A 265,086-nucleotide genomic window follows, 5' to 3' on the forward strand; every position below is an offset into this window, starting at 1 on the left:
GGAAATAATAGCAAACAGTCCTATAATGAAGAGTTTATTCAACTTTTGCTGTTCAAGTTTCGCAGCTGTTACCTAGGAAACATATGTGTCTGCACCCTCAGTGAGAGCAGTCGGGGGCTTGCTAGGGTGTAAGTTGGAAAATACCTTTTTTGTATGTTGGGTGAACTGATCCTTTAATGTTTTAACTGTAACCATGGTAAGCCTCTCTTTTCTATGCCACTCTGTGATTCTAGGAAACTTGTTGTACAATTCTGGATGAAACAGACCAGTGAGAGGAGACAAAAGGTAAAGTCTGTCCTAAGGCAAGAGTGTCTTAAGGAGTTAGAGTCAAATCTCTGCAGAGTTTGAACTTTGTTCCTTATCAAAGGTCCCCCCGTCCTTGAAAATACACTGTTCAAAAAATACTTTGCCTTTATGGCCACTAGGAAGAGCCATTTACTAATGGAGAGAGGAAATCTCTCTCTCTCACTCTCACAGTCACTCAACAATACAGCCGTTGGGACAGAGGGGGAAAAAGCCAAATAAGGACATCCACAGGACACAAACAGGAAGAGCCTGTTCATTTGAGTTAACAGTTCTTGTGAGAGCTATAAAAAAAAAAAAAAAAAAAAAAAGACACACACAAAAACACACACACACATCCCTGAGATATTATCTCTGACTCCTGTGTCCTCAATTTTTATCTTCCTGAACAAGAATGGTTTTCCCAAAAATGTTTGTATCAAATCACCTGATCGTCACTGATCCTTACAATAGAGATGTAACAAAATCTGCAAAAAGAGAGACTGCGCTGGTATTTAGTGACGCAACAGAAAAACGCACTACAAAACTGTGTGTGTCAGAATTTGCTCTGTTTATGTTACTCAGTTACCCCCTCTAAGTGTGAAGAGAGGGATGATAAAGGGATATATTTAGGATGGAGGCAGTGACAGGGAAGTGAGGAGGGATGTTCCTAAACTCACCATGTTGTTGTGAGGGGGGTCGTCTCTATTAGGCCCCCCACACACGCACACACACACACACATGCAAGCAAGTTTCAGGGTATCTTTATACGAGGTAGGAATGAAACGAGGATGCATATTGTAATAGAAGCCTATAATTATGGGTTTGAGATGAATAAGATATTCATTGTGTGGTTTGTGGGAGATTTCTGGCAGACTTGCTGTGTTTGTGTGGCCTCAGTAGCTATGGAGACGAAAGGAGATGAGTATGGATGGGAGAGGGAGGCCAAGAGAAAGAGCTCTCTTTCTCTCTCTCTCTCTCTCACACACACACACACACACACACACTCATACTTTGTGAAAATGGGAGGGTCCATGCCCTTTGACGTTACTGAAAAGGAATCCCCTTCCCTGGCGGTATAAACTGCTTGCACACATAAAAGCGGTTCCTTCAGCCACGCATACAGAAAGGCGCCCAGAGGAAACATGATGAGATCCCAAAGCTACTGTGGAGCAGAGGAGTCGTGTGAGTATGCAAAACCATGAAATAACAGTTTTTGGTTTCATTTGTACGTCCCTAAACATTCAGAGCTTGACTGGTGACTTCACATAGCCTACTTATGTGAGGTAAGTCGACGAGCCTGCACACACACGCACAAAAAAAAAAGATGAGCGTTGGTTCACATAATTAACTCAAGCACCATCAGAGGCACAGAGTACGTAACAATCACTCTAATTACATTACTAGATACTTTTCTGGGTGTTTTCAAACTTCTGCTTGACTTATGTAGTAGCCTGTTTATTCCTGTATTAACTTGAGTACATTTTAGACACAAAATAGAGAATGTAGATGAAATCTGGCTTTTACAGTAAACCTGTGATCATGAACTTTCACTTGCATAATTGAAACTGTTGAGCTTTCTTGGTCTTAAACATCAAAACACTTGCAAGGAGTGTTCTCAGAATTCGTGCAATGATTTTCCACTGAAAGTAGCTTAGTGCTTCACATCTCTATCACTTTTACTTGTGATTTTAACTGAATCAGGTTAAAATGAAGTAGCAGCAACAACATATCAGCACTCAGTGCGGATGTAGACATCTTGAAATGGAAAACTACTCCAGAGAAAGTGGCTCTGAAGTAGACTTTTTTTCACAGCAATCTATTTGACTTAAAATACGAGGGTAAACACAGGTCTTCCTAATGAAATTAATTAAGATTTCATTCCATTTAAATGCACCAGAGGAACAGACCCTTAATTATGATATCATTAGTTACACTTGTGTTCACCCTGCTGTGCAAAAGCTCTATTACTATGAATGAGTGTCAGTCCATTCTGCCACTGTGGACACTATACAGAGACTGAAGGACAGGAAAAGAACAGCTCGGTGTGATCGGGCCTGCTCTTCCAGTCAGTCACAACCTCACATTATCTACTGTCACGCACTTGATATAAGCCTCTCACCCTCCTCACACAGACACACACACACACACACACACACTTTGACTGGTTTGTCTGTCCGTGGGGATTCCTGGTAAAGTGATTTTGGAAGATTTTGGGCTCAATCACATTGCCAGGGATTTCCCATGGCTGGAAGAGAGAGAGAGCAACCTGCAGACACTAGAGGCTCAGCTTTGAGAGCGGGACATGCGAGGACTCATATTACAGCTCATCTGAATGCACCGAGGTGGTGCATCAGACACTGCTGAGGATATATGGAACCGTACAGTGTTAGTTAATGTTAATCATACCACCTGATACGCTGCATATGGTTGTGGATGTTGTCCATAATTTGTGATTTGCTTTAAAAATGTCACTCCAACAGGAAATCCACCAAATCAAAGAAGTAAGAGTCTATTTCATGGGTTCTTTAACCGCTGTGCTGGAGATCAGAGAGAACCTACATCCCTAAAATCTCTACTTACTTCAGTTTTGGGTTAAGGGAGGATTTCTCACTCCTATAGTGATGGGACTTAGCCCACATGTGAGCAGTGTGTATGTCTCTCTCATGTTCACAGTGGTTAAGTTTCATTGCCTGAGGAGATGTCACTGCAGGAGTACATGCATGCGCACACACCTTGTCATTCACATGAGGATATACAGTATAGAGGGAAAGGGAAGGAAAGGCCTGTCACTTTGTGCTCAGAGATGAGGGACAATTATTAGCTTTGGCCATGAGAACTGAGTCTTTTTTTTTTTCAAATGGTTTTCTTTCCTTTACCTCCTCTCACAAAACACATCAGACTGGCAGCTCTACCACTCAGTTGCTATGGAAAACCTTCAGCATGAATGACACCGTTTATTTCAAGAATCCACAGACCAGCTGGATTATCAAAGACATTTTACACTCACACTCGAAAATAAATAAATAAATAAATCATATAATAGACTCAAAGCATTTTTATTTCCATTCCCACTTTGGAAAAAGGAGAATTTGATTGGTGAGAGTAATCCACAAAAAAAGGGAGGAAAAAAAAAACGTACAAAAGTCATTCTGCCCAAATGCAACAAGATCATGCTCTTTATTATATAAACATAATTTAGAAAAAAATCACTCCTTTACCATCTCCTTTTTCCATTCATCCCTTTTTCTCTTTTGTTCCCTACATATCTCATTCATGGTACTGTCACACCATTCCTTCCTTTAATTAACTTCATCGCATTAACCAATCGTAACAGCAGGCTGTACTACAGTATCACCCAAAGAAACATACACTGATCCTGCAGATACAAAAAAACTAATTAACAGCTTTTTATGTGAAACTCAAACATCAGTTACACAAGTTAAAAACACCGAAATTAACAAGCAACCGAGAACATTTTCTCCCACAGAGGTGTTGTAATAAACTGTGGAAACAGACTAGATCGGGGTGGCAGATTGTCTTATATTTGATTTGTATTAACGTTGATTATCAGCTCACTTTTCACAGTCGAGGTCAAATCAATTGTCGACATTTGTTAGTCCCTTGATGTCTACAGGCTGTGATGAACTGGCAGAGTATCAGTGAAAAAATATAGATCCCTGTATGCAATTTTGCTAGCAAAGTCATACTTCATTGTATGATGGCTGAAAAACAGCCGATGCCTCGAGGCTGCCTGAATTTTCATGTCATGATGTACTTAGGAAATAACAAAATAGCAGCTATTTGTATTTATTGAAGGTCTGTTTTTTTGTTTTTGTTTTTTTGTTTTTTTTTTATTCCAGTTGCTATTACTCTTTGGCAGTGTCCTAGCTCTTCTATTTTAAGGATATTGTGCTCTATTTCCTCATGTTGTGAATTGAGGTGGTGTGTTGGTGTGTAAAGGGCAATCATATTACTCTGAAATATACATCAAACATACACCGCTGCACGCCCACACGCACACGCACACATACACACACAGTGGAAACACAGACACAGAGCATGCACACAAAGTAGGCTAGGGCAAGCTACAAGCCCTTCTGAACCAAAAAAAAAAAAAAAAAAGTTATTTGCACCCCTACTGTGCACACATTATATAAACACCATCTAACTACCCAAAACATGCTCATAGGCAAAAAGTACTCATGCACGCCTACTCACAGGCAAATTCTCTCACGGGCATACACAGACAAACACACACACATACGCACGCACACAAACAAACACACACACACACTTCTGCAATATGGCAAGGTTAGTCATTGTAAAAGTGCGGATTAGTCGCAGTTTCACAAAGTTGTTTTTATTTGCCATTTAGTATTGGGATATTTTTGCCAGTCAAAGACACTTAATTTCACAGTGCAACACAGTATGACAAACACTGACATTAGGGTCAAGACATTATACGGGTGAGGTTAAAAAAAAAGTCCATACAAAACCAAAAAAATAAAATAAAATAAAAAAATAAAATGAAATAAAAAAAGTGCAAAAACAACTTAACAGTCACTGAAAATAGCAATCAATTCAAATATTTTTTTGCGTTAATTGTGCGAATTTAAGTTCACTATGGAAACAAAAATCATCAGTAGCAGCAAAGAAAAAAAAACTGATGGACCATTTTTTTAAACATTATAAAGATAACAATGAAAACTGCCAATCACTGTTCACTTAAGATATCAATATGGCATCAAATGAATATCAGTACGAATGTTGACGTAGACACATACACACTCACGCGCGCGCACACACGCACACACACGCTTGGTCACAGTTAACAGGTGCAAAAAAGGACATTGCCGTGGGAGTCAAGTTTTAGCTCTGTACCATATCAAAACAATACATAGTTCACACACTGTTAACACATAATGCCAAAGTAAGGATATACAAACGACTGCACATGCACGCGCACACACACATATACACACACAAAACCTCAAGGAGACAACTAAGGATGTGATTTTTTTTTTCACTTTTGTAGATTCCTCCCCTCTGGTGAGAAAACAAAATGATTTAGCCCTAATCCTCCCTTCCTAGAGGAATGGTTTCTGTGAAGCCAAGAGGAAAGACACTTGCTCATTTTTTTTTTTTTTTTGTTTTTTTTTTTGTTTTTTTTCTGATCACGTAGAAAATGTGTCAGGAATAATGTCTGATAGATGGACAGCTCTGTGAAGCAGCACTCTGGTCAAAAATGAAGGTAGGAAACGTAGATACGGAGAAGCGAGATTATCTTACAGTTAACTAGAATTCAGTGACTATGGATGAAGTAATTTATATTGATCCTATTCCCCGGAAAAAAGAAAGATATATCACCCAGAAATTAACAGTTTAGACACCTGTCTGTCTGTCTGTCCCTAACTACGTAGAATAGGTCTTGATAGTCTAAATAACAGTGCCACCCGCAGTCAGTTCCATGTACTGCATGTACAGCATGTGCAAGTGTTATGTGTGTCTGTCTGTGTACGTTTGTCTGTCTGTGTCAGTCAAGCTAACAGTTAACTCTTTAGTTTTTGTAATCCCATTAAAACCTTAACAGTCCCTGTCCTCCCAGCCAAGAAGCCGACCTTTCTAAATCCGTCGTGTTTCCCTGCCTTGTTATTCATTTCCCTCCCTGTCTTTCCCTGGATCTCTCTATGCTGCTCTCTTTCCCTGTCTCTCTTCTATCCCAGCCTGTCTATCCCTCCACCTCGCATCTAGGTCTGTCGCTCTGTCCCTCTTGCTATCTGTCCCTACCAGTTAGTTTTTCTGTGTCGGGTCCCTGCCTAGTTAATCTAGAGGTGTCCCCCTGTCCCTCCCTCCCACCCGCCCACCCTCCCTCTATGGACAAACACATAGGGCGTGGGGGCCGTCCGTCAGGGGGAGCGGCCAATAGCGTCCCTCTCCCCCCCCAGATCAGGGCAGTGCAATACACAGATGGATGAGTTTCCCATTCACCCTCCTCCTGCTGGCTCACCTGGTGGGGGAGGGACAGACGGAAAAGAAGTTAACATCAAAATACTGTGAAATGTTATCTTTTTTTTTATTTTTTAGCAAGAGTGTGTGTGTGTGTGGGGGGCTGCATCTGTGTGAGATTACCTCTGGGGTGGGTGTAGAGGCTCTAAACGCCGTAGCAGGCTGCCAGTCTTTCCTTTAGCAGTGGTGGGAACTGCTCTGAGAACTGCTGCCAGTTCTCCTCGCCGACCTGCTCCTTGAAGCCGTGCAGGATCTGTGGAGAGGAGTGGGGGCACAAGGGGTACCTCATCATTTTACTGCCAACAAGTTGGGCCTCAAACAACACACACACACACACTGCTATGGTTAGGAACTGATGAATTTTTAATCAATTCTTAACCCCATTTCTTATAAATTCCCCTACAGGCTCTTTTTATTGAAATGATACTTACAGCCTTTTGAAAACGACGTGTTTTTAGTATCTATAGTGCTGACGCAAGCCCCACTCTGTTATTCTAGTGAAGCCTCGAGCCCTTATGATTAAAAACTAAATCACTGAAAGTGTCAGTCATGCTCACAGGACTGTAAATCAGAATGGGAGCACAGAATCACACCACTGTATTTGCTGTCACAGCGGGACGTTTCATACACTTCCTCCCATTTGAAATTAGTATTCTGTTGGGCTGTTTTGTTTCTTACTTGAAAGCGACAGGCCAGGGTTGCACTTGTAACCCAGTTATTACAATGCTATGTTTAAATACCTGGAACACAAAGTTTCTATTGAATTTTCATGTTTGTTAAAAAAAAAAAAAAAAAAAAATTAAATAATTAAAAAGTGTGTGCTGAGTCGTATTTCTGATTTCTGCTGTGGTATGAGTTCAGACATTGAGACTCACTGAATTTCATAGTTATTGATATCAACAACCAAAATGCTATTATCGTGGCATGCCTAGTCTCAAATATTCACTGACATCTCTAGCAAAACTCTGTTTAAGTGCAAAGGTCAGTTAAAGAAGTACCTACTATTTACATTATTATTACACACTCAGAGTCCTGGAAATACACAACTGAATTTCTATTTGATTGTGAGCACTCAGCAATAAATGCGTGTCCCCAAGTTGCATAAAGTTTACAAATTTAGCAATACAGTGACAATTCAGTCAATTCCTTAGTGCACAAATTTCAGATAGACGACTTGTTGACACTGACGCTCAGAGTCAGACTCTTCCATGAAGCCCCCAGCCTATACAGGCAAACATTTTGGTCTAAAAATACACACATAGCGGTATGATTCATTATACCAGTAAATTCTGGGTTCTACAGACCGACAAAAGGAAACAACGCCCTGTCTGTACAAAGGGCCTGGCACTCTCTTTTGTCAAGATAAAATAAAGTCCTGATCATTACTGGATTATTATTGCATGGTTTATAACCTTAAAAATCCTTCATAGCACCAAAACATACTGAGTCTCCAACTGATTGTATAGAAATTCTGAAATCAACCTCAAGTTAGAAAAATATATATATATATCACTGTCATGAAATGTATGGCTCCGTTAATCTATTCTATTCTATTCATTCATTTATTATCTATTACTCACAATACACTCATTATTTTTTCTTCTTCTTTTCCCCCATATTGTTCATGCATTTCTTTGCTTTTTATTAATGGATTGGTGTCTACCAGTTATTTAGGTTTTCTGCTCATTTTGTGTATTTTTTTTGTTGCCATGTATTTTTTGTTTGTATTGTCCAAGGTCTTTTGTATACGTCTTTGGCTTCTTGGCCTCTCCTGACACAGCTTTTACTTATTTATTTTTATTATTATCATCAGGATTTTATGCAGTCTTATGTATGTGTACCTAGATAAAACGAACTGAATACACATCACACCATCACAAACCGTGTGAGAGTGACAGTGAGGTGTGTGATGCGGCTTGCTGATCATGCGGGGGAGTGTATTCACTTCTATTAGGAAGAGCTGTTACCTTGTAGCTGAAGCTCACAGCAGCAAAGCAACAAAGAGACTAGATCTAGACTCAAGGTGGCTGGTCTCTGCCTTGTTTGCGATGCTGCTGCAAACTTCATCGACAAGAAAATGACTCCTGTGCTACGGAGAACTGAAGCCACTCTGCTCCGCCTGAGGAGATTACACCTCGCAGTGACTCACACAGCAGAGGAGAGAGGCACGGAGTGTGAGACAATCCCATAGTGAGTTAAAAATTGCAAATTTTGGTCTATTTTCTAAAAAAGCAAACAAAAACTGGGGCCAGATAAAGCACACTTGTTTCCACACAAAAGCAGCTCCTCAGTGGACGTGGTTTCCAGCCCTGCTCATCACCCACTCACCTTGTAGAACATGTCTCTCAGGTCGTCTTTAGGATTCACCCAGGAGGCCACCGCATCGCAGAAGAAGATGAAGTCCTGAACAAACGGAGAGGGAGAAGGTTACATTCCAAATCCTTTTACATTTCCAAAAGCTACTTCTAAGTGCCTAAAATGTAGAAATGTGAATGTAAACTGTGTCCCCCACCTGCACCACGCCGCCCGGGTTCACACCAATCATCATGCAAATCCCGCGGAAGGCCGAGTCTTTCTCCTCGTTGTCTCTGATGTTCCGCAGAGACGTACACCTGTCGTGCACGGAGACAAAGCAACCAGTAGCTGTTAGAGATGTTCGTTTCTCCACTGGGATTTTATCTGTCCCGTGTTGTTTGCACGAGGACAGGTGGAATGTCAAAAGTGAAAACTCGGGTAAATCTCAAAAGTGACAAGCAGGGATTGACAGCAATGCTCCTGTAATACCTTGGGGAAAAACAGAGCCATCCAAAATGTCACTGTTTTAATAATTGAAAAAGTTGTCATTTTTCCCCATTGGATTTCCCTTCCACGACTGCTGTCTTCACATATTATTTCTGAGCCTGACGGAGCTGACTGCAAGACGTGTTTCATTCTCACTATTCACTGACTGCAACATTTCAGGGAATTTGTTAAGCAATGCCAATATTGTAGCCCTTCTGATGAAGTGATTAGTCAGCAGTGCAGCAAAGTCATTGCACAATGAAGCGTGGTACAAGGAAATGTGGTAAGTCCAGATGTAGCCAATTAAATTCCAACACAGCCATTTCCCATTAGGGAGAGAGACTGAAAGAACTGAAGAGAGAGAAAGAGAATAAACGCAGACTCACCAAGGTCTGATGAACTGCGGCAGCATGGGAGCGACTTCCTGCGGACACACGTATCCCAGCCGACCAATGGTGATTGCTGCGGGAAAACAGAGAGGAGGGGTCAGGGCTGCTGTCACAAGAAGGGCGTTGGCAGTGGGAGAGTCCTTCAAATTTTCCTGGATGACTAAGATCTGAAAACCCTACAATGGATTTTTTTTTTTTGTACTTTTGCAGCTGCCTCGATGCAGACTTCTTGAGAGTTAGCCCACCGCCTGAGAAAACTGACTTCAAATGGTGCTTCTTAAGTACCAGATTGAATTACTCATATTAAATTACGCCGCTTCTGTCGGCCCTCCAAACACTTGCATCTCAGACAGCGCAATCAGATGTTCGACTGCTTTTCGCTCCCCGGTTTAAAGTGACTCCCGACTGTGCAGACCTGCTGTGACACAGCTGCTTTTCATCAGTTTGCATAAATGGGAAGGAAGGAATGAGGCCTTGTACTCCAGTGATTTGACTATGATGAGTGCAGTGGATATGGATTCTTTCAATCAGTGCATCAAATTGGTTTGATTTTTTTTTTTGGGAACAGGCCAAGTGGGCGGTATCATGTGACACACTGCCTGGGGCGGCTGGTGCTCAAAAAGATGGTGGATAAGAGCAAAGACTGTGGACTTATTTGTGAACGTGGCAACATCTATCTAAACCGCCTCTTGTTGTTTTCCATGTTATTGCTTGTTAGATTTACAGAAAAGCTTCGGCTATGAACACATATTTGATTGTAAGAGTTATTTTCAAACATATATAGTCGGAATTTACACAATGCAAAATTATTCATGATCATTAATCATCACCATAATTTCCTGTTTATTTTTCAGCTTTTGGTGAGAATTGAAAGCACATGTTGGAAAAGGTCGAAAATCAGTTATAGTAGGGGTTTGCGATACTGACAAAAAATTATATCTCAAAATTTGGGGGGATTTTGCCAATAACAATAATTGACGATACTCTGCATCCCTCAAAAATGTGTCAAAAAAAAAACAACACTCAAATGTGTGAAAGTATTGTATTGTACTGGCTCGCTGTTGTTAATAGCATATTAAATGGCTGTTAATGATATCAAATCTGTTGTTGTGGCAAAATATGAAACCCTCTGCAGTTTACCGACATGAATCATGCAGCTTAAGCAGAGCTGTGCGACTGAAATATTTCCGGCTAGGCAGGCTGTCCAAAGTTGTCAAACACAAAAGCAGGATTTTTACTAAAGCAGGCTTTAGGGACACTTTCAGCTCTTGGAAAAATCGACTTTGTATTGTGCTTAGATGTTGCAAACTGCTAATAAAACAAATTTCTCACATTGTCCCACTGATGCCATTTGTCTGCTCTGTGAGAGGATACATTTGGTTTCCACTCTGAACGACATAATCGTGTCAGGAAAAAGGCACAGAGTGCACTATCTTTGTTTTCCTCAACCATCTTTGACTCATGTGAGGTGACCCTCTTTGATTTTAACCTGCTCTGACTTTTTCATTGTCTGTATCAACTGGAAACAAAAAAACAAGGCAGAACAACAACAAAACATCTGCCCCTCCTTAAAGAGTGTGTGTGTGTGTGTGTGTGTGTGTGTGTGTGTGTGTGTGTGTGTATTATACCAGTGTTCTCCAGCAGGGTTTTGGGGGTGTTGGGTCGATTGATAATCTCAACCAGCTGATTGAGAACCATCGCTACGTACGGCTGCATCTCCACTCCTGAGAGAGAAGGACATTGAAGGGCGACGTTTACGTTATATCATAGTGATATACAGAAGTAGAATATTACAGTGAAGAGTCAGAGAGCACCATCTCTGAACGCTTGCTGCAACTCACCCATCTGCATACAGATTTCTCCTATGGCCCAGGTGGCGTTGTTGCACACAGAGATGAACTCTGGGTTCAGGTTTGTGCCCAGGATCGGCATGAACTCAGCTGGAACACACACATGCACACATGAAATGGGTCAGACATATACAGAAATAGAAAACAGAAGGATGACAGTGTAACTGTGTGTGTGTATGTGTGTGTGTACATGAGATAGTTACCAATGCAGGGTTTGACGTGAGGGAAACAGGCTTTTGTCAGGTCACCCAGTAGAGCAAAAGAGCTCTGTCGTACTTCAGGCATCGTATCCTGGGATGAGAGAGACAGACACAGACAGAGAGAGAGAGAGAGAGAGAGAGAGAGAGAGAGAGAGAGAGAGAGAGAGATGAGCCTATTAATATTTTTCTGACTAATCAGATTAAAAAAAACACACACACATTAGAGTTAGACATGGTGACAGACACTCTGCCATACAAAGCCAAACAGAAAAGACTGTAAATTAGATATGAATGATGACACCGTCCCTGCAGCATTTTGTAGTTTTGCTTATTCTTAAAACAGCAGAACAAATCGGTACCAGTAATAACCTCAATCTCCCAGTCACCGCCCACAGCAAGAGACGACAGCATCAGGCCGGGATGTTGGCAAAGCAACTGGACCGGAAAACCCTTCATCAAGTTATCAGATTCCATTAACGTAGGGCAGGAGGAAGGAATGGAAAGATTTACCAGCCCTCTCAACTGTCTGTGTGACTTTGGTTGGGGTTTTTCCATGCTACTGCTGGTTATATTCACAGAGCGGCTTACACTTACACGTGAATAATGTAAGAGCAACGAGAATCATTTAATAATTTGGAATTTTATGGAGGTGTTAAAATTGATGCATTTTAAAGTTACTCAGAAAGATGTGGTGGGCCAATCGGGTTGATATTCAAAATATTGGGCCCCAGTGTCAAAATCCACTTTAATTTCAGGAAAGTATGTGGACATATCCTGCCAGTTTTGTGGCAAAAGGACAAAGAGTTTCTGAATTATAGTCCAATTTGTATGATGCTACACCTTTTTTTTTATAGTGACCCCCCTAGTGATCAATTTGAATGAAACTGTATTTCAATGAAAAATGTATGTTTCAGGTACCTATGTGGACATATCCTGCAGGTTTCATGATGACTGGCCTAACGGTGTCCATTTGTGTGCTAAGCCATGCCCTTTTGAAGTTCACTGGTCAATATTATGAAAACTAAATAAGATATCAACAAGCCTTATGCAAGTTTTGATCGGCTTGGTCCAGTGATGATCCACAGTGAGTATCAAAGGAATCAGACCTACGGTTGAGGAGGAGATGTCAAAATGATGTCATCGCTACGGGCTTGAACCCCCAAATAAAAAAGCATTTCTGTTCACCTGCATGCACTGGAAAAGCAGCGTCATGATGTTACTGCGAGCCACCAGCGTGTCCACATGGCCGCCCAGTCCCTCCGCCAGGCCACTCAGAAGATCCAGAGCCACGATCATGAAGTCCTTGTCCGGTGCCTCGTACTGGTCTGGCTGCTGACTGTACATCTGAGACGGAGCAAGGATGGAGTGTCAAAGTCTCTCACAGCACAGATCCAAACAGTACGTGAGTGTGTGTGTGTGTGTGTGTGTGTGTGGGTGAAGCGTGCAGGGCTCACCATGGCCTGAGCCAGTGTCTTCTGGACCAGGGTGACGCAGCGCTGGTAGACGGGCTCGCAGTAGGGCAGGAAGCCGCTCTGCAGCGCCGTGGCCACAGAGGACAGACACTCGAGCAGGGGGAACAGGTCCTTGTCCTCATCCTTCAGCTCATTCCACTTGGCTATGAGGGGAGGCATCAGCTTCTGGATGTACTCCTGAAAACACAAACACGCACACACATACATAAACAGTGAGCATACAGTAAACTCAGAGATATTAAAAAAAAAAATCTTCTGATTACAAAATACCCAGTGTGATGGCTTGCCTCTTATTTGAAGAATGTTTTTTGTTTGGTTTGGTTTTTTATTACTGGAACCTAAGATACTACCACGATACTACTGTATCTTAGATAAGATACTACTGTGTCTACACTGTATGTGTAGATAAGATTGAACTTTAATTTATCATTACCTATTTTATGACTATTAATAACTGAATGGCCATATCTTATTGCTGAGCCCTCATTTATATGTTGATTTTAAGCTTAATGTTTTACCATGTTATCCTTATATTCCTTATTACTGACCTCAAGTATGGACGCTTTCCTTTTATTTATAGTCGGTGCTTCAGATTTCAACCACATTTTTGTTTATCCATGTTAATGCAGCTACTCTCATTCTATTAAAACTATGCAGGATTTTTTTATGTAAGTCAATAAAATGTGCATAAACAGTACATGAAGCAGCAGGGTTGATTAGGTGTGTGTGTGTGTGTGTGTGTGTGTGAGATGGGCTCACCGGCTGGTTGAGATGGTGTCCCACAGAGTCAGCCAGTGTTCCTATGGCATCATAGAGGATGAGCAGGTTCTTGTGCTGGTACTTTCCAAAGGCGAAAACGAGCGTGTCCAGGATGAAGCTCAGGTAAGGCACCAGCTCTGTGCACGCCTCCTCCTCCAGGGTGGCAAAAGCACTGAGGAACACAAAGAGGGGACGGGTGAGCGGGGTGGACGAGGGGAAAGAGGACGCGGAGGAAATGCAGAAAATCAAAGGGCGTCACCTGCAGGCTGCCTCCTGTACCCTCTTGTTGCCGTCCAGGATGCGTTTCAGCAGCTCTGTCATGAGGGGTTTCAGGTGGGCGTCAGGGGGCTGGCTGACCACCCAGTGGGCGTAGCGGCTCAGAGTCCAGCAGGCGATGGAGCGGACCAGAGCCTTCTTGTCGCACAAACACTGGATGAGGTGGGGGATGAGCTCAGGCAGGTAAGGTACCATGCCCTGCATACAACCTGGATGGAGGAAAGGGAAAGTTCTTATACACACTAAACCATAATCATTCACCCCTTTTACACCAAGCAAGCTTGTTTTCCACAGTTTTTCCACCTGAGACTACCCACTAAAAAAAAGTGAAATCGTTTAGCAGAAGCCCCGGACCGCATACTTAACCTCCAGGTTAACCGCTGTTACAATCATCCAACCAAACTGAAACGCAGCGATTTCTCCATCGGTCTGTCCCAGTTGTCTCTTATTACAATGACACCACCATCATAAGTCAGGGACCATCCCAAATGATGGTTTAAATTTATATGTACTTCATGAGATTACATAGATTAAAAGGTCCACAGGGGTTAGATTGCTTAACTAAAATGTAGAGCATGTCCTGTGTCATCATGTCTACATGAAACGCAAATCAGCGGGCGACCTGTTTACTCCTCAGCTGATCACAGCCAAAACCAGTAAGTAGCCGGGACCGTGGCAGGGCTCTGAACACGGTGCTGACCCGTTTACACTGAGTCCTGGATGAAAGCAATAATGCTTGTGAAATCCAGATCAAACTTATGCTGTTCATCCCAACAACATACAAGTTTCTCAGAACTTTAAGATTTCTCCTCACCTCACCTCTTGCACCTCCTCTTAAAAAAAAAAAAAAAAAAGTTCCTCAGAATTGCCCTCTTAAGTGTTGTGAACATTTCGGTTTTTCTTTTGGCTGATGGAGAAAATGAATGGGATGTTCAGGTCCTGTTTGCCAATTGTTCTGATCTTACAATGGGTGAAGTACTGTCAGTACAGATGACATGATGAAGATATCACATGTTGCAACAGTTTTCTGAATCCTTGTGTCACAGAGCCACAAAATGCTGGAATGCTACTCTAAGCATGGCTAACATTTCATATCACTGCAGCTGAAAAAAAAAGAAGCAAAAAATGGACAATATTAACATCGAATATTGTATAAACTAATCATTTTACAGCTGTATTCAATCTTGTTCATTAGACTGAAGAGGTGGGATCCGGAATTGATCATTTGGGCTGAAAAAATAAACTAGGCCACACTTGAGGATAATACTGTGGAAGCTGGCATGTCTAAATGTATGTTTGCATGGCCAGTTGGTCAGAGCCGGATCTCACCCTCAGCGATAGCCCCGAGCACCAGGATCCCAGACTCCTTGATGACCCAGTCAGGGTGGAAGAGCAGGCCTTTGAGCAGGGGCAGGAGATGGGGGAGCAACTCGTCACGAAACACGTTGGCGAGCACATCCAGCGCTGCGGCCGAACACTTCCCTGGAGGGGGTGGGGGCAAAACCACTGAGCATCACATGTCTGAACAAATATGTTATTCAGCTTCAGATGAGATCCAACTTTAATCATCTCTGGAGGGAGAAACCAGGTCTTCACGCCACGGCAAATGAGAATAAAGCACAGGTAAGAATAAGATAAATAGAGCGCACCAAAGATACTACAACAAATAACATGCCATAATTACAACCAAAAGTAGTGGAAATAATCCAGAAAATATGAGATAAAGACAAATGTGAATCTTATACAACATCATTATCAGATTTATAGATGGAGATGGCATGTGCTTTTATGTTGTAATATCCCAAAAGCTTTACTGAACATTAAATTTCAAAGAGCTCCAAGTGCTTCCGACGTGTAGGCTATATTTAGGTTATATTTAGAGTATATTTCAACCTGTTCCGCTTCACTACAAATTTCCAGCAAAAAATAAATTAAAGTAAGCAGTTCTTCGCCTGAACGCTTTGTTTATCCATTGCAGAGCTACTCCCTTGTATAACCACGGCACACAGGCTGCACTTGCCGATACAGTTCTACAATAGATCTTTGTAAGTGCAATTTGACTCATTGTTGAGCTCTTTGTTCTTTGAGATGCTTAACAAAATCTTAGGGACTATATTTGCTCAAAATTCCACTTTGTACACAAGGAAATGGTAATACATTACAAAGAGTCCCCAGCCCCCAATCCACAACTTACGTAAGTTCCAGTCAGACAGCGTGTCATCGTCGTCGTCCTCATCTTCGTCGATGTCCTCCCCCTCCTCGCCCTCCCCTCCCTCGTGCTGCAGGGTGACGGTGCGGGACTTGTGGAAGCGTGGCTTGATGTCCTGCTCGCTGTCTGGGACCGTCTCGTCCTCCTCCACGTCACCCTGGGGAGACGACAGACAAAGAGAGTGAGCGTCCTGTGGGTAGACTGATACGGGGCAGGATAATCACAGACGACAAGGGTGACCCGATAGTCGACCACTCCAGGGTGCTGAATGGGAGGACTCACCTTCAGAAGGATTATGTCAATCTCAGAGTACTTCATCCCATTCACCAAGATCGGGATCAGTCTGGGAAAAGAGAGAAATAACCGCATTACTACCGGGGTGAAATTCATGCAACATCTGACTTCATCATGTCTGCCTGAAGCCAGTCCAACAGGCCTGTCCTGTAGCAAGGCTGCCAAAAAAATACTCAAAGTCTGAATGACTTTTTTCCATCCCAACATTCAAATAGAAACTTGAGAAATCAGATATGTTTACTTCAGCTATGCTTTATCCTGCTTCTGTGTGCTTCTTTTATCTCAAGGTGGCACTGAGCGGCTGTGTGATGCGTTGTGATGATGACCCCAATAGGATGAACTCTGAGTCAGCAGTTTTTTCAGGGTTTTCGAGGCTAGTAATCACATAACAAAAAAACGCACCTAGCCAGGGGATTATCTAAAGTAAATCTATTTTAAACAGCAATAAAAATGATGTGCTGGGTTAAATTATTCTATGCTACTTTCACGGCAATGATGGAAGTTATGGCAACTGACGAATGCAGAGCTCCACTGCGCTAACGGTGCATACAAACAGAAAAATGGTTGGTTAGTTACCGTTTATTACCACCGCTGCAAGAGAAAGTGTAAAACTAAAATACATATTATAAGTTCCCTTTATGTAAAATTATGTGTGCACGAAAAAGGTTTGACAAGCAATGATCATGTTATGCTTAAAAACATTTTCAGCACTTGAATTTCAAGTTGAAACATAACTATGACCCAAACAGAGACAGATACGGGACAAAAATACAATTATCACCCAAAACACTACAGCTATGTAGCATTACAGAGGAAACACTGGACTCTATTGGTTTTCAAATGAACAGTTACTGTTTATCCTGACTGAGGGTAAAGGTTAAGGTTAGAGAAATAACTTGGTCATCGTAACATTTAAAACATCTATCACTTCCATAGAGGTGTGCTCTGGTACCAGCAGTGACGGGCAGCGTCACCGGGAGCTTTACTCATATGTTTATTCATTCAAAGGGTCACACAGTCTATTGGGTGATAATGCTCCTGACAAAATGCAAATGATATTCAAATATATTCCAATACACAGCAATCGTAGAGGATAGTATTTAAATTCTATTCCACGCCATTGCTGACAGCCCCGTCCTGCAGCACGTAGTTATGTGAGCACTTACTGAACCAAGTGGCCGGACAGGGCCTCTTTACAGATGGGCTGCTCGGCCAGGGTGAGCCAGAACTCACAAGCCTCCAGGGCCACGTTCTCATCGGGGTCCTGGGTCCGCTGCAGCATATACTGGTGCAAGACAGAGGAACAGTTGCAATAAGAAGGAGTAAGGGAACGACAAGGGTCGAGTTGTGTACGGCTGTTTGAGTTGATAATGTGGTAAAATAATCGCATCCACACCTGGATAATGCTGTGCATGTGGGGGATGAGGCGGTCGATGCGGACTTCCAGCAACATGACCAGAGCCCTGCAAACGTTCTTCCGCACTTCGCTGTCCTCATCGCCGGCCAGTGCAAACAGACTCTGGACGGGAGAGAGACGAAAAGGAGAGGTAAAGGGGGATGGATGGCAGAGGGAAAAGATGGAGATTAAAGAAAGGAAAGGCAAAGGAAGGGGGAGACAAAAAAATGGGAGGGAGAGAAAGGTAAAGAAAATCACAATTTATACAGACGTGACACCTGACTGAGCACACAGAAACCAGCTGAACTTGGAGAATAATGGAAACAAGACAAAAAGCAGTAAACAGGCAGTGGCAGGAGGTCTCTCACCTCAATGAAGGTGTCAATGTTATCCATCAGAGCCTGAGCTCGACCAATGATAAACTGGTTCACACACGCTATAGCATGAGACCTGAGAGAAAGACAAAGAGATGGGATCTAAAAAAAATGGTTTTGACTGGGGGTAGAGAGGGGTGAAGGTTGAGGAGGACACACAAATCGTCAATCGAGAGAGAGAGGAGAGAGAGAGGAGAGGGCACGAGACAGGGAGTTCACTGACCTGATCTTGGGGCTGCAGTGCTTGAAGAACTGGAGGAACTTGGGGATCATGATGTTGAGAGGTCTGTTCAGAGCATCGCTATCCAGCAGCTCTGATGAATCCTCGCAGATTTTCTGCAGTGCTCCAAAAGAGCCCTAGAGGACAAACACACACACACACACACACATTCAAACAGAGAGGGATGAATGTAAAAAATATACAGAAAAGCCAGACATAAACATGTAATACAATACAGAGGAGAACACTGAAATTCACATAAGCATTTCAACAGCCCTGCATGTGTGTGTGTGTGTGTGTGTGTGTGTGTGTGTGTGTGTGTGTGTGTGTGTATTACAGTGTGAAAGAGAAGGTGCTTTTTGTACCTCAAGGTGAACTAACCCTTAAACCTTGATTATAACTGAGTACTTTGCATTGATAATGTGATTTGCAGACCCAAATAAAGCATTCAAGCATTTGTGTGTGTGTGTAGGTGTGTGTGTGTGTGTGTCTCACCTCGCAGGTGTTATAGTCTTCTGAGTTGAGCAGGTTACAGAGCTGAGGTAACAGTTCAGGCCAGGTCTGCAGCTCGCCTTTGGAAGCGATAGTCGTGATCAGGATACCTTGACAAGTGAGAAGGAACAAAACAGTAAATACAATATACTCAGGCTGTAAAACTTAAGAGCAACTCGCAGCTCAACTCACAATCCATCACATTCAATAAAGTTTAAAGTTTCTTGAAAAATACAGCCCTTGCTCCCACACACCCCATTACCTGCAAAAACTCAAACCACCTACGTATCATGACTCACAGCAGCTGAAAAACACAGTTAGCTCAAACTCTGCCTTTCTCCCTCTCTCTCTCTCTCTCCAACACCCACCGATTGTCGCTCTGATAAGCGGTGAAGGGTCTCCGATGTTGTTGAGGCATTCTCGTTTGATGAAGTCAGCCACGTTGGGGGGGAAATTCTGGTAGTGAGCCTTCACGTTATTCTTCAGTATGAGACCGCTGAGAGAGCGAGTGGGCTCATCTGGAGGAGGGAAGGCAGCACAAACAGATGAAGGAGGAGTTAGGATAACAGAGTGGGAACCAGGAGCAGATGGAAACAAAAATTTGTGTATGGCACTCGAGTCAGAATGAGTGGCGATTCAGCTCTAATGTTTGCACCCTTACTTTGTGTGACATGCACATACGCACCCTCAGATTTGAGGCTCGTGAGGACAAAGATGAGATAGTTGTTGAAGTCTGGAAACTGGTTCAGTTGCTCCAGTTTCTGCAGCCTCTGTTAAGGAATTCAAGCAACCATATGCACTCGCAAAGGCACACACACCCACACTCATGGAGAGCTCATGATCCTGCGTGACATACAAGCTTTCGCTCACATTCACCAACAAACACACCAGCTCATCTAGAACATGATTCTACTTGTGGCAAAACTCCCGGGCAGTTTGCATTGTCTAACGCTTTGACACACAAGCATCCACACACACTTCACACTCCTGCTGGGTAGATGAGGACTCTGAGCAAAAACTTCACACTTCTCTCTTTTTGCACTCAGGACACACACACACACACACACACACACACACACACACACACACACACACATACACTCAAAGCTTTAGGATACTTCCTGCACAGCCCTCTGTGTTGCAGTGTCTGGAGACTGGGAGTCCTTGAGTAGCTGAAGCACTTGCTGCAGACCCTGCTCATCAGGTTGCCACTCCATCGTCTAGAACGCGCGAGCGAACACACACACACACACACACACACACACACACACACACACACACACACACACACACACACACACACACACTTAGCTGGTTTGAAAGCACATCAACACTAGCGAAGCTGACAACCAGCTGGAAATAGCTCCGAGTGTCAATAACCCCTCACTGTTTGTAGCTTAATGCCAACGTTGTCAACTTCATGTTATTGTTTAGCAGTCTGCTTCGGTTATTGTGATGTTTACCTGCTATGTTCCAAACCAGTGCAGTAAAAGCATTCGGAAACGTTTGTCAACAATGCCCTGGGTCTATGTCGGAAGATATTGATTTCGGCTCTTTACCTTTCCCGTTTCCGCCTAAGTTACATGAAAGCTGGCAGCATCTCTATGTAATCACCACTGGCTCTAATAGCAGCGTGGACAAGTTAGCCACACCACCTAGCAAACGCGACACGATCAGCCTCCTGGACATGAGGCCCAGACGGCCTCTCAACACAAGCGCAAATGTCTGGCACAGTCAGCTAGCAGGCTAGCGTCGCTAGGCTAGTCACGGGGATCAGCTCGTCATAACTCACACAGAAACGACACGGCAAATCGCCATCTCACGGTAAACTGTGTGCACTCTGCGTTACAATGCCAAACTGTGCTGGGAAGCGAAACAAAAGACAGAAATCACAGGCACCGCATTAATATTCATATCACACCAGTCGCACATCATCCCCCGGTAGATATCATTAACGTTAGCTTGGCTAGCTAGCTTCATGTTGAAAGTACCGCCAAAGGTTTTACCTGGTCACACCGATTCGTCAGATCTATAGTCCTATAGATTGCACTGCAGTTCCGCTGTATCGACGAACATTCACTGGAATATAGTTGCAATCTCAATACAAACTTCTGATCATATGAGATCAATGTAGCTGGCTATCGTTACAACAATTAACAAGCTATGCTAGCTGGTATGTGACAGAGATTGCATGCATTGCATTCAAGCCGGGTGAGCGGTATGATCACAATCGGCTTCCGTACCGGCGACGCGACGCGACCAACAAAAATATTGCACTTTCAGGTTTCTGTTACCCGAGGTGTAACTGTATCGACGTTGCACTTTTAATTTGGATCTACATTAAAACCAACAAACCAACGAATGTATCACATACTCATAGTTTTATCAGCAGACGTCAAAATACGACTCGGTGTAATGTGTTGGGGGTCATAAATGGCCACCAGATGGCGTTAGCTCCCAGTGTTTGTGGCATCCACTTGGCACCTAACTGTAGGGTCACGGCTATCTGTGGCCCTTGCATGCGTAGCCTACTTCTTCACTATTGCTTGGATTAGACGTGCACACTTATTTAGTCAATAACTGGTATATGCCTTAAAGCACCATTTTACTTTGATGTGACCATGTGTATTTTAAGCGCAGATAGGGAGGAACAATTAAACACCACTGCTGACCACTTTGGGTATCCATTCTCCACTACCTTGTCATCCTTGTCAAAACTGCAGTTGTATACAGTGCTTGAAGTGGGAACATTAAGTGCAGGTATTCCCCTTATTCAGGTGTAAGCAAGTGGTCACACACTTAAGCTTAAACTAACCCTGACATGCAACAAAGGTCCCCTGCTGGATTCAAACTGCACTGATTGTGGTTATGTGGCATGCATCTTCATCAGTACACTGCCAGAGCACACCATATGTTTGATTTAATATTATAACATTTATGCCACTTAACTTTGTCGGTCTCGGTTGTCACTCTGCTGCTGCTTAGATGTCATGAAAAAGTGAAAAACAGATGAAAAAGTGCAAAATGAGAAACTGTCACAATGCCACTTGCTGCCACTGCGGTGCTACTGGCTCCCTGCTGGCTCGGCATAATACTGAATAATGTGAACTTACTCAACAATAGCTACAAAAATCAAGGAAACACTCAAAAAAGCATATACTGCAGTTGACAAAAGTCTTTTACCTCTACCCTGTTCTAACTCCTCTCATTTCTTCTTTTTCTTTTGTCATTATCTGCACCATATAGGTACATCTAGACAATTACAATTGGCCAGTTGAAATTATGTTTGACAGACAGGTGATATGAACACTGACATTTTGAGGAAACCCCCTACTTGACTGGCTGACTGCTGTTTGACCAAATTATTAAAGAAGAAGCGTGCGCTCAGTAGAGTGCAGATCTCCACCAGGCGTATCTCCCCTTCTCCAGAATAAAGGCTATGTGCTGAGCAAAATCTGGGAGAGACTCAGCAGCCAAATGTACTGAAAATGCTTTTCAAATTACAAAATAAATTGATGCATGATTCAAATATAATACACTGTACAGCCTCTCAAGTTTCTCACTAGCCTTTTCTTGTTCTTTCTGCATGTATTTCACTTTATTACACATTCTACCTAAGTCATATGGCTTTCAACAGAAACCGTGTTTCAAAAAGAGCATGAATTAAAATAACAAAATTCATTACTGCTAAAGGTCTCTCTTGCTCTCTCTCTTTCTCTCTCTCTCTCGCTCTCTCTCTCTCACACACACACACACACACCTGCAAAGATTAGACAAATAGTACACTGACATATGAAACAGTGACAGCTGTTTTATACATGTCTTACAGTTGTGAATCATCAGATATGTAGCCCACTTTTACTCCATTCTGACACTTTTTACAAATTTGTTTTCCCATATCTGTTCTGTATTCTGTTGACTTTCTTGTTAGCAGTCTGTAAACTCACCAAAAAATGCAATGCACGTTGTGGGCTTTTTCACCCGCAATCAGAGTGAAAACAGCCACAACAGGATAAAAAAAAGTGGAAGCTAGACAGTGAACACTGTGAGAGAGCAGAAGTAGACACCCAGGAGTATGGGAGGAGAGAGAGAGGGGAGCAGCTGTGGTTGAGAGAGCTCGGCAGTAAATGAAGACAGAGAGCAGAAGTAGCAAAAACAAGCGTTTTGCAAAGATTTTGAATCACTGCAACCACGAGAGGTTCTTCATCACAAAAAATACTAGACTGATAGCCCCAGTGGTTTGTGAAATAAGCCATGGACAGACACACACACATACAGGACCAAACACATGATCCCCTCCAGGAGATAATTAGTAGGGCAGATTTTTTCTAAATAATTCCACTGGTGATTGAGCAGCCATTTTGAGCTTTTTTTTTTTTTTTTTTTTTTTTTTTTTAAATTGTGCCTTAAATAAAGAATTTTATTGGTTGCTGTGCCTGATCTGCTTAGTGGCATAAAGAATACAAGACACATCTGAGGAGTGCCAGTACTCCAGACAAAACTTGTGGTACTCCACATAGTAAAATGTAGTAGTGCTGGTACTGCATACCAGTCCACTTCAGACACTGGTTCAATTACAAGGTCAATGTTCTTCCAGCATGAAATATTACAGTCCTTTAAGAAACAGACACAGAGAGAACACAGGCCTCCAAACCAACTCCACATAGCTTTATTAACTGTCATATATCAGCTCTTGACAAGCACATTAAACAAATGTTTTTGAGCACATACTAGAACATTCTTACATGAAAGTCAACACATGGATGAATTGGAAGCCATTTGGAGAAGAAGAGAGATGAGAAATTGGAGGGATCATGGAGGAAAACAACAGAGCTCTGCACGAGGAAGAAGGAAAGAAGATATATTGTCAAGAGGTAGTTTGGTTCAACAGAGGGAGCTGATTTCACTCTTACTGCAGCCCCACTTGCAACAGGCATTAGACAACCCCACAACGACATCCCGCCCTTTCCTGTCCGCACTCCTTAGAGCCTCCAGCACCTCATCTGAGATGGGTGAGCGAGCTAAGCGGCTGAATCCATCAGCAGTAGATGCCACGTTCATCACCTCATCCTTCCAGACTTGGGACTCCGACGGTTGCTGCTCACTCGCAAGTTGAAGGATGGAGTTTGTTTTCCATGGGTCAAAAGCCTCATCCCCGAGGACACCTGGTTAATGAGAAGGGGGCATATATAACAAGAAGGTTAGTAAGTTGCACTCATTTGGCCCAACAAATAGGCAGCTTAAATTGTGAACACACACACACACACACACACACACACATGCAGCCTCACCTGAGTCTCCTACACTTCTCCTCCAGCGAGAGCCTCCACAGGTAAAGATTACAGCTCGTATGAATTCTCTACCACACAGCTTCACCCCGTAAAAGGAGGGGTGGCCCTCATTGGACCGCACCCTGCCTATTAGTGCAACCAACAGGATGAAAGTCAACAGCGCTGTCTTCCACATGGTGAGAATGATAAAGGTGAAGGATGAGAAAGAGCTCTGAGTAGTAAACCTATCTCGGTGTTGTCACTTCCAGTATGTGGTGTGTGTTTGTGTTTCTGGACTCTTCCCCCATTATATATAGTCTCAGCATCCCAGAGAGGGACCCCAGCTCACCTCCAGTCCTCCTCAGTGGACAGAGATAAGACAGGAGACCTTTTGCAGCAACAATGACCACAAAAAAGAGGAAAGTTGTGATTAAGTGTGTAAATGAGGCTGGACGTGATGTCAACAGAGCTCTTCGCTATCTAATCACCCATGACCTTTCCTTGGCCTTTCTGTCCTCACCTCAGTTGGGTTGCACTTTGTGTCACCAATACATTCTCCATCTTGCTATCTGCCAGGCATGGTGCTGGATGGAGATCACTATCACTTCTGATGAACTAGGATGATACACACAGACACTCGCTCCCAGTATCTCTCTCTCCACACACACACACACACACACACACACACACACACACACACACACACACACACACACACACACACACACGCACACTCTCTCTCTCTCACATACACACACACACACACACACACACACACACACGCCATATGCACAGACTACACGCAGACCTTTTGATTTCAGAGGCCAACTATTAAAATGGGGCCACTGCAGTGACACAGATGGGTTGTGAACTTTTCCATATTGTACAGTAAACGCTCCAGATAAGCACTGACATTAAGCCTTCAGGGCCCGACAGCGATGGGCAATGAATAATTTGACATTCAACATTGTTTATCCATTTGCCTGATAACCTGATCTAAGTTACATTAGTAAGAGGTGGTAATTTGACGTTGGGGCGGGGGGTTGGAGGTGACGGACAGACACTCATGACCAATCAGTGGTCGATTATTTTAGTGACACAGCGACCACCTCCCGAGTCATCCAATCAAAATTAGGAGAAGGGCGGGGCGATGACGAGAGGGTAGCAACAGTTGCCCCGGTGAAGACAAGGCGCCATAGTCACGGTAGTCCTGGCGACAAGAACCAAGCAACGAGAATCAACAACAACAACCCTAAATCGCCAAGGAAAAACTTTAACGACCAAACAAAGGACATTGCTGGGGTAAATTAGAGATGTTAAAGTAAACTGCCTCAAATTTATCATTTAGTATTTGTCAAATTGAATTGGTGTGTTTTTTGTACAACCGTCAACGTTAACGTGAAATTGGCCGAGCGTGGCGGTGATGAAAGTGGTTGCTAGCTGGTTTCCAAACGCAAGCGGTTGTTATGGCGATGTCAAATCTTTGATAAGAGCACAAAATGGCGGTTGTGTTGTAGTGCGATTCGTGTACTTTTTCAGCTTTGGTTTTTAGGATGTTCACACTGTTTCCCGTTGGTTTTGATAAGCCAAAAATCATTACGAGACGTGTTTGGTGGAGTGCTCACACATTCATTGATAATTACGGTCAATAGCAAGCCAGCTAGCTCGCTTTATAACTTAGCCGCTAGCAGAGGAAGCTATCACTCTCGATTTCTCAACTCACTCTCTCGCTAGCCAGCAAGGTTAGTTACAGGCGTGAGAAATAACATGTAAGTGCTCACGCCACGACCGCATTTATGTGCTCTAACCATGGACATTTAAGTCTAGTATGTCTTGTAGTGTTTATGCGACTTCGACAAAAGTTTTCGGGCTACCACTGAATGTGTCAGTCCCGTGAACGCAGTGTGTCGGTCCATCATCTGATTGTCTTGCTCGGGGTGTTAGCTTACGCAGGAGTGGCTTATCTTCTTGGGGGATGGCCTCAAGTACTGATTGACAATTTGAACCATTAATTTTTAGATACACATATATAGCCCTACAACTGTTCATGGAATCAGTGTCGTAGAATTGCTAATTTGTGATTAATCACTTGGTAGTTTTATTTCACCTGACGTGGTAAATGGGCTTAATCGGCTCTTTTAAGTAGTTTAATTCATGCTTTATTTACTCTTTACACTTGCAGCATTTGTTTCAGAATGGACACAAATAGGAGAGGACAGAACAGTCAAAATACACACTTCCCCCTCTTGATTATTATGTCCCCGAAGCATGCGTGTACACACACACACACACACACACACAGAGAGAAATCATCTGTGCGGCTTTTGATAAAAGGTGACCTGTATAACATGGAAAAGTGAAATAATACTTGTGTGTGTGTGTGTGTGTGTGTGTGTGTTTGCTGCATTTTCACTGTTCAGTTCCATCTCTTTTCTATCCACAGGAATAGTGTCTCAAAGCGTTAGTTGCCATGGCAACTTCTGGATACTCAGAGGACCTTCACCCTCAGCAGGCCAACACAGTAACCATAGCAACACCTGCTGCCACCACACCCTCATCCTCTAAGCCTGCACACTTCCTGCCTGAGATCCCACCAACCTCTGGAACCATTGCCTCAGCCAACCAATCAGCCACTGCCTCAAAAACAGGACAGGATGCACTTCGCCCCCAAGCCCCACCTACTCAGGCCCAGAGCCAGAAAGCGGTGGTTCTGACCACTCCTGCTCAGTATGTAACCACTGAAATTCAGCACTCTGCAATCCAGAAGAGTAATGGCCAAAGCAGTTCACCTCAATACATCATAGTAACTGTTACAGGTGAGAAACTTAGGAATAATAGGCATCGACACACATACCACATACTCTGAGCAGCAGGAGGTCATGTTAAGGCATGCAGCCTGAAAAAGCTGCAGCTCTTATGTCAAGTCTGTCTAGAGAAAAAACAACACGCTGGATCCTGATTTGAGACTGGAGGTGTCCTCTACAGTGCTGGATTTTAGTTCCTAGCAATTCAGATGGCAGTTGTGTCTCTGTAGTGAGTGATAATTTATCCATTGGCAAATCCTCACTTCATCCGGGGAAACTGGGTGTCACAGTAGGTGTGCTGTTGTAACCGCAGGACCTCCATGAATGTCATAGACATTGACAGGGTGACTAGTAGCATCAAGCTGTTTTGTGAAATTTGGGGGTGGTCATCAACAACTACATCCTCACTTGACCCCCTCCCCCCGGATCATATTTTTACACAAGCCCTTTAAGCTTTCATTTCAGAGGAATAATTTTGACTACATTTATTTCAGCAAGCATTGAAGCTGAATAATGACTGATGAAAATCAATGTGTTTTTTTGATCTTAAGTGGTTTTTAATCCTGGTCCTCAGTACCAAGAGTTGGTTTTCTTTGCTGCCAACTATTCCCCTTGCATCCTAGGGGGAAAATCTTTCCTTGGTGATGGCTGTATTAAAAACCAACAGGGCTTTGGGTCCTGAGGACCAGATTCAATACCATTGAGTTGGTTTGCTTCTCTGGTGGGGCGGTGTGTACATTTTGAGGGCAAAATAAGACAACGGTCTTGGTTGCTAGGCTGCAGTGTCTCAAACGTGGGAGCGTGAATCATTTGTCCTCTGCATTAATGGGAACCAGACTTCCATTCTGCCATGCTCCTGATATTGCCAGTCAGAAGTTTGTGGTTTAATGATGTTTGTTTATTGTAGCACAGGAACATGCCCATAAGTTAGCAACTACTGCAGTGATACAGTACTCTGGTGGTATTGTAGGTTGGCCAATAATTATTCACCAAAGTATAGTGTACCTGTCAGGCTTTGGACCAGTTCCAACCATCAATTCAGTTCATTTCAGTTCTTATATGAAATTTATCTCAAGTTAATTAGGATTTAGTACACAATCATAAGAGAGTTTTTTGCCATTTTGAATTATGTTATTAAATGGAAATGGAAATGAATTGACCCCAACTCGGTATGTTTATTTTAGGGCTGTCTATTAGTAGATCATGTTGCCTGCTGGTATCAAGTAACACTTGTGCACTCTCACCCAGAGAGAGAGACTCACAGGCCTGGTTTACAAGTTAAGACAGTTGTGCTGTTAAGGTCTGCATACCCATCTGTATGACCATAGGCTGACATGACTTGCTCTAAAATCTCCAGTAAATGCAGTAAATAACATTAAACAGACTTAAATAATTGCCTTCTTCTGCTGAACACTAGGGTGAATACCAGGAATTAAATGTTTATTTGCTCATGTTAGATTTTGCAGCCCAGTAATTATGAACGATAAATGCATTTTGTAACAGGGATTTAGTTTGGCTGATTTTAATAGCTAAAATTATTATAAAAGAAAGGGCACCACACTGTTTCATGTCTCTTACAGATAAGCTGACAGGGAAACAGAAAACCTATAATTTAAATGTATGTAAATGATCAAATTCAGAGCATTAGCCATTTTTGGCACATTTCCAAGTCAGTCTGAGCCAGATAAGTATTTAAAAACCTTTGCCTCAAATAATAACGGGTTTAATGCTGGTTTTGCTCAATTGTTTAAACAACAGAATCCGTCTGTCAGTGTAAGGATTATGGTAACAATTTTAAAGCTCTGCGAACATGGAGCTGTTTGCTGCTGAACTGAACAGCCACACACAAAATTTGCCAGCATTTGAGTAGTAGCATGTGTTAATTTCATGTCAATTTTGACAAAGCAATAGTAAATTAAGCTGTAAAGGTGGGAGCTAGAGAGGGAAATTATCAAAGAGGAATGAAGTGAATTTCACCCTCTCCCCGCCTCCACCCATCCTCCATCCTCTCATTAGTCTGTGTTGTCTCCCTTTCTCCATCATCCCCTATCTCTCTGTTTCCTCTCTCATCCGATCTGCATGTTTACATGATGGAGGGATTTCTACCTCCATCTGGGGAGATTAGCTGTCCAAGGCCTCCCCCTGTGTGCAAGATATAAGGACGGAGGGAGAGTTAGAGAGACACAGTTCTAGCATGTTCTACAGTGGCTGCTATTACAGTTTGGAAGCAGTATGTCGTGAGTACTAAGAATTTGTGGTAACGGGCGGCTTTTTCTGTTTTGATGTTTTGATGAATCTTGTCTTTCTCTCTCTCTCTCCATCTCTCCCTGTCATCCCCAGAGGGTTCAGTCCACTCCAATGACAGTCTGTCAGACTCCAGCCCTCCTGCCCCTGGAGTTCCTACTCAGGTGGTCCAACCGGTGCAGACCACTCCACAGGTAAGACACACACACCGTGAGTTGGCCATTTACAGGACATTCGATGGTTAAATGGTTGATAAAGAAGTGTACTTGAGTCGTCTGACCCTGTGGTATCATGACTTCATTCACCAGCAGAGGACAGTATTGCAGGCAGTGTCACAGGCAGCCAAGCGGATTCAGACAGCTCACATCAACAACCTACAGCCTGTACACATTGCCCAGGAGGTGAAGCACATACATACACACACACACACACACACACACACACATGTACATGTCAGGGAATACACTTGAAATAAAAATCATTTGTGTAGTGCAGTGACATTGTTAGGCCTGGGCATATTTTAATGCCAGCCCTGAATGTTTCTTTTATTTGGAAAAAGTTACACCAATTGAGAAGAAAATTACATAAATACATTTTTTCTTAATGGATGTATGTTATCTTCATATTTATAAAAGTGATAGCCCCCCATTTATTATGAAAATGTGTTGCATCCAGATCCAGATCAGGGATGTTGGTACATGTGTGCCTTTTAGCAAGCCTTTTAGCAAACAGTGGGCTAAATATTCTGCCTCTGACTGAGCCATATGCCTCATTTCCAGTGTTTCTATTTTTTGTGATATACTTGGCATAGCAGAACATTCAAGAAACAGCTGGAGACAAATGCCTCTCTATTACAGATACAGAAATTTGCCAGTAACTCGCTTGATCTCTTGCCAGTTTTCACACATCTTGTGTAATTATCAAATTTGAAATTTCTGCTTGAGACAGAATATTGTGACAAAAATAGAAATCCATATATAGGTCTTGTAGTTGTTTTTATTAGAATGAAAAAATACATAGGCCCCAATTCATATACATTAGGCAATGTCTGGTAGACTATATTTGACCAGGTCGGTCAAAAGTCTTGATACAATTTTTTTAGCCCAGTCCATCTCTTAATGAATTAAGTGTTGAAATTTTCTGCAATGCAGAAATCAAGGCAATAAGTACTGAAATGATTGCACTGGATTGGAAAACAGTAAAATACACTCTGTTCCATAGAAGCAATCTTATTTAAAAGTCATCAGAGCATTAAAGAGAAGCATAAACTTTATTCTTGGCTGAAGAGACTGACGTTTCAGCACATAGTGTGTCTTTCCCCCAGAGCACTGAGCTGTGTCTCTCTTTGTTGCATGCTGTTATACATATTGCATCACAAGGCTGTTGGCAATACCCAGTGATTCAGTGAGCTAAGCCCCTGATGTCTTCAGAGCCTAGCAACGGCCCTGGTTTATTGTTTCATGCTAATGGCTCTACAGGGTTTCCTCTAGGATTTTTTGAAACTGTGGGGGAGGGCTTCAGCGTCATTGAACCCCCCCCCCCCCCCCCCATTTAAAAATATATTAAATTATTATTATTATTATTATTTTTTTAATGTAAATTACTTATCAAACAGACCTAACAATTCAGCTACCAATGAATGAGCAGTAGTATGCCTGTTATAATAAAGATTGAAAAAAAAGCCAAAGTGATACCTCTTCTCTGAATAGACAAGCTAAGCCAGTGTGCTGCTGTTAGCCAGTGAGTGGCGAGCCGAGTGGCACCTCTTCGCTTTGTTACACAATCTATGTCAGTGCGCAGCTGTAGCCTGGAAAGTTTCTCTGCTTTTTGGACTTATACGGTGCCGGTGAAGTTGTTGTAATGTTTTTTCGTGATCGCCAGAGGCGGTCCTGGCTAGTTTTGCGCCCTGGGCGAACCGTCCCCCACCCCCACCACATCAGGCCTATCATTTTTTAACATCCTATTAACTAAGAATAACACACTAGAAATTACTCATAAAGCTATATCACATATAGCTTACAAAATGTCATATCAGTGTATAGGAAGTTATTTAGGTTACCATAGACCCACGTATAGCAAAAAAAATTAAAAATTCCACAGTCTGGACGTATTGTTTACCAAATCCACAGACTAACAGGCCAATGTGAACTTGCACTTGTTGTGTTGCAAACACAAACTAGCCTATGGGTGAAATTAATTCCATGACATGATGCCTAAAATTCTAATAGTTGCTAGTTCAGCAAAACTAAAAAACAAAAAAACAAAAAAAAAAACAAAAAACAAAAAACTTCTGTGGCTAAGTGGCAACATATTAGCAAGAGGCTAATAAATAGGGTATAGGCTACTGTTTCATTACATGCACAATTAACGTCATGCATAGAGACTTGCATACCTTTATCTTTTGAACGTTTCTCCTCTTCTTCTCTCCTCTTTCTGAACTGGGCACCTGATGTTTTTTTTGGCCTTTTGTCCATGATACTCCATTGACTTTTTGTTGTTGTTGTTGTTGTTTGGCATTTTCACATAACCCAATAAATTACATGTAGCTATAAGGGGTCTATATTAATTTTATGAATGAAATACAATTTATTTGGAAGCAGCAGTTTGTGTTGTTTGGCCTGGGATCTTTCATATCAGAGGTTAGTCTATCCCCCGCCCCCCTCCCCTTTGCTTTTCCTGAGACTCAGAACCTGCGCACAGCCTCTGCAGTCGCAAGTTGATCCCCCGCGCCCCCCTCCCCCTTGCCTTTTCTTCTGACACACACGACCTGTATACATGACTCTCAGCAGCAAGTTGACGTGATAGTAGGGGCGCCTTAGCGCCCACTGCACCAACTTGACATGGAAATGAGCGATATTAGTCTAGAAACGATTTTTTTTTTTTTTTGCGGGCGCACCTTTTTGTTTTTGGACGGCGCTTGTGCGCCCCCAAGTAGATTGCGCCCTGGGCGGTTGCCCACATTGCCCATAGCAAAAACCGTCCCTGCTGATCGCGGACATTATAGTCCCTACAGTGTTAACATTAACGATAACATTAGGGTCGTTTTCACAGGCTTGAACAAAAAACTGTATTAAATTTAATCTTGCCTAGGTACCTTTCTCTTGGCCTTTTCTCTCCCTCTGCGAGCGCGCTGCAGACAGTAATCAAACAGGCGGGTAATGACTCCGGTGTTCATTTTTCAAAATAAAGTTAATTGCAGTGTTATGTACCATTTCATGATATTTAAATTATCATTTCAAACTGATTATAATAAATATATTTGCGCAAAAAAGGCTAGATAGCATATATATATGTATATATATCCTTTTAAAATTGTTTTAACACCTGGAAGAAAAAAAAATCATTCCGAAGGTGTGGCGGCTTTTATTTTGCCGTGGCGGTGCGCCACGATGAATTACATGTAGCGGAAACCCTGGGCTCTAGCAGTGTAGGGCAGGGTGATGGTAGTGGGGTGTCTTATGATGATTGAAAGGGCCCACAACTGATAGGGGCCCTCAAACAACATAAGGTTAATACCTTTTTATTTCTTTAGCCATTGATGACCACAATGACCAATTGGTGTTAATGGGGTATTGTACTTACAGTATAGTAATAAAACAAACAAAAAAAACCCTAAAAATTACTGAGAAGCCACCTGCCACTGAAGTTACTTTGATGTGATCATAAATAGTGTCACAAAGGATATTATTTAGTCTGTGCCTTTTGTACGCTATAGAGTCAGGGCGCTCATATGTGAATACTGATAAATAGATCAAAAGTTGTGAGATTTAAACTTTGGGTTAAAATAATCACTCATATTTTTTTAGTTAATTGAATTCTAGTGGAACTGAAGTATTCCTCATTTTACGGAGGTCCACGTGTGAGCCCTTCAAGGAAGCCTTGGAGGTCCCTGGACATTAAAACCACAGGGTTGAAATGGTCAAAATGCAAAACTGTGGTTGACAGAATTTGGAGGCTGCCACAACGTTTGCACTATTATGTAGCCTATACTTTGTGTATACTTGTGTAGGGATACAAAAACGTACCCAGACATAATATGAGGAGCAGCTGTGTGAGTGAAGGAGCTCTTGGCTTGCTCATGAAAAATCTTGGACAGCTGTTTCTTTTTTCTTCCAAGATTGTTTTATTTGATCTTTTTTTTTAAACATGCCACTCACATTCATATCTGATGTGTTACTCTTTTTATGCGCTACTTTTTGTATTCCTAGAAACATTTCTGAATAAACATACAACATAGAACAAACAAGGCTTAAGTTTCCTCTCTGTGTTTTTGTGTCCAGGTGGAGCATGTGGAGCATGTGTACTCTGGCCAGGTGCAGTATGTGGATGGAACAGGAGACTCCACCTTCACTACGTCCACCATGTGAGTAGAGCGTTACTTGCTCTGTTTATCTGGGAATTGCACATAACCTCATTTTACTGGTAACACAACTGAACACGCTGCATTTACATGTTTCTATGTATTTCTGCCCAAATGTCGATCTCCATCCAGCCGATCAAGCAGTTACCCTTACTCTGACTCACCGCTCTACTCCCAGACCCCACCCACTTCTTCCTCCACCTACTATGAAGCCACGTCCACTTCTGAGTCAGAGATCACTGGCTCTGTGACCTCGCAGCCTGTCTCTGTATCCGTGGCAACAGCAGGAGCCAATAGTGGGGGAGCCGGAGGCGGTGGGGGCTATGTCATTCAGGGAGGTTATGTGCTGGGGGGAGGGGGCGGTGGAGGAGGAGGAGGCGGAGGAGGGGGAGGACAGAGTTACTCCAGCCCAAACTCTCGTGCACCACCTGCTACGGTGAGTACTCCAGAGTTAAAAGTGAGTGAAGTTTGATCAGTTGTGAGGCGGCTGTTTACAATTAAATCTTTCAACTACCTGCCTCTCTCAGGTGCAGTGGTTGTGTGAGAACTACGAGGGAGCGGAGGGGGTGAGTTTACCTCGCTGCACTCTCTACTGCCACTACCTGCTGCACTGCCAGGAGCACAAACTAGAACCTGTCAATGCTGCCTCCTTCGGCAAGCTCATCAGGTCTGTCTTCATGGGGCTGCGTACGCGGAGACTGGGGACAAGGTACACACACAGACACACACACGCAGAGAAGATGTGTCAAACCGGTGCCGCAGTGCAGTATCATAAATACATGTGTGTGTGTGTGAATATGTGTTCCAGAGGGAATTCGAAATACCACTACTATGGTCTGAGGATCAAATCCGGTTCCCCTCTGCTAAGACTGATGGATGAGCAGCAGCACCTGGCGATGAGGCAGCAGCCTTTCTCACAGAAACACAGGTAGCTGCATGTGGTTGTGCAATTATTTTACCAATTCAGGGATATTACAGAAGAGGGTAAGGGTTAGCAAAACACTCAATTCAGTATTGAGCTTTGGCTAGCGATGACGTCAGTTGAGGGCTTTGCCACATCAGCTCTACAGCTACAAGTCTCCAAAATAAAAGTTTTGAGCAGGGGGGCTTTACAGCAGCAGTGTTACCTGTGAGTACATTTGCCAACATATTGTTGCCATTGTAGTAAGACCGGTACCTATTTCAACCTCCAAAAAGCAGGATTTTTGCATTTTGCTGGTGTGACAGAGTATGCTCCATATGGATGTGCCAGTGTGTTGCTTATGATGTGGCAGCAAGGGTGGATAAAACTGCTCACATGGAGTGTAGGCGGCATCTACACATACGCAGCCATCATTTATGCCAAACATCAAAAACCATTTTGCAAGCATCGATGAGGATGAATGACCTTCACAACGTTTTTCACTACCATTCACTTGTTGAGTCATCATTCTTTGTCATGCCACACATGGTATTTGTATCTTTCACTGTTGCATCAAGTTGGCACAAATGGCATGTCCTAGAATATAATACAGTGGAAACCACACCCATACAGCACATACCAGCGCCATGCTGGTGGGGATTTGGAGCGCACCCAAGACACCTGCAAGGGGAATGCTTATCTAGCCCTGTTGGAATATATCGCTGTGGAAAATGTAGCCCCAAGCTGTAGTCCATGGAATTTTACGAATTCTCAAATCTTAGTGGATGATGAAGATAGTACTCAAGAATAATACAAAATAAGAAAATCTCAAAATCTCACTTTTGAAGTGGGTTTATCACTCCTCTAATGCATTTTTTATGTGACTGAATGGTACAATGTGTGGTCAAAGAGCAAGATGTAGCCAATTTCATGCTCTTTCTCTGTGTGTGTGCGCGTCTCTTTCTGTCTCCCTGAATGATGGCTACACTGACAGGATAAAGCCAGTGCACAAGGCAGAGGGGATCATCAATGGGACCTCAGGAGGGTCGAGTCAGCAGCAGGCAGCGGCACTCTGTGACATCTCAGCCCAGGTGCAACAGTATCAGCAGTTCCTGGGTGAGGAACACCAAGGCCATGTTCAGAATGGGATAGGACTTGGGCTGCTCCAAATGCCATTTTATGGACTTACTACCATACTAGACATAATACATGTGCCATAGAGTAACATGTAAAGCTGGACACTGTTTCCCCCAGGTTTCTAGCACCTCCAAGAAATATGATTGTACACAGCACACTACAACATTTTCTTTGAATTACAACAAACAGCTTTGACAGTCAAAACTTTGAAGGTCTTACTTTTCCACTTCCATGATTGCTGTCTTTCTGTGTACCTCTGCTGTATGGTACAGAGGCATCAAGGCCTCTGCCGGATTTCCAGGAAGTGGACCTGCAGGATCGAACCCTGCCTGAGGGGATACTCCTAGAACACCTCAAGGCCTTCCAGACTCTGTACAGAGAACACTGTGAGGTAGGCAGCCACAGATTTAAAAAAACTGACGCTTTCACGCTCAAAGTTGTAGTTTACTGAAATAGCCTAGGCCATCCTTATTTCCATTGCATTCTCCTTTAAAATTTGAGGAATCGGTGTCACGGGGTAAGTTAGATTCTATGTCCATCATTATTTCTTCTTGTGAGGTTACAGTGACAAACAGATGCTTGGGGAAGCTCTCCTCACAGTTGTTGTTGTTTCAAATCCACTGTTGAAATCTAATTTCAATAAAACCAGAACTGCTGTGTTGAAAGTTGTTATTTTTATCATCTAGTGCTCATGCTTCCTGTTCTGATAAAACGTGCAGCAGCAGCACATCCTTGTCAGTGAACACAATGAGGAACAAGAAGCCAGAGAAGTGAAGAGAAGGTCCCAGTGGACACATAACTTTGTTTGTTCTGTGATGCGGGATGCCTGATCTAATCTGTGTCATGTGTGATCCTCACAGGCCATTCTGGATGTGATGGTCAACCTGCAGTTCACTCTTGTGGAGACACTGTGGAAATCCTTCTGGAGGTTCAGCCAGGGCACTGATACTGAATCACTCAACCTGTGAGTATCACAGACACACACACACACACACTCACAAAAGATGCATTAGCATGTTTGTGCATTCTCTGCTTTAACCTTGAAATGCTCTCTGGCATGCTGTAACACACAAATCATCTCTTTCTGCACATCCCATATTCATTGCTGTGTGTGTGCGCTTTTCCAGGCACAACGAATCAGAAAAGCGCCTGCCAAAGTCATGCCTGGTGATGTTGTGTAAGTTTGAGCCGGTGCTGCGCTGGACCAGAGAATGTGACAACGTCCTCTACCAGACTCTAGTGGAGATGCTCATCCCTGATGTACTGAGACCCATCCCTAGTAAGTTGTTAACCACACTTTAAGAGTGTGTAGTGTAGGAATGACTTTTTATGATTTTGTTGTTTGCTAATGTAATAGAGATTATGATGAGAATAATATTCTTCATGATATTTTGCAAGTAAATGTAAAAGGGTATTTACTTAATTAATCTGTGGAGTTGTCACAGAACAGTCATAATACTGGAACCTGATTGGCCAACAGCATCAACTCTTCTGATTTAATTGAGGTCAACCAGTAGAATGAAGACTTGCGTAAGGGATTGTCATTTCAAATGCCACATACTACTGATGTGTGGATATCAATAGAGAAAATAGCTAATTATATACATTTGGTCTCCTTTTAATGAAGGGATAGACATTTATATCAGCCTACAAATCTGAGTGAAAACTGTAAATGAACAGAGTTTAGGTGGGTTTACCCTCCATTATTACACAGCCGCATATGTCAACATTGTCCTACTGTCTCTGCTTTACTTCACCTCTCCTTTTTCAGGTGCCTTAACTCAGGCCATCCGTAACTTTGCCAAGAGTTTGGAGACTTGGTTGACCGGTGCCATGATGAACATCCCAGAGGAGATGGTCCGCATAAAGGTGTGTGTGTGTGTGTGTGTGTGTGTGTGTGTGTGTGTGCACGTTAGGGTTAATCTTTGTGGTGATGACATTTTCCCTTTTCTGCCTTTATGTGGACAAATGTATCATGCAGATCTTATAGTCATTTCTCCGTGTCACTCCTGTCTTACTGTCCTTCCTTTCTGACTGCTGCTGTCTCATTCTGACTTCATCCCTCTGCCCTCTTTCTCACACCCCTCTGTTGTAGGTGGTGTGTGTGTGTTCCTTCTCCCAGACACTGCGCCGCTACACCAGCCTGAACCACCTGGCCCAGGCAGCCCGCGCCGTTCTGCAGAACTCAGCCCAGATCAACCAAATGCTCTCTGACCTCAACCGGGTTGACTTCACCAATGTTCAGGTCTGTCAGAATACTAATGTGTCCTTCATATCCCCGCCACCACCTTTTTCTGACCTTCCGATGTAGATGAGCACTGACACTCTGCCTCTCCTTCAGGAACAGGCGTCCTGGGTGTGTCGCTGTGAGGACCGTGTGGTCCAGCGGCTGGAACAGGACTTCAAGCTGACCCTGCAGCAGCAGAACTCCCTGGAGCAGTGGGCTGCCTGGCTGGACGGAGTTGTCTCCCAGGTCTTAAAGCCCTATGAGCAGAACCCCGCTGCTCTTCCCAAGGCTGCCAAGCTCTTCCTGCTCAACTGGTCCTTCTACAGGTGAGAGAAATGGGAAGGAAAGGGAGAAAGTGATGGACAAAAACGAATACGAATTGTCCTAATGGAAAGGATAGCGACGTGCCACCAGCAACATCAAAAAAATAAACAAACAACAGAACACTCCCATTCAAATCAATGAGGTTGTGTACATAGACTGTAAACATTGTGAGTGGCCTGTTTCACCTTCCTTCCCCAAAGTGTCAACAAATACCCTTTCTCTGTTTTGATGGACACGTCAGCATGTTCGTTTTGCCACTGCTAAAATCACGTAAATCAGACTTGGAAAATTACAAATTATTGGTGTTTGTTTTATTCACATTTATGACCTGATGCCCGGTTTGCAGGGTAGTCAGCATCAAAGCATCTCAACACACTGCTCAAACGCACGGATGCTGTTAGGACAAAGTGTAAACATTTTTGGGATATCAAGTTGAAAGATTTGCATATTGAAGATAAATTTCCAACATCTGCCTCCCTGTGTCTGCAGCTCGATGGTAATCAGGGACCTGACTCTGCGCAGCGCTGCTAGCTTTGGCTCCTTCCACTTGATCCGCCTGCTGTATGACGAGTATATGTACTACCTAATAGAACACAGGGTGGCCCAGGCTAAAGGAGAGACACCCATTGCTGTCATGGGAGAGGTATGTGTGAACACACACTAATTTAGTGTGGTCTGCATGAAATTATAATGCTTAAGTATGTCCCAATATTGCTATTTTTTTTTTTTTTTTTTTAGTTTGCCAGCACTGTCAAGAACCGAAGCACTCTGGATCTGGAGAAAGGTAACCGCAGCTTTGTCCCCTCCAGCAGCCTTTTCTTAACACGATACTCGTTCATGCAGTCATCATGGCCTCATAACTTAATTGAACTGCCTTTGTCTGCCAGATGAGGAAGAGGAGGAGGAGGAAGAGGAGAGTGAGGAGGAGAGTGGAGAGCTTGTGCTGCAGTCAAGCTCTCTGACCGTTGCCGAGGACGACGACGAACTGACGGAACCTCCCAGCAAGCAGCCCAGGCCAAGCTTAAACCTGCACACTTTGACCGAGACACACAGCACACCACCTTAGAGACACATGCATATCGTACTGGCCAACACTCCCAATATTCCCAGGAGACTCCCGATTTTCATGCCCCTCTCCTGGTGTTCTACTGGGGTCTCATTTCTCCCTGTTTTCTCCCAAATTTTAATCAGTTTTCAAGATCTACCCATTCACTATATTTGTTAGAAATAGTTACAAAACAAGTCTCAGCCCTATACTATATTGGTGTTTTTTTTAATATCGTATACATTTTGTTTCTTGCAGTGGCATATTTGATTTGGGCAAAACAGCGTCATGTTTAAGATCTTGTCAAGCTCGAGATAGCAATGTGAGATCCAGACCGCTTTGTACGTGAGTGGAAAAAAAAAACAAAAAATCTTTGTATAGCAGCCGCTCCTGCACGTGTAGTGTGGTAATATCGTGTTTTCAATCAGTTTTTGACTTGTGTGAGATAAATTCCTCCTTTCCTCATTATTCTATAATGTAGGGCCTAAATTGTGAAATGATATGTAATTATCTGATCATGTATTTCCCAAATACAAAAACTTGCCTCAAGAAAGTTCAAATTAAGGTGCAAATGCAGTTTTCGTACTGTATGTCTTATATTGATACAAAATCAACACGATTTCAAGAGATTGCTGAATTTTAAACTGACTTTTTTTTTCTTTTTAAATCTCCTTGTCTGCTGGACTCTAATGGTTGGCAAGTATGATACGTATTGACCTACATACACACACACACACACACACACACGCACACACACATTGCTTTTGCATTGATAAGTTCAACATTGTGTCACCCGATTTTCAGCCCACTCTGTCACTCTGTATGCTTGTACCAGATGTTTTGATTTGTGTATGTTTGTGTTTGTGTTTGACGTTTGGGTGTGCATGTTCAAGCATGTGAGAGAGACAGAGGGGAAATGGGCAAAATCATACAGCATATCATGTATTACCTTAATTTTTGTGATGCCATTTTTTTCCCTCTACGCCTTCATCCAGCACCTGGTCCTTTACAAATGTTTCCTGTGCCTTCCCTGTCTGTTCAGTGGTTGGATGTCAGTAGTCATTCCTTCTTTATAAACCCAGTGAAGAGGAAGAGAGGGAATCACGAGAGCCAACCTATAAATATACTCTGACCTGGCCTACGTCTTAACCACTGACCTGAGACTCCTATATACTCTGAACTCTGAAAAATACTATGCAGGTGAACTGGACTTTTTATGAAATGGCACCGCCTGATATATAGCTAATTTTTATCTCCGAGCAGTATCTGCAGCGATACTGCACCATGGCTTGTGTTTCCATGTGGATTTTGATCGACACAGGTATCTGATGCCATACTTTTGTAATGTCAGTTCTTTTTAATTTGGCCAACTAACGTATATAACCTGTGCCTTCAATGAGAGATTTCTAGCCTGAAAAACTTGTATTCTAAGCTGTATCGGTGAATGAATAAATCAAAGTCCTGACAAGTAGTCTTTGGTGGTGTTATGGAATTTACTAGCCATAGTCAAATTTTAGGTGGTGACAGTCCAGCGTTGTCATGACGAGTCCACCCTGTTTGCCATCGCTCATCCATCCATCGTCCATCCACTCACTCCTTCACATTCACTCACACAAACGGAGACAGGAGACACACTGGACAGACAGAACACTTAAAAAGGATTGTTGAAGTGACACCCCGCCACCACACAGACCTTCACAGATACAGTGCTACTCAATGATTGGGCCACAGCACAAGGCCACAGCCTATCCCAGCCAATCAGCAGCACCTACAACACTGTATCCATGGCAACCTTAGTACCAGCCAGATGTACCAGCTAAAGTGCTGTCATATCTTGATGTTTTTGTAGTGTAAAAGTAGTAGATGTTTATTTTCTGGGTATCTAAATAATAGCAACTATATGTTGAACATATTGTAGATACATATATTATGTACCTTTTGTGAACATTGTCTATTACATCCAAACTATTTGTATGTTGTTTAACCATTATTGCCTTAAGAAGTGACATACTGTATGTTGTGGTAAAGCCACTATTCAGTGAAAGTATGGAGCTATATTTTTATTTTACAATGGACCAAGCATGTGAAAATACTGATTTTGAAGATGGACGTTCATACGGGCCTCAAACTCTCCCCAAAGACCAACACTTAACCAACATTTTCTTCTCAGTTAGTAAGAGCAGATGATGTTAAGATGCCTTGGACTTTGGGGCAGATATGGAAAAAAAAGTGATATAAAAATGGAAGGCCATTGTGTGCTGCCTTTAGTCTGCTGGCAACATTGGTGGGTTCCTCAGGAGTATAATCTGACCACCTCAGACGCCACCAAATCATACTCTCAAATAACATTAAGAATGAAATTGTTAGATTTGCACCCATGTTTGGCGAGAGCAGAGGTCTGTCTGGCAAAATTATTGAAAAACAATTGATTACTCATTTCAAAATCAGTGTGAAGGTTTTGATTTTTTTGTTTCTTTAATCTGTGCTGCTGAACCTTTTATAAATGAGGTCTCCTTGATGTTGTTTTTCAAGATCTTTGTACTTTGAAATCTTTGTGACCTAAGTTTGTAGCTTTATTCTGACCATTGACTAAAAACAGTGTGATTGCTCTCTAAACTCTTGTCTTCATGAGACCAGTGCCATTGGTCTTTGGGCCTCCATATCTTCTATATGTCATGGATCTTTTGCCTAATGATGTAACCCCCTCCCAAAAAATACAACACACTACAACTACTACAGCAAAAACCACTAACAAATCCCAACACACATTTTTGAAGTTTATTTTGACAAAAATATCACAATAGAACATAGTCTCACTTCTGTCCCTGTAGCCATACGGCATGTTGTCAACTTGCTGAGCAGGAGACTTCAAGAACCACTGCTCTCCTGATATAAAAAGACCAAAAAAAAAAAAAAAATGTTGAGACAAGTGATACAGTACTGGATTCATTTTGATAAATATCATTGAGATATTAATTGCCAATACTGAACTGAACTGGTCCAGGCCAGACGGGAAAACAACTTGGCCAGAAGCAGCAGAAAACTGAACTTGTCCATACATATTAAACACACACAACACAGCCACACGTCTGTACACACACACATTCTATGGATGAAATCACCTTGTGAACACACAGGTGCAGATTACTGCACACCATCAGTTACACAAAAAGACGTTCACACTAGAATAACAGTTCACCTTTAGGTATAAAAACAAAAACTAAATTCTACATCTGTTCAGTTCAGCTCTTGGTTGATGGTTGCAATACTATAATACAGTACACAATTTAAAAAAAAAAAAGATTAAACCTAAAAAATTAAAACGCACATCACTTAAAAATTCATTTGACGTTTTTATAATATTCCACCTAAAGCACTGTTTGTTCAGTTGAACAGATCTGACATGACAGGTGTAATAACTACGTTACCAAAGTGAAATAGTTGAACGACACTTTCAGTTTTGCGCAAATTAAGGTCATGCTCTGCACTAAAAACGAGGCAGTGTTGACGTGTCTGTGTGTGCTTCTGTTTCTGCTTGACACTTGTGGCCCGCTGTCATCAGCAAGCATCTCGCTCTCCTTCATAATACAATCCAGGTGCATCGGTCGCCATCTGCTAGCACTTGCAGAGAGGAGCCTGCAGATGAGAAAGAGAGGGGTGAGACTGAAATCAGATTTCCCTCAGATCTACACACGCCCACACACATCACAAATACATTTGCAAGCACCAAAAAAATTTCAATTATGGCCAGAGCCTTGATTTGTGCCAACAAGAGAGTACAAGGCTCTATAGAACCAGGCCTATTACTAATTTGGCTGATCCACAGTACCTGGTACACCTGTAAGTGACAGAGTTTACTTGCATTTGTTATCACCTTTTGGGCCTGTGAACTTAAAAAGACTGATATGTGCACCAACGCTGCTAGTCCTATTACTACTACTAGTAATAGGCTATATGGCTGAAATGTGTACAATGAGTCACAGATGAAGAAAAGGAAAATGCGCCTTGTAATGCCAGTCTGTGTTTTAGTATGTAGATGTGTTGGCTCCAAGCGGCAAATTACAGGACAAAAAGTTAAAATCTGTTGGCAAAATAGTCTATGGGATCAAAATCCCCAAAATGCATTCTGTCACTTTTGGGCACTATGCACTGCTTTGTTTTCCTTAATTCATGTTTTGGCCAATAAATATATTTTTGCTGATGGACTTAATGTTGTGGTAGTGTGCAGGCTCTCCCTTGTTTTACCTGAATCAGTCACATTAAATAACAAGAAGGCCCTCAGCAGAGCGCAGGTCTTTGCCAAGGTGACTTTGAGGTTACAGCCCTGCTTGTGCTAAACCACGCCTCTTTTTGGCAATGCTGCTGCCACAGGACACGCCCCTTTCAGTCAGTCAACATGGAGGGACAGTCAGTTCTGCTGTGGTCTGTGATATTATTTTGACGCTTTTGGAAACTATAGGCCTGTATGTGCTATGTCCCACCCACTGCCACACTCCTTGATTGGCTTGAAAAGTGATTCACTTCTTTCTGGCCTGTGACCAAGCCTCCCACTAAGTTTCATGCAAATCTGTCCTGTACTTTTTGAGTTATCCAGCTGATGGACGGACAGACAAAGTGGGGCCATCACATGACTCTATGTCAGAGGTTTCACCTCCTTTGTAGGGGTTAAAATAACTGAAGTGATTTGTTATTGGTAACATATCGGTAGAGTACCTGACTGCACTTGTTTTATCAACAAAACACTGATGCATCAAGACAGAGAGAGACAAAAAATGTGACTCAAATCATGTTTTGACTAGGGGTAAGAATCACTGGCAAATTGGTGATACCACCATAATATTTTACCCACAATAACTTGTATCACAATGCAGGTGATTCTGCGATGTGTCATGTATTGCTGGATAATCAGCTATAAAACATCACAATATCTGTAAATGTAGAAGAAAAAAAACACCCCGCTACATGATCTCACAGTTCCAGTTAAATAACCAAAGGCAGGAAACAAATACACCTCATAATAACTCTAATGCTCTATCTGTGCAAATTAAATTAAAAACTCTAATAGTGACACTTATTTGAGCATTTCAAACAAATAAATGTGACACTCCAAGTGTCCCATGACTAAAATGTTTAATTTCCATGACCTGAATGCAGGAGGGCATTTTTTTTCTTGATCAAAATGTTAAACAGATTCAGAGGTGAGGGAAGCAAAGATAACATGAACATAATGGAAAATAAATGCTATGATTGGTGAATGACTAGTTTTTATAATCATTTTTTAAGTGTGGCTTACAGAATTCCATGATAGTCCATGAATTATCAGTTATGTTTGCATCCATATTTCGTGATATTTTAATGCTTTGGCATAAATATCGCATACAGTAAGTTCCCCTGACAAGTCTATTATGTATTCATTAGACTGCTTTTATGTGGGACCGATCTTTATTTAAACAAACAGCACTGCCCAGCTATTGTTAGCGACCTGGATCATATTTGAGACCCATTTTCTAGTGGGAGCTTTGTGGTAGATGTGTGTTAGTCACCCTCACCTTTGTGTAGAGCTTCATTGGTCATGCGATTGATGTATCGGGAGCTGCTCTCGGGAACCAGCCACCTCATCACCGTATTCACACAAGACTTCCTATACGAGCTCCACACGCTCCCACTGACAGAGACAGAGAGCATGGCTTTCAACACAGAACAACTAAACACAGAGCGTAACAGAGCTACAGAGAGAAAATGAGGATGGGGGTGTCAGGATGCCAGAGGTTCCTCACCTCGTCTGACCCTTGACCTCTGTGAGGTCACCAACACCAACGGTGCAACACACTCCTGTGTTGAGGTCCCAGCTGACCTGCAGGTTGGAATGGTAGGTGTTTGGCCTGGGAACAAAAAAACGACAGTCTCATGTGAGGCTGGTGAGGCAGAAGATGAAATGCTGAAAGGCGTCAACAGCTTCTGAGAGACAAAAAGCAAACATGGCTGACGGAGTGAGCAGTAGTGTGAAGGAGGGGTACCTGCAGTGCTCCTCGTCCGAGTTGGAGAAGGCCAGTAACAGCAGCCCAATGTTGATCATCACCGTGTTGGTATCGGGACACACCTGACACACGTCAAGCACACATATCAATTAATGACGTAAAAATATTCTTCCCTCCTGGTTTGTTAATGTTTCTCAGCTCAAAATAAAGTGCTGGAGAACCACTCTGGTTTCCACTCCCCCCAAAAGTGACAGTAAAATCTAAAAAAAAAAAAAAAAAAAGAAGAAGAAGCATCTGACATCCATTATTGTAATGATGAACTGTGTGAAGTTCACAATATATTCTAGTATGTTCCTGTGAAATGGCTTACATGTAACATATTCCCTGACTTCCTTTGAGAATTTATAGGATTACCTGACTTTTCCTGCACACCTATCAAAACTCCATGATATTCCATGCATTCCATGGATGTTAATAATGGACAAATAATTACTGCTATATTAACAGAAGCAATAATCTGATATATTTGAATCAATCTGGTTTTTATAACATTTATATTACATACAGTTACCGGATATGGAAACACACCATGAAGCAATATGAAAGCAAAATAAAAGATAACATACTATAATTGCCCAACTGATGTATTTCTGAAATGAGCATTAATGCTTATTTAAATAGCTTAGCACCAATCTCTGAAGCTGTGAAACACAAATGTAAATGTCTCAGTTCCACATTTTTATGAGATCAATAAGCTCTGCATCAAATCAGAGATGGGTGTGAGGTGTGAGTAATTATTATAGACAAATAAACAGGAGGTGAGTGCACTGCTCGGTGTGTGTGTGTGTGTGTCCAGGCCCTGATGAAGCCTGAACCTGTCAGCATGTGTTAGCTACCACAATCTTTAAAATTGATTAAATAAAGACCTGTAGTTCATTTTATGGAGTGCCGGACAAATCTGAATGAGTAAATAATACAAAAGATTATTACACAATGACAGAGAAAGCAAGAGAGTGTGTGTCAGTGCATCTGTGTGTGTTCACCTCCAATATGACGACATCATAGTCACTAAAGGAGCAGAACTGAGGGGCCCAAGCAGCATCACTCCTGATCACCTCATTGATGAGATACTCAAAGTCCAGTGTCAGCTGCTCCACACACACACTCTGAAAGAGAGAAATCACATCTGACTGACACCAGGTCTACAACTCCACCAAGAGAGCCACAGTTACACTGGCACACACACACCAACCTGCCCGTTGTGCGGCCCGGTGACCAGCTGCAGGTTCCGTCCCTTGAGATCAGTGACCGTGAAGGGCAGCTGCACCTTATCGTCTTCATAACCTACAGAGAAAGAGAGAGGACAGAGAAAAGCAGCTTCAGACGGAGCCTGACACCAGTTTAAGAAATGATTCCCTCATTCTCAGCCTCTGCCTCTCTCTCACCTCCTGCATTCTGCTCTGTTGCCCCCAGCTGCTGGAGGCGGTAGTGCAGCCGTGTGTAGTTGACGTATCCGGGCTCGCAGGGCCCCGCCTCCTGAGATGAGGATGCGGGTGGGGTCGGAGGAGACGAAGGTGCAGAGGAGGAGGCAGGAGACATCACCTGTTCTGGGCACTGGTTCCCATCTGACATCGAGGGTCGTGCTAAACTAGTCCGTCTGTCCTCCTCCCTCCTTTCTCTGCGATCCTCCTCCTCTCTCTGAGTCTCTACGCTTGTCCTTTTGTCCCCTGGAATGTGTGCTGCCTCTCTCTCCCCGCCATCTGCTCTTCGCCTCTCTCCATCTCCCTCGTTTTCTCTTCCTCCTCCTCCTCCTCCTCCTCCTGCCTGGGCGCGCCTGAAGAGGTCAGCGGCAAACTCCCGGGCACGCACAGCGGCCTGCGACTGGCTAGGAGACAAGGGGAAAGGGCTGGGCCTGCTGCTGCTGGACGGCGCTCTGCTTTCGGAGGATCCCTGAGGTAGTGTGGAGGAAGAGGATGAGGAAGTGGAGGCGAGAGACGGAGAGGCTTGGCCAGATGGAGGAGCTGCTCTCTTTGTGTAGAGGATCTGAGACGACTGACCCTGCTCTCCTGCGTAAGAGAGAAGGTTGCACTTTAAAGCTAACTACAAAGAGAAAAATACAGAAATGATCTGATAATACTATCTGTGTGTGCATCTGTGTGTTACCTGAGCAGAGGGAGATGCCACAGGCCACCAGAGAGTAGCTGGTATTTAACAGGATGACCTGGTCCTTCTTAAGCTGGAATGCTGGCTGAAAGGTGGGGAAGGGATAGACCACCTGGTATCTGCTGTTGAGCACATAGCCGTGCTCCAGACACTCTCCACTTCCTACAGGGAGCGCAGAGGAAGAGATGGGAGACTAAGACTATGTTCAGACAGTCAGTACAAAGAGGTCTAGATCTGATTTTGTTCCTCAAAGTTTGAACAGCAAAAAACTCTCTGAATCTGACTTTTTCCATTCTGATTTGGGCAGCTTTCATATGTCGTACTAAATCAGATAGAAATCTGATTCCTGCTGATGTGATCAGATGAGAATTCATGTGTTTTTTTTCCCTCATGATTTTATTTTATTAATTTCTACTATCAGGCACTGCGTTTTTTTGTTTTTTTTTTAAATTCTTGTGATGATGGGCTTGATTCCTGCGATGTTACGCCAGAGACCCAGGGGTACATGATCGAACAGGTCACACAGCAATCTGTGGCACTCTAAATAGCAAAATTTTTTTACACCTTAAATAAAACAAAAATATGTCTGAAATAAGGACAAAGTATTGATTCAGGACCTGCATGGCAATAACGATAATAATTGTAATTTGTAGCTGAATCAATTTTTTTATCCCATTCCTGCTATCCCACTTCATGACACTGACTAGGATTGCCAGTGTTAGATTTTGTGAAGCCTGACAGTGCTGAATTAATTTGGTGATCCAGGCCCCTGTGTGCATCGCTGATATTTCGTTGGTGTATTTACCTGTCCGTATGGTAGTGGCTGAAGGAATCGGGCAGCAGTGAGAGCACGGTTTAGGAGGAGGCATGGAAGCGATGGTGATGTAGATGTCTCTGTTGTTCTCATCGCTCATCATGAGGTTCATCAGAACGGAGCTCGAACTGCGTGTGCTGCCAAGCAGAGACACGTGAACAAACACAAAAACATGCAACTTTACATCTTGCTCAATCAGTTATAATTCCATATAAATGCAGTAGCAACAATACAATTCTCACAGAATCCATTGGATTATTCATCAATTTGTTGATTATGCCTTACTTGAAACCAAAGATGACAATTTTGGAGTGGTCGTTTGGCCACTCACACACGGTAAGGTACAGGTCGCTGTAGATTTCTTCTCCTGCAAAGAGTCGCACATGGTGGACCTGGAAAGAAAAAATGGTGGAAGAAAGACAAAAGCTAGAGTTCTCCAACATGACAGCTGCACATGGACTGTTTGTGGTCCATTCAGGAGATGGCAATGCCTCTACATGAAGTCTTCAGTTCCTCTATAAATCACTTCGATGATACACACTAAGGCCCTGGTGCTGTTCCAAATAGCGTGTGTGTGTGTGTGTGTGTGTGTGTGTGTCTTACCTGTTTGAGTCTGCTGTGCAGGTTGAACTCCCACCAGTAGAGATGGTAGGTATAGAAAGAGAAATCATCATCTTCTCCACAGTCACTGGTGTAGGACAGCACATAGCGCCCACATTTGGTGAATCCAAGAAAGATGTGTCTAGAACCAAAGAGGTAACTGAGTATGCATCACTGTAATCCATGCTTTGGCCTGAATCACATTAGATGAAAAGAATGACCCCCAGGTGGCACACATCAAGACGGGATTGTGTAACATAATCCTGATTCACACACCACAGACACAGCTGTGTATGAGCTGCTGTGGGTTTACATCACACCGAGTATTACAGTATCAGGTGTAAGACAAGCCAAGATAGATCTGCATGGTTAGTGTCCACAGACCCATATTACTTACTTACTTACACACACACACACACACACACACACACACACACACACACACACACACTCACCCTGCTCTAAGAAACTCCTCGCTGACAATATTCTTCAATGGGACACAAACACGAGGAGGGAGCTTCCTGAACAGGCGCTGAGAGAAGTGACCTGACAGCTGTGGGACAGAAGACATTGGGAGATGAAAGTGTTAAGATGGAGACAAGAGTGCAAAGACATGTATGGTGAAGTCAACATGGGGCACAGAATGAGTGAAAAACAAAGGTCTCTGAAAATTAACAGCACAGTTCATTCAGTGCTGATGGTTCGGAGTACAATACAAACCAAACGACGCAGAAGGTGAAGCAGAATATGAAAACGACTCGGTTTGGGCCTGCTGAAGTCACTTGTTCACCTAATAAAACGGTGCAGTGCGTCCAAGCCTGAAGGCTGAAGTGGGACCGGTGAGCTGCCAAGCAATGCAAGTCAATGCTGCTGTAAGGCGACGGCTTGTGCTGACTGAACACGGCAATATAATGTTATTTAACACTAGACTTCATTGGTGGCTCAGCTAAAGCTAGCTAACATTATCCAGTTCCATTGAGATGCCTAAGCCTTGGTAGCTACCACTAGCACACTAAGCTAAAAGAGGCGTATATACAAACAGCGACAGAGACCACGAAACGCTGCAGTTATTCCACAGTTAGCGACATTAATTAATCACCTGCGCAAACAGTAATCCTACGTGTAATCGTGTATGTTACGACTGTATGGTTACCCAGCTAGCTAGCTAGCTAGCTTGTTAGCAAGCTAGCCCGTGCACAGAGGCTTGCACTAGCTTCTTGCAGTATTTCTGAACCAGCCTTTAGTCCGGCTCGTGTATTATGCCACGCATTTTGTGGATTCACGCGTACCTTCCCACGTGTGAGTAGCTTGACGACATGGTCTTTATGCTTTCTTTGAGTTTTCTGTTTGTTATCGTCCTTTTCTGATTTCGAGCTGGGCGCCATCTCCCACTGGACTGTTTTCTAACGCTGGGCACCAGGCGCCGCTGATTGGCTCACCGTCCGCGCAGGAGCTCTCTCATTCGCTGGTCGGCACGCCAATCAAAACCAAAACAAAGGTAGGGCACAGTGGAGGTGACATCCCACAGTCGCCACAAAACCTCCAAGTCAATCTGTTTTATTAATCTCTGAACACCTGCAGCAATCAGAAACACGTGTTTTCCCTCCGTCAGCAAGGTGTTGCGTTTACCCTTAAGGATTTAGTTTAGCATGAGGAACAGTAGCTGAAAAAGTACACAAGAAACCAGTATATTTGAATGTTTTTATTGTTTAGTATTTAAAAACAAGCAGTAAAAAATAACATCAAAAAGAAAAATCAACATGACCTATCAGAACAAAATAAACCGAGGTCTTCCAACAAAGTTGTGAATAGAAAGAGCCATATGATTTAACAAACACACACACACACACACACACACATGACCAACATACTGTGGGTAGTTAGTGCCTTAAGATGGCCAACACGCTTTTCTGTTCAGAAGCACACACACTGTTTACAGACAGATACATATGGCCCCTTTCATGAAATGGGTAAAACAAAATGTAAAAACAAATAAGTAAAAATTAAGTTTTTACAGGGAGAAAAACATTGGCAACTTAAACACTGGGAATGCTTCAAAAGAACTCAAGTTAAAAAAAAAAAAAAAAAAAAGCTTTAAGAAAAAGCACAAAGACAAAAAAAAAAAAAAATCAGTTACATTTTTTTTTACAAACACAATCCATTTTGTACTAATCAAAATACTGCTTGACAGGTTTCACCTTTGGGAAACTGAAGGAAAAACAACAAAAATGCCTTTATGCCTTTTAAATGTGAGTCCATGTACAGATGCGGTTGTGCCAGCTTGCAAGCAAAACTGCTTTTTTCCCTTTCACATTAAAAAATTCTTTCATCACACAAAGTGACAAGGTACGGTGAACAGCAACCAATAGTTATTTGGTGCTTCCTCACTAAATCAGCAAAATGTCCCGTTTTTTTATTTTCTTCACTTTTGATTTTATATTAAAAATGGAAGGTAGGGGATGGATGACGAGGGCCTGGATGGATGAGATAATCAGGGTATTTCGTGATTAAAGCCAACGGAGAATCTCTTGACAGAAAATTTAAAAAAAAAAAAAAAAAAAAAAAAAAAAAAAAAAAAAATCAAAGGCAGAACCTTAAGTCCAGAGAACAATCACAGCCCTCCAAGAGATCACCCGGGCAGAAGACGGAGCTGCTCAAATTCACTGAGCCTGCAGAGAGAAAGACATGTTGCAGGTTAGTGGTCTACACACTTGGTGTTTCAAAGTCTCTGCTGTGAAGATAGAGATAGTTAGACAGATAGACATAAACACACACAGCCATGGTTCAACTTTAACACCTGCTAACTGCCCAATGCTGTAAAAATATGTCTTCTGAGAGACCAGTAAGACCACTCACTACACTTGGCTCTCTGAGATTATAACATATGAATGTCAATGTACAATATGTTGAATTTCTATCATACTACCTGCCAAAACAGGATATAATGGCAATAAGTATACTACAGGCACCATTCAGTAAGTGATGTGCTTTTGGGACACAGTGTGTGTTTACCTGTCCCTGCTGTGGCGTGGGTGCCTGTCCAGGGGCCTGCCCTGCCTGTCCGTAATAGGCAGCCTGCTGTCTGTAGTACTCAGCCCAGGCGGCGCTGTAGTCCTGCTGCCCTCCAGCTGCAGCTGGCGCTCCCGCTGGTGCTGCTGTGCCTGGGGCTGCTGCAGCCGCACCACCACCTGGCTGGGCTGCAGGTGCAAGCAAACACACACACACACACACACACACACACACAGAGGAGGGAGGACACTTTAAGACATCCCAGGTAACCAGAAGATACAACACGTGTTGTTTTCCAACCAAACCACATATTTGTAAGATAATGTATGAAGTTATGAATCAAATGTAAAAATCTGTTTTATTCAATTCTGTGACTTTCCAAAAAGTATTTATTCCTGGTTTGACACATTTTGCAGCTTTACATAACAGTACCTTCCTGTGCTCTTTTAAATATAAAATATTAGAATTATATGGTTTACTCAATATTTAGGAAGATTTCACTTTGCAACAGTTTTGCCAGCTGGGCTGTCAAACTTTTGATGCTCAATACAGTCCACAAGATAGTACCTTGTGATTACTGGCTCCAATTAATTATCAATTAATTAATTTTCTACTATTTATTATTAATTATCTAAGTATGATCGGGCACAATAGTGTTTGAGCAGATCCTACTTACTCATGCCCATCTTCTTGTAGTATTCCTCCCAAGCCTTGGTGTAGTCTGGCTGGCCTCCAGGGGCCTGTGCTGCTTGGCTCTGGTCCCCTGGTGCTCCTCCTGGTGTTCCTGGAGCCTGGCCTGGCATAGCGCCTCCTGGCTGCTGGTTGTAGTACTGTGCATAGTAGGCTGCCCATGCTGCACTGTGGTCTGCTGCTGCCTTACCTAGAGGGGAACAAAAAAAGACCAGTTAGGTAGGAAGGATGAAAATATACATAAAGGGCATACAGGAGAAAAGGAATAAAAGCAGGACAAAAGGCAACATTTAAAAAAATAATAAAATAAAAAAAATGGACTCACTGGGGTCATGCGGAGCTGGGCTTTGCCACTGCTGGTATGTGTTTCCCCAATCCTGAGGAGTGTACTGGTGACCACCAGGGGGGGTGCCACTGTGGAGAGGGAGAGAACCTGTTTATGAGGCTATGTGAAAAGCCATGAGGTGCTTCATTGCTTTATCTTATCAGAAGGACACAAAAACTCTGCATATAAGTGTTTGCTGTGGATTGCACTTACTGGGGTGGGCCACCAGGAGGCCCTGCATTGTAAGGATTGGGATTGTAGGGACCCATTGGCCCACCTGGTCCTCCTGGACCTCCGGGACCAGGGCCCACGGGACACAGTGGACCCTAACAAAGATGGAGGGATGATAGTTCAGTTTAGTAAGGCTAAAGAATAGTGATGAGAATTATTTGTGCCCCTATATATTCATTTTTGTTCCATCTGAATCACAAGTTCCTTTGATCAATGTATTAATAACTGAAGAATGATGTGACAGTAAAAAAACATAAAATAATTTCCATCTTCAATTTGAAAATTACCAAGGGACTGAAGCCTTGCTGCCAGGATTTTATGTGGCTTGAGGAAAAAACATGTTCACTTCTGGAATAATAGTAATAAGTAGCATAAAATCTTTTTTTTTTTTTGGTGATGACACAAGAGTCTCAAGAAGCAAAAGGAGCAGAAACCCATTATCTTACTCACACTGATAATCGGTAATTTAACAATTATTTATTAATAAGTCATTTATGCAAGCAGGCCAATATGCATGTGTGCTTCAATTTGTTTAGCTCAATATAGTATCTTTGCTCTGGCAAAAGCAGCCAAAAACCTGTACAAACCAATGTTTTCAACCCCATTAAACCCCTAGTTTTGTGAAAACTAGAGATCAATCAACCAAGCCCGTTCCTTTCCACACGTCTTGTTTTTTTTTTTCTTTTTAATCCATAGTTTGTGTTCCTTAAGTCTCAATAAACTGTAATAAGGTTTGGGTAAAGTACAGAAAAAATGTACTTGAGCAAGAGTACAATTAGTCATCCAAAATGTACTTGAGTACGAGTAAAAGTTAACCTGTAAGAAAACTACTCAAGTAAAAGAGTATTCAATTAAAAAAAAAAAAAAAAATCAATTAATGAATGACTTCAGTTAAAGTCTGTGTTTAAATTTTTGAGCTGTGTGTTTTCCATGAGACATTTGTGCATACCTCTATCTTGTCTTCTATAAGCTGCTTTGCGTGGTCAATTTGTTGTGGGGACCCCCGGATGGTGAACAGTTTGAAGTTTGGGTCACCGTTTGGCGGTGGCTGATGTGATATCTCCACAAATGCACCCGTCTGTTGGTTGATGGCCTTGACATTCTCCCCACCTCTGCCAATCACCAGCCCACATTTATGAGCAGGGATAGAGAAGGTCATCTCTCCTCCGGGAGGACCCCAGCTCCCCTGGCCTCGACCTCGACCTCGCCCACCAGGTGGCATCCCTGTGCCAGGAGGACCTGGGGGGCCCTGGAGTGGGAATACAACATTCATCGTGTTTGATGATTTGTCAGTAGATGGCGCTCTGCATACTCTGACAAAATCAAATGCCTGCCTCCCCTCCCTGTGGCAAATTGTGCACTTACCCCCTGCCCACCCTCCTCTCGGGCCCGAATGCTTTGTAGCAGGTCATTGATGATGGAGACGGCATGTTCGCATCTGTCCGGTGGACCCATAACATGAGCAATCTTTTCAGGACCGACACCATCATCTGTAAGAGATATACAAATAATGGGTTAGGGAGGAATACAAAGATTGAGAGCAAAAGGAAAGAGGAGGGAGTTGAGGAAGAAGAGAAGACCAGCACCCATACCAACGCACCTGAATATCAGGTCTAATGACCAGATGGGGGGTTTTAAACACCTTCATGAAAGTCTGAATTAAGCACAACCACAAATGGCTGGAGATGTGTAAAATGGACTGATGCCAGAATAAAGACAGATGTAGTAGATGTAGTAAGAATGACTTTCTCCAGATAACTAAATGTTAAAAATAGTTCAACCGTATGGAGGTTGTTCTGAAAGGGTGGTTGTTTAAGGATGGGACAAGAACATCTTGACAGTCCAACACTTTGAGTGATGTTTGGATGTGGAGCTCACAAGGAGCTCACAAGACCAGGCGTGGGTTCAACAGGAATATGAACTGGCTGTTCTCTGGTCAGCTCTTCTTGAAACTATTCGGCAGGCATGACAAAAGAGTCACTTCAACTGAATGAAAACTGAGAAGTTGGTTGAAAATTTCAGCTATCAAGTCCATGTTTATCCTCTCTGTCATTCATCAGACTGAAGGAGCAGTGATGTGCCGGAAATTCAAAAACATCCAGTACGGGCCAAAGAGCCTATCCCGCTAGAGGGTGTCGCTCTCAAACTGTTTAGCTCACTATAGAACAATTCAATTGTGTTTAGGGGCAAAATAAAATTTGATCAAGATTTTGTGATATCCAACACTTTATGACAATGTGGGATTTTTTGAGTAGATGGGCAGCTTGAGTCAATGGGATTTGGTTTAACAAGGAAATACATGCTAGTGGATGATATATCCAAGTGTGTTGAAGAGTTTCCCGTCATGGCATAATTTACTGTGCGAGACATTTGAGCAGAACTAATTAACTGCCTTATCTTTGATGCCGAACAAGACTTTGTGGCAGTAAATTATGATTCTATGGTGTACACTGTTAAGATTTTGGGGGAAAAAAAGCATTTTAAAAACAACTCCTACCGTGAACTGCTGCTTAAAAGGTCAGTGGTAATTTTAAGGAGGGCAGGTACAACTAAAATCATGGATTTCAATTTTGCAGTGGTAATGGCAGGTGCATGTTCCTTGGAGGCAGAGTTATGTAAAAGTGTTCAGCTCTGTGGTCAGACACACAGTTGTCCTTGGTACTTTTTGTGAGACCACAGAACAAGAATGAGCCAAGGGTATGAATCTACATGATATGTGTGTGGGCACATTTGAACAATATTAAAAAGATTGAACAAGGTTTCTAAAATCTACCCATGCAACATAAATACTTTTTAATCAGAGCAAGAGGAGATCCAAGGCTGTAGTTCAATCTATGACATCAATGTAATGAAATATATTGGCACTTTAAGCTTTCAAGGTACTGAGGGTGCTCACCTGGTTTAAACTGTATTCTCACTCCAGCGTCGTTCTGGATCTTCTTGATCATTTCCCCGTTCCGGCCAATCACAACCCCCACAGAGTGGCGGGGCACAGGAACCTATAAAATTACAAGCAACATTTGTGATACCTTTGATACCATGGAGTTGCCCAAAATCACATATTCACCAACCAGGAGCTCTACACACTTTGGGTCACGTCAGCAGAGGTGTAACACACAAATAGACAAGAATACTTACATCAATGCCTCCACCACCTCCTCCCATCCTCGATCCATATTCGTTCCTTTCTCCAAAACCTGCGTGATCCCTCTCTCGTAGAATCTCATTGACCATCTCCTTTGCTTGCTACAAAGGGAAGAGAAGACGGAGTGAGTGGGAGGATAAACAGCAGTCTCACTCAGCAAAGACTGGCTGCTGTGTGCACAAGAGTACCTGCACTTTGTAAGGGTCCCCGATGATGCGTAGTGGTTTATCTATGTTAGGTGGCTGGGAGCCGTCTTGGATCAGGATCATCTTCACCCCGGCTCGCTCCTGGAAGTTTCAGGAGGAAAAGGTATGTTGGATTGATCACAGATACATGGCAAATTAACAGCGTCTCAACACAAATGTGACCTAGTCCACTTACTTCATTTCTGCTACTGGATTTCCATTAACTTTATATAGTAAAATCAACCTAGAACTCATTCTAGCAGTTGTGCTGATCACCGTTTGCCCAAGTTGCTGGTTATCTAGCTCCTTTTAGCATGTGAGTCTCACCTGTAGCTGTTTGATAGTCTCTCCTCCTTTGCCAATAATGAGGCCAGCCTTCCCTGCAGGGATGATCATCTCCTGCATGGAACCTGCCTGCCCGTTGGTCGACTCGTGGAAGGAGGGTGGAGTGCCACGCCCCCTTGACACTATCTCATCCAGAAACCTCTTAGCTTTCCTGGGAAAATTTTAAATGAAAGGTGTGTGAGAAAACACCGCAGGGACCCAAGACACGTTATACACAATGGACTGGGTTATTCTATTCTGAATGGATGTGGGAAGAAGTGCAGAAAACTCTGTTCAAAATTTTGTGGCTGTGTGAGACCGTTACAGATAGTGCAGTCAAACAAATCATGTTTTTTTCTGCTCTTGTATTGCTTGACATGTTACATCGGCATCTGCATGTTTACAATCATCCCCAACAATGGACGATCATTTTCTGTGCTTTGTTTCAGATATTTAGTCCTGTAGTCTTTCTAATAAAAAGTGTTAGGATTCTGTGAATAGATGAAATCAACCTCTTGCCCTTCTAATAGGCAAAACTATTGTTAATGCAACAAAATAATACCCCTGAAAAAACAAGAGCGTGCACAGCTTTTGTGGAAAAAAAAAAAAAAAAAAAAAAAAAAAAAGCATGTTGACCATCCATGCATTGACAGAGTTTCCCAGGTCACTGTGCTCTGAAGGAACTGACCAGATTTCCAGTGACTTATTAACCGTGTTTCTTGCTGTCTGAATGCAATTTTAACAGACAAAACAGAGATTGCAAAGGGGGCTGAAAGAAGTAGCAGAGGACAAGAGAAGCTGTGTTGAAATTTCAGAGTTTCTTCATTCTATGTGAACTTACTGTATGGCATCTGCTGTCCCTGTGAGAGAAACACTTCTTTCTGGAAGACCCCCGCTATCTGAGAGGGATAAAAAATAAACAAATAAATAAAAAATGAAGTGTTAGTCAGTTACCATCTGTAAAATCTTCTGCAAATCTGTAAAATGTGATCAGGTGTTGGCACATAACTCACCAGGTGCAATCTGGACCTTGCAGCCAGAATCCTGCTGTATCTTGTTAATCTGCTCACCTCCTCTGCCGATGACTGTGGAGGACACAGTGAAGACCTTATTAGGCTTTCGTTTTACATGTGTCAATCATCATTTTAAGGACTGTCTGTATGATCTGGGAAAGTGTGTGCATGTACTCACTGAGACCGACCATGCCATCAGGCACCCTGTACTCTTCCGTCATTGCAGAGGGCCGGACACTGTAGGAGGTTTAGACACAATGATGTGATGAGTAAACGAGTGCAGGGTCAAAACCATAAGCTCGGAAATGTTGATGTAAAAAAAAAAAAAAAAAAACACTAAAAATATTCCTGTACCTCTGCTGGGACAGGGCAGCCAACTGAGCTCCAATAGCTGTAAGAGAAAGAAATAATTAAGTTATGGAAAAGGAGCCACAGAATTGTGTGTGCTAGGAGCAGTGCGTGTGTGTGTCTGTGTGTGTGTGTGCTTAACTCACACATTGCAGAGTCTCTGTCATTCTGTGATGCCAACTTTTTTGCCTCTGGTTGATCTGAAAACAAAACCAAAACCACTGGTAAGTGCCATGATTCAAGCAAAATAATGCATACAAAAAGCCCGACTGCATTGACCTCCAACCTGCATCCTCCAGTGACCGCTTCTGTGCTGGGAAAGGGTAGCTCTCCGCACCTCCGTTGTTGCTCATTGGAGGGACAGCATCTCCACCGATTTTTGCTGCAATCTGGAAACAGAGGATCACCGGATAAAGCCAGGTGTTCACAATGCACACACAAACCACAATGAAGCCCTTAAACCCTGCTGCTGTCATCAAATTTAGTAACATTTTAAATAAGTTCAATTTGACCCCAGTAATTTAAAGCTCCAGAAAAATGATTGTAATAATTGTTACCCAAGTTTATGTGTCACATACTTTGAGTCTTGTTGAATGCCAAAACAGCCCTTTAAATAAAACATAACAAACCAACGCACTCATTCCGTTTAATTTCTGTTAAAGGCTTCATCCACTGAAGCAAGTATTTTGAAAGGAAAGGTACTTTGATATCATCATTTAGGGAAAAGGGAAATTGTGGCAGAGCCCAGCGACATGGCGCTCTGCCTCTGACCGTGAAATGTGATGTCAATGAGCACTGACGAGGTAAAAAAAAAAAAAAAAAAAAAAAAACTTTTATAAGTCAGCTAATCACCTCGGCAGTCTTTCACAGTTAACATGCTGGGACAGTCAGCCGGCCTTGTCATGATCCCAGGTCATGGTACTACTGTTCATAGCAGTTTGTTAAACCTTTCCACCTTTTGACACTCAGTCTGTGGGCTGAAACTCAAGCAGGCGACCGACTCTGATCACAACTCGGACACACAACGACCTGACGGGTTTACCGCTAGCTAGCTAGAAAAAAAACGAGCCTGGTGGTGAAAAGTGTTATTAGGCACATGTAATATTGATCCACACTGGCCACAATACACACCAGGCTTTTCTGTTCATTAACGCGCCTCTGTTGCCAGCTAGCTAGCCTAATGAATGGCCTTGCTGCTAGCACCTGCTAACAGCTAGCTAACCTGGCGCTGTGGCTAATGCTAACGCGAAGCGCGGTCAAACTAGTCCTGCTGTGTTTAGTGTCTCCACCTGCTAACCAACTAACTAACTAGCTGGGCTGCTGTCCCCGAAATGTGGCCCAGCGTCTCCTCTCGTTAGTAGTCAACATTACCTGTCTGGCTCGTTGTACAGCATCTGCAAAAGCGTCTTTTTTGATCCCAGCACCGGCCCCGTTGGTGGGCAAAGCGCCGTAGTCAGACATGCTGCTCGCAGGGGGTAAACACACACACACGCACACTCACACACACACTCAGGGGGCAGGCTGGCTGCTGCTGGCCGGGCCGGGCTGCGCAGAAGCGGGAAGACGAGAAAGGAGAGGATGGGGACACCAGTGCAAGGAGGAAGAGGTAAGATCCTAGCACGCCGGCAGCTCTTCCTGCTTTAAAATAACCAATCACTGTCTCTGGAGGGGAGGGGAGGGGGCAGGAGGAGGGAGGGGGGTGTCTTTTTTCCCTTCTTCTCCGTCTTCTTCGTCTTCTTCGTCTTCTTTTGGCTTTCTAACGGCGGCTGGCATCTGGCGACTTTGGTGCATTACTGCCACCTTCTGCTCCTGTGAACGACAGATTAAAACTTAACTGTTAATCCCGTCTGTGTCATAAAATCAAAGAGTTGTGCAGATTCATTAAAGTTTTAATGTTGAAATCTTAAACTCCAGTCCTCCCACATGTACCGTCTCTCTTGATCACGCTCAGTATACTCCATGATTGCATGCCAAATTGCCTCCACCTCAGCCTGACAGTGCTCACATAAACCACATGGATGTTTTCCTGTTATGCTGAGTGTGCTGGTTGAATTGAACTTGCAGCCGAGGTGCCACAACATTGCTGATTGAAGTCGGCTGCAGATGGGTTTGAAGCCACATCAACATCAAGGCCGCTCCAGGAGATGGGCGTGCAAGGGAAGGCCCACCGGCAAGCAATCAAAGACCTCAAAGGGTTATCAGTGGTTTTGGATGAGAGAAAAGGACCCCACCTGGACCCTCCAGTGAGACGGGTCCTAGTTGTTGAGCCCGGGATGCTGGGAGGTGTTGTGGGCCTATCAATAAAACATCAAGGAAAACATCAAGGAAAATGCGGGCTGACTTTACCACCAAGAAGATGGCAGCACTCACCTGACCATCCCTCAGAGTCTCTGCAGTATGTCTCATGTGTGTAAGGGATATTAACATCTAGTCTTACATAATCCAATATCCTCTGCTTATTTTTGCCAACCCACCCAAAACTTAATCCTTGCCCCCTGTCTTGTTCTCAGCAGTCATTACCACTTTTGTGGGGTGTTGCTCTTCATGTCCTTTGAGAGCATGAACCCATAAGAATGTGATCTCAGTGCCTTGCTTTATTACTCTTGAGTGTATTACCCTTATCTTGAATAAGTCCTGAAGTACAACACCAGACATGAGATTAGACAGTGCAGAGATAGAATCACTACAAGCAAGCCCTGTGTTTGGTCTGTTTTGATCGGCCCATTTCATGAATTGGCATACAATCCAACTGTATTTGCAGTTAAGAAATCTGTAGTGCACGTTGGAAGTGCAACAGCAGAGCCTGTGTTATCTGTTCTTAGATCCTTTGATTCATTATAGTGGGGCGGCTTAGCTCAATATATCACAACAATCCTCAAAGTCCATTAGGTATTGTGGATGTTGTCTTTTGGGTCCTTGATATCCCTTGATCCCACTGCGATAAAAGAAACTATATAGTTTAGGCGAAAAATGTGGGAAAATGTGTGTAATTTATGGTTTAAGGAGGTCATGTGACCTCTGTGTTTGTCAGAAAGAGACACCCATGGGCTTAAATGAAAGCTGAGAAGGTCCCCTTTACAGTGATACCAAACAATCATATATAGAGTATTGACAAATAGGAAACTGATAGCCATTTCTGACTTTGGGCGACTAATCAATAATTATGCTAATTAATCAATAATTATGACTAAATTGTAACTTTTACAGCTTGGCATACAGCAGAAATGGATTCAGCATTAAATAATCATACAGAAACAACAGATAAAGTGCTTTTCCTCAAAAATGCCTACCATGTTGTTTTCTAAGGGGCTTTTTTCAATTTTCGGTCCTGAATATATGCTAGCTAGCTCGTTGGCTAGCTGGCTTGCAGTGGTGGTTGTGGTGGGGGGGGGGCAGAAAGTGTTTGAGAAACTGAGTGTGTATAACTGTATTTTTTCTTAATTTAATGTGTATTTACATTTTTAAAATATTTTAATGAATCATTTTTATATTTTTATTCATTTTAACAAATCAAATGCCTGCCATGGCCACTAGGGGGCGATTTTGTGGTGGCCCAATATCCAGATTTGTTTGAAATATATCCACCAACACATCTACCAAATTTGGTGCTTTTATCACAAAATGAACGATAGTTTAGCTATGCCGCCCCACTATTAGTAAAAACATGCACATAGTCTGTACATTTGTAATCAGTGTGACAATAAAACCCTTTAGGCATGTATTTTTCTGTTTCTTGCCTTAATTTGTAGCAATTACAAATCTACCACAAGAGCTTCTAGTAACCACACAGAGGTTACTGGCCATGTAACAGCTGGACAAAAATCCATCTCAGATACTCCTAAATCCCTTGCTGCTGCATCAAAACAAGGCTTTGATGTCCTCTGCCTTTCCCAGCAGGTCTCCATAACCTCTCAGATTTATCCAGTATCACAGCAGCATTTCTCCTGTCTTAGATTGGTCACACACAGAGGAGGTTTTGCCAGTCAATAGTAAAGTTAACAGAGGAGAGCAATCCCAGATCAAATGCATGCATCTTCCTGTCCTAATTTGTTTTTGTTATGTGCGCTTACAAATGCACCTGACAAAGTGTAAATCATCATTGTCATCATCATCAAAATAACCTTTGTGGCACTTGATGTCGTGGTTCTCTCCTGAATTGATCTTCGCTTGTTGGTGTGTAAAAATCTCTCATGTATGTCACATGATAAAAGCAGATGCTTTTATCCAATATTAGAATCAAGACTATGGGCTGTTGTAACCCTGTGTCTCAATGCACTTAATTTTTGGAATGGCTATTATAAAAATGATTTATGGACATTAAATAGTTAACAGCTACAGAACCAAAGGGGAGAGAAACGTCTGATTCTTCTAAACAAATCATCAATCAACATCAGCTGTACTTCAGGGGGGGTCTTGAGCATGCAGGCCCACTGTCTCCTGCACTATTTACAGACACTCCTAAATACACACTGCTTTGACTGAGCCAAGCCATTCAGGAAAAAAATGGCCTCCTTACAGAGACAGAGTGGTAAATGTCAACTGTGGCTTTTTTTTTTTTTTTTGGTTGACTCTAGCACATCTGGGACTTAAATCTTTTTTAATCAGGCTGCTGTATCATATTCATCATATATTCAATCTGGGTTATTAGTGACTATATACTATGTGCAAATCTCTGATGAATCATATTTGCTATTTCTTATTTCTCCAGAAGCCGTGGGTCCAACTGCACCTCAAGAGTCCTTTTGGCCATTCTTGATGGTTGCACTGACTTGGAAAAATCCTTGCCAAGACGCCTCCTTATATGCATGTTGTAGAAAGCAAAAATTATTCCTGCACATCCACTAAAATATGATGTGGAAATGGCCCCGTGGCACAGTTCTACTTGATTGATGCTCTCAGCTAATGTTTAGGACTTTGAAACTTGATACTTGGGACCTTTCAAAAGTCTAATTTTAATTCTGGCTGTATTTAATTGTAAATGTCTAAATGGCTATTGTTATCTTGATTTCTTGCTATGTTTTTTCAATTGTTATTGATTTGTCTAATAGTTAATGTTATTGCTATGATGTTTCTTGTAGTGTTTTTGTTTTTTTCATTTTGTAACCCAGCACCACTGAAAATGAGGATTTAAATAAAGGTTTCACGCAGTCATTCAGTCATAGCTGCTACCACACAGCCTCCAAAAGACCAACAGCACAAAAGCCAACAGGGCTGCAAAATGTGATTTCTTGTTCCACTGTGGCAGTCAAACTTTACTTTAATAAAAACCAAGTGTTCAATAATAGTTTTAGGCTTTCTTTATACGAAATGGCCAGTGGATACCTCAACAAGCTGTTTCTTCTATTATGTACAATTGAAAAGGAATATTACTTAAAAGCTCCTTGGCATTATTTTAATTAAAAGCAACACCAAACATGCATTCATTTGTGCATTCTATGAGAATTCAATATTGCCAGATTTCATGAATGGTCGTCACATCAAATAAAAGTGTTCACTGGCATCAGAAAATGCATTATACTGAAACAATTGTAATTGTAACTGTTGTAAGTGTTGTAAGTGCGTTTGCTGTGCACATGTGTGAAAAGGAGACCGACAGACGGACATGTACGCACACATACACAATTGCAGTCAAGAGTTAAAAATAAACATGAACTGCTGCAAGAAAAGTTGATTCCAGTTTCCCCAACAGCAGACGAGTAAATCATATGGCTTTCAGTCCTGTAACATTTGAAGTCCTCTGTGGTGATCTGTCGTAGTAATCCTCTCAGTAAAGGCGAAAGATCCTCATCCTCTTGTGCTATTTCAGCTTTGTACATGAGCTCTTGAGAGATCCACAATTGTCTGATCATGATCATTGTGTTTGTACTGTTTGTAGTACTTGTTGAAGGCATGTCACTTAAAGGACTTCCAGAGTCTATAAATCCAATGGAAACCAGAGGAGAAGCTACTTCAGCATTCCTTCATTTTGGGATGACGAGAGCGAGACTCAACTGTCATCCTTACTATCCAAAGCATTCTCTATGCTCCACCTAATGACGCAGAGGAGAAAAATTCATGTTTTAATTTTCTTCTTGTGCATTTTTCAGTACAACAGGAATGCAAACATGGCTTCCAAATCTGGTCACATGCAGCAGCTTTTATTTGTTAGTTCTCAAGCAAGTTCAAGCAGGTCCTCATTTGTGCAAAACGTGCAGAAGCAACAGAGGCAGGCTGGTTAGCTTTCACATCAAGTGTTGGCATGCACTGCATGCAATACATCAAATGTAACATTCATTGTAGCAGCTGCCAGTTCAGGTGAAGTTATCCAAATGTGAAGCTTCCTCACCAGATTGAACAGTACTTAGATCCTGAGGTGAATATTATGAAAAAAATGTCCGTTCTTTCAGTCATTTATCTTCCTACATCTTGCTTTCTCCCATACCCCAAGGACATATGTCCACAGAAGTCAGCCACAGCTCAATTCCAAGACCTCATGCACTGCAGACGTGTAGCAGCAGCTGATGTGTGTGTGCTTGTACATGCAAGCCCCCCACAAATGCAGTCCCATACCTCTACCTATCCCTTTTTGCTTTCCTTTTCCCTCCCCTCCTCCCCTCCCTCTCCCAGGACCTTCCTCGTGTATTCGTAGACTACGTAGGACATGCTGACAGCAGGGATCACTTTCAGCATGTTTGGGGCAAGTCCACGGTAAAGTCCGGCCACCCCCTCCTGGGTCACAATGTTCTGAAACACGCTCGTCATTGAGAGCTGGGGGGCACCCTGCACTGTGACTGTGAGGAGAAAAACAGATAAGCTCCACCAACACGGTCATCTCTCATTTGTACATGAAGGTTACACAGCAGGACATGGGTCATCTGAGACCTTGTGAGCCAGCACTTCAGATTCGTCCAGAGCCAACAGAATGATTAAGTTTCATTGAGATAAATGTTTAGTTTTTCTAAAGTAAAAATTCCACTTGCAAAATAAAAGATAGCACTATCGCTAACGTTTTGTTAAATCTTAAAATACAGCCACATGGAGCTTCTCCTTGTTGCTTCTGGTACAGTGTCTGTGTCTAAGGACAAAGGTGATGAGGGTATCTTTCCAGGTTAGGACTCACACTACCCCAGTCCTGAACTGTAGCACGCTGTGCTTCAGAAGCAGAGTCTATAATTAGTTAACATAACCTGTAGTGGCTGGGCTACAGCTCGTTGTTCATGTGTAAGCAACTCTTACACATGTACATGATATTTGCACACAGGCACTGCGCATGTACACACACACGCATCTATTGTGTTCATTCCTATTTGATCTTATCCTTCCTATGTTGTTGTTGTTGCTTTAATGTAAATTGTTGTAACTGATGTCAACTATTGCTCCACAGCAACCTGTAACTCTGAACTAAGCAACTCTGAACCAACCATGCTCTGGATCTGGACAATCTGGACTATCTGGAACCACTGAAAACGACTGAATCGTGATGGAGCAATGGTCCCTTCATGTCTGTATGTATTCCAAAGTTGAGTGTTCATACCATTTTACTGTACTCATGACCTCACATTATGACAAGCTAATAAAATGCAACGGAAATGTTTAGGTTGGTTCACCATAATTCTGTAAATATACTGCTCACATGGATAGTAAACTACGTGTCTACACTGATGGCATAGTCATTTTCATATATCCTCACCTTGTGCCTGCATTCTGGTGCGAATCAGGGCCAGTGGGTAACTTGCCAGCTGTCCACAGGTGCTGGAGACGGCACTGCAGCCCACCAGCACCATAACCCCCGGGTCGGCTAAACCTCTGTTCCTGTGCAGCCAGGCGGTCTTCAGAGTCTGTGGCATAGAGGCAGAGAGAAGAGGGTTAAAAGTCTGAAAGTGTGTGCAGCATGAGCTGAACGCTTGTGTGTGTATGGGTGTGTGTCCTTCTGACCTCGTAGACAGCCAGGTCGATGCCAGCGTAAGGGATGATGCCCAGCATGTTGGGTAAATAGCCCTTGTAGAAGGCTGTGACACCTTCCTTCTGCAGGATCTGCTTGGCGCAGTCTAGTATTCCAGAGTACTGGCCTGTCCTCCTGAGGGTGAGACGGGTCTTCAGCACCTTGAGAAGAGAAATAACGGAGAGGCAAAGAAAACAGACTGAAAGAAAGAAAGAGAGAAGCAGAAAGAGTATTTTCTTTAGACTGTCTATGTGGTTGTATGTGTGTATGTGAGTGTGTTTGTGTTGTACCTCCACTGGGTAGATGGCTGTCTGAGCCGTGGCTCCAGCCAAGGAGCCAGCAATAAACCTCTCATGAACCTTCAGATTTCCTGTGTCATTACTGCCATGAATCACACGCTTGATCTGCACAGTTATGGAGCGATAAAAAAAAAAAATGTACAAAAATATTTGACTCTCAAGAAACAAGTGACTTAAGAAAATGTGTTATGCAGAATGGCAGAGACACATGCATGCTGACAAAAGGATGGCGAGGGAAAATACTGACTGAAAGAAGTAATGGCAGAGAGGGAGTGGCTTGAAAAGGCAGAAGCAGGGATAGATGAGAAGGGTAGCAAACTGTGAGTCAACACGATGAAATGATGTAGTGCAAATGACAATGTCAAAAATACTGCAGGGAGAGAGGAAGCATGAAAGAGGGAGGGGCCAGAGACCGAGAGAGACATAGAAGATGAATGGCTTTGCGACGATACAGAGAGGAGGAGGATAAATGAAAAGCTCCTACTGAACCTTTTCGTAAGCCGTGAATTTTATTGCTGTCTCTGGGGCGATTTTGAGGACATTGACCGCGTTGCCTCTCCACAGTGACCTCAGTCCCCCCTCTTTTATCATGGCCTGCAGACCTCTCAGCACATTCCCTTTACCAGGAGAGGTACCGTGAACCTGGCAGGGCAGATGAAGAGGTGTTCACACCACACAGACACCTTCATCAACAATGAGCCGGGACCTCTAATAACCTCCAGCAGGGGAAGGAGTTGAAAAACTTTCAGTTGTGCACACTGGGTAGTAGGTGATTATTATTATTATTTTTTTGTGGAGTTCAGGGTGATTTAGAAGAACATATCAGCAGAAATGTCCCTGACTGACCTGCAGGAAGACTTTGAGGCGGTCCAGTGGAGCGGTGCCGGTACGGGAAATAGACCCAGCCATGGCTCCAGCCATCAGGTGCCGCCACACGAAGCCAGAGCTCTTCTCCTGTTCTGAAAATTCATCTGGGACGGTCAGCTGCTCACCTATATCCAACATCTACGTGTCAAGAACCAGGGCGGTGAGGAAGAAGGGGGAGAACAGAGCTCAGTCTGTACACTAAATAAGGCCTGTGGCCAAGGGCGTAGCTACATTTTCAAAAGTGAGAGAGGCGAAATGTTCAGGAGCACAAAAGTCAACAGGTCTGTGTCACTTTTATAATGTGTGTATCTGCAAACCCTTTGAAACTGAGCAAATTCACTTGATTTCTTTCAAAAACATTCCATATTCCGTATTATGAGAAAATCACCATAAAATTACCACAAAATTAGCAAAAAAAGGGGAAAAAATCAAGAAACTGAAATTTGTTTCTTTGTTTCTTTTTTTTTTAAACAGATTTTGTTAAATTTCTTCTTTTGCTTTAATTTAACTTTACTTAAGCAATTAATTAAAAAAAAAAAGACGTTTGTGGAACTTTCTGGTATTTGTTTTGTATTTTAACTTTAAATATATTTTTATTATGCTCATAAATAGTTTCACCATTTTTAACTAATTTTTAAGTTATTTCGATGATTTACTTATTTTCAGTTCTTTTTTGTCTAATCTTCTGGTCACATAGTTGTTATTTTTTTAAATCGTTAATAGCTGATTTGCAGGCCATTTATTTGCTGATTTGTGTTTTTTCCCCCTTTTGGGGGGCAAAATCAGTGAATTTTCCTTCAACAAGCATTTACACAAAAAAAACAGCAATTTTTTGATGATGGCCTCATGCCGTACTGGTGAACATGAATAAACATTGGAATGATCCCTACATACATTATGTTCTGCCACCACATCCTGCTACAACAGCAAGTGTATAACATCAAGCATGTAAGGTTCCATTTCACAGGGTCTCTCTCTTTTTCTTTTTTTTTTTTTTTAGGTGGAACATGTGTTTACTTGTACAAAGTGTGTATGTATGTATGTATATGTGCGTGTGTGTGTGTGTGTCTCCTCACCACGGAGCGCTTCCAGTAGCGTGCCACATCCTCCATGTTACGGAGAGGGTTAAACAGGAAGTGGTCTCGCCATTCATTCCAGTCAATGGTCATGGTGCCGTCTCTGTCCATACTGGGTGACACACACAGAAACAACTTCTAAAATCCAGAGCAGTGAGTGGAGCCACAATAGTCGACACAAAGTTTCATTTAGGAAGCTTATATGTTAAGAAATTTGGTGAGGACTGTATAAGATGCTGCTCCATGATTTACAGTACGTATATCTAGTCAGTCAAACGTGTAAACATAGGACTAAAGCAGATGCCAGCAGAGCTTTGAGACACAAATGTAAGAGGTGTAGTGTCCACTCCAGCAAGTGGGGGGAAATAGACTCAGAAATAAGTAGTTCAGCAAGCACACTGGACATCCAGACTCAGAGATATTGTGCAAGAGGGCTGTGAAGGTGCTTGCACAAGAAAACCTGCAAACTACACAAGAACATCAGAAAAGCAAAAGCAGGAAGTGGAGTGAAAACACTGGCTGGACAGAGAGACGCGGTGTGCCGCAGGTGTTTATCTAGATTCACAGGGAGATGCATGAAATTGTCAAGTGTATTAAGTAAGAAAATTAGTTGGGAAGAACGTTTGAGGCATTTAATATAAGGTTAACCATCACAACCAAATTGATGTGCTTTTATCAGATCCTGATGCGATATGAAATAAGAAAACACTGATGACAGACCTTTGCAATATCCTGGCGGCGTCCTCTAGACTAACATCTACACCGACCGTGTGCAGAGCGTGTTGGATCTCAGATGCATCTATCTCACCTGCAAATTCACACACAGGGAGAGAGAGAGAGAGAGAGAAAGACGGGACACTTGTTGAGACAGAGCACTATCAGCTGTTGTACAAAGCATGTTTTGTGGCTGTAACGGACCGTCATTGTTCCTGTCCAGGCTGCGGAACATGAGCTTGAGCTGTTTTTCATTGTTGCGAAGATAGTGGGTGAACTCTGCAAAGTCCAGCTGCCCGTCCTTGTTGGTGTCCCCCTCCTTCACTATCTGCAGGGAGAGGAGACACAAGAGGGAGAATGACAGACGGAGGGACTGGACTGGGGGTGCAGGGAGTTGTGCTTCATCCCTCTTCTTTGCACACCTTGGTATTCCAGAGGGCAGAGTTACTCGTTCATCTTACAGCCACAAAGAGCAAAAACACAACGAAGCAAGTGGAAGATATGTGACAATAAGTGACAATAGACACACAGGTCCACTAGAGCAAAAACTTTGTGGATCAGAATTATTTCGATTTTCTAATCCCACTCTATTCAATACAAGATCAGATTGATCTTTCTTAACTGTTTTATCTATATAGCAGCACTTTGATACAGATAACACAAAATAAACATGGCAGAGTACAGATGTGCAGTCTTTCAGCAGACCTCTGTCTTAGTTTCCAGGTTGGTCAGCCTAAAAGACCCTAGAAAGTATAAAAAGCAGTTTGTAGTTAAATGTATCCAGTTAGGTCATTTAAGGGGTGTTTTTAAAAACAACAGTTCACGTGAACAATTTCTCATTAACTGTCAACAAGCCAGTATACCGTGCTGGCAGCTGGTATGAGACTTGTTTTGAAGACTGTGTTCATTGAGTGAAATGTAACATTAAATACTCTGCTTAGTCCACATTCATAACATCCTCTCTACATATTTACTAGTAATATTACAATATCTTTGCTATATGATTTTTTGCATGAAAAAAAAAATGTGTTTGAGCTGTGAAAACCCCGGAAACGGCATTGAAGGTTCAGGGTAGAATTGGATTCCCCAACCAAAAAGGCTTATCTGAATGATCAGGCTCTCATTTATAAAATAAATAATAAATAGTGTGATTACTGATATCGTGCCACAAACATGAAAAAACTGTGCCCAGTGCATAAAAGTACAAGTGATAATAGTGTAGCAAAAGACAAGAACACAAGGAGTAGGTGTGAAAAATGCTTAATTCCAGGAAAAGAAGTATAATGGGGATTTCAATAAAGCAACAAAGGTTTGATAGTTTGGACAATGACCCATATGAGGGGACAAATCAACAGCTGGACAAAATATGACCAGTGAGGGAAAGGTTGGCGTTCTCATTTTACAAAGTCCTGCTCCTTGCACTAAAATAGACAGGGTGTTAAGTGCATGTGAATGCAATCACACACACACACACACACACACACACACACACACACACACACACAGACCCTAGACAGAGTGAGAGAAAGGGAGAGAGACAGTGACAGGGAGAAGGAGAGCCTGCTGCTTGACCCACATGTTTTGTGCCAATACAAACAGTCACTGACAGATATGGAAGAGACACAGAGGCTGTGTGTTTTCATAATAAAGTCGTGCTGTTTCTGTTCTCAGGTGTTGCTATTGTACCAACACCAAGCATGCTCTGTTTACAAAGATCTGGGATGTTCCAGATGATGAAAAACAGGAATCCGATCTGACATGCAATGAATATGCATAAACATGCAGTGAGTTTGCCCTACATGATCTCCTTGAAGAAGCTCAGGGTTAAGTGCACTGATTAAGAAATCAAAGAGCCATTTCACTGGAGGTTTAATGAGAGAAGAGAAGAGAAGAGAAGAGAAGAGAAGAGAAGAGAAGAGAAGAGAAGAGAAGAGAATAAGGGGAAAAGATCAGACTGCGGAAGATCATTAGGTCCCCCACTTCAGAAATAGAAATAGGGAAATCCTTGTGAACTCTCTCTCTCTCTCTCTCTCTCGCTCTCTCTCTTACCCTGTCCACAGAGCTGCGGGACAGCCCCCTCCCCGCCAGCCCGGCCCGCAGTTCAAAGATGTCGATCCGTCCATCCTTGTTGAGGTCCAGCTGATCAAACAGCTCGGCCCACCTCTTCTCTCTCTCTGGGTCAGGACCCGAGTAGCTGCTGTCCTGGTAGTGCGCCCAGGGGGACCGAGCTCTGTGGGGTCCCATACGTGGTGCCAGGGAGGTCAGCTGGTAAGATGCAGGGGCGTCAGTTCACCAAGTCCCTGCAGCTAACACTTGCACATCATATTCAAGGCCTTTTCAATGACTTTCAATGTTTTGGTCATCACTGAGATCGTTTATTTTTTTTGTAGTTTTAATCTCCATGGTTTTCCTCAGACTACAAAGTGGCCTACTGATACAAGGGTGTTGAGAGATCTAGAGGGGTGAAAAAACACTTTCAAAGCAAATTTGTCTTTCAGAAATTATCAAGGTGTTTTCATTTTTTTTCTCACCTGTGCAAACAACTTATTATCAAAGCAGGTGGAAGCCCTGGGTGTCTGGTTATGGCACCAAAACCTCAACACCTGCTCTCTAGCCTAGTGTGTGATAATTACACCTGTGTCACCCGACTAAACTTGCGCAGACGCCCTATGATAACTCTGGTCCTGATGTGAATTTATAGTCAAGGCTTCAGATTACAATTCTGAAGAGTTACACTTGGTGTTTACCTTGCAACAGGACTGTGCAATATAATGACATCAGAGACCAGCTGGAAAACTAGATATAATATCATGACGTTGCATTGGCAAGTGTTGTCTTTTCCTGGTGTGTAAATAAACATGAAAGCACAGTCATCCACACAATATCCTCCCACAAAGACAGGCTCATTGTGATATAGATGTTGTCTGTATCACTCGAAGCAATCTTTCTATACAATAGAGGCTATAAATAAGTGCGATTAAAATATGACTCACTTAACGTAGGGCCCTATCTTGTCATCCTCGGCGGGTGGCAGGGTAACCTCAGGACAAACAGGGGTCCGGAGGGGGCTCAGTCTGCGGGCTGGACGGGACCCAGTAAACAGATTGGACAGCTGCCTCGGTTTGGAGCTCGCTGAAGTCAAAACAGCAATGTCTACTTCGACATTTTTCGAAGAACCAGGAAGCGAGAACAGGCAGCTGCCCTCATCTGGCCCGGCAGCTTGACTGCTTCACCCGAGGTGAACCGGACCCTCCGCCGCCGCTGTCCAGCCTGTTGACGGTGAAAGGCGAGAGGCTCACACCGCCCGGGCAGCGAGGCGAGCCGCGGCGTCCGACCGTCACTGCCCGCTCAGCCGAGTCATACGGAGCTCCAGCGGACGGAACATGACACAGGGCTATATGTGCGTTACATATGACGCTTGTTAGCCACTTATAAATAAGCACGGATGGATAATCTGTTTCTGAAAGATAATCTGGTATCATATGCTATAATGGAGCGCGTCCTTGCTCCTTCCTCATACCGCATGAGCTCACACCTTCAAGGCTGCGGCTTCCTCCTTCCCATCGACAGGGAAAGTGGGATTTTGAGTCTGCGCCTTGTGCATCTTGGGTGCTTAATGACTTCCACATGCTTTTTTTTTTTTTAATAAGAAATTATGAAACTGCATGATTAGTCTTATGCCAGGACACTACACTCAACCTTGCCCCGGCTTAAGTCTAAAGGATGAAACAAGTTACCTTTGGATCTCCCTAGTCAAGCCTCCTATAAGCCACGTTATTCTGATGAATCTTCAATAGCCACACTGAGAGATGAGAGATGTTGCCAGCCCACCTGCTCCTCCCTCATCAAGTCATCACCCACACTCCCATACACAGTCTCCTTGGTCTTATTCCCCTATTATAAGGCCTGGTTTGTTCTGTATCATGTGTTAACAGATCAGGCCGATCAGCACCAGTGGACCTACATGGCCTGTAAGCACGTACACCAGCCTGTCTGTTTGACTCCCTGTCATCTCCCATTCATGTCCCATCCGCTCTGCTTGTGCAGGTGTGCGGGTGTCATCACAGAGCTGGGCACACATGCAGGTATATAAGAGCAGCACACAGACATTCAGGAGGTTGACAAACCACAGGAGCACATTAATATCTGACTGTGACCAAACATACAGGGTCTTTGGTCTGTGCATCTTTTGATTTCTGTGTCTAGGTTTTTCTTTGACTGCTTCAATGTGCAAGGGGCTCTCCTCTCTGCCCTCATCATGCCTGGAAAAGTGAGTATGGAACTGGATTATCACATTTTGTATGTCTGTTTGCAAGTTTGGAAATGGGGCATGTAGTGGTCGATTAAAAATATGAAAAATGAGCGCTATGCAGAGCCTGGGGTGATTTTGTGTGCCTCTGTATTTCAGGGCAAAGGTGATGCGTGTGAAGTTAAGCCACCTGTCTGACAAGCAGGACTGGGCACACCACAAACAAAAGTAAACAAGCTACAACCCGTCAGCCAAATGAGAATTAAATCCATTATATTTTTACAACACTTGAATTTGACGTTTTCTCTCTCTTGCTCTTATTTCAGAACGTTGGATGAAAAAGTTCTTCAGGACCTGGAGTCTCTGCTCAACAGCAAGAGTAAGACCTTATTTTCCCTTCCTTTCATGTGTTTTCTATCTGTTTGTCATCAATACAGCACCTAGAGCTCAGGCCCCATGTATACTCACCACAGATAACTACTTCATAAAGTACCTAAACTAATAAATAAATAAATGACCACACATCATCTTTCAGTAGAATCATATCAGAAAGAAATATTGTTGTACTTCAGTATCAACATTGTGATGACACTGCGGGGATGCCTATTGGTCTTTGACATATTTTTAAATTAGATTTTCGATAAATATTTGCATATAAGTAAGTGGGTAACGGCAAATCTTAGAAGAGGCAGAAAAGTCAGGGAAGTTCAGAAAATACATCACCTTACTGTAATGCAGCTTTTAATACAGAAAAGACAACACTTACACCTGATCATTATATTATGATATCCAAAATCCCAGATGATATCTAGTTTCATATCACAATATTGATATAATATTGATAAATTGTCCAGCCAGACCTGGAAGCCACTCAAGGACCACTGAGGTTCCCTGGACCTCACTTTGGAAACCACTATTATATTGATGCTCATTCTGTAATAATACATATATTTGTCTGTATATGAGTGTCCATTCGCCTGTTTGGACTCCATTAAGAGTTATGCACTCAGGCCAGCGAGACAAGGCTGTGCAGTGAGAGAGATTTTATTGGTTTAATGAAAGAGATGGGAAAATAAAATCCACGTGGAAAATGGCCTCAGTTATAACAGATCTGACTGCTGTGTTGCCTCCCCACCACGTTTCATCCGTTTCACAGCTACTCTTGTCTTGATCTCTCTCATCCCGTCACTGTGGCTTGTCTCCTGTCCTCCAGGCGGTCTGCAGGTGTTCCGCTGGTTCCTGCGCTCAGAGTTCAGCGAGGAGAACCTGGAGTTCTGGCTGGCCTGCGAGGAGTACAGGCTTTCCCCCTCTCACGTGCAGAAGGCCAAGGCCAGCAGCATCTACAGCCAGTTCATCTGCCCCGACGCCCCACAGGAGGTTGGTTTTAGAAGTCACCGACAGACATGAGACAGTGTCTGTATCATACAGGATCTGTAGAAATCTGTACAGCAGCAGGGGAAGCTCTGTCACTGCAGACCTGGTTTTCACATTGTTTTCCCCATCAGGTAAACTTGGACGCTGAGACCCGCGAGGCTCTGTTGAGCGTGATGGACCGTCCCTCGGTGGACACGTTCACCCCGGCACAGCAGACCATCTACAGCCTGATGGCCAAAGACTCCTTCCCTCGCTTCCTGCGCTCCCCTCACCGCATTGAGGCCACCAAGGCTTAATAGACGGCCTGCTACCAGATTACTATCATGTGGTTTATTACAGTGGACTTGCATTGGAAATAAATGCTGATTAATCTGTATTTCTTGACATGTTAGTTGTAGTTTTTCATCTTTACTGACTACCTGGGTTTATCAATGTTTTTGATGTGGTACGACTCTACATTGTATACAGGAATGCTCAGAATTATCAAGAACTATAACGCAGTGCCTCTGAATTGCATAACTTGCAAGTAAAATCCACAAAGGAATTAAATAAATACCTCAATAAGAAATTATGTTTGAAGAATTTAATGCACAAACACAACTTGGTAAATACAAGCTCGCCAAGGTTAAACTGATATAACATAGGTGAAAGGGTATGTTAACGTTAAAACCACAAAGCAGGTGGGTCCTTGACGTACAGTTGCTGCAAAGTGGTGGCCTTGAGGAATTTCACACCCACAGCAAAGGATCATGGGAGTGTTAACACAGGCAACAGAAAGGAGGGGCAATCTCACGAACACAGGCAGGACACATCAGACAGTGCATGTACACCGAATGTAGAAAATATTAGACTTTCTTTATATACTTTCTTTATATTAGAATCCAGGTAAAAGCCATTATCCCTTATTAATATTTGTTGTTAAATCAATATCAGTCACAAAGGAGATGGAGATAAAGACAAGCAGACAAGTTTTAAGCTTTGAGAAAACCGAGATGTTCAAACAGAGGACTTTGTTTCTTTTTTTTGCTTAATATTATATTCTAGTTGTGTACTTATTCCATGTTTTTTCACTGAATCCTTTTACTTTCGCAGCTGCAATGACCTCAAATGCTCATGGTGATCAATAAAGCCTGATCACATCTGTCCATATTGCATGTGATTATGTTTGTTAAGGTCATGCTGAATTGGAAAACCCTGGATCAACAAAGCAAGCTGAGTATCACATTTGAGACAAGTCCAGCCCTTCAGCAGCACATATGGTCAAAAGCCAAAGAAACTGGCAAACTTATTTTTCTCCCACTTTTACTCACATTATTTGTTGCATTCTGTACAGTGATGTCAATACCATAAAACACACTGACAAAAATCTTTTTAAAAAGTTGAACAAAAAAGCATCATACATAAGTAATCAATCAAAATAGAGTTTCTCTTCAGTAAGAACCTCTATGTTGTTGAGAGCAAGCAAACAAGTGAGAGACTGCATCGGGTTTCTTTAAGCCATGTGGCGCCCCCTAGTGGAGGCTTCTGCAGTGCTACATAATATTTCCAGAAGATCAACATCGTCTTGGGATTATTATGCAGGTAATGAAGCTCTTGACTCATTTAGAGTTTGGCAGCTTTGTGTTGCACTAGCATTCGCCTGACTCTGCCGGGCGCCGTGTGTCTGCTCCTACGTGGAGCTGGCTCCAGGACGGGCGGCTCCTGCCGTGTCTTTACCTTCCGGCATCTTGAGCACGCTCAGCCGCTTGTGGAGGGAGGAGCTGGCTTTCTGGGTCACCTCCTGCTCGATCTTGTTCCTGATGGCAACCTCCAGATTCTTCAGGGAACAGCAGAGGACCGCAGGGTTAATGATAATCAAGATGACCGATGTATTTGTTCTCAATCTTTTCTACTGAGAAACTTTATTAAAGGTCCTCTTACCTTCTTAAGCTTCTGTTGCTGAACCACCTGCACCTTTTTAGGAGCAATGATCCTCCCTGTTGAAGAGAAATAAAGAAGCTGAGTGAAACACATTTGTCCTCTGTTTATGAAGCCAACACAAACTCATAAAGCAAATGTCTATCCTAAAACGGGCACCATGTCACTCCTGTAATTTTGCATACTCATGAACATGAAGCTAATAACTTCTGCATATTGGTCTGTGAAATCTTGTGAAATATTTGCTGAGTGTCTTTTTTAATTTTTAGCTTGGGAAATATTTGTTTTTCCATCGGTAAAATTTCCAAAGCAGCTGAGATATTTGAAAGATAGATTTTCTCTTTTATAGAACCACCTTCTATCTGTCCTTACTTGGCAAATGGCAAACATCCAGTTGTACATATGCATTATTTAAATTATTTAACAGTCATCATATTATCAAAGCATCAATATTTCAATCTTTCAACCCTGAATACAACAGAACACATATCAAACATATACAACAGGACATTACAATGCAATTAATTCCAGTTACGATATAGACCTCCTAGCTTTCTTATTAACAAGTAAAAATAAAAAATTGTAAATGTTTAACTTCTCACGTTCCTGGTTTCCAACTTGTTAATTTTTCAAATAACATATATAGATCAGTGTTACTGTAGCCTACACCTTATTACGTTTCTCATTCAAAAGAATTGCATCCTCATGTAAAAGTACAGGAGTCTCAAAACACAGGTGTTCAATCCCTAACAACTGCAGTATTAAGTTTCTAACTCATTGAAATAGACTGATGTCACTCTCTTCAGTGCGTCCTTTACAGGATATGTTTGTGTCTAATTTAAAAGACTACTTCATAGGTTTTTTTGTTTTTGTTTTACACAATAAAAACACAGCAGCGACATTCACATGCCACCCACGGAAAAAGTCAGTTGTTGGTCAGATTAAGTAAATAAGACAGTGTAAAATGGTAACTTTGGTAACTTGTAATGGGCATTGGCAATTATCTCTGACGCTTCCCAAACAAATTATGGTCGACTGATTAGGTTAATCGAGAAAAAAAAAACAAAACAAAACATATTTGAGAGGTGAATTGGTAATGAAAATGATCAGTATCTGCGTCCAGCACATGACATCCACATGTATTTATGATGAACGTGGATGTTGTCCAGCTGTTTATCACTCGGCTGGTCATCTGTCCGGGGCTACATGTGCTTGGAAAACACAGACAGGCTGGTCATGTGGCTGCAGTTTCCAAACCTTGAAGGCTCCCTCACACAGGCAGCCGCCATGTTTGAACCAACATGGCGGCTGCCAGAGTCACATACGCTGGTGCTGTTTAAACAGTTTCACGTCGTTTCCCGCTGGGAAACTGGACACTGGGGGAAACATGTGGGTCATACCTCCTTTTTTGGGTCCTTTCTGCTTGTTTTGTTGCTGCTTCTTAGATGCGCCGGGGCGCTGCGCCTTGAACTTCTGTTTACCTTGTGCCATTTTTACGACCCGGAAACAGAGTCCAGTTTTTGTTGTTAGTGTTAGACGGCAGTCAGCGTTAACGTGCAACACCGCCCCTAGTGCTTCGGAGGACTGAGAAAAATCTATGAAAACATCCGTATTATTGAATTTTCTCAGCGGCTGCATGTGAAAACTGCTCCATCCCAGCAGCTCTGAACACTCATAACACCTCCCTTCTTCTTTGATGCCTAGAGTAGGATTTTTCAAACCTTTTTTCATGTTCTGGAGGCCCAAGTTGACCCAGCTGAGGTGATTTTACCTGTTTTTTTTTGTTTTGTTTTGTTAAGTATACTGACGAATACATTCAAAGAGATTGTATATCATTACATCAGCCTATTATTTATTAATGTATTTATTGGGGTGGGTGAGGATGTACTGTTTTTGGTGTGATATTCTTCATCTTGCTGAGGAATCCCTGGAAGATCCTCAAGGAGCTCGACAACATGGTGCACTCCCCTTCACATCCACCCTGTGCTGTCTGTACAGGGACGTAAATACTGGAATAAGCGCATGCCCAACATAACCCATTTTGAGCCACATCTCAAACAACGGCTCATGGCAAACCAGACCTGTAACCAGCCTTGTGTGCTTTGCTTTTTTCTAACTGTATTTCTATTATTGGACTGTATTTGCATATTGTTACTGTTTGTGTTTTTGCTACCTGCCAGTGGACCACAGATGTAAATTAGTATTCTCACTAACTCCAGCATATTCACATCTTGTATTTTATACTGATGTTCATTAATGTACTTTGTCCCCATTAAATAAACACATCAGATTCACTCTCTAATGGTCATTTGTGCAGCATGTGAAATGAAAAAGAGCTGATTTGTCTTCTAGTGGAAGTTGTGAAGAACCCTCTAACTTTCTGAGCCTTGTGTGCCTAAATAAATAATAATGTCAACAATAATGGAACAATAATGACTTATTCCTCCCTGAAGTTGCTCATAATCACTTCCTGTGCTAGCCTTGTTGTGTATTTGATATCTAATGCCTTCCGTTTGTGTCTGCATCATGACGTTCTTGCCATTTCTACACTGATTCCCTCAGTGTTAATTATGTTGCTTGGCTTTACTTAATTCCACATCTACCACGTCCCGTCTTCAGGCCGGATACACCAGGCCATCAACATCCTCATTTTCCAGGATCCCAACACGTGCTGGAACAAGACCATTTTTCTTTTCATTATCTCTTTAATTTACAGCAGGCTAGAGCAGAAGTCTACTGCTGCCATCCACCAGTCTAAAGGATTGAATTAGGTTTCATCATTTATATCCTACGTGACAATATGAGCCCGTGGAAGGCTGGGAGAATATTACAAAAAAAAAAAAAAAAAAAAATCTGAATTTGGTGCTTATGATGCCGCCTTGACAAAATGTTCAAAGAAAAAGAATCATCCCCTAATTCCCATATCTCACTCCTCACTCACTTGCTTTCACTCTCCCAGGACAGAGTTGAACAGTATTATCAAACCTGTACTTTCCTTTCCAGGTCTTTTGCCATTCTTTCAAAGATCCACAACACTGCAACACTCAGCTAGACTAAATGACAGGGTGGTATCTATATTGTCCTTAATAAACATATAATTAGCAATTATTTCCACTAATGTGTCCCCCTTTACCCCAGCAGACCATCTTCCCAGCGGCTCCATGGCTTGTTTTCTCTGGTGTTTGACACTAAAGCCACAGGGGGCAGAATAAGGAATTTAAAAAAAAATAGATAAAAGCAAATTACTTTGATGTAATCTGTTTATACGGTTAAGTTTAGACTGGGGACGCATTAGACAAAACCTCCAGCAAGCGGCGGTCTGCGAAGCATTTACAGACAAACTCATTTCATGGTGGTTTTATTCCCTCTTCTTTATTGTATTGATGTGAAAGAGAAATCTCTTAATTCATGACTGCGCTTTACAGCATTATATTCATATACATATATATATAAAAAAAAAACATTTTGAACTATCTCCACATGTTACAAAACTAAACCCAGATCAAGTGATTATCGATAAGAACAATAACATACTTGCACTTAAAGAGGCCGTCCGAACAACACTCCTTCCTTGTTAAATGACTTGGCCACACTGACCACAGGGCGACACGCCAGCAGCCGACTATCATGAAGAAAACAAAGTGGGTAAATAGTGACAAGCGTTGCATTTTGGCACCTGATCATTAGGCATGTCTTGCGCTGAGCTTCATGGGACACCTTTTAGTATTCAGCTTATTTTTAAACGGAAATATGGATGCAGCCACTTTACTGTTTTTTGTGTGTGTTAGACTGCTAGTCATTGATTAGCTGATTCACTTTTCACTACAGCAGCTAGAGCAACAGCTGATTGATTTCTGGAAGTGCTCCCACAACATCGTCAAATGTGATCAAAAAGTGATCAAATGAAAATGCGGCACACAAAAAAAGCCAAGCAGAAGTTCGACCAGCTGTTCACTTCCGTAGTCCAAAATAAGGTGGATAGTTTAGTTTGGAAACGCAGAAACAAGTCTGTTGCACTTTAACACTATCCAATATGAATCTACTCTGCTTTGGCAAATTGAAAACACCGTCACAAATATTTGTCACTCTGGGCTCAAGATTTGAATATAAACTGTGAGATCTGGAGAATTTTTTTTTTGCCCACTTTTAATTTTGCAATCTGCCGTCCTGGCGTGCAACTTGCTCGTCTGTGTTTGACTGTGTGTGGGCAGACGGAGAGGGAGTGTGTGTGGGTAAGGAGGCCTCCCCAGTGTGGCGTACTAAACCATTTGCTTAACCACTAGAAATCACAATGTCATGAAATAAACCAATAAATCACAGCCGAAAGAGATATTATATTGTACAGACAAAAAACAGAAATCTCGTACCTCTTATGTTTTTAGAAAGAAACGACTTGCAGGTCTGACAGCCACGAAAGTTGCTACATATTTCTGGAACATTGTCTAAACCTGCCCCCAAATTAGATTGATCTCCTTAATCAAAACGAAAGAAACAAGAGGAAAAAAAACGCAAAACATAAAGCACGAGTGTATTTCACCCTTGTGTGTGACACTGTCGTGAGTCAGAGGGCGATACGCGAACGGAGGGTCGGGGGGGGGGGAGAAAAAGGAAAGGAACGGAGAAGGAAGACGGGAGGTTTGAAGTGAAGAATGGTGAGGGAGAGGTGGGTCTATTTTACAGCACTTCAAGGATATGGACTGGACAATGACACTATGGATCCTGTAACTCGTTTTTTTATTTTTATTTTTTTTATTATTTTTACTTTAAGCTTATATCTAGATTGTGTTCTCTGGACCTCACAGCAGTCCCGAGGGTGGCTTCAAAACACAAGAAAACACATGTGGAGTAGAAAGGTGGATGTATATTTTGTCATCAAGAGACATTTGAGTGGTTAAAACCCACAAGGGCAGCATGTGTGGTCTAAGAGGGGCTGGGGGGGAAAGGTTGGCCGGGGGTGGAAGGACCGAGGGGCTGTTGTCTCTCCTGGTGGCGTGCTAGCTCACAGATAAACACCGCCGACAGCAGTGTCATGACACGAGCTAGCTGTGGGTCTAATGTTGTGAGCTGGATTAAGTGCTGTACTTGCTGGCTGTGTAAGGCAGTGAGCAGTGTGGGCCCTGAGTGCGGGCCTGTGACATTCAGTACAGTGAGTAGGCATGTCTCATATCAATCTGGACATCCAGGACTTTTGGATAAAGCCTCTTAGCGTTTCGCGATCAGCTCCCATCGCCACAGGGACTTCATTAGATACGACGGTCTCTGATCATCGCCTCCTGTCTATGCGCATGACCCCTGATCTCATGGGACTAGACTCGTGGGTGCATGCCGGTCTCCGATAAAACAGCTTGCCAGTCGGGAAGAGGGAATTATCCAAACAGTCAGTGACATTCTAAACAGAGCACCAAGGCAATAAGTAACTGTGTAGCTTGATGGCAGCCTTATCAAAAAGTAACCACAATTTCATCAGAGCTGAGTTATTACATTCTCACGGTTGGTGTCATCACACCGTCATACATCTTCAGATGGAGTCAGAGAGCAATTTTTACGGGGAGACGATGCAGAATGGCAAACACCCTGCCAATCTTAAAGAAACAGTTCACCCCCCCGGAACGAAAAATCAATCACTATCTACTCGCTGATGTCAATCAAAACTCCATTAAAGTTAGAGTACACACAGCAGGCCCAGCTAAGACTAAACCAATGATCACCAGGGGACGATTAACACGAGGACCATTTAGACTCAAGTGATGAATGCATGGACTGATGGCTGAGTATGCACGGTTTTCACGCGTCCACTTTTCACTGCAGAAACTGTCCCCAAAACACAGGAACCCTTTCGAGGAAGCAGGAACTCTTACCCCTATTTCCACTGGAGTCCCTCTCTGAGTTCCTGATCCCCAAAATGGTCCCTGCACCAGGGCAGCACTCTCCTGATCCCTGGAGTTTTAAGTGCTGAACATCCCTGATTGGTTGAACGTTTGATAATCGCAGCGTGAAAGTAACAGGAGCGAACAACCACAAACACAAATTATTAAAAGATTGTTCCATCAAGACATTATTCACCTAGTAATTGAGAGTAAATCATTTCGTTCAGCTCCGTTTGTCATGTCACAGTTTCTCTACATTACATTAAAGCAGCTTTCTCTATTCAGTTCTTGCTTTTCTGGCACCCCCAATCTCATTTTCAACCTCTGTGCATCTCTTCACCAAAACCAATGCAGCATCATAGCGGCAAAGAGGTAAATAATCACAAACATGACAACTTTTCTATTGCTGTTGGCAGCTGCACACAGAATGACTTGACACGTCTTCCTTATTTGCATTAAGTGATCTCGTAGTGGAAACACAAAAACACAAGAGCCTAGTGTCCTCACTTTGCCCCCAGAACTTCCTTCCAAGAGCAAAACCCAAAAACTTTAGCCTAAGAAGTTTTGGTGGAAAATGGGTACCAGTCATCCAGAGTCCTTAATAAATTATGAGCTTGTCCTGCATTTGTGTCAGTTGAGTCTTAATGGTTCTGATTTGGGGTTTCAATGACTGTAGTTTCAACAGGGCCAAACGATGCAGCAGAATCAAATGTTTTGTAGCCAAAGAATCACGTCAGTAGGCCCAAAGGATTTTGCTTGTCTGGGTGTGCACAACCACCCAGACAAGGTGGGTCAATTTTTAAGATCTTTTCCTGCACATATGCACATGTGAAAGAAACACAAAAAACAAAAACACTCAGAAATCCAAGTAAGAGTTGTCGTGTCCTAGTAACTGGGTTTCTCTAGTAGAAATCTAGCTGTGTTAACCGGGTTTCTCTTGACCTAACTAAGGAAGCCCAGCTTTTTGTTTACATGGCATTTAAGAAATCAGCTAACCACCATAACAAGGGAATAACTTGATTAAAAAAGTGCATGTAAACACATTGAATAAAGTCAATATTAGACCTCTGCACCCACAATACAATTGTTTGGCTACAAAACACTTGCTGCACAAGTGAAAAGACCGCAAACTTTCACTTCAGTCTGTGACCGCTATAACAACAGGAGCTGACTCTCTGTGTGTTTGGTAGTCCTACAAACATCAATGCAGTTTTGACTGACACTGGGGTGTGTACACATATTTTTAAATTTGGGGTGAATTATTCCGTTAATGCAGATGTCTATCGCAGAAATACAGCTGATAAAACAGACATCTAAGCTCCAAACAGAAGCTGTTATGGCAAAAATGACACCAATTCCCCTGCCAAGAATTTTTATTCCTATGAAGTGTATTCGGTAGTATGCGGTAGTGGTGACGGACATTGATATGATAATGAAGTATCATGGTTACGTATATGTACTATAAGAATATAAGTGTGGTAGGATGCGGTACAATTGGGAACAGCAAGATACAAACAAGCGGCGAGGTATAAATATAGCCATGTATTGTTATCGGCTTCAGCTGACTAAGGTGGACTGATCAAGACTTTCCACTTTGTCTTCCAAATTTTGTGACACTGGGTAAAATACGTGAGCGAAATACAATTCTTCATATCATTATGAAAATCTATGAGCTATCAATTTTCTTGAATTATTCTCCTATAAAAGTTTCTACATAGAGAAAATGAAAACAAATGTTAATATAACATTTTTGATGGGGTGAATTTAGTTTTCAACAACCACATATTTGGTTAAAATGGCAATACCTCTAACTATAAGGGGTTAGTTTTTGTACATATGTACACACTACCAAATAGGGTAATATATATTTACAAGCTGGTAGCAGCACTTAAATCTCACTTTAAACACCACGGCTAATCATAATCCCTACTTTTAAAAAGGACAAATTCAGTAACCTCAAATAGCCGTTTCTTAAGAGAAATTTTTTTGTGTTGAACAAGCCCTGAAAAATTACCTCAGTAGTGACTTACAAAAATCGTTTGCCAAATAGAATTCATGGGAAAGAGTCGAGCTGAGCACTATCTGTCGTCATTGCAGGAGCCGTTTGGAGAGCGAGCGTAAGACAGAGGGAGAGAGAGAGAGAAAGAGAGAGAGAGAAAGAGAGAGAGAGAGAACTTTGGGAAGAGGTGAGGGCGGAGAGACCACAGAAAAGAGGAGGAGGACAGAAAAGGAAGGGGAGAGACTGCACTTGTGTGTCTGTAGGAGTCCCTGCAGTGTGTGTGTGTGTGTGTAGTACGTGGGAGACTGCAGAACAGGTGTTTTTTGTGTGTGCGCGCCACTGATGTTTGTGCACTGATTATGTATTTACCAATGTAGCAAATTAATTCCCCAACACCCATGTCTGTGTGCTGATGTGTGAGAGTGTGCGTGTGTGTGTGTGTGTGAGTGTGTGTGTGTGTGTGTTGCGATGGAATGACAGTATCTGTGAGTGACGGTGTCAATTTGAGGTGCAGTGGCGCACATGGACCAGCAGGAGGGGCTGATGGGTCTAGAGGGCGGTGAGGCGGCCGGTCAGCGCTGCCTGGAGCTCGGAGGGCAGGAAGACTCCCAGCTCTGTGATGATGCCTCCTGTGATCAGCTGGTGAGGAGTCACATCAAACGCCGGGTTCCACACCTCGATGCCTGCGCACACGCACACGCACACGCACACGCACACACACACGCACACACACACGCACACACACACGCACACACACACAGTGAGCAACTTGAAATGAGTGAGACGCTGATCTTTGACGATGGCAGGGTGTCTACAGGGATCAGACAGTTACCTTTAATGGTTTTTAAAGCTGTTTCAAATACACATTACTGTCAAGTATAAATTTATCATGCAGGAATATGGCAGGATATTAACTAAATTATTCCATTAACTGTTATTGTAACAATGTCCTTTAGGTTAGATAGCAAGGTGCTACTGTAATAAATGTAATGTCACTGCTTTTTTCCACATAATGTCGGGCAGCTTAGTTGTTTTTCTCCACATGGAAATATGGAGTTGGGGCATTTTAAGCGTAACAGGTAAGAATAAAGTTCATGAGGCTGATGGTGTTATAACAGCAGAAATGTTGACTCTGATGCATAAGAACTTAATTCATTTTGACAAAACGAAATAAATGGATAAATGATATTCAATCCAACATTTACATTGAAATTTAGACCACATACATTCAAATGTAAGAAAATTTAATGACTTTTAAGGACTAATATTTACAAAATTGAATTTAAAATTACAATTCACATTAGGCAGACGCTTTTATCCAAAGTGATATACATATGAGATTTTTGTACACCGCAAGCAAAGATCAATTCAGGAGAGAACAACGACATCAAAGCTGTGGTTCTGCTCCAAAGGACAGAGGAGCTACAAGGCATTGCACACGGGGCACACACTGAGTAATAAAGTGCACAGAGGAAGGAAGAAAGCATAGAGGCAGCATTTTTTTTTTTCCGATTACACAACCCGTTAGCTGAGAATTGAAAATACAAAATTGAATTAAGTTATTTTAGGACGTGCAGACACCCTGCAGCACACATGGACAGGAGAACAGCGCTGTCACATAGAAAAAGAGATTCTGGTTTAGAGTGTTTTTAATAGAGAGAGGCAGCAAGAGACGGACGAATTTGACAGTCAGATGAGATGTGCGAGCGCACACGTCTTCTCCTCCTCTCCAGAGGCCAGTGTGCTCATTAAACGAGAGTGCTTTAATTACTGTGATGTCACCGAGTGCCTCTTCTCTCCGGCTGTCTAATTAGAGATCACATGACAAAGCTCAATCAGCTCTCACAAACTCACCTAGGACACACACACTCTTCCCTCTATCTGCTTTCCCTCTCTCCCATCATTTCTGCTGTCAATCTTCTGCTGAACGTGTCATTTTCCCTCTAAGTACTCCTCTACACGAGCACTCAGCTGGTCTCAGCATTTAGAATTATCCTCGATTACCCCGACGAGCTCCATGCAAAAACCAGGGCTGGCCGACGGATCAATGATATACTGAGACTGTTAATATCAGACTAGAAATCATGTGGGATTTTTGATAGCGTACTACTGAGTCTTCTTCTGGTTTTAAAGGCTGCATTACAGTAAAAGGAAGCAATTTTCTGAACTTATTAGACTGCTCTATTATCTGCAACCACCTGCTTGATCATCATATCCACATTAGCATTTCTTCATCAAAAATCTCTAGGGGGGCAAATCTCTTATGCAAACATTCAGTCGTCCCTGCAATATCATCACAACACTGATGAGGGCATTCGGTCACAGATATAGTGATATTTGATTGTGATCCGTATTGCCCAGAACTAGCAAGGACATATTTTCACAAACCGCCAACATCCTTACCCTGGGCAGCGATGGGGACTCCGTTAATGCTGGTGAGTTCCTCAGGGGGGCGCACTTCAATGATAATGTCCCGGCCACTCTCCAGACTCAGGTCGCACGATGTGCTGGGCGCCGCCACGTAGAACGGGATCCCATGGTGCTTAGCGGCGATGGCCAGCTGGTATGTACCCACCTTGTTGGCTGTATCGCCGTTGGCAACCACCCTGTCTGCGCCTACCACCACGGCTGAGAGGGAGAATATTTTGGGCAGAAAAGAGTTGATGAGAGAGAACACAGGATGGTGTGTAATGATGAAGGATGAAAGAGAAATTTAAGACTGATAACAAACACACTTGCATAAGTGGCCACACACACACACCTGTGATGCCCCGCTCTCTCATGGTGAGGGCTGCCATGCTGTCTGTGATGAGCGTAGCAGGGAATCCCTCTTTTACTGCCTCATAGGCGGTCAGTCTGGACCCCTGGTTGTACGGCCTTGTCTCTGTGCAGTACACACGCTTCAGCCTGCCCAGCGCATGGAGGCTACGCACCACACCTACAACACACACACACACACACACACACACACACACACACACACACACACACACACACACACACACACACACAGTTACAGTGCTACAAATATCTCAAAAATCTCCCTCTCACATGCACACACATGGCTCCAGGTTTACCCAGTGCGGTGCCGTATCCTGCAGTGGCCAGCGCGCCGGTGTTGCAGTGTGTGAGGATGGTGACGGAATCCCTTGGGACGCCAGACAGGATGTGCTGGGCGCCATAGTTACCAATCTTCCTGTTGTCGCTGACATCACGTTCCAGCATCTCTTCGATCCAGGCGATCACACTGTAAGAGGGAGGAACACCAGAGAGGAGGCTCTGACTGCTTCTGTGGACTTGATGTGCACTTGACGTCTGCACTTACAATATGCACGATTGTTTCTTTTTACCCCCCGACCCCCTCCTCACTCAGGTGGGCCTAGCCAATGTCATACCTAGCCAGTATAAGACACCGATCCAGTGCTGCCTGTTGTATATGTACAGTATAATATTTCTGTAGTTAATCTTCTGCTGCAGTCTGTTAGCCTGGCTGTAACTAGTGAACACACAGGTCTTCTTCTTTTGCAGTGCCTTCCTGGATGCATTATGCTGATTATGGTATAGTGCTGCAGTGGAGTGCGCCGGAACTACAGTCAAATTAGAAAATACTACTGTAGAGGTTATGACTGTGAGTAAAATCTACTCACCAGTAGTTGATAATGAATCACTGTGGACTTGTTTTGTTCCGAGTTCTTCAAAACATTAAAGCCATTGCCAAAGCAATTAGCATTCCTACACCTGCTTGTATGAGAAGCCTACTTAACCTACAGTTCAAATAAACTGCTTTGGAATTCTTTCAGAAAGCAAGAAAGAAAGAAAGAAAGAAAGAAAGAGATCAAGAAAGCAAGCAAGCAAGCAAGAAAGAAAGAGAAAGAAAGAAAGAAAGAAAGAAAGAAAGAAAGAAAGAAAGAAAGAAAGAAAGAAAGAGATCTGGTACTGGATCAGAATCAGCTGATACCCATTGGATCAGCACTGAAAAAAGGTGGATTGGTGCATCCCTAAAGATCACAATATCTCAAAGAGTTTTTCAATATCTATGTATATCACAATATATCTTGAATTTGCAGAATCTTGTTGAATAATCAGATCGATGCTCACTGGATCGAACTGTGGAGTAAAGTTAAAGGGCTACACTGCTGTTTTGGCATGTTTTAGCCCATTTAGTACTAAATTTCGCACATATTATATATTTGTATTTACATTAAAAACAACCATTTTTCAAGAAGTACCACTTGATTTTTTTTAGCCTTTCAATATTTATTCAAATTCCCAGTTTTTGAAAAACAAACATTGGACGTGGTCAGGAACACTTGAATTTGGTCCCAAAACAAATTTACTTCAGTGCCTGTCTTCTGGCAGGGCGAGCAGTATGTTCTGTTATGTGGATTTTGGAGTGTGACAGAGAGGAGCGGTGCATTCACGTGCCATCAGTAAATCAGAAAAACAAATGGCCTACTTGGTGGCTAGCCAGACTATCACACATTTTTTGAAAAAAAGCAGCAGCCAAATGCACGTCATAATTTTCAAGATGTTCATGTTTGCTTATCATTTGTCCTCGGCGTTTTATTTTCCAACCACATCGTGTGTGACTGCAATGTAGTTTGGCAGCCGACTTTGAAGTCTAGGAATCCTGTGTATTCTTTTTAAAAGAACACCAGATTTGTGGACCTCGGCCCATTAGTAAACTCACCTGTTAGGACACCAAAGTCACCACACTCACCTGTCAGGCTCAGGTAGAAATGGCAGGATTTTACTGTCTGGCCTGTAGATTCTAACTATTTCAAGTGAGCGCCACATAAATATCCACTTTGTTATGCAGTGATTTTTAACTGTTTCAGTCTCCCACCACATAAACCTCAAATGGAAACGGGGAGAACGGCGTCTGAAAATTCAAAATACTTTTCTATGTAGAGCAGAATATCCAAATCACATGAGCTGCAATTTTTTAAAAAGGTGAAATGTGTGACAAAGCATTGTTTTATGGTGCCACATGAACACCCTGGCCTACAAATTGCATTTTCCAGATGTAAGACAGCATGTTTGACAGCCTTTTCAGTGAAAATTAAAAATGATGCAAAAATCACCATTCCTACTAAAATCATGACTCACCTTGTAATAATTGTCAAATTAACTGCAATGTGATCATTTTTTTTTTTAATACTGTATTGTTCAGCCCCAACTCTCAAATACCAGTCAGCTTTTATCACTCAACAAAAGAATTAGCATGGAGCAGCAGAGTGGAAGACTTTCTGGGGACAGATTTGGGTAATTTGGTGTTGATGTTCTCATCACTGAACAGGTCGATCAATCTCTGAGAAACCTTGATGCTGCATAACTCCCACCAGTGTCAACCTGGATCCTATTCTCCAACCGATTCTGACCACAATCTCATGAAATGCGTCGCTGCAGTGTTTATGTCTTGCCTGCCTGGGTGTGTGGCTCTCCAACTCAGGCTGAGAACACCCAAAATGTTTTTTGTTTTTTTTTTAACGCTCACTCTGTAATGAGACAAGTACATAGTATTTGTTAGTTTATTTATGGCTTGACAGCTGTCACTATTTATACTGCATTGCTTATACCGCGGCAGATGCAGCCAGGGAGCCACAGCTCGGGTCACACAAGGGAATGTTAAATCAATGGCCAGGGCGGGATCAAAACTACACCTTTTTCACTGACACGTCTCATCAGTTTGATGCAGGAGACGTGGATTGGGTGCTTTGGGCGTTTGCATGGCTCTCCTGTATAATCCTAAAGGGTTTAAGAGGAAAGCCATGACACCTAACAAGCAAAATGTAGCTCTATAGTGATAGTGATTTCAGATATTAGTCAGAATGCATGGGCACAATGGGAAAACAGATGGGAGAACAGGTTCCAGAGCAAACATCACACCTGTCCCTCCTGCCCTACCTGTCCCGGAGCTGCTCAGAGTTCTTCTCCATGCTCTCGTTCTCTGCAAACTCCATCAGCTCGCGAGCAGCACGGCCCATGTTGACGGCGGTGGGTCGGGCTGAGGTCAGGTGACACAAAGACTCCCTGATGAAGGTGACGGGGTCGTCACCCCCGGCGCCGGCCCGCAGCTCCACAGCCAGGCTGAGGCAACCGACAATGGCGATGGCCGGGGCGCCCCGCACCTGGAGGAGCAGGAGAAGGAAGGGAAGAGTTACTCATAATTACATAATTGTCTCCTCTTAAGGTTTCACACCATCTCCGCTGTCCAGTTTAAAGTCAAAGGGATCGTACTTCAATCTCTCTCAATTACTGAGGTGTAAGCAAGCGGAAGAGCAGGAGCGAGGCGATGCATTGAGCCAAAAGTTGTCACGATTGCTTTGAAACTAACACACACACACACCAAGCAGAGGGCTGATACCATCTCCCTCTCCCATTAAAAGCACCATTATCATGACATCATCCTCCCTGCTACAGCACATTCCTTCACTCTGCCACACACTCAAGATCAAACGTGCATGCTGCTCTGGGTATCTGGCAAGACAAAGGGGTGATGATCCATCAGGCCTGGGTTCACCTCTCAAAATGTTCTCGCCACAGCAAAAAACCTCAACATGCAAACCACCTGAACGCCTTTCCAAGCCAGGGATTCTGGTGTAGAGAGAGATATAAATCAAATGAAGGTGTCACAGAGACCAAAACGTGAACAAAAAAAAGAAAAACCCTGGCAAAGGTGATTAATAATTCATCAATAATCTCTACCGAAGAAAGGGGAGGAAGGGGGTAGATTTCATGGGAGGGTGGCTGTGTGCAGATACCTGGTTTGTCGTGCTTGCACATTTTAGTGCCAGAACTATAAATAAATAATGGGATCCCGAGTCGTTTTTATGGGATGCCTTAGATAATCGTGTGGTTGATACGGTCGGCGCCGCTCGGGGCACAAACTCCTGCCAGCCTCGACGGCACATCCAGCCCATATCGCACTTGAGGCATCGCAAGACACATACTTCAGTGTGGTGGGTGGGTGCTGCAGATGCATTCAAAACAAAAATACAGGCCGGGACCCCGGCGGCGAGCTAGTGGCAACACACGCGCCCGTCCGTGCAGCTCGAGTCCGGTTTATTAACGCGAGCGATGGGCGCACAAAAGACAGACTCTCGCCAAAGCAGCCGGCAGCGACCGCACACACTCGGTTAGAAAATGACATGCAGCATGCGGGGCTGGAGCATCGGAGGGGAGAGAAAGGCTCTGCTTCCTTGCCTTCATGGACTTGATGGCCTCGTATCCGTCCTGCACCGAGCGGATCTCGTCGTACACGGTCTGGTGTGGCAGCAGCAGCTGGTTCAGGATCTGCAGAGACCCGGCCTGGTAGCGGATCGCCTCCAGCGTCATGACCCAAACCAAACGAGGTGGAGGAGAGAGGGAATCGGATGGACGGCTGCGGTGCGCGGACGCACACACACACACTCATACACACACGCGCACACACTCACACTTTACTCACACACTCTCTCTCTCTCTCTCTTTCTGCCCCCCTCTCTCTCTCTCTCTCACAAGCACACACACTCTCTCTCCGTCCCTCTCTCTCTCTCTCTCTCTCTCTCTCAGTAGACACGCTGAAGTGGCGGCGGCCTGGTTGTCGGCGGTCCCAGGAGCGTCGCGCGGCAGGAGGAGGGGAACGGGAGCGAAAAGAGGGGGTGTGGGTGGGAAGAGTAAAAAAAAAAGAGGGGCCGCCGGAGGATGGGTGCTAGCTGGCAAGCTGTGTGAACGGGGCAGTACCGAGGAGAGAGAGAGCTCAGTCACTTTACACACTCTGACAGGGCAGACACGGAACCACGTGTTCTTTCCGGCAGGAAGCCCTCCCTTCGCAGTCCACGCCCACCAAACTCTCGCGGGTTTTCCAATTTTAATTTAGACGCTCCCCTCTCCTCTGCGCTCTATTTTTGTGCGGCGGCCTCTCCTTTTCCTTTCAGCCTCCGCACCCCTCCTCCTCTATCTTTTGCCCCCTTTGTCAGGGGAGATTTAACATTCAAATAAGTTATTAGCATAACAGCAAAGCCCGCAGCTTCCCCCAACAACAGAAGGTGCTCTCAACAAAAGACATGCTGCTATTCACTATTAAAAAAAAAAAAAAAACCTTAATATGGCCTGAGTTTGTCATTTCAAGACTGAACCCCTTAATTCTACTTTAAATTGAGTAGGAAATCGATACGTACTGCTCAATTTAGCAATTTATGTATCAATCCCCTTAATTTCTTCAGCCTGACCTATTAACTGAATTTCACAACTCAGTGTATTTTGAAGAACACCTCAAATTTTCTTCATCCACACATAACTCCATTTCCTCCCCTAGAGACCAATTAAAAGTAAGGGGCCCTGTTTCATAGTGATTCTTCCAGTTTCTTTTTTCTTTCTTTGTATTTCTTTGTGTGAACTGAATAAAAGCCAGCATGTTGTTTCTTAAGAATGACAAAGATGTCAGTACCAAGCTTCAATGAACACACACACACACACACAACTCAGTGCTGTTCCAATATTTTAATTTTGTCATGGACACCAACCTCACACAGCATGTAAAAGTAAAAAGCCTACACAATCAGGCCCGTCATACATTTCCACCTGGACACTAATTATTTACAAGTCAGTGCTTGAGACACACAAGTCATCCCATCCTCTGTTAAAAATAAAGAGAGCAATAATGCTGTAAATATACTGCATATATATATTTATATATAATATTAACAAATTTATACTGATTGCCATTACATGACTTGACCGACAAAAATGTAAAAGATTCAACAACAGCTGCCCAAACCCAGATTAATATATTTGCCGCAGCAGATCGAGACAAAATAAATCCACCAAATATTCCCCTTTGTAAATGGAGTGTACATCCTGTTCAATCACAGATCAGGAGGCCGGGAGTGATCAGAGAGCAAAACAAACAGAAAGAGGCTGATAAAGTATGTTATGTGTGCTGGAAACACGTGTGAGCCACCAGCAGGACTAACTTTAACAATCTGTCCCACTGACCGTCCCGCTACCACACTGAATGCTGATGAGTCTGTTGTCACGGCAACGGCGCTGCCCCAGAGGCCACGAGGTTACCAGAGGAATGGGCCGGCCGCAGAACCTGAACAGCTAGAGAGGACGCCTGCTTATGTGCATGGAGACGGGGCTGAGGCTCAGTTCTATTTCTGTGACAGTCTATCACTCGGGCAAGGTAGATCAAGAGTTTGTGTAACATATATGTGGAAATAATGCAATGTTGTCATGTAAATTAAAAAAATGCTGAAGGCAGCGCATACGATTCAAAGTACATCACAATCTTCATCACAATTGGAAAGTTAATCGACAAATGATGCCGTTGCCATGACACCGCATCAGCTTTCTGAGTCTCATGCACCCCAAGCAACAATGACTGATTCTGCTCTGCTCGGGACTGGAGTGTGCGACTAATGGGTATACCCAGTCTATCAGTTTAAATTCTACAGGGCTGATGTTGCAGTGTGTGTGTGTGTGTGAGTGTGTGTGTGGGCATCTGGGGGGATGCGGGGTTAAAGTTGCTGCCCTAGACAGGGGAGGAGAGGCAGCTTTTAATGAAAGAAAAGGCGCTCTGCAAACACTATTCCTCAACTCAATAGCCTTCCCTCAATCTCTGCCTGCTCTAGTGGAGCAGAAGCTGTTTTTTCTCCCATCTGTTCTGAAGTGCCTTTCCATATTTAAATAAAGGGATAGGGCTCTGTTCGCAGAGGTTCAGGCTGCTTTATGTGTCCCCCCCACTGATAAGTCCAAAGCAAAAAGTGTACTGTTATAACAAGAAGTTGCTATAACAAGAAGTCAGAGGATGTCCTGAAAAGAGGAGACGACTCGGGGGAGGGTTATGTAAAAGATCACCATGGACAGAGGGGAGCCCATATCAGACCAGCTTTAACCAGGATTAACTTGCTGAATCTGCGACTGGAGTTGGGCAGGGGTGTGGATTAGGCCAAACAGATGACTCTGCCATGACACGTGATCAAGAAACCGCTGGCAGAGTCAACAAGACAACATCGATACTGAAGGGTCACATGTAAATATAAGGCTCATTTGGAGAGGCCCGCTACATTCCGGCTGGACGGGATCGATATGGATCTACATCACAACGTCCTCTTGTGGGTTCAAGCCAGCAGGCTGTCAGACACATGGATTGGAGGAGACGTTTGTCTGATGTGATATGATCGTTTGTCAGATTGCTCTTTTCCTTTGTTTTTGGCATCTCGTATACAAGATGCACTAGATCCACTTATTAGACAATTTTTCTGGATGCATATGGATTGTGTCCGCTTGCTTTCATACTCAAAAAAACCTGTGTAGGGTAGCGGAATGACAAGGATGCAGTCAGCAGTGTGAAATCCCTCATAGTCGGACAGAAATGTGCAATTATCCAACCATCCCATACCTGTCTGTCCTCCTCTGGGCAGATTATTCAGCAGTCCATTGTGCTGTCACTGGAGATTTCAGTGTGACAGAATCTGTTGTTGTACACTCAATAAAATGAAATCTCAGTGGGAAACACTTTGCTTGCTCTGCTATTCTATTTGAAGCATCACAGTGACACAGCAAATGCCGTATTTTCTAATTGATTATTTTCCAAGTGACAGCACAATGGCCTTGACAGTATTTGCTAAAGACTTAAATGGAAATCAAGTATTAAACAGGCCTCGGAATAATCTATGAATATGCAAGGGAATTAATTTAAAGAGAGGCGAGATGATTAATTTAAAGAGAGGCGAGATGATGGAGTCAACATGGAGGAAGCAGTCGATGAGGAAGAGGCAGCGGTTCATTTCCGGAGCTAAGCTTGTACCACGTTCACAGCGTGCTGCCAACACCCCTCCACCCCAAACCCTGCAGGCGTCTGAACGTCTCGTCTCCTTGGTGACCCAAACACTAATCCCTCATTATGGGATGTAGCTGTGGCGCCCTGGAGCCCCGTTTTTATTCCCATATCACACTACTCCAAATGGAGCAGATTACTGTAATCTGCGAATACTGGAGCAGACAGATTAGATTAAGCTCATTACACACATAAAATATGGGAAGGGGTTAAAAACACCTTAGTCCACGGGTTACACTCTTTCCTTCACACTGGGGCCTGGGTGCACGCACACACACTTATTTTTTGGTCAGCTATGGATACCAAACGTCTCCATCTGAGCTAGTGTCTAATCAGGGTCAGTCAGGGAAACATTGTTATGGAGTGAAGTCTTGAGAGAATAAGATAAATAAAGAAAAATAATTAGGTAAAGCAATGTAAAGGAGCACTATGGAGGTGTTTTTCTGTAGTGTATTTACGCTGTTACCCTGTGCAAATTAGCCTTTCTCGTCCCTTGCTTTTCATTATGTGTTAACGCTTGATTTGATTGCTGAGTCCCTTTGTAGTTACATATTTACTTAAATACCATGACAGCCACCGAACCAGAAATGACACAGGTTATGAACTCTATTGACAGAATCATCAGGGTTATTCATGCATTTTGTCATAGACACAGAGCAGCATAGGATCATGCTAAAGGGCTTAAAGCTGGCCTTGTAATGTGTGTGTGTGTGTATGTGTGTGTGTGTATTTAACAGTACTCCAGCCAACTCTCCAATCCCTTATTCATTTTCCCCCTCACATGGAGCGTTTCCTTTTCAGCGATTCCAGCTGAAACAGAAAGGACACCTAAATATATGTATATGCATTTATACACACAGAGTTGAGACAAAAAACAAATTGAGAGGCAGTGTATTGACAGTGTCTTAACAGTACTCACCTCATTCTCCACCATCTTCAGCCTGCCCAGAGCATCCCTGGCAGCCTCCTGTGAAGGGAAGAGAATAGAAACTTTACAAAAAGACCCCCACAAACACACACACAACCAACCACAAGCACATGCATGTACTAACTAGGCTTGGGCCACTATCTGATTACGTCATGATACCTGCAGGTCTAAACGTTACCATCAACAATATCGAGCCCCTCAGACAGCTGCAGGAACACAACCAGACCAAAGCAGATTGACTACGCAGCACAAGTGATTTATAGAGTCTAGTTATTTTGATGGCATTATTCTGAAAAGGAGTGGAAGTGTCAATGTAAAGTTTGGATCAGTGGGAAGAATTTTTCAGCACTGAGTAACAGGTTAACAGTCTTATTTTGGCGGTCTGCACAAGTTACTGTTTGATTCGATGTTCTTCTTTTTCTGACAAATTGTTTTATTTAACTACCATTTGATTAAAAACAAAAAAAAAGTTTGTTAAATTCTTGGCGCTGCAGCTAGTGGTGAGTTACCTGTAACAGATGAACAGCAAGAGAGTGGATAGGTCATTTTGACTCCACATGACAATTTTGATTAATGTGCAATTGATATCCATAAAGCATTTAAGTCAGGATATTTTAGAAGAATTTAGACTAGAATAATTGTTTTTTGAAGTGTTGGGCTGATGTTGTGATGCTGGGTTGTTGGGTTGGGTGCAGAATATTGACGGGACAATATCACCATTTTCACTTTAGATATCCCTCAAGCCTTGCAGTAACCAAAGCTGTACTCACTCTGTTGCCTTGGCTTGAGAATTTCTTGACTGAATCAGCGAGGCCTTGGGCGAAACGTCGCAAGGCATTTTCATACTCTAAACAGAAACGGTGGAGGAAAACGTGGTTCATACATGTGTGAGAACTGTTTTTCTGAATGGATGAGACGCAAACATGCAACGTACGTCATTGTCCAGATGTTTGTGTTACCTGCCAGCAAAGCGGGAGAGCCTCTCTCCAGGTGGGCTTTCTGCCACTGCAGCCGGTGTGTGACCTCTTTGTGTTGATGGATCAGGTCAGCGGGCGGGTCGCGCCGGTTCTTTCGATATTCTGCAATCTGAGGGACAAGAGCTATGACTGACGAGACCTTTGGCTCACTGAGAGCGTTAGAGAAGTGCACGTTGAGGCTAGAGCTCAGGTTGCACACACACACACACACACACACACACACACACACACACACACACACACACACACACACACATATATATACTCTCACTTACCTTTCTCTCCAGTCTCTCCTTGTCATAGTTCAGGAGGCTGAAGCTGTGGAGTTTGTACTGAGGGGGAGAGCTGCTGGGATGACTGCTCCTGCTGCTGGGGTCACTCCTGGGTTTGGACCGAGGAGATGGGGCCTAACACACACACACACACACACACACACACACACACACACTTCACTGGAACAGCCAATTGAACGTCATTTCATGCTATTGCCATGCCATGCCTTGCTGCTCCCACCTTTACTTTGGTGACTCTGAGATGCTTCCTTTCAAATCGTTAGCTTACTCAGCCATGAAAGAGCAAAAGTGATTCCTGGTAACAGACTAGTGGTCGACCGCTATGGGTTTTTCAGTGGCTGATGCCGATATCTTTTTTTTTTTTTTTTTGGCATCTGATAAAATACAACAATTTCATAAAAACAAATAAGACACAAAATTGCTGAACTTTAATTTATTTAACACTAATGTTATTGTCTGCTTAAGCAAATGTACACTTTGTCTGCAGTGCACTTATTTTTTTAATATATCAACTAAATAAATGTCCACACAAAATAAAAAAATAAGCTCTGCAAAAAAAGAAATCAAATTTTAGTGAGCACAGGTATTGGTCGAATTATCTTAAAATGCCAGATATCAGACTGATTAATCAGCTCCCTGGTTAATCGGTGTATCTCTCTATCAGACACAAAGAGCTATGCATCTATGCTCTGGTTTGTATGCACAGGAAAATCCTTATTTTACATTGCGATGGGTGGAGAGAGGCTTTTTTTGTAAAAGCTCAAAAATCTGAATGGGGTGATGAGGCAATCAGAGACGAGCTTTAGGTTATCCATTTGATTGTTTGGATCCTCTCCCAGCTTTCTGTAAGTGCATTAAGAATTCCCTCTCTGTCTGCATCTGCTTACCCGCTCCCTTTGTCTCTCTGGAGGAGAGGGGGAGGAGAGGGGATCGAGAACCAGCCACTTCTCCGTCACCGACTGCAGATGAACTCCTCCTAGAGGCTCTCTGATCTTCACCCTCACCTCCAGCTTCCCCCCCGTGGCTTTACGTCCATCCAGCACCTAAGAAACATATGCACACGGTTAGATAAGGCTGGTGTGTATGTGTGTGTGCGTGCATACTATCAGCACTTACCTCTATAATATCTCTGATGTCACACTGGTTGTCTAGACCCTCCAGCTTCAGCTGAGCGTTGCCGATGACCTTGTCTGTCTTAAACAGCCCCCTGTAAACAGGCAGAGAGCAGCACACGACCAATAAAGGTACAATTATCATGGAAACTACGGCGTATATATCACACCGTTAAACAGAAAAGCTATTTTTTATAATGCCGAAGGGCAGTTTTTATTTTTACCCTTTGTGGATGATCTCAAATTTGATGCCTTTAGACTGCACCACGCGTTTAAAGCTTCGCTGGGTACGGTTGATGTTGAGTTTGAACTGCTCTTTAAACTCTGGACTGTTGGTGCTCTTCACCGTGCTGGTTTTGTCCCTCTGGGCTTCCTCCTACACACACACACACACACACACACACACAGAGTTATAAAACCTGCCTATGAGCAGAATGAAACCACAACAACAATAGTGAAAAATCGTTTGAGTGTGACGGCACAAGGAAATATTTCTTACCGCACTGGGGAATGGAAACTCAAACCTGACACTGGCGTCCAGGTCACTGGGAGAGACACCTGATGAGGGGACGTTAGAGCACAAAGTGAAGCCAGACATGCACACACACACACACGACTGAATGTGAAAACCACACGGCTATTTGCGAGAACCACGGCGGCCTACCTGCAGGAGTTGGTAGATTAACGCCCCTGATGATGTACAGTATCATGTCATTAGGTGTCAGGTTGGGGTAAATCCTGCAGAACCAAAACATAAGTCAGGAGCATTCTCCATCAGCATCATGAGTAATAGCCATTATATGTAAGAGCCCAACTATGCCCTTAATATGAGCTATAATGGGCCAGTTCCAGTGTCACCTAGTTGTTATCTTGTAGTTAGTTGCTGTTGGTGTGACATCGGGCTAGAATGACTCACAGTGAGTCACTCGGTGTTCATTTGGCCAATGAGGCTGACTCATCTAAGTCTAATCAGCGAGTGCAATCCTCTTTGTTTCTAAAGCAACCGTATTTTTTTTCATAACAATGCAATGAATCTTAATATCCAAATATAAATGATGAGAGAGAAAGAGCTTGAAGATCAAGTGCTATGAGTGTTCCTCTCAAGAATGAAAACAAGTGGATCTGACTCGGCACACAACACAATTGTCAGAGGCGACACAAAGCTGAAAAAATGTTTTGAAGGATGCACGACAACACACGTTTGTTTAGGAGTCATTATCGGTGCTCTTTTCCAGCTGTCTTACTTGCTAACTGTTGGAGCTACTTTGTTGCTGTATCGCTAGGCAACAGCTCCCCACAGTGCTGTGTTATTAACACACCTGGCAGGTGAAGCTCTTGAGCAGTGATGCCGAAGCAAAGTAGTTCTACCCGCAGGCAATTAGCAAACAAGAGCGCTGGAAAAGAGTGCCGATAATGAATCCCTCTGTTGTTGTGCATCCTTCAAAACATTTTTCATCTGTGTCATTGCTTCAAATTGTGGCGTTTGCTGAGTCAGATCGACTTTATTCATTCTGGAGAGGAACATGCCTTGGCGAAATGCTCATTCTCATGACAGGGAAGGAGCTGCCAGGTCAAACTTAAAGAATAATTAACACTCATATGGAGCAGATCAAAATAATATGCCATTTACATAGTGTCTTAGCGCCTGGCGTGGACATAGGGACCATTCAAAATTTTAAAAACTCCTTGCTCGTTATCTGGATATCAACTTTGAATTCTTTGAAATAAAGAAATTCGAGCAATTGGAATGTGATCATGGTGTTTTAGGAACAGGAAAAATTCACAGCATTACCAATTCACCATTTCTGTCACTTAGGACAAACTTTAAGTTTCTATTTGATGGACAGATGCCCACTGCTATGCTATGACACAAACACTTAAAATATAATAAAATCTGTTTTTGAGGAAAGGTAAAATCATATTTTTTGTTGTGCAATTGGCATCGAGCTATGCGGCTCGCTGTGTCTTCAGCCCTAACACTTGAGTTCAGTGCTGACTTGACAGTGTTGAAGGTCCTCTCCTCAGTGTGGTACTTGGGTGCTGGTTGGCCTTTGGCGTGGGCTTTCTTCAGTATCTCTATGTTCTTCATGCACTCGTCAGCAAGCTTCTCGAACCTGGGAACAGGAAGACAAATTCTCGTCAAGTCCAAGGCCAAAAGAACGGCGTGGTTCCTGCAGTGTCACAGGTCTGATCATGGCAGACTGACTCTGCACTCTGATCCATGAAATCTATGAGTGTGTCCAAATTACATGTGCGCGTGTGAAAATATGTGGATAAAAGTTACAAAGAAAACATGTGAAGAAGTTACGCTGCATGGGCTGTGTGGGAACCCGAGCAAAAATACAGAATCATAGTCTGCTTGTTAATCCTGACATTTAAAACTAATGAATTTAATACAATCAAAGCTCACAGAATGCATCACCGCTGTTTCAGTCCATTGCCAAAGAACTGTGTTGATATACAGATGCTGTGTGCTGGATTTCTTTATAACACATATGTGAACTAAGCTGTGTGCTGTCATAGTCATGTCTTAGCCTGATGAAAACATTCACTGATGAATCTTCTTTGCAAAGGAAATTTATGCTGTGAGCCTTAAATCAAAGTTCTACCGAGCACCAGTGTTGTAGTCTAGACAGACTGAATCCACTGTTTATTCATTTATGTAGTTAGCTCATTACTAGCCTAACACCCAAATGACGAGCTTCTTCAAGAGTAAATGTCCATTTTGTCAGCAGTTTAATCTTATCATGTTCTGAAATTGTACCAACATGAAGGAATTTAAACGTGACCACAGACAGATATGTAACAACATGCACACGATAACACATGAATGTTTCTTACTTTATTGTCTCAGCTACGTTGCCCATTTGTGTGAATTGCTGAGAGTAGCCCAGACATTTCTGCAGAGCACAAGAAAGACAGTAAAGGCAAAAGGCAAGAAACAGTCTTGAGTTAAAAGTAGGCTATTTAATAAAGTTGCATAACTGGGAAGATGTTATGTGGTCCATAATCACAGGGATTACATCAATAATGTATCTCACTGGCCAAGATACTCTGCCTGTTCAGCGAGAGCTCCGTTTAAAACGGGGCACTTGTGTATAAACATGTGTATAATGAGGCTGGGAAGCGGGTGTCCTAACCTCATGCTGCTGTCGTAGGAGCCCCATGAGGTGGCTGTACTGCTCACTGGAGCGAGGGGACAGAGGGGAGGTGCGGGAGCGCGACAGGGAGTAGTCCTCCTCACTGACTGGAGCACTGGGAATCTGTCAGGAAAAAGAGCGGCGGCACAGGACAAAAAAAGTTTAAAAAGAGACAGGGACAGAAAGTGAAGTAAGGGATGTCAAAAAAAGAAATATCATTTAAAATAAACAAGAGCTCAGAGAGCTCAAACCTCTCAAACTCTCAACTTGCTGCCACACCCAAAAGACATCATTACCATCATTTCAATTTGAAGTTTAATTGATTTATTGAGCCTGCAAACATACCAGCAGGATTTGAAATGAAGGATCTGTTGGTTTCATAGTTCCAGATTAAAAAAAAAAAAAAAAAAAAAAAGTGTCATGGCGGGGAGCCCAGACTTGAATCTCCCCAAATTCTCATCAGTTGTTACTTGGCCAAAGGCCTGTCTGTCCATAAAATTTCATGGAAATCCATTTCCTACATTTTTGAGATATTCTGCTGACACTCAGGGGTACAAACAAACTAACTAACGGGCAAAAAACGTTCCCCTCCTTTGCAGAGGGAACGCACCAATATGGGTTAGTGTTAGGGTTTAGTGCAAATAATAACCAATAATTATTGTTGTGTCTTCTACCGACACGATAACTGACAACATTACTCTTGCATTTGCAAAAATCTGTCTCTTTTTATATTGACCAATTTATTTTCCCACTGCTAATACAGTTTCTGTAATCAAATTGTGATTATCACAAGAAAGGAAATTTTGCTGACATTCTTCATCAAATATTTCTCTTTTTCTCTCTTGAAGTGCCAACAGGCAGCAGTGCAATTCAAATCGTTTCAGCAGAAAACCTTGTCTGGCTCAAGAGCCCCCACATTAAACATGATGTACTATACCACAACCCACATGTAGTGTATGTTTAAAATAAATAAATAAAAAATGTTTAATGTCAGCCAGTCAAAACAGATAAACATTAATAAAAAGAAAGAAAAATAATAACTGCTGATCTTCCCCAGAACCACAGAGGAACCGCAGCTGTTGCCAGAAAACGCCCCACATTATCAGATGTAATTATTGGCTAAAATTCCATTATTGAGCAATAACAATAATTTAATTTTCACATTTATTGTAGAATAATACATGAGCCACCGATATATCATGCATCCCTAAATTACACTGTGAGAGTGAGTCAGAGAGAAATACAGGGGCAAAGGCTTTAAACAAGTTTTATGTGCAGCCGAGGCGTGTTAGTGAGGAGAAAGTGAGCAAAAGATGCACAGGCGTGGGAGGAAAGGCAACGGTAAAGGAACAACAGAAGGTATACAGATGTGTGTGTGCCGATGCATGCACATGTGCTTATATGCGCACACACACATACACACACACACACACACACAATCTCTACATCACCTTGGAGATATCTACAGGCAGACCAGACTTGGCAGCAGTGATCATGGCGTCCAGTCCCTTGGCGTGTCGGAGGTGCTGCGCTGCTCCGGTCATGTCCTGAAGACAGAAAACCAACAGCACACTCATCAGTGAAAACACACCAAGAACAGCTCAAACACTGGCAAAGTTTGTATGGCAACATAGACAGTTTCTGTTCACTCCAGCTGTCTTGGTGAAGGCTGAGATGAAGCTGCTATGTCACACTGACGTACAAACTTCACTGGTGTTGGAGCTGACGTGACCATGAGCAGATAACGGCCACAACTTCATTTCTGAGTAAAGTGTCATTTCAGCGCCGAATCAAATGTCTGATCAAACGAAGACAGCATCAAAATAAAAGAGACAGACAAGAACAAAAAAAAAAAAGAAAGAATAACAGTAAAAATAAATTCAACTGCCTACCTTCATTTGCTTGGAGCGAAGTGCTGCTCGGATAAACGCCTGTCGCCGTAGCAACAGGAAATCCAATTGCTGTTGGGCTGCAGGAATAATTAACAACATTGAAAGTGAAACTCTCCCTCATGTGATACACAAACAAATTGTACGACACATATATACAAGAAAGCACACACACACACACACACACACACACACACACACACACACACACTCTGTGCATACCTTTGGGTCCCAGTTTTACTCCTTGACTAGGAGCTGAGGAGCCCCCAGGGGCCTGAGGAGCTGGAGATTTGGCTTTCTGGGCCGGCGGACGTGCTGCAGGCTGGAGGGAAAGAAGGTAAAGTTTATAGTCAGGCAAAGGCGATGAATAAGTACAATCATGTTTTTTTTCCCACGGTCTTTTTCTCACTTAGAGCTCCTACAGAGACATGAGAGCCCGTATCAACTCTCAGCTGAGCCTGAACTACGTTGAATGTGAGCAGGGCTTCTGCTGATTATGTGAAGATGTTCTTTGATATTCTTTTATTGGTGTGAAGGTGATGCAATGAGCATGAGGTGCAGCAAAGTAATTTTAGCATCGAGCGTAATGTCTGAAAAATTCTCTCCAACGACAACACGCAATAGTTGGAACAGCAAATAAACACTTTTAGCTGTGCTGCACGGCAACCGGCTTTAGGTCTGCAACACAACCAATCACATGTCTTCGCTGAAATTATCTGATGTATAATCGGAATTTGAGCATCTGGTGGCATCTGCCTGTATACTTTTTCAGTTACCTTGGCAACCTCTTCTGCACCGTCCTCTTCTTCTGCGTCTGCATCCTGATTGGCCAGTTTCATGGCTGTTTCCAGGACACCCATGAAGTTCTGCTGGCCGCTCTCACCGCCCTGGAGTGGGGGACAACCTAGAGGAGCGACACACACGTGCAGCTCAACTACAACAAAAGGGAACGCGATCCTGATGCGCTCCAACGCTGCGACTCACGAGCTGTTTCGTCCCCTCTCACTGACTGCCCCCCGGCCCTCTGTGATACGAAACAAGATACGTCACATGGAGGCCACGTGGAGATCAGAGGGAAAGTGAGGGAGAGAGAAGCTGTGGATTGAAACGGAACGCAGTTTTGTGGCGTTCTGTTGCTCTTTGCAGGTAGAAACACCTGCTGTTTTTCCACAGATGACTGTGATACATCGGCATTTGTTAATTTGTTTTTGAAAATTCTGTTTCTGATAATTAGGCTTTTACTACTACTGTTGTTATTAATGTTATACGACGAGATACAGAACAATAAGCAATATGGCGGATGACTTGAATTTCCATAGGATCAGAGTTATTATATGAATATCGGTTGGATTATTTGCACTTACATCACTAGTCCTCTCTACAAGTTCATTAGATTCACAAAATTACCTGGTGGCACAGGAAGGTCGGACAAGTTGACCGGTCGTCCAGCTTTGTGAGCTCTGATGGCGTCCTGGTATTGCTGTAGCGGAAGGAGAGGATGGATAATACTGTAATCATTCATTAAAAAGGCAGATTATGCAGGATCTCCTCCTCACACTACAAGCTAATTTGCCTGTGTGTGTTTGTTCGAGTTGTCACCGCCTCCTCTGGGGTCAGCGGGGTGAAACAGAAACAGAGACTTTCCTTTGCCATATGGACTTGCTGAAAGCATTAGCCACCATCATCATAATAAATGTAATTAACAACTTACACAGACAACCACCCATCTGGTTATCCTACCTGTTGAACGGACAACAGGCCAGCGCGGCTTCTGAGTTTACTCGTTTCTGAACCCGAGCCTTGTCTGCAGCTCTTTTTGCTTCACTGTATTTTTCTTTTTCACCTCGTCTGACACACTACACTCTTTTGAGTCAGCTGCATCTACACCAGTTCTGCTAAGTTCAACATGATGACCGGATGCTGCATACCTGTCAGCACTCTCGTTGTCCTGCCCTGCTCCTGTTTTGTCATTTCTCCCGTTAATTTCCCTTTTAGTCTGTCACACATTACAAATGCAGTGGGTGTCGGTGTGAAATTCATGTTTAGAAACAGACTAATCTCCTTCACACTTTAGGCTTAATTTTTCATGCACTAACTGGCAACCCACCTCGAACAGTGTCCTCAAAAAAGAGCAGCGTGAACTGGCTGGTCCACACGGACAAATTTGTACATTTTGCAATAAGCAAATTGCACAACAAAATATTATAGTGTGAGCTGAATTCTACCACTTTTACACTGATTTCTTATTTATTTATCTGGGGAATTTATCTCTTCCACCTCTGCAACAAATTTCTCCCTGCACCACTGACTACTGGTGCACAATTCTGAAAGCAGAAAAAAGCCCTTGCTCTTTGACTCTGTTGGTGTGACACCAAGCCTGATGCTGTTTTAGAAGGTTTAAAACAAATTCTGCTATTCCAAATATCTCTGGGAATACATCAGTGTGGCTCCACTTCATATATGCTTGACCAGTTATCCATGGAGAGAAGAAATAAAAATGGAGCCAAGAATACGAGCTGCCAAGTAGATGACTTGTAACAGTGTTAAATTTTTTAGGCAACACTTCTCTAAATATTTTTAAATCGTACTTGATTTAATTTTAACCTGCTGGGTGGATTACACATTTACACGTTTTCTTTTGGGGCGCAGATTTTGGCAAATAATTAATGCTCTCATAATATTTAAAAAAGTGCATGGCACGTGTACCTTGACAATGCGCTGGTGCATACGAGCCTTGCGGTCGTCTCCTTTGCTCTTGGCTCCCTCTGCTGCCGCTTTGTATTTGTCCATCCTCTGCTGCAGGGCCTCTGCTATACTGGTGGGGGCCGGGAGGTCTTTGTGGCACACACACACACACACACACATTTAATTTATATATTTGTAGATTTAACGTGTAACATCACATGCATGCGACACTCTGAACAGGTGGACCAGGTGAACCAGTTAAAACGGGGCGGCTGAGTTGTTTGGTCTTACCAGCAGTGGCCACTGGGGTTGGTGCAGGAGCAGCAGCTGGTTCAGGTTTGGAGGAGGACTGGGGAGGAAGGGGAGCGCTGTGCGCCGCTACGGCAGAGCCTGTGGGTGGCCGAGGAGAACAAATGAGACTGATCAACAAGTATTGATTAGTTTGAGATAAAAAAAGAGGACAAACTGGGAGAAAAAGACAAGAATTGATGATTGACCTTTACATAAGTTAAAATACTAAAAATTCAGTGTGCAGTTTTTACTCTGGATCATATTATTAAGCACCTCACACACTGTGGTTTGCCTGGATGTGCGCACACATCTATTTAAAGAGAAGACATCAGAGAAGGGCACAGAGTTTTATCCTGAGGTCTTTTGCTCCGCATAAATTTTCCTTCAACAGTGTCTCTGATCAGCCTCAAATACAAGAAAACCAGCAGAGGTCTTTAAGGAAAGCTCAGGAAACTGTTGTAAGGGAGATTTCACTGTATTTCATTTGGTGTTATTTTGCAATCATTTGATCGCTAAATCAGTATTTAATGAGGAAACTCAGCACTACACCACTGGCTTATTGTTTGTGCTCACCTGAACTTATTATAGTTTTGCTCTGCTCTTGCTTCTTTTCTCATAATATTTTTTATAACTTGTCCTTGCCCCTGCTTGTGCCAGTGTCTTCGCTTCATACCTTTCTTTGCTTAGCTTCATTATATGAAATTTGATTTGATGATAATGTGAAGCGGTTCAACTGACCAGGAGGAGCTGGTAGGGCACTCAGGTCTACTGGCTCTCCTGCGTCTAGCGTTTCCACCAGTACGTCCATTTTCTGCATGAAGATACAATAGGTCAGCTCTGTTAGTATCAGTGCCAGACTCAAAAATGCACCCCTGTAATCAATATCCTTACTTTAACATGTAATTGTTCAACTGAAGGACATACCTTGGCAATGAGGTAGTGTCGCTTGGCCAGGTCAGTGTCTCCGCCCTGCTTGGCCTGAATGGCAGCTATCTTATACTCCCTCTGCCTGGACAGCACTGCCTGTTTCATCTCTGGACGAAGTGCAGGTGTGTGTAAGTGTGTGACGATGTTGGGGCAAGGGGACAATGAAGGAATCAGAGTGTGTGTGCGGGGGGGGGGGATGGGAAGAGAGAGAGAGAGCACAAAACAGAAGACATGCGAGACAAACGTGAATGTTTTATTGCTCGGACAGTGCAGCACGGTGACATTGAGCAGAGACAGGAGGGTGTCTGTGAGTTGTTTCAAACTGTGACCACGGTAACTGTGTTATGTTTGTAGAAATCGACTTGAGGTAAATAAGAGGGTCAGTTATCATCAGATCTTTTGGAACAGGAGTGCTGGTCTGAGAACAGAGGGTGAATTTCTGGTATCCATTAGAACAGACCAGTGATCCTAGAGCTATACTCCAATACGGCCAGTATATCTCTGAGAGTGGAAAGAGGTGTGCCACGTGTTGCTGTGCGAGTACCTGAGTGCTGTGCGTTTGGCTGGCAGGGGGTGAGGGGGGAGATGGCGGGTGTGTCTGGAGTGACGGCAGCGGCGGGTTTCTGTGGCGGTGTCAGATGCTGGGGCTTTACGTTTGGGGCTGTCGGTGGAGCCTCCCTCAGAGGTTTCTGACTGGTGGGAGGGGAGGGCATCAGTGCTGGTTCCGGCGGCTCCCGCTCTTTGATTAGCTCAGGCTGAGCGGTCAGGTTGGGCTTTCCACCCGTAGCGACGGGAGGAGGAATCTCCTCCTCGTTGATTGGTTTCCCTTTCATGACAGACGCCAGCATCGACTGCAGTGTCTAAGGTGAAGAAGAGAGCGATCACAAACGGACATCAACATTGTTATAAAGAGTAAACGGGCAAAATTTCACAAGGGTGACAACTGTTTCCGATTTATTGGCTAATCAAAAAAATCTCAAATGAAAGCAGCAGAACAGTAACAAGTACAGGGATCATCTCACTGAGGATATCTCCCCTTTTTCTTCTCCATCCAGGTATTCTACTTCTTATTTACTATTAATTATTTTATCTGTATTTGTTTTATTGTTATTTATTGACAGTTTCTATTATATTCTACTTTATTGTTTTTCATCTTGTTTTTTTTTTAAATATATATATATATATATTTTATTCAGTATCTTATTCTTGAGTTATTTTATTATTGCTGTGTCTTTGTTGTTTTAAATCATTTCATATTGTTTTTATACTTTTATTCAGTATCTTATTCTTGAGTTATTTTATTATTGCTGTGTTTTTACTGTTTTAAATCATTTCATATTGTTTTTACATTTTTATTCGGTATCTTATTCTTGAGTTATTTTATTATTGCTGTGTCTTTATTGTATTAAATCGTTCCATATTGTTTTTTTTATATTTTATTCAATATTTTATTTTATTTTATTTTATTTTATTTTATTTTATTTATTTATTTATTTAAAATTAACCATATTTTATGAGCGTGCATCGGTCTCCTTGTCCTTTCACTTCTTATTTTATGCTTATTTGTCAATCAAGATGTAAAGCACCTTGAATATCATGCATTTGTTTGAAAGGTGCTATATAAATAAAATTGATTGATTGATTGATTGATCTTACTTTTAATCCACGGTCGTATCTCCGAGCTTTGCTGGACTCCCCTGCGGCCTTGGCATTGGAAATGGCCGTCTTATACATGTCGATGCGCTCTGTTAGGCGGGACTCCAGCCCACTCGTACCGCTGGGAGTAGCAGGAGTGGAGCTGGGAGTGATGCTGGGTCTGGGAGCAGCTGGGGGGGCAGCAGGAGGGGCGCGATTGGGCGTTTCCCCCTCATCATCATCCTCCAGCACCTCATTCAGCTCGGCCTAAATGTGGAGACACACAATAAAGAGGGAAATGCAAAACAATTTCGCCTCTAACCTCAGAGCCATTATTTGCAGAAGGAATAAAAAGCAAGGGATGGTCTCTTACCAGCAGATCCTCATCATCTTCCAAATCTTCATCCACTCCTTCATCATCATCCAGATCTTTCATACAGAGAGCCGCCATCCGCTCTATTTCAGCCATGGGAACAGGAGCTAGACATGGACGCAGACATCATGAGCAACACTCAGTCACGTACCAGCAAATTATTCGACCGCATCAGATCAAATCGATCCTTTAAAAACTAGATGAGACACGAGGTGGGGTCACCCGTGTCGTCGTGATCCTCAGTAAAAGAGGCCCACGTAAAGAAATATGAGTGACTCCTTCTCACATCTGCCTCCAGGTTTCTTTCCAGGCGACCTTCCTCCTCCTCCTCCTCCTATTAGGCTCATGAGCTCTGCTTCCAGCTCCTCCTCATTTCCCCCATCATCCATCCCTCCATCTGGGGATAAGTCGAGGAGCAGCCCCATCTGAGAGAGAGAGAGAAAGAGAGCTGCAGAATCATAACACCTACTAGCAGATATCATTCAGATGTCTTCATAGAAGATATGAGGGGGGTACCTGTTTGGCTCGTGCTGCCCCTTGCCCCCGGGGTGGGGGGTTCCGACTGCGACTCATGGACAGGTAAGCAGGTGTTCAAGTACGCAGCACCTGGGCAACAACAGAGGAGAGGCGAACACACAGCATGCTCAGTCGGTCCATATGTGCACTGTAGCCTTACAGACTTCACGGTGCGCTCTCTGTGTACCTTAGCTAACACCTAGCATGAGCAGACACCGTGCACTTTTATCAACACTGCCAGAGGAGCCGAGCTGTTTAGCTTACCTCACCACGCAGTCCGCGCGTCGTCACTGTTAACCGTGCAGGGAGCGCCTCCTCCGCCAAAACACTGTTATACTGACGGTAAATAAAACGCAAAGAGAGATGAAGGTATTTATTTTAGTTTATTTTTTTAGCTCGGGCTGTCAAAACAAAAAACGGCGAGCTGTGGAATTTACTTCCTGCATTGCGTCTCCCGTGGCAACGCGAATCCCGCTTTACGGCTCTAAGCGAGGCACGCCCCTTGCTAACGTAAAACCGGCGGCGTCCGTGGCGCAGAGAAATGACAGGTGCGCAGCTGTCGTAGAGAGGCTGAGGACTGAGGGATAAACCGGACTCACACTGGCAGGCAGCCACAGGGCATTCATTTAATCAGCAGACACTGTGATGCCTTTCTAGTACGTTCAGCACCCAAACTGTGTGAGCTTTTCCTCATTGAATGCAACTAGCAAACTTACCCACTGACTTTTACCCTCTCGGCCCATCTACTGTAAATTAGCTGTCTAGTCAACCAGCGAACTGCAAGTGTAGCAGAGGTACACTTGTTCTTGTGGTTTAGTTTATCTTTTTCACATTTCTTATTCTGTTGCCCTTCGTTATTTATTTATTTATTTATTTATTTATTTTTAGGAAGGAGAGATGGCCAAAGGAAAAGGGAAGATGACATCCAGCAGCGGTAAAAGAGCTGCTAGCGGCCCCTGGGCTTAGCTAGTTGTCCCAGTAAAGGCTCATACTGTGTAAAAATTGATCAAAGCTGTATATTTTTCAAAGTGTTGAGACACCCATCTGTCTTGACGTACTGTAGCCTGACTTGCATTTGCATAAAACAGGCAGTCATCAACTATTGATCAGCTAAAGGTTCCCCATCACATTTTCTGGCTTTAATAAACTGATGTGATCATTCCTGTTTTGAAGAAAGCTCAGCCTCACCTCAGCCCAAGTCGCTCAGGCCCAGGAAGAGAGACTGCCCAGGTGATGACAGGGCTGCCCTGTTAGATAATACTGATCAGCCCATACTTCCTCCGCAGGTAATTTGAGGTGGTCGAACCATTTAGACTAATAAAAACCACACGTTTACATGTTATTACATAGAGATGGGACAGAAATTCATTACTAATTACTTTGGCGAGGGAAAAACTGGCATGAGCGTTATCAAAGGGGTCCCTTGACCTCTGACCTCCAAATATCTGAATGAAAATGGGTTCTCTGGGCAGCCACAGGTCTCCTCTTTGCAGACATGCCCACCTCATGCCAATCCCATGCAGTTTGGGCCACAGACCATGCAGCACAAATGTGTTATTTTGGGCTGTATTTGTGCAGACTGGGGTGTGTTTGTGCAGACTGGGGCCTAAACTGTCTTGGAGCTGCATCATTTGGGTTTGACTGGAAAGCTGAGGCTCTTGTGGATTCAATGAGCCACATTTGATTCATGTGTGATGATGTTAGCCCCCATAGCAGCCATTTCATTGTAGTGAGATCATTTTTTGGGCCTTGACATCTCTGTATAAAATGACCTGTGACCTTTAAGATAATCACAGCCTCGTGAAACTTTATGTCCACAAACTAGAGGATAATTAAAAAAAAAAAAAAATCGCAGTAAATTGTAATGTCAAATTGCAATACTTAGGAATTGCAATACATATCAAATCAGCTCTCAAGTATTGTGATAGTATCAAATCGGGAGATAAGCATATCGTCCCAGCCCTGTTATCTTTCCACTTAGCTGAATTTTGTCCTGTTGTATGCAGGACTCTGAGGGAAATGTAACAAAAGTGGATGCTGCACCACCACAGCGTCCACCATCCCCTCTGCTGAAAAACACCACGAGTTCAGCTCAGCAGGGGCAGGCCACATACCATACCATCGAAAAAGTTGCCACAGAGGAGAATTCTTCATCAGTGATATTTGAAGAGGGTGAAAAGGGTAAAACAGCTGAAGAGGCAGGGCAAGAGGAGACTATGTTGATCAATCCCTACAGTGATTTAAGAGTAGACTCTACAAGTGAGAATAACCCGGGTGGAAAGAAAGAGGAGGAGGTGGTGAAGCAGGAACCTAACAGTTCACCATCTCACACGTCTTCAGATCAGCCCCGGCCCTCGACGCCGGCCTCCCGTGTAGCTGTCTTTAAAGAGCAGCGGTGTGGAGGGGAGAGCTCGGAGCATAACATGGAGGGAGTCCAAGATGCCCAGCAAGAACCCACCGGTGTGTACATGAGTCATGATAATGGCAAGGAGCCAGCGACGTGGTGTCCTGCCAAAAAGAAGAGAAGGATGGGTATGTGCGGTCTGACAGAGAAGGAGAGAAGTCATTTTTTACAGACACAAAAACGTGAAAATGGGCAAAATGGAACAGTGGGAAATGAGAGGCACAAGTCCGACAAAGTGGGTGAAGAAGAGATGACATGTTCAGCCTCACTATCATCACCTCCCTCCATCGCAGCTGTCAGTGTCACAGAGCAGATCGAGACAGACCTGAAACTTCAGTCAGGATACTGTGAAGTTGAAGACAGGTCAGAGTCATTTATCGAAGAATCCAGTCTTTTTATGTTAAGTTTATTTTCACATTATGACGGCATTGTTGTTGTTTATCTCATAGGGCAGAAACAGATGTCCACATTGCCATGACTACCTCCGATGGGACCAGAAATGGTGGAGATCCAGCTGGCAGCTCAGAGGGACACACCTGCCAGGCTGACCCCAGCAATGTGCCTCATCCAGCACAAGTCAGTGACTCAGAGCTGGACCCCCCTGCAGAGGACGGCGAGCATTTAGGCGTCAGTCATGCTCTGGTTGGAGAGGAGCAACAGGAGCAGGGTGGAAGCACGGTTGAGACCGCTGTTAAAAAAGATGAGACACAAACGAAAGATGGAGACGATGGATCTGGAATGTTAGACCGTGATCCTGGCTCCACTTTTCCCACCAACACATCTCAGAATGAAGGGAGTGAGAGGGAGCAGCGGGACGGGAGCCAGGCCTCCGCTGGGCAGATGGACAGTGTGGTCAGGAGGACGAATGGGAGAGTGGAAGGGACAGGAGGCGAGGCCTGGGATGGTGATGGAGACGAGGCAATGGCTTCAACCAGGGCCACCAAACCAGGAGTGCTCAGCTGTGGCTCTGTGGATGTCTGCAGTGCTACAGTGTCACCTAGTGGCTCAGCAGGGGAAGGCAACGTGAGTGACAATGACTGTACCGGAAACAGTATTGATTTTATTTATACACTACAAGGAAACGTTGTGTTGTTTAGAGAAATAGGGATTTGTAAACTGAGTATGTATGTTGCGTTTATTTTTGTGTGTCACAGTGTGGTCCTAAAGATACACATGGCACTGGCCCAGCTCCTGGGAACACGGAGCGCCCACAGACCAGGCTCACCCCTGACCCATTTGGATCTGGTTCCCTGGATTATGTGTCTGACTCTCAGTTGAACAGCATTGTTCTGATGTAAGAAAGAGGGAGGGAGGATGGGAGGTTAAATCCAGCAGCAAAGGATCACTTACCGTGGGTGAAAGAGGAGAGGAAATATTAGAGCAAAACAGCCTGTGATGAGTGAGAGAGGTGGACACGCAGCACTGTCAAAAAGAGAGGAACTGAGAGTTCCTTTTACTCTTAAATGATCAAATTTGTGAACAAGGACATAATACGGCTATTATTTGTGGTCAAACCAACCTGATTATGAAAGAAAATACGATAAGCTCATATTTTATTTTGTGTCCGATCTTCAGTTCAAGAAATCTACATATGACCAAGTCTGTCAAAAAGATACAGTGATATCCAAAAGTGTGAAACAATACAAATTTTTGGTCAGATTATGTCTCTCAAGTAAGACAGTTTGTTAGTATTTACTGAAAGACAAAATTTCTCCGTATTTGTTTTTTATCGTTTGCCTGGATCACATCTTGCAGTCTGCTTGTTATTGATTCTATGAGTTCTTTGCAGAATTTTAAAATCCACATTATTCCATCTCTCATTTAGAGCATCCCAGAGAGTTTCCTGTGATGTTACAGTATGGTTCACCTTTTCCCCCTCGCTTCCGCAGATGCAAGGCAACAGTCCTTGCTTTTCCTTGGATTTTTCAAATAGGCCAGGCGTAGCTTCAGTGTTGATGGAAAACGAGTCCTCCTCAAAACTTGAGGCCAGAGGGGATAGTGTTCCTCTGTAGAATAGACTGGTACTGTGACAGCTGCCAAATCTGGATGAGACAAAACATTCCCACACCTAAATGTTTCCACAACAATTGACTATTTTTCTGAATTCATGGATTAACCTTTCATGTGGCCATCTCCTTAAATAAGAAACTGCAATGGTAGTTTGATTTTTATACAAATTAACTTTGATTCCTCTATTTAAAAAAAGTTTCCAGGCTTCAGCAGTTAAATTTAGATGGTTCTTGGTATTGTTGGATTCATGCTTGATCCAAAGAGGTGGTTTGGAAAGCGCTACTCTCCCATTAAGGCCACGGTCTGCCAGTCGTCTTTTGACTGTACTTTTTAACTGGAGTTGGGCTTTCTTTGTTCACTCAGCTCTGTATCTTGGATGCAGATGCTGCTCTGCCTCGTGAGGTTGTTAGCTGGGTATACTCGTCTCCAGATGGTGTGGTCACATTTGGTCTGCGTGGGTTTCTTTGGATGAAAATGACTTGTGTTTTGTCCAGTGTGCATTGTAGTGACCCTTTAGAAACTTTCAGATTAGCTGCAGTTTGGTGCTGAGATATTGTTTTAGCAGTCGGGAGAACAAATTCAAAGATGAAGCACTAGCAGGAGGAGCGTATTACTTTAGTCAATGTATGGCATTAGTTGCTAAAAGACCAAAAACAGTTCACAATATATTTCAGTATATTTCAGTGTCATTCTCAGGCAATTCTGAATAATATAATTTTGTGTTTTGCTTTTTAAATGTTGTCGCGAATCAGCCATATGCTAGGTTTTCACCTGTTGTTGTTAGTAGGAGACTCACTCCACTGTCAAAATGTTTTAATTCCTCTTTTACCAAGTTGAATGTAAAATACCTAATATCTGTAGTTTTTCTCCCTTCCCCCCATCTAGTGATGATATGATGGAGCACGATTGGGATCTTAGTTCTTCAGACTGTTGTGAAGATGCTACAGATCTGGTCTGTGGGCTGATCCGGGAACTCTCCTCCCTAAAGTTAGTAACCTCTGTCCTCTTCCTCTCTCACTACTGTTCCCTCCCACTTTCCATTTATTAAACCTTTTTTAATCCTTCTCTATCTGTGATCTATCTTCTTTTCCCTCCTTGGATATACCTTCTAACCCGTTCATCCTGGCTGCATTCGATTGTACATGAATCTTTCTGCTGGATGTTGTCTCCCCTTGAGTTAAAGAGGGAATCCCCAAATTGCCCAAATGAAAAATTGATCGACAAAGTACAATTCACTTCTAATTTACAAGAGAGCATTTATTCTCTCTCATGCTCTGACTTTTTATTCCCTAACACAGAAGGCAGACTTCAAGCATGAAGTGCATCCCACAATCCTCTGCTCTGCACCATTTGCCAAAACCATTCTTAGTATAACAGAACAACGGCTGATAGATATTGTGCATATCCTATAAATGTAAGCTGGTTTGGCAACTTCCAATTTTGATATATACACTTAGCAATTTTAGCTGCAGTTTTATAGGGTTGTAAATGCAAAAGTAAAGGTCTCGCTGGAAAATATTCTTGCCCATAAAGTCTTCTCATTTAAAGTTACAACAATTGTTGGGTTCATATTTACTTCCACCATACTTCCATGGCTGGGGCAGAGGGGTTTCCTTGTGGTACATCAGTCGTTTCATCTCAACAGGACATATAGAGTATATAAAGTATATAAAGTATGTATGGGCTCAGGCCTTTTCCCTATATATTGCACATAACTTCATGCACATAATCTCTCAGGTGTCTCGGGTCAAGGTTAAGGGTCAAAGGGATAGTTTCGATTCTTACTCATATAGTGGTATTTGCTACTTCATTCTTCTTCATATCCACTTCATTCATGGATTTAATGGACCAAACTTTGCACACAGCAGCAAATACCACTATATGGGTAAGAATCCTTACACACACACTGCGTCACTTCTTCCCCACCCTCAGTCACACTTACACCTCCTCAAACTGCCTCTTCGCATCCTTGTTCATTATTTTGTCATAATTAGTGTTGCAGGGGGGGAAATAGTCACCGCATTGTTTACAAAAATACTCTAAGAATTCATCCTCTCACTGCTTCCAGTCGGACAGTGATGGCCACCCACCGGGAGCTGGAGAACTTGCGCCGCGGCAACAAGGTTTCAAGGACCTCCACACTTTGAGGACTTGGTCCGGCTCTTCAGTTTTCTGAAAGTGTTCCTATTGCTCAAGAGTTCATGTGTAAGTCTTATGTCATGATGTTATTTTTCATATATATGTGTGTGTGTGTGTTTGTGTGTTTACACGTGTTCTGTTCAAAGTTCAAAGTTCCAAACACATGAGAATTTTCAGTCTCCATGATGGAAAGGTTAATGATTTGCCATTTGGTTTCGCCCTAAATAAACAGGGTATTGTTTAAGTCCAATTCAAATATTGTCTTTCATTGCATAACATATGTTCAGGTTTTATGATTTCTAGTACAGACTGCACAGCGCTACAAAGAATTGATGGGTGCCAGAAAGCAAACAAAAAAAATCAAACAGGTTGTTGATGAAGATATTATTTAACTATATAACTGTATATACAGTAATTGACATTGCAAACAAAGTGATGAGACATGCTTGTGTTCAAATCCCTAAATAGGCACACACATTGTCAACATGAAAAATTAAACTTGAAGAACAGGTATAAAGCAGCACACGTCACGAACAGGTCACTCATATTTAAAAAAATTTAAAATGTTGGTATGGTCACATGATGCTGATATGTAGTAAAGGTGTTACTGATTGCTGTATCCATTACATTTTTATAGAAATATAGTGTAATCTTTCAGTGCATGGACAGAAAAATATATAACTAGGCGTCAGTCGGCCACGTTTTAAAATACGTAAAACAAACATTTATCACACACGTAAACATGTTTTCCCTTCTCAGAATTAACATCTGACAATCGTTGGAGAAGGTGTTTTTGTTTTGTTCTGTTTTGTTTTGACAGAGTCCCCCACCAAGCAGACATTTTCAAAGTAGTCCGAACACAACTCAAACCAGGTTGACAGCGCACAGCAAACAACATGCAAATCAAAAGCAAGCTTATAAGAAAACACGCAAAACAAATGCAAGGTAATAATTAAAGGGTTAAAGGTCATCACACGGGGTTAAACACAAATCTACAAACATCAAATTAACCATTCGACCTAATTTGAACTGCCTGGCCTCCCTGTGGTACATCAGTGCCACCTGGTGCCTCAGCGCCTGGACCTGGCGTACACCGAGCTGTACGCGCTGTCCACCAGGGGACAGAAGCGCTTGGTGTGAGCTTGGGCCCCCGTGGCGCCGCACAGCGGACACACGTACTGCCGCAGGTAGGGACACAGCACATCTCCAGCCTGGTTCTTCAGCCAGTGGGAACCAAACACCAACTCCGATTCCCCGTTGTGCTTGCAAAAGCTGCAGAACATGCGTCCAGGTGACGGAGGTGCCGCAAGCTCCGGCGCCTTGGAGCGAGTTGCTTTTTTGCGGTCTTTGGTCCCCCGTGGGCCCGTGGCTCTGAACGGGTGCTTTAAGTCTTCCTCGCCAAGCGCGTCGCACAGTCCGTCATCCTGCTGATGATGCGCGGCACAGCCGGTCAGTGCGCTGGGGAAATCTGGAACCAAATCTGCCCCCATGGCGCCACTTTGGCTCACTGCGTTAATGCGCACAGACCCCAGGGCCATGCACAGATCTTCAGTTTCCGATTGCGGAGTACACGAGCCTGGTATCGAGGACTCATTGGAGCTGTCCTGCCCCTGGATCTCTCGAACAGTGTCCGATAGTCCCATATAGTCTCGCCAGAGCTGGAAACTTTTGCTGTCCGACTCCATGAAGTGCGGCAGAGGGCCAAAGAGTCCCCAAAACATATCGTTCATTCTAGCACCACTCGCTACACCTGTTGCCTCGTCTTCCTTGGCCCTCTGTCTCTTAATAAGACGATAATAGAGCTGTCTGGATGCGCTGCAAAGACGTCAAGAACAGTTGTAACACCTTATCGATGGGAAATGGAAAGGCACCTTGATTGGAAATTGGTTACAATCAGTGATGAAAGGCACGCTCCTTGCCAGGTGCCAATCACATTCAGTCATTCACTTGCCATGAAAGAGCTGATTGGACATTTACCCAATCAATCAACCCGTGCAAGCAATACTTTTTGTCTAACCACGCGAGTACAGGAGCACTGATTATATTCAGGATCTCTTGCAGTCTTTCCCAGCTGGAGACAAGTAGTGTTAGAAATTAAATTTAAAACTTGTGGCCTGATAGACATTCAGAGTGGCCCTGACTGTACTTTTATTCAGTAATTCAAATAAAATCCACCGCAATGGCTGAACTAGATTATAGAGCCTGCAGGTACATGTTTTGTAGCCAAAACAACAGTCAAATGCAAGACAATCACATTGTACAAATTAGTCTTTATTGATGATCTGAGAAAACAAATAAGAATATACAGTGAGTTTTTTTCCCCCACACCACCCGTCTACAAATGGTGCTAAAATGACCAGTTCAAGTATGGAGCGTTAGGCATGTGCTCTGTCCTCTCTGCCATGCCATTCAGTGTCTCTGACTGGCCATCACCCATGGCTCTGAGGGAAGAGAGGGAAAGGGAGAGGACAAATAAATACACATGGTAAGGTTGAACATAAACTCAGGTGTTACTGTTGGGCATAAAAAGTATTTTCACGCTCACTTGCTACAGTGAAACATGGACTTTGCTTTTTACAGATTCTTCCACAAAGCCTTACATGAATTGAATAGACACTGGAATGTGTGTGGGAAAATATATCAAATCAAGAGGCCACTATTTTTAATGAGCCTCTGCTGGATAGGGAGAGACTAAATTGACATCCTGGATGTGCATGCTGGCCCTTTCCACCTCTGACTGACTAGTAATCATTGCCTTTGTTGGTTAAGATCTGGGTTAGCCAATCAGAGGCAGAGTAAGAGCAAATGTTACTGCAGTGTGCATGTCCAGTATGTCAATGCATGACTGCAGTTCATATGGTTTGTACTTATTGACTGGTTAGTTTTGCTTAGCTTTGTAGGATTTGTTTTATGAACACAAAGCACAGATACGAATTTTACTCTTGGGTGTGAATTTTCTTTTTATGTTGTTGTTAACTGTTACTAAACAGAGTGCTTTGATGCCCCTGTTCAGTTACAAAACAGCAGCTGTCAAATGGGACGCTGACAAACCTATATCTGTGAGGCAGATTGAGGGCAGCGTAGAGCTCAGGAGTGCTGGGGGTTTGAACTCTGACCCTTCCCTGGTCCTGTTCCTCGCATGATCCAGAGAGAGCAGTGGTCCCCGAGTCTGTAGGTGACGGAGTAACAGGAAGGCAGCCTGATATGCTCACAGGCCCTAAACCTGAAAAATCTGTCAAAATCAAGTACACTATGTTTAGCTTTTGCAGTACAATGAATTTAAAAAGACAAAATCCTCCACCCTTTAAATGAACAGACCAAAACTATGCACTCACTAAGGGCAGTGCTCTCTCGCCTGTGGTTGCATGGCGCTTCTTTACCAAACAGTGGTGACTCACACAGATACCGCTGCTTCAGGAAGGAGGCCCTCTGTTGGTCAAAATCACGGCGCTGTACATGCAGAGAACAAATAAGTAGTGTCTGAGCCAAAGTGATGCAAGGATTGAGCCTCTTGTGTTGGGAAGCGACTCTACAAAATGCCAGCCCTTGGACGTCTTGAATCAACGAATACCTGTCACAATATGAGTTTTGCTTCACACATGCTTCCGCATCTCCCAACTTTGTCCAATATTTAGCATAGGCATGTGTTTTCTCTGTATGACATTCTCACTCAGCAGGGACCTACTGTGTATGACATTATGCCAGTTACATTTATTTCTAGACCTCTTCATGATCCATGTCTGAAAGAACTGGACAAAGAGCGAGCCTCCTTATATGCAACTCAGATAGTTGTTATAACCCTTTCAAAACAGCATCCTGCGTCATCTCCCTCTCACCTCGTGGCCAAGGCGGATGGCAGCATCAGTGAACGACTGCCTCTCCCGTTCAAAGTCCTGCTTCTGACGATTGAGCTCTGCCCAACGGGCTTGAATGCGTTCCCACTCCTCCAGGAAATAGCAATCAGCCAGCTCAGGTGGGACTGGGGAAGCTAGGTTATCCTATGGACAAGAGAGGACGTGAGGAGAGTGCTACCAGGAGTGACAGTGGTTTATATAAACGAGTGGGTATGCATAACAGACTCCAACCTGCAGCAGCTGCTGCTGTAGTTTGATCAGCTGCTGACTCTCCTTCAGTTCAGTTTCTAGCTGAGCCAAGAGCTTATCATGATCAGTATTCCCAGAGTTTTGTCCTACACACAATCCAGAAAGAGCACTCTCTTTTAGATCAGTGTAAGGGTGAAGCCCAAAATGTGTCCTTAACTTGTTTCATATTGTCTTGTCAAGGATTATCATTATAATTTCATCTTAAGAAAAAAAAAATCATTTTTATAGAATGAGTGTACAGGAAAATTGCAATTATGTCATACCTCAAAGATGGACTCAATAGTCTTTACCTTCAAATAGTATGTGTCCTAGCCTTCTTTGCACTTTCCTCCAACCCTGGACCACACCCCCCGTTACATGATCACCGAGTGCAAACTCTGCTTCAACCAGCCTTTTGTCATCAGTGTGGCCCTCCTCCTGGTCATCCATAAAGTCTGACAGGGCCTTAAAATGGAAGTAAATGTTTTTCTATAGAAGCCAAACACATGATGTCAACATTATAGACTATCCATTACAAATAATCTCTTTTCACTTGGTGTTTGGGAAAGGTTTCTTGGCCCAAGTAACAAGTGTCAGCTGTTTCCAGTCTAGTACTGCCCAGGATGGCTTTAACTTGGCAGGTTTCTCCTTACCCGCTCCATGTCACCTCGGAGTGCATGAAGTAAAGAGGTAAGGCTGTGGCGGAGCTTCATTGCTTCCCTGAGCTCTGCTTCTCGGCGCTCCAGCATCAGACGCAATGCCTCCTCCTCTCGTCTGCAGGGCCGATAGATGAGAACAAGAGCGGTATGAGGTTAAGAATGCAGGTGAGGGTAAAATTACTAAAACAAACAAACAAAAAAAAAAAATGCAGGATAACAAGAGCCAGCCAACTAACCTTGGATTAGATCTGACTGATCTGATTGGCAGGTCTCGCTTTCCTCGGCCCACAGGCTTGAAGTTCAACACTTCTATGGCTAGATATTTAGGAACAAGGTGGTAAAAATCGCTTTTATGTGAAGGATTAGTGACAAGTAGTTTTTCATGTCTAAAAATAAATGTTATAAAGAAATAGTTGAGAGATATGACAAGTAACTATGAATTCCTCTGTGAGCTGACTCTTAAAACGTGACAACACACTATGAACCTCACAGGGGCCTTTCTCCCTGTGTCGGTCAGTGAGCTGGGACAGGCGTTCCCTCAATCTGTTGTTCTGCTGCTCCCGACGTTTCAGCTCTGCCTCCTGCTGGTTAAACCGCAGCTGAAGACGGGTGAGCTGCAAAGAGCGAGAGATGGCAGGGACATGATGGAAGGGTTCCTGAAAAGGTGGTGGCAGCGGGCCAGAAACACATTCCTCAATGTCTCACAAATATGCATACACCTTACTTTGTCCCTCTCACATCTCAGCATGTCCTGCAGCCGGGCCGCATGCCGGTCCTTCTCTTCAACTTCCTCCTACAGGATAACAAGTTTAAGGCATTTTATTTCGTTTTCATTTCAGTTACTAGCATTTATCTCTTTCATTCACTGATCCACACACCCGGAGTGAGAGCACTTGATCTTTGTGCTCCTCTCTGTCAGCCCACCATGAGGCGCTGTGAGAACGAACACTCAGAGGAGGACTGGGGCTACGGCACCTCCCACGGAGCAGAGATGGGTCTGGTACATCAGAGGAACAGAGAAAAAAAGATAACAAACCTGATTTCAAAAAAAGAGGTAGACAGGAAGTGGCGTATGAATAAAGTGGTGTGAATTATTAGTATCAGTATTTAAGGTGTAGTTTTACCTGAGTTCTCTTGGCTCCCTCCAACTCCCCTGTGGCGAAACCTAAATGCCATCTGGGCACTGTATTCAGAGATTAGTGCTGAAATTACATTTTCATCACACGGCACCTCAACTGGATGAACACAATGGCTACGGATGTAATTTCTTTTTTTATGTTTTACACTTGAAAAAGACAATATCAAAGACAGCAGTGGGTTAAAGGGAAGTGTGAACCAAATATGTTTGGTGCCTTACCTCAGCAGTGCAACTTCCTCACATAGATTCAGCCACTTTTTTATTTCCAGGTGATGGCACTTTGGTTAATTACAGCAGATAACAGGGATTGCATGCATCGAGACAAGCTGCAAAATTTTGCATTGTTAAGTCAACCTGACCCCTCACAGTTGACTTGTGCTCATGTGTTTTCTAATTGTTCTGCAAAGGAAAAAGTCAGATTCCCAACTACTCCTTTTATACAAAAGACACAACATTCAGACAAACTTGCCAATTTAAATGAGCAGATCCACAGCTCATTGGCTGGTGTCCAGCAGCTGATTGGCCTGTTTAACACAAGTCTATAACACTCACATCTCTCCATGGGTTTAATTGGCACAGGAATGATTAAAAAAAAAAAAAAAAAAAAAAAAAAAAAGTAAATAGAAAAATGAATGGTTTAGAATTGTATAGACCTATGCTACACAACTTTGTTTATTTAAGATGGAGGCCTATCCTTTGTTTCTGCTTCTGCTCTCAGAGATCGCTTTTGATATTTGAATGGTTGGCACTAAATTGGTAATTTGGCCAACCCAAGTGAATGCATTCCTACTGTATCTGCTCCACTGACTGCATTCCGCTCCTCACCACTTCACCGTGATAGTTCATGTGTGGTGTAAATACACATAAGGTATTCAATGCTGAACATTAGCCGAGTGAATTATGCCTGGCCTACAAGGTGCGAAATCTCACAAACACCTTGAGTAATTTGTACAAATGACAGAGGGGGGGAAAAAATCACGCACAACAATTCTTGAGTGTCTGAAAAAAGTAATTTAATGAAAAGACGCCCATAGTAGCAAAGTTAAGGCAGATTAACGGTATTAAAAACTTCAGTTTACATCAGTTTTGGTCAAAAGACATATGATTCCAGTGTGGAAAATGGTTAATCTAACAAATCACAACAGCATAATTCAATGATTATTAACAAGGGTTGGTGTTTTTCCAAAGGAGAACCTTTGCTGTATGGCCATGAGTGCATCTGCAGTTAAAATGCATTACTTTCTTTACCAAGTAATCTAACAGTTGTATGCTTTGACCTATGTGTTGATATTGTTTGTTTTTAATTAAAAACAATTAACAAATATACTAATAAAAACTTCTTCATTGGAATGCACTCACAGGCCTTTAAATAAATACACAATAATGGACGGGATGAAAGGCAAACCAATCATGTCACACTATTCATTAAAATGACATGGAACAGCACTGTGTCTAGCACTCGGTAGGGTCAGTGTCCCTGTATCATTACATTGTACCTGGGAAAAGCAGTAGTTCATTTACTGCTGCCATACATGTATGGATCACTTTATACACAAATACTTAGCTTCAAAGAATTCAGCAATATATCAGTACCTCTGATGGCCTCATTCACACAGTTAAATCTTCCTTTAACAGAAACCTCTGTAGTGTATTATACAGTTAAGTAACATAAAATACAGTGTATGCATGACAACACACCCTTATTCTGAATAGCACCAGGTTTGAATTAGTGTTTGACTCTTTTCCCAATGCTTCACAAAACACATGAAGGCGTTCTGCTTCTTGTTGCAAGTCAATCTTATCATAACATGGGCTAAATTTCCCAGATTGAAGACACACTGTTTGACATGGGCATGTGTAGTACTGGGTGAACCTAGAATGCCTTAACCGTCTGTCATCTTAGTGTAAATGACCAAGTTTTTTTTTTCTGAACACGCAAAGTTTGGCACTGTTTAGAATGTAACAAGTGGGAGTTATGATACCATTAGTCTTAACAAACAAGCGGACGGGTCCCCCCACCCAACCCATCAGCCCCTTGTCCCATCATCCCAAAAGAAGCTGCTGGTAGGTCTACAGCAATATCAAGTAGAAGTGAAGAAAGACCTTTGTAGGATAAAGTTCAGAAGTCCTCCATGTTGCTTTCTGCTGGATAAGGAGAGAAAGAGAGAGGGTAAAGGAAATAACAAGGAATGACACAACTCACAAAACAAATTTTTAAAACCAGTAAGTGTTATTAATCAAATAACCCGTCATCTATGGCCTCTCTTGCCACTTGATAGCACATTGTGAGAATTTTCACCTCTCTGAGAGTAACACACACAGCAGCAGATGTTTTATTTTGTCAAATCACAGTGCAGCTGGAGGGGAAACCTACCTCAGAACAGCGAGCAGGACTTGGGGGGTCTGAAGGGGTTATCACTGGAGGGAACCCCGACCAGGAGAGGGTCCTTGGAGGCATTTTGCAGACAGAAGTTTCTCAAGTCAGCAGCAGCCTGGGACACCTACAACACCATAGTGTATGTTAGTGTGCGCGTAAAGCAGACACCATCATAGATGTTTAATGCCCAGACAGGGTGACTTGCTTACTCTGCTCACTCCCCCACACACTTAGCTGTCTTTTTGCATAGAATTTGCAAACAAAGTCACAGCTAGCTGGTGGAAGCAAAGTACAAATAGGAAACACACTTCAAAGGATAAACATGACTTCAGTGTAACTTTTGAGTTGAATGTGTACGGTGTAAAAGCTTGTTTTGGAAGGAAACTAGACTACTAGACAGCTGTCAGTTCAAACGTCGCAGGGTTAGCTACAGTTTCCCCGCAGCAGACAGGACGAGTTGGACCGTCCGGTAACTTTAGTAGGCGGAAGAAACCTGCTAACTAGTGTGACAGTCATCTGGAAAAGTCTGTGGTTTACTTGTGGCCATGTGTATATCATGTTCAAGCTTTGCAGACCACCACGATAAACCCAATGTAACAGTGTTGTGTGTTGCAACAGTTAGTCTCCGCCATGCAGGAGCTAACGTCAGTCTTCCGTGTTGGTGTGTCGGTGTTTCGGGGGTTCATACCTTGATCCTCCGGACGCTGGCCTCTAACCGGAGCTGCTTCACGGCCCTTTGTGCCATAATGAGGTTGTTGCTTGCATTGTTGTTGGACATGACGACGGCTGTTGGCACAGAGAAGTTTGGGGTTTCTTTATAGAAACTTCGTCCGAGCGGAAAACCCTAACCCTAAACCCTGGACCCGAGCGTAAAATATCGGTGGCCCTCCTCTTCAGCTTTTCCTCAGTGGGAAAGCTCTCCTATTGGACTGTGGCTGCGTCAATCAAAAAGTGCGGCTCAAGCCCCGCCCCCTCCGCCTCCACCACTGCTCCTTTGAAAGGCAAATTGTCCATTGTCCGTGCACTGTTATACTACACGGAGCTGTACATACTGTATGCTGTGACTTTCAGTCATGGGTTAACGAACGAGGCAAAAAGGACGCCGCCTCAATTTAACTTACATCAGTTTATTAGAAGTGGACCCACTGAGTGTGTTTCACAAATAAGCACCACCTCAGAGTATGTTTAGAGATGCATTTCAGTTTTTTCAAAAAAAATGGGGCAACAATGCATTTGTGCACAAGGGTGACATCAAGTTTCAAACCTGTTTTGGCCAGCTGAATTTCTTTCTTTTTTTTTTTTTTCTATGTAGTCTTGACAACATAAAAAATATATTGGCCATTTAAATTACACATCATGTCGTCCACATGATATCTGTTTTATTAACCATTGTTGTTAATTGTGAAATAGAATATACTAAGTGCTGGCTATATTACATGGTCTTTATTCTGTATTGAAAAATTTCATCGTATCTGTTATTTTGTAAGAAAGCAAGCTGAATGGTGAGAGGAAGGCCTGGTGCTGTTGTGAAATAGACAGACTGGGTGAAATCTGTGAATTTGTGAACAGGTTTTTTGATCATGATGTTTGGACAATATTGATGTTATGTCTCCCTGCCCCTTCCCTCACTATCAGGGCTTTGTAGCCCTTTCCCCTCATGCATTTTGTTCTGCTATAATTTCCCTCTGTTTTGCTGTCATTTAATTTCCCTTACGTAATTTGTTGTCTTTCCTTGTCACCCTTTTCCCTACTTTTGTTGCCTCTCTTTCATCTTTGTCGAGGTGTGGTGTTTTATTTTTTCTTTGTGTACTGGGAGAAATGGATGGTCTGGCTTTTGCTCACCAATACAACAACATAACCATGCCAATAATCTAGATTTGTTTTCAGTAAATATTTTAAAAATATATACATATCAACAATATTGTGTCCTTTGACCTGCTCTGGAGCAGAGCGGATCATCTTTTCCGCTCACCTCTCAGGCATCTGAAGAGTGGCTTTATTTTCCATTTGTTAATTAAAACGCACTATGCTGACATCAAGGCATACGGTGTTATGCAGAACGAGCAGCTGTTTTGCCACTGGTGCAGCTCTCCCCACAGCGCTGAAAGGTTCTTGTGAAATCAGTTCTCATTAATGGTCATTTGATTAGTACAGCTTACATGTATGTTTGATCGTGTCATCATGGATATCAGCACTGGTTTGGCGATGAAGCTTTGGGAACATCATGTGTTGCTATGGCCACAGCGTCATTTCTCACTGTCTGACAGCAGCCAATTTCATGTGCACATGCACCGTCTATAGGGCTTGTTTCCATGTAAATCCTAAGGCAGCCATCTTCAAGTGTAACAACAGCTAAATTTTAAAAAATCCATGTATCACTTTTACAGTTTTAACTGTTTCACAAGCAGCTTGGTATACAATGACTCAAACATGGTTTTTAGGGATTTGTTTCTTAAAATGTTTTCGCCCCATTGAGTCAGACTAGCACTGTCTGACAAATGACAAAACTCAACCACCAGTGCCTACAAAACAACATGCTGAAGCCAGCCTTTCTGAGTGCACTGAAATCCAAAAGCAGATGACAAAATGTAGATAATATATAATTATATCATGATTTTATTTCATTTCATTTATCACAGTATTAAGATTTATTTATCTTTGAATGATTTGTTTTTGTCTAAAATGTTCTGTTTTTAAGCTTTTACAGATATATTTTCTGTATGTCGAATGTGTGTTAGATTTGCGTTTTGCCAACTGAACAAACACTCTTGTCTTTCATTGACATTTTGACAATAAATTCAAAGTAGAAATGTTTGCTTGTCCATTTTACTAAAATCCATGTGAAAGATTCTGTTTGATTTTTGTATAAGTACACAAGAAACAGTCAAGGTAAAAAATATATATACCGTAGCCTTTTTAAAATGTTTTTAAAGTCAAATTTGCCAGTGAACTAAAACAAGGAATATTTACAGACATTCTAACAGAAATGATACAAAAGAGGATGAGAATTAATCATACAGTGTAATATCAGCTACTTGATATTTTCTGTTGCTTTGTGAATCAAAAGACATCTGAAAGCAAAACAATATCATTACAAGATGGGATGTGTCTCAGTTTTCTTCTGGCTCACTCTGGTGACTTGTCCCCTGAGCATTGAAAGGAAAGGAAAAAAACATGGTTATTACTACAATGTAATTCACAATCCTGAGACAGGCAGCTTGAGACCAGATTGTGTTTCATACTTACAGGAGATTGGTCCAATGGTGAGAGGCTTGAGGGGTTCAGATCTGGAAACAGAACGGTACACCCTCCTTGTGCAAACCTGGGAGGAGGGTTGGGGGAATCAGAGAAGTGGAAAGATAATAGAGACCAGCAAAACACTGTGTCTCACAAAGTGGCATTGATCACTGATTGATGCTATTGATCAAATAAAAGGATTAGTGCGTCACTCACAGGAGCGCAGGAGGTTCTCCTCTGGTCACACAGACTGAGGCTGCAGTGAAGGAAAATGTCCTGGCTGTTGTTCGCAAACAGGAAAAGGAGAGCAGAGAAACGAGCCTGGCGGGACAAACCACTCTCATCCACCGTCACCTGTCCACGGTCAGCAGGACACCTGGAAGAGGACAGACCAGACTGTCAAGTCCTTGCACATAATCCATTCTTTCATTATCTTCCATTCATTTCCACATTCCCTTCAGGCAGAAACCGTCTGCTGAGGCTCAAGAAGGAAAAATACCTGTTCCTAATGAGTGCATATCGCAGAGGGTCATCAGGATTCGGGGAGTGAGTGGCATAGCAGTCCTCCAGAACAACCACAAAGCTCGGATCACCCTCCTGCACAGACACACCCACGTGCAGGGTGGATCCCAGTGGCAGGGTGACTCGGCCTGCTGGGTAAGACTCTGTATAGTTGGAGTTGCGGAACAGAGACATGGAGGCTCTGGCTTTGCTGCCCAATCCTGAGATGCCACCTGCAAGCCTGTCAAGAAACAATGATATGCAGAAATATTTCCTCCCCACATGTTTTTTGGTTTGTGATGAGAGGTTGCTTTGTAGATGGACAAAGACAGTCATACAAAATACAATGCAGATTCCAGAGTATGCTACCTCTTTTTATGTGGAATGCAATTCCAGTTGCAACATAAGTGTGCACTTCAGCATGAAGGTTTCACCAGCCATCTCCGTAATAACCCATTTATCTTATCATAAATTGTGTTGTCATGGTCATGAGCGAAGATGAAAGGGTACTTACGGCAGATACGGGTTGATAGCAACATCCAAGCTGGTCTCAATGTCCAGAGGATAGGCACAGTGGAAGGGAAAACTCTCAGGAGGGACCAGGGACACATTGTTAACAGAGTATAGAAATAAACTGTTTGAGTAGATGGCATGGGTGCTGTTGGTCTGAAAGACAAAGGATGATGGATGACTGTCAAGTACATGATCAAATCAGCTAAAGCATTACAAAACAGTTGAGTGGCCAAGTGGTTGAAGAAACCGTACTTTAACTACAAATCCTGCAACACTACAATTAAAAAGACCTTAGAATGTCACAAATATTGCTCATCTAGCACCTTACATGCTTTTCTGTAATTACTGTCACTTCACCATTGACCAGGCCCACATTCAGATGGCATTCCAAATTGTGATGAAGGCAATAGCAGCTTTATGCTAAGTTTACCCTAACAGCAACATAAAAGTCGGAGTAGGCTGAATAGAGATGCGTAGCACATAGAGTCATAGGAGTAGAATAATATTACAAAAAATCCGACTAGAATTAAAGAGAATAACACTTATTTCCAGAGCCACACATATAAGCGGATGAACAGTCAGGAGTCAGCAAACAATTTTTCACCGTCAGGATGTTTCCACACGTGTCTGCGCGGCGCTCCACTTGGTACCACACTGTTTCGTTATGAAGCCTGAAGTCAGAACAACGCCGGTCCGCCAGGTGACCAGAGAATGCATTCAGACCAGAGGATTCAAAGCTAGCCAAGCTCAGACCGACTTCAATGAGATCACGGCCACAAACAAGCTGAGGAGCCTGCGGCTGAGGACGGTGGACTAAACAAAAAGATAGAGGATCAACAAAGTAAAAACAAAGAAAATAAAAGAAAGAGACAAAGAAGAAAAGAGGTTAAATGGTGTGACCAAACTGAGAAGATTTTCATAGACAAATCCAGAAACATGAACATTATTTTCAATGTATTATGTATATACATTCCAAAAGAAAATCAAGAAAACATACCTTCACAGATGACACCAGCGTCTTCACTGTGAGCACAGTTGTGGGACCCAAAGCCTAGATGTCTACAGTCGGTTATGGATGGTTCATTTCCTGAACAGGCAACATCATCCAACCAGATGGGACCACTGCCCTGTCCAAAATATGCCGTGCTTGTTGCAGACAGCGCCCTGCCGCAGCCCAGCTGTCTACACACCACCTGTGCATCATTCAGGTCCCAGGCATCGTCACACACTGTCCCCCACTGGTCATCATGGTAGACCTCCACTCTGCCAGAACAGCGGTTGTCAGAGTAACCGTTGACCAGCCTCACCGGAGAAGCAGCTAAGATAGAAAAACATCAAACTTAATTCTGTAGAAAGGAGACAGGTAAAAAAACTGACTTTATCACATAAAAACTAGGCACATTAGCTTCCAACCTAGACCCCTCTCTCCTTTAAAGACTCAGGGCCTTTTCTAAATTATCCTTCTTGTTGAAGATTTTAGCAACAGTCATTTCTTCACAACTGATAACTTTTATTAATAAGTTGTTGCTTGTTGTTTTTGTTGTCTTTGGTAATGCCTCCTCTCGTTTAGTCCTGACATGTGGTGTTCCTCAAGGGTCAGTGTTGAGTCCCTTATTGTTCTCTGTTGATATGCTGCCATTGTGCTGTATCATCTTCAGTTGCAGTGTCCATTTCCACTGCTTTGTCGATGACTTTCAACCCTAACCCTATTTACCCTTCAAATTCCCACCCTGCGACAGTCTTGACAACCTAAACCCAATGTTTTGCAAATATCTTGGATCTCCAAACATTTCCTTTAGTTAAATGCAGACAAAACAAACATTGTATTTTTTAGCCCTCCAAAATGTGCTTGTTTAAACATGATTTTGGCAGGATTATTCAATTATTCCAAAAGCATTTTGCCTCATGTGTTAAGAAAGATACTTTTATTATGATGATGATTGTTGTTGTTTTTTGGATCATATGGTATAAACAATCTGATTTCTACAAATGATTGGAAAAGAAAATCCTTCCAGTAAGACGTTTTGCAACAGACTGGCTGTCACATAAATAGTGAGACATCAGCTCCTACAGCTACATGTGTTGGTATTTACCTTCACAGACAACGCCAGCATCTTCTTGATGACCACAGTTGTGGGAGCCGAAGCCCTGGTGTCTGCACTCTGTGAGCTTTGATTCGCTGCCTGTGCACCTGACATCATCCAACCAGATGGGCCCAGTGCCCTGTCCAAAACGTGCACTATGTGGTGCTGACAGGACCCTGCCACATCCCAGCTGTCTACACACCACCTGAGCATCAACCAGATCCCAGTAATCATCACACACCGTCCCCCACTGTCCATCGTGGAAGATCTCCACTCTGCCGGCGCAGGAGCTGTTTCTTCCATCAGCCAGGCGGACCTGTCCCTCAGCTGCTGTGCTGCTGTCTGCTGGTGTTGCGGCCATGGTGCTGCTCATCACCTGAGTGTTGTTTCTGGTGGGTAGTGGTGTACTTGGAGCAACTGTACTGTTGACTGTTGGTTGAACTGAAAGAAAAATCTCTATTAACCTACAAGATAACTCCAGGTGCAGCTGCTACCCAGTGAAATGATGGGAGGACGCATTTCACCACAGACATTCTACCTGGTTATTTGTTGGGTTAATGCCATTTTCTCTCAACTACACTAATTTGATGTTGTTAACAAAAAAGTCTATTTTTTAAACTGTGAATTTGGTTAATTGTGCTGCATGATGACATCCCCATGTAAAATAAATTATTACTAACAGATAAGATCATTTCTCCAGTTATTTGTCAGCAGAAACAGCTCTGGTGTACCTAAAGTATGCATACACATTTACCTTCACAGATGACACCAGCGTCTTCACTGTGAGCACAGTTGTGGGACCCAAAGCCTAGATGTCTACAGTCGGTTATGGATGGCTCATTTCCTGAACAGGCAACATCATCCAACCAGATGGGTCCACTGCCCTGTCCAAAATATGCCGCGTTTGTTGCAGACAGCACCCTGCCGCAGCCCAGCTGTCTGCACACCACCTGTGCATCATTCAGGCCCCAGGCATCGTCACACACTGTCCCCCACTGGTCATCATGGTAGACCTCCACTCTGCCAGAACAGCGGTTGTCAGAGTAACCGTTGACCAGCCTCACCGGAGAAGCAGCTAAGACAGAAAAACATCAAACTTAATTCTGTAGAAAGGAGACAGGTAAAAAAAACTGACTTTATCACATAAAAACTAGGCACATTAGCTTCCTCTTTACATACGAGGAAAGTCACAATTAACTCCTTTCATCAAATTGCAAAGCATTTGTATTTCTTGTATCTACTGTAAAAAAAAAAAAAAAAAAAAAAAAACTCCTTGGCCACTAGTTATTTTCCCTGTGATTTTAAACCTGCCATTATTGTTAAATACACCCAACCTAGACCCCTCTCTCCTTTAAAGCTTCTGGGCCTTTGCTAAATTATCCTTCTTGTTGAAGATTTTAGTAACAGTTATTTCTTCACAACTGATAACTTTTATTAATAAGTTGTTTGTTGTTGTTGTTGTTGTCTTTGGTAATGCCTCCTCTTGTTTAGTCCTGACATGCGGTGTTCCTCAAGGGTCAATGTTGAGTCCCTTATTGTTCTCTGTTGATATGCTGCCATTGTGCTGTATCATCTTCAACTGCAGTGTCCATTTCCACTGCTTTGTTGATGACTTTCAACCCTAACCCTATGTACCCTTCAAATTCCCACCCTGCGACAGTCTTGACAACTTAAACCCAATGTTTTGCAAACATCTTGGATCTCAAAACATTTCCTTTAGTTAAATGCAGACAAAACAAACATTGTATTTTTTGGCCCTCCAAAATGTGCTTGTTTAAACATGATTTTGGCAGGATTATTCAATTATTCCAAAAGCATTTTGCCTCATGTGTTTAGAATGATACTTTTATTATGATGATGATTGTTGCTGTTTTTTGGATCATATGGTATAAACAATCTGATTTCTACAAATGATTGGAAAAGAAAATCCTTCCAGTAAGACGTTTTGCAACAGACTGCCTGTCACATAAATAGTGAGACATCAGCTCATACAGCTACACACGTGTTGGTATTTACCTTCACAGACGACGCCAGCATCTTCTTGATGACCACAGTTGTGGGAGCCGAAGCCCTGGTGTCTGCACTCTGTGAGCTTTGATTCGCTGCCTGTGCACCTGACATCATCCAACCAGATGGGCCCAGTGCCCTGTCCAAAACGTGCACTATGTGGTGCTGACAGGACCCTGCCACATCCCAGCTGTCTACACACCACCTGAGCATCAACCAGATCCCAGTAATCATCACACACCGTCCCCCACTGTCCATCGTGGAAGATCTCCACTCTGCCGGCGCAGGAGCTGTTTCTTCCATCAGCCAGGCGGACCTGTCCCTCAGCTGCTGTGCTGTTGTCTGCTGGTGTTGCGGCCATGGTGCTGCTCATCACCTGAGTGTTGTTTCTGGTGGGTAGTGGTGTACTTGGAGCAACTGTACTGTTGACTGTTGGTTGAACTGGAAGAAAAATCTTTATTAAAAATCTCTATTAACCTACAAGACAACTCCAGGTGCAGCTGCTACCCAGTGAAATGATGGGAGGACGCATTTCACCACAGACATTCTACCTGGTTATTTGTTGCGTTGATGCCATTTTCTCTCAACTCCATTAATTTAATGTTGTCAACAAAAAAGTCTATTTTTTTAAACTGTGAATTTGGTTAATTGTGCTGCATGATGACATCCCCATGTAAAATAAATCATTACTAACAGATAAGATCATTTCTCCAGTTATTTGTCAGCAAAATCAGCTCTGGTGTACCTCAAGTATGCAAGCACATTTACCTTCACAGATGACACCAGCATCTTCACTGTGAGCACAGTTGTGGGACCCAAAGCCTAGATGTCTACAGTCGGTTATGGATGGTTCATTTCCTGAACAGGCAACATCATCCAACCAGATGGGACCACTGCCCTGTCCAAAATATGCCGTGCTTGTTGCAGACAGCGCCCTGCCGCAGCCCAGCTGTCTACACACCACCTGTGCATCATTCAGGTCCCAGGCATCGTCACACACTGTCCCCCACTGGTCATCATGGTAGACCTCCACTCTGCCAGAACAGCGGTTGTCAGAGTAACCGTTGACCAGCCTCACCGGAGAAGCAGCTAAGATAGAAAAACATCAAACTTAATTCTGTAGAAAGGAGACAGGTAAAAAAACTGACTTTATCACATAAAAACTAGGCACATTAGCTTCCAACCTAGACCCCTCTCTCCTTTAAAGACTCAGGGCCTTTTCTAAATTATCCTTCTTGTTGAAGATTTTAGCAACAGTCATTTCTTCACAACTGATAACTTTTATTAATAAGTTGTTGCTTGTTGTTTTTGTTGTCTTTGGTAATGCCTCCTCTCGTTTAGTCCTGACATGTGGTGTTCCTCAAGGGTCAGTGTTGAGTCCCTTATTGTTCTCTGTTGATATGCTGCCATTGTGCTGTATCATCTTCAATTGCAGTGTCCATTTCCACTGCTTTGCCGATGACTTTCAACCCTAACCCTATTTACCCTTCAAATTCCCACTCTCCGACAGTCTTGACAACCTAAACCCAATGTTTTGCAAATATCTTGGATCTCCAAACATTTCCTTTAGTTAAATGCAGACAAAACAAACATTGTATTTTTTGGCCCTCCAAAATGTGCTTGTTTAAACATGATTTTGGCAGGATTATTCAATTATTCCAAAAGCATTTTGCCTCATGTGTTAAGAAAGATACTTTTATTATGATGATGATTGTTGTTGTTTTTTGGATCATATGGTATAAACAATCTGATTTCTACAAATGATTGGAAAAGAAAATCCTACCAGTAAGACGTTTTGCAACAGACTGGCTGTCACATAAATAGTGAGACATCAGCTCCTACAGCTACACGTGTTGGTATTTACCTTCACAGACGACGCCAGCATCTTCTTGATGACCACAGTTGTGGGAGCCGAAGCCCTGGTGTCTGCACTCTGTGAGCTTTGATTCGCTGCCTGTGCACCTGACATCATCCAACCAGATGGGCCCAGTGCCCTGTCCAAAACGTGCACTATGTGGTGCTGACAGGACCCTGCCACATCCCAGCTGTCTACACACCACCTGAGCATCAACCAGATCCCAGTAATCATCACACACCGTCCCCCACTGTCCATCGTGGAAGATCTCCACTCTGCCGGCGCAGGAGCTGTTTCTTCCATCAGCCAGGCGGACCTGTCCCTCAGCTGCTGTGCTGTTGTCTGCTGGTGTTGCGGCCATGGTGCTGCTCATCACCTGAGTGTTGTTTCTGGTGGGTAGTGGTGTACTTGGAGCAACTGTACTGTTGACTGTTGGTTGAACTGGAAGAAAAATCTCTATTAACCTACAAGATAACTCCAGGTGCAGCTGCTACCCAGTGAAATGATGGGAGGATCCATTTCACCACAGACATTCTACCTGGTTATCTGTTGGGTTGATGCCATTTTCTCTCAACTACACTAATTTGATGTTGTTAATAAAAAAGTCTATTTTTTAAACTGTGAATTTGGTTAATTGCACTGCATGATGACATCCCCATGTAAAATAAATCATTACTAACAGATAAGATCATTTCTCCAGTTATTTGTCAGCAAAATCAGCTCTGGTGTACCTCAAGTATGCAAGCACATTTACCTTCACAGATGACACCAGCATCTTCACTGTGAGCACAGTTGTGGGACCCAAAGCCTAGATGTCTACAGTCGGTTATGGATGGCTCATTTCCTGAACAGGCAACATCATCCAACCAGATGGGTCCACTGCCCTGTCCAAAATATGCCGTGCTTGTTGCAGACAGCGCCCTGCCGCAGCCCAGCTGTCTACACACCACCTGTGCATCATTCAGGCCCCAGGCATCGTCACACACTGTCCCCCACTGGTCATCATGGTAGACCTCCACTCTGCCAGAACAGCGGTTGTCAGAGTAACCGTTGACCAGCCTCACCGGAGAAGCAGCTAAGATAGAAAAACATCAAACTTAATTCTGTAGAAAGGAGACAGGTAAAAAAACTGACTTTATCACATAAAAACTAGACACATTAGCTTCCTCTTTACAGATGTGGACAGTGGCAATTAACTCCTGTCATCTAATTGCAATGCATTTACATTTCTTGTATCTTCTGTTAAAAAAAAAACAAAACTCCTTTGCCACTAGTTATTTTCCATGTGATTTTAAACTTGCAATCATTGTTAAATACACCCAACCCAGACCCCTCTCTCCTTTAAAGATTCAGGGCCTTTTCTAAATTATCCTTCTTGTTGAAGATTTTAGCAACAGTCATTTCTTCACAACTGATAACTTTTATTAATAAGTTGTTGTTTGTTGATTTTGTTGTCTTTGGTAATGCCTCCTCTCGTTTAGTCCTGACATGTGGTGTTCCTCAAGGGTCAGTGTTGAGTCCCTTATTGTTCTCTGTTGATATGCTGCCATTGTGCTGTATCATCTTCAATTGCAGTGTCCATTTCCACTGCTTTGTCGATGACTTTCAACCCTAACCCTATTTACCCTTCAAATTCCCACCCTGCGACAGTCTTGACAACCTAAACCCAATGTTTTGCAAATATCTTGGATCTCCAAACATTTCCTTTAGTTAAATGCAGACAAAACAAACATTGTATTTTTTGGCCCTCCAAAATGTGCTTGTTTAAACATGATTTTGGCAGGATTATTCAATTATTCCAAAAGCATTTTGCCTCATGTGTTAAGAAAGATACTTTTATTATGATGATGATTGTTGTTGTTTTTTGGATCATATGGTATAAACAATCTGATTTCTACAAATGATTGGAAAAGAAAATCCTACCAGTAAGACGTTTTGCAACAGACTGGCTGTCACATAAATAGTGAGACATCAGCTCCTACAGCTACACGTGTTGGTATTTACCTTCACAGACGACGCCAGCATCTTCTTGATGACCACAGTTGTGGGAGCCGAAGCCCTGGTGTCTGCACTCTGTGAGCTTTGATTCGCTGCCTGTGCACCTGACATCATCCAACCAGATGGGCCCAGTGCCCTGTCCAAAACGTGCACTATGTGGTGCTGACAGGACCCTGCCACATCCCAGCTGTCTACACACCACCTGAGCATCAACCAGATCCCAGTAATCATCACACACTGTCCCCCACTGTCCATCGTGGAAGATCTCCACTCTGCCGGCGCAGGAGCTGTTTCTTCCATTAGCCAGGCGGACCTGTCCCTCAGCTGCTGTGCTGTTGTCTGCTGGTGTTGCGGCCATGGTGCTGCTCATCCCCTGAGTGTTGTTTCTGGTGGGTAGTGGTGTACTTGGAGCAACTGTACTGTTGGCTGTTGGTTGAACTGGAAGAAAAATCTTTATTAACCTACAAGACAACTCCAGGTGCAGCTGCTACTCAGTGAAATGATGGGAGGATCCATTTCACCACAGACATTCTACCTGGTTATTTGTTGGGTTGATGCCATTTTCTCTCAACTCCATTAATTTAATGTTGTCAACAAAAAAGTCTATTTTTTTAAACTGTGAATTTGGTTAATTGTGCTGCATGATGACATCCCCATGTAAAATAAATTATTACTAACAGATAAGATCATTTCTCCAGTTATTTGTCAGCAGAAACAGCTCTGGTGTACCTCAAGTATGCAAGCACATTTACCTTCACAGATGACACCAGCGTCTTCACTGTGAGCACAGTTGTGGGACCCAAAGCCTAGATGTCTACAGTCGGTTATGGATGGTTCATTTCCTGAACAGGCAACATCATCCAACCAGATGGGTCCACTGCCCTGTCCAAAATATGCCGTGCCTGTTGCAAACAGCGCCCTGCCGCAGCCCAGCTGTCTACACACCACCTGTGCATCATTCAGGTCCCAGGCATCGTCACACACTGTCCCCCACTGTCCATTGTGGAAGATCTCCACTCTGCCGGCGCAGGAGCTGTTTCTTCCATCAGCCAGGCGGACCTGTCCCTCAGCTGCTGTGCTGTTGTTTGCTGGTGTTGTGGCCATGGTGCTGTTGTTTCTGGCGGGTAGTGGTGTACTTGGAGCAACTGTACTGTTGACTGTTGGTTGAACTGGAAGAAAAATCTTTATTAACCTATGGACCTTCACCCCTACCTGGAGCCCTCTCTTCTTTGTAGTTTCAGGGCCTTTTCTACCAACTAATGCATAAAAACCCTAACCCTAAGCAATCAGCTCATTTTAGCCCAAAGAAAATCTTCACAAACCAAACGCTTCCTATTTAAAACTGAAGAAGGTGAGGATGGTCCTCTGAAAATGAAAGTGCAACAAAGGTGCATCAGTGTCATTACAGGTACACCAATACTAGAATCATGTTCAATGAGCTTTAAGGAAAGTAAAATAAAACTTGAAATTCAAGACTTAATGTCTTACACAAGATGACAATGTTGGACAGGTTACCTGAGGTGCTTCCTGTAACAGTCTGCATGAACAGGAGTAACAACACAACCCCAGCCCCCCTCATTTTGGGCCACATCCAGCAGGTCAGACACAAACTCACTGAAAATGGTCAAAAAACATATCAAGACAAACTACAGCAAACAGCAAACCCAGCTGACTCAATCAGTACAGTGATGATTCAATGTAAATGCAAAGTCCCAAAACATAAATTGTTAAAATATTAAGAACAGAAAATACATCAAGTTTGTCACGTAGTCTCTTTACTTACCTTGCAGAGGTTATTTCAAAGTCAACCTGTGAATGAAAAGTTTGCTGGGGAGTGAGAATGTGAGAATTTATAAGCAAGCCTATGTTGGTCACTAAGAGACCATGTGACTATTAGTAAAAAAAAAAAAAAAAAAACAAACTTCACTGATATGACAACAAAGGAGCTACTTATTAATCAAAAAGACTTTTAGTTGATGAAATTCAAACAGCAATGGCAAATACAAATTTCGTAATTGTCCTGTGTCAATATGTTTTAATGTGCTACAATCGATGATAAGTGATGATTGCTGAGGAACAATGCAGCGCGCCAGTCTCTCAGTCTTCAGAAGTTTGCACATTCCAAACCTAATGTTCCTGTTGGCTCTCCCAGTTTTTACCACCTTTTGTCAATAATAACAACTGAAACAACTGACAGCGCATTAAACATAAAGGTTTTCTATTAACGCTACAGAAGAGATATTTTACCGAAATTCAACAAAAATACTATAAGTCATTTGCACATTCCCCTGATGTCAGATCCTCCTGAGAAAGTATTTCCAGTCAAAGACACGCCACCTGATGGTACGTACTTAATGAGTTAATAGTCATGTACCTGCATGTGCTGCTGATTTGTAAAGATATCTATATTTATGTTTTGCCTCGACTTTTTGAGGCACATTACTTACTACTAACTCATTATTAAGTGTATATAGTTATTGGTTTTGCAACTGCCTGACAGGCCACACATCCACACTAATCTCTGAGGTCTGAACAATTTACGGCTGTACCTAAAACTGAAACAGCAGCGACTGGCTGCTTGTTCTCAGCATCCCGCCTTTGACTGCAGGCTTCAACCAGGAATATTCCTGTCCCGTGAACAACAAGGCATTAGCTTATAAACAGATGTTTATCTGGTACAGTGACAAAATTTATTTAACCTTTATTTAACCAGATAAGTCCCACTAAGAATGTGAGATCTCTTTTACAAGGGAGCCCTGGCCAGCAGCAGCAGCTCCAAAATCACTCACAACAAACAAGTTAAGAACATACACTGTAAAACAAAACAAAACATATGTAATATAACTGTCTAAGAAGGAACACAGTTAGAATGCATTCTGCCTTCATAACCTTTAATATTTTTTTAAGAGCCCTGAGTAAGATAATCTCGTGGAGCTGCAAATCAGTCTGCGGTTGGTTCCAGACAGCAGGGGCAGAGAATTTGAAAGCTTTTTTGCCCAGTTCAGTGCAAAATGTGGGAACAGTCAATAGTAGAGAGTCGAGTGCAGGCTGTACATACTGGTTATAATTGAGACATACCCACAGATGCAAGTGGTGAGCAGACCAATATTGGACTTACAGGTAAATGTGAGAGAGTCCTGGGATACACCCTGTCCAACCACATTAATGCATGGCTTAGGTCTTTATCAGGCATACATTGACTTATGATTATCTTTGCATTCGTTAAGTATTAATGACTGTATATTATTGTATTATTTTTTAAATCATAAGCTGTTCTTGCAGAGGTTGAATCCACCTGGTTTGTCTGGAAATTGGATAAAGTCTCCCTTCAAATACAGATCGCAAAGTACAAACCTGAAAACAAGGTCACACCACAGCAGATGACATTCTCCCTGCTGACAAATGTGATTTAATATGTTTGTTCAAATTGATATATCACCTCCTGTCACGATTTACTGGAAATATTACTTCCTCTTTTGTGTTTTAATAGCACTAGTAAATGTTTGACTTAAAGCCTTGTTCTGTTAAGTAATGTTACAGTTCTTTTGGAGAGTTGGACATGGATTCATGGACACCCACGTCAAACCGAAAAAAAAGTCACAGTCACATTCAAACAGAAAGTTTTGTCTGACAGCTCGTACTGCCAACTCTTCAGGAATTTGAATAAACTAGCAAATCAACTAGAAAATCAAACAACAAAGCAATCTATATGAAACAACAGATGTTACATGGTAAGTGTCTCTAATTGAAGTGTATTTCTTATAATTTACACATATTTTTTTAGCAATGTAAGGCTCTAGTTAGGGTTGAAAGTTGATTATATGTGTGTGTGTGTGTGTGTGTGTGTGTGTGTGTGTGTGTAATGAGCTATGCATCGTGTCTGTATATATATATATATATATATATATGACACGATGCATAACTCATTACACACAGGTTCATGGAAAAAGAGTAAAAGCCATGAAGGGATATCCTCTGCGATAAACTGTCTCTTACTAAAACACATCTCAGTAGCCACTACATGGACTTTCCTCTTGTACGTTATCTTTTTGAGTCCTAACCCTAATGACACCATTTACTGTCAGTAATACTTGGCATCTGGTGTTTCTTTTGTCTCTGAATGATAATGTGCGACTGTGAGCCTGACTCAGCCTTTGTTACCTGATGCCTGTTAAAGTGCCATGAGTGTACAAACACCTGCCAGCATGATCAATGTCAGCTCCATGCACTTTTGCTCCCAGCCTGTGTAAGAACAATAAAACAGCCCAACACAGCCTTTTATTCACAGAGCATTTAGCAGGGCGGTGTTACAAAGGCCTTTACAAGACGTGAACAATAAATGTGAAGGAAAAGAGAATAAAATATAAACAGGCAAATGCACTAAAATATTTAAAACAATAACAGACAAAATACGGACTGTACTTCATAAAGGCATTACCAGTCAAAATACCATTACCTTTGAGACACTCGCAACTCTCTACTTTTTAAAAGGTCTTTTACAAACTGTATTGAAGCAAGCGTGTTGCTGTTTTACATTATGTCTTTGACTTGGGGTGAACTGTGTTTGCATACCTCTGGTATAGCCTGAATGCCTCTCTTGAGTAACATAATAAATAAATAAAAATATAAAAGCAAATGAGTTTCTAAAGTGTTTAAGGGAGGACACTAAGTGGGATGGTCTGATCTTGCCAGGATGGTTGTTTATGAGCCAGTTGGCATCCTTACGGAGAATAGAATGGCTGCTGATGCTAAACAATCAACAGCCATATCTTGTTACTAATCTCTCAGCGGCCCGTGAATGTTTCCAGTGAATGTTTCCAGTGGTAGATCATTGCTGAAGCCCGGCCACAGCTTGTGGGTTACAGTGAATGAGCTCATGGTGATGCATTCAGGTGACCAGGTGAGTTTATCAAGCACTTTATACCCACTGGAAGAATGAAAGCCAAATAAATGGGCTTATCTGCCTGTGATAAGGTCAGCCATCCCAAACATAGCTGTGAGAATGCGTGGGAAATATGTTTTTGTGAAATAAAATTTTTATTTTATGACAGCCTCATTTAGGATACAACTTATGCTGCCTTTAGAGTGTTGTTCATTTGATCCTGAGTCCTTCCTCTCCAGCGTCCTGAGAGCACACATCTGTATTGCGTTTAACTTCATTCATTCATCCATTTTTTTCCTGATTAAAAACCTCAATTAATAAAATGCAGATCATCACATTTTTTAATGATTGTGATGAATACAGAAGCGCTGAACCTACTCACAGAATCCAAATAGTTTTTAAAACAAAATGTCCCTGAGAATGGGATTTGACAAAATTTGACCTGCAACCCTACACTGCTATCTGAAATATGTTCATCTTTTACATACAAGTTATATTGTTTAGGAAACATGTAGGTGATCGTAAGGTTTGTTTTGTTTTTTTCCATGTAGAGTGTATAGTTCCAGAAATTCACGTCACCATCAGGTGTAAAGGAGGATTTAAAAAGGGAACCATATGAATAAATAAAACTTCTCTAAATGCTCTGGTGTTTCCAGTGCATCCCAGTCCTAAAGGACTCCTTATGCTGCAAGTTTTTGTTCTTCTTGCACACCTGAAGCAAACTCTAGGCTGGACCTGCAGCCTCTCAGACTTCTTCATGCCAGTGACTCTGAAGGTAAACACCGACCAGCAGGCAGTAAGAACCGGCAGCTACAACTCCGCAGACAAGACAGAGGAGTGAATCCTGAAGACGTCCTGTGGTCGTCCAACATTTCAGTAAACAATTTCAAGAGCTTGACAGGTCAATATGGAGACTGATGAAAAATATGTTCATGGTGTAACCAGATGTGGTTCTGTCTGGTGTTGGCTAATTCCTGTGTGTATCAACCTACATTGTTTTGCTGAAATTAAATTCATTTGACACATTCAAACATTTAAACAGTGAGTGATGGAGGGGACTGATTATTGATCAAAACAACAGCCTTTATTGTTTTTTGTCTCATTTTGATTAGTTAGTCCAGAATCTATATATGCATTGCTAAAACAAACAGCACCATAATTTAAAGTGAATGCCCCTATAACATCACTAAGACAATTAATCTTGTCCATGTTGCTGTGAAGCTCTGAGGTATCCTTACTATTAGGTGTCTATGTTCCTGACAAAAACATCCTTCAGTCTCTTCAATCCCCTCTCCTCCTCAATCCGCACAATACACAACAAATGGAAAAATAGATATAAATAACTTCTGAAAATGCGCTTTTTGATAACAAGTTTTTTTTCCCTATCAACATTGTCAATGCTGAGTTCTTCATGTTATAATCGAGACTTCTCTCTTTCACACACAGTCACTCACGTTGCATTGTAAACTTTTTAGAAACACAAATAAGGTTAAAGCTCTGCAGAGGAACCAGTTACAACTTGAACAGGCATGGTGATTTGGTTCAATTACATATTTTCCAGTGTTAATTATTCATTTATAACCTTCTTTCACTGTTTTTGCAGCATTTATTCACCAACATTGGGAAAGTACAATGTTTTACCTCTTCTTTTACATGGACACAAAAATATTTATTTGTGATGAAACTCACAATGTTATGCAGTGTTTGGTGTGTTAAATCCTTCACCTTTAAATTCTTAAATACATTTTCTTGTTCCCTGTCACCAGATTTGCTCTCAGCCAACTCCACTATGTATGACAGTTCTTACATAGTTCATAGTTAACAGAGTGTGGTCTCTGTTTGTAAAACAAAATACATATATCTTGTACCCGATTTACTTCCTTCTCTCAAGTCCTCAATCACAACAGATATAAAGGTACAAAATATCATCAGATAAGTAACAATAAACCTACAAATATTAGCAAAAGTACAAATGGAGATAGCATATTATAAAATGTAATACTGGACTTTGGGTCCAGATTTGTCGTAGTGTTTGGAAGTTATTTGAAAAGTCGAGATGAGCAGATATAAAAAATCTTGACAGTGCAATGCTTTTTTCCTGTGATTGGAGGGATAAAAGTGGACTTCACTTGGCAACTGGGAGCTCTTAAACAACTTGGCAGCCGGTACATCGGCTGTTGGAGGTAGAAAATCATGTTCGTCTCCTGACTGGCCTGCAGCGAAGGTGCCATTGATCAGTCTGTTGGTGCAGTGCCCCCGTGGAGCATCAAAAACCATCCGTCCAGCTTGCGATTGGACAGTTGTGGCCGGTTAGAGTAAAACTTCAAAGTCCCCGAAGGGCAATTTGCCTTAAAGACAAAAGTCCAACACAAATACATAGAATACATCGTACACTGTCACCATGAATCAAAGGAGAAAGAAGAGAGATGCGATGACAATACCAGATGGGACAAAGGACAGTCTGTATCTCTTAGTGCTACCTTTGGGGAGGGAAGCATCTGGGTCTCAACATGTAAAGGAAACTAAGAATCTAAAAACAAGGGTCTGGGCCTTCGGAGGTGACCCTCAGTCATTGAGGCGGGTATCCATCTGGACCTGCAGCGCCGCATCCACGCTGTCTGTGTGTCTGAGACCTGGCAGATCTGCTGCTAGAAGCACCCGCAGAACAGAGGGCTGAGGAAGAAAAACAGAGAGTGAGAGAAAGAGGCAGACAGGTAGATAGAGAAAGTAATTTAAACGGAACACAAATTCTCTGTGGCCGGAAATGCTCTGCTGAGGATGACTTGTTGTACCTGCAGCCTGGAGAAGACCAGCACCGCTCCCCGAAGTTTGAACTGCCTCAGCAGGTCCTTGAGCTCGTTCACCACTGAGTAATCTATGGTGCTGACATGAAGGCAGTCCAGGACCACCGAGCGTGCGGGAGAAGCTGGGGGGATGACACACGGGACAGAGGTTTAGGGGAGAGAGGCAAATTGAGGAAGGTGAGGAAAATTAGCAAGAGAGGAAGGGGTAAAAAAGTTCAATGAGCAGAAGAGGTAACACAACTTTTAATTGTTTCTCTTAGCAACAAAGTGTTAACAAAGAGCCTCTTCACTCACCCTGCAGAGCCTTCGTGTGTATGATGTGGCTCAGATACTCTGTGGCAGGGAAGCTGAGCCCACTGCCCAGCTCTATCACCAACACGCCGTGATCAGACACCTGCACACAGCGCGCAATGACGGTAAGTTAACAAAAACATACAAGCTCGCACACTCACACAAACACACACACAAACACACGTGATTGTTGAATGTCAGGGCAAAATGGTGAAGCCAGGAAGAGGCTCTTTTATTCTGAAGGAATGTCACCAAAATACAACAATGCTGCTAAAATCCAAAGTTACACAGATGCTTGAAATTCAGAGGCTGGTTGGGTGCGCTGCATTTTCATGTCCTGTTTTACTTATTTTACCTTCTGTATTTTATTTTATTTTTTTATTGAATTTTATCTTATTTGATCCGCTGCTTCTATGTCTTGAGTTTCATCTTATTTTTTGTTTTTATTTGATGTTTTCTTTGCTTTTTTTTTTTTACTAACTTCTTAATGGGTTGCAAAGCAGAACACATATTTACAATTGTGGACAATAAAGATCTATTCTATGCTCTTCTATTGTTTACCATTAGTGTTTTCTAATAGCAAGTGTGTATACTTTAACCTTCTTAACAACTGTCCGTGGAGAATACAATGTTTCCGAATGGCCACTGGGGGCAGACTGGCTAACCATGAGTGACTGAATGAAAGAATTTTCCCTTGAAATATCTCACTCACCCACACACACATTCACACTAGAGATAGAAAACAAGATAGAAAACTTCCCATTAAAATACCTTTACGGAACTTTTTGTGTTGAATTGGTTGTTGACTTGATTGACTTGATTATCTTGAATTGTGAGTCGTTTAAATTTGTTCAAGTCAAACCGAGATACAGACCTAACTGTGACCTGAACACCGAGGTACAAACCAAACTGTGAAAAGGGTGAACAAGTAAACCCACTGTTCTCACACACACTTGCACACATATGCAATATTATGCTACCTTTACTCTGGGTCTGGCTGTGTTGTACAGCAGCATGGCTCCCGATACAGCGATCCCTCCTAAGATGCCGTACTGCACCTCCCAGAAACTCATCAGGAACGTCACAGAGAACGGCAGCAGGTCCAACCCTGTGGAGGACACATAAACACGAGACATGAAACAAAACTACACATGTACACAAACCTACAAAAAAAGCATGAAAGGCACATCAGTTGAAAAAACGCGTGGACACTCACTCCGTATCCTCCACATCTTAGCCACGGCGTGAAAATCCACCATGGGGGCTACGGCACAGATGATGACTGCTGCCAGAGAAGCTTTGGGAATGTAGTAGAAAACCGGCATGAGGAACGCCAAGGAGAGCAGCACTATCACACCTGCAGGAGGACAAACAGAGAAAGACTGTAGACGCTGTTCAGTGAAACATCCTGCTTCCATGCCGAAGGCCAGAGACATGAACACACCTTGACTAAAATGCTCTCGTACAACCACTCAAGCAGTGAGAGAGAAAGAAAGAGATTGAAAAGTCGAGTAAATCTGTGAGACATTGCCATATTTCAGTTATGATCAACCACTGAGAAATAACTATGAAGACAATGTTGCCTTTGTTTGTTATTTGCCTGAAGGAGAGTCAGGATAGTGTGGATGCCAGTTCTTAGTGATTTTATGATTTAAGTGAATCTAAGTAAGATTTTTTTTTTTTTTTTAATGCATGATTGAGGAGTCATCCAGCATTTTTTTTCTCTATTTGATCAGTTTGGTGAACTGAAAACTTTACTGGTGATCTTTCTTCTGAGCAAACATGTATCATATAAACACAGCCACAGCCTGTTTCCCTTCCCTTCTGTTTTTCTGTCTTTTCAGCAGTAAAACAAATAGTTAGAGCACTGTTTACAATCTTGATTTCACCCTAGGGGTTTTATTTTTAAGTGTATACTAGAAGGGGAGTGGACAGAGAAAAGGAAAAATGAATATTCCCATGCTACATACGTGTTCTCTATCTGTGGAAAAAATAAATAAACAACATCTTTAACATTCATGTTGTTGGGTTATAATAAAAAACACAAGCTGTCCTCTGTATATGCTAAAAAAAAAAAAAAAAAAAACAGTTTTAACATTTATTAACAGTAGCAGGCAAATTTTCCCTTGAGGGACAATAAAGTTTATCATCTGAAAGACAAAATGATGGCAGCACTACTGCATGTGACCACTGAGGGGAGGCAGAGACTCACTCACTACAGAGGAGACAGAGAAGGAGAAAGGAAGCCAGGAGACAAAGTGCAAGTGTGTGAAACACAGAGCGGACAGATCATGTGAGCGCTGACAGTGTGGGGACTCACTGGTGACGATGCCTCCGGCTGGAGTGCACACCCCCGTCTGGGAGTTCACTGCCGTCCTGCACGGCAACAGAACGCACCATCAGCACACATCAAACAATTAAACTGAAGATGTCCGACACCCCTCTCTCTCACACACGCAGTGCACACACACACACACACACACACCTTCCAAAGCTGCCGGTGACAGGATAAGCTGACACGAAGGAGCCCATGATGTTGGTCAGGCCAATTGCAAACAGCTCCTGGTTGGCGTTGATCCTGTAGTCGTTCTGACTGGCTGGAGAGAAACAGGGAGTCCAGACCAACCAGTGAACAATCTGTTAAATCCTCCTTGCCTGCTCTGAGTTATTAAATGTTACTTAATGGTAAAAATCTCATGTTGCAATATGATGTGAAAAAAATCTCGGTTTCCAATCATAAGCATCTGATTTTGACTTGGAAAGAAAGGAAAAGAGGAGATGAAACTTACCAAAAGCTTTAGCAATGGCGATGCTCTCCAACAGACCCATGAAAGGAATCACAGCCAGTCCTCCTCCAAAGCCCTGCCCCAGACAGACAGAGAGGACAGGCCAGTGACACACTTCGGCACAAGTAAGTGACATTTTCAAAAGTGAGCGCTTAAAATCATAGCTAAAAGCTTTACAGACTGCACCCTGCAGTTTGGGCTTTTCTCTCGCTGTGCTGCTCACCTCTACAATCTCCCCAAAGCTGACGATGGTGCCGTTGCCTGTGGTGTCAGTGGTGGGTGGGGGCCTGAAGGGTGGCAGGCCCTTGGTGATGTTCCCAGTGATAGTGAAGACGTGATGACCGTACGCGTCCCAGGACAATGCCACGCAGGACGCAGCCACCACCACCAGGGCGTTACGCACTGGACAGGACGAGAGGCAAAGAAAAGAGAGAGGAAACAAGAGGAAGGACTTACCAAAAGCAAAACATACAGAAAAAAGCTGTGTGTACGCACACCCAAAAACCAGAAGCTGACCAGGAGCAAAAAGCAGTGCAAAACCTACCCAGCAGCAGCGAACAGACACTATTTTGTTTTATGGTAAACTGTTTTTGGTCTACAGTGGAGATTTCAGAGATACAGGCTAAAACCCGGCCTGTTTATGGCCCGTGAGCCAAAATAAGAGGTGTCTATGATAAACTGATAAATAAATGATTAATGACATGATAGACATGGGCATTTATGCTGCAGTTTCTTAATGTTTCATCTGTTATTTCTTCATGTTATCATGACTTAACCATTTCTTAGCCATTTCTTTACTAAAGAAAGTTCAACAGAGTTCATCAACAATAAAAAAGCACTTCCTGCCTCACAGATCTACCAAACTGAGTAGGACAAACTAGTAATCACAGGTAAATCATATAGAAATAATGCAAACTATTATGCATCATTGAATACATACATGAATACATAGAAACAGTGTTATCAATTCTAATTTATAGCTTTACTTCAAATTCTTAATTACACTCTTGGATCAGCAGGTAAAAAAGCAGATCCACAAATGAACTATAAAAATTTGACCTGAAGAAATCATGAAACTACATAAAAACGGCACATGCAGTGTATATAAAGACACACAGAGTTACAGGTACTGACTGGTAGCGATGCCCCACACCATCCTCCTGGCCACTCTGGAGCTGGGGGGACAGTCGTTAGGCGGAGGGCCCAGACTTGCCTTCATCAGCGTCAACATGACCAGAAGAGTCAAACACAGCAGGCCCAGGACCACGTCACCTATCCTGGCCTCCGGGATCCTGTGGAACGTGTAGTAAACCTGCAGGAAGAACTGCTGGGGAACGCCTTTGAGGCCCAGTATGTTCTGAACACACACACAACATGATATACCACAGCAGAGAGAAAGATTAGGAGAGATTAGGTTAGATTAGGTTAGGAGAGAAGCATATGACAAAGGTCCCGGGCCAGATTCAAACCCAGGACGGGCACCCCAAAAATCTACATGACCCTGCTCTGTCATATTTAATGGACCTTGTGTAATGAAGCCACCCTGTGAGCGCAGTGAGCCAGACATCTGACTGCTCCAAGAGTCAAGTAACATTATCATACCATGCTCCATAAAAAATCCCTTAGATTAAAGCAGAGAATCTTCAAATCCATTTTTAAGATTAGGGGTTCACCGATACAATTTGTCAATGTGAATACTAATATTTTAAGTACAAAATTTTAAGAAGCCACCTATACTGTAACAGGTACTGGTCTGAGCCATAACCTTTACCAAACAGTGTGGTTTGGATCATTAGTTTAAGGTCTCAGTACAAACTAACTCATTTTCCCACTGTTTGAGAAATAGTCTTCCATGTGACAAAAAAAGGAGAAAATCAAGGTGGTTCACTTTATTTCTGTCATGTTTATCAAGGTTTTTATATTAGATATTAGATTTGGGTAAGTTCTCCAAAACTAATAGTCCATTTTGATACAGACAGTAGTATTGATATTAGTAATGGTATTAGTATTAATTTATCCTCAGTGTTTATCAACAATGTGTGTATCCTCAATATGTTTGTGCTTTTGATTCGTTATAAGGCAGCGTTTTGTAGAGTGTAGGGAGAATGCTCTGTGACTCTGCACTTTAAGTAAACATGAACGGTGCTCTCAAAGGGCACTACCAGCTTTGGAGTGTGTGTGTGTGTGTGTGTGTGTGTCTCCTTCTCTGTATGTGTGTGTTTAACTCGCACCTTAACCTGGCCAAAGCCGATGGTTACTGCAGCAGCACATGTGAAGCCTTTTATTACAGGATAGGAGATAAAGTCCAACAAGAAACCTGCAGACGACAAGCAGAGCAGTGAGTCAAGTGCAGATCACTGACTTCAGTCTACACATACAGACAGACCTTTGCTAACTTTGTATTGCTCTAAACTGCACAAAAATACATCTTTGACTTCCTCAACTATTGTGAATTTTCATTTATAAAAATCTATGTTATTTCACTTCCCCCCGAGCTGTTCTGCAGGACAGTAGTGGTGCTCTCTTCCTCTCTTTGTTAATGAGTGCTGGATACTGGCTGGATGCTCCAAATGCTAACTGTTAGCCTCCTGCCATTGAGGTGCACTTCCCCCCAGCTAACAGTCTTCAAAATAATCCACTGACATTGTTACATAAACAAACAGTAATTTGAGCAAAACTCTATCATCTGTATGCACTTGGTAGTCAGATGATCGAGACCTGCGGATACCAGGAAGCCTTTCACAATCTGTGTCTGGTTAAGCAAAGGAAGTCATAGACACTGTGGTAGGAAGTGGCTCTCCGCACCTACAAACTGCTTCAACACAATCTTTTGCTGTTGTGCCATTAACTACACACTCCATCTCTCTCTCTCTTTCAGCTCACACAAACCTCTCAAGGCACAGACAACTTTCAGCTGGAGTTAAAACATGAGAATCGCCAAACTTGGGAGTTTCACAGTGTACACGTGACAACAGCGGTAACCTTCCCCCACCTAATCTCAGCAGTGCCATGGCGGCCTGGATGACGCCACAGAGCAGGCAGAGGAGGACGGCTCGGCTGGGCTGCCCCCCGACCACGGAGGAGCACAGGAGGGACATGATGGCCGTGGGACCCAGGGTCACATCCTTGGACGTCCCCAGGAAGGTGTAGATGAACCCGCCCATGAAGGCAGAGTACAGACCATACTGCGGATAGAAATGTTTGATCAGTTACACCGAAAAGCAAAAGCATCAGTAAAATCTCACGCGACGATGAAGTATGATGCAAGTTTCAAGTTCCTGAAGAGGAGAGTGAACGAGGAGAATGGCAGTAAGGCAGGCAGAAGGAGGGAGTGAGACCATGAGAAAATCAAATCTAATAATAATTCCTGTCAGAATAATGGAAGGCAGTGGCAGAGTCACAGTTCAGTGTTTTGTCTCCATCATCATTACAGCTCGGTCTGTGTATCAGCCGACATTTGATCTTAGTTTACACACGGGACAAAAACTGATGATGCATGGGTACTCACTCGGTTTTTTGTGACTGCTCTGCTTGTAGAGGGTTTGTATATGTTTTACACTTTTTTTTTTTGCTCTCTTATATTTTTAGCTCAATTGATTAGGGGTGGAAATAAAATTGATTCACTTAAATATTGCGATTTTTTTATTTAATGGTTTTTAAACCCATTTTTTGGTATTTCAACATAATTAAGAAAAACAAAAATCACATACTGAATTGCATGACTTGCGTTATTTATTTTTTTTGGAACATGACTTCCCTTCGTCTAATGTTAAAAAAAAATCACAATAAATCATAATAGTGAATCCAAATACTTGTAGAATGGCAATATATATTGAATCAGCACCCAAATATCGTGATAATTGTCGAATTGGAAGATAAGCATATCGTCCCGGTCCTAGTATTTATGAAACCTATCCGGTAGCTGTTTCACATCCCTTCTGCTGTCCTGTCACTTTGATAATGTCTCACATAGTTTGATACACAGCTGCACACCAAATATCCCTTTAGGATCAATGAATGAAAGAATGGCATATCAAGTTTTACAGCCATATCCTCCTTCAGCTGAGACTCACCTGCACCGGAAGGCCTGCCACCTCGGCGTAGGCCAGGCCCTGCGGCACCACGGTCAGCCCCACGGTGACGCCTGCGATCAGGTCCATCTGAAGCCACTTGAGCTTGTAGCCGGGCAGCCAGGAGAGGATGGGCAGCCAGGCCTTCAGCGTGCTGTAGGAGCAGCAGGCGTTCCTCCAGCCCCGGGCCGGGACGCCGTCCAGCAGACTCCTGTCCATCGTTTATCTGCGAGGGGCGAGGGAGAGGCGCTGCAGGGGGGGATGACAGCAGATGGAGAGGTTCACAGAGCCCAAAGTGCACAAAGATGTAGACTCTGCTGCACTCATGAGTAATGTGGGAAAAAAACACTTACAAAAACAAAGATGAGGGACAGATCCCAGCAGAAATTTCTCCTTTTCTTTTAGTGCCACTAATCTGCAAATGGGCTAAGACTCTCTCTGGCTTTGGTTTGCTTCATGTCCTGAAGTTGTCATTTTTGTCTGGGTGCCTGTGTGTGTGTGTGTGTGTGTGTGTGGGTCCTCCCGAGTACATATCCAGCACCGCAAGGCAAGTGGACATCATGTCTTAAGATCCATGTTCTCATTTCTGTGTGATTAAAAAACACAAACAGGTCATCAGGTCTCTCACTGAAGGCTGCTGGAACAGGATAAACAGATAATTAGTTTCAATGCTGTGCTTTTCAAACTGAACAATTTTTCTCTCCTAGATTGATGCAACACAGAAAATAGGAATAGAAATCATATGACGTTTTGGTGAAAGGTCAGTGCTATGCATTGCTGTCTCTGACCACTGCTGGTTTTACAACTGCGGTGTTTTCTCCATATTCAGGACCAAAAACTAGGGCTCTCTGACAAAAATCACCATGACATTTCCATGATATTACTGCTGTCTGTCTTACTTTGCAATGTAAGTTTATAGTGACCTTCCCACACTTGATGGTATTTTGTTTACCAGCTATGCTCTAACTATAAGCTTTTCTTTGACCCACAGTATGATTTAAGTGACACAATCATACCATGACTCATATTTTAAAGGCTACTCGTGTAAAACTAAGAAATTAAATAGGCAAATTGGAGGAAAATAACAGAGCAGCATATAATACCAAATGAACATGAGTAAGATCCAGGTTATAATGTGAAAATAAGATGATGGAGCAAAACACTGCACAAGAATAGAGCAGAACAGATTCTTACCCGATCGGATCTCCTCTTCTTTCACTCTGTACTTTAGTTTAGCTGTGATTTTTTAAGGTCCATCACTTCGGCCGCCTTTGCGAAACCCACTTCCTCACAAAGTTTCACCTCGCTGATTGCTAAGTGACAGTAATCACTTCCCTGTCGCTGTCAGCGCAGCAGCCTCTCATGTGACCGCTGTCATGTGACCTCCCCAGTGGGCGGGGCCTAAGTTGTTTCAGGAAGGCGTGTGATTCGACTGTGGACATGGCTGAATGTTGCACTGTAACACATCTACACACAGATATATTGTTGTTTATCGTCGGGAAAGCGGCTGAGCGACTTCAGTAGTTGTGTTTTAATGGCGGGGGGTACTTTATTCAACGAGTTTATCTTGGCAGAAGCGTCGTGAAGTGTTTTTTCAGAGCCACACAGCTGCAGGAGGAAACAGGCCAAAGTTTTGTTTGGCTTGAGCTCATCATGCTGCGGGAGCTGCTGCTGGCCGCTGCCTTGTTGTCATGTTGCATCGGACAGGCAAAGAGGAGAAATGTCCTCTTAATAATAGGTAAGCATGAAATTAAAGCGTGGACTTGGCACCCACTTAAATCTGTCTCGTACACATACCTAAAAAGCTGGCAGTTAAGTTAAGTTAAGTTAAGTTAAGTTAAGTTAAGTTAAAAAGTGCCTCACAGCCACCCGAGACAATAATATGGCAGCTGGGAGGCAAATAAACTGTAAATAGTATAAGAGCAGTTTACAGAAGTAGGATAGACAGAGGTTAAAAAAAAAAAAAAAAAAGGACATATATCAGTGCATATGTAATAATAAAATAAAATGGGCGATACATCAATACTATACTGATATCGTGATATGAGGGTAGATTTTGTCTGGGGTGTTGTGTATCACAGTATGGTGACATGACATCAGTGTTGTCCTGGATTTAAAGGCTGCCTTGCAGGAAAGTGATGCAGTTTTCTGAATTTAGTAGATTAGATTTATTTGACATATCAGCTCTCTCACTCTCTCTCTCTCTCTCTCTCTCTCTCTCTCTCTCTCTCTCTCTCTCTCTCTCTCTCTCTCTCTCTCTCTCTCTCTCTCTCTCTCTATATATATATATACACACACACACACACACACACATACACACACTCAGTGGCCAGTTTATTAGGTCCACCTGCACAATCCAATACAATCCAGTACAGCTGTTCTGCCATAAAGTTTACTTTTATAATATAATGTTTAGGTTTTCTTTTTGTCACAGTAATAGAGGCGTTCATTCAATTCTGTTTGGCATTGAACTCATAGTGCTGCTGTTGTACTGGACTGCATTTTACTGAGAGGTGTTTCCAATATTCTGTCCCCATCATGTGTATGTAAATAGAAAGAACAAAAAATTAGAAACACCTCTCAATATAATGTAGTCCAGTACAAGACCTCTGCAAACTACAACCTCAGTAACAAACATGTAATTATATTTACACATTCTCTGCAATGTCAACACAAACTGAACATTATGAACTTTGTTAAAAGGTAGAATAAAAGGTTGCACTGATGTGCATTAGACTGTACAGGTGGACCTAATGAAGTGGACACTGAGTCTATGTGTCTATATATAAAATGCCACACACTGTGGATGCTGTTGTTGCTACCTGGTTAGTCATCATATCCACATGACTAATGATTGTTTATCAACCTCTTGCATGTAAATATTTTATAAAAGCAACAATATTTAACACTACCGTATCAACACAATATTGATACTGAGGAATTCAGTCAAAGAAATTGTGATATTTTATTTTGTCCATGTCGTCTAGCCCTCATATGCAATAATAAAATATCAAGCAAAGGCAATTTTATAAAAATGATGTCTTTAAATGGCACTGAAGAGATTATACGCACTTGGCCAAATGTGCAGTTGTCCTGGAGGTTTGGGGCTTTGACTGCAGCTGACCTTTGACCTCAATTTGTGTTTATGGACTCTGTAACACTTGGGCCTCTGTGACTCCGCCCAGCTGATGATGCAGGTTTTGAGACAGAAGTGTACAACAACTCTGTGGTCCGCACCCCCCACCTCCGCTCGCTGGCCCGTCGCAGCTTGATCTTCCAAAACGCCTTCACCTCGGTCAGCAGCTGCTCCCCGAGCCGCTCCACCATCCTGACCGGCCTGCCACAGGTAAAACACACACACACACACACACACACACACACACCAGCAAAGTGTGTGTCTCTCTCATTTGATCAGCACGGTGTGTTTGTCCTGCACTCTCAGCACCAGAATGGCATGTACGGGCTTCACCAGGGCGTCCACCACTTCAACTCATTTGACGGCGTACAAAGCCTGCCTCTGCTGCTCAGCCAGGCCAACGTGCATACAGGTAAATCACAAAGTGCTGAAATGGATGACAGCTTGCCTTTATTTGGTTGTGGCCCCTCTCTTTCCCTTTCGCTCACTTATTCGCTCACACAGGTATAATTGGGAAAAAGCACGTGGGTCCAGGATCTGTCTACCCTTTCAACTTCGCCTACACGGAGGAAAACAGCTCCGTCCTGCAGGTGGGCCGGAATATCACCCGGATCAAACTCCTGGTCCGGAAGTTTTTCCAGACTCATAAAGAGGAAGCTGTCGAGCGAAGGGAAAAGCAAAAGGGGAACAAAGGAGGAAGAGAGAACAGAGGAGAAGAAGAGAGGCCATTTTTCCTCTATGTTGCGTTTCATGACATCCACCGATGCGGACACTCCCAGCCTCAGTATGGAGCTTTCTGTGAGAAATTTGGGAACGGTGAGATGGGAATGGGAAGAATTCCTGACTGGACACCAGAATACTACAGTCCAGAGCAAGTTAAGGTCAGTGATGTGGTAAAAGAAATTATGACCAATTAATTCTCCAGGCCATGATGAGATAAATCAGATGAAAAGAGTTAAGTATTGAAAAGTACACCGCTCTCTTTACTTGCAATACATTTTATCAATAGCATTATTTTCCTTAAACCTTCGTCAGGTAACAGTTTTAAGGTCTGTGGGCCAAAGTTTATATTTTATCCAATAAATACACAAATACACCTCTGCTCACAAGCCAACCATCGGTGTGCATTTACATTTAAAGGTTTTATGTATTCAAAAATGTATTCAAAAATTCAAAAAAGACACCCAACTCTATTATTGCAAAATAAGGATTATTAACTCCAAAAGTTAGGCACATTAGTTAGAGAAAATGACCTTTTCACTCTGTTAGCTGGTTTTTCATGCCCTTGGATGCACCTATTTAAATAATACATGCCAACAAAATTATTACATTTTGTTTTTTTGTTTTTTTTCATATTTTCCTGTCAAAACCCCAGTTTAACAATGTAGACAACAATAAAAACAATACGTTTTTAGTGGTCGCTGTTGTGCATTGTCAGTAGGTCTCCATAAAATTCCTCCTCCCCTTATCTTTTAAAACCTGCATCTTCATAACTTTCAACGTGACACGAGTGGAAACACTGGGGACAAAATCTTCCTCCTGTCTCTGCTCCCTGAGGGTTTCCTCCTCTGTGGCTCCAGTAACGTTGGTGATGGAGGTTTTGGAGGAGGTGAATGCTCCTCTGCAGTAGAGAGCGGGCAGCTTTCACTTCCTCTCTGAGTCACTTCCCATGTTTGCTTTGGTCCCTCCCCGCCCACTATTGAATGACCGCTCCTCGTGTTGTGTTCACCTCAACATCCTCTTTCAGCTGGGCCTGTTTTCACACAGTCTGTGCTGCATTACCAAAGCAAGACTCTCTTATAAGGCCCTTTTGTGTTTTCAATAAGGGACCACTTCACCCAAACTACAAAAAGACATAGACAAGTTCTTCCTGTGTGATTTGATCAATCAATATGGTGATCATATCGATTATGCCAGAATTTTATACATTTTGCTTGAAAGTTTCCACTCTGCCCAATACAGTGGGGCTGCATGGGTATGTGTTTATGGGGCTCAAACCATCAATAATCCACATATGAAAAACTCAAAAGCAGCAGCTCTTTTCAAGAAGAATGACTTGGCTACCCACCATAATCCACAGCCCTCAGGGGCTCAGAGAGTTTCTTTGGGAACTACTTCCTGCTGAACAACACCAGCAAACTGTATCTGTCCGCCCTGAAAGACTATGAACTCACAAGCACAGATTTACGATTTACTGGTATTTTTTTTATTTTGTTTTAGCAGGAAAGACATATTTAATATAAAGCCCTAACCCTAAGATCATGTCTTTGTGATGATTATTGTAATGAAATCTATAGACTGAGGCTGATCCACGACTCATGCCCCAGTGTTTTGTCACAGCGACATGTGTGTGCGCCTCTTTATGCTCTCCAGGTTCCCCCTTTTGTACCAGATACACCTACAGCACGAGCAGACTTAGCCGCCCAATACACCACTGTCAGCAGGCTGGACCAGGGTATGTGAAACAACACACACACACACACACACACACACACACACAAAGGTGGTTGGTGAGAAACCCACTGACATTCTGGTAATAAATGGGATGACTTGCCTCTGCAGGTATTGGTCTGGTGCTTCAGGAGCTGAGAGACGCTGGTTATGAGAACGACACTCTGGTCATTTACAGCTCAGATAACGGCATCCCCTTCCCGAATGGCAGAACCAACCTGTACCGCTCCGGCACGGCAGAGCCCATGCTGGTTTCATCTCCAGAGCACAGGGAGCGCTGGGGAGACACCAGTCAGGCCTACGTCAGCCTCCTGGGTAAGAGACTGACTGCAGACCATGGCTAGGGAGTAAAAATAATGATAATAATAATAATAATAATGATAATAATAATAATAATGATAATAATGATAATCGGATAATTATTTTGACAGATATTGTGATTGCGGTGTTATTTGCGATTTTTGGCAGAAATGAACATTTTTGTATCATAATTTTCAATATTGGGCACGTCTTTAGCAACACGATACTTCTACACATTTTACCCTCCTTTAAAAAAATTGCATCTCTTTCTATGTGGATATCACACTTAGTAATGTTACAGTTTTGATTTTGATTCATTGTTCAGCCCTAGTGGGAGGTTCATGTGGAGGTAAAATTAGATTTATAGATAGGTCTGTATGGTGTTGCTGCTGTGCTTTGGTCTTACCTCATAGTATCACCCTTAAATTGATCCAAATCACAAGTGAAATTCTTAATTTCTTGTAGTTTTCAGTCAGTTTGCTTATGTTTCCCATTGCCAAGTGACAAATCATTCATGCTTTTGAGAAGAGTCATATGACTTTGCAGTCAGGTGTTGATTGGGTACAATTTGCATCGTAACAAGCAGATGTCTGAGTAAACAGCATGTAGTCATTGTTGTCGGCTTTCTACACTTGCAGATATATTAACTAATTAACTGTTTTTCCACTTGCTTTGAATTATTTCGATATTTCTAACAATCTAAAACCAAAAACAGACAGTCATGTTAGTATGAAGCCTTTCTAAGGAGCACAGGAAAATTAAATGCACGATTTCCTGGCAGTTTTCCCGTCTTTGGCGCAGTTACACTCTGGCATCAAATGAACGGCTCCAGCGTTGAGCAGTCCAAAACCCGACTCTCTGTGTCAGACCAGGGAGGGGCTGTTTGGTATTCACCCAGCGTTTAGCTCCCCAAACAAATCCAGCCATGTGGGTAAACACTTCAGGGTTTGATTCAACCACAGCAACCCAGGCAGGTGTGAAAATGGACTGAGACAGAGATTTCAGCTGTGATGCACTGAAGTGCTAAAGGGGCCACAAGAGGGAGACTTAATGATGCTGCAGCAGGGGCATATTAAGATAAGAAATAAAATAAGAGGAAGCTTAAATGATCCTCCCAGGGAAATTGGGTTTTGGCAGCAGCAAATGTAATGGGACACGGCAGGGGGAGAAGTAGAGTACAGAAACATAAAAATAACTTATTAACAAAAACCTGTGAGTAAACACAGATGATAATTCAAGCGTGTTAAGTAAAGTGGGGTGGAAAGGCTGTATAATATTTACAGTTGTGACTTAAATATAGATTACAAAACTTTGCAAAGATGGGTGCTGTAAGTATTTTCGTAACATCTTAGATATAGATTTGGTCTTTCTTGTCCTGCTGGATATGTGTTTTCACAGCCCATACACACACAGAAACACACAGGTATACATGTGAGAGGTGATCGGGGGTGTTCACTATTGTCAGTGCACGGCGGGTGATGGCTGTCGCTCGTGTGTGAGGCGCTGGATGTAAGGGAGTGGATAATTTTGGAAGCAGCATGTGTGATCCTGGTACATTTATTTTTGTTGGCTTCGAAACACTAAGATGGGTTGGCTTTTGCTTTTGTAAAGTAACAACAGGAGGCGGGAGACAGCAGAAAGTGCTCCGAGCTTGAGGATCAGTGATGCATTGATTGAAGCTCAGTTTATTGTCTAAAGCGAGTCCAAGAGATGTCAGACAAAAAGGCACCTTTTCAGGCTGTGACGCTAATTATCTTAAAGAGGAAAATCAAAAGGCTCCAACATTTACAAAAATAAACTCTTCCTCTCTCTTTCTCAGGACATTTTAAACGTCTTTAAATGTCTTGTGTGGGAGGATTTTCTGCTTTAAGACCATTATAAAAATTGTAGCAGTTATATATTAATAACATAAGCAATATAAACATTTTGTTACATTTTTATATTTATTTTCATATTTTAATGTATTTCTGAGTAGTAGTATAGTTGTTCATTTTTTTTTTTTTTTTTTGTATTGTATCAGGGTTTTTTTGCATTTTATGTGTATTTGTATTTCTCTGTGATTGTTGTTGCTTTGTGTGAGGACCCCAGTCACTATGGGGCAGCTACTAGGAATCCTAATTAAACAGTGAGCACTAAATAATAAACTAACGTCACACAGCAATAATACAACACAGCATAATCACCGCAGATGAAGGGAGGATGTAGATTTGTCTTGGGGATGGTAATCGATCATCACCCGTCTTACTCATCTTACTGTCTCTCACTCTGACTCACTCTCTCTCCTTGCCCTTTCTTCAGATATCACTCCCACCATCCTGGACTGGTTCTCTGTTCCCTACCCGTCCTACAGCCTCCCCGGCAGCCCCGCGGCCCCGGTCCACCTCACCGGCCGCTCCTTGCTGCCGGCGCTGATCACAGAGCCTGGCGACTGGCTCACCGTCTATGCCAGCCAGTCCCTGCATGAGGTCTGTGGTAAACCCTGTAGGCCCAGAACGTGTATCTTACACAGCTTTGACCAAACGTTTGACATTTCTTCTCATCTATCAACATCTCATATTCTTAGGTTAGTTTATTGTATATACTTAGCCCTTATTGTCTTTAGTGTATATATTTAGTATATTGAGTCTCTATTGTATATACTTTTAATTTTAATTTTATTTTATGTTTTTTTATTGATGATGCTGCTGTAACGTGGGAATTTCCCAGTTTGGGATCAATAAAGTATACCTATCTATCTATCTATCTGTCTATCATCTCAATTCCAGGTGACTATGTACTACCCGACCCGCTCAGTCCAGCAGGGGGCGTACCACCTTCTCCACAACCTGCACTACCGCATGCCGTTCCCCATAGACCAGGACTTGTACGTGTCACCGACTTTCCAAGACCTGCTGAACCGCACGCAATGGCAGCGGCCGACACACTGGTTTAAGAGCCTGGAGCAGTACTACTACAGAGACCGCTGGGAGCTGTACGACACCAGGTCTGTTACACATCCCAAAAGCATTTTAAACGGCTTAGGGTAAGAAAATTATTGTCATGATTTCTGTTGCCGATAACTGTAGTTCATATTAAAAAATAATTATTGAAAAGGTTGAAAGTGAGTCAGTCACAGTATCAGAGCTAGACCAGCTTCTCTGTTTTAAATGTGGCAGGTCGAAACCTGCTGCGTTCAGATGCTACAAACAGGCCTCACTGTGGGGATTTTTAGTAAAAGCTTAGTGAGACAAGCCAATTCAACTAAGTTGAGTTGTGATGTGTTGACAAGAGGAAACAGCTGGAAACTTAAAAAGTTTGAAAATGTGATCATTTAAAACACAACCACTGAGATGAAATCAAGTTAGTTTCTCCCCCTGATGAAGACTTTGGTAGCAATGAGGGTTAGGTCGCAGTATGAAAGATTTTAATGCCTGATCCCTGATGAAATAAAGATGGCTTTTTAACTCTACACCCCACATGAGGGCCTTGGACTTAATCATCATCATGCTGCTCACCAGTGGAGGTAATACCAAAATCCCCAAGAAGAACCCTGTCACGCTGTTTTTTGATGATATATTTTAGGTTCCGTGTTAAGTAAAAATTCAAGAAAATGTTTACATTGAGGTAAATTAATAGTCAGTACAAAGTGTGCCCATCATTGGTCGAGTGGCAGGGCTCACCGGCACTTTCTCTCTTTCTCTCCTGTGTCTCCCTCACTCTGCCTCTCTCTGCTTTCCAACTGTCTGAATAAATACAAAGAAACCTGATGGTTGGACTGTCTGCTCTCCTTTTTAAAAAAGTCACTGAAAAGGAAGAATCTGATGTTTGTCGAACATGTCGAAAATGACTGTCCTTTATCATGAAGCCCAAAATGGATCGAATCCATATGAAGAGCAATCATGGACTCTTGCACACTGTTCACCTTTGCACTATTTTTGACTCAATTTTAGAAAAACGTGGAGGACTAAATTTTGTGTTATTTATTCATTTATTTATTTTTTGAATGTTGCACAAGTTACCTAAAAGCTCTTTGATTTTTATAATTCCATTTGACCTGAAGACATCATTCACATGGTGTATGTTTTTATGGTCTCTTGGGTTTTCCTGGGGTTCTTTTAATGTTTGTTTAATGTAATCTTCACAAATGATGCATGAATGCAGGGCGGACCCACAGGAAGTGAAGAACCTGGCGTCAGACCCGTCTTACAGCTCTGTGCTGGAGAGCCTGAGGCAGCGGCTGCAGAAATGGCAGTGGGAGACAGGCGACCCGTGGGTCTGTGGACCAGACTACGTCCTGGAGGACAAACTGGAGCCACATTGCAGACCGCTCTACAACGGACTCTGAAGAGCTCTATAAATGACTGAATCCTATCAAAGAGGGCTGCGTTGGCCCGGCTACACACTGGCCTCATAATGGCACAGTGGTGGACTCTGTGGGCCAGCAAGGTCAATGTAAACTATTGACCTGAACGACTTTGGTGTAATTGACTGTGTGCGCACTGCTTTTCAGATCTGGATTCTTTGTTAGTACTTAAAGGTGGGTACTGATCTTAATTTTGATGATGTCCACACACACACGCACACACATGCACACACACACACACACACACACACACACACACATAAAATGAACAAGTTTTTCATATTTAAAATTGTATGGAAATGCTGTTTCTGTAGTTCAAGAATAAAGTCAACTTATGTTGTGTTTTTCCAAAAAATGTCTTCATATCTCTATTAATCTTTATGCTCCTACATAATTTGATCACTAAAGGCTGCAGTCCATCTGATCCCTCTCCTTCATTTATTTAGGGTACATTTCACATCGTCCAGACCATGAGGCCCCACATAATTGTGTTTCATTAGGCCTAAGCACCATTACCCACCTGTATTTATTTTATCATGTAATGCAGGTCTGTGCCTGCCTCTTTATCAGTCTCCAACATACACTCAAAAGAAATGCATCTCAATCAGTGTAGGTATAGATATTGGCGATTACGCAGGCGAATGGGTTCATTACACACGAATGGTAAAAATCAATTTGGAGAAGTGTTTGTATTGATAAGGGCCTGATTTTACCCAGAGCTCCACTTTGAAGGGAGACTGAATTGTGCATCGGCCATGTAGACAGCTGACAAAACTCGCACAATTTGGACCAGTCAATTGTTTTTTTTTTTCTTCATTGATCTGTTCATCACCTCTTTGACCGGGTACACAATCTCTCCATTTCCCCTCTTTTTGAAGTGTCAGCGCCGCGAGCATTAATCACGCTTTTATCCCGCTTTTGTTGCGCGTAATTGCATTCAGTGGGCTCGTAATGCTGCGGGTTTTTTTCTTCAGCATCCAGTAGCATCCAGCTGCTCAGTTCCAGTTTAGTCGCGTGTATACGTTTGTCGTGCACTTGTCAGATACATGACTGTGACATCACACGGGGCCCGAGCTCAAGATCCGGACCTGCTGCCTGTGTTGAGTTACTTTGCGCAGATGTCCATAGTCAGCGAGGACATGTGGAGCTGGAACAGACCAGCCTCCCCTCCGCTGTTGAGCTTAATTGAAGAAGTTTAATTGAGCAAATGCGCAAACATCATCTGTCAATTAAGAACAGAAAAGTTGTAGTCCATTATAAAGGCTTCATTAGACTTTTCTCTATCTGACTTTTCCTCTAATTGTGACCACGTATTTCAAGTCTATTGATCTTAATCCATCTGTCGTCAAATAAGGGACTGACGTCCCTATCCCACCCCTCCCCTTCCCACACACGCCACCCCACCCCACTCCGCCAGACCCATCAAAAAACGGATCAATTCGGATTGGTCTGTTTTATTTCTCTCACGTAAAGACGAATCATCATCCGCCCACCGCGATTGATGTGTGACTGACGTCGTGGGTCACGATAGCGGCGCCTGCTCATCCTATATAAGCTGTAGAAAGTTTGTGAAATACCCAACAAAATATTAAGTCGACTGCCAAAAAGACCATCGAGAGCAGAGAGGCCACATCATAACGAAAACCCAGCACAGCAGCGCCAACTTTTCCTGCGAAAAAAGTGTCGAGAAATCCCCGGTATGGAGAGGTCTGTCAGGTTTGCCATGGTGTGCGCCGGAGTCTCTCTGCTCATCTCCTGCCATCCTATCGAGGCGTGGTACAAGCAGTCGACCGGGCCCAGTTACTACTCGGTGGGGCGTGCCTCCGGCTTGCTGTCCGGCATCAGGAGGTCGCCGTACGTCCGGAGGTCCGAGTCCGAGGAAACGGTGATCGACAGCGGGGAGACGGCAGGTAACAACGTGGTCCCAGAGGGCAGGCAGATCTCCATCCTCAAAAGCATGGTAAGTGCAATCCAAATATTAGAGAACTAGTCAAGTAAGTCCAGTTTGTGGCGTGTCGGGTTTTCAGACTGAGAGGAAAATGATAAGACCACAGCGCGCAAAAAGCGCTGTCCGTTCAGCACCACAGGAGCCTCGCTGCTCATGGCAGGAGGCCTGCTGCATAAATACAAGATGTTTTATTACACATCTGATACATATTATACAGGCCTATTTTATATTCGTATTTTTATTTATTTATTTATTTATTTATTTTATCATTTATTTATTTATTTTACATCTCCCGTGAGACGTACATGGAGTTTAACGGTAACAGCTGCAAGCAGACGGAAAACTTGGACTACATTAGATTGGAAATCATAAAGACTGTGCAGTGGAAATTTTTTGAAAAACATTTGAGACTAAAATTGTCGAGTAAGTTCAAGGTTTTCACTCCTGTGTAAAGGCGCAGTCTGGTCAGCACCACACTGCAGCGGGCTGCTGTACGCTGAACAAAGCGACAAATATGAAAGCTCATGACAGGCATGAAGTGCAAAGTTAGATTAATTTTAAATCAAGTAAACAGCCTAATGGTTACAATCTGCCGCAGGCAGAATCAGTCTCAAGATCTACATTATATTGGCCTACTTGGGTCTCTCTTATTACCCTTATGACAATATTTACAATAAGCAAGGTTTTAGAGGGATATAAAACCAAAATTACAGACTCATGAATTCGTTTTGGAATATTATAATGAACATAATAGATATAAATGCTAGAAGGGGTCACTGAGTTTACTGAACACCACATGTTTATTACAGTGATTAGGAGATGAATAGGGTCACCATGCGCATTATGGTATTTTTGGGGGGTAAATTAAACACGTTGCTTGTATAGCCTAAGCTGCTGCTGCTTGTTCTTTATTATTTTTGTTCATCACATGTTTCTTGTCCCACAGGCCATTTGCGTGAAGGACATCTCTCCAAACCTGAAGAGCTGCGAGCTGCTCCGGGACGGGACGGGCACCTTCCAGTGCAAGGCGGACGTTTTCCTCACCCTGGACTCCCTGGACTGCCTGTCCGCGTGAGTCCCGCTCGGGTTGGCGGAGGCGGCCGCGCGCTCCCCGTGCAGGTGCTCCACCGGACACCGGGACCGCTTCTCTGGAGCCGGAAAGTGAAGATGGGTGGCGTGGAGCGGGGAAGACGCGCAGAGAGAAAAAAACCCCAAACCCGATCATTTTTGATGATGGACCGCTGCAGACTTCGAATGTTCTGTCTTATTTCTAAAAAAAGAAAAAAATAAATGTTTTGCTTGGTTGCGTAGAAGAATAGAAGAAAAAACGAGAAAAAAGAAAAAATAAGAAACACACCCAAAAGCGGGCTGTGCGAGAGATGTTAGTTAAATCTTCTGTTCATCTCCTACTTTGCAAATGACTCCCACATCCTTGCTGTGTCTACCCCCTCACTTGTACCCGCATTGCAAAAATGTATTAAATGTCAAGAGTGTTGACTGCAGAGCAGAATTTCTGAAAAGTACTTTTATTTATTTTATCTATTAAAACGAACAAACACTGGTAATTTAGTGTGGCCTGAATTTGTGAATATTACATTGATTGATAACATGTAATTCACCACTGCCTTGTCTTTGTGTTTTTCTCTCTTCAACACCAAAGAAACCGAAAATATGGTGTAAAAATACCTGTAGCAACAAGTGGCTCTGTGTTACATTTATTTATTTTCATTGCATATTTTAACAGAAACCATGAAGTAAAAATTTATGGGCATAGTCTATCACTTCACCACCGGCGTGCTGGTGCTGATACTTCAAAAGGTGGTGGGGTGAAATGTGAACCATCCTACTGAAAGCACAAAAGAAAAAAAAAATACATGAAATTACATACATGTTACATACTGCAGCAAAAAGTTCACTGCAAGGCACTTGGGAATGTCTTTGTCTTTTTTCAACCTTCAACATTCATATTAGATATGATCAGTTCTGTGTCTGGCTGGAGTTGGAGGAGAGGAGCTTCTGAGAGGTTTGACAGCGAGTCTTCATGACAGGAACCAGCTGAGTTAATGCCGTGCACTTCACAGATGTGGCACCATCCTTAGATGGAAAATCCAGGCTTATGAAGGATGTGTGTGGGAAACAGGAACGAAGGGAGGGAAATAAAAAGGGAGAATGTTGCACAAAGGGTACAAAGTTTCAAGCATGTGATTACTTTAAAAAAAAATACAGCTGGGATTTGACCATTTTTGTATTCTTGGTGTCGTCACTCATGGTAAAAGAGGGAGAGAATACAGCTGAAAAGCACAGACTCCGATAAATTGAGAGGCTGGGCGATTTCAGATCAGGACAAGTGCACACACACACACACACACACACACACACACACACACACACACACACACACACACACACACACACACACACACAAGGGAGGTTTCACAGTGATCACTGCCCCATTACGAGGGTGTGACGCACAGGACATGCACAACAGACCCACGGGTTAGTGATGGATGAGGGGAAAACAAATGATGGTATGCATGAGTGAACCCTGCAGCGCGGAAGTAATGGACAAACAGTAAATCCCCACACTCTCTCCGCTGCGTCTGCGCCCACACACACACACACACACACACACACATTCACAGGAAGAGTAGGGAAAGGCAAAGAAATGGCACGTATGTACACATAATGAAAAATGGAAAAAATATCAAAGGTCAGGCTCAAAAAAAGTAATGCCAGAGTTCATACTCTGATGTGGTTTGCATAGTACAGTACAAAAATAGAAATGCCCACAGTAGTCCATTATTTTCCACAGAAAAGTCAAGGTTTCAAATGTCAACATGTTTAGGCCTCCAATCCAGGCCAAAGGATTGGCCAAACCGCTCCTCCTTCTTTCTCAAAGTTTTGTCATGTGAATGAAATGTCATGTGCGAAAAAAAGCAGTGTAATGATTCAAAGATACAAAACACTGCAGAGGATAAACTGCAACTCCGCCTAGAATATTAAAAGTCGAAGGAGCAAGGTGACTAGTGATGCTACAATCCTTCTAGGCTGCACCTTACATGCGCAAAAGACAAGAGGGACGATACGCCTAAATGGGATTATTTCACATTGAAAAAGTCAAAGCAAGGAGGTCCACAGCATTTGAAGCATTTTGTTGCTAATCAGAGGGCACAGAGTGTTGCACAGGTATGGCCTGTGCTGGTTGCAGCCACAAGTTAAAGAAGAGATACGGCCTCCAGGTTCTCTTTGATAATCGTGTCCATAACAACCTGGAAGACAATCTGGATGTTGGAGGTATCTGTGGCCGTGGTGAAGTGGTGGTAGATGAGTTTGTTGGGCGTGGTGTTGAGCGAGATGAAGGTGGCAGCGATGAACCGGGCTGCCGAATCCACATCGCAGTCTGCACCTGTCAGAGGAGAGGAGACATGGTCTGGATCAGGCTTTTACCATGAGCCAGTGCGCCATCTGTCTCCCTGCACCTCCACCACCGCTCCTATTGGACTGTCGACCTCCCCCCAACCCACCCACCACACAGAGGGCTTAAAAAAGGGCCTCTCTCCCTGTATATTAGACTAGTCATCATATCCGGGGAGGTCAATGTGAGAGGGATGCTTGCTCCGGTGGTGACCCCAATCCCAAGAGTTTTAGCATTTTTATTGACATTTTCATGAGAGCAGAGAGGACCCAAAGTGCCGGGCACGACCGATGCAAAATCCACAAAGTGAGCAAATCAGTGTGTGACTACAGCGGCATGAAAGAGACTGTGCCAATGTCAACTTGGTGACTACTGCTCATATATGTATGTGAGATGATGGGTGTGGAGTTTAGAGGCCCTAAATTGCACATGATGACCCCTCATTCTGCATTATTTTCTTTTCAGTGCTCAATATGTACAACTACACACAGCTCATGTTACAATATTTCAGCTTGATAAAATGACAATGTTTTGTTCTTTCAGTCTCACCTTTAAATTGAGGAAGGTATAATCGCAGATGTCGCCCAGAGTGCAAAATCTTCTCTTGAAAGAGATCAATCTTGTTCATGAATAAAATCTGCAATAAAAAAAGGAGCTGAATGAGGTGAGGCCACAAGAAGCTTTTCACGCGTGTGTCTATGATCGCGAGTCAAAGAACCTCTGCCCTAGGGAAAAGCACAATCAATTCAAATGATAACAGTGAGGAACGCTTATTTGATTTATTCATTCCCATCAGTAACACTGCAATAACTATAAAATATTAAAACAATAACTCAGATGTATGTTATGGTCAAAATGATTGTCATTTTACTATTTGGATACAATGGAAATCAATAGTTGTGATGATACCAGCAGGAGAAGGTAGCCGTGGATCAATTACCTTGCGCCATACATCAGCGGGCAATCAATCACTTTTAATCTTCACTCAAAGCAATCAACAGGCACAGCTCCTACTTTCATAAATCTCTCAGCGTTGCCCTTTTTGGCTCCTCTCCTTCCTCTGTCTCGACCCTCAAACAGTGTCGGGCCAGAGAGAACATTTCACAGGAACTTCTGGCTTTGTAACAGACCAATTAAAAGTATGACTAAGTCCTCTCCTCTGGCTTCTATTTGATCACAAAAACAAAAAAAAAAGCTCCGATAATGATGAGGGAAGCACAGAGGACTGTAGAGCGGGATTCGATGAAGGGAATATTCAGGAGAGCCTCAGTGTCATTAACACTGATCAGCCACACTGAAGAATTAATTGAGGTGCAGGTTACAAATCCCTCCCACATAAAAAGGTATCATTAAACACTTTTGTTTAATGAGCCTGTTAGCCATATAATGTACATGCCCACACACAATCCTGGACATGAACATGTCACACACAGGCACTGAGTTACGCATTTGGCTCTAATGAACTGTGCGGTGTAAGCCTTACATCCAATCTCTTAAAAAAAAAAAAAAAAATACAGTGAAAAGTCAGTAATTCACCAAATGTATTGCACTTATGGGCAACTAAAAAGTGTCACAATTTTTGCATCTGCAGCATCATCATTCCTGACATTCATGAACAAATGTGTAGTCCATTGTAATGCCTTGTTTTCATACAAGCCCCAGCAGATAAAAGCTGGAGGGAGATGCAGCCTTACAAATTTGACTGCTGACTCACAGGCTAAACAAAAATACTAAAAACAGCACGCCACTGTAAGGCTTCAGCAAACTGTAGAAAACACTACAGAGTTAATTGAAGAAGACATTCCCTAATCAAACGCAAACTTGTATTTTAAGTGGGTTTTTAAAGTGAGTTAAGCAGAATAAATTAAATAGGCTCGTTACACGGCTGTTTAATGTGATCATTTACCGTAAGCGATAATGGAAAAACACAGAGGGAGGGAAATGTCACCTTGCCAAAACCCGACGTTAATTACAACTCTCTGCTTAATCACGAGTGACAGAGGACTCTGAGACAAAGGGTTATGGCTGGACTCCCTGTGTGTGTGTGTGTGTGTGTGCATGCTCATGCATGTGTTTGTGATTGTGGGAGCACATGCATGTGTGTTTCTCAAACATATCCCACAGATATTCTCATTCAATAGAGTGTTAGTGAATCAGAGCTAGAGAGAGCTTTTGCTCCACTCATCCATGTGTGCTCTGTCCATTAACAACTCTCCAGGGAAGTGCTGGGCTGACTGGCAGTCTCTCTCTCTCTCTCACACACACACACACACACACACACTGACAGCCAGAATATTCTTCAGTCTGTATTCAATCTGTCTAGGATATGGTAGCTTGAAAGGACAGAGTATTGCTGTGGATTCTTAGGACAGATGTTACTACACTTCAAACTGTACAGTGGAATGGTGACAAGGAAAATCATCTCTGAGATCCTGGAGGGAGCACAGGCCTCATCACTGCAGATATCTTTTCACACATGTTAAAAGATGAAAAGAAGGTAAAAGGAGGAGACCCAGAAAATAGTGATTATTCCAAATTGGTGACAAATCATGAAACTTAAAGGAAAAACGATGAGTTTTACCACCTGTTGCCATGCCGACATAAAAAAACAACAGGTACCATGGTAAAATTCTTTAGAAACCATTAATATTGAATTTGAATAATTCAAATGGGAGTAGAAAGTTACCTTTCTATCACTCAATGATCACTCACCAAAGAACATCAAATAATATTTGAATGTGGGAGGAGAATTTTAAATTTGGGGAAAAACATAAGATTGTTTTGGGTCGTCAAATCAAGTCAAACTTTATTTGTCCCCACATGGGGAATTGCTTTTGTAGTGCTGTTATGTTAATTTTAGGACATTTCCCAATGCATGTTTGACTGTTTAAAAAAGAGTCCCTGGAGAAGGTACTGGGAGTACAGAAACCAGCAAGTTCACTTGGGGCACTACGTTCATCTTGACACAGGTTCTTAGATGAAGAGTGACATTTAGAGAAGATCAAATATTCAGATCATCCCTGATGGTCTTCAGGGGCAAAGTTGTCCTTTATAATATAACCATAAAAATTACACAACACACATAAGATAAACTAGCTTTTCCCAAATTAATTTTGAATCCTGGCAAGGACCAAAGTGCTTCATTAGTGATAAAAAGTGGAATTTAAGGATAAATATTGAACAAGTACAATAGGATATTATCAGCGTAGAGAGATGAATGATGCTTTGACTCTTTTGGGAGTAACACGTTGGTGAGCGCAGGCCTATGGAGACAGAGCAAAGCACAGGAGATAAAGGGCAACCTTATCTGGTGGATCTAGACAACACAAACTCAAATGCACCAGTACCTTCAGGATGAAGAAGTCCAGTAGGAGAGGAATGTAATATGTAATGTGTAATGTGTATACGATTACCTAAACAGTGTTTAGCTAATGCCTGATGGTCTTTGATGAAGCCTGTTTGATCTGGGTAAACTAAAGAAGGGATAAGCTTCTTTGCAGGACTTCAGCAAACAATTTAAAATCAATTAGGGACTGGCAGAGGCCTATAACTGGAACAATCTAAGGTGTTTCTTAACAAATTCCACCATCAAGCAACAGGTCAGGAAGTACACCATAGAGGCCTGGGGTCTCTTTTGTCTGCATCGTGTCAATAAACATTTTAAAGCTCTGATAAAGAAATGGGGGAACCGGTCTTGCCTGAACAAGCCAAGGGAGATGGTGACTCAAAACGATCCAAAAAAGTAGTTACTGAATTTAGACCCTGGCTGAGAGATATAATTTTAAATACAAACTAGAGAACTCTTTCTTTATTGGGGAGAATAGAGTGCATAAGTCACCATTTTCATTCCTGATGGCACCGAAAGAAGCACCATTTTAATCCCATCTGAATGATGGGATTAAAATTATATGCCGATTCTTCGTATACAACAGTCTGCTGTTTTCCACAAGATGTAGGCATTAACCTTTCATTAGGAGTTATAACAGAAGAATTTACTCGCTACTTTCAATATATAAGAAATAAACTTTTTGTCCTCCAGTAGGGAAGTGCTGAAACACCATCTTTTATAGCCCAAGGGATGAGGAATATTACAGAGGGAGATAAGGAATAGGATCAGATAATAAAGTAGGAAGCACTATTGAATCAGAGATGGATTTGACAATTGCAGAAAAAATAAAAAAGTAGTCATTGTTAGAATTTAAAGGGTGGTAGGATAAGAATGTGAAATTCTTGGTGCTAAATTTTAACAAGCACCAAGTATCAGTGTGAAGATCTTGTGAAGATGTGAAAAAGACTTGATACAATTAGACGGCACCATATGTCCAGACGACTAGGGGGCCACCAAATCCACAAGTGGGTCAACAACAAGATCGAAACCTCCTCCTTCAACCAGTCAGAATCAATGAAATCCAAGTGTTAAAGTGTTAATTCAACTTGTTTGAGATTGGGGCATAAATGGACAAAAAGCAGCACTCAGTTGAACTGATAATCGAAGTACTCTAAGAAACCCTACCCACACAAACTCTCCAACCACACCAACCTTCACGAAAAGTTTCTTTTTCATGATGATCAGGAGTTCTTCAGACTTACTAGGAGCAATTGAACATGACACAACTTTGCAGAATGTCTTTTTAAAGACACTCAATTTTGTTTTGTTTTTTATCTCTTTTCTATCTTTTTGCCTCTGGGTTTGGATTGCCAAAAAATCTAGAATTGAACAAATGATTAGTTACAAACAACGAGGAGGGAACTGTAATAGAACTTTTATCAGAACATTTATCAGTTATTATATCCAGCATATATGTGAATTATATTATTTTTCTACATGCAACGTTCCTGCTAACGTTGAGTTGGTGAATTTATGATGAACTTCTTACCATAGAGGTGCTGCGGAAGAAGACATTGTTGCAGATAGAGGAGAAAAGCTTCAGGCTCTCCTGCAAACGATTCTGTGAGGGGAAGACAATAACATCATCAGACAGCTGAAGACGTTTGGAGGATACCAAGCAAAGAGGTGTGAATGTATGAGAACTTAATTTGAACATCTGTATTTGTAGATTTGTTTCTTTAACAGTGCTGGTTTCACTGAATTCTGTAACCACGTTTGAATCAAAACAGTAATTTTGCCGACAAGCTAGGACTGGTGCATCATGCTCTGATGGGTGGCGACTGAACTGGTGGGGGCTGTATCTGCTCTGATGAGTGTGTGAGTGACATGGATGGGACAAAAGCTGCTTCTCCACCTTATGGTACAACTCAACTTGACTCTACTTGCCTTTTTGGTTTTCCATCAGGCAAAGGTTGTGGATAGTACGTGGTACTTTTTGCTACCACCTCTGTCGAGGTTCCAAGCAAGCTGAGCCGATACAGAAAGGTGATGTGAAAACACCACAGACACCGACTGGTTAGAGACAATCGTCACTAGAGTCATAACTGCATCACTGCGTCATCATTATGTGACACAGACATCCTCCGCACTCTTCTATTTTTTTCAGCAGTCTTTTTTCTTGCTGCCTTCAGTCTCTTCTGAGAGGTGAACAAAATTTGTCTGCTTGCTGTGACTAACAGCCACATATCTAGAACCAAGAACACCATCCCTTCGATATCCTCCATTGTTCTTGTGTGTGAATGAAATCCTGAAAGCGCCTGTTACCAAGAGCGAGCGGAGTTGAGTCGGGTTGTACCATGCAGTAAGAAAGTGGCTTGACTAAGTGTCTTTACCATGGAGGGGTCTTCTACAAGGGTCATGTCATAGCCGCTGAGGGACACCACAAACAGCACCGCCCTGACGTCCTCGAAACAAGCGATCCACTTCCTCCGCTCTGTTCGCTGACCTCCAACATCATACATCCTACGGAGAGGGACAGAGGTATGGAGAGAGGGAATGAAGAAGATTCCCAGGCGTTGGGTGGAGGTAGAGGTGGTATGTGGTGTAGATATAAAGGGATAAATCCTGTCATACCACTGAACAGGCTTTTCATTGGTTTCTATTCAATGACAACAGGCACAACTGCCTGACCACCAGAGTCCCAACAGAATTTTTATTTATTTATTTATTTATTTTTTATCTCATTATCAATGTATAAAACCGGCTGTGATTCCTAAACGGTTAATGCAATATTTTTGTTCAACCCCTTAAATTAAAGCTGAGAGTCGGCACTTCAGTCTCATCTTGATTACTCCATTTCAAATCCACCGTGGTGGTGTACAAGGGCAAAATTTTAAACACTGTGTCACTGTCCAAATACTTATGGACCTGCCTGGATATCAGCATCTCGTTAGTTTTACTTCCTGGAAAACAGAAAATGGTAAAAGCGGTGACTTCATTGTTCATGAGAAGACATTCATACAAATTCCACCATCATAAACATTTTTGACCCGATTCTAATAATAATAATAAAAAAAGGTATATCCCAAGGGTTTACACTTCTAAATGATCGACTCAAAATGCGGTTTTGCTGTGACTACATTAGCCACAGTGGCCCATCCAGCTGACCTCCCAGCTCAATTCACTTAGTTTCTGTTCTTCCCAAGATTTCTAACTATGTTTATAGTTGCTAGGATCTATCTTCAGGTGTCATGTCTGTGTTGAAGTCACGCTGGCTCTCTGTTTTCTGGTTTTCTGGTTGGTTCCCCTGGCCTGGCATCAGCCCCTGACCTGCTCTCCCTGTCGGCCACACTGTGAGGGCCAGGGACGGCAGGTGCTGAGAGCAGGACTCACACTTCAGCCACACGTGATTGCAAAATAACAAAACAAACCCTTCCTTTGATTAAGCAAGTGGGGCAAAGGAAATCATATTTTTGACTGGCATGTGCTCTGGCAGGATTCAATTTCTATGTGAGGCTGAGCTTTCCGTGTGTTCATGACCTTCCATACTGATGCTTTACTGTAGTACTGAAGGAAACTCTAATCAATGACAGATTGTATTGGTTTTAGATAAGGTCAGATATCCCTCAAATATGCGACAAACACTCATATAGACACACACACACACACACACAAGATGAGTGTGTGTGATGCACATCACTGCGGGCTGGATAACCCATTTTCAATTTTCCCCAAGACAATCACAACATAGCAGCACAAAGAGCTTTGAAAGGTCAGAAAGAGAGAGAGAGAGAGAGAGAGAGAGAGAGAGGGAGAGGGAGAGAGAGATGTTTTCCTCAATTTCACCCATTTTCAAGACCAGAGGTACAATCTTCCCCCTTCCATCTGAGTCTCCATCTAGTTACTGTAGCTCTTTATTGAAGATGAAATGAACACAAGGAAAGGAGGACAAGGCACAGAAAGGGAAAAGAGAAGTGAGAGCAATAGATGAGAAAAGATTTCTAACTGCACTCACAGTGTCATCCTGCATCCAGGAGATTACGTTCACTGTTGTTTTTCTAAATCTTAGAACCTGCTGCACTGAGAGGCAGCATCTGTCAAACCTTGGCCAACGTCACAAGAACCAGACTAGTGGCCTCATGAAACTTTAAAAGGGAATTTTTCCTTTAATTTAATGTTGTCTCATGTCCATGTTGGGATCCCATTAGGATCTTCATCAGGATATATGTGTTCAAAAAAACTCAGGAATTGGAACTCCAGCCTGGAGATTTCCGATGCCCAACATCATTGCATTCACACCGCAGGTTGAAGGAATAATTTGACATTTTGGGAAAAATACCCTTTTCCAACTTACCCAGGCTAAGATAAGATGTCTGATACCATTTTCACCTCTGTATGTGCAATGGTTCGGTTCATATGGGTAGCAATTGGGCATAAGCACACATCAAATTATTAATTAAAATGTCAACAAATACTTCTATAACAATTCCATTCTTAGCATTAATGATGAAGGCCACCATGTTTGATGTCATCACTGATATCAAGATGAATAAATTTGCTTTGAAAGCTTTGAAATGACACCCAGATGCCTGAGTTTAATTCATTTTTTGCTCTTTTTTTTTTTTTTTTTTTTTTACAGGTACTTTTATACACCATACCTGACGGGAATGTAAATCTCAGTTGTTCCCCTGCCAGTTTCCCTCTCTGTCACCCCGTCCTCCCCTCTAACCATCTGCTCTTGCTTTCCTCGACCCATTTTCACTCCAATATCGTCACCCGTGTCTGCAGCATTGCAATTGTAATTATCAGATCAGTTTACATTAATGACGGGAAAAACGAGACAGAGCCTTATTACTCTGAGGGGAGCAAATGAGGGATCAAAGGGCAAAGAAGACATCTGTATGCAAACTAGGCTGTCTGGGTGAAAAGTGGTGTGACTGTATACACACACACACACACACACACACACACACACACACACACACACACAGGGCGGCTTAGCACTTGAAACTCAGAGTCATCCATTACATTGTTGATTAAGGGTTTGATTAACAGGATGAGACCTGAGGTGACCTCCATTCACAGAGGCGTCTTGTGCATGTGAGACATGTCGGCGTGAAAATGTGTGAAAATGCATTTACTCTCCAGTTTTCAAAGGGAATACATACGCTGACATCTGATATGGCTGAAACCTGAGATTCTCAGGGAGGGGCAGAGGCTTGAACATTACGACTGCTGATGCAACTAATAATAAATTGCTGGCTGAAATTAGGTTAATTCTATCATTATTAGCAGTGTTGTTATTTCTAATTTCTCCTTTAGCTGCAGATTAGAGAATAAACCAACACAGTTTTTGTCTCGTTCTTGTGTCACACATACAGGGAATCTTCAAAAGCTGACTTAAGCACAATTTATTAATTTATTTAAGCATTTTAATGGTCTGATGAATGGGTGACACCTATTCACCTATTCAAAATAAAAGAGAACAGCAGTTTGACGGCGCTGAAACGAGCGAATGGGTGCGTCTCCTTGCCTTGCCAGCGGGAGCGTGCTGCAACGTGATCATCACCTGTGTCCCGTGCGTTTTTTTTTTTTTTTTTTTTTTGAAACATGTATGCCACACTGCAGACTCACAAACTGGTGTGACACTAACAATCTGCCACCTCTAAACCTGTTGAGGCTGAAGTGGGCACAGAGCTGGTCACTCAGTGCGATCATGTTTGAGACCACTGACTCTGACCAGAGACGTTTTATCTCAATTATTCTGTGCACGGGAACATTTGGTCGCATTCGTTAAGTCTTTTTCTTTGTTAATGTTTCATGTTTCCCCTTGTTTTAACAGAGTAACAGAGGCCCAGATGATGCTGTCACAGCCGTGTTGCATTTTATATTGAAGCACTTCTGCTTCTTATGTACATGTTTTATTTGTTGATTTTAATTCAGATTTTAATACTTGTCAGCCACATCTGTTAGTTAAGAAGCTGGACGAGTTGAATATCCAACCTCTCATCACGAGATGGTACCACTTTTGATCAGCTGTAGACAACAGGTCAGTGTTTTGCAAGTGTTTTTTCAGTACCTGTAACCTTGAACATGGAGTGTGTTGGTTCACCTGTCCTCTTTACTTTGTACAACAATGAGTGTAGAAGCCGTAACCCTAATAACTACATCATTAAACTCTCAGATGACACTGCCATCTTAGGTTTATTAGAGAAGGACAGAGTATTAGTTAGAAACTCAAACACTTGCAGCATGGTGTGAGGAGAACCACCTGGGCTTGAGTGTTAAAAAGACAAAGGAGACAGAGGAGACGGTGTTTGACCCTGGAGAGGACACGCTGAACCCATCTCACATACAAACACCTTGGCCTCTTTACCGATAGTTGGCTGACCTGGAGCTTGCATGTTGATGGTCTCTGTGGCAGACTACAGTAACGTCTGCACTTCTTGCGGCAACTCTAGAGCTCATGGTGTTGATAAGAAATTTATTATTGTTTTTTAAATGAATTAAACCCCTGTAGTCGACTATGAACGAGCTGTTCTTAGGAAAGCCAACGAGACAGTAACGGTTCTTTGTTCTTAAACTTCAGCTGAATACATGCTGGCACTGATATCACTGGCATTTTGGAAAGCAATATTTCAAGAATTTACAGCGACTCTCCAGAATCCAGAGCGTCTCCACCGATTTATATTAGAGGAGAAAAATGTTCATCCTCAGCTGACACGTAAAATAACAGACTGACAATGGCTGAATGGAGAGACATTTCTAAAGATGGAGTAATAACTCTCATGTGCACCGTTCTCACTCTCTGCCTGTGTGTGTGTCTCTCTGACAAACACCGGATACTGAGATGAAAACCGTCTCCCCCTCTAAATCCCCTTAATATCCTTTTTGTTGTGGAGTTTGAAATAATTACATCAACTTATGCTAAGCTCCTCCATCAAACCCAAGGGCCTGATGTCTCTACGCCACACACGCACTACTGCACTTACACACACACACACACACACACACACACACACACACACCCTTGTTTGTCAATTAACTAAACCCAATTACTTGCCCATTTAAAAAGTCAAGTAGCGATAAGAGAGAGGGTTTAAGTGAGCAAGGATGTTGGTTAGGTTCCTTAAATGCCACCTGGGACCCTGGGTTGGTGACTCAGATCTGACAGTGAGAGAGAGAGAGAGAGAGAGAGAGAGAGAGACATTTCATAATAATGAGAAGAAATCTGGTTTCTGACTCTGTGTGGCAAGTGACTGGAGTGACGCAAACAAAAAAGACTGCGAGGGAAAACAGAATTTATCTGCACAGGACAACTGACGCTGTTATGATCAAAGCACGTCGAAACTTTTCCTCGTGTGCACTGAAACAAACCTAAGTGTCTCCTGTACACACACACACACACACGTACACAAAACAAAACAAACACACGTTTAAAGAAAGGTCAGAGGAATCCGAAGCCTTACATGATGAAGATACGAGATGTGACACAAGTGCACCCCTGTTGAAGGCGGCTGTTGACAAACCGGCTCTCTCTACGAGGTTTATATGCTAAGCAGAGGTCTTATGAAAAGCAGACGTAATGCAATTTGTTATAAGAATTTCATATAAAATGTCATTTAGAGTTGGGGGTGAAGGACAGGCTGTTATTGTGGATTGTAGACATTACTAAGAGAGAGCGACGGCGTAATCTGATCTGCTTGATATGACACTTTGGTGAAGTGGAGGGATAATAGAGAATAGATTACACAGGTGCATGAACACACACCCACACAGTATACATCTCTGAATGTAACCCTGTTAACCCTACATGGCCCATTAGTGTTCCAATAAAGCCACAGTGTGGAAAATCACCCACAAGCCTTCACTCGGCCGTTACAAGCCAACAATTTCAAGGTCGACCTTTTGATTTCCAGTGCCACAAGGGCCATAAACCTTGATTGTTCACAGAAAACCCGGTGAGGGATCTCTGGTCTGAAGGAAATCTTGATCACGTGGCTGTAACATTCGTAGTTTGCACTGGCATTTTACCTAGAATGGTGACCAGCAAACACGCTTTTCACGTCTTGCCTGCGAATCCATCTTCAAGTTCTTGTTTTGGAGTGGTGGCATATTTACATCTGACACTGTGCTCCTGTTTCTTTACTTTTTAAAGTGATGCAGGATTTAATAGCATTACAGGGATATATGTTATTGCTATGGTCACAGTCCTTGAAAGGAAAAAAAATGTGGAAACTGGGATCATAACGCTCTGGTGGTGTCATATATCACCACTTTGTGATGTTCAGTACACTCCAGGAGTTATTTTATGATGAAGAACTGTAATTTTTTTTTTACTTATTTATTTATTTCTTTTTGCCGTATACACTTTTCCTCAACCTGCCATGTGCACTTCTGCTTCTCAGTGACTGATTTCCAGAAAAGCCTTTCAACAATATGCAGAGAACGTGCCTGAACTCGCTAAATTCAGGAAAGTGTGGGTGGAGAGATCAAAAGCCTAGTAAGAGCAAGAGAGTGAGCCTTTTGGAGTTGGGAAAAAGCGAGAGGTGTCCTTCTCACTCAACACAGTGTCACAGATGTGAGGCAGCGCTCTTTTGAAAATAAAATGTTGTGGAAGTAGCCTTACAGCCGACGTTGAAAATGTTTCCTTCATTCCATCGCCTACTGACGTTACCATCAGCAGGAAAACTGATCATAAGTGGAGAGCTTTAAATTTGTGACATTTTCAGGTAATTTGCAGTAGAAATCATGATAAATTGGGATACATTTAGGTACAGCATACCTTTAAGATTATAATCATGGCGCGTGATCTACTTGTAAAGGTGGCATCTGCACAAAGGAAGCACAAAGTCCTGCTGGAAGCTCCAGAGCAATTTAACATTAACCAAATAAATAAATAAAATGGAGCCTTTCTGTTCACCTATGAGAAATCAGTGTTGAATAATTAGTGAATGAGCATTTTCAGCATTAAACAAGCTGAAAAGCAAAATACAATGGTTATTCTGGTGAGCCAAGGTGAGTCCAGGGAACACTGACTGGTGAAACAGTCGATGTCCAGTAAAGGTCAATGTACTGTCCAGGAAATCAGATAACTGTAATTACTCCAGAGGTGCAGTTACAATTTGAAATTAAAATGTTGTCAGCCAAAGGAGCAGCCGTATAAATAACTATCTAACAAAAGCTGTCACCAAATTTCATGGTGGTCCACTGACAATGTTGAGATATTACACTGCAGTAATTTGGCCTGCTGGTGGCGCTAGAGGAAACGTCATAGGTTCACCAAAATGGACAGTTTCCAACACTGCAGAAATATCGTCAGGTGGAATTTTACTTTGAGGACCGGACTTTTAAGGACCATACACATGATTTTAATTTTTTGGCCATTTTGCAAAGCATTCAGGGTTACTAAAGTTTTTGCAAAACATAATCAAAATACTTTGATCTTTCAAATTTGAGTCACCTCATAATGCTCTGTTTCTGTGGCTAACAAAGTCATCACCGTTCATAAACCACAGAACTGAAAATTGTCTGTAAAACAAACGTTTCCCCCGGGACTATTTTCCAGCTGAGAGACCATTTCGCTCCGCCCAATTTCAAGTCATCAAAACACAACAGTGCTGCTGCCTTTAGGAAAACCGATGTGGACGGCGTCATTACGGTGATGGAGTACTGGTGTGAAGAAAGTTTGAAGTCTCTGAAAGTTCATTTTCATATTGTAGTGGAATGAAACCAGTGGCAAGATAAAAGGGGAGGAAAAATGAAATCAGTTCTGAAACACGACCGCTTGCTTTAGGAAAAGATTAGCAGGAACGTGAAGTAAATACACTTTGTAGATACTCGGCTAAACATGCAGAATCACTGTTGTGGTCCTTTAAAGCTTGGATGGGCAAATTCATTAATATCTATCCTGCTGTCACGCACGTCAGCGGCTTCAGGAAATCAGATAAAGTCGGTGGTATCGTGTGACAGTGGCAATGATCAGAGATAAATATGATGATCTGACATCAGCCTGCCAAGGCTCAGGTACTTGCCCTCTGCGACTTCACTGATAAGACTGATTCCCCGACACACTACACTGTGCTTTTCTCGGTGTGTGTGTGTGAGTGTGTGTAGTCAACAGATGATGTAAGCCAGCTGATAGGTGCCATATTGATCTATTGAGTGAGTCGGCCCATCTCCATCTCACATCTCAGGTCTATTGCGTGGCTGTAGCGAGAGATAAGAGTGTCAAAGCTGAGGAGGTGAAAAGAAGTGATGTGATGTGGCACATCCCATGCTCTTGAAGAGACCTGCCTGTGTACCAACGTGAAATCTGAGAGGACAGCGGCCTTCCCTCATGTCGAGCTAGAACAATAAGCTCTGATGGTTGATCTGCTCAACAGACTATTTATCAATGATAAGCTTTTTTCGTGAGGGCTGGATGGTCTAATTTAAAGAGGCTGTGCTTCTGTCGGGGCACCTGATTTCACTGGTATCAGCTGCCAAAGTCTGGTATTGTGATATCCCTAGTCCTTTCTCTCCGGTGGTCATGAGAATCCCTCTTCTGTATTGTTATGTGCAAAGTCCTAATAGCATGTAAAACTGCATGAGACTCTCAATAGGAAACCCAAAGGCAGGTGAAAAGCGTCTACCTGAAGATGAGGTGGCTGACTTTAAACTGGGTCTCTATAACCCCTGTGGTCCTCAGTCGTACTCGCAGCACATCCGTCTCTGTAGGCACGTAGTCTGGAGAGGTGATGCGGCCCATGTTCTCAAAGAAACTACACATGGGGGAGGAGAAGGAGGAGGGTGCGGAGAGAAAGGGAAGTGTGTTGGGTGAAAGAGACAGAGGTGTCAGAAGAGGCAGAGGGGAGGAAAAAAGAGAATGAGAATTTGATAACCTGCAGACAAACCTGAGATCAAAAGAGAATAAAATCAGGTCTCGGTTACGTGTGTGTCGACGCGTGTGCCACCCACAGCGTGTGTGTCATGACTGTGTCAGCTGCCAAGTGGCAGGTGGGCTGTGCAGTGATAAGACTGGGGCCCCAGGGGGCGCAGCGGCTCATCTGCATTACAAATATTCACTGAGCTACGATTTCTGCGGCTTACTCTAATAACACTCTGAGGCTAAGCTTTCTAGCACAGATTAGCTATTGCCAGATAGCGTGTGTGTGTGTGTTTGTGTGTGCACTCTGTAAGATGTGATCTACAAACACACACACAATGACGTCTCCACCTAGCTGGACCGACTGTGGCATTCTCAGCTAGTCATTCTGAATCAGTTTCTTGGACAACTTCACACACCCCGCCGCTAAAAAAAAAAAAAAAACACTGCTTCCTGGACTCAGCAGTGTGGACAATGTGTGTGTATGTACTGTGTGTGTGTGTGTGTGTGTGTGTGTGTGAAGAGAGCACAGTGTGATAGTGATGTTGGGTTGTTCTCAGTGGGGACCAAGGGGCCTGTCGGTGTAAATAACCCCAGAGCCGTGGCCTCTCACTGGGGCAGAGGATGAGAGGAGACGGCCCCCTGGTGGGTCCCAGCTCTGTCACACCACACACACTCACACACAGGTGATCACACACACCGTCACCTTCCCTCTCTTGATATCATCTCTCTTTTTTTCAGCCTGCATCTTTACCCTAAACCTGGTTATTTTACTTATTTTTTTGTCAATTACTGCAGCCACATACTTAAAACTTTTTTTCATAATATGCAGCCTTCTTAGCCTTCACCCCTAATCTCATTGATCATCGACATTTTCGACATTCGACATTTTTTACTCACTGCAGCTTTGCTTTTGCATGCAAAACCAATGCTGCAATAATAATAACAATAATAATAATAATAATAATAATGACAATGACGATGCTAATGCTAATGATAGTGATAATAATAATCATTATAAAAATCATTTAGTCATTTAGTCTCATATTCAGTATGAATTTTGTTCACTTGTTCTACGTATTTAAAACAAGTAAAAACACTTGTTTCTTAAAATCAAGAGTCATTTTCTGTCTCATTCTGCCTTGCTTCACTATCATATTTACTGTTTACTTGCCAGACAAATCCTTGGAACAAGTGAAACTGCATTGGAAACAAGTAGGAACGTGAGACTAAAATGACTTGCCCAAGGGCCATTCCAGTGATTGTGAATATTTGGCCCGTTTACTACATTTAACCCACATTTGGCATTGTAACAGACCATTTTGCAAATCACACGGGGACACTAAAGATTTCACAACATGTAATCAAAATTTTCAAGTTGAAACACCCACTTTGTTATGTAAAACAAATGTTTGCTCTGGGACTATTTTCCATCCACTTTTCAAGTCATCAAAACACAACAGTGCCGCTGCCTTTAGGAAAACTAATGTGGACGACGTCATCGCAGTGAGGAAAGTCTGAAGTCTCTGAAAGTTCATTTCCATATCATAGTGGAATGAATGGAAACCAATGGCTGGATAAAAGGTAGAAAACATGATGTGAGAGGACTAAAATAAAACTGCTTGCTTTGGGCAAAGATGAGCAGAAACGTGAAGTAAACACATTTTGTGATTATTACACGAAACCTGCAAAATCAAATCAAAGTTTTTTTCTATAGTGAGCGCAAAACAAACACACTCAGGCATGTTTTAAGGATGCTATGTGACTATATGGAATATCTGTGGAGGAAATGGCATTTTACTTGTCTCCTCCTTGAATTTTGTCCCCCCTCCTCCTTCCCCCTTACCACTCACTCCCCTACTCCTCTCCACTACGCCGACCCTTATTCCCTGTGACAGAGAACACACGGACGATCATCAGCCACAAAGTCCAGCTAATTAGACCCCCTGCACATCTCCGTAGCCCGGTCTGTGTATGTGTGTGTGTGTTTGTGTGTGTGTGTGTTATAAGAGAACTCACTAGAGCGCAGAGTCATTGAGCTCGTACTCGTAGCCCCTGGCTGCTGCGGCCCTCACGCCCTGGTCGGCCCACAGACAGGAAAGGGCGTGGCTCAGGAAGGGAAACAGCACCTGGTCTTCATCAAAGCAGCGCCCACACGACAGGACAGAATGGGCGTGCACCTGGGAGACGAGAGGGAAAGTACACATCAGCAGACGGATGGGTAGTGGCCAAACGGAAGAGGGATATGAGCATGAGCGACAGGCACGTTTATGGGTCCGTCTTGCCTCTCTAGAATGGGTAATGATAATAAATGTGGAAATGAGTGGATGTGCACACACACACACACACACACACACAAACACACATACTGGTGACATTTAATCGAGGAAACACCATGGTCATGATCTCCCAACAGGATGTGGTGAGTGGGTGGCCATCGTATGAGCTCTGTTAACTGTGGCAATAAAGTCCAAATCAAATTGAATCTGACAATAAATCCACCCATTTAGCTTCCAACGCTCTGTCTCCATTACATACACACATACACAATTATGTGTGTGTGTGTGTGTGAATACTGGTTATCAAAAAGAAGAATCATGCCAGCATTATTTATTCTATGATGGAGCTCATTAACTCAGCGCACAACAAGAGCAAAATAATATTTTGTTTTTCCAGGTTGCTGAAGAGGGAGAGAGAGAGAGAGAGAGAGAGAGAGAGAGAGAGAGAGAGAGAGAGAGAAAATAAATGCCTACGTGGAGTCTCTTCAGCTGACAGTGTAGTCAGTGTGTGTTTGAGTGAGGCGCTGAATGCTGTAGCTGCTCCTGTGGTGCAGAGATGCTGCTCTCTGCAGGAGATCTGGACTTACTGCAGGAAGACCATGACCTAAAAGTTTTGTATGAGAAGGAAAAGGCTGTAGGAGCAAGAGAGAGAGACAGCGATGGAGGACATATGGACACATCAGGGTGTGAGGAGAATGACAGAAAGATAAACTGTCAGGCATCCACACACACACACACACACACACTGTTCAGACAGATGGAGTACCTTGTTCCTGCTGGTGGCCAGGTTGATGCGGAGGATGCCCATGCCGTGGAGGACAAACTTCATGGAGGTCAGCAGGTTATCGAGCACCGCAGGCTGCCAAAAGTCAAGGTTCACAGATCAAATAAATAAGTAGCATAGTGATGTGGCAAAACAAATATGCAAGCAGGAAGTTTTGCATAAAAGCAGACCAAATAGCAAATGCAAAAATCTTGCGTCTGTTTTATCAATGAGACTTTTGCACTCTCTCTGCTTTTTCCACTTTTGTCCGAGCTGGAGCTGGGGGTCAGACTTAAAACTTTGCTCATGGGCAGCTGTGGCTATGAAATAATTAATTTGGAGGTAACAGCAATTCAAATTAGCACATCCCAATCACAATCAAAATTCAGTTTGACTTTATTTGCCATGTCAAGAAAGGTTGAGAGGATGTGTCTTAGTGCAGCTTACGTTGCCAAAAAAAAAAAAAAAAAAAAAAAAAATGCAGACTTTTACAGAATGATACAATTACATACAAGGACATTTCCAAGATGCACTCCAAGATATATGAGGGAAATGAAATAAAACACAAAGCAACATGAACACAAAACCAGCTGTCAAATGGTTTAGTGCATGTTAAAATGCAAACAATGGAAACTGGACAAGGTAACATGCAATATGCAAAAAAAAAAAAAAAAAAAAAAATCCATGCGATGAAAACTCATTAAAACCAAGTAAAAAATGGACCAGAAGAGTCCAAGTGCCTAATGACTAAAAGGTTACTATATATATATATAGTAACCTTGAATTAAAAGGTTACTATATATATATAGTAACCTACTATATAACAGTGAATTAAAAGGTTACTGTATATATAGTAATCTTTTAATTCACTGTTTAAATATCTGTTCTGGCATTTATTCCTTATACTCCTTATTAGCGCATATCAAATCAGATAATGTGTGATATGCATGTGTAAACAGAATAATTCAAAGTACTTGTAATTGACTTTTTTTCTTGTCTTTGTGTGTGTAATCAACTTGTGAATTTTTATAGTGATATCTGAAAGTAAAATTTTGAACCCCTTTCACCTGTGTGTTAAAAACAGTGTTTTTTGGTATTATATGGTCATAAATAGGTGATTTTCAAAACTTTCCACCCATGGGATTCCTTGGGACTTTTTTCCCCTCACTCAGGACAAACTGAGGATACAAAATCAGTTGAGTTTGCTTCTCTTGCAATTTGTCCTAGGCTGACCTCAATTTGGGCCTAAAATTACTGGACTATATTTCACACTTGATGTATCCGACATAATGCTCGGTCTGGAATGCTTTGATGTCAATTTGTAACTGTTCTGTGGATAAAACAGTGAACAGTCAGTGAACACTCACCACACTCCCATCTCACCTGTTGACAAGCCTGGTAGTTCATAGAAACTCATAATGACACAGCACTTCCTCAAATATTATTAGACTAAGATATCTAATTCTTGCTTTGTGCCTCTCTGGATAAGTCTGCTGTCTGAAGATGTCTGAATCGAATTTGACATTTATTCACAGGTCACACCAGTCTAAGCTGTATGTTTATTGCCATTTGTATCATCCAGTCACCCATAGTAATAGCCGCACAGTTCCCATATAGACAGTAAAATTCATTTTGCACATAGAGGCAACAAGGAAACATGAAAAATGTGTTTGTTTTTTTTTCAGGAGACAAATGTAGTCTAGTCAAACTAAAGACAGTAACTTAATTCAGTGAAACCTTAGATATGTGAGTGATGGTTTATGGATCATCCCTCAGCTCATCCTGCCTTTGTGGTTCCCTTTGCTTTGGTTTGTTTGTTTGTTCGCAATTGTCATGAACTGCCTGCATCGATCATCATGTCATCATGCTCAGTCTGTGTGTGTGTGTGTGTGTGTGTGTGTCTGTGTGTGTATGAGCGTGTGTGTGTCATATCTCACAGAGCAGCTATGAGGCCCATTGAGATGAAGACCCTTACAGTACACAGTAACCCACATAAAGTGCAGTCATTACTCTGTTTTAGTGCTGGGAAATGAGGAGACACAAGTGACAGAGAGCCGGGTGACTACAGAGAGGAGGGAGGTGTGTGTGTGTGTGTGTGTGTGTGTGTGTGTGTGTATTGGAGGTGGGGGGGGTGTCTTTGTCTATTCAAGCCCGCCCACTCTTATATTCTCCCTCTCTCTCCTGCCAGCTAAAGATAAGCCTCACATTCCATCACGATTCTATCACAGTCTAGTCGCTTCTCTCGCTGTGTCTCGGTGGTGGGATTGAGATGTGCTGCTCTCTCGGTGAAATGTGCGAGCCGAGATAAGTCTCAGGAGTGACAAGGCCTCGGCTTAAGAGGAGAACTAGGCGGAGGGCTGGTGTCACTAAGGTGTCGGGGACAAATGAGTCTCCATTAGCAGAACCTTCACCTTCTCCGACACCTGCGCATTGATTTACGTCTGAAATTAGCTGCTTTCTGTTGGTGTCCCTTGCCCCGCACCTCCCCCACTAACTCATGACATAATCCCACTTATTCTCTCAAAATATGACTATTGGTTCTTTAGGTGACAGCTTCTATGCTTCACAACCATAAACACCACCAAAACTCAAGTAAGTCAAGTAAGTTGCCACGCTGACTCTTGAACTGGCTGGGAGAAGTGAAAAGGAACGGTGGCAGCGGTAGTGCTCTTGAGCAAGGCACTCTCCAAGGTAAGAAAGGGTGTAAACTGCACTGCTGCAAAAGAGAACAAATGTGCAGCCAACTTTCTCCAGATAAATAAAAGCTGAATGTTAAGTTTGTCGGAGTGCCATCATTTCAACTGGGAGAAAAAAAAACAAAAACAAAAAAAAAGAACAAGTGGTGAAATCAGCGGTTAAATTCTTGGTTTTCGCCTGTCAGCTTTCTCTTCCTCAGTGGAACTATGAGGGCCGTCTGTGTGACGATATCAATCTTTAAGATGTCTTAAGCTGACTGATGAAGTGTTACATCATATGGCGCATTCACGGCACTACTGTTGCCTGGGAAAAATTGTACATGCATTGGGAAGCATGTGCCGTGAAGCATGTGTTACATAATTATATTTTGTATTTTGTTTACTGTTTAACTGAAAATTTGCACAAAGGTTCCAAATAAAAGGAGATGGCTGTCACACATGAACACAATGATCACGACAAAAATCAAATGTTATCACTCAAAAACATTTTCTCATTTTATCTTTAGACATTTGTGTGAAACTGTCATAATCAGTGTACGATTTGTTGAGTTATGGCCAGGAATGTGTTTTGTGAGGTCACAGTGACCTTGACCTTTGAGATCTGACCGTCAAATTCTGATCAGGTCATCCTTGAGTCTGATATAAAACGAAAGCACAACTGAGTCAACAAATCAAAACCTTTTAAAACCTCTCAAAACAGTCACTGTGTGTGTGTGTGTGTGTGTGTGTGTGTGCGTGTACTGTATGTGTGTGTGTTTGCAAACAGTACAGAGAGAGCCTGACAAGACACAACCACAGAGTCATGTGTGTCCACAGGACAGACGACGCAGACGTCCTACAGACATTGCCTTTTAATCCAAAAGCTTTTCTGTGTTATCTGGAGCGGCTGGATCTAATTCAGTCGCTAACCCTGACCCGTCCACCCACCGCTCCTCCGGGTTGTAAAAGCCACAGACGATATCATTCAGTCTCGGCCTTTAGTTAGTTACTTTACTCTCCTTCCATCCTCCCCTTCATTTTCCACCTCGGTCCTCCTTATCAATTGTTTTCCTCTTTCCTCCCACTCAAGGCCTCCTCCTGTGCTGACAGGAAAGGGGGGAGAAGGGAGGGAGGGGGTCATGGCTGAACCTCCTCCAACTTCACACACCATTCACAAAGACCAGTGAGTGTGTGTATGTGTGTGCGGTTTAGCCATTATATTAGGTTGTGGTTTAAAGATACACAATCAACTGCCAAGACTCGATATAAGTAGGAACGTTTAGACTCAGCTGACAAAACAGTGTGGATTGAGTGTGTAATTTGATGGCTGAGGCTACATGATTCGCCCGTCTTACTGATAAAGTACATGCATTTGTGTCAGTTGAGTCTAAATGGTTCTCACCTAGATCAGCTTTCATCAATTTTGCGTAGTGCACCTTTAAAAAAAAAAAAAAAAAAAAAAAAAAACTCAATTGTGTGGGAACTAAACTTTTACCAGTCAATGGAATGAATCAGCCACCTCCCATTTTCTCTCTCTGTGTCTTTCCCTAACCAATGCACGCCACAACACACACACACACACACACACACAGAGAAGGCCTGGGGCCACAGGTGTGTCTTTGTATGGTAATTTGAATCCTTTATCAGCTCTACGTCACCTCTTTGAATGAGGAGTAAACAGACACCTGTAGTGTGTGTGTGTGTGTGTGTGTGTGTGTGTGTTGGTCTGTAGTGAAGGCTGACAAATACTCTCTCTTACCTCCTTAACCATTGTTTCCTTTTACTGTGGCTATTAATAACCACCACCAGCCTGAGGACACACACACACACACACACACACACACACACACACACACAGGTTGCAAATGTTGTGGGATCATTATGCGATCCAGTGTGCCATCCGTGATACCACGACTCAGGTAACAACAGTGTAATCTCTAGAATCATCCAGATACACTAAACTATTGTTCTGATCTGACAGAAGGTTCAGATCAGCCAAAGAAACTCAACTTCAGCCTCCAAAGAGTGGAAAGTATCAGCGCAGGCAGCCGGGGTGTGTTTCAGTATTTCTGCACGGCTACAAAAACACAATAAAGAATGCAGCTGAACTGCCGCTGACCTGACACTTAATCATTAACCACGAACCACGGTGCTAACAAAGTATCACAATGTATGCGCCAGTGTGTATCTGTGTGTGTGTGTATGTGTGTTTGTGTGTGCTTCTAGGTTTCCAGCTTGACTGATTTCCCAAACCAAAACCTCACAGTCATCTCGGTGAGAAAGCATCCACACCGCGGCTCCACAGAAACATCACGTGTTTCGACATCAAACTCACGCCAAGGAGGAATACTTGAATGCATTCCGGGCAGAAAATTGAGAAAAATATGAATTCGGTTTGCAAATGAAGTGAGCCATTACCTCTCACCCCACTGACATGCACACACACACATGCAGATACAGACACACACACCATCACTTTTGTTGACACAGACTTGCGGGTGCTGGAAGAGAATGAAAGGGCACAGAAAAAAAAAAGTCCGTCCTGGGCCTTATCCACAGTAAAAACAACTCCACAGCCTCAGGCGAAGTTATGGAGCAAATAAAGGAGGGATGAGACAGAGAGGAGCCCCCTTCCTACCTATCCTCATCTCATTTTTTCTTCCCCCCAAACTGCTATCCTGTCATGGTGTTCCTAACACAATGCAAACCTGACTGGCAGGGTTGAAGAGAGCGAGAGAAAGATGGGGTTTCCTCAGTTTGCCTTCAGGGGGGATTTGCGGGAGCTGATATGAAGCTAGCAGCAGGGATAAACTGTCCAGGCCGGGTCAGGGTTTACCTCGTTCACTGCCTTAGTGGACATAAGCTGCATGTATGTGCAAAAAAAAAAAAACAAAACATGGGAAATTAAACATACAGACACTTGATGAAGAACGATGAGCTCAAACTGCGTCTAGGTGTGTGTGAGGTGGGGTGTGTCTATATTTGCTGTGGGAGGTTAGGTTGGGAAAGGGCACATTTATAGGTCTGTGGTGTGTCATTTTTTCCACTTGAAAACAAGGGCGTCACCTGGGAACAAAGGCAAAACCAACTGACAACAGAGATGACAAAAGAGATTACTCCTGCCATATGTGTGTGTTTTTGTGTGTGTGTGTGTGTGTGTGTGTGTGTGTTTGGATATGCAATGCTTGCACGTGCCATGTGAATCACCATTATATCTGACAAAGTAGCTAGACTGTCTCACATAGACGCAGAAGAATGTTTATTTTTGGCTGTTAAAAATGTGATGAAACACCACTGGATCTAACTGGTGACATGCTTTTGTCACATTGCTCTTTCAAGCCCAGTGATGGAATGTGAAACAAAACATAATAAATTGGGTGATTAACGCAAAGCTATGAACATAAATTGGCCATGTCAGGGGTTATCTTTAGTTCAGCAGCACAGTCCAATAAAGGAAGTATTGATGCCTCTGTTTCCAAGAATGAGGAGTGAACTACAAAGAAAGGAGAAGGTGGCTGCTGTGAGAAATGAGGGGCAGCAGGGAGGAAGAGGAGATGAGGGATCTTAATATTTAGGAATGCATTCAAACATCCCCAACCCCCTTGGAGGAACAACTGGGACCTTCATTTAGCATATTTTGTGTGTGTATGTGTATGTGTGTGAGTGCGTGTGCGTGTGTGTGAGCAAGCATGCACAAAAGTACGTGCATATCCAGGCCACTGAGCAGCTGCCAAGGACGAAGTTTGAAAATATTTCTCATATTTCCCAAGTCGCTGATATCACTCACACACTGGGTGCTCAGACACAAACAGCAGCCAAACACAGAAGAAAATCCTTTCAAAATAAAGTATTAAAGTACATTTGGTAAGTTAGTTCGTTATTTTAATTTAATTAGGAATACTTTTAGCCAAAGCTGGGAAGCCTGTTTTCATATCAGCAAATTCCACCAGATCCCATGATGCCATCTTAAAAGATGCTGGTGAAACAAGTAAAAAGAGATGAGAAATGAGTTTGAGAGCAGGTTTGTTTTTCCACTATGTCACTGCTTTTCACCCTTGAAGTCTGCCCTGTATGTCCTCTAATGACTGGCTCATTATTTCAGGGAGAGTGGATATCTGAAATATGAAGACAAAAAAAAAAAAGACTCCCCCTGTCATCACTTGCTCATTATGAACATACAGAGAAGCAGAGGCAGGGCGAAAGAGAGGCAGAGAGGTGAGGTAAGAGAAGATACAGAATACAGCAAGGAGACCAAGAGGGAGGAGGAGGAGGAGGAGGGGGGGGGGGGGGTAGACAAGAGTGCCAACAGGAGGAATGTGAAAGAAGATGAGAAGTTGAACAAAAGGGGTGAAACAGAGTGAAACTGCTGTGTGTGTACGTGTGTGTGTGTGTGTGTGTGCGTGTGCGTGTGTGTGTGTGTGTGTGTGTGTGAGTGAGAGAGAGAGAGAGAGAGAGAGAGAGAGAGAGAGAGAGAGAGAGGGACTGAAAGCCAAATTCCTCTGTTTTGCCAGGGGTAGGGATGGGGTGGGGAGAATGGAAATGGTTCAACACACACACACACACACACACACACACACACACACACAAGAAAGAGCCTCTACAGATGGGAGCCAAACCGCTGCATACCAACTTGGATTTGACCCTGAGAGCTCCTGTCCCTAAGCATCATCTCACTTCCCTTCTCCTCTGCCATCTTTAACCTTCCAGTGTTCATAACACATGTCTGCAGCATAGGCAATCCCAAAAAACAAACAACCAAAAAAATCCCCCGGCCACAAACCCATTTCTGCCCAGGTGTTGATTAGCAGTTTTAAGCGAATTCCTTTGACTCTCCTGTTCCTCTGAATCAACAAGAAAGAGGCGCCTGCTCCCATATGGGTGAACTCCAGTCCACTCCCACTAGTGCACACACAGCAGCCCAAAGTCCACTGTATACAACGTAACACTCACTTACCTGATCACAGCACACTTGATCTATGGCTTACTGATGGTTTTACTTCATTGCAGTGTGTGCATGTGTGTTTGTTTCTAACCTTGAAGCTGGTCAGTTCTTGCTTGGTGAAGCCATGGCTGTGGATGATCTTCATCTGTTTGACCAGGGTGCTCTTACCGCTCTCTGCAGCACCTGGAGGAGGGGAGCAGAGAGGAGTCGAGACAGTTCACATTTAACCTTGCATCTGCGGTCACATTTCCAAGGCCTCTGCATGGTTATGTGACAACAGTCTGTGAACACGGAGAGCTGCAAACTATTGGTCTTGTTCTCTATTCACACTGACAAAGGTGAGGAATACAAATGGACTTTTGGACAGTGGGGGCTGCCCAGAGAACTCGACGGATTCCCAAACTAAACGACTTCACTATGAATGGAATCAGTGGAAATTAGACACTGGATGATGTAGGTTTTACTAAATCCTTGCGCATGATTCAGAGTTATCCAGCTGAATATTAAATCAAGAACAATAAAAAACTGTCCCGGGACAAATCTTATTATCTGGGGGTACTGTAAGTTTAAATATGAGGGCTCCTTTGGGTCGGTGGCTGCTGCAGGGTCAGAGTCACCTCTCTCTCTCACCTAGAAGGAGGATTTTGACCACATTCAGCTCCCGTTTGGCGTACTCGTACAGCTCCCTGTCTATCTTGGCGCTGTGTATCCGCGCCTTCTTCTCCTCCTCCGTTACTTCGGAACCGAGACACAGTCCCATGCTGAGCGCTCATCTCCCCCTCCACCGGCTCACACACGAAAACAATACAGGCAGTCCGAGCTGGGATCACTCCCGACTTTGTATACGTTGCATGATCCCAAAGCGACAAATGTTTGCAGACTGGGTGCTGTGCGTAAATCGGAGAAAAGTTTAGACCATCTCTGCTAATGTTTGTCGTGGCGACGGAACATTCTTCAAAGTCGCCCGGGCTGTGCATCAAGCCCTCCGCGTCAAGAGAGGGTGGCTTTTACGCATCGCTCCAAGTGTGTTTCCTGTCAGGGAAGTTAATAAATTAAATTTGACCCGGAACGGACTGCAGTTTGTCAGTGGCTTTCCACAATTTTGAAGAAAAAAAATATAAATAAACGAGTCTGTTATGTCACAGTGCGCCAAAGCGGTTCAAAATCCGCCACTAGAGCTGCTGTAGCCGAGTCCCACACAAACCCGCTGCTGGGGACTCCCTCCTCCCACTGTGGGCCGTCCAGATGGAAAAGTTTGGACTTCCCTGGGAAGTGACGTGCACTGGACAAAATGTAGAGCCTAACACCTGATTTGCGCAATCTCACGTAGGCCATTGCACCTACGCTTTCTGAGAAGACTGATGCATTTCCATCCACATCCCAGTGATTCCCAAAGGTCCCTGGAGATCCTTGGCATGTAGAAGTTTTAATTCATCACTACAGTTATTTCGATCTTATTAAACCGACAGCTGACAACCTGTCCCACAACTTTTTTTTTTTAGTGCGGTGCCCCCGGCGATATGATGTGTTTGTTTACGAACACCGTTGCTTTTATTTCAGTAATTACAAATTATTACAACATGGGAAAAACATAGCAAGGGCCTTCTTGCCTGTCTTGCAGATCCGCCTCTGGTGCGCTTGGGTTGCGGATTAGAGGCTCTTTGTGTTTGTAATGAGGTGGCCGTTTGCAGTTTTTTTCGCCTCTGGCAGCAGTCACAGTGTGAATGGGACGGTCCCGGCCGGAGCTGTTTCTGAGCGGTGGTGGCCTCATTTCACTGAGTCAGCGAGCCGTGACTATCGGCTGATCCGAGCTGACCACGATCACCGGGCTGCGCTTTCATACCACAAACCTTGACTGGACATACCGGACAAGTTTGACCCCTTCCCTCCCCCCCGGCCCCCAACTAAAAAGAGAGCACACTTATTACCATATTATCGATGTTTATTTATTATGGGAAATTTACAGATTGCAATATAGTAACAGAGTCTGTGAAAATTCCCACAATGTATTAATTTCTCACTCTCTCATTGTCTCAGGTTTCCACCAGACCCACAGACACCGTGAAAAGCAGCACCACCAAGCACCAGTAAAAATTCATCTCCAAATTTAACTCATTACAAACACCAGACAGTAGCTTTCAATCTTTACACAGTATAAAAACTTGCAGAAGCAGGCTGACACTCATAATGGTTTCCAACTCTTTAACTCCTAAGATTATCTGAAATATTCCCAGGGAGAGGGAGAGAGAGGATTTCACTTCTCAAAGTACAGTTCGTAAAAGAGGAGTGAAGATGGAAGGACTAGTTTGAAGATTTATATTGCAACAGTGGCAGAGAAGCGCTAATATTTGAGACAATCAAAGATTCACAGCCCTTATATTAGTTTTACCTGAAGATATGAGGCACTATTATTATTTACATTGCAAAAAAAACACTCACACACTCACGCTCACTCATTCACCCAATATCTCACATGTTGAAAATTCAAATTAGAATCCATATTTTTAGATTAGACTACACGTCACAGCTCATTTAACTTAGTACATCAGTGTTTTGTTTTGTTTTTTGGACAAAAGAAGAAACAGACATCCCTTCTAAAATTTAAAATAAATCTAGAATTATTGCGTGTGTTAAAAGTAGATGACCTTCAGCCCTGTCAAAGAAACATCTAACATTGATTCATTAAAAACTCATTTTGGTTTAAAATCTGAAAACATAACTGACAATTACATAAAAACACTGTCAATAAGTTATGGATGCTTATAAACAACAAAACGCAACTACATCTATATAGGAACAGTAATGGAACTAAAAAAAAAAGTTAATTTCTCAGTGGACATAGGTATGTATAAAGAGATGTGCAGGTTAAATCATAGTGTGTCTCAAGTATTTGAATTCTTTAGTTTTTGTGAAGACAAATCTATTCTGATCCCGTTGATGTTGGGCGTTGTCTGTATAGACGGGCTGAGAGAATGTAACCCAGCATCATATGGGACATTTGTTCCCTAATTATAATCAACACCGGATTCTGGACCCACTGGACGGGATGAGACTGGACCAGGTGGGGCATCTGGTCAATGACGACCAGTCTGGCCCAGCGTGGGACGACCAGGATATCAGACACACGAGCCAGAGAGAACCAGTTTTGGCCCAGATTTGAAGTTGCGCTACTGAGTAACCTGGGCTGCAGCTTCATTCTGCTCCTCCTCCCTCTTCCTCATGGCCTCAATCACTGCCATTTCCTTTGCCTCCTTCTTCTGGTTTCTGGCCTCAAACTGCAGCCTGGGAACAAGGAAGAGGGCATGAATGCAACGTGAAGATGTACAGACAAAGGAGAATGAGGACAATCCATACAGAGAGAAATAAAATGCCAAGCAAGTGGAGTAGGAAGAATGAGTTAATTTATGGTTGTAAAGTCCCTGACCTGTTCGCAATGATCCTCTGGACGATGTCATCAGTGGTGAGACCGTTCCCACTATCTACAGTCCTGAATATCCCCCTCTTCTTTGGCTCCTGATGGCAAAAACACACACAACTGACTTTATCAAATGTAAATTAATGTCTTTTAGACCATATGTTCCCCTGTCCCAGACGTAGTGGCCCCAACATACTCACACTTTTTATATTTTAACAGCATTGGTCTAGATGCTGGTCTACTTGCTTCTAAAAGAAACTTTTCCCTCTAACTTCATATTATTTCAAAAGTGTGACATGCAATAGCTTTGCAAACATCTGTGAAGTGGTATTTGTGCAAACAATAACCTGTTGATCCAGAGGCTTGTTGATTGTTTCAAAAAACGACTACATGTGATAGGAACAATTAAGTTAAACTTCTTGATTTAATGAAATCCTCAGAGCTCAGCAGTGTTTCCAGCCACTTCTAGAGTTAGACCACAGTATCATCCCGCTGAATGGAACCAGGCTGGATGTGTGTGTGGTCACAGGTTTGCTGCACAACTGCCCTCATCCCAACATGAGTCAATCTGATGGACACCTGACCATACACTTTGGTTTCACCCCACAAATGCTCACTTGGGTATACAGCGACTGAGAAAATAGCATCATGTTGATCCTGTTGTCTTGAAGGAACTACTATAAGTGGTAATGGGTTCAGTGTGTGGTCTTACAATGTGCTGCATCAGGATGTTGCCTGGGTGTTACCTAACAAATGCATGGGATCTTACTGATGCAACATGTAGTGAGGACTGAGCTCAGATTTGGAAATTTGGTAATACCACATGACCCAAACACTGGCGAGACAGTGATCAACCCTGGCACTGAATCTGCAGTAAGCATAATTCCTGTTCAGCGATGAAACATACAAAAATCCAACATAATTGTTCTGCTACACTGCCCCAGTTATATAGCAAATAAAAACATTGTTTTCTGGAAATTCGAAAAATGATGCTGCTGGTGCTCAATCTGGCAACTGGCAGTTCTAAAGATGGCTGCTGGAATTTCTCAATAAATTCTCCCATGTCTGATAGCCTTGGTGAAGCTCCCCCATTTCCTTGGAGTTGTTTTCATGGGACAGAGAGAATTTGTTTTTTTTTTCTGTTTCTGGCTGCCCTACAGAATACATCTCCACAGCGAGAAGACAAAAAATGAATGGTCACTGAAATATGGAGCTCCAACAGCAATGTTCAATCATACTATCGTGGAGACATGTACAGTGCATTTTGGACGATTAACAAGTTACACATTTTTGCTCAAATTTGGATGGATAATCAAGATACCAATGAGATGATGGTGAGTGGATCTTATTAGCTTCCTCCTTTTCCCCCAAAATAATCATTTGTTGTGAACACTGTTAAAGAATATCAAAACTTGAATTTGGACTGGTTTTTTGTTGGAGCATGGCTGGCAAACTCTGTTTGAATCAGTTTCTAGGCCAAAAGCATAATTTGAACTTGAAACGATCTCACACAGCTTAAAAATGCAAACCAGTCACAATTAAATCACAGGCCTTTCTGAACTTTACTCGAACAAGGACAAGACAACTTTGCACTTACAGCGTAGGGGTCTGATCCATCCTTGTCTGGGAACACCTCTGTCTTGCCATGACACACCAGGTCGACCTGCACAAACATACACACCGACACCAGGTCAGACCAGCTGGCACCAAGCACAGAGACATACAGTGGGATGTGCAGCATGTACATGTGCACATCATCTGCACATCACTTTGCACTATGTTCACTCTCTGCACACATGCCCTGTTAATATTTCTCAGTGTGGCCAGTCCATTATCAGCATATAAAGCTGTATCTATCTGTCAGTGAATCAGTCTGTTTCCTTTAAGAACATACAGTGTGATCAGTCTTACCTTAAAATGATCCAGCAGGTCTTTTCCCACTGCATATGGTGCTCCTATCACCACCTCTGAAACATACTACAGTGAGAGAGAGCAATAAGAGGGCAATAATGACAGAAAAAGATCAGTTCAGCGTGAAAGGACAAACTTGAACTTACTTTAATTTACATGCATATTATGATACAGACATGCTATAGTGAGGCCCAGGGTGAGGGTGTTATTGTACACACGCCTAAACTCCAGTAACCCAGAGTTGAGTCAGTCCAGCACTGAGTAAAAATGCTGGCAACAGCACAGTAATTTAGTGGTTTTGGGATTGTGTAATGAATGTTGTTTGCATAATGTTCTCACAGGTTGATTTAACCTCTCTCTCTCACACACACACACACACACACACACACACACACACACACACACACACAGTGCAGACAGGGGCACAGAGTCTCATTGTTCTCATCTGGTAGCAGATCAGCAGTGAATGGTGGGGGACAAGGCCAAGGCCAAGCTTGGCCTGCAGTATTGCGAGTGTGCTTTGTAGGAACACATCCCACTCTGGGAAACATTTAAGAGTCCCTGCATGTGGGTGTGCCCGTCCGTGTGTGTATATACTCACCCTACAAGCCAGGACACTCAGCGTTCTCTCGTGGATGTTCATGATTGGGTAGTTCTTCCCCTTGTAACGATTGACCTCCTGGAGGAGGGAGGAACGAAAAGTCGACACATTTACATTTGAGCCATTCAGCCAACACTCTGTTCAGAGCGACACAGTTAGTGCAACAGGGCAGTGGCCTTTTATTCCTAACTGCCAAAATATCAAGCAAGCAAGATGAGCTTTAGAAGAGGGTACCCTTCCTGTCTAACCCTCAAGCGAGAGCTACTGTTACTTTTCAGGATGCTGACCAAGCAGGGAGGGCTGAGGCTCTTGTGTGAATGTTTTACCGAGGTGTGTGTATGCAAGTGAGTAAGCGGGTTTACCTGGTCAAAGTGCAGACCTACGATGACGTACGGCCTCTCTGCTTGCTTATAGACCATCTCTAGGAAATCGACATGGCCGATGTCTGGCAAGAATCTGTCAAGGCAACAACATCACACTCACACAGGAATGTTTCCTTCTTTGCTCCCACCCTTTGTAGTTACGCTCTTTCTATCTGCACATGGTAAGGATACGGAAGAGGTCAAAGGCCCCAGCTACATAGATGATGCTGTCGCCCGGCTGGGGCTCCTTTCCTGAGGCAAACTGGATGATCTTTTGGGATGTCTGGAGGAACTGAGACACTCCTGTCCAAGGACTGTGTCCTTTAGGACCCTGGAACAGAACAAAATATAATGAATCCCACCAATCATTAGGACAAAAACAGAACAGACAGTGCCCCCCTGTGGGAGAAGTTATCTACTACAAGTACTCAATCACACAAATCTCCAATTCATTTCTTTTTCTTTTTTTACGATACTAAAAAGAGGAGGTTGTCAAAAAAAGGCCATTCACCTTGCCAAAGTTGTCTGTGTGCTGCTGGTAGTCTGGGTTATCCTACAGAAAAAGGAGTAAGGCGATAAGATATTAAACCAACACCCTAAACAAACAAAAGACCACTGTCCAGACTGATACGGACACAAACACACAGACAAACTCACCATGTTGCTGTGATGGGCTTTGGTCATGAGCAGCATGCGTCCCACCAAGTCAGTGGTAGAGACGCCCTGTGTGCGTTTACACTCGCGGTAACGACCCTCACGTTTCACCTCTTCATATGTGTCCTTGCCATCCACCGTCAGTGTAATGTCATCTGGTAAACAGACACCAGAAAATTTGTCTTTCATCAACAGCACAATCATCACATTTGAAGGATTTTTTGCATCATGTGTGAGTACAATATTCAGCACTGAGGAGGATTTTTCCATGCTGTGGAATAGTAACAACACCGGTGAGTGAAGAAGTCAGGACACAGAAAGCAGCCTTCCAGTGATTTACCTCCGTGCACACAGAAGTCACAATTGTATTTGTCCAGTGTCTCCAGGGTGGTGACGTAAGGCGCTCCCTCTACTATTTCATCCACCCACTTGATGGCTCGCACCATCTTGTAGCGCTCTTCCTGGGTGAAGACTGGAGGACCTTTGTGCTTGGAAATCTCAGCTTTAGGGGAAGAGTGAGAGTTGCTTGTTACCTTAACATCTTATTATCTGTGCAACAAGAGAGGAATAATATGCATCCTGTTAGTCAGGACCCTGAGGCAGAGCAGAGGAGCCTCCCTGTACACAGCCCCACTTAACACACACCTGCTTACCAAATCATCTGTTAAATATATCGATTTTAAATAATTTTATTACAAGTTAAAATACCTCACAAACTCCAGTACAACAATGGAAATGTTGATGGGTTACACTGCAACAAAACTACAACAAATCAAGTTAAGACTGCCGTTCATTCTTAAACCAGCAATCAAAGGTTTCTTGCTCTAGGTATCTAACCTTTATGTATCTAATGCTGTCTTTATACAAGTGACCCTTCAAATATGCTGTTGCATAACTGGGACAAAACTGATCAACAAGTGTTTTTCATCAACCTTTTACCCAGTTTGATGACCTTCACACTGTGGGAGGAGAATCCACAGGAACCACTGTATCTCATGCAGCTATTACCTTTGTTTATTTTGTTAGTGATTATTGCATGATCAGGCTATTTATATTGTATGTTCATTGTATTGTCCATAGATTTGGGGTGTTTTCACTGATTTTCTAATATTCAAAAAAAATAAAATAAAATAAAATAAAATAAAAAAAAATTAAAGGAGTTCTCTGTCACCTCAAGCAAACAGCAGGTTGCCGACTTCCACACAGGTGGTGGAAACACTTATTATTAAAATTCTACTTATAATGCAGATGATTACTGTTGTTACTATGGCATTTGCAAAGGCACTTCTGCGGTTTCATTTTACACAGAACAGTTGTATCTGTGTGCATGTGAGTCTGAGAGGCCCTTACCATCTGTATGCACTCCAACAATGAGGTAATCTCCCATTGCCTTTGCCTGCCGTAGCTGGTTGGAGTGGCCATAGTGCACCATGTCATAACTGGAACACAGAGGGAAATGTCATCAGCATGTAAAATATTAGACAGGCCCTAAGGCAAAACACGATTCTAGATAGTTACTAGATCCTGGTTGGAAAAAAATGCAGGGAATCTGGCCTGTACAGCTAGCACCCCATGGCTATGATTTGCCTGAGGCTCTGAGATTCACAGAGTTCTTGCCCTTGCATGTAGAGCACTTTTGTTTTTAAAAGTACTCAATATGCAAATGTTGCTGTCATCAGATCTTAAAACACATAACACAGATTTTTGCAGCATGGTGAGCGATGATATGATGGTGTGTTTGTGCAACGAGCCCAGGTTCATTTTATGTCGGCCAGTCAGTATTCACATTTATGCTGCAAGCTCTTGCGGCTTCCTGATTTGAGAAAAGAAGGGCTTAATACAATTTTTGTTCTTTCTGAGTCTTTTGGCTAGCGGTTTGTCAAGTCTGTCATGTTTGCATGTTTGGGAATGTGCTCTTCTTCAGCACGCCACAGTTTCACATTCCTACAGGCACAGTGGCAGATTTGTCTAGCCACAGTTGCCCACTGGCCACCTTTCCACTATCACACCACTGTGAGCTAGAGCTATCTCCGAGCCAGACAGTGTTAATGGCCTGCTGTGGGCGGCCAGAGCAGCTGGTGTTTAGGATGCTAGGGGGCTACTGATATTAGAGTTCAAGGGAGAGGGAAAAGTTTCCCATTAGTGCTGAAAGGATCAGTCAATTAATCAATTACGATTTTGGTAATTGTTTAACTGTTTCAGTCCTTGACCAAGTGAAAATACCCATTACCTGGACAAAGTTTCACAAATGCTCAGCTTTGCTAGCTTTTCTCAATTTCATATTAGAAATTGAGTGGGTGGCAGTGGTGGCTTCTTATCAAACTAAGTAAGCAATTTTAATTTATCACTTACTTTTATTGCTAAGCTATCACTGAGCTCTGGTAATTACTCCTAGTCTTTTTACTATAGTTAACATTTTCCAGCCATCTTCAGTCCATGAAAATGATTTTCACTGAAGATGATCCAATGATAGGAGCATTTGCACTACATCTGAGCATTTTCTAAGAACTTATCTTTTTCATTAAAAAAGAAAAGCAATCTCGCTTCAAACGTGCCTCAGTGGTTCTGTCAATAGTGTGCAGCCTTTTTGGAGCTATGCTTGAGTGATTTTTTGGTCAGCACACCTATAAGGACTTTGAATTGGACATTATTAAAAGGCAGGACACTACTCTGAACATTTAACAGCCAACATGATTACTGAATTAATCAAAAAAATCAAGTTATTATAATCCATTCTCATTCCCTGCCCCTATTTCCCCACTTGGTCCAGAGATTCAAGGATAATCTTTCAGTAACACATCTGCTTCATCATTTTAGGCTCTTGCCACACTGTTTTGTTAACATTCACATCAAGAAAGCTTCTTCCCACCAGATCAAACAGCTTGTCGCGAAGTGGCCCTAGCTGTCACTACACCTCTCCTCCCTAATGACATTATCACAAGCCTCTAGTCTGACATCCCTTAAGCGTTATCCCCCATCCTCACTCACACTGGACAGGATCACTCCGACACCATGCTCTTAACTGTAAATCTGCCTTCATGGGAGTGATATACACATACAGCCATGGATAAATGTACCACAGTAAAGGCTTATCCTTGGTGTTATGCCTACGCTAAATACTAAGCAAATGGTGGTTGTTGCTAAATCCATGAAGCAAGCATAGAAAATGGATGGATGGATGGTTATAGCGAATGGAAAACATCACACAGGAGCTGCAGGACAGACTGCTGGGTAGGTGCTTGGGTTTTGGCCAACAATGCACTTTTACTTGACCACTACCAAGACAAAATTCTGACATTTCATCTCCCCTTTATTGCTGCCCTGGATGGTGTCATTGCTCTTTCTTGCCTCCTAATATTCGGTCTCTTATTAAATATTAATGCCATCCCTCTCAATATCTCTTTCCATCTAACCCCCCGAAACAGTTTACCAGTACTCACCATAACAACATGCTGTTTTTGTATGGTAGAGGACAACATGTTCAGTATGTTAGTTATTTATAACCACCACACAAGATGGCCATGTCACACTGGCTATCACCAACTCACAGTCACTTCCTTAAGTAACCAGTGAGTTCAGGAAAGAACTTATGGGCTTTTCAAGTAGGTTTGCTCTTTGCCTCAGCTACATCACATGAACACGTGAAAGTCCCTGGTCTTTGGCTTCCAATACAACCACGTGACATTAAGAATGGTTAACATAACTACACTGAGGAGATTCACCACTTATTTTGGCTTGTATTTTGAGCGTCACAAACAACTCTCTGATGTTTGCTTGTGCCAAAGACGGGGAGCAGGGGGGCATTTCAAAAGTTTACCCAACCTTTATCAGACATCAAACCTGACTACAAACAAACAGTGGGTAGTCTCATTTTAATGGCTGATAATAAAGAAATAAAATGATTTCTTTTTTTATTATTTTTATAAAAATGTATGTTTTATTGAATACTTTATTTTATTCTGTAATAAATTAAATAAAGCAGCTTCCATTATGGGTGACCATCAGTACCACATTGGTCAAGACTCATCAGGCAAGACAAAGATTTAAACGAAGTGAGACATCTTGCTAGACTCATATAAGCCAAGATAGGAGGCCAGACTAACACTGAGATGTAGGAGACAGTTTTATATACTGCTGAAGTGGTTTGGGAGTGAGGAAACACATCAAAGTGCTGCCTGCCATATCTCTTGGTCAGTGACATATGATCTGGGAGGCACTTTACAAACTCCAGCCTCTGTGTGGGCAGCCCAACACTGTCATCCTAATGCCTGAGGGATCAGTTTCACAATTTACCTCCAGGTGGATATTATTCTTTAATGCTAATGCCAATCCTCTCCGGGCTTGATTTCTCTCTAACACACACACAATATCACACTTTCACCATAATTCAAAACAGCCTCAGGAGTGTAATCAGTAATTTACGAGGTTGTTCTTATAAGTGAGGACCTTGAACCCAACAGCACTTGGCGTTATATCCGCAAATGACATCGTCGCTGTTTAGACTGCAGTGTGGATGAAAACTGATGTTAACACTGACACATTGACGAAAAAAAACTCAGCAAATGGCTATTGTATGTGATGAAACTGCTCACTTGACACTCCCTCCTTTGACTGGGCTGGGCAGCTAGTAGCATGCTTGGGGCTTTCAGTTTCAAGAATGATGAAATATGCTTATGAGGAAAATGCACGTGTCCATGGTTAATATTGGAGACACAATAGCAACAACTCTGGAGATTAGTAGGCGATAATGTAACGATTTAAATAACTCACATATCCTGTTGCTAACGTTAATCAGCTAGCTAACGCTCGCACACTAGCTATCAAACTAGTCGGTTTCTTTTCAAAACTTGGAAGTGCTACCGGGTGAAAGACAAAAGTCCCTTAGCTTCCAGAAAGCTGCTGCATCGTTGTCCAGAGCACAGACTCACCAGCCGTCACACCACAGCCGCACGACACGCTTCCTTTTCTCCGGACTACGGACCGAATCTCCCGGCTTGGCAGCGGCTTCACACCCCGGCTCATGTGCTGCGTGGTGACCGTTCTTGATCATTTCGATTGGTTCAGGCAAGCGGCTGAGCAGTAGTCCAAATTTAAAAAAATATATACAATGATTATACTTCTGTTTAAAAAAGCATTCAACTTAAAAAGCCCCACTCTCCTTGAAGAATACTTAATATCCCGGCTCGGTGCTTCCGAGGCTGTAACTGACGCCCGAGCTGCGGACGCCGCCTACGCACGGAGCTACGTCACCATCGGACGAATCCGCTCAGAGCGCTGACAGGTTACGTAATCGCTCGTGTCACGTGACCAAGCGAATTAGACATACCGTATTTCACCAATTAATCGCCCGGCCGCAAATAGCCGCCTGGTTCTTATAAACGCCTGGGGTCTGCACGCATTTTGCGTATTAAACGCCCACCCGAATAACCGCCGGGGCGATTATTTGCATTATATGTAGGTAACCCAAAGTAAGGCTATTCACCTTATTTTTGCAGAAGTAAACAGTTAGCCGCACAATAACAGTGCGGCACCTCCGTTTTCTGTCAAAATAAGAGCGCTCGCTAACGTTAGAACAAAAGGGTGTACCGTAATATTAAATCGACCGACTGAAAATATGTTGGATAGTAGCTGTCATCACGATAATGACCTGGTGCAAAAATAAATAAAGGCCTGCAGCGAATAGCCGCCTGGTTCTTTTAAACGCCCGGGGTCCAAGTCGATTTTGCATATTAAACGCCCGGGCGATTAATTGGTGAAATACGGTATTCTAAGGGAGGTACCGAGCGGGGTCAAACCCTCCAGTGTTTTTTCTGAGACACACCACAAAGAGAACCTGGGTGGCATTCTCTCAGTTACTTCTAACAGTTCTGACAAGGATCAGCACACACAGGTTTAAGTCAGCTCGTCCAGTGATTACTGGGAGCAAAGCTTTAAGCAGCTGAAGAAGTCACTGGGGTGCAGAGCAGAAGCCCTCACACCACAAGCTCCTCAGTCTGTTTAGCAGATTTGGACAGAATAAGCCACAAAAAGCACAATAGAGTAAGGAGCCTTCCTGGCACAAAGAACAAACCCCAGCTGAAGGATGCTCCTGGGCTGGTGGCAGAGCTCAAGTCATTTTCAGAGGCAGTAGGTAATACCACATTTTGTTTTAATCCAGCAGGACAAAGCAACAGGCAGTGAACTTCAGACAGGTTATACTAACAGACATACTGGAACATTTTATTGTTTCACAAATACTGTTTTTTTCCCCCCTCAAAATACAAAGTAGTCTTTTAAATCCTGTTTAAGCACCATGGGAGATTTAGGAATGCTGGCAACTAGGCTCAACATGATTAGTCTAGACTTCCTTGACCCCCCATCTTTTGTTTATGGTGTGGATTGTGACTGATAATACTACTGCATCATCCTGAGATTAACTATTAGAGATGTCTATGTAGTCATTTGGCAGATTCATTATCACCAACTGCAAAAAACAACAACTAACCACAATCAAAGTCAAAGTCAAGTTTCCTTCATAATTTGTGTAACAAAAGGAGTTGGTGATGCCTCCAGAAAAGTTAAGCTAAAAATATAAACACAATAAAAAAAAAAGAGCAAGTTCAGTAAACCAAGGTACTCGCTATATTACTGCAAACCTGAGGACGATAGCAGCAGGGTGAACGTCTATCACGATTTCAGGAATACTCTTAAAACAACCGAAATAACTTTCAAATTAACATTATTTCCTCATGTCAAACTATACTGACTGCAAACTTTGTTGAGTAAGGTGCAATCAACAATACAAAACAAATTATAAACCATCTGTAAAGGAAAAAATCTGTAAAAAATATTTACTTTGAGCAATATATCTACAAAATGCTCTCAAATCTCTTGACTACCTCTGACCTAAATCATTAGAGTCATGTTGTATAAAGTAAGTCCCTTTACATTGACAATGATCATCTGTTAATTTTGCATTTTCCTTGCCAAATATAATCCTTAAAAAGAGGTAAGGTGGTCCTAGATTGGTGTCTAAAGCATCCCATCATCCACCGGTACAGATTATACTGTTTGGCTGATCCAGGCTCAAAGAGGGCTTCAAATTCGAAATCTGAATGAACACACGACATGACAGTCCAAGTCATCAGGACTCAAACTGATATGAGGATCCTCAAATGACCCTGATCACTGGTTACTGCATCCTACACGACTGCAGCGAGTGCAGTCTGGTGCCTTCCATTACGCAGCGTTTTTCTTTTTCTGCTTCTTCTTCCTTCCTTTAGAGTAGCCTCGTCCGAACCAGCCGCCCTGCACAGCGGTGGCCTCAGTCTGTCCCTGGGTGTCGGGCGAGTGGTCCTCCTGTCCAGCAGGGGGCGCTATGACTTCACGCGTGTGGCTGCTCTCCTCTTCTGGCCGCAGAGGTGTGGCAAGGCTGAAGATTGGGTCCTCTGCCCTGGTGACACAGAATCAAGCGAACATGATTTAAAAACCAAAGGATTTGCAATGCCTCTCTAATTTTTGTGTACATGTATGTTAAGAATGATCTGGAATTTGAATACGATGTTCAATAAAGTGCCAATAATGCCTTTTAAGCTATACTGTATGTTCCTCTCTATTTTCTATTTGGATGTTTTATTACTATGCCTATAATTGTGGAGAGGACTTTCACTGAAAACGGCTTGACTAGCATTTCTTATTGACCTCAGAAGGGGCCAAGGGTCGTTTGTGTTTCTCACAATAGATAGAGAAAACACAGTGTCGCCTTTCTGTATGCTTCTCGTCTGATAAAACAGCCCAGTTACTTTTTTATTATAACGTTTGCATTAGTGCACATGTGTTTAATTAATCCATGGGTTCCTCACTTGTCATAATCAGGAATCTGCATGTTCAGCTCTTCCATTAGCAGTCTCATGACGTCATCACACTTGCCATGAATCTTCAGCGTGGCTAGGTCGTCTTTTGGCGTCCACTGAAACACAGACGTGGTTGACACAATCACCCTCTGAGCAGCAACGGCAAATCAGAGGCATCTCGTTTGAAATTCCAGTTGTCCAGGTAAAAAGACACAAGAAGTGTACCTGTAAGTTGATGATGTAGAGTTTGGGTCTTTTGCTTACTGGTCGGTTCATGCACCACAAACAGGCATATTTCTTCAGCACCTACATGAGTGAAAGACAAAATGTGTCCATCTATGCAGTTCTGAACATGTTGCAAGCCAACAAGCACCTGAACTATCAATTCTAATAAATCAATACCAGCGACCAACTGACCTATCACCTCACTGAATCACACAGCCTTCACTGACACACTGCCGCCCATGAGCCCACCCATGGCTTACAGGTTTACACAGCCTACCTTCAGACTGGAGCCCAAGCAGAGGATGACATCTGCCATCTTGGCGGCCTCGGCAGCTCCCTTCCAGTTCAGAGGCTGCTCCAGGGTCCCACGCTCCCCGAAGTGCACGATGGTGTCTCTGAGCTCACCACCGCAGTGGGTGCAGCTGCGTCCCGTCCCGTGGCGGTGCAGCGACGTCCGCTCCGTCACATCAAACGAGCGCACGTACTCCCTGGCCGGGGAACAGGACGTGCACACCTGGGAACGGGACGCAAAACCCACCACGTCAGAGTCAGTGCTTAATTTTAGGAAATACTTTGAGGATGGTGTAAATTCCAGAAGAATATAATTAGTGTGTTAACACTTTGGTAAAACAGTTGTGGGAGGAAAATCCTTCCAAAATGCTGATTTCTGGTGATGTGACTGAAAAAAAATGTGATTACATTTCTAGAATGTGGAGATCTTGCAGAATGACTGGAAGAAAGAGACTGTGGGCAGGGTTTGTATTTCTGCATGTGTGTGAGCAAGGGAACCAAAGAGAGGATGAGTGTGTGTGTGTGTGTGTGTGTGTGTGCATGTGTGTGTATTTGTGTCTGCCTCACCTCAATAAACATGTTTCCATGGAGTTCAGAGAGGGCATGTCTAGGAAGTCCACTACGCAGGTGAAGTCCATCACAGTTTTGAGACACCACATGCTGGACCTTTGGACACACACACACACACACATACATACAAATAAATACTTATAGAACACCTACCGGTATAAATGATCCAAGATAAGTCCCACCTACCAGCTTCTCCTTATGCAGCATCCTAATGCACATGTGTGTGAGGGTCGGCTCTGCTTTACTCAGATCAGACGCACTGTTGAAGAAAAAACAAAAATAAAAATGACAGATAAGAGGTTAAGGATCGATAAATATTCTGCAGTCTCACCTGAGTATTTGTGCGTTGACACATCCAAACTAAATTCACTTCTGACAAACGATGCAGCTGACATTACACAGTGTAATGAGTAAGACAACCTTTACAACTAGGAAGTGGAACTGCCAAACAAATAAAGTACATCTCACATCAGCTGCCACATCTCTTGAGACGGACTGGCTGGTTTCCCACAATGCTACAAGAGCTGATTTAGAGGGAACAAAAATATCTTTACTGGTCTTCCTTCTCAGGTTCTAGCCGAACTTGTCAAGATTATAGTCATTATTATAAATTTCCATGATGTTTACAAGAGTTTAGGAATCATTTTCTTCAAAATTTCCAGGCATGGAAAACACATTTTCAAATTCCGTGACATTTCCAGGATTTTCATCACAGTAGAAACTGACTGCATCATAACAAAGAGCATGTGTCAGACCTGACTGCCCGTCCCTTCTGCAGCTGTGTCCACACCCCATTAGGACCCCTGTAATCTGGGATAGACGCTGCCTGAAACACAGCATATAATAATTAGTCCAGTAAGATGTTACCATGAAGAGGAAAAGTAAGACACAGAGTTGGGCGTACCGTGCTGATGCCGGCTCCAGTGTAAACCACCAGGTGTTGTGCATGTTTGACCGCCTCAGCCAGCTGACTGACTTTATTCTTCAGCTCTTCTGCGTCATCAAACACCTGCAGCACGGGACATATGAGAGGTTTAAAGCCAATACCATGTGCGCCTGATGTATCGAGTGACAACCCAGGAGGGTAACAGGGTTTCCTTTCACCTCATTTGTCATCGTGACTGATCTGCAAGCAAGAGCGGTGTTTAGTGACGCCAGAGACGAAGGAATGACAAGGGTTTGTGTAAAGAGTCGACATACTGCACAGCTAAGAGCCGTTTAATGGTTAAAAAAAATATAAAAATGATCACAACACTTACTGACAAATACATGTGCGTTGGATGCTGTAAGACTAGTGCCAAAACTGAAATGAACAGATTTACAGCGGAAGTTGTAGTAAATGAAAGTGCTTTTTTTTTTTTTTTTTTAAATAATGCATCTGATCCACAGCACGAGAAAAAAGGTTAACGCAAGAATGCAGTAGAAGTAAAGACACCTATAGAAAAGTTTAGCCACTTTTAGGATAAACACTAATTGTACAAAATATTAGTGATATCTTACTGATGCCAAGTTGCAAGTCCATTTGCACAATCATCATCTCAAACCTCAGAGATGTTTGCTTTCTATTCTTTCATCTACATCTTCTCATCAGTGGCTGGTATTAATTAAAGGAAATCAATAAAGTACAATGGTATGTTCCTAGACTCATCTCATCAGTGGACTTCAAGTGTCCCGTCATGATAAGTAGCATTAATGATGTGAATTGCATGACGACAGGTTTTTAGGTTTAGGCTTTATTACACTGTTGTTGCCATATGATGACCACCCAAGGTATCTTCCTCTTTATTTACTGCATCACTGAGTCAATGCAAGATCCCTCAGACTTTAGTACACAGTAGGACGTGCTCACCTCCTCCTGCTTCCTCTTGAGCACATTTCTGCGGACCTGTCTCCGGCACAGCTCCTCCACGGTGTCCCGGTGCCGCAGCAGCGCCGCGGCCTCCTCCTCTGACCGCTCGGCCTCCGCTTTCTTCAGGATCCTCGCCACCTTTGCCAAGTCAAGCACCAGACATCAACCCAGGCGTCCACGGCGTCATTAAATGCACGGTTATGAACACAAGGAAGTTATGCTTATGCACAGCTAGTGATAGTTTAGCCTAGCTCGGTGGAAAACACGCTTAAAATGTGCCGCTCTCCAGTCTTACCAGTTTAAATATGCCCTGCTCGCTTTCCCGTTGCAGGATCTTGGCTCTTTGCAGCGCCTTCTTCTCCGCCCGTGAGGAAGATCCACCAGTCCCGGCGTCTTCATCCATTGTTTTCTCAGCTGTAAGGCTAGTGTCGAAAGCTGTTCAAAACAATGCGCATACTGCCAACAACCAACGACAGCCAACGTGGATGCTGGCTGCAAAACCGACAGCGCCCCCTGCTGATGGATACGAGTATAGGACTCCATCAAGTCACACCAACATTTGCGTTTAGAGGAATTTATTACAAACCACAAAATAAATAACATATAAAACAAATTCCAGGTTTGCTTCGCTAAAAAAAAAAATACAAAAGCTTTCTGTGCTTGTGATAAATAAGGCAATATTTGCTGCACACTATTCAAACATTAGGGTCAACACTTTTTGGTGTGTCAGCAGCACACTGTCAACACTTGTCCATACTTCTGTAAATGGTCTACATTCAGTGGCAATGGACCATGAAAATGAACACAAAGAGACTCATTTGGTGTTCCAAGCCAATCCTACAGAGCTGCACATTCAACTTAGCTTAGTCCTTGTTCAAATATCACAAGACATTTGGATGACGTGTAGTGCAGAATTAGGAAAGAAAAAAAGACATTCAACTGGAAACTACAAACTCGCATTAAGCTTTCACTCTAGGTGCATCACACAGCCAGCAGGTGAATGTATACTGACAATAAAACAATGACAGGGTGAACACTCACAACAGTGAAGTCATTCAAGATTGTCATGTTTCACATATTTAAAAAAAAAAAAAAAAAAAAAAAAAGAGGCTATAACCCACTGAAACCAGGCACTGTGGAGGAATCCAAGCACTGGCAGGGCGGCTGGGGTGACATATTTTATCTAGACCTCTGAGCAGCCCGTGACTGTTACAATACTCCTTAATCTCTAAGAAAGTGTGGAATACTTAGAGTAATGTTAGTTCAGGTTGACATATTATCTTTAGATTAATGACTATAAAAATATCCAAATCACATCAAATATAAAATAAAACGACAAACTTGTCCAACAACAGACATCACTGTGTTTCAAATCAGGAAAGTCTACGCTAAGTTGAATAAAAAGAGCTAGAAGACTCTTAAAATTCCTTATTGGGATCTATAAGATAAGCATCATCGGGGTCTACAGGAACTGGTGGTCTTGGGAACCCTCTGAGGGTTTGCTTTGAACTGTCCTCGTTGGGTTTGGGATGGCTGCTCAGCGGTGCAGGCAGCCCTGTGTGGAGCCCTCGTCACAACACATCTATGCCTCTCTGCTGCCTTCTTCTGTATCCTGGTGGGGAGACAAAAGACAAATTTCAGCCACCGACGAAGTCATCACCTATTCTGCAAACAGCACAGCTGCTGGATGTCTATCTACAGGACACAATCATTCCCAGTGCTGACTGGGGCCCTGCTGGAGCACCTCTGGAAAAATTACATGTATGTTATGGAATTTTCTTCTCATTTTCAAATTATATGTGGAGCTACTTCTATATTTTGTATGTATCCATAAACTGGGTTCTTTCTCACCTTTTCTTTACTCATGAATATGTTCGCATGGACATATATGAACACAGACACATTACATTAGCAATCCACAGCTGTAAAAGACAGCTGAGCTGATCAAGTGAAAACTACAAGAGAACTCACATAATTCCTCTCTTCCTCTCCAGGGATTTTTGTGTAGCAGCTGAGAGAGAACTCATTCCTCTGGAACGGCCTAAGTGTCCACTCTGAACCAGAAACACACATGCACGTTTCAAAATACTTGTTTTTTCTGCAATGATGATTGATGATGATGATCATGAATGATGGTTTTGTCCCACTTGGGGTACCATCACGCCCCAGTTATGAAAGGCAAGTGTTACACCGTGCCCTGAGTTTACCACTAAAGCAACTGTTCACATACAGTTCTGGGTTCTTGTTTGATGAAAATGAGATGAATCAATAATTATAGTAAGTGAACAACACTCCTCAAATGTGTTTGTGGTGTGAACAACTCTTTTTTTTTTTTTTTTTTTTTTTTTTTTACTTGTTTAGAGACTGTGAAAAAGCTACCTGTCGCCTGAGCTCTCTCTCTCTGGCCAGCTCTCTGTCCCAGCTGATCAGCTGCATCCTCTCTCCAGCAGACAGGCTGAAGAATATGTCATAGACCTCATAACGTGCGGAGCGCAGCTGGAGCAGGGCACAATAACAGAGCAGGGGAGACTTTTAATAAATGTGCCCCATCATATCAGTCGTGGTAATTGCTAATGGGGGGAATAGCTGCTCACTGACAGCATATAAGAGACAAGGTGAGAGAGGTTAACAGATGGATGTAATGTGTTTGTTCTAATACCTGCAGAGTGACTCTCTCCTGCAATAAGAGGTCTTGTCTGCTACAAAATTCTCCTCTGCCAGGGCTCTGCTTCTGGAAAGCTTGCAGGAACTGCTGAGTGTCCTGGGGGTCCACACATGCACACTTCATCAGTAACTGTCATCCATTTACAAGCACTCATTTTACATCTTACAACGAAAACAAGGAGTGCTGCCAAGGACAGACACGACACGGCTGTCACTACTCACCCTGATGGTGCGTAGCAGCTGTGCCACCCTCTCGGTCCTCAGCAGTCTGCGAGTCAGGAAACCTTTCACAGCTGCCAACACCAGGGGGCGGTAGCGCTCTGGGAGAGAAGTGGAGGACTGGAGGGAGGGAGGGAGAGGAGGGGAGGACGAATGAGTGGAGTGAATAATGAGGACCAAGGGGGAAGAGGGGAGGAGAATACCAATTCCATCAATGACAACCAATTAATTTCCCACCCAGATTCTCAAGGTCCTTTGGCTGGCATCTGTTTAGCGCATCACCGCCAGCAGACTTATAGCTCATCATTATAATAGAAAATAATAAGACGGCGGATGTGCCGCCGCTCACTTGTTGATTCTAAAGCTGTTGCATAACAGAGATGTCGGTTAGACAAATGTAGTCTAACTGAAGCTGAGCGGTTGCACTGGGAAACATTTCAGAGAGCAATAACAGATAAAGTGAGGTGCTAATGAGGATTAAGACATGAGCCTGGATTGTGTGTATGTGTGTGTGTGTGTGTGTGTGAGGGAAAGAGAGGGGAGAAAGGCTTGATTTATTCCACCCCAAGGGTGGCAGCTTGCTGCAATAGATGCTTGGTCATGGATAGAAATACAGTGGATGCTCAGAATAATAATGCTTGGTGGGTTATAAAGATGTGAATGAAGCTTTTCACACCAATGACATTACAGAATAAATGTAATGGCAATACCTGCGGGAAGGTGAGAGAGGTCAAGGTGTCCCCCAGACGTGAGCTGGACATGGGGCAGGGTAACGACACGCTCTGAAGGTGGTGGTAACGTAGAGCCAATGCCTGAAAGACAGACAGAGAGAGAGAGAGATTAGAGAGAGAGGACAGCAGAATGAGATGAGAGAAATGTAGTGGTGTTTGTGTATGTGTGTGTTTGGGATTGGGAAAGCTTGGGAAATATTGAAGTGGAAAGAACAGTAAATGAGGCAGGAGAAAGAACTTAACTGAGGATAGAGTGAAAGAGACACAAGAAAAGAGATGGGGTACAGAGGCAAGAGCGATGAGATGAGAGAGGGAGGAAAGGAGCATAGAGATAAAGGGGATGAATGAGGAGAGACGGAGAGTAAATACAGCCAGGGACAAAGATGGTGGAGGAGGTATGAGACAAAACAGAGAAAGGGATGAGAGGGGAGAGATGAAAAAGAGGAGAAGGGACCATTAGTGGTGGCACTCGGTGGGACAATCTGGCACTTAACCACAGACGCTCATGAATTAAACAAATTATCCTTTCCTTTTCTGTGTCAATCCCCTTGGTTCCCTCCTCCCTCTACCAAACAGTCCAGCCAGCTCGCTCCCTCGTCACATCACCAATGATGGAAGGACAGAGGGGAGTAGAGAAGAAATCCTTTCATTAAACAGCTTATGTTAATTATATTGTTGTTAAAGATACATAAATTAAACAGAGACTGTAATTAATAGGGCAAGGACACTGGCCAAGAACAAATACAGACACACATACACACACACACTGAAGAAACAAGCGCTGATTGCCAAAAAACAGCAGGCGTCCTTGGAAAGACGTGCACATGCATATACACACACGCGCAAACACAGGATCGCTAGAGCGCATACACAAAAAACGGGCTGCCATGCCAGCTCCCCTCTTTGGGATGTAATGAAACATTTATGGTAGAATCCCTGGGCTTTTTTTACTGAGGAGAGCTTGAAGGTCTCTTGTAATGAGCAGATGTCTGTAGTCTACCCACGACCCAGGTCTCCTGAACCCCGTTCTAACAGGTACGGGAACAGTGTGTGTTTAAATGTGTGTGTGTGTGTGCACGTCTTTTGGTAATGTGTGTGCACACGTATGGAACCATGCCAGAGTCTTGCAAAGGTCTGCCTCTTCGTTTACAGGAACATTTGGGGTCAATGTAGTATCACAGCTTGGTGAGTCCTTAAAGGGAACACTTTTCTGTCCCTAATGGGATAGAAACACTGTGCATCATTTCTTAATTTCTCATAGATGACCTTGGGTGGAGTCACCGACCACTGTGGGAGAAATTATGGCAGCTGTACGGCAATGACGTACAGTGCTTCATCTGCGTAATGGCATGTGATGCAATCTGATGCAAAAAGAGGACCAAGGGGATAGAGGAAATATGAGCATGAATGTGTGTAATAATTTCTGTTATGATACATTTTTTATTTGCATTGGATTTTGCTCTCCATTATTATTTATTTTGATTTCACTTTAATTTCACACATCGTTTTAGTGTTCAAGCAAGTTTTTCTTTCATTTCTTCCAATATATTTTTTAGTTTCTTCAACAGTCAAGGCAGAGGACACATGGCCAGACAGGAGACAACTTATAAAAGTAAAAATTTAAGTCAGTGAAACTAAAGTTCATAAATGTATCTGTCAAAATTACTACATTAGGTAAGATCCATTTAAAGCAGCACTGCAATCTTTTTAATAGTTCCATTCTTGTGCTTGAACAGAACAGATTGTACCCACTGGCGCTTCCATACACCAAGTAGTTTCACTGCTAGAGCCTCAAATGGCTTTTTGAAGTCTTCTCACAAGGCCAGACGTATATCACAAGGCTACATAGTTTTGCCACAACCAAAATGATGTGAGGCACGTAGCAGGAATAACAAGGGTGCAAGTTTAAACTTTTGTTCACAACAACAGGCAGACAGAGACACAGCCATGTCATCCAACAAGCCTTGAAGAATTTGCTCTGCAGATATAAGTCTGCAAGCAAAAAAGCAACGCTATAAATGTCACAGCAAGACAAGAGTTGTAATCAGGATTGCATTCAATTTGTGGAGGCAAATAATGAAGCAGCAAGGAATCGGGACCGACCAGGAAACGGCTTTTTTTTTTTTTTTTTTTTTGCTTTTTTTGCTAAACAAGATGCTTGTTATTATGATATGTAGAGATGCGTTTGCACCGAAGCATGTCAGCTGTCTCCCTTTTACGGTGCCAGAATACATTTCAATTAGCCTCTCAAATTAAATGTTGCTGCGTTCTTTAGTCTTTGGTATACATATGACTTGATTTTGGTTTCATGTGCTGGTAGTTACCAGCTTATAAGACGAATCCAACAAGGGACAGAGATTCATGGGATATGGATTGATAGCTGATTGAAAACAAGGACGCACTGCTCAGAGGCAGAATCATTGTAAAATAGGCTGAAACAGCGGCCTGGTGGTTATAGTAACCATCCAACACCAGGGGAAGAGGGTAATATGTTTGATCACTGCAAAAACCATGTGTTCTACAACTGTGTCCTTTAGCAAGACCTTTGCCTTGTAAGTCACTGACTGACAGGGACTGACAGCTCCAGGTACATTCACACATGGTCTAAGAGCAAGTAGACAACAACTGGTCTGGCACATGGCACCAACACTATGTCTAATTTTACATATTTCTATTTTTACATTTGGTTTCGGATCTGTCATTTAAAGATCAGTCGCATGATCCAAAAGATCTGATATCCTGGTGTCTTACCTGCAGTAGCTCTTGCTGTTGTCTCCTGTGCTCCTCCTGCAGGGCTCTGACTTGAGCAGCATGGGCCTGCTTCAGCTGCTGCTGTTTATCCTTCTGACCCTTGTTGCCTTCATAGCACCACACTGAGTCTTAAAGGAGCCAAGAAACTATATATTAACACATTTAAAGACAAAGTTCAGGGAAAAATCTAGTGATCTCTCATTCATTGTACACCACAGGTATCAAACTATTTGCCATGGAGGACCAGATGTTTGCAGGCTAGTTCCTCTACTCTGGCTGATCTTGAGATAATCAGTGATATCACATGATGTGGTCTTTTATTAGCATTAAGCATATGGACCAACGTATCTGTCCATCCCTAGATGGACAGATAACAGATGACATCAGCTTTAGAAAACAAAATAGTATCAGAAAGTCCAAAAAGTATTTTTACTGCTGATATTTGTCTGATAATGAAATGTGGCATTTTGGTACCATTTTTTCACTGGGAGTTTGTCATGACTACAACTGTCAAATTAACAATAAAATAAAACGTGGGCTTTGGTTTACAAAACAGCATCTTTAGACAGACCCGTTTGAAAAGCTGAACCTGTTTTGCATCTACATTTGCATTTTGATTTTACAAAAATGGATATTGATTGTTATGGGTAGGAAGATCGGCCTATCAGATATTAGCTTCATAAAGAGCATATTTTTTTCCATCCCTACTTACCTTTGGGTGTGTTGGAGTTGGGTCTGACTACCAGGTCAGCCTGCCCACTTGTATTCCTGGTCCTGTCTTCATGCATGAGTAGTCTACGCTTGACCTTGGATACCACAGCTTGACCTTCACCTCCACTTTCCGGGGTCAAATCTTTCTCCTGAACATGATCTTTTGAACTCAAGCTGGATCCTGACCCTTCGAGAAGCCACAGACCAGACGGCGTATCCACATCGTATGACTGGTTGAGAGACAGGGAGCGGGAAGTGTCTTCCCCCTGTACAGCCATCTCAGTTCTCCTTCCCGTTGGCTGGTTACTGGTATCTGACAGCACCGAGCCTTTATGTGGAACCGAGGCTTCAGAGGGATCCTTCCGGAACATCTCAGGAATGCGCATCCTCTGGGCCAGAGAGGTGATGCATTTTGCTGGTGGCTGCTGCTTTTTACAGCCCTTGTGCTGTCCATAACCCATAATGCTTAGATCTTTAGCTTGTGGTGCTCTGTCTGACCACGGGACCCTGCAGGGAGCCGCACCCAGTGTAGTTTGTGCTCCTTTACTTGTTTCTATAACCTTTCTTGTCTCTGCAGTTGAGGTTTTGACAAGCTTGACTTCTCTTGCATTAACTGCCTCAGTCACTCTTTCCTGTAATATGAAAGGAAGGTTTTCGGGATCTCCGATGCTGGTATTAGGTCCTGTTTCTTTATGCTTATTCTTGTAATTGTCAAATAATTGTCTTCTCTGCCACACACTGTCCATTTCATCTGGTTTAATATGATTTCTATCATCACTGTCCCTCGGCCTGTCGTCCCAATAATCACCCTCCTTTTGACCATTGTGTACATGTTGACCATTTTTAATTTGGTCAGACTGTTCAGTGTCTTTATGGCAGATGTCACTGTGGAGGTCGCAAACAGCCTGGCTGTGATTCTCTCTGTTTTCTGTGAGTGTGGACTCCAGATCTGAGATTAGCTCCTTTAGACAGGACAGGTTCATTTCAAGCTGATCTATCTGCTGTGCTTGAGCTGAGCACTTGGCTAATACTCTGCTTACATCACCTTCGCCCACTGTACGCACAGTGGGAGAAACTGCTGGGCACTGACTGTTTTTGTGCCCAAGGTTACCTTTTGACTCAACCTTGTTGTTTATGTTCAGACCTGTAATGACCAGAACTTCACTTTTTGGGGCATCAGCTCCATCAATGGCTTTTGCAGCTCTGATACTGCCTTTACCCTTGGAGTAAATAGGACTCATGCAGAACAGAGGGGCTGGGACGGTCTGGTACTTCCCTGCTTCTTTAGATCTAGATGGGGGGCAGGTGGTACTCTGCTCACAGGTCAAGTAAAAGGCTTCCTGTACCGGAGAGTTATCTGTCAAGATGACAGGTTGTGGCTGAGAGAAAGTGCATGCTTGGTGGTGCTCTGTCATGACCTCTTGTGAACAGCTTGGACAATTATTTGTAGAGGCTGGTTCTCCTTGAACTTTAGCCGGTGTCTCAGTATTTCCATCTCCATTCAAACCTGTGATTTCAGAGTTTGACTTTGCCTTTTTCCCATGGTGCTCTTTTACAAAGATTCCCTCTCTCCTCTGCTCATTTTCCCAGGGTTTCCTTGGTGATGCTTCCACGGATGGGAACACAGTGGCGCTCTTCTCTCTAGTCTTCTTTCCTTCTGCAGTGATTGTCCCCCTGCAGGGGAATTCATCATTCTCCTTATCAGAGAGGTTCTGCTCCTCCTCCCCTCCTCTTGTTCGTTCTTGAGTTCTCTCCTGGATTTTATAGTTTTTGGCTTGGTTCCTAAGCATCCGCTGTTGTCGCCGATACTCTTGAGATTTCTTTAGCAGGGCCTGGAGGCTCAGCCGGTAAGGCTCCTCAGGAGGGTTTAATTCTGTTTCACATTCCTGATTGTCTGCGACGTCTTTTCCCCTGAGTTCATGCTGAATTTGTGGTAGATTTGATGTTGAACAGCCATGAGTGGCCAATGTTTGTAATAACTCTGGCTCACCTGAAAGGCAGCAACTTTCTACTGAGGAGACTGGGCCCTCATTTCCCTCGTGATTTTGATCTTGGCCAAGGACATCTACTGCAGAAAAGGGAGAGTTATCTTCACACTGTGTACTCTCCAGATGAGAGCTATCGGATTTTCCTGACGACAGACGCCTTTCCTCAGGCCCATCTGAGGGTACCTGCTCTGCTGAGTGGGCACTTATGAGAGAGTCCTGCTGAACTGAGGTGCTACAAATGCCCTTCGGTGAGTCCCCTGCCGTGCAGTTATTACAATGGGATAACACCTGTGCACCTTTCTCTAGTTCCTCTCCATCTATGGGAGGGTGGCTGATAATATCTGGCATATTGGTGATTGTGTTTGAGGTGTTGTGAAGGAAAAAGCCACAAGTATTATTATCCTCGATTGTACCAGAAACAGCGGTGGTGTTTTTGTCATTCTCATAGGTCATATAACCTGAAGTCACTGAATGGAGGTTTGAACCGTTAAGATGATCTATCTCTGGTTGTGATTCGAGTGTCTCCTCATTTTGACCAATAAGGCACTCTTCCTGGCAATAGGTGGAGAAGGCACTATATGTGGTTGATGTCAACGGAGGAACAATGACATCAGCCTTTCCATCATATAGGTCAGATGGTGGTGAGAACGACAGACTATCTTCTGTCCCTGTAACATAATCACTCTGAGAAACTGATCCATTGGTGGTTTTATAGGAAGATAAAGATTTGAATGTGTTTGGACCTGACCCTTGAAAAAACTCCTCTAGTGTTGGTGTTTTCCTCAGCTGCAACATGGAACAAGAAACAAAAGTCACAAAGTCAGAAAAAGGAGAAATTGTCATTTGGAAAAAAACAACTAGGGACATCCTGAAACATTAAAAAATGAAATTGAAGTCTTCAATAACATCCAAATATGTCTAAAAATGGTATCTATTCATTCGACACAACTAGTATATCTTCTTGTTGAGTAAAAACCTTGTAATTCCAAAATGTTTTGCATTTGCAAGTTTTTTTCTAAAATGTTTAACAAACTCAGGGGTTTGAGAATTACCACAACCCCTAAAGGAGCTTTGAGTTAGCCTTAATCAAACCTGCTACCATATAATGTAATTGTAAAAATACAGGCACATATTAGGCCTAATCAGGGCTGACATTACCTGAACACTCTGCAGAATGGTTTGTACGTAGGCCACTCTTGCATCAGCCTTGAACTTTCCCTGGACAGCATCCCTCTGCACTGCATCTCTGTGTCCCCGCATCTCCTCCCTCTGAGTCCCTGACAGCTGTCATCATTAGAAAAAAGGAAATGGATGGTCAGCATCAACAATCATACGTCAGTGGATGCATTTTAACATTTCATTTATGCCTCACACAAACCAACTGTAACCAAATGTTAAGTGTGCAGGGGTAGGAGAGAGAGAGAGAGAGAGAGAGAGAGAGAGAGAGAGAGAAGGCACTATCACCAAGATGTGTTAGGTCAACTAAGCCTCAACAAGTTTTAAATGGGGACTTAATAAATAAATAAATCACACAAAAAATAGCTTGTACCAGAGGTGGAAGAATGGGTCGTCCGTAGAAGCGGATGAGAGAGGATCCATTGCTAACAGAGCTTACTGATGATACTGCAGCCTGACTGTCCTCTTTTTCCCTCAACTGGCGGAGACGAAGCTGCACAAACTCGTCGTAATCCTCCATCAAGACAAAGTGCTATTTCTACTCCCTGGACTCCGGAAACAACACCTCGTGGCATTAGGAAGTAAGGAGTTACAAGCGTTATCTAGCTAACAGCTAACTACCAGCTAAGTTCACGTTAGTTTTGCTTGCTAAACAAACGTTAGCTCCCCCGGCTAGCTTTAGCTAACAGTTAGCCTGGCTAACGTTCAACAACAAAATAATGTTACTGCGCCGGGGAAAACACAGCGGGAAGCTAAACATAGTCACCGGTGAAGCAGTAAACTGTAACAGCTCTCTGTGTGTCGTGGGAGAATGTAGTCACGGGTTTAAAACATGAATTCAACAAGAGAAAAGTCTCCTCCAGTTTCAGTGTTTACATTTTTACCCGCCTCGCCTCCTCAAACAACGAAGTGACAGTTTGGAGACCGACACTGTGGCTCACAAAGCCCGGACTGGAGTCTAGCCCGGGCGGATTCACCGCACCGGACCGCCCGGCGCCCTGACACACACTGTGTGTGACACACACACACTCTCTACAGCTGACTGCGGCGGGTCATATCAAATATATGAAACCCCTCTTTGTTAATGATATTAATCCGAAACATGCATTGAAATTGGATGAGCTTGTACTTTACATTTTCCATGTTTTGAGCCTGGTGGTGAGAGGGGGGAGCTGACAGCACCACGACACTGCCACCTACAGACCTGAGTGTTAAACAAAGGAGTGAACAAAGATGATCTAACGAGGGACACAACAATGCCTAACAGTTGAAATTAAAATAATTCACATTACATCACAGTGGGCTGGAACACATTTTTTTCTCCACATTTATTTGTGTTTTAATGTGTTCTACACTGACTAATAGCCCCCTATATATATATATATATATATATATATATATATATATATATATATGTACACACATGTTTAGATAAGACTCATAAGCTATCAATCCATTGTGTGTCTGTGTGTGTGTGTGTGTGTGTGTGTGTGTGTGTGTGTGTGAGAGAGAGAGAGAGAGAAAGAGAGAGAGAGCAGTTACAAACACAAATATATAGGTCATATATAAAGAAAAAAAGAATATATTATGATGTGGCTCATGAGGTCATAGTAAAAATAAGATCTTACATTTCTAAAACAGTAATGGTCATGTTAATTAACTTAACATATTTTGTCTATTATATCTGCTTCAAAATTATATAATCTTTTAGTATCTTCATCTGCTCAGCACCCTATTAATTACATAAATAACTTTTTCTAAGGTCTGTAGACAAAAATACATGAAACATTTTCCATTTTAAAACATGTTTATTGGTCATATACAAAATAAAGTAAGCTGTTTATCAACAAACATACATTATATACATCAATAAATTAAAAGATGCCTCGGACTGATGATGAAATAGTTAATTTTATGATTACCAATACATTGTCATCATCACTTACATATCTACAAATTACAAAAAAAGTACAATAATTTAGTTGGTGATAAATACTTACAAAGACTGTCACATTTTAAGTATTTTCCAATAGAAAGTACTGTGGTAGAATAATTTATTACACCCCATACAGAAATATTACAAAACACAGAATTTTCTATTACAAGTTCATTTCTGAATATGCCATATTCACACAAACTCACTACTTTTCTATAGCTTTAAACTGACCAATATATATTTTAGAGAGAACAAAAATATCCCAGCTCCCACGAGCAACCTTGCCATATGCTCACCAGTTGACACCACATGTGGTTTGATGACAAATAAATAAATAAAAACCAAGCAGGAGAGGAAAGCAAAACTGGGGGGAGATTGTTGAAGGAAAAGCAAAACAATGAAAACAGGTTAATCAGATGTGACACTGCAACACTGGGTTAAGATATTCCTTTGCAGAGTGTGTGACTGTGTTTGAGGAAGGGAGGGCAGCACAGAGAGAGAGAGAGAGAGAGAGAAGGATCCGCTTGTGAGGCAAAACAAACAACATTATTGATGAACACACCACACAAACGATCAAAGGAATCCTTGGTTCATTTACTTTCATTGATCGCCATCAGAGGTGGGTGAAAGGGCTTTTAGAGCCTGGTGGTGTGATTCACTAGACAGGAAAACAACTGAACGACTACATACTGATTGGCCAAGCGGCAAGATAAGGAGTTAATGATTTGCGTCTTCCAGAATACTCAAGCTTTTCGGATAAGGGCATGGCAGACTTTTAACTTCACTTCATTTCATATGCCACAAAGGTTTTTGTGAAAAGGGTGAGCAAAGTGGAGTAGGAAGCCCTCCTTTCTGCTTATGTAAAATATTTATGAGTGGCTATTTGGAGTTTAGGAGTGCATCCACGAGTTTGTGATGAAATGCCTTTTCATAAAGAGGACATGACCCCATATGATGACCTCTGTACCTAATATGACCACAGCTACACCAGCAAATAAGGTCAGTGTGTCTCACAGGCTCATAAGCAGTGGTATGAAAAGCTTCCAGGAAGCTCTGTCCAGATAAACATTAAAGGTCACTTTTGTTAGCTGACCACGTCTGCCAAGTGAGGATTAGAAGATGCCTCTGTAGGGGTCACCTCATGCGATCAGTGAGAGAAAGCAGCACCATAACACAAACTACACCTAATACACTGATGAAATGATTCAGTAAATGCCAAAGAGGACCGTGGAGTGGAAGCCACTCCCTCATATGGATGGAAAAAAAAAACCCAAAACAATAAACCACTTGACTGTGGAAGAAAATCTGATTTTGGAAGACAACAATCATGGGAGTTTAACTGGGGGCATCGCATGAAAGCTACAGTATGTTGCATCCTGTCTTCTCAGGTAAAAATGTAGAAAACAATGGTTACAGCATCATTTAGTCTTTTCACAATTAAATTCTTGAAATTACACTGGGAAAAGCAAGGTCAGTCACTCCACATTAGCCAGATTTAACAATAAGGGACTGGCATTTGATAACCAAAGATCGATCAATACAACACTCTGTATAAAAGCTATTGACCTCGTCACTTTACACTGTACCTGCACTTCTAACGCAGACAACTACCCAGTTTGCATAATTAGAGATGTCCATGTAACAACAGTCACCATGGTGAAATATGTATCTTCACTCAATATGCATCCTCTCCCAAACAAGGGCAGATTTTTAAAAAAATAAATAAATAAATAAAAAAACACAAACTGAATGAACACATATTTGGTACAACTGGACAGTGGCCCATACATTTCCATAAGCAAACAGGAGTTTGCTCTAGCATGACATAACCTACATTTCGCATGAGTTGTTTTGTTTTTTTTTCACTCTTTTTTTTTTTAACCACATGACCACATACCACAGGACTTGCCAGTCAAAAACAGGACAATAACATCATTAGAAAAGCAGATGTAAAGACTGACAGAAAGCAACAAAGTGGAAGAGAAAGAGATTACATGGAAAACTCCATCAAAACAATTTCACAGATCACCAATCAAAGAAAAGCATTCTGCCCATACAAAACAGGGTAAATCTTTTAAAACATATATCACATCACATACATAAATATACTATGTATGTGTGTGGTACCTATAGTTGCTTATAGCTAGATACCAGATGAGTGTATTCCAGTGTTTAGAGATAAAAGCGTTCCATCAGTCATTTTCACTTGACATTTCTGACACTTGTAGCTCTGTAGTTTCATGGTTGATTGAACCTGCAAATGGTTATCAGTGCAAGGGTTTTGTATTTTTATACCTCAAACCCACATCCCCATCATCCCCCTCCCGTTTGAATTTTAGATTAATATAAAGGTACAGATGAAGACGCGGCTTGCCAATCTGAATAACTGCACAGCAGTAGGCTAGCTAAACCTCTTTTTCTTCACAGTGGAAATTAGTAGTTCAGGTAAAAGGCTGTGAAAATGTAATGTTTTATCATTGTAAATTACATCTATTTCAGTGAATGACTCCTTCCAAATCAGGTTCCCCTTGGTTAACAAAACAATTTGAGGCCTTCACAAATTGGGTAAAACCTCACTCTTTTCACAGACAAGCCATGAAAATAGCAATGTCATAACAGAGGTGCTCTCTTCCACAAAACAGCACATATATTAGCAAAATGGTTTCACTTCCCTGGCATTTACAGAACAGTAGAAAAACAAAATACGATCAGCATTAAATATACATAGATAGAAAATGTACACAGAAAAAACAAAATATCCAAGTCACACACCACAAAAATAACTTCTTAAAGTTGCGAGGGTGATGCAGCCATGTCGGCTCATTATGTGAGTATTCCTTCACTGTCCTTTTAACCTTGCATGCCAAATGACCTGAACACGCAAATCATCTGGCTTGCAAGGTTATCCATCCCCATTTCCTTAACTAATAGGTCATTTTATCTGCAATAACGATCCTTGAATATTACAAAGAGCAAAATGAAGCACCAAAGCCCTATTCAGAAAATGTGCCTGATCACATAAATTTATCACATCTCAATTAAAATTTACAAATGATCAGTAAGTGCAGATTGCAGGTGGACAAATATATGATCTAACACATCTCCACTGCTGGAGCTGAATACTGGGGCAGGAAGGACAAAGATCTTATGAGAAAAGAGAAAAGAGTGCAGTTGTTGCCCATGGTGTCATCACCCACTTCGGCCTGAAATCAAACAAGGATTAACGTCACATCCATGAAATAGTGAACATTACAGTTACCTCATTGTATACCTACACAGCACACCACACGCTAGTCCACGGTTACACACACGTGCCTAGTCACTAGAGAGAAACAAAGCTATTGACTTCAATAGTTAAGCCACTTTTGGTACAATTGCAAAATAGAGAGAGCTATATCAAACAGATTTTGTTATACCTTTTTTACAGGTTGTTACAAACAATGCAAAGATAATTGTCTTTATAAAATTCCAGACTCTACCATACATAGACAAAGATCCTTTAGTATAGAACACCACATATTATAAGACTAGTTTTATGGTAAAGCTCATGGGAAATGACACCCATTTGTGTGACTGGAAATTCAGTCGATAATTTTTCATGTCTTTGCTTTTGACAGTTGAAATGTCATTGTCGATCGTATTTGCACAACAGGTGAGCTCTGTGGTTAAAAGCAAAAGAAATGCAACAGGTAAACCACTTTGATTTGAAGGAAAAATCTCTCTGTTGGTATAATAACCTAAGTCTCTGAGCCACAGGCTAATGAAATTCACAAACAAATGAACCAAATGAGTAATTTGGCTAAAACAGCTGATTCTGTCCAAGGGAAAAAAAAAAAAAAAAAGTAATGAGCTCCTGTTTTGCAAACTATTTTGTGTCCCTAAGTGTTTTGTTTCTAACTGCCAAGTCACATAAATGGGTGTTATTATAATCCTGATGGCTACTACACAGCTGTTACAACAATACACAGCAATAGCTAAATGCTGCCACAACCTGATTCCTGATTGGTCAGTGTATCCCATTAAGCACAGGTATGAGCACAAGTCAACAGACACCTGCTTTGAGTCTCCACCCTCCTTCCACAATTCCTCCTCATGTCCTCTTGATTTCTTGATGCATATCGCAGGAGACCAAGGCACTTGCCCATCCACAATTTCTTCAAAATACCTTGAGAGGAACTCAAGATAGAGAAGACAACTTCATCTTAATTCAGCCCTGGTGTTCAAATGACCGTTTCCCTGAAGATTCTCACGTACTAAGACAAGGTCAATGACTTGCATTCACTTCTATTCACTTTCAGATAAAGTACCATTCTGTGGTGTTGTTTTTTTCCTGTAAATATCAATTGCCTTTTTCCTCTTCCTGTAGAAGTATCTTGGAAGTATCTAATAACGGAAGCCAGTTGGAATTGAAAAACGGAAGGACAGAGAGGAGAAAGAGAGAGAGAGTTGGACAGAGAAAGTGAGAGACTGTATAAAAAAATACAGCTAACTAAATATAGCAATACCAAAACAAACACGCACCACAGAATTTCACAGAATTCCTGATATATAACAATTCACACACAGAGAATACACTTTGGACCTCATGTGAATGACAACACAGTACAAAACAGTAGAAATACAGTTACCACCATTGTGTAATATATATTTTCTATAGTATTTTTCTGAAAAAGTTATTCAGCTGTTCTTGGCTTGGTGGAGCAACATGGGACTTCTTTGTAGACCGTGAAATTTGTAGGTCACATGAAATCTGTTATATTCTTTTGGAATTTTTATGGTGCAATTATAACCAGGGTCCCAACATTTTTTTTCCACAAATCCAGTGACTTTTCCATGACTAATCCATCTCACTAATCTATACCATCCTTTCCAATAACAATGGATGCAATATTTTTGAAAACTGATTATTTTTGTTGGTGTAGCTGATTCAATGTCCCATGTCTTGGTTTGGCTGGGTCAAACTAACACTTCAGATGTAGTGTGCAACTGTGTAATTGGATCATTATTCACTAACAGATGCCTACATCTACTGGCAGTCTAACTTGACACCAAGCACTTGACTGAATTGGCAACTGTGAACAACATTGCATGATATTTGCTAATCTTTTTGGGGGCATTTACATTTTGTTAACCAATTTTCCCGGCCTGGAAAACATACTATTCCAATTCTATGACATTTCCAGGCCTTCTATGACCGTAGGAACCCTGTGTGTCTGTCCTGTGCTAAATGATCATGCGCTGACCAAGGGCTGCGTTCTAATAGTCTCAAGAATGTTCCTCTGCCTCCCTCCTTTCCTTTACCCGCACTGATGGGAGATAGGTTACAGCAACGTGCTAAGGCGATTTGATCATATCCGCCCAGCTGTTTTAAGTCAGTGCAGGTAGAGGAGAGGTGGCCAGCAGAGGGAGAGGATTACTCTGATGCAGCTGAACTCCGTCCTGATCCACCCACGTGTATCTGCCCCTCCTTCAAGACCGTGCATCTGTTTTTGACTTCACTATTGTAATCACGCTTGTCGCTGTTGCCACCTTCCCCGGTATGAGTGGCCCGATGACTGAAGACGCCACCCCTCCCCCTCCTCCTCCCCCCCCAGCCCTGACCCCAACCCCCACAGTCGGGCTCCGTGCCACAGTCCTAGCGAAGGTCTGTAATGCCTCGTACTTAGACCTCAGGGCATCCAGCTCAACGCGCATCGAAGCATTCTCATTGGCCAGTTTGTCCACCTCCTGCTGCAGCTGGGCCTTTTGCTTCTCCAGCTCCTCCTTCTGCGTGACGCGCTTTACGCGGCAGCTGGCAGCATAGCCACGGTTCTTGAGGGTGCGCCGCCGTTGTTTTAGTTGCAGGATCTCTTCTTTCGAGAGCCCTCGCAGGTGCTGATTCAGCTCCCGCACCGACATGGTAACCAGCTCGTCATCTGTCAGGCTGGTACCATTCTCCCCAGGCTCCCGCTTCACCTGAGGAAGAGGGAGGGAACAGGAGAGAAAGCATGCAATGTAGTACAATCCATTTTCCAAATCTATATATTTTCACAAGATGGGGGAAAAACATCTATTAGATCCTAGGAATTCAGTGTAAAAAGTGTGCACTCTTACCTTCAAGGCTTTATTTCCTTTATTAGTCGTCGTCATGCCACAAGAGCCTTGCTCTTCTGAACAGACCTGAGGAGATACATAAGGATTCAAAACATTAGCCACGCAGTTCAATCAAACAGAGAACTATTGAGCCTGAATAAGAAAAAAAAAACATCAGAGGGCCCAGAAAAGACCATTCAAGTTCTGCCCGGGGGCAATGAACAAACTACAAGCATCCCAAAAAAGGAGATCACCAAAATATTGAGGAACTTTAACTGTTCTTTGAGGCCACTTGAAAAGCTGTCTACATCCATTACAGATCAACACCAACCAGGGCCAGTGGAGACATATCAGGTCCCTTTCTGCTGTTCGTCGTGAGCATATTCTGATGCATCTGTATCGGACTGTGTGAGTGAAAGTGAGACACACACACACACACACCCCAACATTTCTTAGAATTTCCCTGACTTCCTGTTTCCTGGAGTTTATTCTAACAGTGCCCACTACTTTTGTGTTCTTAAATTCTTATTGGCTGGCTTCTGGCCAATAGGAACGAAATGAGTGTGAAAGAAGAGGAAGTGGTAGAATTAGTGGGAAGGAGTCCAGGGGAAAACCAACTGTTACAACCTACACACGCACACACGCACACACACACACACACACACACACACACACACACACACACAACACACAAACACACAAACACACACACACACACACACACACACACACACACACACACACACACACACACACACACACACACCTTACACAAAACCTTATGTGAAAACTGCAGAATATAGTTCAGATGTCAAGGACCTAAGGACATAAAGAACTAAAGACTTTGAACAGGGGCATATAATTGAATAAAAAAACAATTGTATATATAAAAAAAAACCTTTTGAAAAACATTGTTTGGGTATTCGTGCCAAAGCAGAAATAAGAGACAAAAGGATGAAGACACAAGAGCATGAATCAGAAGTCAACAAAGAGCAAGTCGGGAAGTGCAAGATGAGATCAGTCCTTAGAGTACACAGCACCGCAGATGAGCATCTCCACAAGCTCTCAATGAGATGCTTTGTATTGCGCACTGGTCTGGCTCTCATCTCTCAGATGTGTGTGTGTGTGTGTGTGTCTGTGTGTGTGTGGTCGATAAAGGGCAGCTATTGTTGCTGCTGCTGAGCGATCATCATGAGACCAGTCATGATGACTCAGCAGATTCCTGATCTCACTCACCTCCCTCTCCCTCCCCTCTCTCATCCCCCGCCAAGCGCATTTCTGCTGTCCCCTGTCAGTCTTCGTCTCCTTTTCTTGCCCCCCCCTCCTGATTTTTTTTACTCCACTTTGCCCCCCTCTTCATCCCTCCCACGTTTCTAAATTGTGAGGGACTATCCCAAAAATAGCTGCAGGCAAGAGAAAGGCTAAAGGGTACAAGAGGGTCAACGCTTGTCAACGAATAAAGGAGCAGACGTTCAGTATAAATCTGTTGTCCTAAAGATACAAAACCTGCTTTTCAGCCAAACCACCATCCCAAATGGATACTGCAGAGTTACAATTTCAGTTGTGAATATAAAATGCAGTTCAATCAATTAGTTGATTCAAGGCTGTGTTTTATGCATTTCACATAAAGGCCAGGTTGTAAATACGGAGGTTCAGAAAGATTCGAAAAAGTGACTGAGTAGGTTTATTTCAATCCCTGAAAAGTTGAGGATTGGAGTGAGGCTCTGTTTGGAGAAGTGATGACATGTAAGTGACATGAGGCAATATGCCACGTCTCCTTTCATTCTCATGAGGATGTTATTGTCTCTGCGAAAGGCACAGAAAAGCATGTGCCTGTGAGCCTCCCCCACAAAGCACCTCTATCTGTGTGCGAAGGTGTGCGTGTGTGAGCGCGCCACCACAAATTCTTCAGTTATAAATAGCAATAGATCAAAGAGAAACGTACACTACTACTAGCACACGTGTGCACGAGCACATGCACGCACAAACAAAGCATTTCAACATCCTCGGGCACAAAAGTCTATGTGAATTAAGGGAGATGTGTGAAAAGAGCAATACCAGACTATTCCTCAGATGCAGGGTGTAGTATAGAGTAGCTAAACAGCAACAGCTTAATCCAAAACAACATTTGACTCCAATAGGAACACACCTTCAAGCTTTCCTGAAAGGGTTACCATCAGTCAACTGTGAACCCAAAGGTCCTTCTCTCTGTGAATGTTTATACTGCCGCTGCATCTCAATAATCGAATGTTTTCCATGCTCGTGGACTAACTGTACTCTGCATTCTTCTGGGATGAAGCGTACCCTTCCTCAGCTGGAAGTGGATCATTGCAACAATAGATGGATCAAAGACGTGAGACAGAGGGTGGCTGGGGGGTGGGGGTGGGGAGAGAGAACAGAGGGGCAAGAAGGCGGTTCTTTTCCTGCCAGGCACCATCTTATTTCCCCTGTGCCCAAGACCCCATCCCCCCTCTGCCCCATCTCCATACAGACGAAAAGGATGCCGGGAAGTACATGTGCATGAACACACATGCACACACACATTCTCCTGCCACCATGCCAGTGGGGTGCATTACAACACAAATGCAAACTGGTCTATTGTAAATACATAAACATGGAAAAACAGCCATATTTGAACCACAGCACAAACATACAAATATGTCTTTAAAAATACAGTGAACATACCATACAAACATACACTAGCACCGCCAGGGATAGGGTTTGAGTCCAACGTGGGCCATTCATGCCATTCATAAAATTATATAACTTTTTACAATAGTTGTTTCAGATAAAAGAAGGTTGTTCCTATGCCAAAGTACTATGAATTTTATAGCTATAGAGGCAGTTGTTGTTGTTTTATTGTCTTTTTTTCCTTCTTCACGTTAATATTCTGCTTTGTTGTTCTTCAAAGCACACTGTATTGCATTTAAATGTATTGAATGGACTATACAAATAAAGTTTGATTTGGTTAAAGCCATCAGAAAACAACATTATTATCAGTATTGGCTGTATTATTACCAGTGGTAGTCATATTTCACAGTTAGCAGCACAATATATCAAGTTTCCTATTTCATCAAGGTCAAATTTTAACCTGACCTACACTGAAGCACAACACTGCAATAAACTAGTAGTGTTTGTGTGTGTGTGTGTGTGTGTGTGTGTGTGTACACAGTGAGCTCAGGCCATGAGTAAGTTAGACAGGTTAAGCATCATCTGCTGAGCAAAGGCATTGCCATTCATCATGCACACACATACACACACACATACAAACAAAACCCAGACAAACACACACACACACACACAGCTAAAGGTGTCCTTCCCATACCGATTGCGCGGTGGTCACTGCGGTGTGGTCAATGCCACAGCCACTGTTGCTACAACAGACAGCATTTTTGCTGTGGCAGGCTGTATTTTTATGGAGCAACTGAAAGAACGCTGACAACTCAAGAGCAGAGCTGCTTACTGTTACAGTGGAAAGACAACAAACACACACACACACACACACACACACACACACAGAGGACAGGACTCGGGGACAGAGGGATGCAGGAAGAGGTGAGGAGCTGTGGAGGAGATGGAGAAAATATAGAGGACAGAGGAGGAAAGAGAAGAAAAGGCAGGAGAATAGAGGGAGCGATGGAAGGGAGAGACAGAGGCGTTAGGATCGCAAGGTGAAGAGAGACTAGGTAGGAAAAGAAAAGGGGGGGTGGGGGGTGGGGGGTTGTAGGGGGACTGAAAGAATGCTGACGTCTCCAGAGCTGATTAGTGTTACAGCGGAGACATCACACCCACAGCCGAGAAAAACGCTGAGTATGGAGGGAGGAAGGGAGGAGGGGGCGAGGGGGGAAGCAAATGACAGGGGAGAAAGAAGAAGAGAAGAAAAAGAGAGAGGCTAGTGAGTAGCGAGGAAAGGAAGGAGGAGGAGGAGGAGGAGAGAAGGACAGAGGTGCGGAGGAGAAGGATGGAGGAACACCGATGAGGAGGAATAAGAAGGGAGGGAGGGCAGTAAAGGGAGGAAGAGGGGGTGGGAAAGTGTTTGGGCGAAAATGCATCCTCGACACATTTGTAAGAGCTTAGCTGTTGGGTACGGAGGAGGGAGGGGGGAGAAGGAGACAGAGAGGACCAGAGAGGGAGAGGGGGATTGGGGTCGAGGAGGAGAGCGGGAAAAAAAAAAAACGTGAACTCAGCAACGACCACAGCTAAAACCTCCAATTAGAAAAGTTCTGAAGTTGATCCGACGCAATAAAACTGCTTGCCTCTCTCCTCTCCTCTCCCTCTTCCTAACACACACATACACAGGAAAAGGTGCACATCCCGTTGCGTTGGCAAATCAAATCCCGGTGAAAGCACGAGAAAGTGAGTAACATTGTGCCGAAATAGTGCCGAGGAGGAGTCACATAGGTGAGCACAATGATCATAGCGCTTATAGAGACAGATTAAAGAGCATAGGAAATGGCAGAAGACATATAACGTGGTTCCATTCACTTTATCTACCGCCAAGGAACAGGATGATGAAGTCTGTGAGTGTGTGTGTGCGTGTGTGTTCCTGATTTCATACAGAGCTCTAATCAATCTTGTTTGAGAGTGAACCTTTTGCTCTGGCCACGGCCACTTCACAGGGAGGAATTTCGACGAAAGAGACTTACTACTCCATGGCTTGTGCATGATAAACATGCACAATACATGCACACACAGACAATAAATAACCAGAGTAGGCGCTTCACAACGAGCCGCGGGCTGCTGTGTGTGGGCGTACACGAGCATAAACAAGACGGCATATAGAGATGATCAAGAATAGAACTTCTTAAGAGCCACAAGTCATTTGTGATGCAGTGGCAAGTCCATCTTTATTGAATAATCCTCCTACCACAACAGTCTAAACGGCTGTCTTAGACTGTGCCTCCTCCCTTCAGTAGCTCTCTGAGCAATAATGTAGAAAACAAAGGGTGGCAGTATATTGAGGCAGGCAGGGGAGGGTGAAGACACACAGAGAGGACATGATGGAAAGAGACAAAGAGACAGAATGAAACATATAGGGAAGCAAGAATTAAAACCTTGGTGTGCCACAAAACTCAATTTCTGGCTCCAGCCTTCCTCGCCCGCCTGTGTGAAAACAGGGGAGCAGGGCTCATTGATCTAGTGTGGGCCAGGGGTGTTGAGGGAGCTGGTAAATAATTAACAGTGAGCACTGTGTGGTGGCTAATTGAGAATTAGGAATCAGATCAGCGATAATGGCAACCTGAGTTAGAGAGGGAACAGGCTCACAGCAGAGATATGGGGCCATGGAGCGAGAGACAAGAGACAGAGAGGAAGGGGTTGGGGAGGGGTGCAAGAGAAAGAAGACACGAGTTTGAGCTCTCTGTGTGGAGGACGAGTAGGAAGCTATTAACTAGAAGGTATGCAGAGCGTGAAATAAGCATGATAACACAGACAGAGCAAGAGGGGAGGAGAGGAGCTGGAGAAAACACAGGGAAAATGAAGGCACAGAGTTGAGGAAGAAAGAAGAATGAGCGACTCTGGTCTGCTGATACACAATACATGCAATATATGTGTGTGTGTGTGTGTGTGTGTGTGTTTGTGTGTGTGTGTGTGTATGTGTGTGTATGTATGTATGTATGTATACGTGTGTGCGTGTGTGTATGTGTAGTAAAACAAAGATGGAAGTGATCACTTTCACACTTTCCTCTGAGAGTTCAAAAAGGCTATTGTGTGCACACTGTTTTAAGTGTGTGCGAGACGGTGTTTGTGTGCGAGTGTTATTAAAGGCGAGAAAAAGTCCTGGCGTCGACACGTTTTTCCCATTCCAGGTAGTAAGTCGGAGTGTGATGACAAATTTCCCAACACAAGCAAAAAAAAATGCACTGTCAGGCAATTGAGCACTGGCTCCCTTTTTTTTATTTTGTATTTCGTAAGGGCTTTTTGGAGAGGAGAGAAACCTTGTAGGTTAATTTGGTTCTCTCCTTTTGTGTGTGTATGTGTGTGTGTGTGTGTGTGTGTGTGTGTATGTGTGTGTGTGTGTGTGAATAACTGAAACAGACAGCTGCAAGGGAGACAGCGATAAGTTAAACGACATGCTAGTTTATTTCCCCTAGACACTGTACACTGTTATATCCCAGGTCAGCATAAAAATTCTAAAATCCTGAAGAAAAAAAAAAACAACCAGAGAGAGAGGAAAACTTGTTCCGAGTTTCTGTACGGCAGCAAAATAAGTACAATATGATTCTATAGGGATGCATTCATTATTATCACTTGTATCATGAGGACACATAATCAAAAATGTCTTGCAATTGATGCTAAGCATTTTTAGAACGAACAAAAAATATCTAAACTGTTTGTAGGCCTAACATGGTAAAGAGAAACTACTGAGAAGTGAATGAGGGGTGTGTGAAGCCAGTTGTTTGACACAGGAACATCACAGGTGACTATTTTAAGGCTTTGCATTTTTTGGCCATGCGGCTCGCACAAAACAGTGTTCCATGGTAGTGGTCCATCCCTTTTCCTTTCAGCAACTTTGTCCCTGAGGGAGAGACAAAAACAGAAGGGTTGTGTGCGAGTGTGCTCTTGGGTTTATGCTTATAACAAGAAAAAAGTTCCTATCTGGCAGAGAGATTTCAGTTGTAAAGAGCAGAGAAAAAAAACAGAGAAATAACAGGGTCGACTCACGCAGCATTACAGGAAACACAAAAACCAGCCCTCACACTCTCCTAGACTGTAATCGGTGCTTCTTTGAGATGCGGGCTTAATCCTTTAAACAAAATGCCTCCAGAGGGCAACAAGTCTTTTTTTTTTTTGTAATTTTATGGAATGTGTTTGGGTAGAAGTACTGTAAAGACGCACCTGTTTTGTTTCAGAAGAGTTAGGTGTGAGTGTTAGAGCTAAGACAGGAAAACAAATGGCTTGGTGATGAACTACATGGAAAAGGTTTCATGCTACAGGTGGAGGGAAAGGGTGTATGCTACATTTGGGAGGGGACACACACAGTCTTGTTATGTTTGGCGTCTCCTGTTCCCTTCTCTTTGCTTCTTGCATTGATCCCTGGTGATTTTATTAATACAGTTCAGAAATTCATACCACAATTCTGGGATCGTCACACTGCAGTTAAAAAATGCGGCAAGTTGGCGCATAGAGATGATGCAACTGGAAGACAACCTCTGGTACAGATTTTCCTGTTACCGGCTTTGCATCTCTGTATCTACAAACCATACTCAATATTTCAACACAGCAGACAGAACTAAAACACTTCTATGGACATCTATGAACTATATTTGTCTGTGTGTGTGTGTGTGTGTGTTTGCACGTGTGGGAAAGAGTAGTCTCCTTTTACTTGAGCCGTGCTCTAATCTAGACTTCTCAAAGAGCACCAAAATAAACCCTCACAGTCTGCCTATGTCCTCAGGGGTAAAACATGAGAGTTTGACCTCAAGAGTACTGATCAGAGAGAGATTGATAAGAAAAGCAGCTTTGTAATACTGGTTATTGTGTGCTGGAAAACTCCACAACAGCCAGGCAAAGTTAAATCCTGACAGTAATTTGAGCCACTTAAACTGAACTTAGACTTATTGTCCATTTCCTAATTCCACTGACTTTCTTTTTTTCCTGTGTGTTGCAAGGGGGATTTATCTATATTTGATAATTTCTCAGTTCTCAGAGAGGTTATGTAAATAAGGAGTCAGAAATTTTAGGGGAAAAAAATATGCCGAGACACACACACACAGACACACACAGACACAAAAACACAAGGACACACACACACACACACACACACACGCACAGAAAGCGGAAAAACAGTGGAGCACAGCAATGATTATGCACCAGATCTGCTTACACCATATTTCATCATTACTGTAGAGAAAAACACTCAACTATTGATCTGCCCCACTGCTTCCCTTTCTCTCTCTCTCTCTTTCTATCTCTCTCACCCGCTCTCTGATCCAAGTCTTTTATTTCTTCTCTTATTCCTTCACCTGACCCTCCACTTCTTTCTTTGATCCTTCTCCCTCTCCCTCTCTTGCTTTCCTTCTCTCTCTCTTCCCCTCTTTCTCGCAAATTTGCTGGCATAACATAGACTTTTATGAAACACATCCCAGTAGTAAACAAGATCATAAGTACACACAGACGCTACTTAAAAATTCTCTCCCAAACACAAACCTCTTGCGCGCACACACCCACATAAACAAGCACGCACACATCACATACACTTCTCTCAAAATAAAAAGTAAACAAAGTTGGTTTTTTTTTTTTTTTTTTTTTTTTTTGATAAGTTGCAAAAACAGGCAGCGCTAATCGATAACACGCAACTGAGTGGAGTCCTTGCTTCCCAGAGAGTAAACACCTGCCTCAGCTCGGTAGCCCCCTTCCCATCCATCATACCTGGCACACCTAGAAGAGGTTTTACACAGTGTTTCATCAACTTGACCCTTGTACGTGCACACAACCAAATACATGCACCTCTTTGATGTGGTAGGATAGTGTGAGCTTACACTTATTAGCTGTGACTTCTTCTTGAGGAGAGAAAATTAATTTGAAGGCAGACTTTGCAAGGACTTGGAGAACAATCAACTGTCACCAGCACAAATTGCAAAATGTCACTGAACTGTTGGTAAAAATCACTTCCCATTGCTACACCTCCTTCCTACATCTTGCATTCACATGCAGGTACACCCAGGCACGCACACACACAAACGTGTTATTTTTTAACCTTGGTGCTCAGCCTGCTTTGACACACACACACACACACACACACACACACATACACACACACACACACAACCACCCTGGGGCTACTCTAGATCTTTGCATCTTGTAGGTGGGTTTTATATCTCCTGCTCTCTCTTCACTATCTTGCACACACACATACGACAAGGCAAAAGAAACTAGCTGTGGTAAGTAACAAGTGAAAACGCCATCTGTCAAGCGAGAGCGCATTTGCTTCGCCTCAGCATTTTCAGGGGAATGCCTTGAAGACAAAAAGGTCCTTGTTCTCAATCTCTCCACAAATCCCATCTCTCATTCTTCTCCCTCTTCCTTCATCCCTTGCTCTGCGCCTTGCCGCTCCGCCACCATCAGCAAAGTTGCACACATAAGCATTGGTCAGCGTTCAATTACCGTGAACACCAGGGAAGGGATGGGGAAGTACTTGACAGAGAAATGCACTTCAAGCACTGATTAAATACTGATACTGAGTATAAAAAGCTTAGCCCCTAGGTTGTGTGTGTGTGCTCTGAGAAAAAGAATTGGGAAAAGGGGTGTGTGTGTGTGTGTGTGTGTGTGTGTGTGTGCGTGTGTGAGAAGGAGAGAGAGAGAGAGAAAGAAAGAAAGAGAAAGAGGGGCTGGGAGGGGGGGTGCTCTTCTCTCCAATACTGATACAACTGTTTCATCATTATGACCCTCTATTACAGTACTTGCCAACTTGCTTACTACATACTTTTGATACACTCCGTAGAGTGCTGACTCTAACTAAAGCTGCTGATATGGAGTCATTAGGGGGTGAAGTTTCTGTTTTTCTTGAGCCCATAGAGCTTCCCTATTACTCTTTGGTGTTTTAAAGAGGTGCAGTGCTCATCCATGTTGGTACCAGGCTTCAGATAATGGCCCGTCTAAAAAAGATCAATCAAAGGGCACACCGTTACAACCTATGTCTTTCACTTAAGTAAACAATGTTCTTTTTATAGCACATGTATCTCCATGCCAGCAGTCAACTCTCAACATTAACTGCCATGGGTAGTTAATCTCCCTGTAATTACAAACAAAAATAATAAAAATTGTATGCTTACATTGAAGGGGTTTGTACTGATTCTATGTTGGCAGTATGATTTTTTTGTATACAAGGTTTTCAAAGTGAAAGCAGATGAGTACAGTCATTATAGATATCCAAGGCAGTCAACACCGCTGCTAGACTGTTGATGAAAGTGAAAACATTTTTATTAAGTTATACAGGCTTTCCTGTGAAGTTGAGGGGGGATAAAGGTTAGGTTACTACATAATTTACAGCCTGATATTTATCACCATGGGCGAACTTGAAATGCATGTGTGCACATTTTTGATTCTCTTTTTCAGCTTTAGCCTTTCAACTCACTTTCGAAATCTATTAGAATGGAGGTGTGAGAATGCATAGCCTGGTTAAAACAGCCGCTGAGGGGGGAAAAAAAGAAAAAAGAAAAGAGAACAAATACAGCCTGGTTGGATTCTTGTCTTCTCATTGCTCACGTAGTGCCCTAGTTATTCCATAAACGTGTCAACATCCACCACATTACTAGGCCTATTTATTTCAAAGCCAAGCCCCCAATAAACCGAGCCCCTCGCCTCGCGCCAGACCTTTGTCCGCCTGCCGCCGGTGCCATGTTGCCATGGCTCCCTTCATGCCTCCGCTCTGCTCGCGCAAACGTCGAGAAATAGAGCGTTGTGATGAATCAGCATCTCTGCCGTTGAGCCCAGTCACAGTACAACCAAGTCTCAGTCCCCGAAAGAGACAAAAATGTATGTTTACACTGACAATAAAGTCAATTAATCGCCCGGCTGGGGGACCTGCTGATAATAATAGCCCTCTGAACTGCAGGCCTGTTGGAAGAACCCCATTTGACACAAAGCAAATGTCATGAAATAGTCGCTCAAGCAGAGTCACCGCTGCCCTCTCTCAGTTATCCGCGAGGCTATGGCTATTAGATAACGTTAGCTAATGTTGACATTTGCTTATAATTGTCGTCGCCGGGGCAATTTAATCACAGATTTAGTTTTGTCACAGCACAAGTGAGCAAGCGAGTGGAAGCGGTGTCATGTCATAGTGTGTAAAATCGTCTCCGTTAAAAAAAAAACAAAAACAATGAGCAATAAAAAAATACTGTTGTCGGGTCTTACCTGTTCAAGAAGCAGCAAACGAAGTCGACTTGTCAACGGTCGCGTCTCGGCTTCAGTTTAAATGTCCAACCCCGCTGCTGTTGGTGTTCGCCGCCGTTTCAGCACCTCGGACACCGGGAATAGCTATGTGTTGTTACCGGGGTTTATACGAGCTCTCTGCCGCTATAAGTTGTCTCTACGCCCGCGTTACTCGACGGCTCACCGGCTACTTTCACCTTTCAAAATATCTAGCCGTTTATTAGCCTCAAAACATGGGGAATCCCCGGCCATATCAACAGCCCACTTTGCTCTCGAACTCTACGCGAGCTGCTCCCGGTAATTCCGACACATGGCTTCTTTTTTTAAAGCGTGACAACAGCACGTAACGGCAACCCTCCCCTTTGTCTGTGCGCTTATGAAATCTCCGGTTGGTCGTTTCGGCGTGGTTGTACAAGCGACCGACGGCTCTCAGATAGACGAGCATGTACAGGCTGATCGTGATGATTCAGCACTAGGAGAGCTGGAGCCCTTTAAACGCTGCGGCGCGTCGAGTACTGCGCCGCGGTGGCTCGACGCCGCTAGTCCGGCTGTGAGGCGGTCCGCGCAGCGGCAGCGGCAGCGACCCGCCGCGCACCGGGACGAGCGGCGAGATAAGCGCACCACGCACTCGGCGGCGATAACGGCGTGGCTGTGGCGTGCACACTCAGCAAAACAACATTTCTATATTCAGCACTTCTCATCGAGCTGCTTTTTCTTAGTTTCATATCGACAAAAGTAACTCACCAGAAGTCAAATGGCACCTCGGACCGCCGCACCTTCTGAGGTCTTATTAGCCGTAGGATGGGTCGACCCGTGTTGAGACCCGACAGCTGAGAAATATTTTTTTCCGCTCACGCCTTCTCGCTGATCCCCAGATCTATCCACTCCTTTCTCGCTTGTTTTAGTCTGTGCTCGGAGGCGCCAGACGTCAAATGATGTTTGGATCACATGGTTTCATTCATGAAGGATCTACGCAACTCGTATTTAAAGAGACATGAGACACTACCACACTGATTGATTGTTCATTGCTTGTTAACAGTCAATGTGGAAAAGTGTGGGACGCCCTCCCTCCCTCCTTGCAAATTTCTGAAGTTGATGTAGGCTACTGTGCTGAGAGAGTTGTAGCCGAACAAAAACATTTGAACTGGGATTTCCTGTGAGCCTGTGATGCTGTGAACGTAATGACACATGGACGGGGCTGTAAAAATCGGAAATACACCTAATTAACTTTATATTTGTTTAGCTTGATGTAGTTTATCCTAACCGCCATACAATAACAGTGAGAAGTTTATAATCAGCCTCAAGGCAGACATTTAACCCAGTTTAGTGGTTTCATATTACCAACATATATGTTAAAACTTGCTTTAACATATCCTACATTTTACTTTGCTTTATCTTGTCTTACATTGATACAGAGCGAAATCTGCATTTTAAAACAATGTTCTAGGATATTTGTAATGTGACTATTTCCCTTTAAGGCAAGAAACCAACCAAAATACCGCATTACTTGTAAAAGTAACTTCCTTTTGGCCTTTTGTCAACTGTCTGCACGTTGATGTGCTTTTGATAAAAATGCGATTTTACTGAGAGAGGGATCAAAATGCATGCAGCAATTCAAAACCCATTGTCTACAGGCTATTGGGGGTGGGGGTAAACCTAAATGGTGTAGAGAGCAATTTTCAAGAGGTATTACCCCTCTGCTGAGGAGCCGTCTAGGGCGCAGTTGGGTTCACGTTATTCCCTACTGTGCTAAACTCAGGTGGGAGTGAAGTGGTATGTCCACACTAGGAGGATATACCCAGACAGGCTTCAGGACACTAGGTCTGTATTTCTATGTATGTGTGTCTGTCCAGGCTGTGAGGACAGAGGGCACAACACTGACATTGAGGAAATCTCCAGACCTGCACACACGTTGGCATAAAAGGGAAGCCCATACTGCAGACTCACTGACTGTGTGGTAACTGTCAGAGCTTCCCCTTTCTGCGGCCGTTTCACCAGACAGCTGCACTGTGCAGATACTGTATCAGCAGTGAGATCACAGCAAGCGTCGGTCTGACACACACACACACACACACACACACACACACACACACACATAGAGGAAGGCATAGGGACACGGAAGATTGCGCAGATTCTCATATTGCAGGTAGTCTCTCTAAAGTTTTCCATTTTAGAGAGGATTAAGGTGAACTGTTTGATGGTGGTGATGGGGGGAGGAGGAGAGAGAGAGAGAAGAGAGACTTACAAGCCTTACATCTATTCAATCAGCTTGGTTTCTGGCACTCCTCCTGGCCTTGATACGGTATGCAAACAACCATGTTACTGCAAAGGTCAGTGATTACACTGATTGAATGGAGATGACAGGTAGCATCTGGCCTACCTGTGGATAGAAATCCCATGCTGGGCTAGAGCATACACCCACACACAATCTCCCTCTCTGCATCTCTCTCTCATACGAGCACACTTCCCAACACTGCAGTCAGGATTATCTGCCATTGCACTGCCACCTTAGACCCGTCGCCTGCCTGTGTCGGGGTGATTGACACAGCGCACATCCTCTTCACCTTGGGTGCAAGAGAGGCGCTCAAAGCCGCCCGGCCAACGAAAGGTAGCGGCAGTCTAATAATGAGAGGCAAATGGAAGTCTCTGCAGGAATGGCTAATCTTAACGGACAGGGGCAGGAGCAAGCGGAGAATAACCTTTCGGAATAAAAGAGGGATTACCAAGACACTTCAGCGGCGGGGGAAAAACCATTGCACGCACAAATAAACAGCGCGAGTGCACTGAGAGCACGCCAGACGCAATTTAATCAAGGGACACTGGTGTGTGTATTAAGCGAAAATAAACTAATCCTACAACAGATAGAAATTGTTCAATTATAATGAGGACATGGCTCTTCACAAACTGTCACTTTTCTTCAGTCATTTCCCCTCTGCCATTATGTACCTGTGTATTTTTAACAGACATACAAGCCTATCTCAGTCTACCACAAAGTGGCCTATGGACTATTGTTAATCCAAAATGTGGCAGTCTGGAGCGAAGGCATGGGCCTAAATATCTAGCCTAATAAATGCTCCACAGCCTTCAACTTACATGCAGTTTCATGCAGCTGCTGTAGTTACCATCCCATCTCCTAACATAACTGAATGTAAGAGTGTTTTTGTCTGGCCCCATCGCAGTTATTCATAATTCACTGATATCTGGTTTTCACACTTGCACCAATCCCCCGTCTCTGAACTTGTAGAGTTTCAAGCGCACACTCCTGATAAAGCAGTGAATGATTGGACGAGAGGGCTGGGTCCTGAGGGAAAACCATGATCCCACTCACTGGTCATATGTCCTGATGACAGAAAGCTTCTAAAATTGGACTCTGTTTCCTCTAACACCAGCCAATCACAACCCGCCTCCAAGCCAATAGCTACCTCTGTTAATTTATGGCATACGCACAGACCATTTTTGAGTCAGAGCAAGGGTGATCTTTGATGTGGAGGAAACTGAAATTGTGTGAGTGAGAGGCGGTGACAGACCAAGTGAGGAAGGCAGGGAGTTTTGGAGCAACAGTGGGTGAAACACTACCACGAGTGAGAACAAGAGGTCTCAGCAGAAGACATTTAAAGATAAATGAGGAGGTGTAGATTCACCTAAATGTTAGTCTGGGTCAATTTTATGACTCTCTCAGCTGTTCGGTATGTCGAGAGGGTAACCTGATATTTAGACGCGAGCAAAAGGGTCATTTGATCTCAGGGCGCCATCTGCAGGCCAGGGTGCATTTCCGTTCCTCCAGTGGCCAGAAACGTCTGCTGTACAGAGCTGTGATGAAACCTCTCGTCGCATCTCAATACGAGACACACACCTCACGCAGGAATGAAGCGTTGCTCCAGAAACTTGAGAGACACGATGGAAGGGGACACTTAAATGCTGAAATACAAGAACTGCCAAACAGTCCCGACTCAGAACATTGAGAACAAGATGATTTGATTACGCATCTTTAATATTGACTTGTTTTTGGCTGGCAGATCAGCTGATATGCCAAACAGGACAATACATATCACGTATGACTACAGGCGTAGAAATATATATCTAAACTCAATACAAAATACACAACTCGGACGGACTGAGGCTTTGTTAGTTCATTATCTGTCAAAAAACTGAAATTTAATTCTTCAAGTGTTTCATAGTTGATATGAAGAAAAGTTTTTCATTAGCACTTTCAGGCAATAACATCACACTCTCTTTGGAGAGAAAACATCACAAGTGTCTTCATAGTGAGAAACATCACGAAGTTCATGACAGTTTGCATTCGGGTTTTTAGATCCACAGAGTCCATAAGACTGACAGAGACTAACAGGAGGTAAAAGAGAGGGACCTGATAAAGAAACTGACATCAGAGATGTAATAAAGCTTAATAATAAAGCAATGACCTTGACATATGAGAAATATTTCCTGGGTCACACAGTCAAAGACATGGTGTCCCATGACACACTGTAACACTGAAAAAAATTACAATAATTATCCATAGAGGATATAGTGTCTACATAAATAAAGAATCCCATTTTTGTTGAATCCAGATTCAGTCTTTGTCAACAGTACAGCGTTATTGGCCAAAGAAAAAGATTAAAATAATTTACAAGAGGGCAGAAGAAGAAGAACAACAAAAAGGTGTTACTTTATGTGTTATGTGGCTTCACCATTATAAAAAAAAAAAAAAAAAAAAAAAAACACATTAAAGATGCACATTTAACACCATGATGGTATTACAGCTGCCATCTGCTGCCTGGTGTATCTCAGCGTCCTGTAATGGCCCACCAGGCCATCACCATGTAACAACCCTGAATAGTGGGCAGACAGACAACAGCTTGTAAATGCACTTTTGCTCTTCAGCGTGCATCTGAATGTGCAGGTACACAGCAATCCTGCGTCACAACATAAGGCTGTAAGTCTTCGCACCACACCCAGAATACACTTGAGTGTGTGGAAGTGGTGAGACTCCCGGGCCACTGTCTGCATTTCATTCAGATTCACAAAAGGAGTAATTTGGCATTGGCATCTGCTTACAGATCATAGTCCATACTACATTTTCAAATTGTGTGGCTGGATGGCCGTGTAATATGTATGCAAATCCAACCATGTATACAAGTTTATACAATTAAATCTCTAACATGAATGTGTTGTGTGTGTGCGTGTGTGTATGTGTATGTATGTGTGTGCGCCTGTATTTCTGTGCATTCTCAGTTCTTCTTCTTGACACCTGGACTGCGACTATTGAAGAGGCTAAGTCCTGATCTGCCGTTGCCATTAGCGACTCCACTGACGGTGACCCCGGGCTGCTGCAGCACCTTGTCCAGTGTGGTTTTCTTAATGGCTGCTGGGGAAATACGCTCCTGGTCGGCCAGAGACTGCAGTTCCCTGGAAGGAGGACAGAACAACTACCATCAGATACACACCCGCAGGGCATTTGCCTTGGATGCTAAAATGTAACAGCACTAAAAGAGCAGCAGATATCTTTATCCTGAACTGTCCAAGATCGTGTGAAAGGCATGAGTGGACTCCCGTTGCAAGCACTTGTCTTACCGTGTCCTAATACACGAAGCCTCCACAGCATTGATGAGGAGGCTGCGGAAGCCACCGCTCTCAAGGAAGTGCAGGGCGTGGATGGTGGCGCCCCCTGGTGAGCACACATTGTCCTTCAGCTGGCCGGGGTGCTGCTCTGAGTCAAGCAGCATCTTCGCTGCTCCCTGGTGAGAAATTGGAGTGATGAGAAGAGAAAAAGAGAAGGGGGGTGATTAAAGGGAAAGAAGATACACATTTACATTAAAAACTTATTTTATCTGATTCAGTAGAGCCATGGAGTGCTCTCCCTCTCTCTTGTTAAAGTAAACAACTATCCAGATTAAAAATACAAATGTGCCCAACAAGACTTAGGCACCCAAGAAGTCTGCATTATTTCATGTACAGTTAGGTCCATAAGTATTTGGACAGTGACATAATATTGATCAGTTTGCCCTTGTACACAACCACAAAGGATTTGAAATAGAGTAATCAAGACATGACTGAAGTGCAGACTGCCGGTTTTAATTTAAGGGGCTGAACGAAAATATTTCATTAACTGTTTAGGAATTACAGCCAGATTAATACATTGTCACCCCTTTTTCAGAGGCTCATTTCTTGGTTCATAACTATTCTGATTCATGTTTATCCTCTAGCCATTATAATGCAAATGGTGCACACACGCATTGTAATGCAGAATAGTAAATTCTGTCATCAGTGAAAAAAGGAGGTAAAATATTGAAGCTGCAGGGTACAAAGGAAATACACCTATCAAGTCTGATAGGTGAAAAGCAGGGTGAACAATAATATTCACCATGCATACAACATGCAACTCATGTCGTTGAGACATAAACTCATGGTAAACTGAGCCCCTTTGTCACTTTTGTTAAAGGCATTATACTCTAAAATACATTTTTTCTACTCAAGGCAAATAAAACACATGGAACTTTGACATGATTATCACTAGCCACTTATTTTTCATTAAGCTATTATTACCTTGGTTCAGGTTGAGGAAAACATTTTCAGTTTCACAATATGCAGTTTCACTTTAAAATTACCAATTTTGATTTAATCCCTTTTGTGAATCCTGAGGAATGAATGTGGATGCAGTCTGAAAAGCTTACAGAGATGATAGTACCAGAAGCCCTTTTCAGTCAATAAATACATTTTGTCCAATCTAGTAAGAGAAAAATTTGTACCAGATTTTCCAGGTTACAGCAAGATATCTAAGAATCGGCAAACATTACTATGCACATATGGTATCTCTGGTTGAGTGTTGTTTAAACATCTATAGAAACCAGAGGAGAGGAGAGGAGCAGCTGCCATAATCATGAAAACTGTTTCAAATGAATTATTTCCAGCCATCGATTTCAACAAAATTGTCAAATTGTGATGACAGCAGTGGCTACATGAATAAAATGAAGCAATTTCAAACACCTTATTAGGCTGTTATATTTCCCCAACTCCGAAAATCCAAATCAATTTTGCCAAAATTTCAAACACCTGCACAAACCCTGTGGAAATCAACAGGATAAAAATGTAATAAGTTTTTTACTTTATGGCCAACCAGTGCACCCGAGGCTTTTCATTTTCTGGACTTTCGTCACTTTTTCTGAATAAAAAACAGCAATTACCAACTAACACAAACTCTGGTAGGAATGAGCGCCTTGATACAGCGACGTGAATCCTGCAGGCAAAAGCCCGCAGGACAGGTTTAGCAAGATATCAAACATAAGACCGATCGCACCACCCACACACACACAAACACACACCACAAACACACCACAACTGACCAATAGGGCCTGAGCTCCAAGTCTGACAGCCAGTCTCCTGGGCAGGCCCATCTTCACTCCACCGTCTGCGAGGGCATCCAGTGCTGTGAACGCCTGTTAACACATACATACACAGAGGTTTCCCATTAGGGCAACAATCACATCACATCAATCACATCAATACCAAAAAGTACAGCCCGCTTATTGTGAGAGCTTACAGAGAACTGGATACACTGTGTGCTACCCCAACAGATGTATAACAAACACCTGGATTCATCAATTAAAGAGTGTTTGAAACTAAAGTCTAAAGATGCTAGTTCCCTAGTTTTCATATCATTCTACCTTAGTGATTACTTACCTTCAACCTACACACTAGCACAGTCAGTTGGCACTTAGGCACATCCAGTATTATTGCACCGCCTCCTCAAAATCACATCAGGCATAAATATAGACATTTTCAGGTTTATCTATTTTTTAAAAATATATTTATTTAAAGCTCTCTGCAGGAAGCAGAGGAAAAAAAACAATGTTACAGTTTTTCCTGATTCCCTCATCTTTATCCTCTATACATCTAGGCAGCTCTCTTTTAGGCCGGAGTGGTTTAGACTTGAAAAGGATGAAGAGTGTAAATAAAAAGTAACTACAGAGTTGGACATTTTTTTTTTCTGAGGGAAACCATTCAGTGACAAAAGAGCAGGAATAAAGAGAACTGCTGTCTCTCGTTCAACCTTTTACATATTGCCACTGTTTATTATTTCAGCGGACTATTTTCCAAGGGATTGTTACTGATTACCATATTTTTCATCTTTTTTGGAAAACTGTAGCCTTGTGTCATCTGTATATTTGGAAGATTTATTTGTAGTGATCATGTATGTTTGTATGGTCATGTGATCTACCTTTACAATTATTGGATTCGCCTGCTGCAGTCAGAGTTGTTGCCCACTGCAGCTATAGACGACTATATTTGCTTATCATAATTAAAGATCCTTCTGAGATCAAAAAACTGATCTGATTTCACATTACATTTTTTGGGATCACTTTGGACTGTACATTGTTATTGTCTAGCACTGTCTAGCACCTCAGTGTCTAATTGGATATGCATGCTCTATTTCTTTTGTTTGCAAAAACCAAGCTTCCTCTGCTCCCTTAATGTGATTCTGGATGCGTCTGTCACGTCTTCCATATTGCCCTTCCAAAGAAACATGTAACTGTCAGTCACTTACGTAGGCAGGTCCACTGCCACTCAGCCCAGTGACGGCATCAATCAGGTCCTCCTCCACCTCGGTACAGAAACCCACACTGGCCATCAGCTGCTCTAGTAACTTTCCATCCTCCACCTGGCAGAAAGAAGAAGGCGTGTTGACAAACAGTCAAATCAGATGGTCTGTGCAGCTTTCAGTCACTTCTATTTATCTAGGATGTTATAACCATTGCACAATATAGTCTAGCTGCAAGCAGAAATTCATGGGGTCCAAGCACAGTAGGCGGCCTTTGACTCAATATCACCTTCAGAAGAATTTGAAAACATGCCACATGCATATACTTCAACATGGGGATGCGAACCCTGGACCTTTGTATCACCACAGAAGGTGACTTACTGACTGACCACTGGGGATACATGGTTGTTCACACACCAGAGAGAGAGAGAGAGAGAGAGACAGACAGACAGACAGAGAAATCTGAACAACTATCAGACGGCTCTGCTGCTTGGACCCCTAATAAGCAGAATAAAAAACATCTCTGCTTTCTGCCTTCAACAGTCCCTTGACTCTTCGACATGTCCATCTTCCTTTCCTTACCTCTGCATGTGTTCCTGTTGCATACACAGTCGCTCCCTCTCTCACCACCACTGGGGTATTAGTCATGCACCTCATCACCTTAGGAGCTGGACGGTACTGAAGAAGTTTCTGTGAAATTACAACAGAGCAGAAATTGAGAAAAAAATGGGTATGGAGAGGTGTGGAGAGGACACAGGATTTAACACAATCTGCTTGTATAACATGGCTCTTTGGAAGCATGCCAACACAACTTCATTAAATTTCACTCAAGATAGAGAGAGAAAGTATAAAAAGATAAGAAGATAGCGACACCTGAGGGGCAGACAGGAGGGGCTGCTGTGGCTGTTTTTGACAAATTACGTAAATCACAGGGAAGTTTGATCAACACAATGAATGTTGCCATAACAGGGGAGAAAATGAGAGCAACAGAGCCCTACAGATGGAGGCATCCATTGCCATTTGTTATATCCATGCAAAAGCTTGTGAAAGCTCAGAAGAGAAATAACTGGGGAGGACAGAGCCAGATGGAGCGAGAAACACAACTGAGAGGCTGACCTTCTCTATGGAGCTGATGGTGACACCCGCAGCGCAGGAGACTATGAGATGGCGGTCTTCGATATCTGGTCCAATCTCATCCAAGACGAAAGGGATGATGTGGGGTTTCACAGCCAGGAAGAGCACATCACTCTTACTGACTGCCTCCTTGTTACTCGTGGTCAGGTTCACCCCCATTTTCTATGGGTGGCAGGAGGAGGGGAGGAGGATGATGATAGTAAGACAGAGAATATGAAAGAGAGATGGTCAAGAATGGTAATGCAGTAGTGAATACAAAGGGGGGGTCAGATACACAAAGCTGTTTTTCAAGCAGATTATACTGACAACCTCAAGAACAAGTCCATCCCACTTGCACACTTTTCCACATCTTTGCCACTCCCACTTGCACACTGTCCCACATCTTTGCATTCTCAGACACCACAACTCAGCTGTGCTTCACACAGAAACATGTCTCCTCACCCTCAACCCTGCCACAGTGGGCAGGTCTGTGTCTGGTGAGCTGGCTGTAATCCTATGGGTGGCAATCACACCTAGAGAAAAGAAGATGATGACAAGAGAGAAAAAGCCAGACAGGATAAGTGGGTGGGAGACATGCAGCAAACTCAAGCCAGCATAGAAAGAACTGTGCACCATGTATATAATTTAACATCACTGAATGCTGAGTGAAGCCAGGGAAACAAGGTCAAATTGCACAGTAAAGTGTTTAGACTGACCTGCAGCTGTAAACCCCTTCACCAATGCATGGGCCAGCTGGCCCGCTCCAATGAATCCAACACTCATCCTGCCAGATGATGTGGCTTGTCTGCCCTGAAAAACAAAACTATGTGCTATTATATCTCATAGACACCAGATATAAACGTTGCCAAAAAATAAACTGTTTTGAATTGCTTCTAGCTTGGTGTTCTACCAGATATAATAGTTGTCAAAAGCTTAACACTCTAACTAGCTGGGCATTTCAACTTTTTCCTAACAGACATAAAGGATGGCAAAAAATGAACCAACTTGCGGGGAGGCTATTTAAAAACTTCCCTACCAGACAGAGAAACTGGCAAAAGATGTACCCCCTCACTGACAGTTGGCAATAGCTGGTTATTTTAACGTCTCCCCGCCAGTGGAGACATAAAAATTGGCCCAATATGTTCACTCTCTCTAGCTGTTAACATTTCCCTCCATTAGCTAGGTTAGGGTTAGCTAGGTAACCGTCAAGCTGGCCGCTGTTAGCATTAGCGCTCCAACTGATGCTGAGAGCAATCTGTTAGCTAACGTTAGCTGTAAACCACCTTGCTACCGTTAGCTAGGTTTCATAACACCGGCAATAAACAAGAAATACGACACCTTCCTACACGAATGGGGTAATTACCTCTTAAATGATCCAACTCAAGTGCTGTACCTGACAAATGAAGCGACGTTGCCGTTATTCGCCGGTGCTGAATGAGGAAAAACACCACTTTGTGTCAACGTGGCTTCCTCCTTACTCTACCCTCATGCGTAGAATAACCGTGATAGACAAAGTGATGGACCAATCACAGCAGAGCTCATCCATGCTCAGGGCCAATAACAAATCAGATGTGGACATTTGGGTGGAGTTTTGTCTCTACCACGCCCAATTGCATCAGTCTCCCGCATAAAGGTGGTTTTGTGTGGAGTCTACCGGGCAGAATGTAGGTCAAGTGTATGAAACGTCCCATACATGGCAGGTTATGTTTATTTTGGGTCAAAGCAAGCAGTGACAACATCTATTCAGACCATGATGACTCATTCATTCTCTCTGGGAGAAAATGAGCCTGATGTGCATGGGGAGCAGAGTGCCAGTATTAAATTGTAATAGTTTTTTCCCCTTCTTTTTAAAATGCACATAGTATATCATGTACAAGTATATGTGTCACCTGCCCCTGCTGTAATGTTATGTAGGCTTGAGCATTTGACAACAGCTGACTCATAAGCCACTCAACCCATCAGTCCCAAAGAGGCCCAGCCTCACAACTTGCACAATATCTGTATTCACATGCATACACGCATTCACAAAATAGGTTATGACAGATAGATAGATAGATATTTTTTCCTCATGAAATTTTCAGGGACTCCAAAAGATGTATATCTTGGCAACACCGCTACAAGTCAAACTTGTCCTGCCATAACTAACCTCAGAGTCACAGACGACTCCTTCCAGATGATTAATATAGGGTGAGTCACATTACGCATGGAAATCAAAAAATTCTCCAGAGATTCAGTCCTATTTTGAAATAATCCAGGTAGGTCTCTTTTACCTCTTGTATAATTCATGAGTACATCTTTAATGGACACACCATAGAGTCATGTGCTACACCGTGCCCTGTGCATTATGTATTACACCTTGGTGTCTGTATCAAAGGGTTGTGCAAAGGTCTTAGATACAACATGACAACTCCCTTTCACAGTACCTATTGGTATGTCAGAAACTCTTTTGTGGCTATCACCTTTTCACAAGGAGACAGAAACACCCTCTGCCAGAATAATTTGAGCGCCCGGTCAGTATTGATAATTTTCAATGCAAATGCAGAGATGTGAACATGCAATCACTAAAACATTGGAGGGGACCAAACCAGAAGTGTTTTGGGACCACAGAGAGACCTGAATTTGAATGAAGGATTGTTATTCAAATAGCAGGCTGTTGGCCAATGCTTTTGCTTCTCCCATTAGATTTGACAGAATCTGGAATAAAGTAGAATAGGATGTTGTGTGTACACTAATGAGCCATAGAATTTGAATAGGGCTTGGTTTCTCATCCCTTGGTAGTTCACTAATGCATATTCACAAAATTAGTCATGAACCCGACCGACTGCCTGTCAGTTTGATCCTAAAACGTGTCCTGTCCACATTTTAATGGACTGCCATCCCCTCCTCTATTTTTCTGTGTCTACCGCCCCTCTTTCGCATGCTATGCCATGTTAAAAGTACACTCCACAAGAGGTGCTGCATGTGTCCTTTGAGAGACCACATTCCATTTATTTCCTCCCAGCATTGCAGGACGGGAATGCAGACTGAGGGATTGTGCATGCCGCTGTCTATATATAAATCAGCATGCACGGCCCGGGGTTGAGTTCCAATAGTACCAGCTGTTAGGCGACTCTTCCTTGATCAGCTGGACACAGTGGCAAAATAACATCAGGTGTCCACCACTGATCATTTGAAATAGCTACATTTTGTTCCCTCCACCTCTTATCTGACAGCTACATGATGTGAGGTGAAGAATGAGTTTCTTTCACAGAGGAAAACATGAAGCAAAGAGTTTGGGGAACAATATGATGACTCATTCCTGTCTTATGTTACAAAGGGCAAATTAACAGTCAGGATACTGTACGAGGGCCCCCGTTCCCCTTGTCCCGAAGGTGTGGGGAGTAATTAGACACTGACATACTGAGCTGTTGCTTTCCAAATCTGATCTAGTTACTGAAATTTTCAGCATCGCGTCCCTGCAACTCTGCCTTTCACTTTCTCACACTCAAACAGCTGCACATACACATATACACACACACACACACGTACACACACACACAAAGTCAATTTACCACTGACTGCCTCTGTGCTATCTATCACTCAGACTCCGCATGTGTGGTGAGGCGTGACAACACTCATTCGGTCTTTCTTTTTTTTTTTGACGAAACCCCAAGAGATTTATTAAAAATACCCAAGTGCATGAATCTTTTTTTTTTTTTTTTTTTTTTTTTTAAGTTGGCATACAGCGAAAAGAGGATCTAGGTGAAGCATTTACAACAATTTGTTGCTTGCAGTTATTAGGGCCCAGAGGTGTGTGGTGTTTGTGAGTGTGTGTGTGTGTGTGTGTGTGTGTGACAGAAAGAGCAAAAGGGAAAGAGAGAGAGAGAGGGAGAGAGAGAGAGAGAGAGAGAGAGAGAGAGAGAGAGAGAGAGAGACACGGCTTTGTTGAGTGAGAGAAGATGTGCATATTTAATGTCACAGTCAGACAGACAGAAAATCTTTCCCAAGCATTCATCTGTCTCCTTCCTGCAGTCTGAGACAAGAACGACTGAGAGAGGCAGAATAGAAAAGATATGAGTGAACTTGATGCACGATGTAATGCCACCTTTCAGTGCTGTGTTAAAGTCTTAAACCAAGGGCCACCAAATCATCTTTCTCATACATCATGAAAACTACAGGTGCAAGTCAGGTTAAAAATCCCAATAGAACATGTAAAGGAGAGAGGCCGTGCATTATACTCTACTATATTGTGTATTTCTTTCTTTCCTTGAAAAAAAAAAAATCTACCTGAGCACAAGAAGACAGGGAGCTAGATTGCCCTTTATTTTGAATTCAGTCAAATTAATCAGAGAGTGGAGACTATCGGCTGACTTTGTTCATAAAGATACCAAACTGACCTAAAAGCTGAAGAGGCTGAAAGTCAAAGGCTCATTTCCAGTATGTGACCGGGGCATATTGGCTTGACACACACCTTAGCCTGTTAGTTCACTGACGTCCAACAAACACCGGTGGCCTTGAACTAGGCATTAAACAACTTGCTGTTTAAGGGTTGCTTGGCTGGCCCTCTCTGTACTTTGACCTTGTAGTGGAAATGCACGTGAGGGAGGTTTTGAATGTGTCCCTTTAACAAAAGACTCGGTTCCCTAGCTTATCTCAATGCTGCTGGTTCCATCAGTGTGTTTGACATTACAAATGTGCACTGTGTTTTCAAAATATATCAAATCATATGAAAAGGTTTCCAAATATATCCTGCTGAATTACAGGCAAATGTGTATGAAATGATGCATGATACATGTAGATATTTGTTTGATGTAATGCTACAGTCATAAAATAATAGCATCTTGGGTTTGAATATTTCACTCAGTATAAGTGTGATGTAACTTCAGTAAAGCGTTGCACCCAGCAGATACATGATATGTTTGTGACATTGTCCTACAATATAGAGAAAAAGGATAATTTTTTTCTTTGAAGATAATTAAGGGCAAATTTAAGGGAAATTCAGGGTGTCAGAAGTTAATTCACTTGCTGGTTACACTTCACGCTACTGGTGCACTGATATGCATTCATTAATTCTTAACTAATGCACAGATCATCATGAGTCAATGAATGACTAATGCCATGCGTTAATATTTACCACATCAGCAACTAATAAACAGTCTATCTGATTAACAGACAGACTGAGTCATATAGGCATTACTATTAATTAAGTACGCCATCATGGATTAATTCCCTATCAACATCTAGCATTAATTAATATTGTAAAATCATGTATTAATTACCACAATAGGTTGAAATCATGGATTTTAACTGCCAGCTGTCTGCAGCAAGGATGTCACTGTACCAGATGAACCAGCACATCTGTTTGTTACCTAATGCCTTGTTGTTCACGGAACAGGAATATTCCTGGTTGCAGTCAAAGGCAGGATGCTGAGAACAAGCAGCCAGTCGCTGCTGTTTCAGTTTTAGGTACAGCTGTAAATTGTTCAGACCTCAGAGATGAGTGTGGATGTGTGGCCTGTCAGGCAGAAGCACAACCAATAACCATAACGACACATGTATTTAATAGTCATGTGCCTCACCAAAGAAAGTCATAGCATAATAATATCTTCACAAATCATTAGCTAATATTTCATTAAAACAGATGCTGATCAGAACAGCCAACAATTCACAACGAAACTATGAGTTAGAAGCCTGAAGTCATGATCAGCATCTGTTTTAAGAAAGTTGGAATCCATGGCTTTAACCTATTATAGTAATTATCACATACTTTTACAGTATTGACTAATGCCAGGTGTTGATACAGAATTAATCCATGATGGTAAACTTAATTAATAGCAATGCCTATATAACTCAATCTGTCTGTTCACCAGATAGACTCTTTATTAGTTGCTGATGGTAAACATTAATGTATGGCTTAGTTCTTCATGAGTCATATAGATACACTGACTCATGATGATCTGTGCATTAGTTAAGCATTAATGAATGCATATTAGTGTACCAGTATTGTAAAGTGTTCCCAACTTACTCTCTGATAGTGATCTCAGTCATGATCTGTGGTTTTGCAATCAGCATTTATTACAACAAATACAGCCATGCACATGCATATAAGCACCATGGATGATTCTTACACAATTATCATGCTTTACTTGCATGATAATTGTATACATCCTTGATGTAACTGTCAAAATTTCAAATTCACAAACCCTTGGACCCAAAAAACTTGAGTGAGACCTGTGGAATCGAGTGCATTGTAGTTTAGCACACCTTGACACCAAGGAGGAGGGCAGCCGTGGACTCAAGCCCATTAGGTACCAAAGACGCAGCCTTCCTCGCAACATTTTACAAAACAAGAGCAAGGACTGAAGTGCCACTGGGGGAAGTTGACATCACCAACATGGGCCATGCGAGATTTGTCATGACAGCAAGCCAGCAGTCTTCTGTCCCCTGATGTCCCCCCTGACGGTTATGATGGACACCTGTCTTAGCTCATCTCTGTCAGACGAATTCCTACACTGGAGGGCTGAGCAAGACTGTGTGTGTGTGTGTGTGTGTGTGTGTGTTAGCATAGCTATGTGTAAGACAGAGGCCCCCTGGGAGTGAGAAGTAAAATGAGGGCCGAACATGGAACAGCTGCTAAATGGGGAACTGCACAGGAACAAGGAGTACAGCCTTAATGGAGCTACAGATTGCTCTGTGGCATGACTGTGCTGTCACTTTTAACGGCAGCCCTGTTAAATTCTCCGGTGGAGCTTGAATGATAAAATATTGTGCAGGAGAATTGGCAAGTGGACAATGCACACAACACAGAAAATGTTACTTCAACAACAACAGAAATTTATTTATTTATCGCTGCAAAAATCAACAAGTTTTTACATGAAAGCTCCCCCCATAATTCTCCATCATCTGCTCATGCATTCTGTTAACTTGTATTTGCTAATTAACTTAAAAAATAGCAGTTTAATTAAGATATCAAATCACTAAGACGCAAACAAACAAATGATGGCATCTGCTCTGGTATTATGGCACAATATAAAATTTGGAGACAGAAGCAGCCAGCCGGTCCTGGATTCACTACTGAGCCCCAAGGCTGTTGCTTTGCTATAGGTCATGACACAGGAGCTTCCCAGAATTATTATAGGACTTATTATAATACATCCATAGTATCCAGAAATGTGATGTGAATACTGGGATCCTGGATTAAAAGCCACTGGAGACACGAGATTCACTGAGCTGATAACCAAGGAGTGGCGGATGGAGGGAGAAAGCAAGGAGGAGTGTGTACAACATGGGAGAGAATGGGAAGCGATCCTACCAGGAAAGAAGACCTGCAGCACACACTGCACAGCTTGTGACGCCATTTCACAAACTGACAGAACCACAATAATGAGGGCATCTAAAAGTTAACATGAACTTTAACTGTCTTTACACCGCCATCTTTACTAATTGCTGTATATATTATGTTAATTCACGCTCCTGTTACCTTCAAATATACTCAAACATTTTTATCAGTTGGGGTCAATTTGACCCGAGTAATTTTAACCTCCACAAAATTATCACAATAAACATTGCTACCCTACTTTATGTGTCAGGTACTTTCTTTGTTTCTTTGTTGACAACCTAAATAGCCCTTTAAATAAAACATAACCTCAAAATCATCCAAGGCAACCAAAGCAAATGTGTGTAAAATGTTGATATTTCTTACATGTTTTATACAGCTAAAACATCATGGGATCAAATAGACCCCAGAGAAACACCTAAGGGTACAAATCAATCATGTATTTAAAGGTGTTAAACAGTGAATGGGTTCAAATTATATATGACATTATATATGACATTACCAGGAAAGCAAATGTGAATGAATTGAATTGAGACAAACAGCAGAGAAGAAGAGAAGCTCTGCTGAGTTAACAGGATTCCTCTGAACCGGGAAGAGAGAAGACAGAGTTGCTGACAGCGGAGCTCCAACCAGGTGGCACCCAGAGAGGCCGCGCTCTCTCCTTCTTTACCCCCAGAAGGTGGAGGGATGGTGGGGGTGGAGGGTGTCTGTCTCGCAGATTGGTGAGTGAGGGATGGTCAAATCCCAAAGTCAGACATTCTGTGCGTGTGTGTGTGTTCCTGTGTCTGCTCACACATGCAGTTATGCTAGAGGTCAGGAATAGTGAGCGTGCTTGGCTTTATAAGGATTTGGCCTGGAGATGCCAATGGGATCTGTCTGGCTGGGTGTGGCTGGCTGCTCTCCCTATATCTCCAGGACGTTAAAAGTTAAAGGCGTAGGGTGTCACCTCACTGGGGAGTGGCAGACAGGGTCGCTGGCTGAATATATGATGATATGCTATAGTGAAATTGCACATTCCAGTCCACATAGCACAGCCCTTTACGAATCAAACTGGGGGTGGCCTGGTGTCTCAGTTACATGAGATGCATACCATACGCAGTACCCATGGCATCTGATTTCAAATCTGCCCTGGGAACTTTGTCATATATCGACCCCCACAAATGCCCTCCCCTCTTCAAATGTTGATTCCGTCTTTCTCCACTGTCAAATGACGACAAAAAAAATTAAACCTCATTGAAACTGATAAATAACTTAAGCCAGCTGTGCCAAATTCTATCAAATCCAACCATTATGGCAGCTGGGAAGTGACGACCTTTCTTGACTTCATCCGTCCTTCGTCAGCTGTTTTCCTGTAGTGCTATACTCGTGGGTGGCCAGGTAGGTGCGAGGAGACAAATCGTATCCTCTGGGAGTAGATCAGGTCTGCTATGTACAGCCCTAGGTTTACGAAGGAGAACACTGCCACCACCACTTTACTGTCCCATGGGCACTTTCCCCGGGGGCATGATGAGGGCCGCCATGGAGACCCATATTTTGAGTCAAAGCAGAACACCGGCCACACCACCGATGCACTCAGATACAGCAGGACTGCCAGGAGGGTGTAAACCACCACAAAGCGTTCAAACGGCATGCAGCGCACCGCCTTGGTCCGACCGCACACAGTCAGTATGACCACCAGGGTGGTCAGGGCAAAGCAGACAGCATAAACAACAACGCAGTAGATGGTGGCTGCCTGACGGGAGTACTCACTCCCGTTGGCCAGAGCTCCAAAGATGACGCAGGCCACAAAGCCCTGAACTACTTTGAGGAGTCCAGAGGCGGTTGCCATGTAGCCCACCACAGTCTGGCCTGGCCTGGCTCGGCACAGGACCACCTCAGCCCCATAGGCCAGGGTAGCGGCGATGGAACAGACAGTGACGGCAATGCGGAAATTTCGGACATCACAACCGGCATAAGGGCACTCAGAGCGGACGAAGTAGAGCGGGTAGACCACTGACGCTGTCACGTACCTGTGGGTGAAGACAGAGAAATAATGGAGATAGAGATGATGTGATAAAACCAAAGGGAAGAAGATACTGTTTTCTCTAGCTTTGGGTTTTGGGTTTTGGGAAGGGAGGATGGGCACAGGATCAAGAACTAACTGCCTTTTGAACCACACTTCTATGACAGATGGATGAATTGTAACTGTAACCATTCCTTACATGAGCGTTGCCAGGGCAGCAAAGGTCACCGTCAGGTTGTCCCAGGACACGGGCAGACAGCTGTAGAGACGGGTGGCATCCAGGAAGAACACCAGGACGGACACGGCGAAGCAGAGGGCCCATACTGCCATGCAGAACACGCCATACGAACCGCTGTAGCCAGCACTGTGAGTCACCATGGCAACCACTGCACAGCCCAGAGCTAACTGGCAGAGGCGGGCCGCACCGAGAGGCGAGCAAACTGCCCTCTTGTTGAGGTACGGACCACCTTGGGAATCCATTGTACAGGGGATTAAGGAGTCAGCGTTCCACGGTTAGGTCTTGGAGGGGAAATATCCTCAGTGCCTCAAGAAATAATGCCTGATTTAGACAAGGGTTAGGGTTAGGGTTAGGGTTAGGACAATGTTGAATCCTGAAAATGAAAAACCTGAACTCATGTCAAATCAGAAGTCTAGTCCCACAAAATCCAAGTTGAGGGTGTCCTGTTGGCTCAGGGAGTGAACACACAACCCATGTAACGTCCTGGGACTGAGCCTGGCCTTGGATGTTTGTTAAATGTCATTTCAGTCCCTCTTGTCGCTCTCCGTTGCATCCATCACATCAAGGCAAAAACTACCCAAAAGCAATCCTGAAAAAAACCTGACTTCAGTGTTAGTCTTTGGTATCACTTTAAGCCTCTTTAGTCACACACATAAATAAAATTTATGTGGGGAGTCTCAAAGTCAGTCCAGCTGGCTGCTTTTACTCTCACTTGTTAAACATGAAGTCTCTTTTTGCTTTTAACCTCAGCAGATGAAGATCCAACATTGCTGTATGATATTTTCCCAAATCTCAACTCCCTCCCACAAACTCCACAATCAGACCTTCCCCAATGATAAATAAATGCCTCTCTAAAATTAATCAGAAAGTTCCAGTGCCCTTGAGGAGTGGGTGGCAGTACATCCGCATGCTCAGGTGCTCTGTGATGGTATGTCAGCAGGAGCGCATGTGGGGGAGTGGGCTCTTGGGGGGGTAGGGAGTATCATTCTGCCGTCGCTCAGGGGTTGCCCTCTCTCCTCTCTCTCTCTCTGCCACCTTTGCGGAGTTGCCGGGGACTTTGAGTATTTTCTGATACTCTATTTCTGTGTTGGTGAATCAGAGCATGTCACAAACAAAATACGTCAAAAACACAGCAGTCGCTCGGGGGGGAAAATCTCCACACATGGTCTGTAAGCGCTCAAGCTGGCTAACTGGCTAAGCAGGGCCACGCACTCACCTCTCAGCTGAGATATCACACTGAGTCATCATTCAGTTGCAGAAATACAGAGCAACCACCCAGTCTCAGCACTAAGCAGCCATCAAAACCAGGAAAGAGGGGTTGACATTCACATCCTGGCATTGCGTTAAATAAAATCTCAGTCCCCTGATGACGAGAACTTGAAGATCCTGTTAGAGCAGCTTGTTAACCAGGAAACTGGAAGAGCCACGTCTTCAGAGAAATAATCGGTGGAGAAACATGATGAAACCACTTGGTAGTGCATGGATATGATCCGGCCCCATGAGTGAAATGAATAAATGCTCCGAGGTCAGGGCCTGTTCGACAAGCTTCTTGGATTGTTTATCCAGATCCAGATAAGTTTGGTGTCCCACTGTCACTGCTGAGCCATGTGGTCGCATGAGTTGCTGTGACAAACACCAACACTCCAGCTCAAATGTCCACTCTCCTTTTCTTACTTTCCCTCAGTCTCTCTCTCTCTCACACACACACACACACACTTTGTCACACTCATTCCCTTCCTCACTGTCCCTCCCTCTCTTGTGAGGAGGGGGTTTTGCTGATGGGTCAGACCAGTAGGGAAGTTATTTAGATCCTAGGGCTGGGCCACCATAGGGTTAGTGTTGGAGGAATATGTGCATGTGGCTGCGCAGGAGTCGGGGCATGCAGGCACTTTAAAACCCTGTGGAAGGGGGTGAGAAGACTGACAACTTCATAGCATCAGACTGAGTGCACAGATAAGTACAGTTACAAGCTAATGAGATTACAATTCTGAAAGCAGTCAGTTTAATCATACTTTAAAAAATATTCAGCTATTGTTATTGTAGAAGTGACCCAAAAGTTATTAAAAGATAATTTACATATATTCACTGTTCCACTTCACGCATTTCTCTACTGTTCACACATTTAGGTCTTTCCAAATGTGTCTGAAGCATCGGGGCATGATCCTGTCACTTCTTCATGCTAAATATTATATAAGTAGTATATAATTTTAGAGTCCTCCTATATCAGCGAACCCTGAGACAGAGCAGCTCATGCACAAGCAGGCCTCTTGCCCTGCATCTGCTCTGCCCCTTCAGAGATTTAGAGGTGGAAGAGATTTTGTAAAGGTGATATTGCCATCTACAGCTGAACCAGAAACAGAACTTCAGAAACAGCCTAGTCTCTGGATGTGCCAGTAGAGAGCTCTGTTGCACAACTTTGAGTGCGCTGTATCCAGAATAAACTCCCCAATGATAATTCTCATGTTCACTCGTATAGGCTAAAGGATGAAATCTGTGTATTCTGGTGACCCCATGACCTTCCCTCTACCTCCACCAACAGGTCAAATCAGGCCAATATTGCAAAAAGCTCTCACAACCCCATCATTTTTGAGGGTCACAAGATAATAAAAAATAGGGGGAAGAATGTTTTTACTATGCAAAAATATTATGATTATTCTTTAGTAGGCTATACTGTTTGTTATGTTTTCTTGTGAGATACTGAGTATTTTTTAGGTAATTTGAGGTCTCCTTTGATAGTTAAGCAGATGAGACTACCTGAGTCTCCACTCTGCATATGCAGCCTGTGACAGGGGGTCACGACTGGACGTTGGATTGTTTAAAGGGGCCACAAGCCAAAAAGATTGAGAACCACTGGCCCACAGCATGAAGTCTGACAATTTTGGTGATTTTTCGATTAGTGCCACCAGCAGGCCCAGCAGGGCATCAGCTCAGCAGCTTAATCTCACAGTCATTGTCCCCTCCAAAGATTTCTACTGATGAAATTTCCATGTGACCATCAAGAAAAAGGAAAAAATACAACTGCCAATCACACTCAGAACACTGTGTTTATTAGAAAATTAGAATTTTTGCAATGTAGTTTAACCTGTGTTGTGGGAGAAAATAATAGAACGTAAAAAACAATGTTCCTCTTTCTTGTACATTACTTGCTGTGAGTAAAATAGCATTCTTAAAAAAGTATTAGAATATTGCTGTGCAACTGAAAGTGTCTGGTGTAAGGTCAAAGTAAACCAGTTTCCTATAGCTGAACAAGTGTCAGCATTTAACTATTAAAAAACAGTGTCACCAAACAAAAGGCTCAGCACCAGGTAGAGCCAACACTCTGGCTCCCCCTGATGGACTGAACAAGTAACTACATCCAAAGGCAGAATAATGTCGAAGATAAAAAAGAAAGAAAGAAAGAATGAAAGAAAGAAAGAAAGAAAGAAAGAAAGAAAAGAAATAAATTAAAAGTGGTCATATAACATGTAGTCAGAGCTGTTTTTCAAAAAAGAGAGCATTATTAGGCCTACACAACATATTTTCTGTACATCTTTGGTGTAAACTAGTTGAGTAGAGGTTTTATTATACTAGGAAACAAACAAAGAAATACAGCAGGCAGTTGACTTCCCTCCTCTTGGCTGACTGGCCAGTTTCTGCTGCTCATAAAGAATCTAAACTAGGCTGCAACATATGTTCTCTGTGCTGCTGATTTTAGAAAATACTCAAAAGTACACCTCTGTAAAAGCTACTCCTGTACCTGATGCACAAGAGCTACTGTCACATCCGCCTTCAATATTAGTAGGCCTAGCACTACAGCAACAGCAGGAGCAGTAGCCCAGTAACTGTATCACCAGTAACACCAGCAGTAGTAGCAGTGGTATTAGGCTAGGACTAACAGTACTAGCAGTAGTACATATTAGTAATAGTAATACACCACACAACTCTAGCTTTATGCCGTATATCAAAAGTCACATTGTTGACATACTGTCACTAGCCAGTTATTTTATCTACACGGGCATTTTCTGTGTTATCTCAAGAAATTTAGCAAGTAACATACAAAGGGGGCAGGTATTTGTTTTCTCATCAACTGGTAAATTGGTCGAGTCTGCATAGTTTAGACAGACTGTTGACAAATGTGTTTATTCCAGTTATTCAGTTGATTTTAAACTGCCCTCTTTTTTGTGATGTCAGTCTTGTAGTTCATAAACTAAATCCTAGCAGTGTAACACACTAACATCCCCCTGTCACTTAGTCTTGAAGCTGTAACAACACAATGTAACATCAGCTAGACATGCAGCCTCTCACAATTAAGCAAACATGGACTACCCACTTACCTTCCTTGGTGGAAAAACATGGATTAACGTACTATATGTGGCCGATCTGTTCCTCTCCATCCTTTTCCACCTTATGATGATCAGGATGATGCCTGATCACTACTTTAATAATCCTGCCTGTCCACTGTGTTCCCCTTCTGAAGAGTGGACAGCTCGATTTGCTGTAGCCTGTTGGATGCTTTTTAATCCCTGTATGACATAATGACAATGAAAGAGCACCACAGTAATTACTCTCCTTATGATGCCTTTGGAACACAAGTTGATTGGCCTTTACAACAGCGTGCAGGAGAGGGCAAACAGCAAGACAGGAGGACACTGAAGAGGAAGGGTGTATTAAAAAGGCAGAGAGAAAAAGAGGCCCGTGGCCAAAACTTGGAGGAGCAGGGAAAGCTCCAGGAGCTGGCCATTCTTAAAAAATTAATTTTCAAATCACTTTATTTTCTGTGAGGAGCTTTGTGCAGTGGACAAATGAGACAAATACAACAATCACAGACAATCATAGCACAGTCATGACCAAGATTAGGTAATCATTGTGAAGCCATGATACATAAAAATAAATGCCTTATTCACATAAAATCGCATATCTAATTCACATACTAATTAAGACATCAAGCGAAGGATAAAAAAAACAGCCTGGGGCAGGCTGTGATCATGCAGGAGCAGGCCAAACTCAATACCTGTGAGGAGGCGATCTGCCAAAAAAAACAGAGTTGTTGAACCTACTGCAGAAACAGATGGCTTTGAGCACACATGAACTTACTATTATGCTCAAGCTGGAGCTGCAGGAGGAAAGAGAGATGCAGGGGTCTCTCTGTCAGGACATAAAGGACCTGAAAACGGACTAGTAAAGGACGACCTGGAACATCCAGGCGCTCACAGCACAACTTCAGCAGCTTCAGGGAGAGATGGAGCAGACCGAGCCCCTGGGCCAAGAGGTAGCAGCTCTCCATGAGTCCAAGAGCTGGACCAGACCCTGTGCAACCAGGCCCAGTTTAACAGCAGAGAGACACTGGAGGCTCAGGGGAGCAGGATGTTAAAAAGTCCAAAAAAAAAAAAAAAAAAAAAAAAAAAAAAAAAAAAAAAAAAGTCAAAGAAGCCTCCCATCCAAAAAAGTAGAGTGAGGATCTTTGCCCTAAGACAGAGGAAGGAAAGAAAGAAAAGAAAAGAAAAGGAGAAGAGGGAGTCTACATCCAGCAAATGACTCCAGCATACTCCACTAATTTCCATTAACACACCTTGAACCTGCACCCCAACACCGTGCTGCACCCCTGTTCTTTCACAATAAGAGATATCACCAGTGGTATCTCTAAAAAAAAAAAAAGCAGCGCCTGTGCCGTTTTATTGCTGCAGACACTTCTAAGTGGCTCTAGATTCAACATCGCATTTACCACAGCTGAACAAAAAACAGTGCTTTTATGAGTTTGACATAGGAACTAGTTGTGTGGTGTTGCATTTTTAAAGCTGTCGTCATCAAACTCAGTAATGGCCATGCAGCTGCGAAATTACTCTCCATTTACCTCCACATTTACCTGGAGTAACACTCAAATGTGGCTCCAAAACTGGTCAACAGGTGAAGTTTTGCAACAAGCAGTGGAATGCGAGACTTTAAGTGCCATATCAGAATCCATATCAGTGTGAATGATGAATAATTAAGATAGAAAGCTGATTGTCCATCTGCAAATGTCAGTGTATGAGAATGTATCCACAGAGATAGCCTGAAGTCTGTGTTTATGATCCCCCGGGTCCTCTGCATTCCTATAAGAATGTATACACATATGCAATACGGATACACCCATTTCAGGAATTTGATTTAAGGGCGCATACAATAACCTGACCTCTATCAACCTCCACTGGGGACGTGCTGAATTACAACAACTTGTCTCCCACAGGAATCTTTTCCACAGCTGCTCGCTCGCTTGCTTGCATCCAGAGGTGGAAGAAACTACATTTATTCATTTTTCTGTAGTTGAGTAGCTTTTTTTTTTTTTTTTGCGTACTTGTGTTCTAATTATGTGCTTATCCCACATTTATCAGTGGAGTCTACAGGGTCCTCACTTCAGCTTTTAGTGCAATGCACCTTTAAAAGAATGTAGGTTCAACCGTGCTATCTCCTCCTTTTATAAATGGATGGAAAAGATCACACTTACTGCCTTGGAACAGGAACTCAGTAAATTTTACTCCAAGTACATTTGAAATGAGCTACTTTTCACTTTTGCTGCAATGGATTTTCATAACAAAACCTCTATTGCAGTAAAGTATCAGCAAAGTAGCGGTACTTCTTGAGTAGCAATTTGTAGTACTCCCAGAAGAAAACTGCCAGAAGAAACTCCCTGTAAGGGAATATAGGCCAAATAAAGGTTGAGTTTTTAAATATCAAAGGTGGATATCTTGAGTTATAGTTCACCTTGTCCTCTACATTTTACTCCACAGCATGTGCTGGGT

The 265,086-nt window shown here is 42.8% G+C and overlaps 25 protein-coding genes across 46 annotated transcripts; 5 read left to right on the forward strand and 20 right to left on the reverse strand.

Annotated features, from left to right (window-relative positions):
- Window positions 1–4,629: 4,629 nt before the first annotated feature.
- On the reverse strand, window positions 4,630–21,396 carry tnpo2b (transportin 2b). Of its 2 annotated transcripts, none has more exons than XM_030062618.1 (24): window positions 21,378–21,396; window positions 20,122–20,223; window positions 19,689–19,764; window positions 19,372–19,521; window positions 19,007–19,113; window positions 18,515–18,648; window positions 18,286–18,367; window positions 17,918–18,040; window positions 17,688–17,806; window positions 16,510–16,570; window positions 16,213–16,384; window positions 15,348–15,500; window positions 14,002–14,227; window positions 13,743–13,914; window positions 12,966–13,160; window positions 12,697–12,855; window positions 11,515–11,602; window positions 11,303–11,401; window positions 11,090–11,185; window positions 9,459–9,534; window positions 8,804–8,903; window positions 8,620–8,694; window positions 6,415–6,544; window positions 4,630–6,292 (listed from the first exon to the last, which is right to left on the reverse strand). In XM_030062618.1, exons 2-23 carry the CDS (start codon window positions 20,218–20,220, stop codon window positions 6,437–6,439), a joined length of 2,670 nt encoding a protein of 889 aa, XP_029918478.1. In that variant the 5' UTR covers window positions 20,221–20,223; window positions 21,378–21,396; the 3' UTR covers window positions 4,630–6,292; window positions 6,415–6,436. The 2 variants fall into 2 exon arrangements, with proteins under 2 accessions (XP_029918478.1, XP_029918406.1); XM_030062546.1 differs by lacking the exon at window positions 21,378–21,396 and adding an exon at window positions 21,010–21,216.
- Window positions 21,397–23,887: 2,491 nt separating this feature from the next.
- Window positions 23,888–24,469, reverse strand: rln3b (relaxin 3b). Its single transcript, XM_030064292.1, has 2 exons — window positions 24,295–24,469; window positions 23,888–24,168 (listed from the first exon to the last, which is right to left on the reverse strand). The coding sequence occupies exons 1-2, from the start codon at window positions 24,467–24,469 to the stop codon at window positions 23,888–23,890; spliced, it is 456 nt and encodes a 151-aa protein (XP_029920152.1).
- Window positions 24,470–25,444: 975 nt separating this feature from the next.
- rfx1b (regulatory factor X, 1b (influences HLA class II expression)) lies at window positions 25,445–41,931 on the forward strand. Of its 2 annotated transcripts, none has more exons than XM_030062733.1 (18): window positions 25,445–25,575; window positions 26,717–27,089; window positions 29,418–29,515; window positions 29,630–29,722; window positions 33,602–33,684; window positions 33,814–34,117; window positions 34,209–34,390; window positions 34,490–34,609; window positions 35,577–35,698; window positions 35,992–36,110; window positions 36,580–36,683; window positions 36,847–36,998; window positions 37,491–37,588; window positions 37,815–37,964; window positions 38,061–38,272; window positions 38,760–38,913; window positions 39,009–39,054; window positions 39,158–41,931. In XM_030062733.1, the coding sequence occupies exons 2-18, from the start codon at window positions 26,744–26,746 to the stop codon at window positions 39,334–39,336; spliced, it is 2,562 nt and encodes an 853-aa protein (XP_029918593.1). In that variant the 5' UTR covers window positions 25,445–25,575; window positions 26,717–26,743; the 3' UTR covers window positions 39,337–41,931. The 2 variants fall into 2 exon arrangements, with proteins under 2 accessions (XP_029918593.1, XP_029918671.1); XM_030062811.1 differs by having other exon boundaries at window positions 29,633–29,722.
- A 140-nt stretch (window positions 41,932–42,071) lies between these two features.
- Window positions 42,072–50,381, reverse strand: dcaf15 (DDB1 and CUL4 associated factor 15). Its single transcript, XM_030063013.1, has 13 exons — window positions 50,160–50,381; window positions 49,326–49,423; window positions 48,874–49,012; window positions 48,556–48,662; window positions 48,262–48,407; window positions 47,457–47,618; window positions 46,739–47,359; window positions 46,546–46,637; window positions 46,337–46,459; window positions 45,333–45,415; window positions 45,093–45,197; window positions 44,865–44,980; window positions 42,072–42,951 (listed from the first exon to the last, which is right to left on the reverse strand). The coding sequence occupies exons 1-13, from the start codon at window positions 50,253–50,255 to the stop codon at window positions 42,896–42,898; spliced, it is 1,944 nt and encodes a 647-aa protein (XP_029918873.1). The 5' UTR covers window positions 50,256–50,381; the 3' UTR covers window positions 42,072–42,895.
- Window positions 50,382–50,557: 176 nt separating this feature from the next.
- khsrp (KH-type splicing regulatory protein) lies at window positions 50,558–59,805 on the reverse strand. 2 transcript variants are annotated; one of them, XR_003928901.1, is made up of 19 exons: window positions 59,512–59,805; window positions 58,427–58,529; window positions 58,287–58,340; window positions 58,147–58,183; window positions 57,971–58,029; window positions 57,793–57,864; window positions 57,621–57,678; window positions 56,783–56,951; window positions 56,459–56,557; window positions 56,264–56,371; window positions 56,022–56,124; window positions 54,491–54,615; window positions 54,075–54,374; window positions 53,108–53,220; window positions 52,895–52,983; window positions 52,556–52,759; window positions 51,883–52,067; window positions 51,464–51,539; window positions 50,558–51,344 (listed from the first exon to the last, which is right to left on the reverse strand). XR_003928901.1 is itself a non-coding variant. In XM_030062871.1 (18 exons), the coding sequence occupies exons 1-18, from the start codon at window positions 59,599–59,601 to the stop codon at window positions 51,531–51,533; spliced, it is 1,977 nt and encodes a 658-aa protein (XP_029918731.1). In that variant the 5' UTR covers window positions 59,602–59,805; the 3' UTR covers window positions 50,558–51,530. The 2 variants fall into 2 exon arrangements, 1 of the variants encoding a protein (XP_029918731.1); XM_030062871.1 differs by having other exon boundaries at window positions 50,558–51,539.
- Window positions 59,806–63,504: 3,699 nt separating this feature from the next.
- LOC115367698 (calcium-binding mitochondrial carrier protein SCaMC-3-like) lies at window positions 63,505–72,573 on the reverse strand. Of its 3 annotated transcripts, XM_030063695.1 has the most exons (12): window positions 72,011–72,573; window positions 71,067–71,282; window positions 69,222–69,345; window positions 69,024–69,111; window positions 68,304–68,415; window positions 67,207–67,365; window positions 66,850–67,002; window positions 66,352–66,465; window positions 66,055–66,222; window positions 65,810–65,957; window positions 64,754–64,910; window positions 63,505–64,169 (listed from the first exon to the last, which is right to left on the reverse strand). In XM_030063695.1, exons 2-12 carry the CDS (start codon window positions 71,259–71,261, stop codon window positions 64,127–64,129), a joined length of 1,461 nt encoding a protein of 486 aa, XP_029919555.1. In that variant the 5' UTR covers window positions 71,262–71,282; window positions 72,011–72,573; the 3' UTR covers window positions 63,505–64,126. The 3 variants fall into 3 exon arrangements, with proteins under 3 accessions (XP_029919555.1, XP_029919627.1, XP_029919480.1); XM_030063767.1 differs by lacking the exon at window positions 64,754–64,910; XM_030063620.1 differs by having other exon boundaries at window positions 63,505–64,910.
- A 90-nt stretch (window positions 72,574–72,663) lies between these two features.
- Window positions 72,664–75,131, forward strand: LOC115368063 (regulator of G-protein signaling 5). Its single transcript, XM_030064073.1, has 5 exons — window positions 72,664–73,287; window positions 73,426–73,494; window positions 73,593–73,645; window positions 74,480–74,643; window positions 74,772–75,131. Exons 1-5 carry the CDS (start codon window positions 73,244–73,246, stop codon window positions 74,934–74,936), a joined length of 495 nt encoding a protein of 164 aa, XP_029919933.1. The 5' UTR covers window positions 72,664–73,243; the 3' UTR covers window positions 74,937–75,131.
- Window positions 75,132–75,590: 459 nt separating this feature from the next.
- c1h19orf53 (chromosome 1 C19orf53 homolog) lies at window positions 75,591–78,112 on the reverse strand. Its single transcript, XM_030064181.1, has 3 exons — window positions 77,958–78,112; window positions 76,561–76,616; window positions 75,591–76,456 (listed from the first exon to the last, which is right to left on the reverse strand). The coding sequence occupies exons 1-3, from the start codon at window positions 78,046–78,048 to the stop codon at window positions 76,310–76,312; spliced, it is 294 nt and encodes a 97-aa protein (XP_029920041.1). The 5' UTR covers window positions 78,049–78,112; the 3' UTR covers window positions 75,591–76,309.
- A 1,798-nt stretch (window positions 78,113–79,910) lies between these two features.
- On the reverse strand, window positions 79,911–110,461 carry cc2d1a (coiled-coil and C2 domain containing 1A). 3 transcript variants are annotated; one of them, XR_003928868.1, is made up of 30 exons: window positions 110,279–110,461; window positions 110,015–110,104; window positions 109,785–109,923; window positions 109,499–109,605; window positions 109,147–109,392; window positions 108,035–108,350; window positions 107,488–107,597; window positions 107,302–107,374; window positions 106,564–106,662; window positions 106,294–106,421; window positions 104,995–105,067; window positions 104,364–104,491; window positions 103,810–103,909; window positions 103,591–103,667; window positions 103,150–103,245; window positions 101,699–101,821; window positions 101,400–101,458; window positions 100,556–100,672; window positions 99,223–99,296; window positions 99,058–99,116; window positions 98,783–98,934; window positions 98,563–98,653; window positions 98,334–98,489; window positions 97,429–97,560; window positions 97,136–97,262; window positions 96,947–97,023; window positions 96,168–96,215; window positions 95,949–96,058; window positions 82,932–84,885; window positions 79,911–82,830 (listed from the first exon to the last, which is right to left on the reverse strand). XR_003928868.1 is itself a non-coding variant. In XM_030062343.1 (28 exons), the coding sequence occupies exons 2-28, from the start codon at window positions 110,069–110,071 to the stop codon at window positions 96,026–96,028; spliced, it is 2,997 nt and encodes a 998-aa protein (XP_029918203.1). In that variant the 5' UTR covers window positions 110,072–110,104; window positions 110,279–110,461; the 3' UTR covers window positions 92,893–96,025. The 3 variants fall into 3 exon arrangements, 1 of the variants encoding a protein (XP_029918203.1); XR_003928865.1 differs by having other exon boundaries at window positions 79,911–84,885; XM_030062343.1 differs by lacking the exons at window positions 79,911–82,830; window positions 82,932–84,885 and having other exon boundaries at window positions 92,893–96,058.
- Window positions 81,288–92,183, reverse strand: mri1 (methylthioribose-1-phosphate isomerase 1). The gene is made up of 6 exons (XM_030063864.1): window positions 91,630–92,183; window positions 90,331–90,554; window positions 87,501–87,670; window positions 87,185–87,361; window positions 86,827–87,051; window positions 81,288–85,106 (listed from the first exon to the last, which is right to left on the reverse strand). The coding sequence occupies exons 1-6, from the start codon at window positions 91,759–91,761 to the stop codon at window positions 84,973–84,975; spliced, it is 1,062 nt and encodes a 353-aa protein (XP_029919724.1). The 5' UTR covers window positions 91,762–92,183; the 3' UTR covers window positions 81,288–84,972.
- LOC115367382 (uncharacterized) lies at window positions 109,904–116,810 on the forward strand. 6 transcript variants are annotated; one of them, XM_030063292.1, is made up of 8 exons: window positions 109,904–110,077; window positions 110,903–110,948; window positions 111,188–111,300; window positions 112,021–112,781; window positions 112,868–113,441; window positions 113,573–113,712; window positions 115,314–115,415; window positions 116,497–116,810. In XM_030063292.1, the coding sequence occupies exons 2-8, from the start codon at window positions 110,912–110,914 to the stop codon at window positions 116,573–116,575; spliced, it is 1,806 nt and encodes a 601-aa protein (XP_029919152.1). In that variant the 5' UTR covers window positions 109,904–110,077; window positions 110,903–110,911; the 3' UTR covers window positions 116,576–116,810. The 6 variants fall into 6 exon arrangements, with proteins under 6 accessions (XP_029919152.1, XP_029919280.1, XP_029919356.1 ...); XM_030063214.1 differs by lacking the exon at window positions 109,904–110,077 and adding an exon at window positions 110,504–110,670; XM_030063127.1 differs by lacking the exon at window positions 109,904–110,077 and adding an exon at window positions 110,583–110,808.
- Window positions 116,811–116,934: 124 nt separating this feature from the next.
- Window positions 116,935–118,444, reverse strand: nanos3 (nanos homolog 3). Its single transcript, XM_030063959.1, has one exon. It carries the CDS (start codon window positions 118,295–118,297, stop codon window positions 117,638–117,640), a length of 660 nt encoding a protein of 219 aa, XP_029919819.1. The 5' UTR covers window positions 118,298–118,444; the 3' UTR covers window positions 116,935–117,637.
- Window positions 118,445–118,817: 373 nt separating this feature from the next.
- LOC115368648 (afadin- and alpha-actinin-binding protein) lies at window positions 118,818–122,889 on the reverse strand. Of its 2 annotated transcripts, none has more exons than XM_030064883.1 (13): window positions 122,666–122,889; window positions 122,433–122,484; window positions 122,187–122,305; window positions 122,033–122,101; window positions 121,799–121,922; window positions 121,545–121,623; window positions 121,303–121,423; window positions 120,961–121,114; window positions 120,653–120,756; window positions 120,404–120,565; window positions 119,903–120,017; window positions 119,619–119,799; window positions 118,818–119,008 (listed from the first exon to the last, which is right to left on the reverse strand). In XM_030064883.1, exons 2-13 carry the CDS (start codon window positions 122,482–122,484, stop codon window positions 118,915–118,917), a joined length of 1,374 nt encoding a protein of 457 aa, XP_029920743.1. In that variant the 5' UTR covers window positions 122,666–122,889; the 3' UTR covers window positions 118,818–118,914. The 2 variants fall into 2 exon arrangements, with proteins under 2 accessions (XP_029920743.1, XP_029920735.1); XM_030064875.1 differs by having other exon boundaries at window positions 122,433–122,491.
- A 551-nt stretch (window positions 122,890–123,440) lies between these two features.
- On the reverse strand, window positions 123,441–125,710 carry LOC115368672 (guanine nucleotide-binding protein G(I)/G(S)/G(O) subunit gamma-10). 2 transcript variants are annotated; one of them, XM_030064931.1, is made up of 3 exons: window positions 125,512–125,710; window positions 124,821–124,947; window positions 123,441–124,588 (listed from the first exon to the last, which is right to left on the reverse strand). In XM_030064931.1, exons 1-2 carry the CDS (start codon window positions 125,599–125,601, stop codon window positions 124,822–124,824), a joined length of 216 nt encoding a protein of 71 aa, XP_029920791.1. In that variant the 5' UTR covers window positions 125,602–125,710; the 3' UTR covers window positions 123,441–124,588; window position 124,821. The 2 variants fall into 2 exon arrangements, with proteins under 2 accessions (XP_029920791.1, XP_029920783.1); XM_030064923.1 differs by having other exon boundaries at window positions 123,441–124,591; window positions 125,512–125,709.
- Window positions 125,711–127,779: 2,069 nt separating this feature from the next.
- Window positions 127,780–138,122, reverse strand: LOC115362356 (deleted in malignant brain tumors 1 protein-like). The gene is made up of 15 exons (XM_030056250.1): window positions 137,765–138,122; window positions 137,025–137,345; window positions 135,775–136,095; window positions 135,030–135,461; window positions 133,934–134,254; window positions 133,175–133,606; window positions 131,913–132,233; window positions 131,168–131,599; window positions 130,072–130,392; window positions 129,679–129,887; window positions 129,085–129,227; window positions 128,560–128,835; window positions 128,277–128,436; window positions 128,070–128,145; window positions 127,780–127,969 (listed from the first exon to the last, which is right to left on the reverse strand). Exons 1-15 carry the CDS (start codon window positions 138,120–138,122, stop codon window positions 127,950–127,952), a joined length of 4,143 nt encoding a protein of 1,380 aa, XP_029912110.1. The 3' UTR covers window positions 127,780–127,949.
- A 4,852-nt stretch (window positions 138,123–142,974) lies between these two features.
- slc26a11 (solute carrier family 26 member 11) lies at window positions 142,975–153,195 on the reverse strand. 2 transcript variants are annotated; one of them, XM_030064847.1, is made up of 15 exons: window positions 153,046–153,195; window positions 152,205–152,437; window positions 151,855–152,077; window positions 150,774–150,966; window positions 150,013–150,098; window positions 148,916–149,138; window positions 148,005–148,183; window positions 147,785–147,857; window positions 147,481–147,592; window positions 147,316–147,371; window positions 146,212–146,352; window positions 145,976–146,103; window positions 144,999–145,098; window positions 144,693–144,826; window positions 142,975–144,573 (listed from the first exon to the last, which is right to left on the reverse strand). In XM_030064847.1, the coding sequence occupies exons 3-15, from the start codon at window positions 152,068–152,070 to the stop codon at window positions 144,466–144,468; spliced, it is 1,749 nt and encodes a 582-aa protein (XP_029920707.1). In that variant the 5' UTR covers window positions 152,071–152,077; window positions 152,205–152,437; window positions 153,046–153,195; the 3' UTR covers window positions 142,975–144,465. The 2 variants fall into 2 exon arrangements, with proteins under 2 accessions (XP_029920707.1, XP_029920698.1); XM_030064838.1 differs by having other exon boundaries at window positions 151,855–152,100.
- A 67-nt stretch (window positions 153,196–153,262) lies between these two features.
- On the forward strand, window positions 153,263–162,429 carry sgsh (N-sulfoglucosamine sulfohydrolase (sulfamidase)). Its single transcript, XM_030064862.1, has 9 exons — window positions 153,263–153,589; window positions 155,037–155,197; window positions 155,294–155,399; window positions 155,492–155,868; window positions 157,361–157,442; window positions 157,550–157,753; window positions 160,037–160,203; window positions 160,504–160,721; window positions 161,879–162,429. Exons 1-9 carry the CDS (start codon window positions 153,505–153,507, stop codon window positions 162,060–162,062), a joined length of 1,584 nt encoding a protein of 527 aa, XP_029920722.1. The 5' UTR covers window positions 153,263–153,504; the 3' UTR covers window positions 162,063–162,429.
- A 1,249-nt stretch (window positions 162,430–163,678) lies between these two features.
- On the forward strand, window positions 163,679–165,593 carry npb (neuropeptide B). The gene is made up of 2 exons (XM_030064911.1): window positions 163,679–164,040; window positions 164,975–165,593. The coding sequence occupies exons 1-2, from the start codon at window positions 163,780–163,782 to the stop codon at window positions 165,101–165,103; spliced, it is 390 nt and encodes a 129-aa protein (XP_029920771.1). The 5' UTR covers window positions 163,679–163,779; the 3' UTR covers window positions 165,104–165,593.
- A 148-nt stretch (window positions 165,594–165,741) lies between these two features.
- On the reverse strand, window positions 165,742–193,548 carry gnav1 (guanine nucleotide binding protein (G protein) alpha v1). The gene is made up of 9 exons (XM_030064895.1): window positions 192,928–193,548; window positions 192,389–192,480; window positions 184,684–184,776; window positions 183,658–183,818; window positions 181,406–181,534; window positions 173,165–173,294; window positions 172,321–172,392; window positions 167,993–168,080; window positions 165,742–167,434 (listed from the first exon to the last, which is right to left on the reverse strand). Exons 1-9 carry the CDS (start codon window positions 193,055–193,057, stop codon window positions 167,244–167,246), a joined length of 1,086 nt encoding a protein of 361 aa, XP_029920755.1. The 5' UTR covers window positions 193,058–193,548; the 3' UTR covers window positions 165,742–167,243.
- Window positions 193,549–194,221: 673 nt separating this feature from the next.
- On the reverse strand, window positions 194,222–204,485 carry pcyt2 (phosphate cytidylyltransferase 2, ethanolamine). Its single transcript, XM_030059911.1, has 12 exons — window positions 204,169–204,485; window positions 200,591–200,679; window positions 199,581–199,742; window positions 199,244–199,395; window positions 199,098–199,139; window positions 198,779–198,917; window positions 198,587–198,669; window positions 198,225–198,302; window positions 197,624–197,689; window positions 197,310–197,375; window positions 195,722–195,810; window positions 194,222–195,579 (listed from the first exon to the last, which is right to left on the reverse strand). Exons 1-12 carry the CDS (start codon window positions 204,288–204,290, stop codon window positions 195,465–195,467), a joined length of 1,203 nt encoding a protein of 400 aa, XP_029915771.1. The 5' UTR covers window positions 204,291–204,485; the 3' UTR covers window positions 194,222–195,464.
- Window positions 204,486–205,373: 888 nt separating this feature from the next.
- sirt7 (sirtuin 7) lies at window positions 205,374–210,463 on the reverse strand. Its single transcript, XM_030063912.1, has 10 exons — window positions 210,303–210,463; window positions 210,008–210,145; window positions 209,063–209,167; window positions 208,914–208,984; window positions 208,345–208,417; window positions 208,156–208,254; window positions 207,575–207,811; window positions 207,298–207,378; window positions 207,082–207,188; window positions 205,374–206,672 (listed from the first exon to the last, which is right to left on the reverse strand). Exons 1-10 carry the CDS (start codon window positions 210,408–210,410, stop codon window positions 206,459–206,461), a joined length of 1,233 nt encoding a protein of 410 aa, XP_029919772.1. The 5' UTR covers window positions 210,411–210,463; the 3' UTR covers window positions 205,374–206,458.
- Window positions 210,464–210,565: 102 nt separating this feature from the next.
- cp110 (centriolar coiled-coil protein 110) lies at window positions 210,566–221,269 on the reverse strand. Of its 3 annotated transcripts, XM_030059239.1 has the most exons (11): window positions 221,014–221,269; window positions 220,621–220,812; window positions 220,230–220,355; window positions 217,085–219,857; window positions 216,373–216,500; window positions 213,601–213,702; window positions 212,894–213,010; window positions 212,667–212,768; window positions 212,387–212,503; window positions 211,979–212,061; window positions 210,566–211,619 (listed from the first exon to the last, which is right to left on the reverse strand). In XM_030059239.1, exons 2-11 carry the CDS (start codon window positions 220,765–220,767, stop codon window positions 211,460–211,462), a joined length of 3,855 nt encoding a protein of 1,284 aa, XP_029915099.1. In that variant the 5' UTR covers window positions 220,768–220,812; window positions 221,014–221,269; the 3' UTR covers window positions 210,566–211,459. The 3 variants fall into 3 exon arrangements, with proteins under 3 accessions (XP_029915099.1, XP_029915091.1, XP_029915107.1); XM_030059231.1 differs by having other exon boundaries at window positions 220,621–221,269; XM_030059247.1 differs by lacking the exons at window positions 210,566–211,619; window positions 211,979–212,061; window positions 212,387–212,503; window positions 212,667–212,768 and having other exon boundaries at window positions 212,893–213,010; window positions 213,601–213,863; window positions 220,621–221,269.
- A 2,768-nt stretch (window positions 221,270–224,037) lies between these two features.
- Window positions 224,038–240,122, reverse strand: mafgb (v-maf avian musculoaponeurotic fibrosarcoma oncogene homolog Gb). Of its 4 annotated transcripts, none has more exons than XM_030052327.1 (3): window positions 239,872–240,122; window positions 228,277–228,342; window positions 224,038–228,138 (listed from the first exon to the last, which is right to left on the reverse strand). In XM_030052327.1, the coding sequence occupies exons 2-3, from the start codon at window positions 228,310–228,312 to the stop codon at window positions 227,653–227,655; spliced, it is 522 nt and encodes a 173-aa protein (XP_029908187.1). In that variant the 5' UTR covers window positions 228,313–228,342; window positions 239,872–240,122; the 3' UTR covers window positions 224,038–227,652. The 4 variants fall into 4 exon arrangements, with proteins under 4 accessions (XP_029908187.1, XP_029908179.1, XP_029908170.1 ...); XM_030052319.1 differs by lacking the exon at window positions 239,872–240,122 and adding an exon at window positions 239,110–239,611; XM_030052310.1 differs by lacking the exon at window positions 239,872–240,122 and adding an exon at window positions 228,587–228,656.
- A 2,975-nt stretch (window positions 240,123–243,097) lies between these two features.
- On the reverse strand, window positions 243,098–250,272 carry pycr1b (pyrroline-5-carboxylate reductase 1b). 2 transcript variants are annotated; one of them, XM_030062621.1, is made up of 9 exons: window positions 250,140–250,272; window positions 249,493–249,586; window positions 249,239–249,309; window positions 248,780–248,959; window positions 248,246–248,353; window positions 247,670–247,783; window positions 246,468–246,560; window positions 244,699–244,862; window positions 243,098–244,533 (listed from the first exon to the last, which is right to left on the reverse strand). In XM_030062621.1, the coding sequence occupies exons 2-9, from the start codon at window positions 249,557–249,559 to the stop codon at window positions 244,356–244,358; spliced, it is 975 nt and encodes a 324-aa protein (XP_029918481.1). In that variant the 5' UTR covers window positions 249,560–249,586; window positions 250,140–250,272; the 3' UTR covers window positions 243,098–244,355. The 2 variants fall into 2 exon arrangements, with proteins under 2 accessions (XP_029918481.1, XP_029918489.1); XM_030062629.1 differs by having other exon boundaries at window positions 250,170–250,255.
- A 7,176-nt stretch (window positions 250,273–257,448) lies between these two features.
- On the reverse strand, window positions 257,449–258,579 carry LOC115362365 (myeloid-associated differentiation marker-like protein 2). The gene is made up of 2 exons (XM_030056262.1): window positions 258,293–258,579; window positions 257,449–258,100 (listed from the first exon to the last, which is right to left on the reverse strand). Exons 1-2 carry the CDS (start codon window positions 258,571–258,573, stop codon window positions 257,449–257,451), a joined length of 933 nt encoding a protein of 310 aa, XP_029912122.1. The 5' UTR covers window positions 258,574–258,579.
- Between the last annotated feature and the right edge of the window lie 6,507 nt (window positions 258,580–265,086).

This window comes from Myripristis murdjan, chromosome 1, assembly GCF_902150065.1.
Source record: "Myripristis murdjan chromosome 1, fMyrMur1.1, whole genome shotgun sequence".
Classification (NCBI taxonomy): Eukaryota; Metazoa; Chordata; class Actinopteri; order Holocentriformes; family Holocentridae; genus Myripristis; species Myripristis murdjan.

What these genes read in the sequence shown, in the direction of transcription:
- tnpo2b (XM_030062618.1), bottom strand. Translation starts at nt 20,220, where the DNA reads ATGGAGTGGCAACCTGATGAGCAGGGTCTGCAGCAAGTGCTTCAGCTA. An exon ending in AGACACTGGCTCAGGCCATG is followed by an intron (nt 12,856 to 12,965) that starts GTGAGCCCTGCA and finishes GCTCCGTCTCAG; the next exon opens with ATGTACAGTCAGCAGCCAGA. An exon ending in AACCCTGCTGGAGAACACTG is followed by an intron (nt 9,535 to 11,089) that starts GTATAATACACA and finishes GTTTTCCCGCAG; the next exon opens with CAATCACCATTGGTCGGCTG.
- rln3b (XM_030064292.1), bottom strand. Translation starts at nt 24,469, where the DNA reads ATGTGGAAGACAGCGCTGTTGACTTTCATCCTGTTGGTTGCACTAATA. An exon ending in GAGAAGTGTAGGAGACTCAG is followed by an intron (nt 24,169 to 24,294) that starts GTGAGGCTGCAT and finishes CTCATTAACCAG; the next exon opens with GTGTCCTCGGGGATGAGGCT.
- rfx1b (XM_030062733.1), top strand. Translation starts at nt 26,744, where the DNA reads ATGGCAACTTCTGGATACTCAGAGGACCTTCACCCTCAGCAGGCCAAC. An exon ending in ACCTTCACTACGTCCACCAT is followed by an intron (nt 33,685 to 33,813) that starts GTGAGTAGAGCG and finishes ATCTCCATCCAG; the next exon opens with CCGATCAAGCAGTTACCCTT. An exon ending in ACGCGGAGACTGGGGACAAG is followed by an intron (nt 34,391 to 34,489) that starts GTACACACACAG and finishes TATGTGTTCCAG; the next exon opens with AGGGAATTCGAAATACCACT.
- dcaf15 (XM_030063013.1), bottom strand. Translation starts at nt 50,255, where the DNA reads ATGGCGCCCAGCTCGAAATCAGAAAAGGACGATAACAAACAGAAAACT. An exon ending in GAGGAGTTTCTTAGAGCAGG is followed by an intron (nt 49,013 to 49,325) that starts GTGAGTGTGTGT and finishes CTTTGGTTCTAG; the next exon opens with ACACATCTTTCTTGGATTCA. An exon ending in CAATGAAGCTCTACACAAAG is followed by an intron (nt 42,952 to 44,864) that starts GTGAGGGTGACT and finishes TCTCATCTGCAG; the next exon opens with GCTCCTCTCTGCAAGTGCTA.
- khsrp (XM_030062871.1), bottom strand. Translation starts at nt 59,601, where the DNA reads ATGTCTGACTACGGCGCTTTGCCCACCAACGGGGCCGGTGCTGGGATC. An exon ending in TGACAGAGACTCTGCAATGT is followed by an intron (nt 58,184 to 58,286) that starts GTGAGTTAAGCA and finishes TTTCTCTTACAG; the next exon opens with CTATTGGAGCTCAGTTGGCT. An exon ending in GCTGCCCTGTCCCAGCAGAG is followed by an intron (nt 58,030 to 58,146) that starts GTACAGGAATAT and finishes AACCTCCTACAG; the next exon opens with TGTCCGGCCCTCTGCAATGA.
- LOC115367698 (XM_030063620.1), bottom strand. Translation starts at nt 71,261, where the DNA reads ATGGGACCCCACAGAGCTCGGTCCCCCTGGGCGCACTACCAGGACAGC. An exon ending in CCTGGACAGGAACAATGACG is followed by an intron (nt 69,112 to 69,221) that starts GTCCGTTACAGC and finishes GTGAATTTGCAG; the next exon opens with GTGAGATAGATGCATCTGAG. An exon ending in AATTCACGGCTTACGAAAAG is followed by an intron (nt 66,466 to 66,849) that starts GTTCAGTAGGAG and finishes ATAACTGTGCAG; the next exon opens with ATCAAGCGTGTGATTCATGG.
- LOC115368063 (XM_030064073.1), top strand. Translation starts at nt 73,244, where the DNA reads ATGTGCAAGGGGCTCTCCTCTCTGCCCTCATCATGCCTGGAAAA. An exon ending in TGGGCACACCACAAACAAAA is followed by an intron (nt 73,495 to 73,592) that starts GTAAACAAGCTA and finishes CTCTTATTTCAG; the next exon opens with AACGTTGGATGAAAAAGTTC. An exon ending in GTCTCTGCTCAACAGCAAGA is followed by an intron (nt 73,646 to 74,479) that starts GTAAGACCTTAT and finishes CCTGTCCTCCAG; the next exon opens with GCGGTCTGCAGGTGTTCCGC.
- c1h19orf53 (XM_030064181.1), bottom strand. Translation starts at nt 78,048, where the DNA reads ATGGCACAAGGTAAACAGAAGTTCAAGGCGCAGCGCCCCGGCGCATCT. An exon ending in GAAAGGACCCAAAAAAGGAG is followed by an intron (nt 76,617 to 77,957) that starts GTATGACCCACA and finishes TCTCTTCAACAG; the next exon opens with GGAGGATCATTGCTCCTAAA. An exon ending in AGCAACAGAAGCTTAAGAAG is followed by an intron (nt 76,457 to 76,560) that starts GTAAGAGGACCT and finishes TGTTCCCTGAAG; the next exon opens with AATCTGGAGGTTGCCATCAG.
- mri1 (XM_030063864.1), bottom strand. Translation starts at nt 91,761, where the DNA reads ATGACGCTGGAGGCGATCCGCTACCAGGCCGGGTCTCTGCAGATCCTG. An exon ending in AGGCCATCAAGTCCATGAAG is followed by an intron (nt 90,555 to 91,629) that starts GCAAGGAAGCAG and finishes CTGCTCCTCCAG; the next exon opens with GTGCGGGGCGCCCCGGCCAT. An exon ending in AGGATACGGCACCGCACTGG is followed by an intron (nt 87,362 to 87,500) that starts GTAAACCTGGAG and finishes TGTGTGTTGTAG; the next exon opens with GTGTGGTGCGTAGCCTCCAT.
- cc2d1a (XM_030062343.1), bottom strand. Translation starts at nt 110,071, where the DNA reads ATGAGTCGCAGTCGGAACCCCCCACCCCGGGGGCAAGGGGCAGCACGA. An exon ending in TGCACCAGCGCATTGTCAAG is followed by an intron (nt 105,068 to 106,293) that starts GTACACGTGCCA and finishes CTTCCGCTACAG; the next exon opens with CAATACCAGGACGCCATCAG. An exon ending in AGTAAAACTGGGACCCAAAG is followed by an intron (nt 103,668 to 103,809) that starts GTATGCACAGAG and finishes TTATTCCTGCAG; the next exon opens with CCCAACAGCAATTGGATTTC.
- LOC115367382 (XM_030063292.1), top strand. Translation starts at nt 110,912, where the DNA reads ATGGCCAAAGGAAAAGGGAAGATGACATCCAGCAGCG. An exon ending in GAAGATGACATCCAGCAGCG is followed by an intron (nt 110,949 to 111,187) that starts GTAAAAGAGCTG and finishes CCTGTTTTGAAG; the next exon opens with AAAGCTCAGCCTCACCTCAG. An exon ending in TACTGTGAAGTTGAAGACAG is followed by an intron (nt 112,782 to 112,867) that starts GTCAGAGTCATT and finishes TTTATCTCATAG; the next exon opens with GGCAGAAACAGATGTCCACA.
- nanos3 (XM_030063959.1), bottom strand. Translation starts at nt 118,297, where the DNA reads ATGAACGATATGTTTTGGGGACTCTTTGGCCCTCTGCCGCACTTCATG.
- LOC115368648 (XM_030064883.1), bottom strand. Translation starts at nt 122,484, where the DNA reads ATGGCATTTAGGTTTCGCCACAGGGGAGTTGGAGGGAGCCAAGAGAAC. An exon ending in ACACAGGGAGAAAGGCCCCT is followed by an intron (nt 121,624 to 121,798) that starts GTGAGGTTCATA and finishes CTAAATATCTAG; the next exon opens with CCATAGAAGTGTTGAACTTC. An exon ending in CCATCCGCCTTGGCCACGAG is followed by an intron (nt 120,018 to 120,403) that starts GTGAGAGGGAGA and finishes CTGCATGTACAG; the next exon opens with CGCCGTGATTTTGACCAACA.
- LOC115368672 (XM_030064931.1), bottom strand. Translation starts at nt 125,601, where the DNA reads ATGTCCAACAACAATGCAAGCAACAACCTCATTATGGCACAAAGGGCC. An exon ending in CCAGCGTCCGGAGGATCAAG is followed by an intron (nt 124,948 to 125,511) that starts GTATGAACCCCC and finishes ATGGTGTTGTAG; the next exon opens with GTGTCCCAGGCTGCTGCTGA.
- LOC115362356 (XM_030056250.1), bottom strand. Translation starts at nt 138,122, where the DNA reads ATGGCCACAACACCAGCAAACAACAGCACAGCAGCTGAGGGACAGGTC. An exon ending in TGCTGGCGTTGTCTGTGAAG is followed by an intron (nt 130,393 to 131,167) that starts GTAAATACCAAC and finishes TTTCTATCTTAG; the next exon opens with CTGCTTCTCCGGTGAGGCTG. An exon ending in GGAGAACCTCCTGCGCTCCT is followed by an intron (nt 128,146 to 128,276) that starts GTGAGTGACGCA and finishes CCCTCCTCCCAG; the next exon opens with GTTTGCACAAGGAGGGTGTA.
- slc26a11 (XM_030064847.1), bottom strand. Translation starts at nt 152,070, where the DNA reads ATGGACAGGAGTCTGCTGGACGGCGTCCCGGCCCGGGGCTGGAGGAAC. An exon ending in CATGGCACTGCTGAGATTAG is followed by an intron (nt 150,099 to 150,773) that starts GTGGGGGAAGGT and finishes TGTCGTCTGCAG; the next exon opens with GTTTCTTGTTGGACTTTATC. An exon ending in TCGGCTTTGGCCAGGTTAAG is followed by an intron (nt 149,139 to 150,012) that starts GTGCGAGTTAAA and finishes GTGTGTGTTCAG; the next exon opens with AACATACTGGGCCTCAAAGG.
- sgsh (XM_030064862.1), top strand. Translation starts at nt 153,505, where the DNA reads ATGCTGCGGGAGCTGCTGCTGGCCGCTGCCTTGTTGTCATGTTGCATC. An exon ending in TCCTGACCGGCCTGCCACAG is followed by an intron (nt 155,198 to 155,293) that starts GTAAAACACACA and finishes CTGCACTCTCAG; the next exon opens with CACCAGAATGGCATGTACGG. An exon ending in GGCCTACGTCAGCCTCCTGG is followed by an intron (nt 157,754 to 160,036) that starts GTAAGAGACTGA and finishes CCCTTTCTTCAG; the next exon opens with ATATCACTCCCACCATCCTG.
- npb (XM_030064911.1), top strand. Translation starts at nt 163,780, where the DNA reads ATGGAGAGGTCTGTCAGGTTTGCCATGGTGTGCGCCGGAGTCTCTCTG. An exon ending in TCTCCATCCTCAAAAGCATG is followed by an intron (nt 164,041 to 164,974) that starts GTAAGTGCAATC and finishes CTTGTCCCACAG; the next exon opens with GCCATTTGCGTGAAGGACAT.
- gnav1 (XM_030064895.1), bottom strand. Translation starts at nt 193,057, where the DNA reads ATGGGACTGTGTCTCGGTTCCGAAGTAACGGAGGAGGAGAAGAAGGCG. An exon ending in CTCAATGACTCTGCGCTCTA is followed by an intron (nt 181,535 to 183,657) that starts GTGAGTTCTCTT and finishes CCCCATGTGTAG; the next exon opens with TTTCTTTGAGAACATGGGCC. An exon ending in TTGTAGAAGACCCCTCCATG is followed by an intron (nt 172,393 to 173,164) that starts GTAAAGACACTT and finishes TTCCCCTCACAG; the next exon opens with AATCGTTTGCAGGAGAGCCT.
- pcyt2 (XM_030059911.1), bottom strand. Translation starts at nt 204,290, where the DNA reads ATGATCAAGAACGGTCACCACGCAGCACATGAGCCGGGGTGTGAAGCC. An exon ending in TGTTGGAGTGCATACAGATG is followed by an intron (nt 199,743 to 200,590) that starts GTAAGGGCCTCT and finishes CTTCCCCTAAAG; the next exon opens with CTGAGATTTCCAAGCACAAA. An exon ending in TGAGTGTCCTGGCTTGTAGG is followed by an intron (nt 197,690 to 198,224) that starts GTGAGTATATAC and finishes CTCTCACTGTAG; the next exon opens with TATGTTTCAGAGGTGGTGAT.
- sirt7 (XM_030063912.1), bottom strand. Translation starts at nt 210,410, where the DNA reads ATGGATGAAGACGCCGGGACTGGTGGATCTTCCTCACGGGCGGAGAAG. An exon ending in TGCTGCATAAGGAGAAGCTG is followed by an intron (nt 208,255 to 208,344) that starts GTAGGTGGGACT and finishes GTGTGTCCAAAG; the next exon opens with GTCCAGCATGTGGTGTCTCA. An exon ending in ATGGAAACATGTTTATTGAG is followed by an intron (nt 207,812 to 208,155) that starts GTGAGGCAGACA and finishes TCCCGTTCCCAG; the next exon opens with GTGTGCACGTCCTGTTCCCC.
- cp110 (XM_030059239.1), bottom strand. Translation starts at nt 220,767, where the DNA reads ATGGAGGATTACGACGAGTTTGTGCAGCTTCGTCTCCGCCAGTTGAGG. An exon ending in AACAGCAAGAGCTACTGCAG is followed by an intron (nt 213,703 to 216,372) that starts GTAAGACACCAG and finishes TCTGTCTTTCAG; the next exon opens with GCATTGGCTCTACGTTACCA. An exon ending in CCTCTCTCACCTTCCCGCAG is followed by an intron (nt 213,011 to 213,600) that starts GTATTGCCATTA and finishes CCCTCCCTCCAG; the next exon opens with TCCTCCACTTCTCTCCCAGA.
- mafgb (XM_030052310.1), bottom strand. Translation starts at nt 228,649, where the DNA reads ATGCATCAGAATATGCTCACGACGAACAGCAGAAAGGGACCTGATATG. An exon ending in ATATGTCTCCACTGGCCCTG is followed by an intron (nt 228,343 to 228,586) that starts GTTGGTGTTGAT and finishes GTATCTCCTCAG; the next exon opens with GTCTGTTCAGAAGAGCAAGG. An exon ending in AAGGAAATAAAGCCTTGAAG is followed by an intron (nt 228,139 to 228,276) that starts GTAAGAGTGCAC and finishes CCTCTTCCTCAG; the next exon opens with GTGAAGCGGGAGCCTGGGGA.
- pycr1b (XM_030062621.1), bottom strand. Translation starts at nt 249,559, where the DNA reads ATGAGTGTTGGATTCATTGGAGCGGGCCAGCTGGCCCATGCATTGGTG. An exon ending in CCATCAGCTCCATAGAGAAG is followed by an intron (nt 248,354 to 248,779) that starts GTCAGCCTCTCA and finishes GTAATTTCACAG; the next exon opens with AAACTTCTTCAGTACCGTCC. An exon ending in GTGGCAGTGGACCTGCCTAC is followed by an intron (nt 246,561 to 247,669) that starts GTAAGTGACTGA and finishes ATGTGTTAACAG; the next exon opens with GCGTTCACAGCACTGGATGC.
- LOC115362365 (XM_030056262.1), bottom strand. Translation starts at nt 258,573, where the DNA reads ATGGATTCCCAAGGTGGTCCGTACCTCAACAAGAGGGCAGTTTGCTCG. An exon ending in GCTGCCCTGGCAACGCTCAT is followed by an intron (nt 258,101 to 258,292) that starts GTAAGGAATGGT and finishes CTTCACCCACAG; the next exon opens with GTACGTGACAGCGTCAGTGG.